The sequence below is a fragment of the Arvicanthis niloticus genome, chromosome 13 (assembly GCF_011762505.2).
Source record: "Arvicanthis niloticus isolate mArvNil1 chromosome 13, mArvNil1.pat.X, whole genome shotgun sequence".
Taxonomy (NCBI): domain Eukaryota; kingdom Metazoa; phylum Chordata; class Mammalia; order Rodentia; family Muridae; genus Arvicanthis; species Arvicanthis niloticus.
The window spans coordinates 21518639-21806996 of NC_047670.1; the positions used below are offsets into that span (position 1 = coordinate 21518639).

At 38.2% G+C, this 288358-nt stretch overlaps 1 protein-coding gene, 2 non-coding genes and 1 pseudogene across 5 annotated transcripts; 2 read left to right on the plus strand and 2 right to left on the minus strand.

Annotated features, from left to right (window-relative positions):
• Positions 1-30793: 30793 nt before the first annotated feature.
• Positions 30794-30855, plus strand: LOC117719476 (U7 small nuclear RNA). Its single transcript, XR_004608193.1, has one exon. It is a non-coding gene; the product is annotated as a U7 small nuclear RNA (small nuclear RNA).
• Positions 30856-30868: 13 nt separating this feature from the next.
• Positions 30869-30931, plus strand: LOC117719478 (U7 small nuclear RNA). Its single transcript, XR_004608196.1, has one exon. It is a non-coding gene; the product is annotated as a U7 small nuclear RNA (small nuclear RNA).
• A 72322-nt stretch (positions 30932-103253) lies between these two features.
• On the minus strand, positions 103254-238102 carry Rspo2 (R-spondin 2). Of its 3 annotated transcripts, none has more exons than XM_076911323.1 (6): positions 237623-238102; positions 236955-237241; positions 170179-170367; positions 156516-156659; positions 154414-154599; positions 103254-105126 (listed from the first exon to the last, which is right to left on the minus strand). In XM_076911323.1, exons 2-6 carry the CDS (start codon positions 237067-237069, stop codon positions 105011-105013), a joined length of 750 nt encoding a protein of 249 aa, XP_076767438.1. In that variant the 5' UTR covers positions 237070-237241; positions 237623-238102; the 3' UTR covers positions 103254-105010. The 3 variants fall into 3 exon arrangements, with proteins under 3 accessions (XP_076767438.1, XP_034371909.1, XP_076767439.1); XM_034516018.2 differs by having other exon boundaries at positions 154414-154602; positions 237623-238097; XM_076911324.1 differs by having other exon boundaries at positions 154414-154602; positions 236976-237241; positions 237623-238096.
• Positions 177880-178478, minus strand: LOC117718454 (large ribosomal subunit protein uL15 pseudogene; annotated as a pseudogene).
• Positions 238103-288358: the final 50256 nt, after the last annotated feature.

Below are 288358 nucleotides of genomic sequence, written 5' to 3' on the forward strand. Positions count from 1 at the left end.
TGCTTTTAAAAATACATCAGGCTACATTAAAATCAAGATGATCTTGCTAATAACAACAACAAAACAAATTTCAGATCCTGAACAATTAAAAGGGAATAAACATGTCAAAAAGGAAAAGACTGATTAATAAAAACGTGAATCCAGAACCTAGAAATGCATAATAATAATGCTCAGGGTTTTATACTTGGACAAGCTTCTTCCCAGAGCCTGGAGTCGCTAAAATCCCAGACCTGCTCTGTGGCTGCCCTCTACTGGCCAAATTGCAAAGTGAGCCTCAGAACAGAGACCATACTTGACTATCAGCAAGACATTCCCAGAATTATATATATGTTTCCAGTGTTTGTAGATTTGTGTGCCTTTTACTGATAGTACTTCTGTATAACAGAAGTGATCCACTTGTGCTTAAACATTTCTGACACCATCTTGAGTTTTCAGTCTGTAATCTGTATTGACTAAGGGGGTTTCCAAGGATGATTGCAAAAGTGTTGACCACACACAAGGATTTCAGTGTATTGTAAAATATGATTCACTATTGTCAAGCTGTGGAAGAAGTATAGGATTTAAACTTGTAGCTGCATTCCATGTCACTTATCATTCTTAACTTCAGTTTATTTACATGGTCAGCAACCAAGCACAGATCTATGGCGCATTTTTTTTTTTTTTAATTATTGGAATTGTAACACCGGTTTGTAACACTTCAAAAACTTTTAGTCAGGTGAAGGGACCAGATAATGGATCAGGGGGTATGACTGTTGCCTGTGCAAGCATGATGACCTGAGTTCAAAACTCTAGCACAAACATAAAAATCAGACATGATGGAACATTCCTTTAACGCTGGCATGGGAGAGAAGGCAGAGGAGATAGGCAGGTCCTGGGAGCTCGCTGTTCCTGCCATCCTAGATAAAAGAACAAGTTTGAGGTTTCTTGAGACATTTGTCTAAAGAGGATAAAGTGGAAAGCAATAGAGAGAGACCTCAATGGTATTCTCCTCTGGTTTCCATATGTTCATGCATACTAATATGGCTCCATTATACACACACACACACACAAACACAGAGAGAGAGAGAGAGCACACGCTATACACCTAAAGTTAATTGATTAACAAGATAAAATAAAAACTTGAAAGCACCTAAAATGATTAACTGAGGTTAAATGCATCCAAGAAAACATAAGAAGGGGTATATATATGAATAACAATAAAATCACAAGAATCAATCGTTAGGCATTGATATCTCTGAACAAAAAAAGAAAGTGGCAAACTAATTTTCCATTAAAAAACAGATGCAAAACTTCTCAATAAAATATTTATTAATCAAGTCCAAAAACACTTGAAAACATCACTCATCACTCACCATGATCAGTTAGGCTTCATTCCAGAGATGCAGAGATGGTTCAACATATTTAAATCAATAAATATAATACACCAGGTAAACAAATTAAAAGATGACAACCATGAGTTCATCTCATGAGATGCACAAGTGCCCTTTGATACAAAAGCCACCACCTTCATGACAAAAGATATGTAGCTATAGAGACACAAGGGGCATACCTCAGCATAATAAAAGCAGTTTAAAGCAAACCCATAACCAATGTGAACTTAAATAGATAACTCAAAGTAATTCCAGTAAAATCAGTAAGAAGACAAAACTGACCAGTATTTACATACTCATCCAATATAGTACTTGAAGTCTTAGCGGGAGCAATAAGACCGAGAATCAAAAGGATACAAGTTGGAAAGCAAGAAGCTAAATGACCTTACTTGCAAATGATATGATACTATTCATAAGTGTCTCAAAAATTTCACAGAAACTCCTACAGCTGATAAATACTTTCAGCAAAGTAGCTGGATAAAAAATTAACTCACAAAAATTATACCACTTCTATCTACAAATGCCAAACACTGTGAGAAAGAAATCGTAGAAACAATACCTTTCACAGTAGCCCCAAATAATACAAAATATCATGGGATGACTCTAGCCGAACAAGTGAAAGAGTTGAATAATAAAAACTTCAAGTAATAGAAGATATTAGAAGATGAAAAGATACCGCACATTCACTAGTCAGTAAGATTAACACAGTAAAAAAATGGTCATCCTACCAAAAGCCATCTACACATTCAATGAAAACCCCATCAAAATTCCAACAGAATTCTTGACAAATCTTGAAAGGACAGTCTTTGTGTGGAAACACAAAACATTCAGGATAGCTACAACAATTTTGAATAATAAAAGAACTGCTGAATATATCATTCCCAATTTTTAGTTGCACTACTAATTCATTGTAATAAAAATAGTCATGTTGATCAATGGAATCAAATTGAAGACACAAATAAAAAGTCACACACCAATGGATATCTGTAGGACCATAAAGGACAACCTGGCTTCTGGTTGAGCACTGGCTGGAAACTGCTGGGGACCCCAGGTGATTCTGAGGGGCCCCAGGTGGGACGCAGGTGACCCTAAAGGACAGCATGCATTTCTGCCATGCTCCCAGACTCCAGGTTCCTGACATAAGGCCACAGACCTCCATAGATCTGTGCCTTTCAGTCATGTAGGTCAATGCCCCCAGCCCCTCCACTGGTAGAGGTCATGAATCCAGGTGTGGAGCCTCAAGATATATCTCCATATTAATGAGGTACCTAAAGGCTAGAGGAGCATAGCCAATTAAACATTTCTTCCTAGACCCTCCTCCTTACAAAAGGTATTTAACCTCAGGCCTGTGCTGAGGAAACTGGGAAATAATTTTTCATCTACTTTCCACCATTAGAATAAACATCTTAAGACCATGAACTGCTTTTCTTCTTCAAAATTTACCGTAGGGAACAGTGGAGCAGGCCTTCATCTACAGAACCACCGTCTAATCTTCCACAGAAGACCTCTCTGAGTTCCTAGACATGGAGAGACCACCAACCCAGGCAAGCAAGCTGGGCCAGCGGTGACGCAGGTCGCAGCCAGAGTCTCTCTCCCTTTCTTCCCCTTCAGCTTCAGGCCAACCTAGCCCATATGCTCCCACTTTGTTCTCCACCCTTCTGTTGCCCAGTGGCACCTGGGGGCCCAAGAGCCCAAGAACCAACTGGTTCCTGGCCGCCTTTTGGCCCAAGGACTCTCAAGCCAAGAGCTTCCCCAACCCCAAGCTTAGTCCTGCAGCTTCACATAGCCCGATGTCCACCTGACTTCAGCATGGAGTTAGCACAGTCAAATTCCTGTGCCTCTGTCCCTGTGAGAGGCCCTAGCCCCATGGCAAAACAGACATGGGACCCACACATCAACCCACGCACACTACAACCCAACAGATATCTGTTTTTATAAAGAAGCCAGAAAACCACACTGGAAAAAAGACAGCATCTTCAACTAAAGAGGCTGGTAAAATTGGATGTCTCTGATTTATGTGCCTTCTCTTAGTCTCTTTTTTTTCTGTTGTTTAGTCCTGTCCAACTTTGATATAATAGTTTTTGTTTTAACTTATTCTATTTCATTTTGTTATACTTTTAAAAAGCAAATTAATGAATGAATGAATGAATGAATGAATGAGTAAATGCGTACCTGGCCACTAGGGTAAAGATTAATAACTGAACTGTCATTCATATCTGCTGGGAAAACAAGTTTTATCCATTAGAGTGACACTGGGTATATCAACCACTCCAGAAAAGGTCTCTTGTTGTTTGTTTGTTTGTTTGTTGTTTGTTTTCATTGTTGTTCATTGGTTACTCTTTGGTATTTTGCTTTTTCTTGTTTTGTTTTTCTTTTGGGGCATTGTGTTATCTTATTTTCTTGATTTTGGGGGGATCTGCAAGAACTTGGGAGAGGGGAATAAATATAATCTAAATATATTTAAAATAAAATTTGTTTTAAATTATAAACTCCATATTCAAAATTATAAAAAGGACTTGAGGGCAGTTGTGATTTTGAGTTTAGAAAGTTGATTTCGGTTTGGTATCTTACAGTCTTCTCCTGAAGACTTTATAATCTGTATATCTTGAGTTTCTTAACTTGTAAGCTAAGGTTGACAAGAGTTTGAGTATATACAATGTGTTAGCCAAGTTCATGTGGTAAATGTGTTCACCTGTGATCAGGAAAAGACTACTACCAACAGTTTCTCAACAGCTTGTCCAGAGGAAATATCTTGGCACACAATTGATAAATGAAGAATAGCTTCTCAAATCAGGAGAGGACTTTGAAATATTATGGTTGAAAGCCTACCGTTTGTAGGGCAGGTCATTTCGGCAGAGTGTAAGGCTTCAAGGGGTACAGCTTGCATCAGAAATGTCAACTTGTAGGTCCAAAATCCCCCCTGTTCTTTCCTGTTATCTCCTACTATCTAAAGAGATCTATGACTGAGTCCATGTTATACTGAATTATGGAGACTTTCAGCTTTAGTACTTCTAATCTAAGGGTTCAGATTATCAGACTGTTCTATAACACACGACAAAGTTTACGGAATGGCCCCTTCAGTTGTCTGCCCTCTGCTTTGATATCTACCCAACATCTAAATCTTTGGTCTTGGCGTGCGTTCACCCAGTACTCCAGGAAGAGAACTGCAACTCCACATTCTTCCCAAGACCCATATGGCTCCTTTCTTCAGTCCTGGGAGACCAATTTTCTCTACACCTCTTAAGCACTTCTCACTCTCTTTTCTGGCATGCCTATTGTAATCTTCTGAAGAATCACATGCTTTCTTTCTAGCTGAAGATGAAGACTTATCTTCAAACACTTTCTGCTAGAGGACTTGCCAAAGATCTTCAAGATGGATGAGCACTAAGGCGGGGAAGCCAATGCAAAAGATAAACAAAACACAGTTTCCATTCTTTCTCACTCTCCCACATTAATAAAGCTGGTACTTGTATTGCTTCATCAACAAATATTCAGCCATAATTTTGAAATCAGGGAGAATACAGAGAAATGGGGAACACACTGAGTAGAGACGTTGGAAGAAACATTTTTAAAAACTCTGATCTCCAAAATATTTCCTCTCTTCAACTGTCTTGAATCAATATCCACTGCAGTGAAATAGAGTGAGTTTTCCTCCCCATCACAGCATCACTGTAGTAGAAACCCATGTGTACTAGTGCTGTATTGCTTAGATGATTGATTTCTGCTGCACCCGCTGGTACACAGGAGGTTTCCCACTGTGCTGAGGCAGAGCAAGGCAGGTAGAGGGGCTATGTGTGGGAGAGATAATTCATGCCTCCTTCCAGATCACTGCTGGTGATTAAAGATCCATACCAAGATACAGGTAATGCTTCATATACAAATCAACTTGTAATACACTGAGTGAGAGGGTATAGCATAAAATAAAGTGGATGCCACCAGTGGCAGAATGTTGACAGTAGAACAATATTTACAGTGTGGGATTTTTATAAATATTTGTGAATGCCATGCTTTAATATTTCTAAAAGAACATTTTCTCTGCCTCTATTTGTTGATGTAATTTCAAAAGATACAGTAATTAGACTTTACTTGAACTACTAAACACATGTTCTTTTTCAGTTTTGTTTATCTCTGCTCTGTCTTGTTTATCTAAACAAATATGAATAGTGATATACAGCATAAAATACTATTTGCCAACAAGAAAAAAATTAATTCAATCTTCAAGCTGAAAATTAGGCTGACTATGCCACACACAATAGCTCTGATGTACAAACATTAACATGGTGTCAATTGGTGTTTATTCTGGAATTTTATATGATGAGCAATTTTCATCTAAAATCAAACAAATGAAGCAGAGAACCTTCTTCAGAAATAGGTCATATATGTTCTTGGCCATATATAGAGCCCAAGGTTAGGCTATAAAAAGATTTTCCAGGCTCCCAAAAAGATTCTGAATTTAGTAAGGACAAAAATATTTATTGCTACACTGGCATTATGAAAACCAATCTCTCATGAGTATTGTCTGCTATCCTTGGGAACATTCAGCTCCACAAAATGAATTAGCTTCAACTGATATTGTACATTTAGGTAAGTGTTTGGAGAATACAAATTGAGAGATTACCAAGGAGATGAGGTAGGCACAGATGTAAGGTTTGTGATAAATTTATTCAATTCTGCTATCTGAGTGCCATACATGTGGTACCTAGAGAATACAGCCAAAGCACTACATATTAGCCGAATTTTTATTCACAGTTGACTTGGATTTGAACTAGCTTAAATGAAGCAGGAATGTGATGAAGTTCATACTGTGGGGAGATCGAAGATCTGGGAGAACCCTTGAAACATCTAAAATAAAGCAATTGAGACTTATATTGCTCATCAAATTCTTCCACAATTCACATTGGTGGGAATCTCCCTTCACTGAGAGCCAGGCACCCTTTCAGTAGCCCTCTAACTTCTCATTCCCACACCGACTCTCACTTATAATCTGCAAAGAAAAGCTGATTGGCTTGAGACAAGGAGCTGCATCAGAACCAAATACTTGAGGCCAGATGTTATGTGAAGTGATTGTGAATAGCAGGAACTCTGAACTCTGCCTTTCTAATGTATGCATCAATTTTCTTATCTAGTAAGCAGTGAAATAATAACTAAGTTCAGAATTGTGTTGTGGGAATTAAGCAGACACTGTGACTATAAAGTGTGGCCAATGTTCATTCCCAGATGAATGGATAAATTTGGTATAGCCATACAATGGGATACTATTCAACTTGGAAAAAAGACAGAAATTCTCCTACTGTGACAACACTTTTGACTCTAAAGGACACTCAGCTAACTGAAAAGGCCAGTTACAGGTTGAAGAAGACCCCATGACTGTGCTTATATGAGGTTTCTGAAACAATCCCACATCCAGCAGAACGTAGAATAGTAGCCATCAAGGGGCTAGTGGAGATGGTGTTGATCAATAGATATAAAATATCTGTTATGCAAAATGAGATCAAAAGCCAACAAGGATATGAAAATCTGTGAACACTCCTTTTATATGTAATGTAAAGTGCAGAGAAACATCAGATCATCCCATTGTGAATAACTGCTAAGGGCAGCAAGTTCTTCTGAGAATGTGAACAAAGTCTCAGTGAGTTTGTGGGAAAGGCATGAGAAATATCATAGAATTCCCCCAGATTCAAAATGGCATCAGTCTATAATCCTGCAGTCCTGTTTCTGAATATGCAGTCTAAGGAAATGAACTCGGTAAACCAGAGACTCCAGTTCTCACTTGTTGTTTGCACTTCTAGTCACAATAGGAAGAAAAGATAACATTTTAAGTGTCCATAGACATATGAAAAAAAAGAAAGAAAGAAAATGTAATTCTGTTTAGCCATAACAACAGCAACAACAAGAAAAGAGTAACAAGTGCCATTCTTGAGAGCATACATGGTACTGGGGGTCATTATGCTGAATACAGTAAGCCAGTCATCAAAAGACAAGAACCGTATCACCTCACTCATATGTTGAGTCATAAATCCCACAAAATTTGAGTACAGAATAGTGCTTACCAGAAGCTCCGGAGAGTGCAGAAAAGTGTGGTATAGAAAAATATTGACCCATGTTACTAATTTAAATGAGGAACTAAATTCCAGTGTCCAAATGAGTGACAGATGAATGTAGATCAATGATAATGTGTTTCAAAAAAGCTAGAAGAATTTCTATTATAGTCACCACAAAAATGATGTCTAAAGATGTATGTATATATAACATATATGCACAATTTATCATTCATATTTATATATCACCTGGTACCCAGTAAGAATTTTATTGTCAGTAGTTTATTTTTTTAAAAAAAATTAAAGTGATATGCATGCTATTCAGATGTGCTTTTCAAAATATTGCCTATGTTTAATAACATGGTACTGTGCATTTAAGAACTGAAGGTATGTGCTCATGCCAGAGAAAAAAAAAACAAAAAAAAAAAAAAAAAAAACAACAAAAAAAAAAAAAAAAAAAAAAACCTAAACTGAAGAAAAGTGATGGAGAAAGGAGTGGAAAAAGAAAAAATAAAGGGACAAAAGTAGTAACAAAAAGGGAAAAGGAGGGAAAGAGGAAGGGCTCAGTGGTGTATTTATTGGTATTGGTATTGTAAATGTGAATGCATACATGTGTGGGGTATGTGTGTGAAAACTCATCAAATTAAATACGTTAAGCATAGACTTTGTTCCTAATGTCACCTATGATTCACAAATTGTTAAATGAACTGCCTGGCACAGAACAAGCACAGTTTGAGTCACTGTTTTTCTACTAGAATTGTTTATTTTTGAAACTTGGTCATCCACAAAAATTATTTTAGAAACTTTTTAAAAATGTTTGGTGCTTTGATTTTTATCCCTAGAAAACTACTTTGAGAGTATAAGTTCAGTCATGAGGTTTTAGTGTATTTCTTAGAAAATTCTAGTAAGCATCCAAGATTAAAGGGATCAGCACTGGACTACACACTCCATGGTTAGTGATATTTTTTAAGACCCTTCTTAAATATTCAGTGTTTAAACCTATGTCTACCTGCTTCAGGATGAGAGCATGCTCAAGGGCATTTGTTTAGTGAAATAAAAATGCATGCACATATACACATGTGTGCAGTGGATAATAGCATTTGGGGTCAGGGTCAGAGGCAGGATCCAACATAATATTCAGAAAAAAATTAATTATAGGCTTAGGCTGTGGCTCTGTTGATAAAATGTTTGCCTAACATGAACAAAGTCCTGAGTTTGATCTCTAGCACTACAAAACTGGGAGTTAAGGTGCATACGTATAATCCTGGCACTCAAGATGTGAAGTCAGGAGGATCAGATGTTCAACGTCATCCATGGCTACATAGGGAATTCATGGACAGTCTAGACTAATGACTCTCTCTGCAAACTTCTACTAATTGTAAATTAAGCTAACAAGTGGCTAAATAATGTGTCTTTTATACCCCTTTCACTAGAAATCAATCTCTATAATGATCCAGAAGTTCCAGTATTGGGAGCACAATGATACTTATGCTCATAGAGAAGCATTAGGGAAACTAGAAATGTTAAACATGCACAGTTGTCTCTTCAACAAAACAATTGTATACTATTTTCTGCCCAGGAGGCTAGAAAGGCAAGGTCCCATAAGCAGGACCATAGATAGCTAATAGTCTAGGTGAGCTGTATGATAGAGATTACACCAGATGTGTCCCCTAAGCCCTTAGAATAAGACAAGTATTCTATCGTTAGAATGCAGCTTCATGGAACAAGTGATAAACACTGTGAGAAGAGTTCTGATGTAATTATGCCTCCTTGTGTACATGGGATGGTGTTACACCAGAAAACTTTTTGTCCAGATTGGGCTGTACTTAATGATGCCTAAAATAAAGTACCCAGTGTCAGGCTCTAGAAGTATTCACCAGCATCAGCTACTGAGTCATATTGAACCAGATTTTGTTCTTGCCTCAAGCAGATTGTTACTCTGTTGGCCATGGTATTTGAAGAGATTCCCACAGCTAGATATAAATTTGAAGTGAGAACTCTGTTGAAAGCCTACATATCTAAACTGTGCTAGTCTGGGAGCACTGCTGTTTGCTCTACAATTTCTACTTCTAACTGAACCATTTGCTTCTTAATTCAAGTTCTGTCTCTCACTGCAAAGGAACTTGAGCACAGAAATATCTACATTTAGTTCTCTCTTAAAGCCTTTCTCAACTCCTCCCACACAGAGTTGTTAACACTGACAGCAGGAAGATGGGCCAAAGAAACAAAAGGTAGGCAGAGCCCATTGGAGAAACCTAGGTCCTTGCATCCCTGAAAGGTAGTCTATGTAGCATTGGGTTAGACAAATGCATGAGCTGTAGATAGTTACAGCACAAACTTCTCAACCTACCCACTACCAGGCATTTATGCAGAGACCATAATGTCCCAAAGTTACATGGGAAAAATCAAGGGAGCTTAAGCCCTGGATACCTCAAACATGAGGGTGGCAGGAGTTGGCTCCCTCCTTCCTCTCAATGAGCTCCCATAGCAGCGTTCCTAGTAAGAATGTATTACCCTGACAGCTATCAAGTTTCACTTCTTGTTTGACTTTTTAAGGTACACACACACACACACACACACACACCCTACAGTCCCTGAGTATGTAGATGAAGCATCTTCCAACACCACTGCCCTGACCACACAATGTACATGGCCACACAAACCTTGCGAAAGAGACTCTGGTCCCTTCCCTAGGGGCATAAATACCCCTTTCTCTACCCAATCCCTCAATAAATGAACAAGTTCTCTCAAGAAGTTCCCACTGTGTTCATTGTCTGTGCACTCATAATCATGGAGACCCAGCACTGAATTTAGCCACATCAGGCTAAGCTTCTCTCATTCCAGTCTAGCTAGGTTCACAAAGGGCCTGGCCACCTGAGGGAGAAATGGACATCAGAGAGCAGAGGGGTAAGACTGAAAGAGGGATAAGAAGACTTTTCTAAACATGGCTCCATTGGGTGGGTTCCCCAACTTAACTTACACAGTGCTCTGAATGTAAGTGCATATACACAAGTTACAACTTTTAAAAAATACAAGATTGTATTTTTAGAATCAGGTTGTATCATTTCTTTGGTTGAGTGATACCCAGCCTTGTGTATTTGTGTTTCCTTTCAAAGACATTTGACACTCAGAGTTGATTCCTTAACATCAAACTAATATTCAACAGTGTTGACTAACAGTCAGCCAGAAATCCTGAATACAGTTTTTCTAATACTATTTTCTCAGTAGGGCACATGACAATTCTCTTGTGTGCATAGGAGTACTAGATGTATTTCAACATCATTTTAAACAATGAAATCAACTTAAAAAGAAAGATGTAAAATTTTTTAAATACAGATTTAGTGCATCTATAGACAAGAGTCAGTGCAGAGCATGAAAGCCGATATAGGAAAGAAAGTTATCACCTTGCTTCATGAGCTATGAACTTTCTCACCATATAACTCAAAATTTTACCACTGCACACAACCCTGCAGGATAAAGAACTGTATTAATTTGAGAATACCAAGTACATTTTATATAGCAGGCCAATACCCAACCATCAAAATCCACAAAGGATGGCAATCAACTGTCTTTAAGATTAGAGAGTCTCTGATCTCAACCTCAGAACTAGGGTCACTCTCTGCATTGCATTGACTGTATCGTCTTTCTACATATGACCCTGTTCCGTACCAACCCTCCTCTCTTCACTTTCCACGCCACTGTAAAGTCAAATAGCCTTAAGTGACTTGTTTTTTTTTTTTAACCTAAAACGTGAATGTCCAAGAAATTTCATGGGCAGAAGAAAAAAATCTAACCATAATATATTAACTAACTAACTACATTAAAAGCTCTGAACTCTGATGAAGACTATAAAACTAAAGGTGTCACCATGTATAAAGACAGGAAAATACATACAGAATAGCAAGTAGATTAAATATCACAACCAGACCAACTATGGTTGTGGTGGTTTGACTAATATTTGAATGCTTAGTCACCAGGGATTGTCACTATTTGAAAGGATTAAAAGGATTAGGAGTGTCACCTTGTTGGAGGAAGTAGTTCATTGGAGGCTTTGAGGTTTCAAAACCCCTGATGGAAGCCCTTTGTCTCCCTTTCTACCTGCAGATCAGGACTTAGCTTTCAACCACTTCTCCAGCACTAAGCCTACTATGTCTTTCACCAGATATCCCGCTGTGATCATAATGGACTAAGCCTCTAAAATTGTGAGTAATCCCCAAACTAAAACTTTGTCTTAAAAGAGTTGCCATGGTCCTGGTGTCTCTTCACAGCAATAGAAAAATGACTCATACAAAGACTTTGGAAAGATCATGACCCATTTGTCAATTGTTGATTTTGGAGCCTGAGCCATTGCTGTTCTGTTCAGGAAATTTTCCCCTGTGCCAATGTGTTCCAGGCTATTTCCCACTTTCTCTTCTTTTAGATTCAGTATATCTGGTTTTATGTGGAGGTCCTTGATCCACTTGGATTTGAGCTTTGTATAAGGAGATAAAAACGGATCAGTTTGCATTCTTCTACATGCAGACCACCAGTTAGACCAGCACCATTTGTTGAAGATGTTCTTTCTTTTTCACTATATGGTTTTGGCTTCTTTGTCAAAGATCAAGTGTCTATAGGTGTGTAGGTTTATTTCTGGGTCTTCAACTCTATTCCATCAATCAACCTCTCTCTTTAAACCAATAACATGCAGTTTTTATCACTATTGCTCTGTAATGCAGCTCGAGGTCAGAGATGGTGATTTCTCCCAGAAGTTCTTTTATTGTTGAGAATTGTTTTTTTTACTATCTTGGGTTTTTTGTTATTCCAGATGAATTTGAAAATTGCTCTTTTTATCTCTGTGAAGAATTGGGTTGGAATTTTGATGGGGGTTGCATGTAATTTGTAGATTTCTTTTGGTAAGATGGCCATTTTTACTATTAATGATTATTTAATACTACTGACCCGTGAGCTACTTCCATCTTCTGAGGTCTTCCTTTATTTCTTTTTCCTGGGACTTGATATTCTTGTCATCTCCATTGACATTAGCAGAAATGCCCAACAGCAGGAAGATAGAGTCTGAAGGGACCACCTTCAATAGGTAGACATGGCCACCAGTGGCGGGATGGAGCCACCTATCCATCTCAAAATTTTTAACCCAGAATTATTCCTGTCTAAAGGAAAGGCAAGAACAAAAAATGGAGCAGAGACTAAAGAAAAGGCCATCCAGAGACCGTTCCACCTTGTGAACCCATGTGCAGACACCAACTATTGTTGATGCAAAGATATGCTTATGGGCAGGAACCTAGCATGGGTGTCCTCTGAGAGGCTCTACCAGCACCTGACTGAGATAGATACAGATACTTACAGCCAACCATTGGATTGAGCCCAGGGACCCCTTTGGAAGAGTTAAGGTAAGGACTGAAGGAGCTGAAGGGGATTGCAACCCCATAGGAAGAACAACAGTATCAACTAGCTGGACCTTACAGAGCTCCCAGTGACTAAGCCACCAACCACGGGCTGGTTCTTGGTCACTGCCACATATGTAGCAGAAGGCTGCCTTGTCTGGCCTCAGTGGAAGGGGTTGTGCTTGGTCCTGTGGAGGATTGATGCTCCAGAGAAGTGGGATAATGGGAGATGAAGTGGGAGTGAGTGGGTGGGGGATTACCCTCTGAGACACAAAGGGAGGAGGTATGGGGCAGGGGGGTTTGTGGAGGAGGAATCTGGAAGGAGGACAACATTTGCAATGTAAATAAATAATGACTATTAAAAAATAAATTAAAAATAATACATAAATAAGACATGAACAAATGCAACAGCTGTTGACATGCCAATTTGGATGGGCAAACCCTCACAAAGCCCCATGCTAAATGAAGAGGCACTAGCAATTAATGGTGAGAGAGAGAGAGAGAGAGAGAGAGAGAGAGAGATTGATTCAGTTTTCCCCAGAGATGAGCCCATAATCCATTAACTACTTCCAAGTGGTCATTCCTCAAAACATATACATATGTGCAACACTGAATGGACTCAGTAGGTTGCATTAATATATATTTGTGTGTGTGCATATAATAATAATAATAATAATAATAATAATAATAATAATAATAATAATAGAAAAAGGCATAAAATATAGAGGGGAGAGGAGAGGCAGAGACAGTAGACGCGATGGAAAGGAAAGGGGATGAGGAATACTATAAATATGAACGAAAAATGAATAATAAGTTTAAAAAGTTAATGAATAAATTTTTTCTTACCTCTCAGGAGATAAGTTTTAAAGATCTGATCAATTTTTCAAAAATAATTTTTCTAGTTAAGTAATATACAGTCCAGAGTTACATAAATGTTTCATAATAAAATTTTAATTTTGAACTTTATGATAAAGCAAAGCATATGGAATGCTATGCTTCAAATGACAGCAGTGTTGCAATCAGATGTCTTGCTATACACCATATAACTTGGCCATATGTTTATATATGTCAGAAATATACAAATGTATATATGAAGTGTACATTTATATGAATGACACATGAGATATATGTGTGTGAATATATATTCTATGTTTTAATACTAGGTTTAATTCTTTATTTGGTGAATCACTTTATAAATTAAAGAAACCTAAAGCACAAAAGCCCTGACATCCACATGTGTGTGTCCTTACAACTTTAAGAATTTCGAATAATGAACCTGACATTTTGTTCCCTCAGGCAATTATTTGGAAGAAAATTATATACTTTCTTCATTAAGTTTGTATTATCTTTAGCTTCTTATTTTGTTATATGTTGGCAGGAGAAAGATATAATTATATTTTTGAGCAACAAAGAATGTTTAGAAAACCAGATGTTGATCTAGGAAATAATTTCATCACATAGAACAAATATGAAAAAAAACAGATTTTTCTAAGTTTTATCACCTAGTTCATTATTAAATAAAGGAATTCCAAATTGTCTTCAATCAGGATGTGCTTCACTTTTAGGGTTGAAGAATCGTTACCTTATTCAATCTTTTCCTAAGATGGCATACTAGGTTGCTTAAATTCTTAAGATCTTTGAATATCTTCAAATTTCCATCTCATGATCTATATTTCCCTAACTTATTCTCAGCCTCATCTCTGTCATTCAGAGACAAAATCAAAGATCATGTAATCATAGAGTGACTAACCACATATCCTAATCATTATAAATCTACTCAGTGTCCTGTTGTAGTTCAAAGACAGCCTAAGACCAAAGATGCACAGAAGGTATAAGATTGAAAAGTAGTACCAAAAGCTGTAGCAGGACGGAGACTGGAATGCTGTGAAACAGGTTGGGTGGCAGCCATGCCCTCATACATGATTACTGACAGGCCACTTGACCTCTCAATCACTTAAGAAACAAGTGCATTCTTGAAGCTCCATCATGCCAAAGACAAATCACTTTGGTGCAGCAATTCAGCAGGATGCCCAGAGCAGCTATCTGAAAGAAAGGAAACTGAGTTCTTTATTAGCACAAAAGTTCACAAGAGCACAAACCTGGAAAATATACTCCAAAAATATCATCTGTCTAGCTGCCTTGTAATGGCATGTCATCTCTACATCCAGGTATGTTTTGCTTAACCTTAGTAAGTAAAGCAGAGCAGATAGCAGAACTGAGTCTACGAGTATGAAACTCAGAGGGAAGAAAATTAATAAGAAAAAAATAGAAAACTGAAAGTTAAGCTCTTAGAAAACAGGAAATCTAATACCTGGGCAATTAAACTAAGCACTGATTTCCTGAGACACACAGCAAATAGATGAGAGCTTGGCAAGCATTATAGAGCCAACGAAACTTTGGAATCGTGGTTCAGACAGCAACAATCATGAGCCGCTTTTTTATGAGAAGATGTATCTATCCTATGCATTAAGGATGCAGTAGAAAATATGGCAGTGTCCCCGTCCCTGTGGATTCTACATTGAAAGGGGATAGCAGAGAAACACAAGACTATTCTCAATTGTAGTTAGTAGCAAGGTATGCTGCTTATAAAATGACACACAGCATCTTCTCAGCCACCCTACTAGGATGGGCAAGGTCTTCCTGAGGAAATGTCATGTAAGTCACATGAGAACAATGGAAAGCACAACACAAGCAGCTCTATCTGTGGGAAGACCCTTCGGCAAAGAAGAAAACATGAGGACAATGTGTCCCCTGTAATGCTCTTTTTCTTGGCCATGGATGAATACATCAGCTGTTTCGAGCCACATTGAATATGGTGAACTGTACCTAAAATTGTGAGCCAAAATAAGCCCTCTCTTTGTTAAGTTTCTTTTGTCAGAGTATTTTGTCACAGCAACTGAAAAGTAACTAAAACTGTCCCCATGTTCAAAACAGAGTTGGCATATTTAAGAAAGAAAGAAGCTGCCATTTATAACTACATAAATGAAGTAGGAGATAGATCCTGACCTTGGAAAGAAAGACAATACCCAGATCAGAGGTGGATGCTCTGTTACAGGAAGGAATGTGAATGCCTCTAGTGGAAGGCTACTGAAGAAGTGTGACTTGATGAGCACTTCTGGAACTCTCTGGAGTTCCCTCTGGAGGTATCCTAAAGAAGCCTAGCAGAGGAAATGAGAGGGACTCCCAGCCCCGTGGACCAGCAGCATCCTTATGAGAAGAGGCAGTGACTACCACAGTCTGAATTTGTGAGCATGGGACTATGCACCACCTCAGAGCAACTAGAAAACTAGAAAATTAGAATTTCTAAAACATATATGAGAAAATACTTATTAGTCACTTATAAAATGCCCAGACCTGTGCTAAATTCTACCCAGACAAGACAACTTCCTGCCACTCAAAGCCTATGCTTGAGACACAAACTAATGGAATGCTATAGCTAAAGGGATATATGATGGTCAAGTGATCTTTCTTTTTATCAAAAAAAAAAAAAAAAACCTAGCAGCCAGAGCCACAAATGAGGTAGGAAGAAGTAAGTATGCAAATGCCCAATGCTGTGCAGTAATGTGAACACGGAGTCTGACACTTCCTCAAGGAGTTGTCTTTAAAACACCCTCCTCCCCCAACTTCACAGCCTTCCATTTTATACAAAAGTAGGTTGAGGGGTGATGGCAGGTAATTCTCAGATGCAAATGCAGCGAAAGTATCCCTTGAGGCATGAGGAAGAAGGATCTGCAGAAAGAAAAGTGGACTATCCATCAACTTCAGCCAACTTTACGTGGAGCCTGGAGTGGCAACCACTGGAGTGCCCCACGTAAGGACCCTGGAGTGGCAACCACTGGAGTGCCCCACATGAGGACCCTGGAGTGGCAACCACTGGAGTGCCCCAGGACCCTTCCATCTCAGGCCTATCCTCTTATCCTTTAGTCACCATAGGAAGATACATGTCCCAAGTGGGCCGAATTTAGAAGGAGCAGCTCTCTGTGGCCGAGGTTGTCCCTGAACGTGTTGACAGCAAACATGCTGGGCTTGGATCATGACTCCTAAATTCTCATCTCTATTATGGGGAAGTAAGTGAAAGAACCTATGAAAAAGTTTGATTCTATAGAAACACGTGCTTCATGGACACACACACACATTCTTCATCTTCCCCTTCTGTGCCGCAAATTTATTTTTCTCCTTCTAAAGAAATGGCAATGCCCAGGGTTAATTTCCTTCTGCTAAGGTTCAAAATGTTAATTATACCTTTTCCTTAAACTTGCTGAGGTCTGAACCAATGTAACATGACTATACAATCAGATATCAAGGCTAAGAGAGGCAACCTGGTAAGGGTCATTCATTTTCCATGATTTAGCTTTCCCAAACAGGTGAAGGCATGTCCGTTCCGCATGAAACAGTAACCTGAATACTATACCTTCTATTTGGTTCACAGGCTGCTACATGCTTAAGGAAGGTCCTGTACCACAAAAAAATGTAAGACAGCCTACATGTGGTCTCCAGCGGAATACAGAGGAAGCTTTGGTTCACATTTTACACTATGAAATTTTATATTCCCTTGTTGGCCTTCACAAGGAGCCAAATATCATCCCCATGGGAGTAATCTAGGAGCAGACTTAGTCCTTCTGTGATGTTATTTTCTAAGACTAGGAACTATTTTCCTGACAACTGCAAGAAAAACAATGAGAAGAGATGAGTCCTTCTGTGTTTACATGATGGATTTGAAATGAGCAGCAAACAAATGATTGTTCCCATTGCATTCTATACCAAGTGAAACTCTGTGTGAGTTATCACAGCAATAATGCAAAATAAAAGCCTCCAAAGGAGTCGTTGAGAGCCATTACCCACAGGCTAAGGCAGGCTAGTTGTCATATTACCATCAGCCTTTAGAAAAGTCCCAGAGAATTTCATAAGCAAGCAGGAAGCAGTGTTCTGAAAGTTCTGAATTGTCATGATTCAGAATTGATAACAGTGTTTGCTAACTTTATGTCACAATACAAGAGACAAAAATAGCTGGGAACATACCAGTAAAGAACAGAAATGACTTTTTTCCCTAACAAAAAGGGACCTCAAAAGGGGGTGGGGGAGGCTATGGTTGTGACCTTTATCGAGGAATTTCAGTGGCAATGAGCAACAAACACACAAATTTAATTCAATCTCTGCCAATCTAAAATGTCACTGATAAAACTTTATATCTTAGAAGGCTATGTTAACTTTACAGACTATTTTAAATTAAATTGGCTATTAAAGACCAATAATAGAAAAATAAATTTGCCCTAAAACTTGCACACACACACACACACCAAAACAACACTATTTATAGGTGATATTGTTTTACCACAAATAAAGATAATCACCAATTTTTTCTTAGAAGTCATATAGAAGCATGTGATGTTCATCCCTTGTCCCCAGTGCATGCACAGGAAGAAAGCAAGAGAAAAGAACGAGGTATAACAGGGAGGACCAGTCCTTCTTTATAGATCCAACCTGAAAAAAAGTAGTTGAAAGTTTTAGGCATCAGGCTAGGATGGAGTTAAAGGAGACTGCTGCTTCAATTGGGAAGTAGGGATTCAGATCACTAGCAATTATTGAGAAAATAAATCATTTAATTATGTCTCACAGCTAGCACCTGCAAACTCAAAGACTAATCTTTGAAAGAACAGTCCTGTTACTGTTATTCCACAGTCTGAGTGCCTAATTTCATGAAGAGCCAACATCATTTTGGATTTATACTAATTGTAGAGTTTACGTTAAACCAAGGTGGACAATGCATTTTAGTTCCTGAAAAAAGTTAAATGAAACAGATCAGTCGTTATGGGGAAAAATGATAAAAATCACCAGTTGGAAAAATTTAGTCTAAATGTAACTGAAATCCTAAGGACATCATGAATGAATCAAAGAAACACTTGTTCTGATCTATCTTCATCATTTTCACCAGAGTTGACATAATTAAGGAAATGCAGAGGGCCACTCTGCCCACAGGCTTATGAGCATACATATTTAATAGAGTTTGATACCAATATTCCTCATAACTTATTAACTCATTCATATGCAAAGTGCTTCAGAATAAAATGTCAATCATGATAGATCTAAGTATTTCCAGTCTAGAAAATGCTTTTATACAAACATCTCTATTCCACTGAATCTAAGTACTTACAAGAAATCATGCAAGAAGGTGCAAAAATAAACATAGTTTTCTGTTGTAGGGTGGTATCAGCATTTTGATTAATTGTGTCATGTAAACCAACCCAGTCTGAAAATACAATGGTTTAATTCAAACCCTGGACTCAGAAGGAGTGGGTCTAACTAGAGTCAGAAAAATAAATGCTGAATATTTCAATGTCCTTCTTTATATATTTCCATAAAATAACCATTCTTATAAGTTATGCTTTTTACATTCTTTATGACACTAATAAACTCAGAGGCTAGGCAGAAGACTCAGTGGTTAAAGTGCTTTCTTCCCTGGAAGCATGAGAACTGAAGGATAGATTCCCAGAATCTGCATAAATGTCAGATAGGTGTGGTGGCCAGCCTGTAATTCCAGTTCTGCTTGATCACCAGTGTAAGTTGACTAGTGTTACTAGCCATATTGTTGAGCTCTGAGTTTAACTGAGCAACCCAGCCTCAAGGACTGCAGTGGAAGAGTGATAAAAGAGAATTCTCAACACCTCCTCATGCATAAACATACAGGAGCACATGTATATACATGCATAGATATATGTACACTCCCACACAAGCATGCATGTGTGTGTTCACATGTATGCAATGTGAACACACAAACATGAAAAAGAAATAATCTGTGAACTCTGATACCTATCACATTTTGACTCAATTCTATCAATTAGGATGTACTAAGGAAATCAACTAATTAATCCTCTGTTTCATTCAACACACGCTAATATACAAGAAAATTGTATGTTAAGACGAAGTAGATAAAGCAGCGTCATGGAATTTGTATTCTAAAACGCAAAGCAAACCGTTAATTAAGAACCTATGAGCCTAGCAGCTAATATATATACCCCAAAGTCCCACTGCCAGGGGGTAAGTCTGGCACTCTACAAGCACTGAGCACTGCCAACTTTCCCCCAAAAATGTGTGGAATAAGAGGACATCCCAGACTCTAGATAAGTTACACTAAGTAAGCTGTCTGTAAAGCGCAATATGTGTTGGCTGTTGTTATCAACGTACATGGTAAAGGCTAGGAAAACAGAAATATACAATGCGGAGTTATTTGAATACTGACTATTGACCTATGTAAAGCATGAAATCAGACCTTAAGAATAACATTCCACAGTCCAAATTGGGTGTGTCTACTGCTTCTGTTCACCAAAACCACTGCCCTCACTTCTTTATTTGTTCATGCACCAAGGATTTGTTTAGGTTCTTGCCTGTGACTGACTGCATAACCATGGCTCCTGTATTCAGGGAGATAACTATCTGTCTTGATATAAATAGCAATGCCCAAAGACTTAGTGGGCACTAAGTGATTGTCTAAGCAAATTGCAGAAATTTTATGTAAAGTGAACAGCTTTCAAGGTATGTGACCTTACTAAATTCACGTGCCACTTAGAACTCACAAGATTTGCTTATTGAAAATAGAAATTCCTCCTTACTTCTTGCATTTTTGTTACTAATGGAGTCATTAAAAATTTTTACAAGACTTTAATTCTTAAAAACTGAATAGGAGCGCCATTAAGTTCACAAATCCTGAGTAAAATGTGTCATAACTAGTCATCTATCTATTATCTGCTGCTGTAATCAGGTCTTTATCAACATAAACTTGGTCTTTGGAAACTAAGTAATTGGAATGTGGGTAAAAACACGCCTTGAAATCAGAACCTAATAGTTTGCTCTCCAAAAACACTTTTATTTCCCAAGTCTAAAGTCCTAAGTGCAGATCTGAAATGAAGTATAAGAATTAAATTAGTATTCCAAGTGTTTGGGGGAATGCCGAAATCTGCTTTCAACTCAACAAACAGGGTTCTGGGGTGAGATGAATGAAAAATATAAAAAAGATTAGCTACATATTGGTAATCACTAAAGGCAGATACTGGTCCATGAAATTTTGTCATATTTTTCTTTCCATAGTTTTATCTATATTTTTTATTATCTGAGCCAAGTTCTTCTTAATGAGAGAATAATGCAACTTGGAATTAAAACTATAATCCACAATACAAGAACACACAGAAATGAACTTGTGGAAAGATATTAAAAGAAATTAAACTGGAAAATAGCTTAATCAGATTTGTAAGTTTTAAAGAGATCCCTCTGGCTTTTGTATAGTGGAGAGTACCTTTAGGCAGAAAACCTAGTACATTTTCTGAGATCAATTATATGCAGAATTGGGAATACTGAAGGGCTAGGCAAAGAGGAAAATGGAAAGGGTAGCCACTAGTTCTCTTGATAGGCTGCTTTGAGAATGGCAGGGCCATTGCCAACACGAGGTCAGCAAAACCAGAATTAAGAAGCAAGATATTCAGCTGGGCCATGACATTGCTATGAAATTCTTATGGGACCTCAGGAAAGCCAGCTAACTCTGAGTTTAACTCAAAAGAAATTGTGGTCACAACATAATGTGAAGTATTCTAAATAACAGAGGAATTATTAATACAGCATTTAAGCATAGGTAATATGACCCTGGTAAACAGCCCAAAATAAAAACTACGAAAGTTTTAACTTTTCAATTTCGAAAATTCTTTCAGTCAGTTTAGATACGCAGGTAGTTATTTTACATATGGAAACCACTAATTTTTATTTACACCAACAAATTCAAGAGTAGATATGTTCAGAGATCATAATACACATGTAAGCACAAGCCGTTTCTGAGAAGTCAACTTAAATATGATTAATAAAAGCTGGCTTAAAGCCTAAGAGGAAGCATATAAATTTATTTTTACATCATGTCAAATACACACAACTAGGAAGAAACAATTCAGGTGCTGAAATTTGAATGGACCTAGGGCTCTTTATGTCCATGTAGTAGGAAAGAAAGTATTCATAAAGATATTATTCATTTGTGCATCTCCTTGCAAAGAAGAAAAGATAGACACTAAAAAAATGCAAAGCCATTAATATTTTTAATGGAATAATAAACTGCAGGCATATATTTTTTCAACCTACTTTAATAAGGGATTAACCTCCCCTCTAGCCCACTACCCACCAGGGGCAGTAGAAAAGAAAGGCTATTAAGATACAAGGGAAGTGGACCTGTTTAGAAATAGTTCTTTATGGAGATTCCAGTCTTTATTGTTTTCAGTCCAGTCCAGTAGTAAACACCAAACACAATCAATGGCTGTAGTCCAGTCCACTCAGCAGATACCACACTTGAATCAGCAACGGCAGTTCAATTCAAAAGAAACCACGAGGCTCACCAATCACCCAAGGCCACTGAAGCAGCAAGAAGCCTCGGGGACCTAACAAGGAGTTTCTCTCTATGATGTCACCGCAAACAAAACTCTACAATGCAATGTAAGCTGAACAAATACATGTGTATCATCAGTGAAGAATGGCAAGGTAGAGAGAGTAAGGCAAACCAATGGTCAAGCACCCACTGTCTGTTGGGGTCATATTTATATTCCTTCTAAACATATGCCTCCTTTCACCAGTATGCCTCAGGAAAACATTACTTGACATAATTGACTTTCCAAAGACACCAGTAGTTCCCACTTCAAAAAACACTAATTTTTCTACACTTGCAGGCTGTTTGAGTCTATCTAACGTTTTGCCCCTGATTTAGAACTTAAAATCACAAGGCTGAAGACATAGCTCAGTGGTTAAGAACACTTTCTGCTCCTGCAGAGGACCTTTCTTCAGTTCCCAGCTCCCACATGGCAGCTCACAATCGTTTGGAACTCTAGTTCTAGGAAAGCTGATGCCCTCTTCTGGTGTCCATGGAGACCAGAAATGTACATAGTATACATACATACATACATGCATGCAAAACATTTATACAAATAAATAAATAAATAAATAAATAAATAAATAAATAAAATATAATAGTAATAAATCCTTTAAAAACACCACGTTGATTTGTGGTAACCCTTAGGTATCAAATTTCAAAGTTGATCTCCTTTGAGAACAAGTGTCCTATGACCCAATAATTTATACAAGCTTTATTCTATAATTTCCTTTTGTCTTTCTGTAAAGAAAATAATGCTTTTTAATGAAAATACAGTATATTGCTAAAAGTGTATATGATTTGCTTTTCTTGTTGCTGTGATAAATACCTGACAAGAAGGAAATTAAGGGATAAAGACTTTGTTTCTCCTTCAGGGTTTGAGAGGACACTGTGCATCACTGTGAACACATCATGGCAGGAAGAGAATAAAGCACTCAGGCAGTGGTCGCATCTCATCTATAACTGTCAGCAAGCAGAGCGATGACTTCTGATGCTCAGCTCACGTTCTCCTTCTCATTTAAGCCACAGGCACGCCTAGAGAGCCGGAGCTACCACATTAGGCGTTGACATTCCAACCGAAAGTACCTATTCTACAAATCCCTCATAGACAGCCCAGAGTTTGTCTCCTGGGTCTTTCAAATTGGCAATATTAACCATCCCAAGTACAAAGCATTTCTCAGCTCTTCAAGGGATTAAAATCATTTTTGCTACATCCCCACATGCTTACACTGATATGAATTCCAGCATTCTGCGTAACTTTGACCTCTGTGCACATAGCCTCTGTCCCTCCCATTTGGGGAGTTCCTACAGGAATGTGGGGTACCACTACTAGAAGAGCATGCCCACAGCACTTCTCAGAAACTAAAAAAAAAAAAAAAAAAAAAAAAAAAAAAAAAAAAAAAAAAAAAAAAACATAAAAAAGACAGCTCAGTTAAAGTGCTTTTAACATCAGTTAAAAAGTGCTTTTAGACTCCTTGAAAGCCTTCTAACTATTACAGAAAATCCCATCACTACTTGCACTTGGGCTTGCAAGTTTAAAACATAATTTACCACCACTCAAAAACTAAAATGCAAATTTTACAACAGTTGTCACTGGTCCTTACCAAGGTCTGCATCAATCTCTTGACTTTAGGGATTGGAAGGACAGAGAAGCAGGTGGAGGGCAGGGAATCCAATAGGCAGGTAGTTCAGCCCAAGGATCAAAGAGAGCTCAACACCTAATTAAACCTCCCTTGCAAATGCCCCCAAAGGGGAAAAAGAGTTCTATGGAAATCTGGTGCCACCACTCTGTGAGACACCATCAAGAACTAAGAGTGAGAAAAAGGAGAACCCAATCAGCAGCTAGACAGAGAAAAGGCAGGCAAGTTCAAGGGAACAAAGGATGAATAATCTCCCTTTGTCCATGCCCTCTTCTATCTGGGATGCCACCAGAAAATGTCATCTATTCTTGGGTCTTTCCACACTGGTTAAGGCAACCAGGCAAAGCTCCCTTGGGTGATTTTAATTTTTGGCAATTAACCATCACCCTAAGAAAGACAGATACCTCTTGTTTTCTCTCGTATGTGAGAACCAAACTTTCTAGATACATAGAATCATGTCTGTAGCTATGCTGTGAAAGCAAAAGCAAAATTGGGAAACAAAGAGATCTAGTCAGAAGCAGAGGGGTGAAAAAGAAGGTAGGGGTGTGGGGTGGATAAGCTCCAAGTATGCATTATTCTCGCTTGAAAAAAGGCACTTTAAAATTAACATCTCTTCCTTTCTAGTGGGTGAAGAATTCTGGTGTAGTTGAGCTGGATGCGTCTTTCTCAGTACCTCTCTTGTGGGTGAGGTAAAGCTCTCAGACAAGACTTTGGACACCTCGGGTTTTGATTTTCAAGTTCACTTGAACACTTGCTACCCAGACTCAGATCCACATGGGCTGTTCAAACAAGGCCTCAGTTGCCCACTGTGCCTCATGTTCATCTCCACTGTGCAGTGCACAGCGAGGCATCTAGCTCTTTTTTGAAAAGAGACTGAGATAGAGACAGATGGACGATGAGAAGAGCATGATGGAAGCCATTTTTTAATAACTCAACCTTAGAAATAATGTCTCATAATTTTCCCTTTTTTCTGTTCCTTAGCAAGTGTAGATCCAGCCCACCTACAAGAGGAAGAGGTTGGAAGATATTAGTGGTGGGGAGATACATTCACTGTGAGCATGTCAATGGCCACAACTGTGCGTGTTTATAGTGATCTGATTAGTTTTGAGCTGCCACGCTGCTTGAGTTCACACCTTGCCTTTATCATTTGCTAGGTATGAGAGTCTTGAAGAGACATCAAGGCACTTTGTTCCTAGTTTGCCCACCTTCAAAACAGGATTGGCAATGAACATGACACATGTTCTGGAGAAGTTAATGTAGGTTCATTATGTGGATAATGGACCCAAAATATAGAACAGTACTTTTGCACATGGTAAGCATTTAAATAACAATAGGTAGTATAATTTTAATAATTAGATTACATAGAATGTGCCTCTTCAGCTCATCGCATACACTCAAGAGGGAGGCATCATGTTTCACATTGTGAAAATAATGCGATACAAATGAGATGGTCATGGAAGAAACTGAAGCCACAGTCATTTTAGGCAAAGCTGAAAAGCAGCACTCTGTTGGCAATGGACATTAGCAACTACAATTTTTAATAACCAAAGTTTCAGCCAAGGAAGCAGAGTGTCTCATTTCTGTTCCACCCCCTTTGCCTCATATCCTGATGTCACAATAGCTTATTGCCACAATACCAACATTTCCTGTTCAGTACTGAATGAAGCAAGCTACTCTGGCTGACAGTACTCTGCCTATAGCGCTGAGGTCAACATTTACGCTCCTCTCCTTCTCTGCAGATGACACCAACACTATACACACAAACCCACCACAGATATACAGACTCACATATATTTTTAGACACAGACACGATTCTTAGACATACTATTCACCACTCAAAACCACCTGGAATTTCACAGTAACCCTTATCAATAAACATCCTCGATAAATGAGAGGGGGTTTTTGCTTTGTTTTTTATTTATTTATTTATTTACTTTTATTTTTACAGCACTACAGATTCCTCATGACAAGCTGCATTCCATTGGGAAATAAGAATTCCACTCACTCCAGGAACTTACATTGCATGGTCATCTGAGTTTAATGACACCATAAAGAAATGCCCCAATAACTCATTAAATTTTTCATTACAATTACCTACTGTTCTTACTTATGGGAACTCACACTCCCTGGAACCAGGTTGGGTTTATGAGACCCACTCCATCTCCCCTTTTTCTGGTCACTCTCTTCTGAGCTAACATCCAGCTTAAAGGAGGCTTTCTAATTGCTGTATGAAAAGAGAAGACTGTTGGTGAGAGAAAGGTTACCATCTTTCAATTTACTGTTGTGATGAAGCTATAAATTCTAGTTTAGATTCGGCTAGAATGTGTTCTAGCAAAGAGACCTATTAAAGTTCAATGATTATCCCGAGAAAGACAATATATCAAAACAAATGACAGACTTACCTTGGAGATGTGGATTTCTTTGTTGGGCCTTGGATGAGGTAACTCCATTTAACCTGCCACCTTCAGTCACGTAGGACACAGGTAGAGGGCGTGATTAACAAGTCTCCACCTCCAGAGATTTAAATATTAATGAATTATCAAAAGGCTGGGGGCATAGCTAATTAAGTTATTCCCTCCCCTTTTCTCCTTCCCTATAAAATTAGGCTCCCTTGGCTTTTGGTGGGGGAAGCATGTACCACCTACATCCATTTACCATGCCATGAACAATAAAAGCTTTGGAAAACCGGACTCCACTTGTCGCCTGATCTGCCACTGCCAGGTTCCCAGCCTTTGGAAACTTGAGCCGCCCACCGCCAGCCCACTGCGGCTGTACCAATGTGGGACCCTCTGCTGGCAGAGTGGGAAGCCCAACTGGGACCCTGATTCCAGACCTCGTGAGAGACCTGGCCACCGGACTCCCTCTTCCCCCCGCCCGCGAGATTTTTTTCCCCACATTTCTTGACATTGATGAGGATCATGATGTCTCTTGGTGTTGGGTTACAATTGTTTTAGAGTTTTATCACAGAAGTCAGTGTTTCCTCAGTAGCCCCTTGACAGTGGGACCTCCAGGCAAAGCTCTGAAGCTGGGCCAGTCCAGTCACTCATGTTGGTTCTGGTCTCAGATCAGGTTCTAGCTTCCTCTCCCCTCTTGTTCTGTGTTGGTCAAAAGCAGATTTTTATGCACTCAACCCGAGCTATATGATATGCCAGGATCTTCCTACTACATGGATGATGCTCTGCTGATTCAAAGGATATTCAGGGTGAGACAAGTTCTTACAAATCAGGCAGTTTTTTTTCCAGTTACAATTATAGAACATCATTAATCACAGGAGTTCCACGAATGTTGTCTTTCCAACATTGTTTCTCTTGTGTTTTGTTTACTGAGCCACTGTTTCATTCTGGGTAACTCTATCACATACAATATCAAGTTATATTCTTTCAGTGAGACTGACTTCGATTCTGACCTAGGCGATAGATGTGACTTTTCCTTGGACACAGAAGCAGCCATTGAAAGCAACTCATCTCTAAGCCACATGGATAGTCTCAGGGTGTTCATGTGGCGCATGCCAAATGAAACAGAGCTAATCCTAAGAATATTTCTGGAATGTTTGTAAAATAACAACTCTCTTTTCTCTGGGGTTGCTAATCACACAGGATATAATCCTGGAACTTCTGGAAGCCACATTGCTTCCTCTTGGAGACAGCCAGCCTGAGAATGGGGCCAAAACAGAGAAACAGGCTGTGGTTGGAGGAGATACTGTTCCTGTAGACATTGTGTGATTACCTGGATTCATCCATGCTGAGACATTTCAATTAAATAAACCCTTGGAGCCTAAGGCAATTTATAATGGACTTATGCCCTATAAAACCAAAGAAACCAATTTACCTTCCACAACTTCAGTGGCAGAGGGTTAGTATTCTAGACAGTGAAACTTGTTTCCAATAGGCTGTGAATCTCAGGAGTTAGTGTCCAGTCTTTTCTTGTATGGAGAGAAACTAGCAGCATTTAGTCTACATCACTAGTGACTAACTCATTTGTTAGCTGAGTTCCTTTGTTAGTTGGGGAAAAAGTAAAGAGTTTGAATTTTATATGTTAAAGTAATACAAAACAAAAAATATAAGGGAAAAAGATGTCTGTAATAGAGGGATCCAGTGATATACATCACAGGTACTGTGAGGAACAGGCATGGGAGAGTGAATTTTGTGGTAAAAATGGGAATCTACAGTACTTACTATAGAGAAATAATATCACTTAAAATATGATGCTGCAAAATTTAGTGGAAATTAAATTTCCACAGCACCAGAGAGCCCTATAAAAGTTGAAGTATTTGGAGCTCTCTATGATTTTCTTATTTTCTGTCATAAGTAGCTCCAATTTTTCTTCCTTCCCATTTCATATGACAGAGCTCTTAGACTATCAACAAGGAACTCTGCTCCTCTGGATTGATTTTATTGTGTTTACATGTCTCACAAAAAAAAAAAAAAAAAAAAAAAAAAAAGACTTGAGAGGAACTCAGCCATTCCAGACTGACTAGGCAATGATACTGTGAAGACCTTGTGTTGCTTACACTACCTCTAGCCCTCTTTGTGAAGCTTAAGTCTGCAGTCTGCCATAGGCTACCAGCCCATCTAATTAATTCTTTTTGGTGCATATTACAATACAAAGCACTGTATTGTTGTGACATTTCATTCACATATATGATGTACTTTTATCATGTTCACACTCTCTATGGCCTTGTTTACTCCTCTCTTTCTTTAGACTGTGTTTTCCCTGGTGATGTGTCCTCTATTTTTGTCATCTCCACCCTTCCTTGGATTCACCTTTGAGGAGGACAAAAGCTATGATACCTGCCTTTCTGTGTTTCTTTGGTTTTTTCACTTCCTTGTGATTGACATTTTCATCTTTGTCTTCTTCTGGTTTTTTGGAGATTCTATATAATAATTATTTTCTCTCCCATTCTGTAGGCTGCCTACTCACTCTGTTGTTATTCGCTTTCCTGTTGTTAAGGATTCAATATGTAACCCATTCAAGAACAAAACTCTTTATAGGATGACTGGAATATACCACCATGCCTGATTAATTCCAGTATCATTTGTTAATGAGGCTGTCTTTCCTCTAATGTATGTTTTTGATAACTTGTTGAAAGCCGTGTGTCTATAGCTTCATGTATTTACTTCTGGATTTGTATTTATCCCATTGATTTACCTGTCTGTTTATGTGCCAATACCACGACGTTATGTTACTTTGGGTTTAGAGTCTACTTAGAAGTCAGGTACTAAGAAACACTAGGATTGGTTTTTGTTTGTTTGTTTGTTTCTTTTGTTTTCAGTTCAAGATTTCTTCAGATATTCAGATATTCAGGTATTCAAGGTCTTCTGTGCTTTTTATAACATTTTTGTTCTATAATTTTTATCTTTATTTAAAGATAATTTTTATCTTTAAGTGCCATCATTAGATTTCATTCCTAGATATTTTTTCTGGTGCTATTATTTTATGAATTAATTGTTGCTTAATTTTTGCTAGGTCCTGTATGGCCATGGAAGGGATGGCATGACATGGTTCCCACCGCTGGAGCAGGGCCAGCAGTGTGTGGTCATCACCTCTGTGAATGTTGATGGTTGCTGTAGGCATAAAGATTGTTTATGTAATAATGTATATAATTTATTTTATGCTCCTCCTTTGAGAGAATGTTCTTCTTTGCTGGGTAAATGACTCAATAATAATCAGAAACAGCACCATTCCTGAAAGCAACAGTGTGTTTCTGTGCGCTGAGACCTTCAGGACAAACCTCATGGCTGTGGGAAAGAATTCTGAAAATATGAATCCAAGACTACATAAATCAATATAAGGGCAATCCTTTACAGAATTTCTTAACAGTGCAAACTATAAGGATGCAATATAAATTATATGAGGGTGAAGTGGAAATTTCTAGTTTCTTTGGAGGCTCAGTTGTGTCACGTAATGTTTTTTTGGAAACTGTCTTAGAAGAGGACATTTTTGCTGAAGCAGACATGTGGGAGGATGTTTTGCTGAGAACAGACATGTGGTGTTTTTCTGGAAGCAGCCTGGAAAAAGGACACACAATAATTTGCTAGAGCAGATGCTTGAGAGAACACATGATATTTAGAAAGGGTATAAATATAACCGATCAGACAGTGGACAATGCCGGATGGTTTTGGTTCGCCTTGCCATTCTTTGCTGGCCATCATTTGTTGTGACTTCATAGAGAGAAACACCACCAAAGAACGTCTGGTGGTTTTCTGGTAGCTTCTTGCTGCTTCTGCAGACTCTGGTAGCTTCTTGCTGCTTCTGCAGACTCAACTGATTGGCAGAGCCTTGTGGTTTCTTCTAGATAGAATTGCCATGCTGATTCAGAATGGTGTTTGCAAGTGGATCAAACAGCCGCTGCTGATTCATGTGAACTGAACTACTGGTATCCTGACAACACAGATTGGATTTGCTCCACAGAACTATTTCTAAGCAGGCCCACATCCTCCTTTGCCCTTTTAACCTTTCCTTTCCACTATCTCTGGTGGGTGGTGGGCTAGAGAGGAGGTTAAAGCATTTAAGAACCCTTATTAAAAGTAGGTTTTGAAAAATATACTCCTACATAAGGGGTTTCACAGACCTAAAAGAACAGTTAGCTGCACTAATGAGCCAGCTTGTCACAAAGGTATTAAGGAAGGAGATAAAGAGATTTAGAGAATGGTCATCTCAGGGCATGATCCCAACCAACTAAGTTTAATATTTGCATTTACAAAGACAAGACAATCTCTGAATTTATTTGTTGTGTCTAAAGAAATGTACTTGCTGTCTTTTTCTAATAATCAAGATGCTAATGTCGTCATAAAATGCTGATTTCAACAGGGAATGGGGTAAATGACTGGATTCATATTTAAATAAAACTAGGCTTTAGTCTGCAAGATAAAGCTATCTGGAGAGAACTGTTTGGAGAGTTAACACAGCTCATTTAGCATTTTTCTAACAGCTCTTCTGACTTTGATTGCAAAACCCAAAGAGCTATCTAGAGAGCTAACACAGCTCTTTTAGAATTTTTCTAGCAGGTTTTCTGACTTTGCTTGGAAAACTAAAAATCTATTTAGAGAGCTATTACAGTTCTGTTAGAATTTCGTCTAGCAGGTTTTCTGACTTTGTTTGGAAAACCAAGAGCTATGCAGATAGCTATTACAGCTCCTCTAGATGTTTGGGACCAAAGTCAGAAAAGCCAGGAGCTACCTACAGAACTATCTAGAGAGCTATCTCTAGCAGACCACTGAGTTGTCAGCTTGAACCGATTACTGACTTTGACTTATTTTGTCTGCTGCTCCCAAGCACTCCTTCCGTGGGACTCCCAACCAAGCTGAGGCTGGTCCTCAGCAAATATTATAGCTAAAATGCAAAGAAATGGGCTCACTGTGACATCTTAAATACAAATAAGACACACACAAATAAGACAATTTCTCTAACTTCTTTCTCAGTAGGCTTGTTACTGATGTACAAAAATGTTACTGAATTATGTATGTTCAATTTGCATCCTGACCTTTTACAGAATTTTACAACAGGTTAAAAGTCTTTGGTGAAGAATTCAGAATGTTCTAAAAATATGATCAAGTGATATGCAAATAAAGATATTTAACTTCTTCCTTCATATTCATATTCCCTTTAAGTGTTTTCTCACTTCGTTGTTCTGACTAAAATATCAAGCATTTTATTGGGTATCTAACTTTAATTTGGGGGGCTTTTATCTTAAAGAAATTTGAATTCTCCCAAAAGATTTTTATCTCTCTACTGAGAAGATCATCTAATTTTTTTCTTCTTTTATTTATTGATGTGCCTGCTTATATTTATTAGTTTGCATAAGTTGAACTATTATTGCATCTCTAAATAAAATGAAGGCAATCAAGGAGTATATTTCAAATGTGCTCTTGAGCTCAGTTTGCAAGTATTTTGTTGGATATATTGGAATCTAGATGCATCTAGGATATTAATCAAGACCCTTTACTTCTCGTTGTATTTGAATCCAATGAATCTGAAAGCATTGCTTCTCTTTATGCTTAGAATCATTTTAGAAGCATTGGTATTATGTTTTTAAGAGCCTCATAAAATCTGCAGTGATTCTTTTGATATCTAGGTTTGTTGTTGTTTTTGTTGTTGTTGTTGAGAAACAGGCATGTTTAGTGACCACCTATCAGGTTATTCAAGATCTTTTCAAATTAAGAATTGAGATGAATGGTCATAAATCAGCCATTTAACAACTTGACACCAAAACACATCACTTTATTGCTTTAAATATTACCTCTGGAGTTTATTATTTATTTCTTACCACTAATTGTGGCTTTGGCTTATTCTCCTTCTTGTAAGGTTTTTAAATGAATTATTATTTATTTACTTTCTCTGATTTTTTTAATGTAGACACTGTAGCTATAAATTACATAATCTGTACCCTCCAGTTTCTAACAAGGTATATTCTCATTTTCCTTTGAATATAGAGATTCTGTAATACCCCACCAAGATTTCTCCAACAATCCACTGATTGCTCAAAAGTAGGTTGTTTTGACTTCCTTGGTTTTGCAGTTTCTGATGAGTGCTACTTTCATTTCATTACCATTCAAGTGAATACAAAATTATTTTTAAAGTATTTGTAAAAGCATGTTTTGCATCCTAACATAAAATTTATTTTGTTGAACATTCTAGGAACTTATGAAGAGAATATATATTATGCTATTGTTGAGCAGAAATCTTTGAACCCGTCTGCTAAAGTTATTTGATCTATAGTGTAATTTAACACTGAAGTATCTTTGTTTCTTCAGGGGAAAGCATTTCTTGATGACCTATCAAATAGAATCTATATCTATTATTATTCAACACTAGAATTGTATTGAGTCTATCATTTGTTCTTCTGTCCCTTTATATCTAACAATATTGTTCTTTGTCTTGGGGTTTTACTACTATGAACAGACACAATGACCAAAGCAACTCTTTATTTATTTATTTATTTATTTATTTATTTATTTATTTATTTTAAACTCCAAATTTTATTTCCATCCTGGTCTATCCTCTGACTGTTCCACATCCCATACCTCCTCCATGCACCTCTGTTTCCATGAGGCTGTCCCCACCCCCCAATCTCCACCCACCAGACCTCTAAACTCCCTGGAGCCTCCAGTCTCTTGAGGGTTAGGTGCATCTTCTGACCTAACCCAGACCTGGCAGTCCTCTGCTGTACATGTGTTAGGGGCCTCATATCAGCTGATGTAAGCTGCCTGGTTGGTGGTCCAGTGTTTGAGAGATCTCTGGGGTCCAGGTTAATTGAGACTGCTGGTCTTCCTACAGGATCGACATCTTCCTCAGCTTCCTCCAGCTTTTCCCAATTCAACCACAATGGTCAGCAGCTTCTGTTCATTGATTGGGTGCAAATATCTACATCTGACTTTTTCAGCTGCTTTTTGGGTCTTTTGGAGGGCAGTCATGATAGGTCTCTTTTTGTGAGCACCTCATAGCCTCAGTAATAGTATCAGGCCTTGGGACCTCCCTTGAGCTGGATCCCACTTTGGGCCTGTCACTGAATCTTCTTTTCCTCAGGCTTCTCTCCATTTTTTCAGACAGGAACAATCATGGGTCAGAATTTTGACTGTGGGCTGGCAGCCCCTTCCCTCACTTGATATCCCATCTTCCTGTTGGAGGTGGGCTCTATAAGGTCAGCATTTAATTTGGACTGGCTTAGGTTCAGAGGTTCAGTTCATTATCATGAAGGCAAAAGCATGGCAAGTCCAGGCAGTTATGGTACAGGAAGAGCTGAGAGTTCTACATCTTCATCTGAAGGCCACTAGGAGAAGACAGGCAGTTAGGACAAGGGTCTTAAAGCCCATACCTACAGTGACACATCTACTCCAACAAGTCCACACCTACTCCAACAAGGCCACACCTCCTAATAATGCCACTCCCTGCTCAAAGCATATACAACACACCCTCTTTTTCTTTCATTTTTTTAGAAAATTGAGTGCAGTAGATTTCAGTGAATACATACCTATAATCATTATTGCTTCCTGGTGTGTTCTCTTTACCAATGTATGATGTCCCTTGTTTCTTCTGATTTCATTTTGGCTTGAAGTCTGCCCATTATCTATTCCTAGAATTATACTGTACCACAAACCACCACAATAATTTCACATTTCTCATAAGCAAATTCAGAAGTTCAGATCTTAGAGAACAGCCTTCATAGAACTCAATTGACCTGACACTTCGTCTGCAGGGAGCTCCGGATTGGCTGAGGACTTGCTGACTTAAGCATTGTTGCCTGGGATGTTTTAATCTGTACTACGTATGCTCTAACATGGCCTGGGCCAAGTTCACTCTTACATTGGTGACAAACTGCAAAAGAAGCAGATAAATACAGTTTGAGGAGTATCCTTGACAGTGGTGCAACATCCCTTCTGCCACACTCTTAACCAGTACAAGGTGCAAAGGCAGCCGCAGCCAAACAGCAGAAAAATGGGATTAATCCATTCATAGACAAAGCTTCAAAGTTGCAATGTAGGGTACATGGATATAGAGTGGATCACTGCAATAAATCCACTATATAACCCCTCAGTCAGGTACCTGAGCAACAAGTGTTGTGACTCTGGGCCCTTACCACTAGACTCTATTTTGTTAAATAGTTGGCATAGCAAAATAATAACCAAATTTTTATTTGATTAGAATGATTCAATAAATGTCTTTGAAATAACTATAAAATTAATATATGCTTTCAAGTTATAAATGTACCGTGTGTGTGTGTGTGTGTGTGTGTGTGTATGCGTACATACACACACATATGTATATATTGCTTATAGAGTCTGCAGTCTAATGCCTTCTAGTCATTTATCATTTGGGGAAAATGCTAATATACATTGTAATTCCAACTAAAATTTCAAAAGACTTTTTAAAAAAATAAGTCACTTCTTTCACAACCATGAACATAAAAATTTTCAGGTTTGACTAGATCAGTTCACTTATTAGCCTGAGGCTACTCATAAACAAAATAGAACAATAATGGAAGATTATTCATGTTAAATGTCAGTATTTTGTTTCTGGTTGCTTTCTTTCCCATCATTAGTAATTGTGTCATGTGAATCCTTGGTCTTTCTTAATTTGCCACTGATTAGAGTCTGCAGGTTTCCAAAATATTGGCCTCACATTCAGCTCTATTATTAAAATTAATGGCTAAATTAGATTTTCTAAACAGCAATAGAATCAGGGCCATCTCCTCTATCTTTTCCTTCTGCTCATGATAATATGTATCTTTTCACCTCAGCTGGATCCATATGCATGCATGTTTTCTTTTTTCAGGAAATCCTAATGAATTGGTGAATCATAATGTACTCTTCATGTCTATAATAGGACTTTGAGAAAGTACTATGGATGAGATCGAGAAAGCTAAATATATTCCTAGGACTGTTAAGGATGGGATAGAAGAAGGAAGAGGAAAATCAGGTTAGGGGATGTATATCAATGAGGTTAGTAATGCCATTCATAGAGGAACAAGGCAAATGACAGTGGAAATCAAGTACTTGATTTTGCCTAATGATTTTGTACAACATTTTACATGTCTGGTTCATAGTATCTTTCAGGCAATTTTGGGTCTGATATTCAGGATGGAAAGATCCCTAATCCATTCATTCTTATAATAAAAATATACAAATACTTATGAGATAATAGATTTCATGCTTTGTTGAAAATAGCTTACAAGGAAGGCCAGGAGAATGCTTGTAGTCTTAGTTAATGTTCTATTGCTATGAAGAGACACGATGATCAGTCTAATTCTTTTAAAATTGGTGACTTGCTTATAGTTTTAGAGAGTTAGTCTATTATCAATGTGAGACACAGGCTTAATTTTCATTATTTGCCTAGTTACTTTATGAATGGCATTACTAATCGCATTGGTGTACACCTCAGAAACAAGACTAGAGCAGTAGCTGACACCCTAAATACTATCCCGAGGTAACAGATGGAGATAGAGACACTGAACCCGGCACTGTACAGGAAATTTAATCCAGCAACATGGCTGCTTTGGCAAGGGATCACATCCAAAGGCCTTTCTAGCTGGAATGCAGATACACTGTGGATTATAGTAGATCTGGCTGGAATATAGACATGCCCTTAGTACACACCTTTAATTCCTAACAACAAAGGCAGGGTTAGTTTGTTGAAGGAAGCAACCATGTTTAAAAGTGACATCTAATTGAGGGGCAGACAAAGTGGTGAATCAGAGAAAGATTTGACAAAACGAGTCAGAGATAGGATATGCCCATCTCTCACAAGGACAAACAGGAAAGAGAGGCTACTTAAAAATAGCACAGAGAGGCAACGAGCTAGACCCAGGTGGTGTGTCTCTATATAGCAGTTTTACCAGGACTGTTTTACAGAGACAGGTTGCAGAAAGAAGAGGCTAGACACAGGTGAAGACAGAAGGAGCCAGGGAATAAGAATGATCGAGAAGTTTAGAAAATATTACAAAAGTTAGTATGAGCCAAACAGAGCAATTCAGTCAAAACAAGAAAAGACTGATTGAATAGGTGGTCTTGGAAGAATAGATTGCATGGAGGTTAGAAACATCCAAGTCTATGTATGAAGATAGGACATAGAAATGCTTTGGGCTCAGCACAAGCAGTGTATTTATGCGGTTTGAGTATGGCTCTCATCTCATTCCTTTCTCTGAGAAAAATAAAACTGACATTTACATGACATGACCTTTTGAAACCTCAAAACCCATCCCCAGTAACATACTTCTTCCAAAAGGGCGCCACCTACTAATTCTTCCCTAGCAATTCCATTCCCTGGTGACTAGCATTCACATAAATGAGCCTATGGGTCCATTCTCATTCAAACAACCATACCCGTGCTTGAGGGACCTTCTTCATTTCAGGACTGTGCAGTCCAATCAGCCTTCCTGGCTGCAGGACCTTATCAGAAACACAGCTTTACATGTATTGTGATTTACCTCAAAGGCTACATCATTCCATAGAGATATCAATGAAACAGACTCCATAATGTTCAGTGCCCAGAAAAAGCCCACAGTTAAGTTATCTGGCCAATGTTACAAAGAGAAATGGCCACGAACATTGATCAGTCTGGGACTCCTATCCTTCATCTGCTGTGTAGTTTAGAGATAGTTCCTCATAAAGCAGATGGTTTTCAGTCCCGCATGAGTCCGAGTTCTAATACAGTCTGACATGTTTTGAGGACACATTTGATAGTTAAATCCTTTCTCCCTTCTACACCTTGCTGGCTGTAGTGTATTCCTACACCCAGAATGAACAACATCTGAGTGACTGAATAAGGCTCAAGACTTTAGACTCCTCCCTTTTCAGACACTTCTCTTGGTTAGAAACACCACTGGCCTCCAATTGCTAATACCCTCTAGCCTGTAGAGCTTAATGCACAGACTGGCTCTGGGAGAGGGTCTCACGGTTAACAAGGATTCACACAACAGGCAGAATAAGAAATTAAGAGCAAAGCCCAGATTTCTAGCCAGTAGTTTTCAGCATTATCTTTTTTGTCTTGTTGTTGTTGTTTGTTTTGCTTTTGTTTTGAATATTTATTGGTGCTTTACCTGAATGTATGTCTGTGTGAGAATGTCAAAAACCCTGGAACTGGAGTTACAGACAGGTGTGAGCTGCCATAATGGTCTGAGCTGCCATAATGGTCTGAGCTGCCGTGTAGCTACTGGGAATTGAACCTGGGTCCTCTGGGTCCTCTGAAAGAGCAGCCAATGCTCTTGACTGCTGAGCCACCTCTCCAGCACTACCTTTATAGCTGTAACAGCTTCTATTTATGGCTTGCTATGAGATCCGATACCAACAATGGCTTGCTGCATGCTCATTGTTTGCATTAATCCTCACAGGGAGACGATAACTTTTGTCTTTGTTTGACAGATAAAGGGACTGGGACTTAGAGAGATTAGACGGCCTGGACACCGAGCATCAGGAAAAAGAAAATGAGAAAGATGCTTTTAGCCATTCAACAGAACAACGTTCCTGTGCATACAACATTTTTTTTTCAAATGAGGTTTCAAAATGTGCTATGTTTTTCTAATATTGTCCTTTAAGCCATTCAGTATAAAGGCTCGCTCATCCATTTGTTTGAATTACAGCCTATTCAGTTTATGCTGAATACAAAATGTGGGTTTTCATTTACACAGTCAGTCCTAAAGGGACCTGATTCTAGGTAGAACAAACATTGGGCATTTCTAAAATAAGTTATTTAAATCATACGCTAATTTAATAATGAATGTGGTCATGCCTCATGCTGAACCACAGATGATTTTTAGTGATAAGAAAATATCAAACAAGGAAGATAAATGAAAAGGGCATGCCGGGAAAGTATGGGAAAATGTCTATACCTTTTGACATAATTCAATGAAAATTAGATTGCTTTTAGTAGACAATAATAAAATAAACCAACCAGACTGGACTAGACCAGAGAACGACTGCTCGATTTCAATTCATAAAAACTTCAAGTGGAATGAAATGCCAAGAAAAGTGATTATTTTTTTTTTTAATGTTGAGAAAACTAGTGGTTGAAAATTTATAATTTTGTCTGGCTTTATTCTTTGAAACTTACCCAGCCCTATCATGATCTGAAATTTCAATTACAGCGTTCAGCCACCAAATATCCTCTTTGGTGGAAGTCAGAATGTAACAAAAATAAATAGAATCCCCGCAAAGTTGAACGCTTCAGGTTTAAAACCAAGGAGGAAAAAATCTGGGTTTAAGTTTTGCTCTATACCGAGGTCAGCCACTAGATGGCGAGATATGATGCAAAATAGACGCAGCAAGAGTCCCTTAAAGCAGGACAGCCAGGGCAAAAAATGGTGAGAGGCTACAGACGCGAATAAACCATGCTGTCTGCACGAAAAAAATGATTCAGAGAAGTTATCCTGCTTTTAATCTTTATACTACATTTTAGTCATTTGTTTTGTGTGTTTGTGGGGGTGGAGAGGTGTGTGGGTGCCAAGTGGTTAGAGAACAGCTCACAAGAGTCCTTTCCTTGGGAATCTAGAGCACCAGGCTTGTTGCTATGTGCCTTTACGCTGAGCCATCTTGCCAGCCCGGTGTAGTTGTTCTTAACATGTGCACATTACTTCCAAAGATGTTTCTTGACTTTCTCAAATTTGTACGTAGAAGTAATAAACTAAGTAAGACCCATTTCATTGCCAGGCTTAAGTTCTGACAACTCCTCTTTGTCAATTGCCTTTTTAAAAATTGCCTAAATTATTCATTTATGTATATAAGCATTATATTTGCACGTATGCCTGTGCAATACCTGGTGCCCACATTGACCAAAGTGTTGGAGCCCCTGAAACTGGACTTACAGAGGTGTGCTGAGAATTGAGCCCATGTCCTCTGAAAGAGCAGCCAATGCACTGCCGAGCTGTCTTCCAACCGCTGTCAACCTCCTTTTAGGAGTTCAAGTCCATCCCATTGTTTGACAGAATCTCTTAATGTTATCCATTACTTTTCTTCTGTCTTATTTATTACACACACACACACATCGTTATCTCCATCATTCACCTTGGCTCCCTCACAAGTCCCTTCATCCTTGTGTATCTGAAGTGTGTATTTGCTTCACTGAGCCCCTTTGCACTCACTCTTTGAGGATAGAACGCTGTGGTGATTTAAATATGCTTGGCCAAGGGAGTAGCGCTATTGCTATTAGGAGGTGTGGCCTTGTTGGAGTAGGTGTGGCCTTGTTGGAGGAAGTGTGTCCCTGTCCGGTGGGCTTTGACAACTTCCTCCTAGCTGCCTGGAAGACAGGAGTCTCTTAGCACAAGATGTAAAATTCTCAGCTCCTCCAACACCATGCCTGCCTGAAAGCTGGCATGCTTCTACCATGATGATAATGAACTGAACCTCAGAACCAGTAAAGCAGCCCCAACTAAATGATGTCCTTTTTAAGAACCTTGGCCATGGTGTCTGTTCACAGCAGTAAAACCCTAAGACAAGTCCTCTGTTTGCCTTCATGGCATATCTGGTAGGATGCCCTGTTTCTGGTCTAACCTAAGCCAAGTGAGTGTCAAGATATGAGAGCATTTCTTTTTAAAATAAAATGGATGTGACAGATTATATCATCTGTCAATTTTGACTAGAACAGAAGGCAACAATGTAACCAGTCAACCTTGATTTATGGGTGAGTCTATGAAGGTATTCTGAAAAGGCAGTGCAGTTGAATCCACAGACTGAGAAGCTCTACCCTTCCACCCTTACAAATGGAGGTTACATATTAGCCAGTGTACTGATGATCCAGCAAAACAAAAAGCCCAAGAAAGGGAAATTTGTTAGCATGTTTCTCCCTCTCTCTCTCCCTCTCCCTCTCCCCTTCCTTCTCCCCCTCCCCCTCCCCTTCCCCCTTTCCCTCTCCCTCTCCTTCTCTCTCTCCCTCCCCCCTCCCCCTCTCTCCCCCACTCTCTCTCTCTTCATAGACAGACATCTTCTTCCATTGCCTTCAAACACTTCTAGACCTCAGGCCTTCACCACTGGGCTTTAAGTTACACGGTGAAATTCCCTGGTTCTCAGGCCTTTGAACTTGAATGAATCACATCTTCTGTTTCCCTGGTTGTCTGGCTTGCAGGCAACATTACTCTGTGATAACTATCCTTGAATAGATCTTTCTCTCTTCTCCTTTCTGCCTTCCTCCCTCTTTTCCCTTTCTTCTTCCCCTTTCCCTCTATCTTTCCTGCCTCTCATTTTCTTTTTCTGTTCCTCTCTCCCCTATATTCTTCCCCCCACTACATCTCATTCTTTTGTTCCCTGGGGAGATGTGAGTAATACTACAGGCCACATAAATGTTCCAGGAAGGCTGAGGAAGTGGGGCTTCAATAAAGGCCAGTTAGGCAGCTTATTCAAAGTTTCTCATCAATAATTGCTAAAAATAGAACCAGAGACTCCTGACACCTGACTTGGCACTCCACCTCGTCAATAGCATCTTTGATCATGAAATGAAAGAACAGAGTAGCAATTTGGAGAGAAATGCCTGCCAAGTGGACTTAATCTTTCCCAAGTGCTATCAGTGAAACAAGAAAAGAAAGAAAAAGAAAGAGAGAAAGAGAGAGAGAGAGAGAGAGAGAGAGAGAGAGAGAGAGAGAGAGAGGAGAAAGAAAGAAAGAAAGAAAGAAAGAAAGAAAGAAAAGAAAAAACTTTCCTGCTAGCCTCCCTGATGTTGTGTAGTAGTAGACTTCAGGAGGACATTATACCCCAAAATGGAATTCTCCTAGAAACTGCAACATGCAGGAAAGCCTGATGTTCCCCAAAGTGGCCTTTATGGGGGTGCTCCCAAGAAATATGTGAGTTGTTTCATAAAGAAGAGCTCACAGGATGCTCTCATGAAAGCTTCCCTAAGCAAAGACATTTCACTCATCTCATTCCTACTGTGCCTGGCCTGTAGTAGATGCTCAGTATTTACAGAAGAAGGGGGTGAGAGGAGAGGCATGGGGGGGGGGAAGAGGGGAGGAAACAGAAAGGGTAGGAAAGAGAGCTGGGAATTTCTGTTAAAGGTATAAACAAATACTAGTATGACTTTGGGGTGTGTGTGTGTGTGTGTGTGTGTGTGTGTGTGTGTGTGTGCAGTTAAGGCAAATACAAGTCAGAGCTCCCCTCAGTTTGACCTGTTTTAGGACTGGCCACTAAACAAAATGATTCACCAGGTATCTCTTGTCTACACTGAACAATGACAGTCTCTGCAACTTTTGCTCAAAATTATCAGTCTGGGGCTAGAGCAGTGTTTCTCACCTTGTGTTTGAGACCCTCTTTGGTGGTCTTTGAGCCCCTTTCACAGGGCTCTCAAATATCCTGCATACCAGGATATGCATATTTGAATTTCTATTCATAACTAGCAAAATTACAGTTATGAAGTAGCAATGACAATGACTTTATGGATGGGGATGTCACCACAGCACGAGATGCTGTATTACAGGGTCTCAGCATGGGGACGATTGAGAGCCACTGGTCTAAAAAGATGAATCAGTGGCTAAGAGCACTTCCAGAGACTCAAGATTTGATTTCCAGCTCCACATAGTGAATTATAACCACCTATAACTCTGATGCCTTCTTTTGGCCTCCATGGACATATATATGACACACAGATACACACACACACACACACACACACACACACACACACACACATACATATGAAAGGAAATTAAGATAATTTTATGACATTCACAACCTTTTGGTCCTTTTCTGTGTCAACTGTGATTTCTTTCTCAGAAGTCATGGGCACCTGATGTTCACCCTTCCGCTGTACAATTCCTCCCTCTTTTAAGGGACTATAGCATAGTTAAAAGAAAGATTGATTTTTTTTATTTTAATTTGTTTTAAAGTTTATTGTTGGGTCCAAGAATTGCCTCACAAACCACATGAACAGAGATCTCTGTCAGACAGGGATAGGCCTGTCTGAGCACATGCCCCAGGACTGATCGACCAGGAACTGAATCATAACGCTAAGTTAAATCCACAAACAATTATTTCACCAATCGGGATTCAGGGAAAGGGGATTTCCCTAGGAATCTGTCCTTGTTGTACCTTTGTCCTGTTTCCATTGGTTGGGGTATTCAGCTGCGGCTGGGTACTTGCCTTGTCTAACATTCATGTCTGAATTTATCTACCAGGATGTCAGTTACCAGGGAAGTCTTGGAAACTTAAATTTTACTCAACCACTACTCAAAATAGAAGTCTTATTCAATAGTTTCTTATATCTCTCATGCTGGAGACCATACCATGGGGCAGCTTATACCATAAAAGCTTACACACAGGTGCACGCAGTTCTGTTGGGTGGTTGGTTGAGGTCCAAGCTTATCGTGGGTAACTACAAAACAGTTCTACTGACTTCTATTGTGACTGGTTTCCAGGAGCTCAGAACATAACTGAATATGTAATCAACATTGGCATTAGAAAGTTTTCTAGTAACAGCAAAAACATGTAAGAACATTTCCTTTTTTTTTTTTTTTTTTTCTTTTTTGGTTTTTTGAGACAGGGTTTCTCTGTGTAGTCCTGGCTGTCCTGGAACTCACTCTGTAGACCAGGCTGGCCTCAAACTCAGAAATCTGCCTGCCTCTGCCTCCCAAGTGCTGGGATTTAAGGCGTGCGCCACCACTGTCCGGCTAAACCTTAGTATTTTACCTAGCTCCTAACAGTACTCTGAAACCCATGGAAATTAGGGCATTTAGGCTTTGTACATATAAATTAATTTTAACAGGGCTTTGCTTTCTTAAATGATAAAACATTAATTACTGCATTCAAACACTTAACTTCCCTGAACCCACTGAAACCCAACTGTCTATGCTCCATAAAATACAAGCATAGATAGGATAGTCAAGCATAATCTTATTTACATTTTCCAGGGTTGTAGTTAATGAAATAACTATTTTTACACTAAATTCACAAAATGTATTTTAAAATTTTGTTTTAGTGCCTAAAAACTCAAGAGAACCCGTTGGCAAGTGCTATTTGGAGCAGATGGGTAAGTTTGTTAGCTTCAGTCACACAGTGGCCTGTGAGCCGAGCACTTTCCATGGAATACCTATCAGGGTGAGCTTTCCTCAGCGAGGTTTGGCGCCTTCCCTTCCCCCCAGCTCCATAGAAGCAGAAGATCCAGGTGAGGCCCTGCCTCATTAATTCTAACCCAGTTTCAAGAGTCTCAAGAAAGCTTCACATCACCACCAGCCTTTTAACTGGTAGCCCAGAGTTGTTTATTATTATTATTATTATTATTATTATTATTATTATTATTATTATTATTTTTATTTTTATTTTTTTTTTTTTTTTTTTTTTTTTTTTTTTTTTTTTTTTTTTTTTTTTTTTTTTTTTTTTTGGTAAAAGTACAAAGACGTTTTAGAGTAATGGCTGAACTGTGAAAAGTACCTTCTCAGTCCAAAAATCAAAAGCTCTGGACCTGTTTACGTAGCCCAGTTTCTGTGCAGAGAGAATTTGTGTTCCGAGGAAGCCGTCACATGCTTTCATCTTCCAGAGATTAACTTTATTTTGGGATGCTGGTGTAATGTAAGTCATAAAGCCTCCTTGTAATTCACTTACTTAGCCAAGTATTGTGTTTGCACCTTACGCAGAAACAGGTTTGATTTCTTCCGTGCCTTGGAATGCCTTCCTTGTAAGAGGCTGCCTTTGAATGAGGAAATGGAAATAGCTCTCTTCACCAGCCCGGCAGGCAGGTGAACTTGCCAAGTGATGGAAAGGGAACAGTTGCAGAGAAGAGCAACCTCTGAGCGCCAGAGTCCGGGAGGTGGGATCTCAAGAGACTGTGGTCTCCGTTGTCTTTCAGCTTCTACCACTTCGACTTCTGATAGTGTACAGATGACCCGTTGCAAACACGTGATAGCTGGACTTTTCACGACCTTAGCCATGTGATAGTTAACGGCATCCATGATTAGTAGTCTCTGAACTAAGCCTCCCATTCCATTGGGCTTTTGTTTATCACACTTTCATGTATTTTTCCCATAAAATTAATATACATTGAAGGCCCTTTGGTTGTGACTTTAAGATGGCCTTTTGTAGCAGATTTCATTAATTATCATTATATCTGCTATAAAACCACTGATATTTGATATTTTTATAGAAGGTATAATGTACCAAGAAGTTTCTATGTTTTAAGCAAAACTAAATAAATGTTTTAATTACCATTTTTTTTTAAACTAAATTTGGGGCTGGTGAGATAGATCAGTGTTTAAGAACACTAGCTATTCTTCCCAAGGTCCTGAGTTCAATTCCCGACAATCACATGATAGCTGATGACTATATGCTGTTCTGGCATATAGGTGTACATGCAGAGAGAGAGTACTTCTGCACTTAATAATTCATAAATAAGTAAATTTTAAAATCTTTTTTATTTATTTTTATTGGATATTTTATTTACATTTCAGATGTTATCTCCTTACCCCATCCCCCTCCCAGGAACCCCCTATTCTACCCCCTTCTCCTACTTCTATGAGGATGTGCCCCCACCCACCTCCACTCCCACCTCCCCACCCTCGAATTCCCCCACTCTCGGCATCCAGCCTTCATGGGACCAAGGATCTCCTCTCCCAACTATGTCCGACAAGGCCATCTTCCCCTACAGCTGGAGCCATGGGTCCCTCCCTATGTGCTTCCAAGCTGGTAGTAGGAGAAAGGAGAGAAAGAGGAGGAGTAAAAAGAGGAAAAAAAGAAGGAAGAGGAGGAGCTAGATGAGAGAGAGAGAGAGAGAGAGAGAGAGAGAGAGAGAAAAGAGAAAGAAACATGGAAGCAGACATGCAACTGACTGTCTCTAGCAGTCAATGGTAGTTGATATATTTAGGTTGGGTATTGGACTACACCTTTGATTGTGTGGGCATCTTGTTATTGAGCATTACCAAATATATAAAGCCTTTGGATAATCTAAGCATTAGAGTCTCATTCCTACCGGGCCTTCGTGGATGGCGGGAAGGTCTGGGCTCAGCCAAGCATTGTGGAGATAGTGTGATAGATTGGCAGAGCCATCTCCCATCCTGGCATTTTGTGGGTGGCAGGGTTGGTGTCTGTGGTTGCCTGAGCCAGTGGTCTGAGCCTAGTGTAGGTGATGATATGGCAAAAATATGCCGGCTGCTGCTAGTGGCCACAGGCCTTGCCGAGTCCGGAACATGGTGGCCCCGTATTGCAAGACAGATCAGATGCTGCTGTTTTAAAATATCCCCTGCAACAAGTGGCCAATTAAAAAATAAATTAAATTTGGATTAAATCTAAGTTAAGATGGAAAGTATGTGTTCTCTTTATGGGACCTCTGTAATTTTTCTACCAGGAGAGAAAGAAATTGAAGATGAAGAACTATGTCTAAAACTAACAGCTTCCCTCCGAACTCTGGCGTAGAAAAGAAACTAGTGTTATATGAGTGTCTTTATGTGGCAAAAAACAAAGTTGATTGATGAAAAATTCAGGAGCTGGAGCAATGGCTCAGAAGAAAGAGAACTGACTACCCTTGCAGGGGACCTAAGTTCAGTCCCCTGCACCCATATGGCAACTTAAAACTACCTAGGACTCCAGTTCCAGGACACCCACTACCCACTTATGACCTCTGTGGGCTCCTGCAAGTATGTGGTGTGCACATATACACTCAAGCAAGCACCCATGTGCACATAAGCACACACACAATGCACATGTGTAAACTAATAAAAGCCGGGCAGTGGTGGCGCATGCCTTTAATCCCAGCACTTGGGAGGCAGAGGCAGGTGGATTTCTGAGTACGAGACCAGCCTGGTCCACAGAGTGAGTTCCAGGACAGCCAGGGCTATACAGAGAAACCCTGTCTTGAAAAACCAAAAATAAATAAATATAGTAATAATAATAATAATAATAATAATAATAATAATAATAATAAATGTTGCTAAGAGTGGTGACATGTGTCTTTAATTCCAGAAGTCAAAAGGCAAAAGTAACTGGGTCTCTCTGTGAGTTCTACTCCTGCCTCTTCTACACAGAGAGTTGCAGGCCAGCCAACATTATACAGTGAGGTTCTGTCCGAAATCAAAATAGTAAACCAAAATGATAACTAAAAGTAAAAATCCAAACTGCACAAGTAAAACTTGTTTTCATTCAGTGATAAAAGATGGAAAGCTTCAGGCCTCTGCCACATGGCTAGGTCCTGGAAACATGATTAGCGCGAGTGGAGCATGAAGAAGAGAAAAACACACAAGCACACATACAGAACACTCACACTGGGTGAGCTGTGCATTCTGATGAAAATGGAGCAACAGCCACAAATCTCAGTATATTTATTTTAAATATCTGAATTGAGGAGGCAGGTTAATAGTATGTGGCTTAACTAGGAGGCAAGGTTACTACATACAGCTTATGAAGCAGGCAGATTTAGCCAGTCTCAATACATGTATGTGCATGCATGCGTGTGTGTGTGTGTGTGTGTGTGTGTGTGTGTGTGTGTGTGTGTGTGAGAGAGAGAGAGAGAGAGAGAGAGAGAGAGAGAGAGAGAGAGAGAGACTTGGAGATGGGAGGTTCTCTGTAGAGATGCAGAGTCTCGGGCTATAAATATCCTGAAAGAAGTTCAGGTTGACATTTTCTGCACATGCTGTCAGTCTCCTCACAAAGTCTGAGGCACCAGGACCCTTGACATGACCACATTCAAATCAAGAGTATGCATTCATTCAGGACCTCATCCGCCGCTATATAGTCACTCAAAACTTGGCTTTCTCCCCCACAGGCTTCCAAAGCAGATATTATAGCTTTATAAATTTCCTCACCATCATGTGCACATTTGATTATCAGCACACTGTGTGTCCCTTTGTGTGCGCCATTGTTTCCCTGTGGACCGGTAGCTCTGGTACTCCGCAGTCACATTATGAACTGCACACTCTTTCAGTGTATGACTAAGTGAGCCGCAGCTGGGCCTGATATAAATGAGAAGATTTGACGTGGTGATTTTATGATAACTTTTAGATCTAAAACTCAATTTTTAAATTTGCATCCTTTCATTTAGTGTCCACAGCACTTCTCTCAGTATTCTGTGGGAATGCTGCTTATACATTTCTAATGGAGAAGATACAAGAAATCAACTAAATAGGTATAAAATCAGCAATTCACAAACAGGTCAGGTGATTTAAAAAAATATATAATATTCTAATCCCCATCAAAAATAAATCAAGTGTTAGCTTATTATTAAATCCCAGTGTTAACTTGTGTTTTATGGCAGAGGGTCTACCTTTTAAAGAATTTGAAGTCAATGTAGAACACCAGCCTCCAAAGAGGGGCTCTGTGGTGATGGCTCTCTAGTCTGATGACTGCATGCCAATTGCAGGTGAGGGTCAGAAAAAAATAGACAAATAAAGACAGACCTCAGCCTCCGATGCAGGAAGAGGCCTTTGAGTTCTTGACAGGATAATGACACAGCATAGGCTAATCTCTCTTGGGAATCATAACCAGATGTGTTTCAGAATGTTGGCACTATACCCCTTCTGAGATATGATTGATATGTTTACTCAAAATGTCAAAGAAGATAATGAAGTGGGTTAACTCCCAGCCCTTTCTCCACCTCGAGCCCCCCTCCTCCCCAGTTTGCACAATTGCAGATCTTATTTGGAGCCATCTACACTTCACCAGTAGGAGATCTCAAGAAATTGGATAAGCGCTACCTTCCAAAGTAGTAAATTCTGCCCAAACTCTCTGACAGGGAGGAAACTAGTTTTTCTATGATTTTCTTGGTCATGAGTACTCAAAAGCTGTGGCTGCATGTGACCCCTGGTACATCTTCTATAAGCCCCTTCTCTCCCCACCTTTGGCTGTTTTCCCTAGTCAGAATTAAGCATACTAACCCCAGGAAAGCTCCCCCCTTCTCTGAGAAATTACTCCATCTTTCATGTAGAAGCAATATTTATAAATTTGATGGTTTATATGAAGTTATGCTTGAATTATGCTTAACTCACAAAACGGCAAGAAAACTATTGTTGTATAGATGCTGACTGGATTGGTTTCGGTATTTTTTTTTTTTTTTTTTGGTTTTTCGAGACAGGGTTTCTCTGTGTAGCCCTGGCTGTCCTGGAACTCACTCTGTAGATCAGGCTGGCCTCGAACTCAGAAATCCGCCTGCCTCTGCCTCCCAAGTGCTGGGATTCAAGGCGTGCGCCACCACCGCCCAGCTCGGTATTTTTCTTGACAAATGTCTGCTATGTATTTGTTTTCCTGAGATTTGCCTCATTTATATTAAAACTAAATTTAGATTCCAAGATTTTAGTTTTGTGCTTCAGATTTGTAGACTTGCAATTAGCTGGGGCATTATTAATCCTATAAATTGTAAGAGAGATGCATTTCCTGGAGCCTGGTGTATCTTTCACTCTGTGCATCTGTGTCATTATTCTTTGGCCCCATTACGAACACCATTCTCATCTGAGACCACAGGTCACACATAAATGAATTGGACCAAGGAAGTACTGAGTAGATCCAAAGTTGACCTTTGCAAACAGTTAAGACCATCCTGGAAGAAAAACAACTACAGATTTTTTTTTTTCATTGAACATATTTTCCTATGCATGTTCCTCACAGGTCATTAAAGCAATATAGTGCCTATGACTCAAAGATTGACAATTAATCAAATTGACCAAAGAGGAGAGGCAAAGCAAGACAGAAGCTAAGATCTGTAGGTGAGCATCTTTCCAAAGCCACGTCAAATAGAGGAGTCAATACAGCAAACTGCTGTCACAGAAAGCATGTGAGATCACACTTTCGACTGTGAAGTAACAAAATCAAAAGCCACATTGAAGAAGGCCACCTGCTAGTGTTACCCTTAACTCCTAGAAATCCCACGTGAAGAAAATTTATGCCTATGGGATGGAGAAAGAATTATTCCATATAAAGGATAGCAGTCCAGATTCTGTTACACCAACCAAGGATAGCAGAAAGGAGAGCCAGAGTGCCCTCTGGGACACAAACCAGGAAGCCCTCGCCTTAAATCATTGATATCTAATTGGTAGAATCCGAAGGTCTTTTTTTCATTCCAGAATTAATAAATGAAGCCTTGGACTAGCCCTAGTAGTAGGGAGAATAGACTTCCATTTCTGTCTACATTTCATTATTTCCACTCTTAAAACAAGTCTTGAGAATTTTAACCCTTCTCTGAAGATAGTGAAGTTCCCTGCGGGAAACTTCTACTTTTTGAGTCCTGGCTTTGGGCTAGGTGTCTTGGCTGTGCTCAACAATGGGTTCTGCTATGACAAGAGTGATACTTACATACATTTAATTCTCTTTACCACCTTCAATACTCAGGTTGTCTGACTTAATATCCGCCTTGATGACCAAGAAACCATCTCCACCACCAGCCTCTGAAATATCGACACCACAGCTTCTGCTAGCCTATTTCAATATCGAGTTCTGTAACTATGTCAACATGAGGAAGAGACTTTTGTCTCCGTGGAATGGACTTTTGTGGCAGTCTGTGCCATGGCCACCTGTGGTCTCTATGCTTCCCTACTACTTAGGCGCTTGTCACCAAGAAATTTGAGTACAAATCCACTAAATGTCAGCCTAGTGGCCAATGGACTGTCCCTGTCAATGCTATCTCATGTTTGAAGACCATTGTGCATTCTCCGGAGGTAGAAAAGGGTGGTATGTGTAATATTTTGTTGGGTTAAAGTGTGTTCTGTGCCTGCCCTGCAACCAGCCTAGAGCCACTAGGGGAGACAGAGGCTCAGGAAGTTTGACTGTGCTCTCCCCATACTGGTGCTAGGCTGGACCCCGCTCAGGGTGGGGAGCACAGTGTGAGGTTCCTTGGGACTGCTGGAGTTGGCTGGGGGGGATGCGGAGGGGAGCGAGAGGGGCGGGGGTGTAGGGGCCGGGCCGAAAGGTGGCGGGGGACAAACTGGTTCTCAGGTTCTTTTGGGTACCCAGGTGCTGCTGGAAGCCGTGAAAGAGCCCAGAATGAAGTGAGGACCCACGGGCTGGATTGGCCCACAGCTGAAAGAGGAGAGGAGATGAGAGTTCTTGGCTTGCTCCCAGCAGCTCACTTGGCTTGGACTGGTAGTCTCTGTGGCTGGGAACACAGTGAGGTCTTCTGTGGGAGATTAGACTGTAGCTCTTTAGGTGAAAGCCTGCTCCGTTGTTTCCCACAGCGAATCCCAACGAAAGAGAAACAGTCCATGGTTTTAAGATGTTTATTGTCATGGTGGAAATTAGATTTAAAAAAAAAAAAAAAAAAAAAAAAACAAAAAAACAACTATACCCAAGTTTCTCAAGGCGGGCCTGAGGTTAAATACCTTTTGCAGGGAGGAGGGTTTGGGAAGGAATCCCTAATTGGCTACACCCCTCTGGCCTTTAGGTATCTCATTAAAATGGAGATCTGTCTCACGGCTATGTAACATGTAGTTACACCCTCTACCTTTGGAGGGGCTAGTAGGGACATTGCCCTACGTGACTAAAGGACGCAAATCTATGGAGGGCTGCTGCCTCGTGTAGGGAACCTAGAGTCTGGGGACATGGCGAACCATATTTCGGTCCCTTAGGATCGATCACCTATTCCCACCTGGGACCCTTCAGGATCACCTAGGTGTGTTTCTGGCCTTGAACAGCTATGTGTCCAGGGTGTGAAACAGCTTGGCAGCACTAGTGGTCCAGAATATGATGTATGAACCTAGAAGTATTCTATCCATGGTGATTCTGCCCCGGGATGGGTCGAATTTTGTAGTACCTGAGAATACACCAGGAACTGTGGATGAGGCATGAAAGAACCTTAGACATCTTATACCTAAGACGCCTTAGACGGGCGTCTAGGTATAAAATATTCTTTCTAGGCACACTACTGGTTCTTTCTGAACATCACACTGATGGTGTAATGTGGGCTTAGTTTTCCTTTTAGTAGTGTATTAGTAACCATTCTGCAAGCAATTCCTGGCTATTTTGGACCCAAGCTCTATCTAATGCTGTGAGACAGGCAGTGCTGAAACTATAGAAAGTGACTCCAGGCTCGGAGAAACTGAACTCACAACTTTCATGATTTGGAAAACCAAGCACAAATAAAATTAGACTAGGATGATTAAAACACACGCCTACCCCATCAGTGCCAGAGAAGCTATGCACATGAACAGAGAGTAAAAGTTTCCAGAAAAACATCACCTAACTTGATAACACATGAGAAACCAAAGGGAGAGTAATGTATGTGGGAGATGGCCCAGACAGAAGATTTAAAGCTATCATTTTAACAAAATTCTAAAAGCTGGAGGAAAACACAGACCAATGCTTCAATACTGTAATGAACAGAGTTAACAGAGAGGTCTAAAGCAATTAAAAAGAAGGCAAAATATTTAAAGAATAAACACAGGGAAATAAAAAAAACTGATAGATGCCATCAAATACAAGAAAGAATTAATAAATCACAAATATAGGATATTTGAGAACTTACACTTGGAAGAAAAAAAAAAGGAAGAAAATGAGAACTAGGAAGAACTGGCAGAAACATTGGGGACATTGTTTAAATAGCACATATTTGAAAATTCTGAGGTACTTGAGAATGTCAAAAGAGTAGAATGCTTAGTTTAAAAAAAATACAACAAAAATAAGAAACAGTAACAAACCCTTCCCATACTCTAGGGGAGAGCGTAAATAACCGACCACGGAAAGGTCAAATGCTAACAGACTTAACCCAGGAAAGAATAACAAGATACCTTATAATTAGGTTCGAAAAGTAAAAGTTAAAGAATGCTTGGATGCTAAGGAAAGGAAATAATTCGATTTTTGGCAATTTTTCTGACAGACTTTTAAGAAAAATATCTCAGAGGCCAAATGAAGAGTGTCGTGAGATCATCACAGTGCTAAAGGACAAAGGAAAAGTCAGATAAATGTAATGTGCCTAATAAAACCATTCCTTAAAATAAGAGAAGTCTGCAGGGTTCAGAGTGCTTGCTACATTCCTAGAGGACCCAAGTTTGATTCCCAGGACCCAAATTGAGTAGCTTACAACAACAAGTAACTCCAATACAAGAGACTCCAACAACCTTTTCCGGCCTTAGTTGGCATCTGCATTTACACATACACAACACACACACAGACACACACACACACACAGAGATACACACACACACACACACACATCTTTTTTTGTCTGGAAATGTCTTTATCTCTCCTTTGCTGATGTATTTTTAAAATATTAATATCCTTTGAGTGTGTGTGTGTGTGTTTATATCCTCCACTGCAAAGTTACAGGGGAGCTATTCAAACTGAAAGGGACATTAATAAGCAAAGAATGACAGTAAGGTATGAAACTCATGCTGAATTACAATATCCAAGACTGTTTGCAGGCACTACTGTTATAAGCAAGGTACACCAGCCATTTTTTTTGTAAGAACACTAGAGAACAAAATTGGAGTGGTAACTACATTGGTATATGAAGAGACTGGCTGTCTGGGAGAAGGATACCGGAGCGAACAATTCAACATGGAGTAGAGACTGCACTGTACACTGTACTTGCAGTTTTCTCATTAGTGTGTTATCTAATGTTAACTTGTTTTTGTTCTTGTCTTTCTGATCATGTCATCTTGCTACTATTCTAAAATAAATGTTTTTTAAAAGCTTTATGGTAACCTCAAGACTCTAAAATATAGCTCCCAAACTAATAATAGGTAAAGAATTAAAACAGGCCAAAAAATATGCTTTCTGACATTGGAATGTACACACAAGAGCTGAATAATCTACTCAAAGTACAGAAAACAAACTTTAAAATATTTCAATATCTGTTTGCTAGAAGCAAATGAAACAACAGAATTGGAGAAATGAGTCTCAAATAACACAGCACTTGGTATTAATGTATAAAGAGTTCATAAGCTCAGGAGCAAAACCCAAATAATCCAAAAAGTAAGTGAGAGAGTATATCTAAGTCGATGTTTCTCAAAAATACATAACTATGGCCAGTGTGGGGGTCTATAAAAACATTCCGTAGCTCTAACCACCAGGAAAATCTAAATACATATGAGATACTGCCTCCATCAAGAATGAGTCTTATCAAAAGACTAACAATAACCACTGCTGGCGAGAATCTGGAGAAAATGAAATGCTTGAATACTGTTGGAAGGAATGTAAATTAAAGTTGTTCTTTGGAAAATAGTATTAAGTTTCCTCAAAAGACTAAAAACAAACCTTCCACTTGATCAGCAATCTCATTGCTGGATATGTACAGCAGAGAAGTGAAATCAATACGTTAAAGTGACATACGAACTCCGATGGCTACTTCAATACTATTTACAATATCAACAAATAAGAAGATAAGTGTATATGGCTGGGCGTTAAATAAAGAAATGAAATTGCTGTCAGTGAAAATGGCCTTCAGTCACAGAGATAACCATCTCTTGTCATTTATGATAACGTGAATAGAACTGAAGCCCATCACACTAAGCAAATTAAGCCATGTGCAGGAAGCCAAGTCCCACGTTACCTCACACATACAGAATCTAATGTGGTTTGAGTTCACAGGAGTTGAGAACAGAATAGTGGCTTTACGAGGGTGGGAAGAGGAGAGCTGATGGGAGAAAGGACAAGGCAAATGCTGACCAGCAGCTAATAAGTTATAGTTAGGAAGGAGTAAGAAGTAGCAAGGTGAATGCAGTGACCACTATCAACTACGTGACCTTCATTTGTATCCTTTTTACATATCACATTTTATTCATTGAGCCAGTATATTTGATTTGACTATAATATGTGGAACATTGTGCTGTCAAAGTGTGACAGTGTGATGTTGTGATGGAGAACTGTGATGTTAATGGAACATAATGATGACAAGTCTTCTTTGGAGGTGTCACAGTGAAGCATTGTGATGTCACAGTGACTGCATTGTATTGTCTCAATTAAATAGAAAGGTGTCAAAATGCAGCTTTATGATGCCATAATTCAGTGTAGTAACAAAATTTACCTCTAACTGCAAATAGAGCCTACCCCACCTATATCCCACAAAATCACGCTGTTTTGTTGGTCTTTGTTTTGTTGGTTAATTTCATATGAATAAAACCTAAGGAAAATATTCTTGTTTGCTAAGATTTTATTTCAGTTCCAATCTTATACTCTGGATCTTCACAGTAGAGATTAACTACATTTTTTTAAAAAGCTGGAACAAAGGATTTTGATTTTTTTTTTTACCATAAAGCAATATCAAATAGATAAATATGCTCACCCTGATTTAAACCTTAACACATCTATGTATGGAATCGGTTCACCATACCCTATTTTTCTTCAAGACCCTATGAGATAGAGCATCAGGCTGTTTCGTTTGGAAGTAGCTAAGCCATGTAAGAACGTAAACACATCTCTAATTTCAAGTAACTATTTCATCTGGAAACAACTTTTCTCTAGCTCTAATTTGTATGGGGAATTAAAGTGAGATGATATGATTAAACTAGTGTCATTAGGTGGACATTGATATTTTATTAAAATGATTATCCTAGCTAATAACTGCACTTGGACATGTCACAGGCACCTCCAAATTTAATCCATTCCATTCTTGTGCTCTTATTCCAAAACCCTCAATCTGTTTCTCCTACAGCACTCTTCATTTTGATCAGTGACATTGCTGTCTACACAGGCTCTCAAGGAAGAAACTTTGTAGTCAACAGCAACCTCTCTTAATTAGAAAAGTGTGGTGGATAGACTCATGCTTCTTATTTACTACCACAAGCATATGCCATTTTTGACTACATGTTTAAGTGATTTTGGTGATTACCAACATGTTCAGAAGTTTAACCTTGCAGGACTTGTTTCATCACCAATAAACCCAGACACTCACATGAAATAGACACAAGGTTCTTTAATATTAATAGCTGACAATCTATTAGATGACAAGGCATTACGTGTCATTTCCCTATTGGTTGGTTTCCCTTTCCACATGCTTTTAGGTATTCTGTTTATTTCATTAGCATTTATTATTCTCGGGGACAACTTTCTGTTTAAGATCTGTCCTTTAGCTGGTGCTGAGGGTCCTAAAGACTAAAACTGGCACATACAGACACTTTAGTCTACCTTTGCCTCATATCCCGATTCCCAAATCATCTTGACTTATTTTACTCTCTTCGTTGATAGCCCACCAAACATCATCCTTGGAGCCCTTGGAGACAACTCAAGCAGCATCCTTTCCTGTCTCTGTTGCTTGCCTTGCCTTGTTTCTCTCTATCCACAGAGAAGTCACACTGACCTCACAATCCCTCCTTGCTCAAATGGACTGCTACAACCGTTTGCAGCTTCACAGCATCTACCACTGTCATCTTGGTACTCAAGCCTTTTGCCTCATACCAGCTCCAGACACACCAGCTTTTTTTCTGATCCTCTGCCCCTTCCTCTACGACCTCTTCTCATGCTGCTATTTTGGCCCAGAGTCCATCCACAGAATCAATTCTTGGAGAGGACTTTAATACATTCAAGTAGAAATATGTTGGCCCTTTCTTACATTCACAACTCATCATTACTTTTCCTAAATAATGAGAAAAAGCTAGTAGTTTGTACTTTTTACTCAGATGCCACCAGCATTAGTTTGATGGAATATCAAAACTAACAAATCCACAGCAAAATTAACATCTACTTTTTCTTAAATACAACTCTGTGTATAATGAAACATAGGCTCTGGGATTAGTCATGAAGAGTCAGAAAGGTGGTCAGCTGAATCAATGCTTTTCTTTACAGATATTATGTACCTGAGTTCATATCACAAGACTTGGGTGCTAATAACAACAAGCCTAGCCATCAAAATACTATCAAGAGAAAGAGTCAGATGCAGAAGGAAAGATGGAGAAAAAGAGAGAGAGGGAGAGAGAGGGAGAGAGAGAGAGAGAAAGAGAGAATGAATTACCTATGCTTCTGAAGCAGAACATAAATTGTCACATGTCCTGGTGGTTGTGTTATTTCAAATACTCTAGAAGATAAAATCTCAAGAGAAGAAACAATCACTATTACCTAGAACCAGTTTGAAGATTTCCTAAGAACATGTAGGAAGAGTCATAGTTTTATTTTAGAATTAATTTATTTTATACATTTGTATATGAGGCACACATACACACAAACATACCCACATGAAGGCACTCACATATATAGACATGCTTGTGTTATGGCACACACATTGAGAGCCCTGAGATCAACCTATGGGAGTCCATTCTTGCCTCTGACAAAGTGAGTCCCAGAGATCAAACTCAGGTCTTCTGGTTGGATGATAGGCATTTTCACACTCCAGGCATCTTACTAATTCAGTCATATATTTATATTTCCACCAGTAAGTCATAGCTTTTAGTTTCATTCATTTGCTTTTTGTTTTACTTTTGATCAAGGGTTTGGATTTGTTTTTTATACAGGGCCTCATATGCCCCAGACTAACCCCAAACTTGATCTATTGCTGAGGATGGCCTTCAACTCATGATCCTCCTGCCTCAGATTCCCTAGTGCTTAGATTTCTTGTATGCATGCCACACCTAGTTCATTAATTTGTTCTAAAAATCTACAAATAGCACGTGCTATCCTGTTGGTTTAATATACCTAAAATCAGACCTCCTATCATGCAACTTAATCATATATTTTGTCAAATTATTTGACATCCCAGAAGATGCTCTTGCACACACTCCAAGTTCTGACTCTTCCATAGGCATATACCCACTGCCCAAATGCCAACCAGCTGAAGCTCCTGAGTCCCTTGTGTATTATTTTAAACTCATTATGTAGGAATTGCAATAACAAAGACATTGACCCCTAAAGTGCCCAGGAAAGTGGCATACTCTCATTTGTGTCTTGCAGCCTCTCTGGGCTCTGCCTATAATGCAATCATGTTTACATAAGAATTAGTTCTTGTGACAAGTGTCTGGGTTTTCATTTAGAGCTGAACAGGACTCTCTCCACCACAAAGAACCACTGGATCATAGAGAGTGTGTTCTTTTAATTTACTTCCATAAACAGACAAAAATTGAAATCAGCTGTCAGCAAAGTCCAAATTAAAGACCCGAGCATCAGAGCTACCACTGAATCAAGATCAGTTTTTAGGCTGGAGTAGCGGGAAGTTAGGTTTTTAAATTTCCAACAAAAATATATTGTTAGGTACAAAGTGAAGATTTCATTTTTAACTGGGGTTTAAATATACTGTGCATTGTTTGCTTTTCAGAAATTGAATTTAACTTGAAACTAATATCATTCAAAAAAAAATCCAGACCTTCCCTTGCTTAAATGTTGTTCATGATCTCAAAGTATAATGTAATAAATGTGCAATCCCTCACCATCCCTAATATGATTATAACGGATACAGCTCTGTCTGCTCAGCTTACAGGCTGTGACTCTCATTGATATGGCTAAGAATAAACTGCTAATGCTGCTTCTAATGATTTTAATGATTACTCTAATTCGGTCCTGGCAGGTTTTTCTTTGTTTTATTGTTTCACAGTGACATTGATGCTGAGAGTAAGTCTCCTATGACCATACTTTGCAACTATGATTTTAGGAAGAAAGTAAACAAAATTTTCAGCTTGGAACTTCTGATAACTCAATAAATAGTAAACAAATTCATCATGTCTATTAAGGTAAATGTGGACATCTGTGGTTATGTGTAATGCTGGATAATTAGGTTATCATAGGCATGAATGTAATTAGGGGACAATATGGCGTGGTAGGGAAGCAATCCTACTTGTATGTCAGATCAGGATCTGAATTGTGACTTGGACATTCCCAAGAGTGCATTACTAATGTTTTTGAATTTTAATACCATTTGAAAAATACGTACATTAATGTTTCATATGGTTGTTTTAAAATGTGTAATTTGATCATGTACATTACATGCTTACCATGAAGCCCTGCCTATTGAAAGTTCTCAATGAAACAATTGTTCTAACAATTTGACCAGTTAAACTCGGCAACAGATTTTTGAGTTTGCTGCTATGTGTCCAGCTCCAAGGGCTACAAAAAACCGTATGGGATCATGTTCATGTCTTAAAAGTCTAGCTGTTAGTTTCAACTTTGGCAACTCTAGTTCCTGGAACAAGCAATTTGTTAGAAGTTGGAAAATGACTGAATACAGAGGAAGGAAGATAAGAGCTATGAGGAGCTAGAGAAGAAGAGAACAGTGTAGAGGGATATCTATCTGACCATACTGTGGACCATCGAGACTGAGGATTGGAAAAACATGTCTCTAGCTGTGGTGTGGCTCAGCCCTAGCACACACTTTTAATCCAAGAGCTTATGATGAAGAAGGTTGAATAAAGTCAACCATAGGTCAAGAGGCAGACCAAGCAGCCAGTTGACATAGGGGCAGGGGAGCACAAAATGTGAGAGGAAATCAGGAGAACAGATAAAGAGATGCACAGGAAGAGGAAAGGAGGGACATTTGATTTGGAGGGGTTTAAAGGCAGTGTGGAAAAGAACTGTTTTTGTTGTTGGTGGTGGTGGCAATAGTGATAGTGGTTTGGTTTGGTTTTTTTCCCCTTTTGGAAACTTAGTTTCCTTTTGGGAGGAGAAAGGTCAGCTGAGGTTTTTTGTTTTTGTTTTTGTTTTTTTTTTTTTTTCTGCTTCTTTTGAACTAGCAGACTTTCACCAAATCATCTGGCTCCTGAGACTTCATTTGGTAAAATCGAATGTTAGGGATTTTGGTTTAAAAATCAATAATGATTGAATATAACTAATACTGTATTTTATTGAAAGGCAGGTGAATGTGTTCCTTCTCATACTATCTTATTGTGTGATGATCACCTTTATTTTGTGAGTGACATAAGACCATGCTTGAGTTTCATAACCTCACGAAAAAGAGCCACCAGCTGGGGACCAAATGTAAAAGTTATGAGCTTATGGGAGACATTTTCATTGAAACCGGAGTCAGGCAGTGTATTAAGAGCTTCAGGTGAACTAGCTAATTACTTTACAAAGCTTATCTTTCACTTACTATATCCAAAGTCATCTTTCCTAAGCAGAAATCTATTAACCTATTTACTTAAAGTATTTTCCTTAGAGTAAAATCTAGTCAAATATTTTTTTTCCATTTTAATAGGCTGAAGTTTGACCATAGAACTTTAAGCATGCTAGGCAAGTACCACTGATCTACAACACTAGCTCTAAGATACAGTTTCCTTAATGTCTTATCAAGTCATTCACATACCTTCTGCCCAACCCTTAACCTCACGTTCCTCGATCACACTTGCTTGCCTTATCTGTCTACCACTCTCAACTCATTCCTAGCTCAACACCTTTGTGCTTTGCTTTCCGTCATCTTAGATCTACTCTTGTTCAGACTGTCTCCACACACATCTTGTGCTCTACCATTCAAGTTCAACTCAAGTGTCATCTCTCCTTACAGGCCATTCTTCATTATCCCAACTTGACTACCATATTGCTACCCTGATTCCCAGTCACCCTCAAGTTTTGGAACAAGTTCAGTAACACCAGAAAGTTTGGCCTAATTAAATAGATCTCTATATCCCATGATAGACTCACCAAAAGAAAGCCAAAGCTAGATAGCAATGGGGGCGACTTTACACATCCCAGGAAATTTTTTAAAAATGTATCTTTTAATGAGCTGATATAAACCATGAACTGTTTTCCCTTTATTAAAATGTTCAAGAAAGATCTGTGAGGCAAATTTGATATGAGCTCAAGACATCCCGAACTCATCCAAGCTGCTCTAAATTAAAGTCTAGACCTGAACCTAAGTGCATAGAATTCATATTCCTTTTATTTCCATGAAGACAGACAGAAGAGCTATGATTGTGAAATGACCAACCCACTGCTTTGGAAACTTGAAACTGACCATGAAAGAAGTCATTGCTCAATTATTGGGATTTAGAGTAACGTCTTCTCTGGTTTTATAGATAGAGTACAGTTGGCCTTCACCACACAGAGAGAGAGAGAGAGAGAGAGAGACAGAGACAGAGACAGAGACAGAGACAGACAGACAGAGAGAAAGAGAGAGACAGAAAGAGAGAGACAGAGAGACAGAGAGGAACACACAGAGGGAGAGACAGACACACAGACTGAAAACAAATACACACACCGAGAGAAATACAGACAGAGGGAGAGACAGACAGACAGACAGACACAAAGAGAGACTGAGAGAGAGAGACTGAGAGAAAGAGAAACACAGAGGGAGAGACAGACAGACACACACATAGAGAGACAGAGAGACAGAGGCTTACAGATGCAGATGATGGCAGGGTGAAAGTGATTTCAATGCTCTTCCTCAGAATCTTTAACATTAGAAATAAGATCCTATAGATGAAATCTGCTGCAAATGACCACCTTTCCTGCTAGTACCATCTCACTTGCTGATAAAGCATCCATTCTTATACCCTTACAGAAATAACATTCTTAACTTCATCCTTAATGTAGCTTCTTCTAATGTAAGTGGATTGAAGCCACTTAGAATCTTCCTTGAATTTCCAGATGAAGTTGGAATTCCCCTTCTGAAAGCCATTCATTCTTACTCTAAGACATGCATTTTAGACATAGTTTCTAATCAGAATATGGCCTGAGACAAAATATAGCAAATGAAACTCTTATTTGAAGATGTGGAGAAATGATGAAAAGCCGTGACTGTTTCTTGTCTCAGCCAGCTGCTACATCCTTGTGATTCTCAAACCATGCCCACTGCTCATAGCCAACACAGAACACTCTGTCGATAGGAGAGATTCTGGTTATACAGCAGCAAACACATATCTACTAATGCAGAATGTTGAGACATAGGAAGGTGCTATGTGCTTTCAGCTTCTTTCAGTACAAAACTCTTCTTCCAGAGCCTTAAACAATGTTGTAGATAAGCTCTTAACAAGTTGCCTAAAATATTTTAATGTTTGGGTGCCTGGAACAGAGATACTGCTTTGTATTTATAATGAAATCTAGTCTTGGTTTTATTTCATACAACATCAATTCAGTCACAACTTAAGAAAACCCTGCCCAGGCATGGTGGTATGACATGACTTCTAGGCTGTCCTAGTTGCATAGCAAGGCCCTGCCTTACACACTCACACAAATAATATAAGGAAATCTGGTACTTGAGCTCCTGATATTCTCTCCTGATATAAGAGGAACTCTGTCCTTTATGACTGGAAGGATGAATGCATACCCATCTTCAAGACTCAGGAAAATGAAAGAGCAACCGCACTGTCCACACCCCTCACTCTGACCACACCCTCACTCTAACCACACCCATTACTGACCACACTCTCACTCTGACCACACCCATCACTCTGTCCACACCCTCACTCTGACTACACCCATTACTCTGACCACAAATCAGTCTCTTAACATGCTGATCCCGAAGCCCATTTGGGAATATGAAAGTAAAGACTTTTTTTCTTACTTTTGTCTTTCTTTTTTCTATTTTCTCTCTCTCTCTCTCTCTCTCTCTCTCTCTCTCTCTCTCTCTCTCTCTGTGTGTAAAAAGTTGAAAATTGGTGGGTTACTCTGATTTTATACTGATATTTTGACCCTCATTTTGACCACAGCTTTCACTCTGCTCTGTAACCCAAATGAATTCCTTGTTCTGCCCTGCTTTCTCATCAAAAGCACCAACCTTCCCTATGTCAAGCATTGAGTCTTCCCAGGGACAGGCTAAGAAGTGCAACTCAGGTATATAGGCTCTTGGCACAGCTCATCTCCAGCCACATAACATCTGTTCTTTTCTGTAATTTTCTGGATTTATAATCTAAACATATCCAGATCTGAGAACATTATGTAGCTAATAACATGAAAGTGTTAGTTCACAGGATGTGTGTTCACATAGAATATAATCTGAGCTACATTGTTTTTTATAAAGAATTTGAAGGACAGTCTGTATTTTAATCTAAATTGTGTTTAGATGAGATAAAATGTGTATAATTTCTTCTTACTTATGCAACTAGTACATATTCATGGTAAAAAAAATAAAGAACAAAACACTTTTCTTTTCAATTTATACTCTTTTCCTTTTCTGGACGTGTACTGAGAACATATATCTAAAACACTAAAAGTGATTAAAAAAAATTGGTGGGATAGTCTGATTTTACACTGATATTACAAACTGACCAAATCATAGGTTTCTTCTTTCCTGGGCCACTAACTGCTTCTATGTTCAAGTAGCCTTTGATAAATGCCAACTTTTGCCTGTTGGTCATATGCTAATCTATGAAAACCAGGAAACACTTCCTCTTCAAATTCCAGGTTGTGGCTTTTATTCCTCACTGACTAGAGCTATTACATCATTCACTCCCTGACTAATTTCTGTTCTATTTTTTCTCATTCTAGGACATAAAGATGGACCTTGCAAATCAGTCTCTTAACATGCTGATACTGATCCAAAAGCCCATTTGAGAATATGCAAGTCAAGTTTTTTTCTTATTTTTGTCTTTCCTTTCTCTATTTTCTCTCTTTCTTTTCGTGTGTGTGTGTGTATGAGTGTGTGTGTGTATCACATATTCATGTGTGCACATGAAGGAAAACAGAAGTGAATGTTGCTGTCTTTTACAATCATTCTGGACCTTATTTTTTTAAGACTGAGTCTTTCACCAAATCTGGAACTCCCTGATTGGCTGAACTGATTGTCCAGCAAGTACCAGGAATTTACTTCTCTGTGTCTCCGCTATGGTTACCCCATGCTCAGCTGGGTGCTGGGTATCTAAACTCAAGTCCTCACACTCGTGTGATAAGTGCTTTACTGACCAGGCTTTTTCCTCACACTTCTTTTTCAATTTTCTAAACTGTCAGAAGACACACTCCTGAGCTGATAAACAAAATCACCTGAAGCCCTGTGCCCAGAAAGTATCAGTTTTCATACTTAGAATGCAGCTGACAGAGATCTCAGGCATGTGACAGGAGGAATTTTACAGAGTATACCTTATCATAGATTTCCTGAGGTGCTAACAACAGGAAACACTTGGTGCAGTTATTGAGCAAGTTAAGGTATATAGATAGCACTAGGAAACTAAAACCATGGAGTATTTTTGAAAGCTACTGTTTTGCTTTGACTAAAGGACACAGGGCAGAAAAATTGGGTTATAATCAGGAGAGGAATCATATTGAATGTTTACTGAGAAAACTGGAGATGCGGACCCGTGATCTGAGACATCACACAATGATTCAGGAGATACACACAGGGTTGTAAAATGCAGCTTAATGGTTTAACACTTCCTTAGAATGCTTAAAACCCATTGTTTTACCCATGGCACTAAAAATATAAACCAAACAAAAGAAAACCAACAAACATGTAACTCAGTAAGTCATCCCTCATTTCCCTGTTAGCCAGACTTTGATACCTTTCAAACCCTCCTAGGAAGAAAGGGTGAATTTCTCTGCCTGAAGGGAATCTAGAGATCAAGTGGACCAAATTGTGAAGGAGTTAATGAACATAATATATCCCCTAGAGTGAGGGATGTCTGGGTCATTTAGCAGAAACCACAAATGATGCACAAGATGTCTTGATGATGACATAAATGTAAACATTTTAAAGAAAAAATATTCATTCCTCCTATCTCTTGCAGGTTTATTGAACGCTAGAAAAAAGAATCCTCTGCAAGTCCTGAAACTTTGAGATTGTGGAACAAAACCAACTGAATATAACCAATTGAGAATGCGAAGCGCAGGACAATCACCTGGAATATTCACTGGGGGTAAGATGCAATCCCTTTATGCCTCATCCACAGTATTTAAAACTGGTTGCAATTCTTTTTTTATGTCTAGATTAGAGAACACAGCCATTTTCTTTAAATTGCATTTAAACTGTTTCTTGGAAATTCTAATATTTTCCAAGATAACAACATCCTTGTTGCCAAAATCTTGGCCTGGGGTTTCTCCTCTGAATGTGAGCGTTGTTGCTTTTACTTGCACAATGCTCTTGGCTTCTTAGGCTGGAAGGGCTGCAGTATTTACCTGTTCCAGGATAGAACTGGTCCAGCAGGCTGATTGCTGTAAAGAGTGAAGTGTGTCCACCTTTACAGCCCTCCCTTTAGAAGCCAATGGAAAGCGCTACCCTGCAAAGCAACGGAGCTGTTTGCACAGCTACTTTGGACCCACAAAGTGGGGCTCAGATTGTTGGCAATATTTGCTGCAGCAACATAAATTGCTAGAGGATAAACACCAAAGACAGCTTTGGTCAAACGAAGCAAGCCACTTACTGAGGTATTTGTAAATTGAAGACCCTGTAAGTCAAAACTGCCTTCAATCTAGCCCATTTTGAGATCTGAAGTAACAACTGCATTCATTTAGCACAAACTCATAGCACGGACAGGCAATCTGCATTCCTGTTCAAAATGTGGCTAAATGTATTTAGGTTTCTCATTCCTAAGACATAATTGGCCCAAACACTACTAAGCTCTCACCTCTTAGGGCATTGCCCTGCTGTATTTTCCAAGGCCATAACTCTTCAGTACCTTAGAATTATCTGCCAAGGCATCCTCATAAGTTACTATATTTGATAAACAGATACTAAAGCCCTCTCCCACTTGATGAAGTGCTTCTTCATTGCTTTTTGAAAATATTTTTAAAAATTAATTTTTTTCCTCTGGTTTTTGTTTTTTACTTCTTTTTGATGTGTCTATGTATACAGTGCATGCATTCGTATGTGTTTGCATGCATGGCAAGGGAGCTCAAGATCAAGCTCACTCTTCTGCCCTATTCTTTGAGTCAGGGTATCAGTCAATACCGGAATTCATTGATATACTTCATCTCAGTAGCTAGCTAGCTCAAAGGATCTCTATTTCTACATTAGAGGGTTTGAGGCCTCTTACTTGCAGGGCAAGCACCTTAACCACCATCTCTAAAACTATTTTTATTACAGCAATTCATTTATTTAGATATTCTCAATAGAAAATATGTAATTGCTATATGTACATTTTCAGCCACAATAAAGTGCTAGGTGAGAAAAGCCGTTGGGACAAACAGAAATAAGAGATAAGCAGAAAACTGAAAGACAGCATGGCTTAGATTAGAAGCTTGACTTTAGTCCCCATGGTCAACCATGGTTTGAAAATCCAATGTAGTCCAGTAAAGCACTGTGAGGGACAGAGGGAATATTCGCAACAAACTTTTAGTGTCGCTGGAATGTTTTATTATCAGTTACTAGTGTTAAATTCTAATTATGCATAATTGATAACGTACAGTTTACCATAGGTGTGTATTCAGCAGAACAGAGTTTCCACAGGAACTTAGCTGGAGGACCCTTGGATTCAGGTGTCCATGAGTGAGAACTACTGGACCCATTTTCAAATGCTTGGCCCAGAAAATATTGAACAATCAGTCACATAAATTTCAATTTATTTCATTATTTAGCATGGAAGACGTCATACCTTAGCCCTGGCTTGTGTCTATGATAGGGTGCTACTGCTTGCTCAATCATGCTACTGAAGAATGTCTCTGAGTTACTAGACACCAAACAGTAGGTATGCTATTTTAATGATGCCATTAGTTGATAAGAAATACTAAAGATGAAATAGATGGACTAGATGAGGCAGGAGAGATGATTTTGTGGGTGAAATATATGCTGACTAAGAATGATGCATGCAGTTTGAAATAGGTCATTTTTGAAAACTCCTATTTCCATGCCAAGAAGCACAGACTCAACTCTCCTAATCCTAATTCCAACTAGATTTCATTTCTATACTGTTCATACATACATACTTTCATATCTTCTGTCCTTTTTCAATGTTCTTAATAATATAAGTGTATCTCACTCCACATAAGTACAATTCTGAAAATGTGTATGTTAACCTAAACGAAAGCCATGATTCATTCAAAGGAGGCAAGAAAAAAATGTTGCATTTAATTTTTCTTATTAAGAATTACTATTATGAAAATAAATATGTTCTTTAAATCATTAGATGTATTAAATTGAATAAGTATATTGGATATTAAGTTAAACAAACTAAATGAATTGGAAAGGAGAAATTTGGCAGTTCTTATCTTGCATCTTTTGGAGAAAATGTAAAGGTCTGGAGGGAAATGCCTTAGAGTAAAATGTCTGGTGTTTGGGTCTCCCAACCCCAGAGACTTAGGTTTTCTTCCTATTACCAGTAAAATGAAAAAGGAATTTTTAATGAATCCATGTACATGTTTTGTATGTTCAAATGCTAAAATATAGATGGTCAGGTTATGTTTAAGATAAATTCTTTTTTTTTTAATGATTTCAAAGGCTTACCAATGGCAGAGAAAACATTGAAACTCGTCACAGGTTTCTCTCTAGTTAAAACCTCCTCTCATTTCGCTCAATTCCCATTTTATCAATATCTAAACAACTCATATTCTGGAATATTTTAATGCATGTGTTCAAGGATGCACAAATGCAAAACACATGGGTGTGTGTGCATATGGGCTCACCCATTTGGAGACCAGAGAACAATCTCATGTATCATCCTCAAGGAGGCAAATTCTCTAATTGTTCATAAGATCAGCAATTGGACTATGCTGGCTGGCCAGCACTCCGTATGGTTTTTTTTTTCATGGTCTGCTTCCTTGGAACTGGGATTATAAGTGTATACCACCACACCTGGCATTATGATAATATTTCCCTCATCCCAAAGTTATCTATATGGTTCTAATGTCCAGGGCTTAGTTTTGCTTTTCTCATTGAATTTAATTACACCTATTACAAACAACTACTCCATGACCTCATAATCCATTTTCTCTGTAACAACCTCCTAGAAAGATAGACCATAAAGAATACCACACAGTATGCATGCTATTTTAATGGTGCCATTCATTAATGAGAAGTACTCATTAAAGTTGGAATAGATGGGGCTGAAGAGATGTCTTAGTATGTAAAATACTTGCTGACAAAGTGTGATGTATGCAGTTTGAATACCCAGCACCTAATTAAAGAAGAAAGCCAGGTGTGAAGTCACTGATATAGATATCTGTGTTCAAATGTATATACATGTATAACACAGACATTCACACACACGTACACACACACACAATTTAAAAAATATGGACTAGGCATGAAATTATCAAACTATGCCCACATGTATGATGTTTATCTTTTTTGTCATTTTGAAAAAGAATACCATAGGAATCATTTTATTTTACCAAGGAGAAACTCAGATCAAGACTGCTCAAGGACTTTCTAAGGTCACACAACACAGTGTCTATCACCCAGGCCTGTCCACTAGAATTGCTACATGAAGGAGTCCAGGAACTGTCCTTGCCTAGATGCTACATTGCCTACTAACCCAAAGTTCCTGAGACTGGGACATAAACAATTTTTCCCTCAAAAGCTACCCACATGAATCTAATGCACGGGGCTTAGTTTTGCTTTTATACAACTTATTGCTTGTGAGCCAGAACTCTCACCTCCTAACCAGTTATCCACAGTGCCCCATCACGATTATGTTGAATAGCACACTGCAAAGTGAAAGACGAGTCTTTGGAGAACTTAAGCAAATCTTGTGAACATCTAATTTTACAAAGAGGGAGGTCTATATTAACCAGATGATTAATGAGCCTGGTCCCTAACCTTGTTTATCTACTGTCTTCAGGAGTGTGTGCTAAGCCTCCAGGGACTCATTGATAAGCCTGAGCAGATCCAGGAGAGTGTGGCTAGCTGTACTCCTCATAACCTTCTAGTATCCACTTGGAACTTAAGGTCCCATTCTGTGAAATATGTTATTGCATCCTTCTTTCCAGGATCGGAATCAGAACTCTGCCCATTGGATATATATTTTAATCTGGTTTCCCTTGGAAGAAAACGGAAACTCTGAGCCTTGGCCACTCCTCCATCTTGTTCTAATTTGTGCATTTAGTGGATCAGCATGATTTGTGTGCTTCCTTTAATATCAAGAGAATTAAGCTGCATTGTGTGGGAAATGTACAATGAAGATTTATAGACCTCAAAAGTAAAATAAAAATTAAATTAAATCTTGGGCTTTTCTTAAAGGTAGAAGTGGTTCATTTGATGTGCTTGCCAATGTTTAGTTTGCAGGGAAATGTGGGTAAGGTTCTCATTGTTTGATTTCTAGATCTTCTTTGTATAGAACTTTGACGAGGAACACATATAGACCTAAGGACTAGAGTAAATATGATCCCATCACAAGCAAAACATTTTTCCTGAAATCTACTGGGACAGAAAAGTGACAAATAATAAGGAAGAGAATCTTTCTGAATGATGTTGCCTTTTACTTCTATTTAATGTGGTCACCACTAACATTACAGGCAGATTTTTTGATTTTTAAATATCATTGTCCTGACTAGTTTTGATCTCAATGTTAACAAGTTTTTACAATATATTCTCTTCTTCTACTTAACATCTATACAAACTATATTTTCTTAGTGTATTTACCCCTTGTTAATGTCACAGCTGTGTCTTCCTCTGTTCCAAGAACCACAGTACCTAGCATGATGCCTGGCTTATAATACCATTTAGAATGGTCGGTTGGATGAGTATAACTTTTACCATTTTCCTCCCATAGACACTGTCCTATTGATTATAGAAATTGGCAAAAAGTGAGGAATATATTCTTCCTAATTTTTTTTGTGGTTTTCAACTTCTGACTTATAAAACCCACAAAATACTGAAACCATTAAAAATCCATAAATATGGCTTTATGTGAACCTTAAATGTAAACTTGAACTCAAATTTTAATTCTACACCCTGCTAGCAACTTGTGTAATTATATAAGGTTATTATATACATTAAATCTCCAGGAGCAGTAACAATTGCATCCTCATAGGATAGAATAAGAAAATATATATTTAAAAAGCTAGCAGAATTGGTATCCTAGAGTAGTTTTAGTGTTCTAGTTTCATTTTTGTTTGTGTGATAAAATATCCTGAACAAATATCCTTGTTTTCACTCAGTTTGCTTCTCCAATTCATATACTTCCCAGAAATGGTACTACTCAGAGTGGACTGAGTCTATTAATAATCAAAATAACTCCCCATAGGCCCCTCTGATCTAGTCAATCCCTGAACTGAGACCCTTTCCTTGTTGTTTCTAAGTTGTGTCACATTGACACATAAAACCAACCAGCACATTCAGTTAATGCTCAGTGAATCAAAGTCTTTGAAATAAATAAATTAATGAACCAGTAATTTTGGTGGTCCATTTTGAATTTTGAATGGAAAGTTTCCCAGGTCATGAAGTAGGATGGTGGAAAAGGCTTATGTCAATCACCATGATTCTGCTTGTGGGGTCCTTGAGCCTCAGCTGCAACAGAAAGTTCACTCTACCTGTGGTTTCTGGAGTCACATTAGAGGTCTGGAGTGATTTCAATTAAAATCCCCTCTATGATAATATCAAATAATCCAAAACTTCTATTGCCCCTAGGTTTTCTTTAATTCCTTTTTTTAAAGGTCTCAAATTTATTCTAGAAACTACACAGTAAAAGAGCACACTGATATGTTATTTATGAAATTAACACTGGAAATTTTAGTTAATATGACATTCAGGAATTCACAAATTTCTTTGGACTTTGATCTTGAATTATTTTGACAAGTACTTTATATCTACTTTGTTAAACGCAAGTCTTACTTTATCCAAAATCAACCACAGTTTGAACTGCTAACAACTTACAAAGTTTATGACTCTAAAGGAACCATTTAACTTTTTGTAGTTTGGTTTCCTCAACTGTTATATGAGAATAGTGAGAGGATTATTCATTATATGAGCATTAGAAAAGTTAAATGACATGAAGCACATTGACACTGGCATGGTACCTATTGGAGTTTAATAAGGATTTGCCACTTTGATAGTGTTGAATCAATGGGCCTAACTTTTTCTCTTTCTCTGTCTCTGTTCCTGTCTCTGTGTAACACACACACACACACACACACACACACACACACACACACACAGCTTTGAAAGAACATAAACAGTAATTACAGCTGATGGTCACTTTCCATGAAAATATTACAATTAGTTCATTTTACACCAAGTATATACTTAGTATTTTCAAATTCCAATGTCACTGAGAATTATTGCAAAGTTATCTTTAAAAACCTCATCATTTCACATAAATACTTTTGAGTGCTATTAGGCTAGGACTTTTCTAAACTGTAGTTTAGTAACCACCTACATTAAAATATATCATACATTTTTAAAGATGCAGACACTTACCTCTACCCAGTCCTGCAGAATGAGAGGCTGAGAGTATGATGCCAGAAAATGTGCATTTCAAACACATTCATTAGGCAATCTCTACTTGTGATGAGATTTGAAAACATCTACAACAGGTTGAATGTATTATTTTTTTATCATAGTATTTTACTATCATTAAAACAGGAAGATGCAGTATTAACCTCACTCACATAAACAAAGCAAACATAAAAAGTAACTATTGATCACTTCTGTGTGATAAGTACATCTGGAATATGTCCTAGTAGCCTTCTGTATATAATTGTATCTCAGAGAGCATTTTCATGGAACATCTTTTAAAAGCCTGTCATGTTACTGAGTCAAGACCATAGTCATGGGACAAATCTAATGGTTACATAATATAGATATGAGGTTTGAGAATAAATCAGTAGGCAGATAGAAAAGAAATATCCATCTTTAAAGCAGTGAAAGTGCACAATAAATTTGGAAAGCAAATCTCATATTATCTCAATAAACTATAAAGCAAAAGAGGAAATCTCGCTAATGTGACAGTGCCATCTAAGTCATAGATGTGATGGATCATTGTTCTGCACTACAGAAGCCAAGACACATCTCTCAAGAAAATCATGTGTATCTCAGTGGACACACTTGGCTTTCCATGCAGACGAGGGAGTTTCTGGACCTGAGTCACAATGCTTACATGCCTACCATTATTCAGAGATTATCACAGTCTCTTATCCTAAAATCCCAGCTAGACCCCAGCAGTGTGTGGAGGGAACTCAACTGTAAAAGGACCATATCTTTCAACTTCACAAAACTTATGTTGTACCTCAAGCATCTAGAAGTTGATTCTAGAGTCCACAATGCATCTGAGTTCTAATGCAAAATGATGAGCTTTCTCTAACTTCAACAACGTCCTTCATATCAGAGGCCAAGAAAACTATGCAAAGGGAGACACTGAATGTTATAGTTATAACAAAACAATGAAGACGAAATAATTTTCCATGCTATCTTGCCTCAGGAAAACTGAGTGTAAAAAAATAAAATTTGTACCCTGAAGAGAGACATATTGGGGGACACAGGGCTTCTAGGGGGAAAGAGTGGTACACAGATATGATTAAGATATTTTAGGCACACTCCACTATGGCTGACTCTTAGTTTTAATTGGGGATGGGAGAGGCACCTCCACACTGTTTCCAACTATGGCTTAGCTAATTTACATTCCCATCAGTTGTGTATCAGGGTTCCATTTACTCTTCCTCCTCAACACTTGTGATTGCTAGACTTTCTCATTGCAGCCATTCTTGCTAGCGTGAAATGATGCCTGTTGTGGTTTTGATTTTGATGCTCTTGATATTTAGTAATGTGTAGTTTATTACTCAACCCTTGCATCGCTTCTTCTTTGATGTCTGTAGATCCATTGTCCACTTTCAGAGAGGTTATTTGAGGTTCATTGCTGTGGTGTTGGAGGAGGTCCTAAGTAGACTCTGAGTAGTGGCCCTTGTGAGAGGTTTTCTTGTAGATATTTTTCCCATTATGGTGTTTTAATTTTTTCTTGTTTCCTTTGCTGTGCAAAAGCTGTTTAAGTTGATATAATTTGTCTCATTTCTCTAAAAGCTCCTCACTCCGTCCAGTGCCCTGTTGAGCTCCCTCAGTGCTGTAGAGTTCTCTTCCGTAGTCTCATTTTATCCATCCCCGCAGTTAAGTTTTAGCCATCTTGAGTTGGTACTTTAATCTGGTGAGATATACTTGTCTACTTTCAATCTTCTGTGTAGAGCTCCCCAGTTTCCAGCAGCATCCGCTGAAGAGAATGCCCTGTCTCCAGTATGTACCCTCAATGAGCCTCGTGGTGCAGAATCACAGGTTCGCTTCTAGATGCTTTTTCTGTCTCACTGGTCTTCATAATAAATCCAACCTACTGCAATGCTGTTAAGTCAAAAAAAAATATTTTATATTAATCTATGAGCTTTAAAAGTGTGAAGATTATAATGAATAATACGAGCAAACATTTAACATTCTATAATACAAACGCTGAAGTTTTAATCACAACAAAAATTTCATTCATCTTTTCTTCTGAATATTATTAAAAAGAGGGATTCTTCTACTGAAATGTAGTTTTAGCCTGTGATCACTGTAATTACTGAGGGTGAATGGACCAGACCAATTAAAAAAAAAAGCTGTCTGACTCTTGGAATTTTTTTACATTTAACTTAGGAAATTAAGAGGAAGCACATTTGCATTTCCAACCCCTTAATGGAAGAACCAGTTGCTAACAGAAGAACACACTGCTGAAAAGATGCCAGTGAAATAGCTGGGTTTCAGAAGCCATGGACTGTACTCAGTACAAATAGCATTTGCGGTTTCAAACATGAGGCTCTGTAGCTGGGGTATGTGAATAGGAACTGAAACTGAGCCTTGCATTTGATGAGCAGAAACTGTACAGCCATGGTCAAAACTACTCCAGCCTTCCAGGTAAGGGATTGTCACACATCCACTGTGACACAGAGAGCATGGGCTTCTCCATTCCTTACTCACCAGGTCATCAGTTTCTTCGGAATGTGGTCTTATTTATTCTAGGGCAGCATTAATCTGACACTCCATGTAAAACATAACACATTTGACACTAACCATTAGGCGGGCTAGTCCTTAATGTGAACTATTATTTGTCCTTGAGCTAAGCGATCCCTGTAAAATTTTTCATGAAAAGAAAAAAGAACTAAGGGGAAAAAAGTGAGGAGGGAAGAAAAATGGAAAAGATGGAAAAAGAGTGAAAGATAAGACTAAAACCACACTCTTCAGTAAGGAGAGTAGAGCTGAATATTAAAGTTATCAAAATTTCCACACTCAGTAACCCTAGGACCTCTATTAAAGACAGACACCTGACTAGACCAGACAAAATTCAGGTAGTCCACATTCTGTAACTACCTCTCTCTCAGCTTTCTCAAGTAGTGTAGTCTCTCTCTCTCTCTCTCTCTCTCTCTCTCTCTCTCTCTCTCTCTCTCTCTCTCTCTCTCTCAGCTTTCTCAAGCTACCTCCACCTGAATGACAGAAAGCAAGGGCTGGAGATAGAGAGCTCAGAGAAGAATGTGTGCAAAGCCCATGTGTTTGTGAGACCCTCAGCACTACATAAATCAAAAAAGAAAAACACAAGAGGAAAAATACTTAACTGCTCTGTTATGACTCAAATCAGCAAAAAAAAAAAAAAAAAAAAAAAAAATTGTACTTGTTCTCTGAAAAGCTTAAATGTCAAAACTTCAATTTCATGAAACAACAGGTTTGGTCAAGGCCAAACTGTTTTGAGTTTTTTTTTTTTTTTTTTTAATGGTAGTTTCACTGCTGGTGTTAGCCAAAACCCAGGCTTCATACCCAAATGAAAATAAATATAAATCTTCAAACCTCAGAAATGGCCAGAACTTGCTGTGAAGACCGAATGAATGACAGCTTAGGTTAGCTTGCATTTCATCTGAACTGGACCCCTAACTTTTACATGAAGAAAATTGTTATTGTGCTGGTGGAGCAAATTCATCTCCCAAAATGAAATACTCAGAAATTCCATCTACTCTATCAAATAGTAAGCAAACTCCAGTGATTCATAACCTGGTCTTGTTATTTTTTTCTGTTATTCCTAGTAAGGGGTCCAGTGATGAATTGAAATGTCTTTAGACATTTTAACAACTAATCCTTGGGAATTTAACTATCAAAAATCACTTAACTAACTTAACTATCACTTAATGCTTTCGGAGAGGGGAAGGGAGGGAAGAAGGGAGGGAGAGAGAGAGAAAGGAAGAAAGGGAGGAAGAAGGAAGGAAGGAAGGAAGGAAGGAAGGAAGGAAGGAAGGAAGAAAAGAAATCGGTACCCTTTGTGAGTATCACCTCAGGACCACATAGTTGGTCAGTAATTATCTGCAGTTCTCCTTATTTATTTATTCATGTACATATTGGCCTCTTTTTATTTTTTAACATGGACAGGATGAGGCACATAAAAGCACTTATTAAAGGACATTCTTTTGCCTTGAAGCAGCCCTGTTTCTGCCCCCACAGGATGTGCGCGCTCTCCCCAGACCTCGTGCTGATTGCCCTCTGTGGGAAGTAGTGGTCAACTTTAATTAACTAATTTACTTTCAACAAGTGTTTAATTAGGGCCTTTGCCCATATGTTGTACTCTTTTGAAGATTCTGCCCAAAGTAAGACCTTTCTTCAAAAACTTCATCTGATTCTATGGCACAAGAAATCTTTGAATATACAGAAAAATCGACATCCTTTGACAAGCATTAAATACAATGACTAAATGTTTACCTTGGAAAAAGCATGGGGTCAGCCACCATGAGGAGAAAACACAATGCAATTTGATCATGGACCTGGAGACAAATCCTGGAAAATCAAGAAAACTCTGCAAGACTGGTGAAGTCTTTGTCACCAGTGTCGGCAGAGAATAGTCACCTATATTCCGTGACTATCCACTGTCTGTCAGATACTCTCTCTACCCTCTCACTTCATGCTCTTAAGAGTTGTGGAATGGAAATGGTGCCTATTTTCCAGAGAAAGGAAGCCAAAGAAGTTTAAAAGTGACCCAAGTTATCTGGCTGGTGTTAGTTTGCCTGCAAAGCCTCCAAGATCACAGTGAACCTCAAGTGTGTCTTTAAAAAGTTCTCCACCAATTCAATAAGAAACACAAACAAAACAAACAAAACAAACAAAAACAAAACAAAAAAAAAAAAAAAAAAAAAAAAAAAAACCCTGACTGGAAACCTCCTCACCTGGCAGAGTCTAGATCTGTTGACTCTGGAGGGCTGTGGGGATGGATATTTACTAAGGCTTGAGGGAGTGAGAGCCGCCATGACAGAGACCTCACACACTGCAGTCACACACCAGGCCAGGCTTCCATTTTCTCACTTATAACAGAAAGTGTTGAGTAAACTAGCGAACTTCTAGAACCTCTCCAAAAATAATAGAGTAAACCTATAATTCTATTGTGGGTTAGGAAAAGGGATAAGGCTGTGAGCCATGTTAACAGGAAAATTCCTTAGGCCAGTGAAAGCTAGAAGTTTATCTGAGCGGGAAAATCAGGTTGACAGGCAGCCTACACACCAAAGAAGGTTCTGGACACTAGCCAACACTATGACAAGGCTATACTAGAGAAAAATGCACACAAAACATGGAAAACAACTTAAATGTCTACATCTTACTCAATTAACAAGTAATTTGGTTACAAGTTAAATAGTTAACCGTATGGCTTCAATAATTGTCTTTTTCAGGGAACCAAAGCTCCAATGCTATGACTAAAATCTACTGATTGGGTCTACTTGGGCTAAGACAGGTGCTGGGTCCAAACCCAAAGTAATCTCCTACAAAACTTTTTTTTTTTTTAACCTGTAAACCAAAGTTTAATTTTAACGAAGTTCACTTTTCTATTTTTGTCATGGGTCATCCCTTTGATGTTGTAGTAATACAAAATGTTATTGAACAAACATGACGAGGTGTTACCTGCAGAGCTCATTGATCAGGCTGTCTTATCCCCCAGATTCTCAAGTCCCCAAGTTGATTATAAGGCACAAGAAGCGACATAGGAGACTGTTCTTCAGCCATTCTTCATATGCTGGTTGTATATGGCCCTTATCCTTTGAGACAGAACTTCCTAGCTAACGTTAAAAACTTAGCCTCGAGTTTGGCAAGTTTTACAAATAATCTTTTTTTTTATGAAATCTAGATGTAGATAAGTGAAACTTATATCCAAGGATAATGGTAGCCCCTATTTACTGAGTATGTACTCTCAATGCTACACATGCAGTAAATATTAAATATTTCATATGTGTGTATTAAATGTCATGCTTTGTAATACACAGGAAGATTTCTTTTCTTGTATTTCTAGACATGTGAACCTACTAAATTCTTTTTATTTATTTAAGTCATCCTGAGCTTGGATTTTGATCATTTGCAGCCAGAAATGCTCAAGCTGTTTTGTATTTTCTATGCCAGACACATAAGATTTAAACTGACTATCCCCCCACCCCCAAATGCCTCAATTTCTCATGGAGAAAGCGTGTCTGACAAGCAACCCTGTGACAAATTTCAACACTGAAGTATTAGAGAAGCTTTGGGAAAGGAAGGAAGAAATAACAAGGATTTAGGAATAGAAATATTAATTATTAGTTGGGTGAGGAGCAACATAAATGAATGGGTGATCAGGGGACCCCAGACAAAGGACTGGCGTTTGCAGTGGCTTAGAAATGTGGAAGAGAGAGCATCAGATAGGTGATTACAAGATGTTCTACTCTCTGCCAGACTGAGAACAGGGAATTGGGCCTGCTCTGGACATGAAAGCCTTCTGTCTCTGCTGCTGATCATGTGGAGAAGGGTTTTTTTTGTTGTTTTTTTTTTTTTTTTTGGTTTTTTTTTTTTTTTTGATCGTGTTGTCTTATCGCAGACATAAAGATTCAAATCCCAACTTTGTTTCATGCATTTCTGAATTTCGCAAAGCCGCAAAGCCTCGGTTTTGTTTTTTGTTTGTTTGTTTGTTTTTTGTTTTGTTTTGTTTTGTTTTTGGTCTGAGATGTAAAGTTGACTATGTCTAATTCTTAAGTATTGTAAAGTTTAAAGATGATGAATTCAACATTTTTGGCACGTTATTCCAATGGTTGTGCTATTGTGCTAATACCAAGGGAACACATTCTTCTGAAATACTTAGCATCCAGTCCACAAGACCGTGATGCAGTAACAATGCTGTGTGAACATGAGAAAGGCATAGGACAGAATGAGAAGCACTGTATTTAAGTACACTTTAAATTGGTTTAATTGGCTAGCCATTTTAGAAATAAATCAAGGTTGAAATGAAGACCACAACAGCATCTATGATATTGTGGAGAGCAGAATCAAGAAGAAAACAGATCAGCTGAGGGCTTGCTAATGACAGAGAGAGGGAGGGAGCAAGAGATAGAGACAAGAGACATTGAAGAGACATTTTAAAATAAAGTAGCTTGGAACTCGTGCTTGAGCTAAGACCTTGGGATGATGTTCATATATCTAGCTTAGGGATAGTGATGTCATTTCCTGGAACCTGTCCTGTAGGAGCTGAATTATTTGCCCTCCTATTCTCATTTCCTCACTGGATCTGCTCAGTGCTTTATCCAAAGCAACTCTTTCTTGTTCTGACCCATCAATCTTCTGCACTTCATTGTGCATTTCTTTAGCAAGCAAAACCAAGCATATATAAGAACTTATCAAACATAAAAATTCTTAGTGTCCATTATAGCTCTAAGAAATAAACTCTGAGCCTTGATCTAACAGTTTCAAGTGTTTAAACAAGCCCACCAGGTGATTCTAATGCATTATGGATTCTGTAGACCTATTTGTCTACAGTAAGCTTAAGGACATGGATGTTTTATAACATTCTGGCTTTCTCATGAGGAAGCAATTCTTGCAGCATTCTGCCATACTCAGAGAGAAGAGTCACAGTTTCAAGAGGCCTGAGGATGGGGCAGCCCAGTTCCCACCTTCAACGAGAAGTACACACACCCTTACAGGTAAACTCCATAAGGAACAATCACAGTCAGTTTGGGGTGCTCTGTGACAGAACTTGTATAATCAGGATCTTCTTCCAAAAGGAAATGTGAATGTTCAGAGTTGCTGTGTCGTATTCACTACGAAGCTACCTCAAGACCAATACAGGAACAATGCCCTGAGACCCAGCTAGGAGAAAAATTAGGGTGCATTGGAATATGTGAGGAAGTAATCAGAAGGAAAATTGTCTGGGACATTCCATTGCTCTTAGGGACAAGGCCACTCTAACTCCCAGAGTCAAATATAATAGCTCATCATGCCAGGTCAATGGGTAAAATTTCAAGGGTCAACAAGCCATGGTCTTAAAAGCTCCAATTACAAACTAGACTACCAGACAGATGCCCAATTGTCTACTGGACTCTGCGGCAAAACTTTATGCTCCTAGGAAGGAGGGGGTGGGGTGAGTCTTTGGCTCTCGGGGAAAGAGGATTAATCCTACCCTGACCCCTGGGTCTCAGCTTCCAACTATCCATTAAATGTCTGGCTCAGTCTCATCCCTGGGTGGGCTGCATAATTTCAGAATAGCTCTGAAATCCCTTCCTGTCCGTGTTCCAAATAAAATCCTCTGCACAGAATATTTTCTTATTTTCTCATCCAATGAGATTTTCTATTGAAACATTGTGAGATGTGTTCAGTTTAAACTGTTCCGTCCCTAATAATACAGAAGTACAGTTTCAAAGTTTTTCCTGTGATGAGAAACCTCAGTCTATGAGCTGCTGCCAATCAGCACTGCCTACTTTCTCACAGTTCATCTCCCTGACCTTCTAGGCTAATTACTGGTAGCCTGGTTCACAGTTAGACATCCTCGTACCAAAGCTAGCCGTGTAGGATTATTTGGAGGTCAAACGAGAGACCTTTCATCCCCCCTACACTCCTAATAATAGAAATTTAGTGCAAATAACCAGAAAAGAACCCACATTCCAAATTCCAACCCAAGCCTTTAGGACATTCACTGTAACTGCCACATCACTGTCTCTGAATATAACATGTGACTACAAGGATTTTATAATCTCCTAATCTACATAATCCTAATTTTCCTTATCTGACAAATGGGATAACTGTGAAGGCTAAAGAAAAAGTCATTCAATATCAATGTTTTGTTTAACAAATAACAGCAACAAGATGATGATGATGACGATGACGATGACGATGATGATGATGATGATGACACCATGGCAGTACTTCTATGTTTCACCCCAGCGTTCTGGGCATCTTCTGGTTGAAGAAGCCGCCATATCCATGGTTTATATTCTGACACTTCTGGTTCACTAGGACCTTGTGTTTCACCTAAGAGCACATTCCTATGCAAAATACAGTTGCTGAGAACTTCATCCATGCTACTAAAGCCACACCATGCAGTACCATAGTTCCCGGCACACATCTATAAACTGCCAACCCATCTGATTCCTACCACCTTCAAGCCCCTAGAAGGGGCTTAAACTTCTCTTAATGTGAAACATAGATCAACAGGTATCTAATGAAAGAGTACAATCCATAAAAGGCAGCTTTGATGTTTGTATATAAATGGTATTATCAATAGTTTATATTTAGTGAACCCTTACTTTCAATACTATGGTGAAAACTAAAATTACATGGGTGAATAGTTTAAGGAATTTTCTAATACAAAACAAAACTACAGTGGGAGCTTTGATATATGGTACTAAGCTTGTGATGGTAAAATACAGTAGCAAACCACCAATATTATTTGTGGAGAATTGGCTGTTTCAGGAATTATGTCAGACATACATAAAGTACATAACCTTTCTCATTTTATAATGATAATAAATTATTGGAGTACAGATGTACTATAGGACTATACTATGTACTATATGTACTATAGATAGGACAAGCTAGCCTCTTGTCCTGTCTCCACCCTATGATGAGCCACTGTTCTAGTCCACTTCCTGTTGCTTTGACAAATATCAGGACCAAAAGAAACTTTGGAGAAAAGTTATACTCTGTCATCAAGGGAAGCCGAGACAAGCTCAAACCTGAAACCTGGATGTAGTGCCTGAAGAAGAGACCATATATATTCTGATGTGTCTGGCTCAGTTTACTACTCTGTGCTTCTGCTCAGTTAAATTCCTTACACTGTCCAGTACCATCTGTTCAGGAGTGGGCTAGGCCCCCAAACATTAATTAGTAATCAAGAAAATGTCCCACAGACAAACCCACAGCCAAATTGATGAAGCATTGTCTAATGCTCTCCATAAGACACCTTCAAGTACAGAAGTCTAGAACAAATGTACATTACTGAAAACTAGTTTTGTCTGCAGGTTCTTTAGAGTGCAAAAGACAGGAAGCTTAAAAATAAAAATGTTTAAATTTTATTTTGAAAGTGATAGAAATCCTAATGCAGAATTTATGAGATATATTTTACATTTTAGAGCCCTTATATTGTCTATACTTTGAGGAATGGTCTGAACCTGGGCATAGCTGGAAGCAGGCAGATCTTTCTGAACCATCTTAAATGAATGAGTCTTCTCTGTATTTCATTACATAACTAAGATTGTATGGCATATTTTCATATTCTATGTCTTATGTTTTGATTTCTTAATTAAAAAATATTTACAAAATGCTATTAGAAAGGACAATACATAAATAACAGCATTATGCTAATACCTTTGTTAACATAGATGCAAAATACTTAGTAACATATTAGCAATTCAAATGAATCAAATTATAAACTATCGTGGTGGCTATGTATATGAAGGTGCCTTGCTTTAAAAGCAAAGAAATATGTCAATGGAGGTAATTTGCTATCTAGTTATAACCAAAGGAGAAAGTTGTGTGTCTCCCATTAAGACTTGAAGAATGACTGAGTGCAGCAGGTGTATGGCTCACCCCTCTCAACTCTGAAAGTCTCATAGCTAATTCTACAATGTAGCAGGAGTTTTCCTATCCAATCTATTTAAATATTAGTGCAGCAGGAGGCCTGTGATTGGACAGGGCAAAGGGAGGCGGAGCTAAGAATTGAAGGGACAGGGAGCATCTCAGGAGAGCAAGAAGGAAGCAAAATGGAAGATGGACAGGAAGAAGATCCTGATCTTCTGGTTTTAAATAGCCACAGGTAGTTATGATTATCATATAGGGATAGAATAATTTGGATAACTTGTCTAATCTACGTGGGCAGCTTGTATCATTATCATTTGGCTCTGAATTTGTTGTGTGGGCATCTTGTGGATTGAGAATTTATTGTTATATAAATCTGACTGGTTAGTTATAAGCTTCAAGAGTTTTGTTTTACTGTGTTACTGAAAAGTGGGACCGCCAGCCACAGGAGGATTATGGCTGAGAGGGTGCAGGCGGCCCTGAGGCAGCGAACCAGAGCTGAGAAGACTGCATGGGGCTAGCTGTGGAGGCAACAGAGTTGGCAGAAAGAGAGTAGCTGGATGGAGCGCAGGAACTTGGCAGATCTTTTTTAATATTTCCCACAACAGGTGGCAAACCAACGTGTTGGGTAAGAATCCACTAAAAAATTAAGGTTATTAGCCTGAGAATTAGAATTTTATTTATTTATTTATTTTAAGTGAACACTGAGACAAGTCCAGTGGACTCAAGTGCGGGAATTGAAACAAAGCAGGCCCTGAGGTACCTACTGTGTGGAATTGCAGGCAGCTCTGAGTCAGGAGAAGAATGAACTTGCCTACTTCTTAGGGCAGAGATGGATAGAAGTGTGAATTTATAAAATTTGGATTACTTGCTTTGAGGAAAGAGTTATGTATAGATTTTGTTCAAATCACATGGGGAATTTCGCCCATGGTTCGGAAATAGGGTAGGAAAAATCAGTCTCTGTCTCCAAGTAGAGAGGCAGTGATAATAATTGCCTGCTATGTACAGGTACTAGTTACTATTGTCTGTGGCCCCACGCAGAGAGATCAACAGATAGCTGTTATACAGATATTAATAAAATATGTCTGTGGCTCCAGGCAGAGAGCCGAACAGGTAGATGGTATAACAAGAAGATAGTTTGCTCTATTATGCTTCACAGGACACTCAAATTCTGTCTACGTGGGCTCCACGGGAATCTTGGGTTATATTCCTGCTCTGTAAAATAGACGAGGCCTAAGAATAGGCGCAGACAGTATCTTAGTTTACATCATTTGTTTTGGTTTGTTTTAAGTTTCAAAATGGGTGTGATTTTGAGCGTTGTGGTTTTCTTATTCCTCTGCAAGAGAGGGTAGGATACAAGCTTTCCTGGTTGCTGACTGAAAGATAGGCTATTTTCGGAGAAAGGTTTTGTCTTTGTGTGTTTAGAAAAGATGATTAGTGTATATACACCTTCCAGAGTTATATGGATCAGATATGATGAAGGGAGACCCCCAGAGGACTAGATTCCAGAGAATCAAACAAAAAAAATATATCTTGATAATACTAAACTTTTGTTTTGAGAGTTGTATAGTACAGAATATAGATTCCTGTTGAGTCTTGTCATCAGACATGCTGAACTTTCCTGTTTGAACTCCTGATGCCTTGGATTTTCAGCCAGATCCAGAGATATCAGAGACTAAATCAGTTGTTGGTGTGGCCTCCTTAAGGCCAACCAACACTCCTATTTTCCCTACCCTTCCCCGTTCCTCAAACTATCTCAACACCCATATTCAGATTGAAGAACTACAGATGAACTTCAATTGAAGAGTCGTCACCCCAGTTCCCTTTGGGGCTGGAGGTGGTTATTATAGGTTGTTTTGCTAGGGAATTTAGAAGTGGTCATAATTGAAACAGGGAGGAAATACCTAGAATTGATGGTATATCCACAATCTCTTTTGGTAGAAATCTTTATGATTTAATTATAATTAAGTTGAGGTCATATTTTCTTATTTTGGTACAGGATTTATTTTGATGCAAAATCAAGGATTTCATTGCTATAAATTTCTTCAATCGATACAAAAAATTTTAGAAGTACAGGGCTTATACCCAGTCCTTCTATAACTGTTATTATAAACTAATCTGAGATGAGTAAGCCTGTGAGTTAAGGGCCATATAGCAAATTTGTGGCTCTAAGTTTATTGTCAAGGTGCTTTCAGATATTTATAATTAGAAATAGCTGAGAATAATTAACAGAGAGCAGTTCAGATTACTTTACATAGATAGTTGGTTTTCGAAAATGTCAGAAGTCCACAGAATGTGACATTTAACATTATTGATTCACTGGTTGAGACAAATCTGCTCCTAACAGCTTCCCATTCGTGGATTCAAAGAAGCAACTGAGCATCTTCCCTCCAGGTGAGGCTGTGCATTTGTGACTAGGTCACCACTGAGCAGACAATTGCCAATCTCTCCTGCAGACCTATACTGTTTCAGAAAAGGACACAATCCACAGATTAGGACAGGTTAGTTCTGCTGAGACTGAATAGGTTAGTCCTTAATAACTTCTGCTTTTCAAAGGTCTGTCCTGGGCCAGAAGGCTGAAGACTGATACTCCAAATTCCTGACTTACTGGGGCTGTATGTAGGTGGCTGTCTCTATGATTTGTCTCAGTTCTGGAAGTTATGTTGGGATTCCTATATCTTCAAATATGTTGGTCATTCTCGGATTTCTGATGGGGTTGAAAAACTACTTATAGTTTCGTAGCTAACCCAAGCTATTTAATTTGAGAGAACAGATTTGATAGGATGGTTTTCAGATGGCGTACAATCTATAGCCAGGATATAAGTCAGGTGTAAAATTATTAGTCCTTCAAGATAGGATAGAGGACAGTGTTCTATCTTAATGACAAAAATGATGGACTCAGTGTTAGGTCTATCTTGTACCTTATAAATTACAAAATGGTAGTATTGTGCTCAATTTATATTTTGAGAGAAAAGGTTTTTTTATTTAAACAGAAAGAGTGATATGTGGCAGGATTTTCTCATTCCAATCTATTTAAAAATTAGTGCAGCAGGAGGCCTGTGATTGGACAGGGAAAAGGGAGGCGGGGCTAAGAGTTGAAGGGAGCAGGAGATTGAGGAGAAGGAAGCAAAATGGAAGACAGACAGGAAGAAAATCCTGATCCCATGTGGTTTTAAATAGTCACAGGTAGTTATGATTATCATATAGGGATAGAATAATTGGGATAACTTGTCTAATCTAGGTGGGCAGCTTGTATCATTATCATTTGGCTCTGAAATTATTGTGTGGGCATCTTGTGAATTGAGAATTTATTGATATATAAATCTGGCTGGTTAATTATAAGCCTCAAGAATTTTTATTTTACTGGGTTACTGGGTTTTGTGATATCTAACACAGGTGGGCTGTCATTGCATGGGGCTGGCATGGCAGCGACCCCACCAAGGGAAATTAGGGAGTTGGGTTGAAACATCTCAGGGGCCCCAGGCCAGAGAGTCTGCTGAGATGAGAAAACCCTGCTAGAGGGTTACTGGAATCTGCGAGTGCTGACCACAGTGGGGTTATGGCTGAGAAGGAACTAGCAGCTCTAGAGATAAGCAAAACAGCTGGGAATACAATGACTGGTTGCTATGGGGGCTAGCTAGAGACAGAAGCAGCAGGACCACACTGGGGCAGAGAGTTGCCATCAGAAGTACAGGAAGCCTAGAGGTCCATTTTTAATATTTCCTGGAACACCACAAATATTCTTTTTCTGCCTTCATGTTGTCTCTGAAGAATTCTCCAGGAAATGCCAGAATTTGCAACAACAAATAGGTATAAATGTAGGGAATTCTGTAATTGTTCACATATTCCTATATGAACATATAAGTAAGCTTACTTTCTTTGATGTCATCAAGCAGTATGTATATATCATGACATCACTATCTTGTTTCCTGGTTTCTCTCTGTTAAACCTTTGCTGCTTTCCCAGATAGAGTTTTCACTCCTCATATAATAGTTTTCTATTATTTCCAAAGCATATTGCCATTCTGAATTGTGTTCTTCTAATTCCCAACACATTGTAAGCATCCTTTAAAAGCAAAGATGAGAAGAAATCATTTTCTATTTAATATAAAGTTTAGAAGACCAGGAGCCCAACAATGGACACACACAAACACTGCCTAATGATTTCATTCAGTTTTTTTTTTTATGTAAGAATGATTAAGAATAATTACTTGAGATTAGTAACTTATCAGGGGGTCTTCCCTGAGGAAAACTGATTCTCACTCTCTTAGTAGCCAATTGTTGCCTGTAGATTTTCATCTAAGGCTGGGGACCTTGGAAAATCCCCACCATCCTTGTGGGCATGTCAGTGGCACTGTCAGTATTCAGGGTTTGCTTGGCCAGCCATATTTCATAGGTGTAGCTTCCCTGCCATACATAGACAACACTATCTAGCAGCAGGTGTACTAGCTGGATATACTTTGTTTTTTGAATTTATTTTTATGCCCACTGAGATAGAGATGTTAGATATATTACTTAATTTTATTACCAGTGTATAAAGTATTATAGAAACTTTTAGTGTAAACATGGGTACCTAAATATGTAAGAGAAGTTTACAGTTGTTGGCATAAATAAGCATGAAAACAAAAATCTAAATAAAAATCTTTTTGACTCATCAATCACATGATGCTAATTACTGCTCTCGATTATTCATCAGAAGAAGTGAAATCAAGAAGATACATGGTTGTTTATCTACATTCTTTCCCATGATGGTAGGTAATTCTAAATGGCAGAAACTACCTTTAAACATAGTTAATCTAAGGCCATTCCTGAATGAAGACTGTGACTCTCAGTGTCGAGCCTTCTCATCATGAAAACATAAAAATGAATGTGTACAATGTTGAGACTCTTTATTAGAGATGCAATCTCTGGTTTTCCTAGCTCATGAATCTACACAAGCCAACTTGTTCTGAAGCTGACAGTACAAATGAATAGTAAGCACGATTCCGCTGGTTCATGAGGAAAGTTGAGAAAGGAGAGTTCTCAGAATCTCGAGTTTTTTTATGTCAGGGCCTCTTTATTCACCACTTAATGAATGTATGTCATTTCCATAATTCAATAGTAATATAATTCTTTCAGAGAAAATTATAGACCCATCATTGGTTCACTGAAAACCCATTCTATATGCAATTGAGTTGGTGTTGCTGTTGTTTTTTTTTTTTGTACATCTTTTGCTGGTTTCTAAGTATCCTCCACCATGGCCACTCCTATTCCTCCACGCAGAAAAAATTGAGAAGGGATCCATGTGATGTATTACCATATTTATCTACTTCCAAATATCTGTCTCAATATCATATCATTAGAGAAATTAGCTTGACACTTTGGAATATTAACCTTACAAAATAAAGAGAGATGAGATACACAACAAACAATGAAAATGATGTAAGTGACTTTGGTTTATAGAGCTAAAGATTCATGTAGCTGTTCAGCCATCTGGCTCACACATGGAAGAAAGCAAACTAACTGAGTTGGCTGAGAACACAAAAAAGCCCATCTGGTCCTTAACAAACATTGCCTGAGTGCCTAGTCTGTGCCAGGAACTGAAACCAACGGTGAAGATAATAGCGTGGTGGAACTCAGCAAAGAGAGTGGGTTTTTTTTTTCTTCTCCAATTGTTTCAATTCTCAGACAATGGATTAGGCTAGGTTGTCTCAAAAAACCTACAAATACTCCATTGGTTACCCAAATACTTAATAATAACATTAGATTTTACAAAAACATTTACTTTTTTTTTTCTATTGTGAAAGGAGTAAAAATAACTTAGTTAAGCTCAGTATTTCTGTGGAATGACAACCAATCTTTTTCCAGTATTTATTTTCCACTCAACACTCTTTCTTCATTCCTCTAAAATTCTACTGCTCAGACTAATGTTTGTGCAAAGATGTCCAGAATTCTCAAGATCAGAAGATGCTACTAAGTCAGTCATAGCCAGCAGTACCCCAGATGCTTTGATTTAGAGGCTCTCCCTTCTGCCCAAGAACAAAATATTTAAACTTATCCTGGATGCAGAACTACATAAGCTCTCACCCTAATGTCTACACAGCATATATCCACAGATAGCTTTCTTTTGTCCTTCAAGTAATTTTGACAGAAACTCATGCAGTTATCATCGATGTAATCTGTCTCTCAGAAATTAGATATGAACAGATCTGGAATTATGCTGGCTCAACATCCCTAATATTCTCTCATATATTTTAAAATCTATATCCTACCCACACTTTCATATGTGGATTGTGCCTCTGTGTTTTTGAATATCTAAGTAAGGAGTAGTACGGTATCCCCCAATACCAGATATCTTTTCTGTTTTTCCAAAGTAACATATGTGTTACTTTTAAAGATCTTCTAGCTGCCGGTTCTACACTCTAAGAAGATGTAAATGGATTTGGATTTCACTCATGTTCAGCTACTGTTAACAAAGTGTATCATTGTTTCTTCAAGTCAGGTAGCACAAAAATATACAGTGGATAGTTCTAAAATGCAAAACTACAAGTACATTTCTAAAGTGTGTAGGTCAGTTTTAATTCAGAAACTCTAGACACTGAAATCTCAGTTTACTGTTGTTTATACACACTGAGAGGGAAAGATGTTCATTTTCCATAATAACTGTGTACTTCGGAGGACTCCTTGGGAAGTCCTCATTCCTCAAAGGATGGGATCATGGCTTTGTACCCTTTGGGAATGAGTACATTGACATGTGATTTATAATAATCCATTTCCCTGAATTATTCACTAGAGTTACATATTTCACTAAGCTGTAAGCTCCCAAAAGTGTGAGATGCTGTATTCAAATGAGCATGTTAATTCTTAGATCCAAGCAAAGAGTACTGTTTCCAGTAATTTGTCAATTCAAAACATTTTGATTATCTCTATGAATACATTGCTATGAGAATGACATGAAAAACCACACACTCAGAGAAAATAGTGGTGATCTACCTCATTAATTACATCTATCATCTACAAAAAACTCATACAACATACTAGAAGAATGAAATACAAAATTCAGTGGGCAAAATAGTTCAATCTTTTACTGAAGAAAAGATACGTTGATAATAAATAAGCACATAAAATTATTCTAATAAAAAGTTAGATATTACTATACACATTACACATTTGTCAGAACGTTGAGCTTGCCTTGCCTTGCCTTGTGTTAGTATTAATGAATGTGCATGCAGGTAATGTTACTAACAGTAATAGGCCTAAAAAGATACAAATCCCCATGGACTGTAAAACATAAACAAATGATTTTATATATGTGTTTAGATATATAAAACATATATGCTTATATAAAAACATTTTAATATATAAAAGCATATATATTTATTATATAATAATTATATATACATTATATATATATATGTATATATATATACTCACATATACCTATACATATATATATATATATAAAATATACATAAAATATATACACAAATTACCAGAAATAAAAAGTATACTTATGTTTATATAAACTTCGAAAACTATAAACTAATTTATAGTGTTGGGGTAACACACAGGTGAATGTTTGCTTAAGACCAAAAGCAAAATAAAAGAAAATTGAAAGGATATTGGGAGATGTCTGAATTTTAGATGTGATGGACGATTTCAATATCTTAATTGTAATTTGTTGGTGGGTTTTAACATGTCAGAGACTACCCTATTTTACAACATGCATTTATTTGTTGATGATATCTAAATATAGTTGTTTTTCTTTATGGAAAGGATAAAGAGACAATGATGACTTACATTTTTAAATTAATATCTGGCTAAAAGCTTCTATAAAAATGAAATATTGACCTCATTATTCCTTCATTTAACATGCATTTATTTAGGAATTTGTATTTTCTATGTACTACTATATAAACAGGGCAGATGGGATTACCACAACTTACACATTAAGTCTTAGTGACTAGAGAGATGGCTCAGAGGTTAAGCACACTTGCTGCTCTTCAGGAAGACCCTAGTTTGATTTTCAGAACCCATGTCGGATGTCTCACAACCACCTGCAACGCCAGATCCAGTGGCTCTGACACTCTCTTATGGGCTCTGGGCATTTGAAGTTTACACACACACACACACACACACAGAGAGAGAGAGAGAGAGAGAGAGAGAGAGAGAGAGAGAGAGAGAGAGAGAGAGAGAGAAAGACAGAAAGACAGAAAAAGACAGAGATAGAGAATATTTAAAATTTAGGAGAAGGAGACAGAAAGAAAACAAGAGTGAGTATTATTATTTTGATTCAGATGGTCAAAGGTTCATAGGTGACTTAGCAGATACCCCTTTCATCACCTTAATGGTTTCATTCATAAATAGTCATAATATCATTTTAAAAAGGCTTTATATCCTAGTAATAATGTTCTGGCTAGTAATATTAATTCCTTCACCCTTTATGTGATTAAGGTACCCTGTGTAAAGGAACAAGCTGGGGCTAGTTGGTGACAGAAGTGAGCTATGGCAAGTTAAGAAACACATAAATAAATGAAAGGCCTGTGAGATTTCTAAAAGCTAAACACCAATCAGAAAACGAGTTTCAAATTAGAATCATCTCTCATAATTACTATTTTGGAGGGAACTGTCTTACTTCATAATTGACATTTTTGAGCTGAAAATGAGTGTTCTGTTTATTTAACTTTTCTTGCCTATGTTGATTTTTTACATGTTGATGTGAAGCCGATCAGAACAAAGACTAAAATGCTCCCTATACTATCACTGTCATCCACCTCAGCTGTTGCCTATTCATTCACCAACCCAGCTCATTCAAAATACCATATGCTGAGTATTAACTACATTCTGAATGACACTGTGTCAGCGAACCAGACCTTGAACCAGAACACCTTATTGTCTGCTAGAGGTAGAAAACCATGTAACCAATTTCAGAAAAAAAACTGTTGCAAGAGGTACTACCTTCAAAGTAAAGAAGAAAGGAAGTGAATTGTCAATTCTTTTATTGTGGAGTGTGTACCTTCAAATTCCTTCTGTAACTTTCCGTTCTTACTATGATGTCCTATTATTTGGGTCTTCAAGGTTAATTGCAGTCAAACTCTTGTTATATCCTGTGTTTCAATGCTTTGGCAATATATTATAGCCTATTTCAAATACAAAGAATTTTAAACAAGTTTTAAGAGTCTCATAGAAGTGAAACAAATAAACAAATAGCTAAGTCTGTTACACACGTGACCTTCACCCCCCTCCCAGCTACATCGGCCCCCGAAATGGAATTACCATGCAGCATTTGAGATCTCTCTATCTCAGATTCCACTCTCTGTTTCTACTATGTACACATACAAAAATATTACATCTGTTTATATACCATTGCTTGTATGTTTTAAAAGTTTCTGTAAATAACACCATATTTGGGAGGTGTGAAATAGCAGTCTTTCCAACAAATGTATAGAATTCTTCTTGGTTGGTATGTATGAAAAATGAGCTTTTTTTCCATTCTTCTTTCCTACATATGAACATTGCATGACTTATTTCTGCTTTGGTTGATAGAATTTTAATGAGGCTGGTTCAACAAGGTTGCTATAAATATTCCTATATGGGGAGCTGTGAATCCATGAGGGAGAAGACCTCGGGGCTATATTGGGAAGCAGAGTCACTGGGTCATCTAGTAGGCAAAATCTTACAAACATTTCAAATTATTTCAAATAATGTACATTTGGAATGTACATTATTGCCAGCAGCAGGAAAATTTGTATATTGCTAATTCTTGATATAACATATGTTATGTTTTTACAAGAAAGACGGCAAAATATCACATCAGTAATGTTTGAATCACATTTTCTTATTACTCATGGAGTCAAGCATCTTTTCTTGTTTAGTGGTCATCTAGACTTCTCTTCCATGAGATATTTTTGCCTATTTTCTTAGTATCTTCTAGCAGAATAACTTACTATCTTCAATTTTAAATTTATTAAAATTGTTTTGAATGTGTGTTATTATCTTATGACCAGAAGAGAAGCTGGATTATCTGAAACTGGAGTTGGAGGTGGTTGTAAGCTGCCTGTCATAGGTGCTGGCAACCCAACTCTGGTCTTCTAGGAGAGTAACAGTGTTTCTAGCCCCTATGTCATGTCTCAGCCCGCTATGAAAGTTCTGTTACAATATACTTGAACCTTTAGAATTTTAAGATACATAATTATAATTGGTAAAATTGTACTTTAAATATGTAAGTACAATTCTCCTTGCCACCTTTTTTTTTTAATCACTAACCAAAACTTTTTAACCTTTTTTTAAATTTTTTTTTCTATTGGATATTTTCTTTATTTACATTTCCAATGTTATTCCCTTTCTCGATTCCCTCCCCACGGAAGCCCCCTCTCACATCCCCCTCCACCTGCTTCTATGAGGGTATTCTCCCACCCACCCACCGGCTCCTGCCTCCCTGCCCTTGCATTCGAGCCTTCACAGGACCAAGGACCTCTCCTCCCACTGATGCTTGACAAGGCCACCCTCTGCTACATATGTGGCTGCAGCCATGGGTCCCTCCATGTGTACCCCTTGGTTGGTGCTTTATCCTCAACTGTACAACATTCCTCTTTAAAAGAAAATTTCCTTCAAATTGGAAAACTGGAAGCTATATAATGTGCTCTCTCTCTCTCTCTCTCTCTCTCTCTCTCTCTCTCTCTCTCTCTCTCTCCCTCCCTCCCTCCCTCCCTCCCTCCCTCCCTCCCTCCCTTTCTCTCCTTTATTAATGCTGGCTATGTACAGGAGACAAAGGAGAGAGAAAATAGAAATCTAGGATTTTTAAGTATTAAAGTATGAAATAAATGAGAACCACCCCAGGGCTCTGAGTAGAGAGAAAATGATAACTTATTGAAGATCAGAAAGAAAATTGACACTAGAAGGTATTCTCCAGGAGGGTTCAAGCTAACATGTTTCTGTCTGAGTACGGTTGTCCTGGAAGCCATTGGCTTGGGATATGCATTCCTCAGGAGTATATTTGGTAATGGAATTGTTTGAAAAGATGACAGATACAATTTCTGTTTTTTAAATGGCTGTTTTTACCACAGACTAACACTGTTAGTGAACACAAGCACTAACAGTGGACACAAGCACTGTTCAAAGAAGAGAGTCACCACTTGCTTAGTGAGCGCTCCCTATGAGGCCTGGCTAGCCATGAGTGATGCAGGCCAGACAGTGCTCTAAGGCTCCCGGATGCTCTCTAATGCTCACAGTTAACGTGCTGTGTTTACTAAGCATCATTTGCCTATGTGTGCTTATTAACTTGTTTGATGCACGGGAGATATCTTATTTTGCTCACTGCCTTTTCTAATACTCCCAAGAGGATTTCAAACTGTTCTGAACATGAGGAATCTGGGGTCCAGAGTGGGACAAATCATAGCCCTCCGTACTGACATCCTAAGTCTCCTCCCCTGGACACTGAAATGTCCCTTTCTGGTAACAGCTTGCAGAGTTTACCACAGAAATGATAAGGCCCTTGAACACAAGCTTAAGTTATTTATGCATTTCTTTTGTGTAAGGAAAAAAAAAAGAAGCTAGTTCTGGAACCCCAAAATGAATGTTCCTGGGGCCTTCTTTCTGAGTTTGCTTAAATATTCCCAACTCTTCCTGTAGTTGACATTCAGAGGTCATGAGAAGAGAAGATTCAAGTGGCAGTGATCTGTCAGTGCTGGACACCATGTTGCCCTGAATATGCTCCAGGGATGAACGGCTCACTGTCTTTTATACAGATATTAGTCATTTATTTTAAAAGGTGGTGTGTTCCTCCTAAAACGCTTTGTGCTTTCAGCAGAATGAGCCAATGCCAATTTTTTTTTTTAATTCCAGTCAAGGGTTTTACTTACCCTTAAAGCTCTCGTGGCCACTAATCCACAGAAGCTGTTTTCTCCTTTGAAGTTTGCACTCCAGACATAGAGGACCGTAGCCAAGTTTGGCTTCAGGAGACCTTCAGAAGTTGTTTTCTGCCCAGGTTGTGTCCTCTTGGTGTGGTGGCTGGGCTGAGGTTCGGGTTTCATGGGGAGAACCAGTTGTTCATGTGCAAGGCAGAAGGAGTCTATGCTTCCTGTGGGGGGGTGGAGGGTGGGGGAGGGACTTGTAAAAAGAAGAATGGATAGCTGGTTTTAGTGAAATGAGCCTATGAACTATAAGACTCACTCCGTTTGCTTTAAACATATGATTCTATCAGATCTGGAACTAACTTTCAACATGATAATTGCTACACAATGGTCGCTCTGCGTAGGTCACCCAATTTTCCAATGTAATTATTAGTGAATCTGAGATGATGAAATAACAGTGTAATAAAGAAAGGCCATGCCAAGCCAACTATGAGCAGCAGAGTAAAAGGAGCCATGAAAGTGGCTGAACACATTACCCAATGTTCCCGTGACTGTACTCAGCCCTCTCGCCTCACGCTGTACTAATATTTCTCTTAAATGGGGTCATGGACCATTAATCTCCTGGCCTTGAAATCTCTTATTATTAAAGTGTTACTTAGCAACTTTTAGACATTGAAGTTACTCCAAAGAAGAAAAGCCACAAGGGCTGTTGGTCTGTTCACTCTTATTTTACAAAACAAAACAATAACAACAACAAAAAACCCCCGATTGATGTTCTGTCCTGGAATAAGCTTCATTTGCTTTCTTAGAATTATATTGTCTTGAGTGGGTTAGAGCACACAAAAAGTGCACTACGGGGTTTTTTTTTACTCCAACTTGTCAGAGAACAAAAATCACAAGTATTTGGTGCCCAGCACCATGTCGCCGCCATAATTCTTCATGTGTAAAAATGACTGCCCTCTCCCAATGTTGGACTCTGTGTTTGGAATAACAGGTTTTATGTGATTTAATATAAGTATGGCTTGTTGATGTTGTTTTCTTGTTGTTTCTGTTTTCGCAGGTGCGATTCATATAGCCTGTCTTTTTTTTTTTTTCTTTTGCTAAGGGTAGCCAGGTCTTCCTTGATTACTCAGTGCTATTTGATAAAACCACAAGAAATGTTCAGACATCCAGAAGCACCAATTCTGTTGTGTTCCTGAGAGAACTTAACACACTTTTCCCTTAAGACATTTGTGATCTTGTTCTGAATTAAAATCATACTCATATCGAGGGCTGAATTAATGAGCATGAGGCCATTGGGTGGCAAAATTTTCATGAGAGATATTGGTTTTAATGATGTATTACTAAGGTTCTCTGAAAATTCCTAAATTTTTAATCAGTCTGTATCTATAATTTGAGTTTAATAGAGGCTCCACACATTATATAGCAGATCCTATACCCAAGTCTTTTATCTCTTCTGGAAAAGAGTCATCTGAGAGTTAGACAGATGGAGCAGTAGTTAAGAGTATGTGCGTGTTGCTCTTGAAGAAGACTTGAGTTCAGGTTGCAGCCAGGAGTGACTCACAACCACATGTAACTCCAATGCTATCAGATCCAACACCCACTTCTGGCTACCAGGGCACCTGCATTCACCAGTAGATATACACAAGGATAGGCATGCACATAATTAAAATTACAGAAAGAATCTTAAATAACTAAATAGAGAAGAAGGAAGGGGAGAAAGCAATGGAGGGAGGTGCAGATGGTAAGAAGGAAGAATGGAAAGAGGGAGAGAGAGAAGAAGACAGGAACCATTTGAGATCAGAAACTAAACTTGCAGCTCCAGTTCAGAACATGGACTGAAAACACTGGAGGCAGTTTAAGCATGTAATAAATTGTTTTAAAGTAATAAATATCTGTACAATGTTAATGGTACAAACGCTCCATATTATAACAATTCTTAATATAGTTATAAACGTATATTTAAATCAGTATAACTCTAATTTATTTATGTGTGTATGGTGGTAAGGATTGAACTCAAGATCTTATAAAAGACAGGCAAGAGGTATAGTGTGAGCTACATCCCCAGTCTGTGTTTTGGCCTTTGTTAATGTACAACTATGTTTAACGGTAGGAATAGTCCAAATGTTAAAGGCCAGGTACATTTGCAGGAGAAGATGTTATAGAACACTTTTGATCTTCCATATGTCAAACAGCCCGCTTTTGCATATTACTTGCATATAGTTGTACATTGTGCTTATGGTGCGGTATGATATTTTAGCAGACATATCCATGTACAATGACTAAATCATAGTAATTAACATGCACAATCTCAACACAGTTGCTATTTCCATTTCTTTGTGTTTAGAAACCTTCCAACCCCTGTCTTCTAGTCATGCTGAAATGCACCGTGAGTTCTTCCAGTGGTGATCTTCCCGTGCTAAAACCACTAGTGCTTAATGCTCTCTTCTAGCCACCGCTTTGTCCTCCTTAGCCAGCCTGCTTCCGCCCTATCATCCTAGCTTCTCATGCCTACCTTTCTTAACTCCTTTGTTAGTTTCCACATATGAGTGAGCACAGGTACTTGTCCTTCTGTGCCTGCCATATGTCGTTTAAAGCAATGACTGCTAGGTCCATCTGTGTTGTCTGTCTCAGGTGACTGGATTTCATACATTTTTATGATTGAGTAGTATTTCACTGTATAAATGTAGCACATATCTTTTTTTTTTACCCATTCTTCAGTCAATAAACAGGATAGTTGCATGTCTTGGCTGGTATGAAAAATTCTGCAATACCATTATTAGTGGGGGCACTAATATACAATAGTATCAAAATGTCAGTTTTTATAAGCTAACTTTATTGATGATATTACCTTAAAATATCATCTATAGTAAAGATTATTTTTAGATCATGAAATCCCTTCAGTTATATTTGAAATTTCCAAGATAAATTATAAACAGCAATGAATCATAGAGGTTATGATGTTAAACATAGTGCATACTTCTTTGTATCAGCATTATGGAAAAAGACCATCCATTCTGCCAAGTCTCATTAGTAACCATGTTTTAGTGGAGGAGGGTCATCTGCCCTCCCCCTTAGGGCATATGGTCTCATTGGAAATGGTGGTACAATCCTTCTGATTTATTGACTCATATTGTCTTCATAGCTTTGATTTTTACCACTTTGTACTACAAGTGCCCCAGCCCTTTTGGGTAAATTAATGCCAAGCTTCCTGAATGCCTGAGGAACATTATATCCTGTGTCCCCTCCCAATGAACAGTTCAAGTCCTGGAAATCATTGGACACCATAAATTCAGAAAAATATTAAAAACTGTTTGGAATCCAGTCATTTCTCCTAATGTAGGTCACATGGCTTGGCACTTACCGGTGTCTTATCAATGCTTCTGAAGCAAGTAAATTACATAGAACTGCATATCCATGTCCAAATATCTAAAAAAAAATAACAGAAACATTCTCTTCCATTTAGTTTTGAAACTCAGAAGAACTGAGAGAGGGTGCAGAAAGACTAAACCTGTGGTTTAGAGATCTGTGTGTGGAGTAGTGTGGAACCGGCCTCAGTGAGAATTCTTGGTACTTTCGAAAAACTCAGAACATATCCCATACATAGCTGAAGCAGCTTTGAACTTGGACCATATTAATTTCACTTGGAAGAATATATATGAGTTTTCAGGATAGCCTAGAGACTTGCACAGTGTAGGACATGGACTAGCAGAGAGCTTCTCCCAGCCTGTTTCCTCTGGACCCCCATTTTCTGTGATTCTATTGAGGGAGTTTATACCAGATTCAGGAGTGGCCCTGAAACTCTACACAGCCTTCAACTATACTTGTTTTTATGTACTTTTATATTAAATCATCCCAGACTCTCACAGAATCATAAGTTGAGTTTGTGGTAACGTTTCCCCAAATTATTCCAAGATACTTTAAACTGGCTTTGAACAGCAGTTTTATTTGTCTCTTAGTGTAAATCAAATAGTCATCTCTGGAAAGAATCAAACCTGTATACCTCTTCACGTCTCAAAAGCACATTCAGCTAGTAAGATATTACGTACTTGAGTGCATTTTGATTAAAGAAAACTGTTTGTGTAAATTATGTAACAACATGCTTTAACACAAATCACTTAGCACAAAAGTCAATCAGCATTATGAAGCAAGGGAAATGCCATCTAATCTGCAAGTATACTTAATAATAGATGCCAATTTCGAGATGGTGGTCTTTTGAATGTTCAAAACATCCATAATTAGGGTGTAGCAAATTTAATGACAAAGAACTGCACACAGCTCCTAATTACAGTGGTGCACCACTGATACTAAGAAACTAACGAAAGGGTAATGATCATACCATCCATTTGACTGTTGCTCTTCCCCAAAGCACACCAAAGTTCAAACCTATAAGATGAAACACATTCAGCTACCCTGTTCTCAAAGCTCAGCAGCCTGTGTTTTTGAAATGCAATAATTTAAATCTAAAGACATATAGTTATGCTGTTTTCCCTTTGTAGGTTTTCAACAACATACACACACACAGGGAGTCACCATCTGTTTTCAGCCTGGGTCATTACCAATTCATCCTCCTGCTCTGTGTTATCAGATCAAGAGGGTGGACATAAATTTGGCCACCTGGGTGCTGGTGTTATTAACATGCACCCGAGCCACACACTCATAAAGTGGTTTTGCTTGGAGCTGAAGCCTGGGGTTTCCTTTTTCCATTCGATCAATTGCTCAGTATGATTCTAATAATGTAACTGCAGAACACACTAAAAAACACAGAGAACATCCAGGAGTATATGACAACAAATCCAAGAGAAAATCATGTATGTTGTCAGAGACAGGAATACATGGGAAGCACAGAAGAGGCAGAGCATTAAGGAAGAGAGAAGAGCAAGGCAGGATACACAGGAGCCTGGGCTTGCCTATGATGTGCAAATGATGGAGTTTAATACTTCCATCTATTGCTGTGTGTGGCCTTTGAGTGAAGATGGGCAAGCATAGTGTATCTCCACATGGTAATAAAACCTGCAGCAATCCCTCTCAAGACACTTAGCTCATCACAAAGTTAAGATGTCACCTAAAGCAGATGTTTCACATTAAGCTTGGACTTTATGTCAGTTTGTACACCACATAGAACTGAGAACTCATCTGAAAAATTACAGAGGCAGTTAACACAGATACCCCTGGCTCTTTTTCCTGCCTCTTTTAAACACTGGGCAAAATCATAGAAGCACAATTATCATCACATAAAAGAATAGGAAGCAAATTCATACTGGACTAACCTCATCTTTTAAAGAAATGTAATGTAGTAACTGAATGTTCTCCTTGTCACTCATAAAAATTTTCTTCGTGGGCTGTCAAGATGGCTCAGTGGGAAAAAAGTGCTTGCCATCAAACCTAATGAGCTGAGTTTGCTTTCCAGATCTACATGTTGGATGAAGAAAATTGACTGCTACAAGTTGTATGACCTTCACAAGCATGCCATCTCACACACACACACGCACACACCAGAAACAGAGAGACAGAGAGAGAAATAGAGAGAGGGACAGAGACAGAGAGACAGAAAGAGAGAGACCAAGAGACTGACAGAGAATAAATGTAAATTTAAAAAGTTTTATTCGCAAGATTCTAGGCTGAGAAAATACTTGGACCATTAACTAATCCTTTAAGTTAACCAAACCGTTTGCAGGATAACTGGTGCATACTTATTTCAAGGGACTACAGCCCAATTTTTAGAATAAAACGATAATTGCTTAATTGTAACGAAATGCTGAAACATTTTAAAGCTTTGTTTCAACCTATATTCACTGTAGCACTTCAGAGGAAGGTATTAGGAAATCAGGGCTGTAAGACTACCTTAAAGTGGTCACAGCTTTCTGGATCTCTGTGAAGTCCATAGGTTACTTTGCTAGATTGTCATGAAAGAAGACCCAAGACTGTGTGGCTTGAAGAACAGACATGTACTTCTCTCCATTCTGACCTCCATGATGAAGGTGTTGACTCAAGGTCAAGAGTAATGAAGGGCCATTAAAGCTCAACACAACAAATGTTTATATTTACTTGTATAGCTTGGGCAACTATTTGAGTCAACTGTCCTCCATACAGTAACTGAAAGACATAGACTTCTTCTACTCCATGGACCTGTCTTTGTGCCCAAGGCACAATCATCATGCAAAAGGTGCACCTGTTATTAACTATTAGTTCTCAAGTGGATGTATATGATTTCTCTGAAATCCCGTGGATTAAAGTCAGGCACAAGGACCATCTACCTGCGAGATGACTGGAGAACAGAATGCTGCTCATTGCTCAAAAAGGAGAAGGCAAATTCTATGAGGTTTTACTACACTTATTATCCATATAAGAGAGGATATACCCAGGAAAGGCATGTGTAATGGGGAAACTATCATCACACATTTATTTAATTTAAATTTGAAATGTAAGTAACTAAAGCTTTCATTTGTTCCATTTTACACAGAAAAGCATGGGGAAAAAGTACTTTTACCACAAACTTGCTTTTTAGTTAAATACTATGATTGTGTGCATGTGATTGCCTAATTCTGTTCAGACATGCATGCGCTCACATCAGAAGGTTGCTTCCAAAGTAACTCAATAATTACAAGTTTGAAAAATCCTCATTGCTGAAAATTACAAACTCAAGGACCTGTAATTCACAGACTGCTTGTTTTGTAGCTCAATTGATACATTTTATTGATTTTGAAAGCAATAAAAGAAAAATCCTTGTAGAGCCATTGAGATAATTATTTCTTCATAAATGTAAATGAAATTGGTAGATGATATGGTAACCTGAAATTAAGTATCATTATCACATTTATGTGAAGAGTAGTATCCAAGTGTTTTAAACATTGACATACTTTTTTTTTCTATATCAAAACCACTTTCAAGAGATTGAAACCTATCTGTAAATTTCACTCTCAGGGTATACAGTTCAGAAAGAAAATTGAGGAGACACCAAGCTTTAATTATTACATTTTTTTCTAATTGTCTTTACTTCTCTCCTTATTTTTACTATATAACAGAAGGGAAGAGAGTTACATAAAGCCTAGAACTCTCACCTGCTTTAAAGATATATCCCTGTAGCCTTGACAGGCCTCGTCTGAAGCTATCCTTTAACTCCTGATCCTTCTGCCTCGGGTTCTTAAATTTGTGAATGCTGGAATTATAACTGTGTGTTGCAATTCCCAGTGCAAATCTTCTTGGTCACTATTATTACCTGCTTCTGCTGTTCCACTAGGGATACCTTTTTATTTCTCTTTATTTCCATCCCACCTTCTGGTTGATAATGAAAGACTTTGGACATTCAAACCTTCATCTCCCATCTGTATTTTTTCTGGGCTATCACATGAAGGTCTACAACTCAAAGAACAAGCAATATTCCAGTGTACTCCCAAATTATATTCTGGCCTGACCTTTTCCCTAAAGTACATAATTATAATGAACTATCTTCTTGCTGTTTTTACTTAGCTACCTAACACCACTTCATGCTTAGCGTATGAAAACTACAATCATTTTCCAGTTCTGTCCCCTAAATATTCTTACTCAGAAAAAGAGACTTATATGACATTTTAGGCCCCATTTGTTCCTTTATTTCATATCTATCTCCCAAGGGTCCTAGATCCACCCCCTCTTCCTTTTAATACTACTCACTAACCAATGCCATATGGATTCTCACCAGGTTAGTGCAATAGCCTAATTCATCTCTTTGTCTTTCCTCTTAAAATCTACCTTTTACACAGATTAGTGAACGGCATACAGAAATTAGAGCACATATCTCTTCTGCTTAAGCAAGACAAAAATCCACTGATTTTTTTTTCCTCACAGCATAAAGAACAAAATCTGAGTTTTCTCTACCGTCTTTGTGGGTCTACACTCCTCCCTGACTCTTACTGGTTCTACCTTCTTTAGAAAACACTTTAGCATTTCTTCCTGGTTGTCTTTTCTTCAACCATCCTGATCCTGTTATTGCTTCAGGTGCTTTCTAGTGCCTTGGTTCTTCTTTCCAAGATTTCGAATGTTTGTTACTGAGGCTTTATGTCAAAATATACCTGTCATGTTCCTTCCTGACACTGACTTGTGGTCTACTGTCTCCACCATAGAGGATGGATATCATGATATCAAACTTCAATATGAAGCTTATGGTGCAAGTAAGCCACCCAGAGAACAAGCATGCTGCAATCATTGTCTACAAGACATTACTCTTCAAAGAAACACAGTCCAAACTCAGCTTCTTGTCATAAGACATAAGTAGACACCAAGCTATCAAACAAAATATACTATCATGTTGGGAGGCCTTCTTAAGACGTTCTGAACCCCAGATGCATAAGGACAGGAGAACACTTAAGCAGTCATTTTTAATAAATATTTTCTGAGAGAAGATGATAGTTTCTCTTCAGGGAATTAACATGTACCAGAGAAGCTAGATGTTATTAATCATCTGTCAACTTCAAACTCTTAGAAGTATTTTCCTGGAACTCCACTTTGGGATTCTAGGTAGTTTGATCAGGAGTCAAGAACCTGAGCAACAGTATTTGCTGAAGCTGGAGGAGATGGCTTGTGGTAGTTTGCTAACACAATTCCTCATATTCATATGGTAATCTGCTTAAATATTTATTCTGTACACATTTTTCTGACTAGCCAACCCATTATTCTGCTTTCAGGTGGGAATCATCTACTTTTGAATCCATGTTTGCCTTAATATTCCAAAAAGTATCAATTGAGACACTAAAGAAGTGCAAGTTAAACACAGTCCCTGAAGACCTGACATTGACCCTAACCTCGGCTCACTCAGATTTTTCTTAATCCATATAGGAAGCTTGGGTTAACTGGGTGCTAAAAGGACATAGTGTTAAAAGTCTATAAGGAACAGGAGAATATTTAATAAGAGAGTAGTAGACTAGATGTGTTAATAGAATAATAAGTGGTGAGAACATAAGGGGGTATTTGTGGTGAGGGAACAACAATATTTAGAAATAATAGTATATTCCAAAGCTAGACCCAGCCCTCAGAAAAGAAAGAGACAAGAGAAAGAAATGGAAGAAAAAAACATAAATACTCATTCTCAATACAGGCCTACTAGAATTACTTACTTACAAGGTGTAGAGAAAAACAGGGATAAGTGAGAATCATGAAGAGCCTGACTTGACCAGGAACATCCTCATTAACACTTAACAGGGAAAGGCTCACGGTGGCACAATTCTACATCAGGCCTCAGTGGTTATTCTGACCAGTTTGTACTTAGACCAACCTTCTGGGTCATGGCATTACCCAGAATCCCTTGCTCCCAGGCTCAGGAACTGGTCTGGATGATTGTAGGCCCTCTTAGAAGCAGCTGAGTTAGAGGAAGCTGGGGGGCTTCTGTTTCTGAGTTTGCAACATTTCTCAAAGTTACCAGGTTATGTTTGAGATTTCAACTCCTCCTATACAAGAATTGTGTCCTTCGTTCCAACGACCCCAGGTTATAGCCCTATTCTCAACTATAGCTATAAGCTTTAAGAGATCAGCTTGATAATTACATTTTGGAAATTGCATCTTTTCCTGTAATCCTCCTCCCACCCCCATCATGGCTTGCTGCTATAGCTCCACTCTGGTTTATTTTGGTAACACCTTTGACTTCATGGCTCATTTGCTACCAGTGTAATTAATATATTCTTAATATTACAGTGCATTTGAAATGGCTGGTTTGATATCCTTGACCACACTCCAACTGAGAAAGACAGTCCTGAGTTCAGTTTTAGATTTTATATATGTACTGTTTTAACAAGAAACTCAAAAATAAGTGGGTATAAATAAATTCCCATTGGAATAAAGCTAATGACTAGAAGTCAATCAGTAGATCGAAGGTGTCTGATAATTCCATAAATGTTTACTCATCTGCTTATTTGCAGTATAAAAGGTAGGACCTAGGATTATGGATGCCAGCAAGATTGTCTACCAATGAACAATCTGAGATTCTATTTTGTTAATGGAATGTTTGGGGGAAAATATAAACAGCCAAAGAACGAAATAATAGGTAATAATTTGTGTAATACTTGGCAATCTGCTACAGTAGCCATACATTATATATATATATATATATATATATATATATATATATATATACACATGTGTGTGTGTGTGTGTGTGTGTGTGTGTGTGTGTAAAATCATTCAACTCTTAACCCAAAGTCTTTATTAGGAGTGGTTTGGTTTCCTCATGACATTTCTTCCATGAAGTCGTGCAGATACCACAAACCAAAGATGCTCTCATAGAAACTGGTGTTATATTTTCCCAAAATTTATTATGTGTACAAACTTCCTCATACACTAAAATTATATTAAAAATAGCTAATATGTCTAAGTGTTATGTTTAAATGTTTCTAAATATAGTAAGTTTAGGGAATGACAAAATCATATGTTCAGTAATGGATGGATGTAATGTTTTGCAAATAATTGTGATGCACGGTAGAGTAGAGTCCATTGAAACCTGTGGATATGGAGAACTGTAGTATATGTCTTAACTAATATAGCCCCTAAAACTTAGCCCTATGGGTAGATAAGAACCCAAGAGATTAAGCAATTTGTCTATAGTTTCTTAACATAGATTGGAACTTAGGAGCCTAGTTCTGAAAATCTCACTTTCAATTATTATGCAATAACATTTTACATAAATGAGTATCATAAACACTGATATCAACATAGTCGCTCATGTTTTTTATCACTCACTAGTAGGCAGTAGTGTTGGTAAGGCATAGCACTTTCCCTTAAGTGCACTGTTAAAGCAAAAGAAAAACAGTCTAAAAAAACAATTTTTGAGTTTTTAATGCACAAAAACAACACCCCAGAAACATAACAAGCATTGACTTATTAACAATGAAGTATGATATTAAGGGGACCCCCTACCCATGTAGTAAATAGGAATAGAGTGTAAAGAGATATGGAGAGGATTAAGTTCAAGCCCTAAAGTCGAATAGAACATTCAGATATGGCTTATCTTGCATCAATATTTTCATAATGAAGCTTAAGACATCTTTATATAACAGCAAGATGTTTCTGAATGAACAGAAATGCTAAAGAGGTAGTTTTGCCAATGCAAGACAAAAAAAAAGGCTTTGCCTTGCTTTGGATGTTTCCTCAAAACTATACAACTTAACTTTGTTCTAATTTTCTCCTGGATCAGCTAGGAAAATAATGCATTTAGAACCTGCCAATTCATAAATCTAAGGACCACTTGACCCAAGGGGACAAAGATGTTTTTGAAACCATGGCCACGTTTGAAACCAATGCTTCCGTCTTGTTCTCTGTTCCAATGTAGTTGATTCCGACTCAATGGAGAAATGTAAGATGTGGCACTCGCTTGGGGGGAAGCCACCCCATTTTCTTTGTCATTTTCTGGGTGGTTTCATGACAGCAGCTTCCCCAGTAACCCATGAATATTGCCAGGTGACCTATCTTTCAAAGTCATAGATTATTTTGAGTTTGAAGAAAGGATGTAGCTGGAAATTGTATAATAAATACAAGTAACTGCACACAAATCTTGTTTTCAGCTGTATTTCATAAGTCATCAATTTTTGGAGTTTGGCCCAGATGCTGCATGCTGCATGCTGCTGCTGCTGCTGTGTGTGTGTGTGTGTGTGTGTGTGTGTGTGTGTGTGTGTGTGGTGACATGAACTGGGGAAGTTCTATCAGCACTGAAACTCTGACATCAGTCGTTTGACTCTATATACAAACTAGCTTATCCTATACTTACAATTAGAAACAAGCGCCCCCCCCCACCCCCTCCAAAAATAATAGGAACAAAAGAAAACAAGAGGCAACAAAATGCTTCTCAATTTTCAAAACTAGAACAGCCATGTACCAGACCATGGTTAAGAACCACTAGAAACAAAGTGACATCTTATCAATCAGGTATAACTTGTTATACACAGAACGCATAAATATACAGTAAGGAGCTCTAAATGTAGCTCAGCGGAATCTGTACACGTTAGCACTGGGATGAAATGTAGCAGACATTTCCACCTCATGCCCCTAGCTAGAAGGCAGTCTCATTGTAAGACAATTTGAAGGTCACCAATGCTAAGAATACCATGAGGTGACACTAAACATTTTTTCCATGCACATTTGTCTTTGACAATGCATAGTGTGAGAAATGAAAGTCACAAGTGAACAGTGCTTGCTCGCTTAGCATTGTCATCCATGAAAGTGGGCACAGGTGCATTCTCCAGTGGTGATCTACTGCCTCGCGCCTCCTGCAGGTCCACGGTGCCAGGGACAGGTTCTTATGACACACTGTGCTCATCACAAGAGTACAGGTGCATCACATCGCACTGATTCAGCTCAACAAGCTCCTGCTATCACAGGCCCCAGATTCTAATCAAAGCATAAATAACCCAGAGTCCATGCTTGGGCACCTCCCTTTGCAACATTACTGAAAATGGATACTGGTCAGAGGATCAGGAATGCTGTCCACCAGTGTGGATTAGAGAGTAGCTTTGTGCACTTTTGCAAAACAACAGCAAAACAAAACAGAAAACCTCAAAATGCCCCAGCTATTTCTTGTATTTTATTGGTTCACTCTGTCTGTGGCGAGGAAGACACTGTGCTGCTCTTGGGCTCTCTCAATCAGCTTCCGTCTCTTCTTTTTGTTTCTCTTCTCTTTTGCCTTTGGTGTTCTCTTCCCTAGGATGGATAAAGAAAGAAGGAAAATAGAGAACATCAGAAATGTCTCTTTCTTAAAAAAAAAATACTAACCATTAAGAATTTTGTACAAAGCCCATCTGGAAAACATCACCTATGGAAAAAGGCAGCCTCAAAGGGAAAATTGTTCACATTAATTTTGATGAAATAATAATAATTTTCTAAATTGGATATGCTGTCTAGAACAGAGACAGATCTTCTTGTTACAGGGAACTGGCATATCTAAGAACTTCCCAGAGGCCAGATCAGTCGTTCAAAGTGTACATCCTGGCACAAAAAAAAAAAAAAAAAAAAAAAAAATTCATTTATACTCTCCTCCTTTTAACAATGCTACCTTTGACCAGCCATCTTTGCATCGTTTTGCTGCTCCACATGCCTCTTGGTCAAAAGAAAATAAGCTTTCTCTATAGTAAATATAACGGAAGTTTCAAACTCCCTTCTTAAGGGTGATGGGGGTCTTGCTTTTAATACCATTCCTACCCAGTTCTCTAGGGTCTAATAAATGAAACAATTAACGTGTACAATGATTTTTTTTCATTTTTCTATAAAACCAAACCTCATGAGGGATCATTCATCATGTGTTTCATTAGAACTTATCTAATTGCCTAGGCTAATCATTCTTATGAACACTGAGAAGGCTTAGTTGTTCTAACAAATGGGTGATAGGTGTTTTCCTATCAGAAAACCATACCAAGTTCTTCTATTTCCCTCCTCTGCTTTAGCTACTAGAAAGCCTGGACCACAAATAAATACTTAGAGTTTTCCTCCATCATAGATTATTGCATACAATTTCTCCTCTGCTTCTGGCATCTTTTACTTCTTCCATCTCCTGTTTGCGATTTGTATTTCACATGAGAAGGAATTAATATTTCTTCACATACATGTATACACAAAATTATAAAAAAAAATGGAATAAGAAACAGGAGGTACTTGGGTTTGGTTATTCTATATTACAAACATACAGATACATGACATGTTTAAAAGAAAAGAGGCTTTATAAATGTTCCATTTTACAGAAAGTTATCACTGCATACCCTCAACACAGAAAAACTACTCTAGAAAAGAATTCTGGTTATCAACTGCCCTTCTCTACCTTCTGTGCTCCAATGTTATGCAGCATACATGTTCTACCCCCGTAGGGTTCAGCTATCAGATACAAAAGCAATCAGGCAATCAGCATGGATAAAACAACATGGAGATGACCATCCAACTGATACACTTCAATCCTCCTATACATATGAAATTCAGTTCCCTAGCCCTTTGCATTATAACATCAAAATGGAGAAGGTAACTAGAAAAACACAACAACGAAACAAAACAAATCTAGATGGGACTGGAGAGAGACCTCAGTAGTTAAGAAAAATTGCTGCCCTTGCAGAAGACCTTGGTTCAGTTACCACAGTGGTTCAATACCATCTGAACATAACTCAAGTTCCAAAGGATATGAGGTTCTTCTGACCTGCACAGGCACCATGTAACAGTATGAATATATATATTCATACTGTTAATATAACGGAAGTTTCAAACTCCCTTCTTAAGGGTGATGGGGGTCTATATATATATATATATATATATATATATATATATATACATATATGTATATATATATATATACATATATATGTCTATATATGTGTGTGTGTATACATACACATGTATATACATACACACATAAACAAGAAAAACACTTATAAATCTTTACAAATTAAAATAAGCAGGAGATGAAGGAGGTATAGCTCTTATAAAACCAAAGCAAAGACTTCAGTTTCCTAATTAAAGGAAGTGTTTCCTATTTGTTCACTTTCTGATTACATGGTCACTGTTAGGGTTGAGAAAGGGAAATAGTCTTATGCCTCAATATCCCAGCAAAGTGACAGGAATACAGTCAACATTCAATAAATGGTGCCTGAGTAAAAACAAATATCACATGGAAGATGATAAAAACTTATTTTAATAGACTCTACATTAAAATAATGAGAATATGCTCGTACCCAATATTAAATTATAAAGGTCCTTGAAGTTAACTTCTGGTTCTCATTAAATTTTGGCATTAATGTTATAATGGCATTTTGCCATCTTTAAACATAGTTAATCCTACCCAATGAAACCCTAGTCGAAGCCGTCAGCTGTGAAGTTATAACTATGTAGGTCCATTATCTCTAATGATGACACGCCTGATGAGCACCAAGAAGTACTTAAGAGAAAAGAGCATGTTTATAGAGAAGTGTCAATTACAAAGTTTTACAAAGATTTCTCAGTTCTACATGTTCCCTAACTAAACAAATATCCTAAGTTCACAACAATCATTGCTGGCTATAGTTTTAAATTCGTTTGGTTTATAAGGAGAACTCAAGAGGACACAGGAATCTCCCTGGGAGGGGGAAACAGAATAGACATCACATCAATGATAGACAGTGGTGTGGGTGGGGGATGTGAACAGGGGAGATCAGGTTGGGGAAGGACAAAAGTACAGTGTATTGAGAAAAACAAATGAAACTGAGGGATATCTCAGGCATTCCTAGTACAATGAAAACTCGCCAGAATCTACAAGGATGAATCTACAGAATCTACAGAATCTTGCTAAGACTCCTAGCAATTGAGAATATAACGCCTGCTGTGGCTACATCCTGTAGTCAGGCCAGGCTTCCAACTCAGATACAAAACTTTCAAACTATAATTTGTCCTGCCTACAAGATTCTGGGGTAAAAGTGGAACAGAAATCATTAGAGTGGCCAACCAAGGACTTGTCTAGCTTGAGACCCATGCCATGAGAGGGACCCTACCATGACACTGCCTGGAAGACTAGAAACCAGAAACTCAATAACCCAGAGACCTAGAATAGAACCAAACACTGATAGATAAATAGATAGATAGATATATAGATAGATAGACAGATAGATAGATAGATAGGGAGATAGATAGATAGATAGATAGATAGATAGATAGATAGATAGATGAGGAGGTAAGGTAGGTAGGTAGGTAGATAGATAGATAGATAGATAGAGAGAGAGAGAGAGAGAGAGATAGGTAAGGTAGGCAGATAGATAGATAGATAGATAGATAGATAGGGAGATAGGGAGATAGATAGATAGATAGATAGATAGATAGATAGATAGATAGGTAAGGTAGGTAGATAGATAGATAGATAGATAGATAGATAGATAGATAGATAGATAGATAGATAGATAGATAGATAGATAGATAGGTAAGGTAGGTAGGTAGGTAGATAGATAGATAGTAGATAGATAGATAGATAGATAGATAGATAGATAGATAGATAATAAAGTCAGTGAAATGATTACTAATTAATATTCTGTAATACTGGTACATAGGAGTCTAACAAAACCATCATCAGAGAGGCTTCATCCAGCAATTGTTGGAACCAGATGCAGAGACCCACAGTCAAACGTTAGGCAGAGCTCAGGAATCCTGCAGAAATGTAGAAGGAAGAATTGTAGCAGCCAGAGACGTCAAGTACACCACAAGAAGACCTACAGAATCAACTAATCCTAGCCCATGAGGGGCTCACACAGACTAAATCAGCAACTAGGGAGCCTGCATGGGCCTGACTTAGACCCCTTGCATATATGTTATAGTTGTGTAGCTTTGTCTTCTTTCAGGACTCCTAACAGTGGGAGTGGTGGTTGTCTCTGACTCTTCTGCCTGCTTTTGGGACCCTTTTTATTTTACTGTGCTGTCTCATCCAGACAAGTCTTACTGCAATTTGATATGCCATACTTTTTTGCTATCCATGGGAGACCTGCCTTTTCTGAAGAGAAATAGAAGAAGAGTGGATTGGGGGAAGGGAGAAGGGAGGCTGGGAGTAGAGGACAGAGCGGCTCGGTGGTCAGACTGTACAGAATATATTGAATACATAAAATATTCATTAGGTTTATCATTCCTTTATCTAACTCTTGGCATTTCTCTTGAAAGTAAACTGAAATTAAGTGAATGGGTAATGAAGCTAAAACTTCTCGCTTAAACTTGTTCTACTAGACTAAAATGTCAAAGAGAGCTCCTGGTATTCACAATTTCAAAATCTTCATGTAGAAAAGGTCGCTAATATGAAATAAACTAGACAGGGATGGAGAGTTGGCTCAATGGTTAAGAGAACTTGCTGCTCATGCAAAGGTCCTGGGTTCAGTTCCCGTGCTGGTTCACAACCATCCATGACTTGAGTTCCAAGAGATCTGAACTCGAGCTATGAATACTTGTGAGCCCTTATGGGAAATGTATACTATTTTCACTAAACCCTGAACTATGGCATAATGACTCATACTTTTAAGGCAGCTAATTTTGTGTCAGTAATCTAATAACTATTATATTCCAATGAAATCATCAGTATCAGAGGGTCCCTGGCTTTGTAATAGGACAGTGGCATTTACTTGAAACATTTGGTATTGTGGGCTTATTCAGTGATGCTTCTTAAAACTATGAACTAACCTGAATGGTTTTTTGTTTGTTTGTTTGTTTGTTTGTTTGTTTTTGGTGACAAATTCTAATTAACAATGATTTGGGGACCCAGTGATAACCATAATGGTTTAACTGTTGAATGTAAACTCTTTGCCATTGTTTGGCTGATTTTGGTTTGTTTTTGTTTGAACCAGTACCATTTCTAATATTAAATATATTGCAAATACCAAAGAAATAATATTGTAGGCCAAAATCTGACCACAAACAGGAGTAAATTAAGTGAAAATATTTTGTGGTCCACAGTAGATTTTACTGACTTAATGCTCAACTTAAAATAATAAAACAATATTAAAAAAGAAATTATAGAATGGATTCTACACATATTTTCTTCCAAATTTCAGACATTAGTAAATTAGGTTAAGACTGAGAAATATATCTGATCTTGCTCTTATCTATTTGATAATCCTTATTGGACATAAATATGCTAGTTTTTGTTCCCACTTAATTTCTTTAAATATATCTAGATATATTTATGTATCTATGTAGGGATTGGATATTAAAAGTTGGAGAATGACTTCTATACATTGTATTATTGCACATTCTCAACATATTATGCACATTTAAAACCATGCACACTTGTTACCCTATGAGAAATCTAACAGGTTTCACTTTCTTACTCTTTAGTTCAAAAGGGAATATTGAGAATCTTTACTTCAGAAGGTAAGAAACGGGTTGGTTTCATAAGTTTGGCATCCCCCACAATATGCAACTCTACTAACCAATTTTACACATTATCCTGAGTGCTTTGAGAACACACAATCCATTACTACAGCATGACTTTCTTCAGAGCATAACAACCTACCGAACGGATCTACCAAGGACCATTCTATGGATGCGAGGTGATGACTTGTCTCTTCTAATGTCTTTAAGGAAATCAATGTGATTAAAGGGAAAAGCTACTTCCGTGATAGAGAATCTGGATATTGTGATTGACAAATGTGGCAAGACATGGTGAGTCATCTTCTACATCTATAGTCATTGTTAACCAAAAGCTTATGACATATAACATGACAACGTTGTGTTGCTAAGATGAAAGGAAGATAAAATTATCAAGATGAACAAAATTAGAAAGGTATTATCAAAGTCACAGGGTAAAGCGACATAATCTTGTTGATTTGCACACATATGAAGATTTGCACACATATGGTAATGGTCCAAAAGAATATCTAATGCATTCTTCTACAGTGAAAGGTGGGGAAATGCTTGTGGAAATATTCCTAAGGCTCAGCTATGGATTGCTGCTATTACATCCACAATACAGTATGTTATTTTGAAACAAAAGAGCAAGAGGACTCACAAATCACATGAAAATCTGAAAACAATGAATATGCTGAATTCACTTTTTGATTCTTTCACAAACTCTCAAATTCTACAGTTTTCATTTGACTTCTGAGAAAATCTTTGCATCCTTGCAGAAATGGTTCATATACGTTCATCAGTACAGCATCGAGGCTATATATCTAACATCTCCATACTGCCTCCTGTTTAACCTAAGAAGGACTTTCTAAGAGTAAAGGTACTAGAGGTACACTGAAGGGGAAAAAAAACAGTAGCTGTTATTATGAAATAGAAAAGCCTCTAGTGTCACATATATTTCTATACATAGAGATGGAAATGAGAAAGAGACACATATATGACAAATATAAAATTGTAGAATTAAGTATAATTACTGTTGTAGCCACAACTATAACAAAAATAATTACCTATGTCCAAGGTGTAAATTTTGTGCTTTGCACTATTCCAGAATTCTGTGAATTCATAAAATCTTTCACGCAGCTAACACTGAAGGATGTAGGGTCATTTTAACAACTGAACTATCAAATTCTGCCACGGCTAACTAGGCAATCTGGGTGCAGATCAAGAAAGGTTGATTCAACACTCAAAGTCTGGGTTGCAGACAATGAATGGTAAATTGGTGATTTCTTTTTCTCATATGGGCACACTGAGTTTACAGAAAAATGATTAGGAAACGAAATTTATTTTTTTAAAGAGTGATGAATAATTGTGAAAAAATATATGTAATTTCCTGTTTTAAATATTTTAAGAGTTCCTGTAAAAATACACAATAGACATAAATGCAACTGTTTTTAAAAAGTTAAAATGGTTTATAAATATATTAACAATTAAAAATGCCAATAAAATGAAGTTTTGATGAAGGACTCCTATGAGTACAAACCCCTAAATGTATAAGAATATGAAGCATCAGGCATCCGATTCAACAAAAAGCCATAACAATGATACAGCCATTCTATGACCCCATCTGGTACTATTCATAACTTTTGACTAAGGCCTACAAATATATCCTAGGAAAATAATATAGATGTTGGCAAAACTTTCTGCATAGAGATGCTCCCGGTGATAGTGATGGAACAGTGAGTTACCTAAATGTCCTTGTATAATTTTTTCATGACCTCTTATTTTTATGACTATTGAAGCAATAAACTATCCTTGCAACAGAATTGATGCATGTTGTATTGTAAGGCTTAGCAATTAAATCCATTTCTAAGATTACTACTATCACATGTCCCCAATATTTATCATTAATGGGTCTAAGAAAAATTCTTTTAACATAAAAATGCTCTCATTATGATCACAAGGTAATTCATTCATAGAGTGATCACACATATTTGGATATAAAGTATATATGCTTAGGAATAACTGGCCAAAACCCTTCAGACATTGAAAATGACTCTTAATTTAAAAGGTGCTAGTTTTATCATTATTTTGTCTAGAAAGATACGTTAACTTAGCAAATATAATGAGCAAGCTTGGACCTACCACAGTCTGTATTAAGAGTTCATCATAACTATTTTAAATGCAAATGAAGACTGTCTTTACTGTATGCATATAATGTTCTAATACATTTTCACCTTGTAAAATGACTAAATCAAGCTAATTAACATATCTATTACCTCACATACTTATCCATAGAAGGAACACTTAAAGTCTTTCTGGAACTTTCCATCATACATATTCTTATTTACATGAGCTTGGGAGTCAGAGGTAAAGGGAAGGTGAAGAGTAATTCAAATGTTGACATTCATTAGTTTTTTTTTTTAAATTATCAATGTGTTAAAAATTAACAAGCCACTTACGAGTTTATTTGCCATCTCAATTTCAAACGCTAGACCATAAACTTCCAAGTAAATCACTTACTCACTTCAAAATTTCCAAAAGAACAGATGCTTTTTTCTTTATTCTTTTTTCTTTTTTTTTAATTTTTATTTTATTTATATTTCAGATGCCATCCCCTTTTCCCATTTCCCCTCCCTAAAAAATACCCCTATCCCATGCCCCCTTTTCCTTTTTGCTTTTATACATTTTTAAAAATGTTAATCAAAGGCTTTATAAGTTTGGTAATGCTCAATCAGAAGTGTAACCCAATACCCAACCTAGATATATAAACTATCTTTGACTGGTGGAAACACGTGAACATCTGCCTCCATGCCCCACCCCCCTTCTCTCTCTTTCTCTCTCTCATCACCTAGCTTCACCCTTCTGAACAAATGCTTTTTAAAACTTGTACAATATACAGTGGGAAAAAAAGAAAGCATCTTCAATAAATGGTGCTGGTCTACCTGGTGGTCTGTATGTAGGAGAATGGAAATAGATCCATATTCATAAACCTGCACAAAGATCAAGTCCAAGTGGATCAAGGACCTCAACATAAAACCAGATACATTGAATCTAATAGAAGAGAAAGTGGGAAAGATCCTCGAAACTCATTGGCATGGGGGAAGGAAATAATCACAGGATGCAGAGGGAGGGAGGGAGGGAATTGTGTGGGCGATGAGAGGAGAGGAAAAGGGGAACAGGATCAGGTATTAGGGCAGGAGAGAAGCCTAGAGGCCCAAAAGAATGGAGATAAGCAGCATCGGGAGGTGAGGGGACCCTCTAGAAAGTACCTGAGACCCAGGAAGTCAAAGACTCCAAAAACTTAATGAAGGTGACCTTGGCCAAAATGCCCAACATTGGGGAGAGGGAACTCGAAGAGTCCACCTCCAATAGATAGACAGGGCCTCAAGTGGAGGGACAGGGTTACTAACTCACAGTCAAAATTTCTGACCCAGAGCTGTTCCTGTCTAAAAGAACTACAGGGGCAAAAATGGAGAACAGACTGAAGATAAGGTGGTCCAATGACTGGCTCAACTTGGGATCCATCTCATGGGAGGGCAACAAGGCCTGACACTATTATTGATGCCATGATATGCTTACAGATAGAAGCCTGGCATGGCTGTCCTCTTCGAGGCCCTACCAGCAGCTGACTGAGACAGAAGCAGATTCTTACACCCAGTCATTGAACTGAAGTCTTGAACTCCTGTGGTTGAATTAAGAGAAGCATTGAAGAAGCTGAAAGGGACAGTGGCCTCATAGCAGTCTCAACTTACCCAGACCCCAGGGAGCTCCCAGAGACTGAGCCACTAAGCAGGAGCATACAGGGGCAGGTCTGAGACCCCTGGCACCAATATAGCACAGGTCTGCCTGGTCAGGCCTCAGTGGAAGATATCTTAATACTTGAGAGACTTGAGGCACCAGGGAAGGGGGTGTTCTAAAGAGGGAGGGAGCACCCTCTTGGAAGCAAGGAGGAGGAGGAATTGGATAAGGAACTGTATGTAGGAGGGGGTGCGGGGGGGGCGGCAAGAGGAGGGCAACGACTGGAATGTAAATAAATAAAATAATAATAAAAAAAAGTTGTGCTGGCATCAACTTGAAAGGAAGTGAAGGGTGTCACAGGACTGGTTATAGGAAGATTGAAGGAAGGAAAAAGGAGAAAGTGATGCAATTATATCTTAATTATGAAGCACCAAAAAGACAAGATTAAAAAGAAGATTTCCACAGCACAATATGGTTAAACACTAAGTATACAAAACAAAAAGCATACAGATATCTCCAAGAAAAGAAAAAAGAAACATTATCACATACAAAAGAAAACCTAACAAAATAACAGTTAGTTTCTCAAGAGAAACTCTGGAAGCCAGAAGAGCCTAGAGCAAGTTCTAAAATACCATCATGACCAATCTAAACTAATACGCAGCAAAGCTATTTAGCATTTAGCATATAGTTGGAGAATGAAAATTTTCCATTATATTAACAGCCTGGAGGAGGGAAAGGGGGAGGAGGAAAAGGAGAAGAAAGAAGAGGAGGAGGAAGAGGAGGAAGAAGAGGAGTAAGGGGAAGAGGAGGAGGAGGAAGAGGGGTAGGAGGAAGAGGGGTAGGAGGAAGAGGGGTAGGAGGAAGAGGGGGAGAAGGAGGAGGAGGAGGAGGAGGAAGAGGAGGAAGAGGGGTAGGAGGAAGAGGGGGAGGAGGAAATAATTATAATAATCCTGGAACTAGAAAATACAACAAAAGCTCTGGGTCATATTGAAAACAGTCCAAGACAAATGTATAGTTCTAAGTATCAACTTTAAAAATCAGAAACATAACAAATAAACGACCTAATGAAGCAACTTAAAATTTGGAAAAATAAGAGCAAACCAAATCCAAACCCAGCTGACAGCAAGAAATAATAAAAATCAGAAACCAATTATATAGAAACAAAGAGAAAATACAAAGACTCAACAAGCTGATTCTTTGAAAAGATGGTCAATATTGATGGACACTTGGTCTAACTAAAGGAATGAGACGACAAAAATTAACAAAATCATAAATGCAAAGGAAAACATCACAACAAACCCAAAGAAATTCAGAATATTATAAGAGAATTCTTTAAAAACCTGTACTTCATTAAGTTGGAAAAGACATGGATAAATTTATAGACGCAGTCAAACCACCAAAATTAAATCAAGAAGAGAACAACATCCTAATCAGGCCTATAACAAATGAGGAGACTGAAATAGTAATACAAATCTTTGCTATGAATTAAGTCCAAGGCCAGATGGATTCACAGCAGTTTTGCTAGACTTTCAAAAGAATACACAGCCCATCCTTCGTAAATTATTCAAAAACAGAAACAGGAGGAGCACTTCCAAACACCTTATATGAAGCCAGTCTCACTCTAACGTGAAAGCCAGGTAAAGACACAGCAGAAAAGAAAGCTACAGGCTAATTTCACTGATGAACATAGATTTTTAAAACACTCAATAAGATAATTATAACAAATTGCAGATATACACCAAAATAGATTACCCATCATAACCAAGTTGGATTTATTCGTGAAATTCAGAAGTGGTTTCATATACTCAACTCAGTAAATGTAATACACTACCCACATGGATTTAAATACAAATGACACAAGATTAAATAGTTGAACAAAAGGCCTTTGAGAAAATCAAATTTTCATTCATGATAAAAGTCACAGAGAATGTGTAGAGGAAACGTACCTCAACATAATAAAGACTATATCTGAGGAATCCACAGTTAACAACTCCGTCAGTGCAGAACAAAAACCACTACCAAAACCAGCAAACTTAGAAGCAATCTTACAGGAGTCGGGAACGAGACAGTCCACGATCCGCACTCAATGAAAGGAAACCAAACAGAAAAAGAAGTTAAACTATCCCTCTTTGCAGATGACATAATAACATATGGGATCCCAGAAATTCTAGTAGAAAACTTCTAGACACTATCAACAAACTATCAATAAACCAGGTATGGAGTCAAATCACGCAAATCAATAGCACAAACCGACAGCAAACAGTGACACAAAGAGATCATGGCTATACTTCTATACACAGTGGCCTTAAAGGAAATAAAAGATCTAAGAATAAACCTAACCAAGGAAGTGAAGAGACTTTACAATGAAAACATCAAGCCTCTGAAGAAAGAGATAGTGGAAGACATTAGAAGATGAAAAAGATACCCTGTGCTCTTGGATTGGTCAAATTAGTATTGTGAAATTGACCATTTCATTAAAATCTTTTTGTCAGATTCAAAGCAATAGCAAGAAAAAAAAATCCTCATATCATTCTTCCCAGAAATAGAAACAACTATCCAAAAATTTATATGGACACACAAACACCCGGGATAGCCAAAATAATCTGAACAGAAAGAATAATGCTAGCAGGATTACCATCCCAGAACTCAAGATATATTGCAGAGACATAATAATGAAAAGCACTGTGGTATAGGAACAAAACCAGACATGTAGATGGTGTGGTAGGAGGAACAAAACCATAACTTTATCCATGAATATATGGCAAGGATGCCAAAACCACATTCTGAAGAAAAGAAGACATCTTCAACAAATGGTGCTGGGAAAACTGGGTGTACACATGCAGATGGATACCTTTTACATCCCACCAAAACTAGTATCAAATGGGCCAAAGACTTAAATGTGAAACCAGGAATGTTGAATCTGCTAGAACACATATGAGTAGGAAAAATAGAACTCTGAATAGAACTCTATTTGCCAGAGAGTTAAAGCCAACAATTGTCAAACTAACTTCATAAGACTAAAAATCATCTGCACAACTAACGAATCATTCAGGCATGTGAAAAGGATGACCACGGAATGGAAAAGAATCTTTGTCAGCTATACATCTGACGGAGGCCTAATATCCAGAAATTATAAAGAACTCAAAAAAAAAAAAAGTTAAATAAAAAAAAAATCACCCTTGCCCATTAAAACAAATGGGCCTAGAACCTGAGCAGAGCAATCTCTAAAGAAGAACAAAACAATGGTGACTAAGAAGTAGCCCAAAAATGTTTACAGTTCTCAATAATTAGGGAAATGCATATCAAAATAATAACTTTACTCCAGTGAGCATGGCAAAGATAACAAAACAACCAACAACAGACGCTGGAAGGATTGTAGGGGGAAGGAAAGCCTCGCCCAGTTGCCCAGTTGGTCAGATTGCAAACTGGTCTATCCACTCTGGAAATTAGTGTGGAGAATTCTCAAAATGCAAAATGAAAAAAAAAAAAAAAAAAAAGTCTATCACACGACCCAGCTATAAGCTCCTGAGATGCCCATGAGCTCAAAATCCTACTCCACAGATACCTGCTCAGCCAGGTCATTGCTGCTCATTTACAAAACCTAGGAAGTGGAAACATCCTAAATGTCCTACAACCAATGAATGGATAATGAAGATGTAGGACATGTACATGATAAAATACTTTTCAGCTGTAAAGAAAAATGAAATTTGCAGGTTAATGGACACAACTAGAAAAAAATAGTCTTGACTGAGGTCATCCAGATTTAGAAAGACAAATGTTTTCTGTTCTCTCTCATCTCAGGCTCTTAGCTCCAAATGCCCAGATGTGAGTATATATGCCACAGTAACTGCAGAAAACAGGAAAACGTAAGGAACCATTTCCAGAGTAGGAGAGAAACAGAGAGAACCTCTAGGTTTGAGTTTTTACCAAAATAAAGATAACAGAAAATGGCCTCTTTGGTTTTTATATTACATGTGTGGTCCATTACCCATTTGTCTTGCCTTTAAGATCTTGTTTTATATTTAAAATGGTAGAAAGAGAATGCAGTCAAATCCAAGAAGCGCTTGTACCGACATGAACTACCATACTACCACTGAGGTTTTCTGTGTACGGTATTTTGAATGTCCCCGGCTTTACAGCCATGTGATGACTGTAATAGTGATGGCTTTTATAGGACCATTTCGATAGTTCCAAACCTTTATCAATGCACCTCAAGTAATGGGGTTGACAGCAAATTGATAGGGATGAAACCTGCCTTGGTTCCCTGTAACGCTTGTCACCCTGGAGAGCATAAGTCCGTAGACAGAGCTCACACAGAGGGGAGAAAACATTCAAAGCTGTGATCCTCTTCACTTCATGACGGGGAAGAATAAGCATGGAGGAATGAATAAAAATTCTTTTCATAAATATTTTATGTTCACTGTAAAGGACAAAATTTCTGGATGGAGGAAACCTAAAGTAAATCTAATTCTGTTCGTTGTGGGGGGGGGGGGGTGATATAATATATACTTCTACCACAAGGGGGCAGTAATGCGCTTCGACTGTAAGCATTTGGTTTTTTGTTTTGTTTTGTTTTGTTTTAATTGTTCAGGGAAACTTCACAGTTCTTATTTCTTAAATTAATTGAAACCTCACTTTAGAGCTTATTTTTCCAGAGATAAGTTCTGTAGAGGATTAAACATTAACAAGACCCGAATGCAGCACAAGGAAAAATATAATTGGTGTCCTGTCAAAAAGATGTCTGTGGACAAGAGAAAAGAACTGTGGAGAGGGTCCTACCCTTCAGCCACTTAGGAGAAAATCACTACTGATGCCAAACTTAGTAGACACTTTCTTATGGGGAGAGGAATACACGCTACAGCTAAGAACCAGTCTTCTTGCTTTTATCTCTAGTTTACAAGAACACTTCAAACTAACCTCCCCCACCCCCCACCCCACCCCCGTCTTCAGCAGCTCCTCTTTCACACAGTGTCCACAGGCTCAATGTCAAGAATAAAAGCTGACAGAATACTCTGAGCAAGCTGGCCTCCCACCCACAGTTAGTTAGCTTCGGGACTGCAAGTCGAGAGGCAGCAAGTGACATTTCAGACAGGCTGCTCAAGTTCAGCTCTGCGAGGTTCGCTGGATGCGAGCGAGGCACCGAATGTCTAGAATGACCTATCCACCTTCCTCTACCTAATTAGTACCAGGGCCGGCTGAAGCAAGGGTTTTGATTTCACTGGTTTTACACAGGCTTACAGCCTTAAGAAGTCATTATAGGCACATGTGGTTGTTGAGTCTTTTTTTCAGTGAAGACAAAATGCATTTATAGATGACTAATATTCCTCTTAGTGATTTCGCTGACAAATGTCACCTCAGCACAACCATGAAAACCCTTTATTGTTATGGTTTCATGGGGTTTCTATAAATTCACTCTGAATCATTGTTTATTCTTTACCTTTTGTTGATATTCAGTCTACAGTTTCCTCAACACAGTTCGAGACTGTAGATCGTGTGATTACTACACATTGTAAGTACTTTCTAAATATTCTTATTTAATCGAACATTGTGAGACAGATAAGTACTCAAACCATGTTGCCAAAAACACTGTGTAGCAACACGTCTTGATTTACTCAAAATAAACAGAACTGTCAGAAAATGATAAGACTCACTTGGCAATTTTATATCAAGTCTGAAAATGGCATCAAGATTGTCATATTTTTATGTTATCAGTCTACTTTAGCTTAGGTGTCAAGAGGGGCCACACAAAGCTAAAAGTTTATCAATGACACTAGCATTTTAAACATATAACAAATGCTTTACAATACAAAATGCCACTGAATCAGAAATCTCCAAGGGGAGATTTCAATTTGAAGCCTCTATAATGTCAAAAAAAAAAAAAAAAAAAAAAAAAAAAAAAAAAAAAAAAAAGGCCTGTCATCAGACAAGAAAAAGTATATAAAAATAGCAATGAGCCATTATACAACTGCAAACTTTTCTTGATCTTAGCATGCTGTCTTAGGGGCCTGTGTTGGAATACGAGCTAAGGTCATGGAACAGAAGCAATTCTATGACAGGAAAACAAATAACCTAATTTTGAAATGGGCAGAGGACTGGAAGAGACACTTCTCAAAGGAAGAACAGCATACCCTGATGGGAAGTCAGGAAGGCAGCAGCTGTTCAGTGCTGGCAGAAATGTAAGTCGCTGCAACAGTTAGCATGAAGTTTCTTCTAAACACATAGAATTACTGCATTACCCAGCAGTCCCAGTGCAGGGTATCTACCCAAAGGAACCGAAATAGGTAATGTTAAGGTGTCTGATGCCCTCATCAATTATCCACAATAGCTAAGATGAGGGGGCAACCTGAGGGTCCATCAATAGATTCATAAATAAAGTAAGTGTGATACACACTGGGACACTCCATGACATTCAATAGAATAGCCTGTTATTAGTCACAGCCTAGACAGAACTGGTCAAAATTACAGTAAGGAAATTACAGCAAGCCATTACAGAAAGATAAATAATACTGTGTGGTTTTACTTATATAAAATCTATTTAAAAATTGCTGACATGGAAATAGAATATAAATGTAGAAAAGAAAAAGTGGAGGCACAGAAGATACTGATGAAAATGGATTTGCTTTACAAATAATTAACTGCATTGCAGGTGATCATAATCAAAGATAATTATATATTTCAACATTTTTAAAGGCAAAATTTCCTTGCAGTGCTGTAGAGCAAACCCAAGACCTTGTTCATGCCATCCTAATTTTATTAGGATGCTGCATGCAGTTCAGTTAAAACAGTTTTATATGTGATTGCAGCAAAAAAATAAAATAAAAAAGTGAGATTGCAAATATGTTAATTAGCTAGATATAGTCTTGTATTACATATAATGTATACAGAACAAAGACCAACAAACAAAATGGATTTTTTAAAAAGCCCACACCTGAACAGTAAAATAGGTGTGTATACAAATGCAGAGATAATCACTGAGCATTTATTATGCTTATATCCAGCATCATACTGGTCTTTCTTTCAGTAACTATCAAGATATTGTGCCCTTAAGGGATTGTTGAACATACCCATTTAAACAGACTAGAGAGTATACCATGTATATTTCAAGACCTGAGATGGCAGAGCAACGAACAAAGAATTGGTCTCTTTTCATTTGCAGTTGATTCTTCTCTTATACAATAATTTTCTCACCCCTCCATTCCTTCCATTATTCCCCTACCTCTCCCCTAGACTCACTCCACCTCCATTTCCCTTCAAAAAGAGCAGGCCTCCAAGAGACAACAATCAAACATGACACAAGAAACAAGACAAGGCAAAGGTCCACATGTCAACACTGGACAAGGCAACCCAATAGGAAGGAAAGAGCCCCAAGAATTGGGAATAGAGTCGGAGACGCACCTGCTTCCACTGCTAGGGGTCCCACAAAAAAACGTTAAGCTAACACCCATAATGTATATGCAGAGGTCTAGATAATGCTAGAATCAGTCATGCTAGAATGATAGTTTATTCAAAAGGGGGAAAACAGTTTTCCAATCTCATACATAAAACAAAGTTCAATTTCTAATTACAATATAACTTTAAATGTAAATGTCAAAAAAAAAAAAAAAACTAAACTAAAATCTCTTACTACAAAATCAGGATCGGGATCGGGGAGTTTGCTGTGAGATTGTGTCTCCTAGCCATAGTGCAAGTACACCTATAAGGCCTCACCAACACGACTGCCTAAGTGTAAGATGAACAAAGATAACACCAAGAGACATGCCAAAGTGGATTCGGAAATGTCCATGAGATTCCAATCTTAGCAAAGAACTGTAGACAACTGAGGAAAGCTAAGAGATAGGGAGGTGGTCTTCCCCAGGAAAAGCACACCCACTGGTTGTGTACTGCAAATGGTCAGCCCTGAAAACATACATACAAGTAACATGATAAGGACTGAGTGGTTATATCTAGGGATATATGTATACCCATATTCATATATGCATGCAATAACAATGAAAGGGGAGACCGTGAATTTTAAGGAGAGTAGAAAGAGATACATGTGAGGACTTGGAAGGAAGAAACAAAGGGAGACGTGATTTTATACACACACACACTATATATACATACATATATATGTATATATACACACATATATATATATACACTTAAACATATATATGTTTATATATAGTGGTTATATATGTATACACACACATATATATGTATATATATATATATATCCTCTCCCTCCAACAAACACACACTTATAAGAAAACTTTAATGGGGCATAAAAACAAGACACAAATTATAAGTGTGCATTTGAAACACACTATACCTAGCAAGGCTTTTTAGCCAGAATGCTAATAATAAAAATATGAGGATAGTCAACCATGGCTCAACAGCTGAACCACTCCAAACCTGGCCCAGACATACCTCACAGGAGCCAGACATGAGGCAAAGCAGCCTTATGCACCCAACTGTCATGGTGGGTGAAATGCACACCAGACTCCCCAGTGACTTACACAAAGTGATGAGAAAGATAAAGTTGAATTCTAGCTACTGTGTCTGCAAGGATTTGCCCAGCAATCACAACCAGAATGGAAGCACAATGCTTGAAAGATTGTTGAGATGAGATTGAAGAGCACCAGAAATCATTTATCTTAAATTCATACTCTATTTTAAGTTTCTGTTGGTAAGCATTTGTGTGCTTTTTATCATGCTCATTTTTTGCAAGTTTTATAGCAAACACTGGAATAGCAGGAATTCAGGTATAACAGAACGTCAGTAATGGCCACCTAACTTTATACCAGATTCCTACATGCTTACATGCTACTGTGCTGTCCTTTGATTGACTGATTGATGAATGATTGATGAATGATTGACAATTTTGCTTCTTAGGAAGGTTTATGAGACTGTTCCCAACCCTTCACACACTGGCATGTTAGTTCCATTTTTTCATATGTGAGTTCTCCACCCAGTAAACCCAGAACATTTCTCGAGTTGGATGCTTATTACTACCCATCCTTTATCCCACCATAACCTTCTAGAATGGGTCTTTGACTTCTAAAATTCTAAGTTCCTTAGGTCCTCCTTTTTATCATTACCCAACACTCAAGTCGTCCTTTCATACCTGACCAGCCCATATTTAAAAATAATTACTGGGTTTAGGTTCCTTTCAATTCCTTACCTCAACTCGACTCTCTTTTATCTCTGAACACACTGTCCCTTGATCTCAGTCCACTTACTTTTTACATTCCCACCTGGTTTATGAATGTCTTCTCTGCAGACAATTGGGGACAAACACTTTCTTATGTTTCTCATTTTTTCCCCAAGGTAAATGTCAGAAGTCTGAGCTTTTCTAAATTCTGAGCTGATTTTACTCTTATTGTCAAATGATAAGTTTATATAAGTTTACAGTTGATTCCTCCCTCCCAAAACCAAAAGTTAACTCATATTTAGAGAACGAATTGAAGAGATTGCCCTGACTTATCAATCAGGTAAGGATTAAATTCCACTTCCCAACAGGAAACTAGCAGTTCATTAACCTTTTATCTTAACCTTCTAACCTAACTCTTCATGCAAGAGGGTTTCTGTGTGTGACTGAATGAGAAGCAAGTTGCCTAGTTGTCTCCATCTCTCGTTACACAGCAGCCAAAACATAAGTTCATCTATAACCATCACCTCTCACTCCTCTCTGGGCTCTTTTTTATTGTAATCTTGATTAGAGCACTCAAGGAAATCACATTGTCCGGGATGCAAGGTGTTTCCTAGAGCTTAAGTGTTTTCTGGAAGACAGTAAATGTTTCCAATAATTTAAATTGTATGTTAAGGCAGACATGACCCAAGGCCTCTTTCCTTTACCCCAACATAACCTGAAAGTAAAAAAAATAAAAACAAAACTTAGGTTTGCTTATAGTAGAAATATGCCACCTTCTTCTGTCCTTGCAGGCAAGACTTTCACTGTATCAATTGTAACCTTGGCAGTAACAGTCCAGAGTCACGCACTGATCTTCCACTCTTTCAAGACAGTAACACCAACTAAAATCCTAGATACAACTATTGAAAAAAAATAAAACAAAACATAGACACAAGCACACACTCATACACAAATATACACGCATACCCACATAGACACATGTACACATATACACAGGCATACACACACAGGCTACTCTCCCTCTTTGAGAATCCCACACCCACACACTCTGTTGGGAGCAGCCTTGCTTACACTGAAGGCCTAAAATCAGCAATAGGCCTGAGTCAGTCATACATGTCTACTAACACAAAGTCTTGGTCTCTGTGGAAAAACATTGACCCTAGAACAGATACCTGTAAGATCTTATAAACAGGCAGCCTTAGGGGAAAACTGTCAGCCTGGATAGTTATAGACCTTGTGGATAGGTAGCCTTGGTGGACAGTACCAGCTTAGATAAGAAACAAGTGAATCATAGACAGAGTCATACTAACCTGTTCTCTGTTTCTTCACCTAGCTGATACCCTGTTCTGGAAGATATTTGTACACCCCCTGAGAACACCTATGCTCCTGTGTCATCCCCTTCCCCACATCCTGCCTCTATGTGAAATATTATTCACCATCAAAGTCACAAACCCCTATTTGGCCGGAGTCATGGTCTCTAAATTCTACAGAAGTTCCTCAGACCATCAAGGGTGGTAGTGGAGCGTTGTTTCTCTGTCCCCACAAAACAGATAGGAGGATGGAGAATGCAAGGCCAACCTGGAATGTACAGTGACACTTGGTCTCAAAAATAAAACTAATAATTAGAGCTATCCTGTAAGACTATTGCAGCAATTAAATAAATTAGCAGAAAGGTCATACAGCTAAAGAAATTCTGCTGGGGTTTCTAATTAATCAGGGCTTCACTGAGTGAGGACAGGGCCCAGTCAGAGGTTGCCTGGGGACGTTCACTCAGGCACTATCAGCAACTGGACAGATGAATACTTTTTCCATCTCAGCCCTTCCACATTTAGTTGTTGGAGCATCCTCCTAGGATCTGCTAGTAGGTTTCACTTACAATGTTATCCTCCCATCACTCTAAGTGTTTTAGGAAGAATTTAGAGGAGTGTTGGCCAGGGCAAATCCATTCAAATGCCATTTTAATCAGAAGCCAGAGGTCACTAATACTCAGCTCGTTCAAATATTCATTACAAAGAAAACATAGAAAACTTTATATGACTTAGAACAACTCACATGTCCAATGTCATTTTGTTTTACACGAACACAAAATGAAATTCTAACAATTCTACCTGAACGACAGGACATTGCCCACAAGGCTCATCTCCTCTATCTATCCGCATTAAAATGCATTTACATCCATTTATCCCAGAAAGACCATTTTAAAGACCCACGAGAATACGTAAGTATTCTTAATAACTTTAAGTACCAAGGAGCTGTTGACTCTTTGAACTCCAAGCCTCCTTTTTGTGGTTACTCAAGTATGATTTCTGAAAAGTGAGAACAAAAAAAATCATTGGCCACCAGGTTCCATACAATCGGCAAGCTCTTTAAACCTTATTAGGTCACCCTTTACCCTTGCTGAAAGCATATAGCTAACAGATATACTACTTAGATGACAAAGTTTGCAAAATTAATTAGCTTCTATAAACAGAGCTCATGCTCATTAGTCTTTTGAAATGCCATGTTTGTCTTAGAGACTCAGAATTTATTCTTGCCAACGTCTCCCAAAGCAGACAGCAAATCTTTCTGTGATGCCTTTCTTCTAGCATAACTATTGGGTTCATTTACTAAAGGGACTTAGAGGAAATGAAAGTAACACAACTGGGCCCAATGCCATTCTATTCTTTACGTGTGAAACATTTAGAAATAGTGACGTCTCAGAGTGGATGCTTTCTTGCATCATCTTAGTTCGGGAGAGCAGCACAGAGTAGAGGTTGGCAACCAAGTCTTAGTTTACCTTGACCTCCTATTCTAAATTAACCCAAAGCCTCACGGCTGGTACCTGCTGTAAACCATGGCTGTTTCTCTGTAACACATGAGGAACAACAGTAACCTGTTAGGTAAAGTGGCTTTCAGATTAAGTGGAAAGCTGAGCCCTGCTCATGGCCCGATATGAGCACTCCAAACACCTTAGTAATGAGGGTGTCTGTCATTGCTAATAAAAGCAATAAAAAATGTCAAAGCACTCAAAGAAGCACAAACAGCTCTTAACTTTACTTAAACCAACCACAGTAGATAACCTGAAATCAGAGCAAAACCACAGGAAAAGTTGCACCATGTGCAACTGAAACCATGAAGTTCAATGTCATGTTCCGACTCAGTCACACCATGGATATTTATATTTGGTTGTTGCGGTGATATCAGAAAGGCTTCTTCCTATGGCTGTTGATGGGTATCCACTGGTAGGAATAAGATTTACTGTATATCCTATGTATCCTCTGATTTACTTACACAGATTTGCCAAAGTAACTTTTCATTATTTTGAGAGGTTAAGTAATGCTACAGAAGTTACTCGTGTCCAACAAGTAAGATCACACAGCCAAAGGAAAACACCCAAAGGAAAACAAATGTGTAGAGGAGATAAATTCACTTCGTGATGGATGTTTACCAAAAAGAAATTACATCCACGATTCTCTCAGTTGGGGACCAATGGCAAGCTACATGCCCCCTGTTTAGCAGCTGAAAGCTAGCCAGATCCTGCGGCTTGGCTCCCTCACAAGCCTTAAATACACGCACTCCCAGAACTGCACCCAAGAAGGCAAATAATGTACATGCTGCTCTCAGCTAAGCAGCAAGAGAAGACAGAGTTCTATAACTACAAGCTTGAAGAGATTACCCAGATAAATAGCTTCAGTGTCTGCTGAAGTACAAGTATTCAATTAAGTCTTCAGAATCACTGAAGAACCCTTTAACTCACAACGCCCGTCCCTCGTCTCAGACTGCATTTTCAAGCTGTCTTCGTAGCAAGAACTTGGAGAAATTTACAACAGAAATAAATTTCAAAAGCTGCTTTTCTCGTTATTTTTCCATCTCTCCCCCAAATAAATGTCACATTATGAAAGGGATGGAAAGCAATTACCCGTATTTCTAATTCTCAGTTGTTAGAGTTAGCTGGTATAATGTCTAAACATGTTGCTGGGTAAAAGTATATAAGCCCAAGCCAGCTGTGGTATTCAGAGAAAGACTGTAGTCAAACAACTACAGGCTTCCAGGTGATTCTGATGGCTTCAGTGGTTTCAAAACCATGTCATTAAGACTGGTTTTATCTATTGTTTTTGGTGTGGGCTGACATCAACACAGGTTCTAGTTAACATTAATGTACATGTACCTGTATGAGTACTATAGAAAGCATTATACTTATCTTATGGACCCACTAAGGATTCATTCCAATCTGCAGGAGAGGAATTCTTTTACAAATGGAGAGACAAAGAATTGGTTGAAATTATTATTTAACTCTAGAGGTCGCCAGTCTACTCAGCAAATATCTGGGATATGGAGTCTAAAGCTTTTAGTCTTAGAAACATGTAGTATTTCCTGTTACAATTGCCTAGACAGTGAGAAGAAATGTAGGAATGAGTTTGCAAGAGAAATGAAGGTAAAAGAAGAGTAATCCAAGCATCTCAGGCTCTACTGCCCGAACGCTATCCTCTAATTGCAGTAAAGAAAAAGGCTGCTTCAGTACTAAGTAACTTTATCGCTAAAGTTCTATTCTCCATTTAACCTGATGAGTATCCTTCACTGTACCAGAATTCTACCAGAGACTTCTTGTGGTATGAAGATACACTCTAAACCATTAGTTGGAAAACAAATACCACTGTGCTAAAATTATACAGTCTTGGTTTTGTAATGATTTCAAACACTGTTACTTCATCTCTAAATAAGTCATCTAACTCATGATGCATACTCAGTGAAGTCTTATTAAATAGACAACTATGATCTAACACTGAAGAAATAGGATTATTTTTCAAAAGCATCCCTGTACTCCCCAACACATATCAAGACCAGACCCAGGCACTGAGGTTGGCTTCATTACCAGATACTTGGCTTGGCCACTATGTGTCATTTTTCATCTCATGACTGTATGATATGGTTCAAATCCTTACTTAACTAGTTTACATGCTAAAACTACCAAGTATGATTTTATAATCCAATTTGTTTCTCATAATTTAGGCAGATGTTTTAACCAAACTGCTAATTTGTTTCAGAGCATACATAAAATCCAACATTTCTCTCTACCCAGGATGGAAAAATACTAGCATTTTGCCAGCATAAAAAAAATTAGATTACTCCCATAGAATTTTGTGATGAAAAAATTAAGCTAACTATAAGACAAAAATTTAAGATTTAAACTATTTAATTTACTAATTTTGCACTAAAAATTATATCAACAATAAACAGTAGCTACTTTGTTTGAAGTAAATTTCTTTGAATTAATGCTGTTTCCTACATTCTAAAAAGACGATTACTATAAAGTGTGTCTTTATTATTTACATATCCTCCAAATCACAGGATTTTTTTAGTCCTTCTGGCTCCAAGATAGCCTATGTCTAGCAATGCCCTTGGTAATTTGAGATCTGCAGTATACAGTTAACACAAGCCTCTTTTATTTTCCTTTACATGCCTTCAGAGTACATGAATGTTATCACTCCACATGACTTTCTGTTTGAATGCTCAGTGCTCATAAAACTAACTGAATCATACATCTCTATCGTGTCACTGAAACAAATATAATACTATAAAAATAAAAGGGGAAAAATAAAATATAGCTGAGTAAATTTTAAAAAAATCAGAGATCTGGACAGGAACCAACAATAAACACAAAACAAGCAACTCAAATACACTTCAGGGAATTCACACCACGGCACACATGATAGCTGCATTCCACAGAGAAATACAAAGCCTAGGGGACACTATGAAGGAAAAGCATTTGCCCACTTTTCTTTTTATCAGGGCAGCAGAGAAATCTCCACATAGCCAGATATTATGTCTGAAGGACAGTTTGAACATTCCTAAGTACTAAAGAGAGACAGTTACATATACAAACATAAGCTATTTCTTTTATGTATGTGTGGGAGGAAGGTAGTGTTTAAAAGAAATGGAATTTAGACTGGGAAAAGAATAAACCACATAATGCCTTAGCAACAACATTTAGCCACCACATTGGTGTACCTCACTAGCAAAATAATAAAAAAATGGCTAAACATTAAAACAAAGTGACCACACAACACAAATTATAACATATGTTTTGGAAAATGCCTGCTATTTCTTAAGCAGCAAGCACAGGACCTACATAGTCTACACCAGGTCCTCTGTGTATAGCTATTAGCTTAATATTTTTATGGGACTTCCTACTGTGAGAATGAGTGGGTCTCTGACTCTTGTGCCTGCTCTTGGGGCTCTTTTTATCCTGTTCTGTTGCCATGTCCAACTTTGATATGATAGCTTCGACTTCTTATATTTTACTTTGTTCTGTTTCATTGTTATCTCTTCAAAGTTGGTTGTTTTCTTGTGTGAGACAGAAAAAGAAAGGAAAAAGGAAAATAAAAAGTTCAGCATCCTTAGCCAGCAATGGAATGAAAAATAAAACTACTTGGAATCTGAAACAAAAGGCTATCATTTAAAATATTGAGGCCTGAAAATGTTGGTAATATAGGTGTGTAGTAATTTGTTTCAAGGTCAGAATACCTAAATGAGAAAAACAAAACCAGTACCTTGTGCAATAAACGTACACTCTTATAAAGCTGGTCTCGAGACAGCAAAGGAAAGGTCACTTAGAATCTCACTAAAATAATAGTGAGCTAAGAGAATCAGGAAGAGGACTGAGTGTAGGGACAGCAGGTAACAGGAAAATGATACTAAAAGCCCAGAATCAAGTGGAGTTGGCGACTATGTGCACAGGGGAAATTACAACAAAACAACAGGGATTCACCTGGAGATCTAGGCAGTGGCTCAATTAAAGAGGAAGGTGATACTTGCCAATGTAAGGGCAAAATGTGTTGAACAGCCAATTTGATGAGAAAACTAAAAGTCATTTTTATGTATTTTGAGTTTGGAGTTTATGTAGGATGACTAGGTAGGAATGTGGTGGTTGGGACCAAGGTAACAAGGGACTGACAATGAGAGGGCCACTGAAGAAGGGCAAAGATTCAAAAGCACCCAAGAGTATGTTTGAAACACATGGTAGAGAATTTACTTTGACAGGACCTGGGTTTTAACGACAGCACTGCAAAAGACAGAACAAGAAGGGTAGTTATCTCTTACAAGAAACTACAAGTGGGTTCAGTGTATGAAGATATGCCAAGGGAGGGAAAGAAAAATGAGTGAATTGACTTAGTTATCTACTATAAGGAGAAGACAGTACCATCTTTTGAGAAGAAGATTCAAGGTTAAAATAACAAGCATATAGAACGAGAGAGGAGAGAGAAAGGGAGAGGGGGAGAGAAGGGTGAGGGAGAAGAAGGGAAGGAAGGAGGGAGGAAGGGAGGGAGGGAGGAAGGGAGGGAGGAAGGGACAGCGAAATAGAATTTGAGCACACTTGTCCACCTAGCTTGTGAGTTCTTCAGCTTTCAACAGGATGGGTGGTGTGAGATTCAGAAGTACTAGAAAATGTAGAGGCTGAGAGAACAGCAAAAGAATGCTCAGTTTGTTCTTCTTTAGTTCATGTGAGCAGCTCCAAGTGCATCACCTACTCCTCCCCAAAGCCAAGGCTGAGACCTATCTTATGAGGCCTTCCTATCACACTTGGTCATAGAAAAGAACTATGACATGTTTTCTGAGGAAGTTCCAATAAAGTCCTCACTTGTCCATCACACAGCTCTTCTACCAGATGGTGAATTTCCATCAACAATGTAACTCTTAGGACAAAACCCCAAAGACTTGTTTTTCCAGTATTACAAATAGTTCCTATACACTGGGATTACTATGAAAGTAAATATGAAAACCATACAAAATACTCAAATTATCCAAAGAAAATGTACAAGAAGATGTGTCATCTGTATGTACCATATAAAATATACATAGACTGAAAGTATCCATTCGTTTTATTTTTAATAACCATTAAAATGCTGGTCCTAAATTTATTACCCACTGAATATATATATATATATATATATATATATATATATATATATATGTGTGTGTGTGTGTGTGTGTGTGTGTGTGTGTGTAAAATAAAATATATATGCCCACACACTTATGTTAAAAATGTTTTAACACCTTTTAAAAATGACAAAATCCATGAACACATTTCCAAGAGAACATACATGTCAAGTTTTACCTCTGAGAAATACTTCAAGATTCGTTTTCATAAAGAAGCTGACATGCTCTTAATTCTATTTGCCTTAGCTGGCGCCACTCAAGACTTAGTAGAAAGCTTAGGAGACAAGAACAGAAGTTAAAGCTATCATTGTACAATACAACAAGTTATAAATCCAGCATTGCTATGCAACTTTGGACTCATTTCAATCCATCTGAAAATTAAAGACCTCGTCTTTGGGCTTGACCATTTATTTATAAGTATTGAACTATGAAAATTTCAAAACACTGCCAATGTGGAAGCCTTGGCACTGCATCTTAACGTGTAAAAATTCTATTTTTCTCTCTTTTATAAACCTTTTAAGGAATGTTGCTATGAATATTCTTTTAAGTTGTAGCTTTTATTATTTTATTGTTTAAATAGTCTGAGAGACAGAGAGAGAGAGAGAGAGAAAGAGAGAAAGAGAGAAAGAGAGAAAGAGAGATAGAGAGTAAGAGAGAAAGAGAGAAAGAGAGAAAGAGAGAGATCAAGAATATGAAGTTGGATCTGCCAGGTCTTGGAAAAGGAGAAAGAATATAATTAAAATATATTGTCCAAAAAGTTTAAGAACAGTGAAAGAATAAAAAATAGCCTTATTGTACTGTTAAATTGCTTAATTTATATTTTCCACCTTGGTCTTTTATTGAGAATCTTGACAAAAGGAAACCACTTACCCAAAATACAGGAAAGTAGTGAGTGAAAAAACAGAACATTAAGATATAGTTAAAAAATAAAATCGTGGTTCTTATATGCAAAGCATTTTCTCATCTCTGCAAGAGAATGATGTTTGTATATATCATCTTTAGTATATATTTTACCCAGTGCTCAGACTTATGCATAGAAAATATTTGGAATTATATTTAAAAATTATGTACTACCATTAATCTTTAAGCTCATAATTTTAAAACTTATTCCAGAAAATATATGTTAATAACGCCAATGCTGTCTAGCATAAATAAGGATCAAAACTGATGTAATCTAAATATTTAGCTCAGAAAATTTCAATGTCTTGGTATCCTGCCAGGCCCTGGGTTTGTAAAAGACCCTAGTTCTCCTGCGAGGATTGTCCAAATTTCAGGAAAACATTTTCAGGTCTCTAGACACAACAACTGGAGGACACTGACCAAGCTAGAGGGACAGAAAGCCGATCAAGAAAGAAGAATGAGAAGACACATAGTACGGCAATGACCACCAGAGCCACAAACAGTGATCTACTTAATGCCAAATTAACACCCTGAAAGGAATGTAAGACTGAGGTTTGCCTAGCAGACAAGTTTGAAATCAGGACAACCTCCTAAAATTTCCAGTGTGCTTGGGAGCAGGCTATAGCTGAAGGAGCTGCCGTAAGCACACAAATCTAAGTAGTCATATATATGCCCTGTGAATGTGCATACCCAACATTCTCATTAAACCTCCTAGACCATCAGATAGATTCCATCATTTGTTCCCACTTCACAGAAAAAAAAAAAAAAAAACTTACCAGCAATGTGTCTAGAGCAATAATTATCAAGCACTAGCTCAAAGGAGAACACATCAGGATGTGCTCTCTGTCTGCTACTTGTTCTTCTGCCTCCCGTTATTTAAGAGAAGAACTGCAGTGAGCCAACAGAGAAGCCCTGAGCAGCGGTGCAGGGTATGCACTAGCAGAGATGTTATATTATCAAGGAACTTAATTCTTATGAGAGATACCCAAATACCCCTGAGTATCAGACTCCCTTGATATCAAAATAGTTCTACATTTTGACCCTGATTTTCACTAGGTGCTTCATTGAATAGATTTGATCCAGGTTACAAGGAAATACCTGGCCTCAGAATTTTCAGCAGACCAATTAAGACAACATATATTTTACTCATTTATAACACATGCAGAATGAATATGAATGGACTATGTAAAGATATTTTTATCTGTTAAAAATCCTGATCTCGAATGTAAAAGCACTCTTATAAATTGAAAAATAATAGTCCTTAATTAAGCAATATCTTATTGTTCTCAGATTTTAACTTTAAGTTGGAGTAGATTAAATAACAGGATCACATTTTCTTACCACATGAACAACTAATGTGTGGTGGGGGATTAGGGGCACAGAAAGGGCTGGAGATGGGAGAAATTATGTAAATGCCATATATATATATAATTTAAATGAAATTCATAAAATTAGGTTTTTGACATTGTGGTATTAAAAGTCTTATTTGAAGGATTTAAACAAAAGTAAATAATCAGAGTATTATATACATTACATGAAGTAGCACAATGAAACCTACTATGCTATATACTTAATACACACTAATAAAAACAAAATTAACAAAAGTCATCCATAAAAAATGTTAAATTGATTGTCAAATTTATAACTTCCTATGTTTTTATATATTCACATATATTAATTTCACTTATAGTAAAGTCTTCATTACTTATCTGCATTAAAATATTGAGAAGAATTAATTTCTGCCTCTAAATGTTCTCACTATCTAACCTTTATCCTAGACCAGTGCCTCAGACAACCCTCATGAAAATGCAGTATCTTAAACTTCTCGTTTATGATTCCTGAAAAAGTACCAAGTGTATTGAAATAAAAGGGTTTCTTTTCAAAAGAAACACTTTCTCAGTCCACAACATTATCAGCACCAAAGGTCATTTATTAAAGCTATGATATCCCACCCACTTAGTGAAAAACAAATATACTGAAACAGACCATACCTCACCAGCCCCTCAACCAACTGGATTAAAAGTTGTGTGTTTCACCTGGGGTGGCGATGGGAATGTGGAAAGTCTCTGGAAGCTAAATACAAAACACAGGTTCAGTCAAAACATGCCCTTCCCCTCGTCACCCACAAGCATATAGCCTCCGAGGAGACAGGTGACAGATGTGTCCGGGGACCAAAATAAAATAAAGATCTGGCCAGGCAAAAGAAGGAATTTAAGCACAACAAAAGCTCATGTTAGCGCTTGTTGGTGCTAAATCTACTGTGCATGCTGAAGAAGGCAAGAATGTGGAGCAACAGAGGCAGAATGTCCTGGAATTGAAATAGAGATCTTCTAGACTTCTGAGACTATGGAGACCAACGTGGTGGTACAGCCACAGTAGAGCCCATGGTGGTGAAGCAGCCCCAGGACAGCCTATGGCAGAACAGCAGATGCAGAACTGAGAACTTTCTACTGTGTTACTGCATTTCTAATGAATGCCAACAACTCAAACAAAGCCTTAAGTCAGCAGAAAAGACATTCTGAAAACCTCTCCAAGAACAGAGTCAGATATCAAAAAGTCATAGAATATCTATAATGAGAGGAAAGAAATTGTGGAGAAAGAAAACATCTTTGTGAACAACAACAAGGGTAATAAGTCTTGCTTGTGATTAACCCAGGTCAAGCCCTAAACAAGCATTCTTTCCTTCCAGTTACGGAGTCACATGGCCACTGGCAGGAACTGTTATCACTTCATTTTCTGCAGAATGTTTCAGAAACTTGAAACCACCCCTGCATTCCCTGTGTGAATACTCCCCAGTTTTAAACAACCATGAAGTGTTTGCTTCCCAAACTGAGTGCATTGGATGGCCTTGGTGGTGTGATCCATCACAGACTGTTTAGCAGAGAAGAGGGATGAGAAAGATAGAAAGGTTACTAAACAAAAGGCCACAGTGATGGGAGATGTTACTGTGTGAGACAGGACATCATTTTCATTAGCAGTAAGGCCACCTCTCGTGCTTTGGACTCTTGGCCTTGCAGTTTAGTCACCCAAACAGTAGGGCATCCATAAGACAATAGGCTACATTACTAAGAGTGGTGACATTTTAAAATGTGAGTAGATTGGGTCTTTTCTGCATTACTGACCCTCACAAAGCATCCTGACGATCTGTTCAAGAGTACAAGGCAAACAGTACTAAGAAATTATCTGAAAATATATGGCCAACATTCTATCCTCATTAAAAAAAAATCCATTTCTAGAATCAATCCAAGTGCAGTGAGTGCCACTGCTGTAATAATAAATTTTTAATATGTGGAGGGTTACTTAAAATCCAAATTCCTATTTTAGGTAAACTTTACAATTGCTCAATATCATCTTATTTATACCTAGTTAAGCATATCACTAATAATACAGATCTCAATTCAGGTCCCATCAGTCAACACAGCAGAACCTGTCTTCCTTAACCGCACAGGCCTAGCCAGCCTTAGAATCTTCTGGCTTTGCCATTGCTACACTATCTTCAATCTTACATAGCAACAATTTAAAGAGAAGTGTGCCTTTTGCTACTAAACTAACAAAGGAACTTTGTTTCAATCAGTGTGCTTCTCACATTGCTCAGTCTCTTGCACTGAAAGCTAGTTTCATAAGTGATAGCTCCTTAGTACACAAAAGGTAGATTTTTGCCTAGAAGGAACTTGAAATACAAACTACTCAGCTTTCTAATTTGGAACAATTTAAGTATGTGTATTTTATAACAGACACTAGCCAGAAATGCAAATTATTTCTACAAAGTTCTAATCCTGTTCTCAATCCCTTGAGTCATGACCCCTTTCCCTTCATCCCTCCCCTCAATGTGGTTCTACACTTTCATTGCATATTTTAAAAACAAAAAAAAAATAGTAGTAAGCCACTTTCAAATTCACTTTCAGAGTCCTAAGAGATGACACAGAGGCATGGATAGGAATGGTTTTCTAATTTAAAAGGTCCAATGGTTTATTTCTTTCCAGAAATGCAGAGCTCCCAGGATGCTTTGTTCCCTCATAGCTACTTGGCCCAAGGCTTCTTAGTATCTCCCATAACTAGCTTCTTTCTGAAGCTGAGATTGACAAGTCATACAGACTCAGAGGGTCAAAGAAATCTTGGACATCTGAAGCACCCTTCCCAACACACTGAGAGCACACTTCTCACAAAAAGCTAGTTGCAACATTTGGTCAAGTGATGAATATGGAAAAATCAAACACACTGGTTTGCTTCAGCCATGGATATGAGCTTGATCTCTCCTGATAATGCTTAGAAAGGGTTAATGGATCCCTTTTATAGATTCCAGAAGCCATTGGCATCAGTTATTTTTTTTCTAAGATGTCTGTGTCCCCTGCCATTGGTGTTTGGTTCTTGCTTCCATTCCACATAGCAGTTTGATTGGTTTTCCAATTTCCAGTCATCTTATCAGCAAAGCTTGTGGTTTGTACAGTGCTTATTAGGGAATAATCTAGTACCCTACTAGGAAGAGTGCATACTTTCCTTATTTCCTTCCAGGCTGTGAATCAAGAGACACTTACACCAAAGCCACAGCACTTATCTGCAGATTCTAGAATAACCATTTGAGATTCATTTGAGAATCTGATGTGGACTACGGTCAGAATCCAAACTCAGGGCTCAGTATCAAGATGTTAGCTGTTACTCTATGATCTTTATGCTTTAAATAAAATGTCAAATTTCTGTTTATTTTATGATTTCATAGAATATTATATTTTAAAGTCCAAAAGTAGAGGTCATAGGTTTACCACTTTTTGCCCTTTATCTAGTAGTTATCTTTTATGGAAGACTCACTCTAAATCTACTGGAGGAAAGCTAGCAATACATGAATCTCAACAGTATCTTTTGAATCTTGTTCCAGGTTATGATTGCATTGATGATTTTCTTATAAGCATGTGTAAAAACTTTAGTAAGTAGACTTTGAAATCACTTATACAAAGATACACACTTTACCTTGTATAATAATTGTAGAGCCTTTATCAATTTTGTTAGCTGGGAAGCTTCCTATATTGACTTGACTTTAATAGCTTTTAACGGGTACTCCATGAACCACAAATAAAACCCACCAGAAAGCATGAGAAATGTGAAATGAGATTCACGTCTCTCTGCTGAATATTCATTCTCGTGGCTATCACCATTATTCAGAGCATAATTAGAACCCATAGAAAGTCAGCATGTTTCCCAGCCCCTTTCTGTTCACATAGAAATCTGCTGAGTTTGATGGTTACCAGAACTCACTAATGGTGCAATTTGAAGTAATACTAGACTGAACAGTCTATAAACATTGCAGTTAAACTAGCAAATTATTTATAGCAATTAATAAATCACAGTACAGCTACCGAAAAGCCTACCAAAGAAATGTCTGAAAAGAGGAGGACAATTAACAAGTGTAGAGAGGCACATGGTTTTGACAAAAGACAACATGTGTCACTTACTGCCAAGGCCATAGAACTGTCTTCAATTAACTGTCGACAATTATCTGCCTTTTATTAAACCGCCATCACCTGCAAGGGGATGTTACATGCCAGTTTGTTGGAGGAGTATGTCAAATTCTCTAATAACCTCATGGAATAAATTCAAGTAAGAAAGCCGCAATGTAGTCTCCATGTGTCTAGAGAAGAGCCTGGTCTTCTTAAGACCCCCAAAGTTGGCTAAGCTGAAGACTGCTCTTCCAAACTTATAATCTCTCTTCTACTTCCAGGTTCCAATTGCAAGCTAAAACAAGTTTCAGTTCAAATTAGATTTAGGAGCCTTGGGGACAGTGGAAACTGGCCAGCTGAACAGGTCAATGTCTTTTGTCAGACTGTGTGAACAGTTTGAAAACCCTATTTGCAGGGCTATAATCTAACACCCAGCGCTCCTTAATCATAACATTGTCGTGATCTCAGAGATAACAATCGTGCTGGCACACAAGTTCCGCTTAACTCAATTACCTCACAATGGAAGTATCAGAAATAAAGACTGAATTTTAAGATGTTTTGACTCTTTTGTAATACTGCCTTCTGAACCAACATACAGATTTTTAAACTTATTTTTGCATAGTGTTCTATAAAAATGTCTTATTTAAAATAATAATATTTTTGTTCCTCTTAGGAAACAAACAAACAACAACAAAAACGGGACTCCAAAGTTATATTTTGCTCAAAAAGAACTATGTAATTTCCTTTTGGGAAGAGAGGTATTTTGGGCTAATACCCAAAAAAACAATAATTTGTTTTGATTTTGTTATTGTTAGAAGGAACAGATGCTAAGCATCTTTTAAAAGTGTGAATGCATATATCAGCTATTTCTGAAACAAACGTATAAAATGAACTAAAAGTGTGGCTTTTTTTTTTTTATTTTAGCAACCTTTGTTTCTGTCTGAACTTCTATCTCCAAGTAGCAGACAAATACACTAATTTCCTGAATGTGGAAAATGCCAGCATTGAAGCTGAATAAAATTGAGTTTCAGATAATTACACTAGATTCCATCAAAGCAACTTGGCATGCATCAAAATTCAATTCCAGTTAGCTGATGAGATTTCATTCGACTGTTTAAGACACAAGATAATAAAAGGGAAGAGATGCTGAAAACGGTGTGACAACTGTCAACCAAAACGCAGAACACAACACCAAATGTTTCCCTACAAGCAATGCCAGGGACACTAAGTCTCTCTCACACGCTCATGTGTGTGCCAGTGGGAAAGGCTAATAAATTACGATTCATTTCAAATCTTCAAATACCCTGTATGGATTTATTGCACTGCACTGACTGTGGAGCTGTTTGTTTGTAAACACTGAAGCTGCATGAAATATCATCCACTTGAGCACTGTGTGATGAAAAATAAACCTTTTCAAAATGCCAGTGCTTGGGAGGTCAGTGTCCTTATTTGAACTCCTTTAACTAACTCCTTAATAAATGTCAACAATGATAGAATGGACAGTCCAAATTAGGCTACGACCATTGTTCAAGCCTTTGAGCTAGTCATGTACACATGTCATCCACCTGGTGGAAAGACTTTGAGTATCGGTTTTTTGAATACACAGCTCTTATGTTTCTGATAAAGTAAAAGCAAAATGGCAACACAGAACACACCGCTTCAAACAGTGCTACAGAAGCTGGCCAAATAGCTCTTAATTCAAAGCACATTTGATGACTGTATTAAGTCAATCTGTGCACATGGAGTTGACAATTATACCAAATGGAGGAAGTGCTGAAATGCAGCAGACACTTGACATTTGAGATAGAAATTACGTTAAATTACTCAAGATAGCAATACCTCTCTCAACATGTAAAATCCATGTATAGATGCAAGACAGATGCATGCAGCTTCCTTCTATAGGGTTTGACAAGAGATGAAAAGAAGAGAAGGGATGGGGGATGGGAGCCTTTATGAGATACATCTTACTTAAGTTGGTATTAAATTGCTTTTACCATGTCATTGCATCAGACATTCGAGAATGATTTATAAGTACTTAGTATTTGGGAAAATAGACCTTTCAGACCAACCAGTCTGTTGTCAATTTCCTAAGTCCTGAATGATAAAGATATACATTACTAATTTAAGTTTCTACTTTTGATTTCTATCATGATCTAGATATTCTAATAACTAAAGTAGCAACACTGAACAGAAAAGACATTAAGACCTGTGAGAAATGTCTCTTAGAAGGGCTGAAAAAAAAAACGTTAAAAAGAATATTTTTAAAGGCAGTGCAAAATGATACTAAGCTTTGTTATGAGGCCTACTGTGTCTCTGTGTGTGTGTCCTCTACAATCATCTTAATTTCTTTTCCTGGTTCTATGATAGTACACTCTGACCAAAAAAACAAAAAACAAAAAACAAAAAAAAAAAAACAAAAAAAAAAAAAACCAAAAAAACCAAAACCAAAAAAGAACAAACAAACAAACAAAAAACAAGACAAGGAAGATGCAGTTTATTATGGTCACAGTTCCAGCATATAGTTCATCACGGCAGAGTAATCAAAATGTCAGAAGCTTAATACACTGGGTCGCATCACAGGCATAAGCAGGAGGCAGGAGGAGGCAGAGAAGGGTTAATACATGGTCCTACTTGGCTCTCTTTCTCCACTTTTACGTTTAGGATCACGACCGGGACCAGTGCCACCCACAGGGAGTGGGAGTGGGTCTTTCCACCTCCACATAGACATACTTCCCCACTTTTTCTAGAGGCCTGCCTGCCAGGCTATTCTAGGTTCTATAACACCACTAATCATCAGAATCCATTTTAGCTATAAAATTGGCATAGTCCAATAAACGACTATAAATATAAGGAATGTTTTTTAATTACTTGTTCACTTTATAATCTTGCAAAGTCTACCACAAATAGGAATATAGTCCAGACTAAGCTGCACACCACTACTCTGAAGTGAAGCACGGTGAGAGCTAAATGCTTATTTCTATAGAAGGAATAAATAAAATGAAAAATTTGAGTTGCACAAGTATGTCCCAGATATTGGTGAATGATAAGGGGCTATATAGTTTAAAGAATGCTAGGCTTGGTGTCGAAGCAAAAAAAAAAAAAAAAAAAAAAAAAAAAAAAAAAAAAAAAAAAAAAAAAAAAAAATAGGTGTTAACTTGAACCATTAGTAATACACCCAGCCTCTGGGCACCTTAGTTTTATAATGGAAGGAACACATTTAACACATCTGAAGACTTTGATAGAAAGCCAGGTTCTTCATCCTCTGCTTTTCATCTGAAACAAACCCATGTATTCAGAACCTCCAGAGTGTGACAGAGGTAAAGGAGAGGATAAGATACTAGTGCCCTGACTGCTTGGCCTTCCCCAAAGCTTGGGGAAGAATCCCACACAACATAGTAAACTGCAGAGAGCCTAATTTGAACAGCCCTGGATGCAGGTCTCCAGACATTCTTGTCTGTCCTCAAGGTTCAATTACTAATGTATAATGGATGGGAGGATTGACTCCCCAGAGCTAATGTTCCATTAGCTATAGGCACAGAATCAGTTATCAACTGTACCCACATTTCTAACTTTATGTTCATTACATTGCACTCAGGATGACTCCTGCTTTTACGTTAAATAGTATATGTCACACCTATGCTTTAATGTCTTGCTTAGTGGGTGTGCTTAGTGGGTGTCATATATATGCAGGCTTGAGTTCATTAATGGATCATACATTAGTGGCAGAGACTTTGTCTTCCATGTGATCATTGTCTAGACAATTTCAAATTTCTCAGGCAATATTCTCTGAGACCCAATTTGATAACCAACCCCTTGTGGTGTTTTGACTCTCTCCCCAACTTTATTCCTTCTCTTATCTCTACTCCTTTCAATCAAACTGTTGGCCTTTTGGTCTCTGCAAAATGTATTGGTTCAGACAAAATATTCCCATGTATGTGTGCTAAGCTATGCACATGTCCCATTTTTTATACTATCTTCCTTTCTCAGCTCTGTTTATTTTCACTGACATAGACCTCTCACAACTGCAGGTCTGTATACTGCTGTCTGGTCTTAGCAACCATTAGCCTCTACTCTTCACCCTGCAATTGACATCCCTAGTGGGTACAGCTGATAAATGATTCAGTAAGACTTCTGTGTTCATTTCTAAAGGTAATGAGTCAGGCTAATAGAGGCAAGGCTTGCTCAGTACAATACCCTAATAAGGATGCTGACTGGATGCGTCCATTATTGTTGAAATTTAGTGTTTCATTCACCACCCATACCTACGAGTAAAGTGAAAGCAACTCAGCTTTGAATACGTTGACATAGCAGAGGACATGAAAATATAGACCCACTGCCCAGTGATATAAAAAGACTTCAAGGACAAATAATATAAAGAAAAAAATGAGTGAGCAACTGAGAATCAAGACTAGATAGGTAGTTACTTTGCTAAAGGGTGGAGGACAGTGGGCTGGACAATGTATCTCTGTGATAAAGTGCTATCCAAGCACATAGAAGATCCTGGATTTGATTCTAGCATAACAAATAAAAAATGTATTTTTATCCTTTACTGTATACAAATCAAGAAAAGAATGATACTATGTATTCCTCGTGACAACCTTGTGCCACAGGCACATGGAATTATCCTTATTATGTAGATAATGATACTAAAGATGCCTTTCGAATTTGCTTGCTTTTAGTGTTGACCAAAGATTTAAGTCCTGGTCTGTCTGGGTATAAGGACTGTATTAAGGGCTCAGAGCACTGGAATAGTGTATGCTTGTAAAAAGGATGCCTCACCCAGGAGGAAGGAGATGTATGTTAGATATCAGCTATGGTGACCTGGGTACATTGGCAGCATATCTAGGGAGAGATGCCTCCCAATGAGTGAACTGTGAGACTGTGAGACTTCAGAAAGAAGCTAGTACATCTAAGATGAAGCTGTAAGATAGGCTGAAAGCAAACCCATGAATACCAAGAGGAAGTCAGCTCATAGAAGGCAGTATTGGCAAATAACAGATGTGACAAAAACCTCACCTGCTTCCATTCTTACTCCCCTTTTACTCGGTCACACTGTGACATGTTAGCCCCATTCTACACGTGCCTTCACGCCGGAAAATTAAGAGACTTGATGTTGTCCCAGCAAATGTATAACTCTATTAATTTCCTGTACTGTGCTTTTCAAGATACTCATTATGTCTGCTATCACTGAAAGTGTAAAATTGAAGCAAAGTAATGAGTTATCAAGAATGATCAAGTGTGTGCTGGAGCATCAGATGATGGCAGCTGGAGAGCCCTAAGCAGACCGGGTTGTTAGAGGATAAGAGGAACTGAAGAACAAGTAAGCTGTTTCCTTCTGCCCCGTGTCACAAATGTAGCAAGTTAGTTACTACATAAATTTCTCCTGAACCCAGCACTTCACTCAGAATTCCTTTAAATCCCAGGATCCATGCACTAACATGTCAGATAAGATCACTTTAGATTATACAGCTGAAATCAGCACTTGTGGGAACATTTTCATCCTTGACTTGAATAATATTTATGTGTTTAAAGAAAATATACTGAAAAAGGAAAATACACTAGAATGTTAATATGACAAAGTTAAAAGAAAACGGAGAAGAATCCATTCAAGGGTCTCGATCTTGGTAAATGGCAAATAAAAGGAGTGAGAAACGGATATAGTTCGCTCAGGGTAAAAGCAAAATGTGCCTAGATTAAAAAAAGAAAAAGGAAAAAGCAGAGGAGGAAATGTTGCACAAATACTAGCCAGAGAATGGCCTGGCTTAGTAAGTTGGCAGAGAGTGATAGAGGGGTCACAGCAGACTGGAAGCCAAGAGAAAATCCTACATTCATTAGAAAAGCAAGCAAACAGAAAAATGCATAAACATCAGGACTCCTAAGTATTTGCTGGTAATTCTACCATTAAAATTAGCCTCTGCTTAATGCTGGGCCCCAAATCCAGAATGGACAGTTTATCCTCTCAGCGACTGACACCTTCCCAATACAACATTCAGACACTTAGATTTTTAGTTGGCTATCTACAAACATGCCTGCATTTTCAAATGTCTCCTGGTCTTTCCACACTGTACAAGACAAAGTCCAAGGTCCTCCTTGCCACAGACACATTTCCCAGGGAACAACTTAAAGCTTCTGCCATCAACTGTAGGGTTTGGCTTCCTTACACTGAGATTCCACCATCTCCATTAAAAAAAAAAAAAAAAAAAGATGCCCTGACACAGCATTATAAAACACAATCTCCAAAGATGCCATTGAGTTCATTTTGTGTTGAATATCTATCTATTGCTGGGCATGAGGCCTACACTTAATAAGAGTAGTTTGAATACCAAGTGAGACTCCCTTGGAGAAAACTAGTTTTTCAATTGCAATTGGTTGTCAGTTGGAGCTACCTTCTGGGTTAAGGATGGAGGGTGGTGTCCACTTCTCTTCCAGCTTGAGAACTCCATCTGGTGCAGACCAGTGCAGGCCCTGTTCTGTGACTTCATGCATACATGCAACTTGCTGTGTTAAAGGGACCTTGTTTCCTTGGTGTCCTCTATCCCTTTGTGGATCTTCCACTCTTTCTATCTCTTCTACCACAGTTCTCTGAGAACTGATGGGAGGGATTTGATGGACACATGTCACTAAGGACAGAGTGTTCTAAGGTCCCTTAGTCTCTGCTCACTGTCTGGCTGTGGGTCTCTGCATTTGTGTTCATCTGCTGCAGAAGAAAGCTTCTCTGAGACAGCTTCTCATGATATTGCCAAGGTACTGGTTGTTCTCCACTCATTGACAGCAAGGTCATATCACTGAAGACAACTCAATGAACACAGACAAGTTAAACTGGTAACTGTCTAGAACCTTCACCCCTACTGACTAGTGTCCATGGTACTGGACTGAGCAAGCCACTGCTCTATGAGTATACCACAATGTCATTAGGGAACATTTATTGGCTACTGTCTTTTAGCAAAACAGAAGTATTTGGTTTTCCGTTAGGTACTGGGCCTAGCAAGTTCTTGGTCACCCAGTGTTGCAGATGGGTTTTATCTCATAGAGTAGACCCTAAATCCAATAATATCTTTGCTGCTTACTCTCACAGAGTTGTGTCACTATTATACCAGCATATCTAGCAGGCATGGTAGATAGAAGGGTTTATAACTGTGTTAATATTTACATTTCTTCTTTGGTAGCCGACAGAGTACCTTCCAGTACCACAAACACTAGATAGTCCCTACTGAAGGCTCTAGCTAGTTACCAGTTTGACTTCTCCATTTTCATTGAATTGTATAGAAGATGTCTTCAGTAATATGACCTTGGCATAAGTTTGTGGACAGCAACTAGTTGATGGTAACCTGAGTTATTTGGGAGTCACATTGGGGGCTTTCTGGTCACAGTTCAATTATATGGATGGCATTCTTGTTACTAGAAGCAGCTTCCTTTGTTGAGAAGATATATCTAATTCGGGAATCTGTCTCCCCTGATATTTGATGACTTACATTTAGATAGACTTTATATGTGTATATGTATTATTTTAAGAGGTTTCTACTAGGTTTCAATATGACCTCTCAAACGTCATTTTTTTGTTTCTCCATATATTCTATCTCTCAACCCTTCTGCCCTCTGCTTCCATATTTGATCCTAATGTTCCATCCCCCAACCCTCTTTCTTTGTGTATGTAGTATGGATTTTGATTGTGAGTTTTTCTAGGATTCCTATATATACACGTGTGTGTCTTTGTGTCTGCACATGCTTCTCATACTTCTTCTTTGGCCCTTTATCTTCTGTTCATTTGCTTTGTCCCATTTCCATTTGTTGTTTTTGTTCTATCTTAGTTTTTATTATCCTTAGCTGCCTGTTTGTTTTCCACTGTGAGACCACAGGGGAATGGATCCAAATGGGAAGAGAGTGAAGAGAAACTAGAAGAAGTTGGGGAAGGAGAAACTTCTTCAGGACATGTTGTATGAAAACAATCTATTTTCCATAAAAGAAAAAAGAATAAAACATGATTTTAAGACCTGCAGAGATAGTTCAGTAGTTAAGAGCAACAGAACCAGAAGAATCAGGGTCAACTCCCAGTGCCCACATGGCAGCTCCAAGCCATCTATAACATCAGTTCCAAGGGATATGACACCCTCTCTGGCCTCCTTGAGTAGTAAGCACGCACATGGTGCATCCATATGTACATGCAGGCAAACACTCAAAGTAAAAAAATAAAATAAGCAAATCTTAATACAAGGCTGCTAGCCATCCATGCTCTCTAGATATTTTCCTTGGCCCTGATAGGTAATAATATCCCCCCCTCCAACTACATACCAGATCCTATTATAAGAGGCAATTAACAGTTTTAATATGGCTCTTTTGCTATTGTGTGATATACATTTTCTTTTTCACTGACTTGATTACAATTCTCGCTTAAATAACTCCCTTCTCTCCATCTGATTATTTCTTCAGAACATGGGAAGAGTGCATAGACAGAGCAATTATAAAGTCATGGATTTCATAGAAGAGCAGATCTCACACAGCAGCATCTATGGGAAGGTGCTCTACAACATATTCAGGAAAGTGAGTTCATCTCAGGAGGCATTTACTCAAGCTCCATGTGGTTTACTCATAACTAATAATTTTGAAACACATTAAAATCATCCAAGAACAGCCTTGGAAAAGAGATAAAAACCACAAGAGGCTTCTTAAAGTATTAGTGTAGGGAAGTCCCTTGAGAGATCTTCCTTACCATCTAGTAAGTATACCATATTTACTGACAAGTTTCAAGGGCAGCTGCCCTTCCTTAGGACAACAGAGCTGTATTATATGTAGATACTCCAGATGCCAAACTGTTACCTGCCCCCCCAAAAAATCCAATGTTCACTAAAAGAATATTCTAGATGATCCCAGTCAAATAAAACTGATGATAATTTACAGAGTTCTATCTCCACCTCCCAGCGACTCTGTAGAGTGACATCATGAGCACACACCCTCTACTTTTCATGGAGAATATATGAAGCTGCCTTCTGGGAACTCAGATGTGACATACACAGTCTTCAGTACCCCCACCACCACCACCACAGAATCCACTGCTCTGGATGTGACTCCCATTTGAGAAATGTATTTTATCTGACAGTAACCTTCTCAGTGTGTCTCTTCTTGTGGAACCATAACATTTGAAGAGAAGTATCAGTTTCCTCAACCTTATTCTGTCATGTAAATCCTTCTCCTCCAACATCAATTAAATGCATGTACTTCAACGTCTTCAGATTTTTCTTTGTCCTCATACATTTACATTTGGGGTTTTTTGTTTTACCATGCTGTGATTTACCATTTTACATGATCACTAAAAATGATAGGCATTTGGCAAAAAAAGATATAAGAGCATTGCATCAATTATTAAATATCTCTTGATCAGACAATCTTGTATATCTTATTCCTCGTCTCCAAAGTCCTTAAATAGAACACTAGACCTATGAAAATTATGTCTATGTACCACAGAGATGCTGATTTGTACAGCAAAAACTTTCCATAGTTACATGTTAATAGTGAAAATGTTTGTCAAACCTGTTATGCAAAATAATTGTATCATCTTGACTATTTCTGTATGATGACAACATGAGTCATACTGGGATTTTAGTAAAAACTGCCATTCTTTCCAACAAAATGTCCTCTTGTTGCCTCTGGCCCTGGAGAAAATCACACAAGTACAGCTGGAGTTCATCCCAGTAGCTAAAGAGGTGGCACAGGAAACCCGAGCAAGTATATCAACTTGGTTCTATTCTTCATCAACACCAGAAAAAGAGCACAACATCAGTGGTGGAAAAATGACTTCTAAGAAAGATTAGAGATTTTTAGGCAAGGCTTTCTTGTCTCCCAGGGGGAAGGTGATGTCTCCTATAAAGGGGCTACTCCACATCCAGCACCATTTGTGTCTTATTAAAGTTGTTTTTTATTTTTGGAGAGTCATAAAAATGGTTTTACATTGTTCACATTAAGATCAAACTAGCTTACTGCTGATTAAATTCATAAAAGAAAGGGTCTCTGGAATTTTCCTCTTTGCCTTGTTACACATTGGACTTCAGGCCTTCAGTGGCACATGTAGTTGAGAAATTCTTTTTATAAGTGCCCATAAAAGAGAATGGAACATGGTGCCCCAGACTATGATTAAATAGGTCTGGTAGAAGTTCCAGATGGGAAGAGTCAAGAATGGCACAAAGGTGTAGCTTCTTTCCCTTGCTTACTCATTGTCTGTGCTCTCCAGGCAAGCAAGAATGACATCTAGACTGTCTCATAATGAAGCTGAGAAAGAAAATTCTTATTTCACTCCTTTGAATTCTATAAGAGCCCTGAACTTCTTAGATTTATCCTGCCCATGCCTATGCCTAGGCCCAAAGTTTTGCTTGGTTTTACCATTTATAGACTTTATGTTTCCCATCTAGCCTACAGGAAGATCCTTTGATACTCCACAGAACTTACACTTAACTATGTAAGAGTCAATTAACCTAAAAATAACAAGATTTCTTAAAACCAGCAACAACAGGTGCACCACCACTTGAAAGAGTGGCACAAACCAACAAACCAGTGATCCCAACACTTTGGAAGTGGGCTAAGACACTCTTTCAAGCATTCATACACACAACACACACACACACACACACACCACTACCACTGACATCACCGCCGACAACAATAGCAATGAAAATTCTACTACCACCAACAGCAGGAGCCAATGCTTATCCTCTGCTCATATTCTAAAAACGAGGAAAAAGAAAAAAAAATTAAAGCAGGGCATGATAGAGAGAAAGGCCCAGAAAAAACACTTCAAGATATCATTCAGCCCCCTTAAGCAGGAGTTTTAGACACTCTACAGTCAGAATTTTTTTTGTGAGCAAGTATATCAGTTTTGTATAAAATAATAATAATAATAACAACAATAATTAATATTTACAAAGTGGAGACTATGGATAAATATTCAAGTTTACAATCAATACAAACACTATGTATGTATACAAAGTACCTAGAAGCAGTATGACTTGCTTAATTCAAAATCACTACAAACACAAACCAATGTTTGCTCAAAGAAATACAACAAAGTATTTAGCAGAACACAGAGAAATGCTAAAAAAAACAAATCTCAGTTTAGATACTCCAGAGGAATAAAATGTATTAGTGACACCTTTGACAATATATGTCTCAGAAGAAAAGTGGTTTTGTCTAATTCTGTCTTCCAAACTATCCTCGAGGCTGGCATGTAGAAACTGACCACATAAATTGCAGCTCAAATGTAAACAAAATGTAGAGAAATAAAGAACACATGTCTACAGCATATTTTCTTGACCCTTTCCTACCAAAAATGTACTTATTTCCTGTTCTTGGTTTAATCCATCGCAATCTGCAAGCAGCTTTAGTACTATTATCTAATGCTTAGTCTACATAATAATGTCAGTTTATATACACAAAAAATAGAGATTAGCGAGGTCTTATTACTGTCACATTTTAAAAGTAGCTGTTTACAGAGATTAAGGTTCTAAGTAGGAAAATGGTATTTTCACTTGCTTCCTAACTGAAGAACTACATTTGAAAATAAAGTAGTGGGTAAGAATCAAGTAATGTCCATAAGAGGGATTAATTATTTTCAAATTAAAATAGTATATATAGTAGCAGGCTTCATATTTAACTTGTTGGCATATTGCTAAGAAAACGTGTGTGGCTGAAAGAATTATACTATGATGAACAAAGAATGAGTGGAAGTGGTCACAATGCCAAATACAGAAAACCACTGAGCATCTTCGGAACATCACCTAAGAGGTTGGTTACTGAAATGTCTAAGAGAGAAACAAGAAAGGCAGTGATGGGTGCAGACCTATCCTATGTAGAATGGATGTTAAATGGTGCACGCGCACGCGCGCACACAAACACACCAAGCAGCCTCATCCAGAAAACTGACCCTGAAGGACTAAATATAAAAGGACTGTCTTGAAGTCACATACCACATATGTGAAGTGAAGACCAGCAACATGAAAATTATAGGACGGTAGGGTTTTCATAGAACATGAGTCAAAGCACAGCTACTGGTCCCATGCTTTGTCGCATATGAAAAATGACCTCTGGAATTCACCTTACTTGTTTTTCCAAATAGCAAGGTGTCAAGAAGGAATGGAGGTAGCATGAAGTTATGTTTCAAAGTACTATCAAATGATATTTCTGAATGGAGGAACAGAGAGAGCTGAAACTCGGGTTCCTCATAAGGCAAGACAGTCATGGCTTGTCCTTTAACCTTCACTACAGGGACAAGGAAAAGGCACAAGAAACTCAGCCTTGCTACACAGCAAGACTTTGGTCAAGCTCTTTACGCTGCCACTAGTCACTTGCTAAGGGGCCACTCAGAGCCTCCTTGGCACTCACTGGAACATCCTCCTTCCCCCAAAATATTGTGGGAGAACCAAAAATATTACAGTAGTCATTGAGTCAACAAGTACAACACATGTATCCTTGATCTTCACAGGATCACCTTCCCTCAGATCCCTGACTAAACATCACTCTCAACCATTCTCTGGATATCAAACACCAGTCAGCACACCTCAGTCAAACTCCTTCCTTGTCCCCCTTTACTTTCCTATACAGCTCATGTCTCCTCATAAAACTATATAGGCTCATCCACTTACTTCTTTTTTTTTATTTACTTCTTCACTAAAGTTAGTATTTCTATTCTTTAATCGATAGAACAATAAACAGTAATCAACAAACATCTAGCAAAACTTGCTGTCAGAGCCAGAGAGCTACTAAAACAAGTAAACACACTTTGCTATGAGGCCGAAGAACCTGAATTTGCTCCCTGGAACAAACAAGGATAGAAGGAGAGAATTAACTGCACAACGGCCCCTGTGCCTCTGTCTTTGACTCCGTCTCTTCCATCACCATACTTTAACATCTTGTGGCTGCCTTCTCCTCATTCGAATACATAATAGCCCATTTATCTTTTTCTCTTAAAGTGATACCTAATATACAACTTAAACTAGACTGGAAATTCCTCCCATTCAGAGTTTCGGGGTCTTACTAAACTATACTGTTCCCACTGGGATGAAATCTAACACTGGGGAGGTGGGAAGGGATGGCTGTATCTGCAGCCAATACAGCTTTGACTCCTTAGGGCTCAACTCTTCTTCCCACTTGTTCCCCAAACACACTGTCAGTTCACTGCCCTGTCTTTTCTTTCTCCTGTGGTTTCTTATGCTCCCCCATTTTTCCTTGTTCCTCCCTCAGACTTTCTTTTGGTAGCTGAGTCAGCACTTAACACCTACATTTAAAACAGCTCTTTAGTCTTTGAAGGCTGAACACACAGAAGTCATTTTTGGAAAAGGAGAATGAAAGGCACCAGTTGCAGATGATGGCTCAGCACATGGTCAGGGCAACAACCACCAGAAACATGGTTGTCTCCATGGTCGCTCTGTGCTCTTTTCTTTGTCTTCTAAAGGGAAACCACAGACCTCACCTGTTCCTTGAAGAAATGAATCCTACAGTCGCTGGAGTTTAGAAGAAGTCTAAACCTTAGAGGTCTCCCCCATCAGTATTTTCAGTTTATAAATAAGGAAATAAGAGCCAAGAAGGATTAAGTGACTTGTCAGGGAGTCACAAAAGTTATGAGATGACCGGATGTGGACACCCAGACCATAGACCAAACCTCTGAGGAACTGAGAGAAAAGTCTAAGACATCTTACATGTTTCATCCACCGTGGAAGAAAAGGCAACTGATCTAAACCACCAACCAAAGAGTACACATGGAAGAACCCATGGCTCCAGCTGCATATGTAGCAGAGGATGGCCTTGTTTGGCATCAATAGGAGGAGAAGCCCTGGGTCCTGTGAAGGCTGGATGGATGCCCTAGTGTAGGAGAATGAGGTGAGGTGGGAGTAGGTGGGTGGGAGGGGGGAACACCTCATAGAAGCAGGAGGAGGGGGAATGGGAAGGGGGTTTCTGGAGGGGAAACCAGGAAAGGGGATAACATTTGAAAATTAAAAATATCCAATAAGTAAAAAGAAGAAAAAACAAAAGTTTAGACATGAAATGGGTACTTCAGTGCAAATATATCTACTTAAGTTTCTATATCGTTTTCTCCTTCTTCCCCTCATAGACAGATCAAACTGTGATGGGTATAGAACTAGAATGCTAGATCATTACACCAAGATGTTTTTCTTGGTTTTTTTTTTTTTTTTTTTTTTTTTTTTTTTAACTTTTCTAGTTGTTCATTTTCTCCTATTTAATACCTTTCAGTGTAACATCTTAGACGCGCAGCAGCTATTCCACGATACTGACCTCAAATGCTGGCCTTTCTGTAATCGAAAGCAGCTGATTTTAATACGCCTGTGCTCCGGTGTGAAGGGGGGGGGGGGGGCTCAGGCTGCATTTGAGTGCAATCAGGTTAAGATTGGCTCCAACGGGGGAAAAAAAAATCCATACATATGTTGAAAAGATCTGAAAAATGCCTGTATTTCCAACCTGATTACGACTTACATTTTTGCATGGTTTGTCAAAGCAGATCACTGAAATCAAATCAAGATGGAAAGGGGGATAACGTGGTTTTCTTCTCCATTCTTCCTGTAATCAGCATGACCAGCTGAAGAAAGGGACTTTTCCCACTCTCACCTGGGGCAAGGTGGGACTCGCCACTGCAGGTTATGCCAATTCTTAGCAACCACTGCTCACGGTCCACAATGAATTTCTTAGTTCCTATATCCTACATTTGTACGTAGAAGTCATTTTATTACAGAGCCTTTAATTTCTACTAACTTAGTTTATTTGCCTCTAAATCAAACAATAAAACAAGTTCCAGCATATCTTTGAAACCCAGTTATAAAGACACGAGTGTTTGCTATTTGACATTTAGACAAAAAAAAAAAAAGAAAAGAAAAGAAAAATCATGTTAGTAAACTGAAAATTAGATAGTTACAGCGATCAGAGCAGTGCTTAATAGGAAAAATATGGTTAGAACCTAAATAAAGTATAAGCTAGAATCTATCTCGGATTCATTTGTCCAAAGGGGGAGGGGAAAAAAAAAAACTAGCAAATCAGGCTTTAGTAATTTTTTGTGGCATAATTTATCAGTAGAGTCAATCAGATTCCATTAAGATGGTAACTGTTGGTGGCACAAATAACACAAGTGTAACAACCTATCTGTTCTCTAGAAAATTCTCAGTCATGACTAAAGCCAGACAAATAAAAGGCTGCAGAGGGGAGAGGGGTATTTGGTCTCTTACTACATATAAGCATGTTTGTTACCAGAATACTTTCAGTTTAATTTTTGCTATTAACGTAAACCACAATTGCAGGACCATGTTGCTTGAAAGGGAGTGGGGGAGGGGAGAGTTATATAAACAATATACAACAAAGAAAGTCTTTCTTTTCAATACCTGAATACATCAGGTTTGCTTTTAGGCGAAAGGTTGCAGGTTAAATGCTCTCAGCTATCCAAGACATGGCTTATTAGTTGTGTAAGAAAATATTTTCTTATATTTTGACTGAAAAATACCCACTCTAAGTGAACAAAACCATCCTTGTTAGTGAAAAAGCAGACCCGAAAAAACTTTGTTTCAAAGGCTCAGTAAGGAAAAGCAAGACTAATTCAAGAGGAAAAGCTGGCTCCTCCACAGGAGCTTCTGAATCTGGATCTAATAGTCCTTAGAGGCCAGCTGGAGTCTTCCAGTCTTCAGAGTTTCGTCTTTCTCCATGGATCATAGACACTCTCTATGAGGCAGCAGAATGCAGATATAAACCCACTTTAAGCAGCTATGTGGTCTCTTTCTGGGCTTGAGTTAAAAGGTTGAGAAGTTACACACCAGCAAGTGGGTGAGGGGGGAGAGGGCAAACAAAATTTGGGTTATTTTAAAGGCACTTTTCCAAAAACAACTTTCCTTCTGCTTTTTTTTTTAATTTGTGCACTTAAAAAAAAAAAATCTCGGTTTCATCTGCGGCAATATGGTTTTGGCCAGTGATACAGTAAGTGTCAACAAGTGATTACTGCTTTAAGAAGTGGAAATTCCATATGAATACGCTAGTAAGATGGCTCGGCCTGTAACATGCTTGCTGCACTGTTATGAAGACCAAAGTTCATATATCCAGCATCTAAATACAAGTCCGGTATGCCAGTAACTCCAGCCCTGGAGAAGGTACACAGAGACACAGAGTCCTAGGGCCTTGCTGGCCCACCAGTCTAGCCAAATTAGTGAGTTCCAGGTCAGTAAGGGACCATGTCTTTAAAAAGTTGAAAACAATAAAGGGAAATAAATGCCCAAAGTTGCCATCCGGCCTCCACATGGACATGCATGGACATGTACACATACATGTCACCAACACACATGTATTCACAACCCACAAACACATACAGACAAGGACTGCATTTAGACCTCCTGGTTCTGTGTTGTCCAACGCCTCACTAACTACTCTTCTCCTAACTTCCAAATGAGCCTAATCCAGCTATTACAGAATAATGACTGCAAATCAGTATAATTATTACAAAGAATTAAGCACACACATACCAGTAGCTGTTTTCTACAAATTATTATCAAAACAAAGAGAAAGGGCTGATTGTGGTAACATGAAGACAGGGTCTTTTCCTCCCAGTGTCTGGGTAAGTTTATTTTAAGTTGTCATCTTCAACTAGTAACAATGCAGATAATTTTACAGATTCTATAAACCTTTCTAATCTAAACCCTTCTCAACTCCAAGTTGGCCCCTTCTTCTGAGCAACATCTGCAAAGGCCCAATTTCACAAGAACCCTGTATTATGACACATTTGAACACACACACACAATCCACACTTTTAGAAATCTCATTTTTGAAAGCATCCTGATACCCCTACAAACTATTTTAAAACTATTATAAAAGCAAATGAAATGTACACTGTATATAAATCACAATTTAAGCATTTGTTTCTTTTTTTAAAAAAAAAAAAAAAGTAGGATTTTATCTCATCTCCAATGTTAGTATCAGGTTTCCATCATGGATAAATGTTATTGGGAGAAGGAGGGAGGGAGGAAAATTTCAGAAAGCAGGCAGTACGTGAGCACGATTGTTTAGACCCACCTCCTGGACAGTGCCTCATGGCCATCTTGCATCTCCTGGACTCCGCAATGGTTGGACATGGTATTGTGTCTTTCGCTGGCTTTTTAACAATCTGCCGTGTTCTGGTTTCCAGACCCCATTTAAATCCACATGTGCGGTTGTTTCTGCTACACGTTCCCCATTCGCTCCAATGACCAACTTCACAACCTTCTGATAAAGATTTAAAAGATACAAACACAGACAGCAGTTGGGTGTCCACTTCTCATTATACTTTATCCATCACCTCCACCATAAATACCAAATAGCAGGTTATGTAACCTGCGGGATCTGCACTCATCTTTCTAGAACTACAGTTGTTTAAGTCTCAGGGCACTGACAGCTAAGACAAATTCCTCATAAGTAATTAAAGTCCTCATGCTTTCCATCTGTCATGTTTTTCAAAGAAATACTGCTGCTCAGGCCTAGATGGAAAACTGTATCTTCTCTAGAAGATATCTCTAAACAGACAAAACCTAAAACAGAACAGGCTGTCGGCACACCATAACAGAAGCCAGAACCTGACAGGCTAATTTCATATGCCCCACTCCAAATCCATAACTGTGTTTGCTTTAAGTACTAGGAGGCAGGCAAAGTGTGTGTGTGTGTGTGTGTGTGTGTGTGTGTGTGTGTGTGTGCCTGTGTACATGTTTCTGATTCTGCATATTCTACTGACGGGCATGCTGATATATTTCATAACCTCTATACAATAATAGAATACAAGCTTAAAATGTAACAGACACCTACTGCAAAGAAGGTATATCATTTTCCTAGGCATGGGCAATGCTTAGTGTCTTCTTTTGTAAGATTATTGAGCAGTAGTGGAGATGGGAGGAGGGGAGTAAGGCTATGCAGAACTGAACCTCCTAGTGGACTTGCCACTGAAAAGCTCCCCCTGTGAATGTCTGAGGGCCCCAGCCTGGAATCCACACTTGGCATACAGCATTTTCAAATTCACCAGGGCCAATTTTATAGTTTTTCAAACCCATTTAAAATTGTTATATAGACCAATGCACACGATTCTGACATGGAATATTATGCACATTTCCAGTCACAATTGTAAAGGCTGTGACTCTTATCAAAGGCTAAAAAACCACTCAGAATAGATGTTTTAGTGGCTCCCTCACTTTTAATTGAGTGATAATCTGCATGTACTAACACATGCATAAATACAATTACAACACATTTCTTTCCAAGCCACACTTTTCAGTAAATTTTCCTCAATGACAGTTTGCAAGTTATTTCAGCGATATTTCTACAGAAACAAAAAATTGTCCAGTTCCATTTTAAAATCTCTCCATTTAAGAAATGGGAAGTATAATTGATGATTATTGGACATTAAAACAAATATATAATGCATGTAGAAAAATTTGAGACAAATGGACATAAAATTATAGCTAAGAATAAATCAATGTATTTGCCAAACACAGTAAATTTACCCATTAACCAGTGGCACATGCATAGTATTTTATAAACACCAAGGTGTGAGGTCACATGAAGCTTCCAAGATGTATGATTATTTTTTCACACTATGTATGTTAAAGTGTGCATTCAATAGATCTAAAATTCAGTTAACAGCAAAACTGCTTTATTAAGTTTTTGCAAACTATAGTCAGTCATCAAGAAAATATGTTTTGGCACAAAAGTGTTCTTTCAACATTTTTTTTTTACACAGATGGCTTAGCAAGAAGGCCCATGCTTCATTTCCTTGCATGGCTAAGGCCATAGGAGGGCTGGCATGATACTGCTAGAACATTTGATTTTTCTACTAAATAAAACATTTTTCTCTAACAGTACTAATAACTTAAGATAATAAGAAATGGCTATATTACAGATGATAAAATTTATCAGCCCTTAAGTAGTCTAACTTGGAAAATACACAACTAGCAGATTTTGAAACAAAGCTATCTATCATTATGCCTAAAATATTCAGAATCAGCAAACAAAAACCCTCTCAGTCCTAGTGAAAAATAAAACCCATTTACTTTTAGGTTGACTGTATCCAACATGAGTATTCACAGAAACAGGCATGAAAATTTGCAGTAAAATTCTGAATTTTGAAAGTTGAATTAAGAACTTACACTCACCTACACATTCCATGGTCTCATCTAATGGTGCAAAACCATCCGGACATTCATCAAAGCAGCGGCCTCTATGCAAATAAAAGCCTACTTTGCACTTGGTACAAAAGTCTTTGCTAAAGCAAGAATCACAATTTTCTATTCTGCATCCTACAAACAATTTTAAAGAGAAAAAAATAGTTAAAGAATGTTCTATAGTTTACAAGTCACAGTTACACAAATGTATAGGTTACCTTCAGCAAAATACTAAAAATCAGAGAAATACATGTACATGCTTTAATTTGTTTATGTCATAGCATCCTAATTCACCCCTAACTCTTCCAATAGCCTGCCATATTACTAAGTTAAGTCATGGTGCCAGTGAAGGACTTAGAACAGCAGGAAACTCCAGAACTGTTTGGAAGTTCAAATGCGATTAAAGCAGATGATTATAAAGAATACCCTCTGACAACAAGTTACTGCCTTTCAACATCCCACAGTAGGAAACAGAATGGGAACTCTTGTCAGTATCTTCTGTTTTCAGATAGTCAGGGATAAAAGATTTCAAATTTCAAGTACATTTAAATGCCTAGTATGTTACCTAAAGCATGGGTCAATGCTGTCTTCTTTTGGTTCAGAGTATAATGTGACATGGGCAAGAAAAAAATACATTAGACCATTTTTGTGGACACCTCACTGTCCAAAGGCATACATACACACATACACACACACACACACACAGACAGACACACACACACACACACACACACACATTATATATTTCTACTTACTCTTTCCCATTGAGTGGAGCCCACGATTTGTAAATAAGGATCTCGGGCACACTGTTTCTGACTGGACTTTCCCTAAACCCAGTCTCTTTTCTTGATAACTGAGTAACAGATGGCTGCTACTAACAGCTTGTGAGAGACTGCAGACCCAACAGAACAAGTTTGGAACATTACATTTGTCTCACGAGCTCTGCAACTTTGGACAGCCACTTGCCTCTCCAGACTTTGGCATCCTCTCATATAAAGTAGAGACCACCAGACCTTTCAAGATTATGATAAAGGTTTGTAATAAGGTATACACTCACTGAAATATAATATAAAGATAGAAGCAATGGGTAATTGGAACCATGTATTTTCAACCAAAAGACAGAATGCTCCAAGAAAGTGCTTAAAGAAAGCAACTAGTAGATTTAAATTCTAGATCAGATTCTATGGCAAAGCCAGTGAATTTTGGGCCAGACATAGGTGTCAGGCACATGTAACAATGTGTATCCTTTCTGGAGAGAACAGGAAAAGGGTGGCAGTCTAGTTAACTAAAAGGCCAGGGTTTCAACAGTCTGCAGTCAATTGTTACTTTAACAGATTTAACTGGTTGTAATCATCAGTATCCAATGAATGTGCAAATCCATAGCACCACTCTCATTATTTTCCAAGAATACTATCCCAGTACTATATTCATTGCATCAAAATTCTGAAAAGACTTAAATCATACATTTCCTGCAAACCGAGAGATAACTGGGGTAGAAAATTTAAATGAAATAAAACATCACAATGTCCTTACATTTTCAAATGTTAAAAAAAAAATAATTTCAGAAATTAGAAAAAGGCTAAAAAGTTGGATAAAATAGATTACATAATGGTAATTTCTAAGCCATAAGGACAAAATGGCAGCTCTCTGCCTTTCTGCTTTGACTCTATACATATCTGCGCATTAAATGAACACAAAGCACCTACTTAAACACCAGCAAATGTGGAACCAGAACACCAAGTCTCTATGGGTCCACCATTAAATTATGACATTGCCTCTTTGCTCGGGGAAGAAAATGGTGGGTATGGAAGTATAGCTTGTTACCCTATAAAAGATTTATTTGTAGCCTCAAATGCTGTAACTTTAATAAACAGAGGCCTACAGCTGGTCAGAGGCCTCTCAGTCATGGTAAAACTACATGACCAGTATGTCCACAAATTGTTAGGTTTCTTGCTAAAGTTTTTGAAGAGGCAAGAAGCCATTACTGTTACAGAATTATTATCCAAGACATGGTAAGCATATCAAAGGACAAGACAGAATAGGGTGATAGGGTATATATAATTTTAAACATATACATTGTTTTAAAAACAAGGGTTCCACATTTCATCAATCAGCCATTATCTACAAGGACTAATTTTGCTTTTAAATATGGTCTGTACTGTTAGGTCTTTTGGCCAAGACATTATAGCAACAAGCATTTGGAATTAATTTCACAAAGTCTTTTACTGGTCTTTACTTTTGTATAAAGCCCTCCTTTCCTCATGCCATTCCTTGTTTCTGATACCACTTCACGACTGCAGAATTTCTCAAATGCCTGTCATTCTCAGTACAGTCCCTTGGGACTATTTCAGGCAAAAATCTTGCTGGAGAAAGCTTAATTATGTACTCTCAAATTTGATACATTTGATACATTGATAGTAGAATACTGTGACCATTTTAAAAAGCACACTGGGAATTATGAACAATGACTCAGAGTAAGTGCTAATGGCCTATTGTGAACTGGAAAACAAAGGCAGGCTACAAATTACATGTAACATGAGGCAACAAAGACATATGTACAAGGGTACACAAGCATATGTGCATGCAAAGTACATAGGGAAGTCAACCTGAGGGAAGGGTAGAATTATGAAATGTCAAAAAGTGCTATTTGTCCCTATATCAAATGAAGCCTTTATAAGTGGAATTTACTTATATAAAGAAAATAACAGAAACAATTATTTAAAATATACAGTTTAGTAAACTGCCTGGGTTTACAAAACAGCCTCTATATTAACACTATGAAATAGCCTTTTAAATATCAACAGGGAAAAACAACATTTTAGATCATGTCTCAACCCTTTCTAGATTTGGGAACACAAAGCTAGAGCGTTAATATTATGAAACCTGCTTTAACCGTCAAACTAACACTATGCTCGTTTCATCTTTCCTCGCCAGGTCCTGTTTTCTAATATTCTGTGAGTAACACTTACCCTTCCATTATAAAAATAGAACACCCTAAAATATTATCTATGCAATAAAGCATTCTTTAAATGCTATGACTGATGTTGAATGCACACATTCTATGGATTCGCAGCTTACATCAGAGACTTATCATGTAGCGTCAAACCAAAGGCCTTGTAAACTAGCCATGCGCAAGCCACTTTCCCCAGAAATTCCACCTTGATGTCCTTCAGCACCTGAAAACCTTTTTCAGCAGCCCCAGGTCCCTCCTTCCAATCTGGCCATGTCTCCAAGAGGACAAATATTCTCCTGCTTCTGAGTGGGAGAATAATCCCTTTGGGGGCCTCCCAGTCTTACACTCAGCCAGGAGCCATTTCCCCAGATCCACAAAAGCTTGTTACCCTCCTTTAAAAACTAAGTTCCACTAATTTTTTCTTTCCATACAAAAGTCATTTTAAATAAAATTTTAAAACATTACAAAAAGCTTTTCAAAACATACAGAAATTTTCTTTCTCCCCTAAAGGCATGCCAGAATCACTCCATCAGAAGGGCCAGTGTCTTAACTGTTTCTTGTAGGTGGTTCAGGAAACCTATTCATAACACATAAATGTAATGGGTTAAACAACATTTAAAGGCCAATGGGAAGTAGTTGGTTTAACCTTTGAAAAATTTATACTATGTAATAGGTATATCAAAATTTCCTAAGCATAGGATTTTGCTCTAAAAGTATGTGTTTTAAGTCCTTGTACAGAAATGTAAGAACCTACTTTAGCCAACTTACATGCTTCTTAACTACAGTGCCTCCTCAAAAATGCAATCCACCAAGTGAGGGCTGCCAATATTGGTTTAAGTAAAATTACTGTCCAAATGAAACTGTGGCCAAATGCAGGCTGACAGGGCTGTCATTTGGCCACAAGGGCTTATCCTAGCCAAGAAACAGAAAAGCATGCTGGGCACCCCCTCGCCTGTCCTCCCAACACCACACCATACAGTCTCTAAAGTAACAGTTTTCAAATTATACTGTAGTCTATTTCATACCAAGCATTCCCCCAAGAACCTAGTATGTGCTGAGGATGCTGCCAGACCATAAGAACATGGTTCCTTAACACTCATCCCCCTATCCCAGGGATGCCAATGCCAAAGTGATGGGCCAGAGCCACGTGGCACTAACACAGTGTCAAACAATAACAGAATGCATAATAGAGAGGTGTATCTTGGCTACTATACAGGCAGAGATCAAGGGGCCATCGCTGTTCAGCCTTTAAGTTTTTATTTGTTTCAATGTATGAATTCTCTGTATCTAACACAGTGCTGGATATGGAGTAGAATTTTAGCTCTTGCCAAGTAAACAGTCATGAATGTCATTTAAAAGCTTAATTTCTTAACTATCTGAATACTAAGTAGGAGATCGCTAGTATGTACTCTGGAAAAAAAAACAAACAAACAAACCACCTCACTAGCTATAGAGAAGTAAATCATACAGGAATAACTAGTAAATACCTGAAAATAATTGAAATTTAGAGGGTGATATCACAGTAACACAGGTAACACATACTGTAGATGTTGGGCTGGTTTCACTAAGTATATCTTAAAGAGACATCCACAGCCCTGAAAACATGGAGTTTGAAAGCAACAGAGGAACCACAAATGGCCTGTCGGAGGCCTGGGGGAGAGTGGTCTTACTGGGGAACAGGTCAGAGCTTGGGACGCTTGTGTTCAGAAGCTGTGGTTTAGGAGTTTATGTTACTCACATTTGATGTGGTTTTTAAACATTTAGCTAACAATTAAAAGTTATTAAGAATAAAACTGGGTTCAAGGTTAGGGACTTGAAGTGGCATAGTGTCTGCTATCCACATTATCTGAGCAAACTGGGCAAAATATAATGGCTACTTTATACTTTATACTTTTAGACAGATAGAAACCTGCAAAGGCTAGAAGACCTGATGGATGAGTAACCTCAAGAAAGGCACTTGGGCAAGAAATTGAGTAATAACATTGACTACTTAATACTAGAAAGTTGTGTGTGTGTGTGTGTGTCTGTGTGTGTGTGTCTGTGTGTGTGTGTCTGTGACTGTGTGTGCCTGTAGAGTTTCAGAGAGCTAACCTTTTAGTAAGACAATTTTATAGGAAACCATCAGGACCCTCAGCATTCTAAGAGAAGCAATCAAAGAACACATTGAGTAGAGAAGACAGAAACCAGAGATAAGAAAAAAAAAATCACACAGTGAGTCCTCTCCTTTTCAGTCCTCAGTTATCTTGGGGCACTAAGTCTAAAGAAATTTTGTGTGTCTTCTCAGTCTGTCTAGACCCCCACCCCCACCACAGACATCTCTACATGAACAATCACAAACACAAGAAAATCAACAGTTTAAGTACAGAGAAATATCAAGCTTGTTAAATCTAACTGGGAAAAAGTAAGGTTATATATTGCAGTCTATTACAAGAGGAGGGAGGAGATCCAGTATGGTGAGGACCTCGGGTACTGAAAAAAAATAAATCTCAATTCTTGATGCTGAGCAAGAGCAAGCAGCCGTCAATCCTCACTTCCTGTTCTCCCTCTGCTACCTTTTACTCTTTTCCAGGTTATGCTCATATGTCCTCGTGCCACCTACTGCACACTGGGATGACACAGTGTTCTACTGTACTGCATCACAACTGGTTGCTTACATCAGCACCTCACTTCAGAGTAGAGAGGCACTACTTTCTAAAGGCATCTAGTCCCCAAGTCACAGCCTTATCAATCAAAGCACCCAGTCCCCAGGAATTCATAGAGATTTCTCTGCTCATTACAGGGTAAAAGTGAATAGAAGTAAAAGGGATGACTTACTCCAAAACCAGAAAAATTAGACTTTCAGGAATTTTGGGCTTAGGGAACCACTGACAGCCACATAAACTGAAGAGGCTTAAAATGGCTTTTTTTAGACATCTCTAATAACTTCAAATGCCACAGTGTAACACTTCTTCTCCAAACTGACAAAAGATTATAAATATCCCTCAGTAAAAAATGTAAGTTACCAAAATTTCATATTTCTAATACATTAGTACAATAATTTCTTCACAATATGAACTGATAAAAACTACAACCTAAAAGCTGAATTCACTTTTTTGCTATAGAATTTAGCTACATGCTGCTCTTTGGGGATTTCAGTGCATTTCAGAGAAACTAAAGGGCAGGACTCATGCTTTCACGTTTAGAGCTCAACTACTTGCAGGACGAGGTAGAGAATCAGCACTACCATGTTGAGACATTCCTGCTGAAGTCTGGGGAAACCCCTGAGAATTGGTTCAAAGGTGCCTTTACTAGTGCGCACAATTAACATGAACATGATGCAATCATCTTGAGTACAGAATAGGGCACATGTATCAGAGGCACAGCTATGATTCCAATAAGAAAACTGGCTATTCCAGCTATACTGTGGTAAGCAAACCCGAGGATAGATTCCTTAGTACTCTTATGGGAATGTGGGTAACTTAGTGAGATAAGATTCTCTTTGGCTTAATGACCCTTAATGTTCTCTTACTGAGAGAACGAACTTGTCATTCCAGTACTGAAAGGGCTGAAACAGAAAGACTGTCATGAGCTCAAGATCACACTGGCCTTCATAGGAAGACTGTATGTCAGAGGCGGGGAGGAAAGAGGAGAGGAAAGGAGAAGAAAGGAGAGAAGAGGAAGGAAACAAACAAATGAACTTACTAACTAGAACAAGGTAATGGATGGAAGGAAGGTCAAAAGTTCCGAAATACTTCATGTAGAACAATAACTCTATTACTATATAGTCAATCATTAATTTTCATAGATATAATGAAAAATTACATGAATATGCACAATACTCAAATGACAAGCATGAAGACTACTATCTGTAAAAAAAATAGTTTTACTTTCGCGTAGTCATTTGTTGCACACACACACACACACACACACACACATTAGTAGAAAGTCATATACTTTGAGTATTAGATACCAGGAGTTAGGACACTGAGGACTCCAAGCAACTTAGAGGTCAGGGAAAGATGGCCAAGGAGAAACCTTTCTATCTCTACATTCTTCACCAGATTGGAAAGGGACACCTAACCTACTTCTCTTATACAAAAAACTCTGCCATAGTACGCCTCTTTGACACAGTGTCTTACACTACGTCGCTAAGGTTGATTTAACACTCATCACCTCTGCCTCTTGATGTACAGCAAAAGGCATGCCCTCCCATGTGAAACATACTTAATTTGATTCCTAGTAATACATATGCTGCCAAACAGTCTTCTTCACAGACTCATTTTTAATTTGTCTTTAAACTTTAATTTGTGTATGTAAGCACCAAATTCTTATTTGTGAATTACATCGCTAGTACCATCTCTATACTATTATAAATATGCTATCTTTTCCACTCAGGAAAAAAAAACCAAAAGAACATTCAATCCAATATAAAACTAAGTGGTCAGCTAAAGATACTGGCTTCTTCTCTCACATCTCAAGTGTTGCATATTTGAAATTGCACTGCAAGCAGATGGAATGAGAGAACATATCCTTTGGGAATGAGATGCCAGGCTCTAAACGGATTCATGTTTCCATTTAAGGAAAATGGAAGAAAGACAACAACCTAAAAGTCAAATTGACAAGGAGAGAATTTAAATTATAAGACAAATTAATATTTCATATCAGATTTGCAATTCTTGCCAGCAGCCGATCAGTCATCTTGGTCACTCCTTGTGCTTTACCTAGTTTGGTAACTTGTCACCCCATCATCTTAAGGTAAAACCAGAACAATGTAATAAACTTCAGAGCTGAGTCCCTATTGGAAATTGTCCCATTGGAATGTTAGGAAAGGCAATTTTCTCCACCCAGCTGAAAGGAAACCCCCAAGTATCTGCTAGTGCACATCGCATCTTCTACTTGATCTCTACCCAACAGAAACAAAAAGAATCTCTCAATTCCAAACAGGCTTAGAGCAGGGGTATGGGGCTTGAGAGTAAATGTGAAAGAATATAGACCATAAGGTCTTTGTTGAAACTATTCAACTCTATTAGAACACGAAAGTAGCCACAACTCACACATCACAAAGCATAGCTGTTTTCCAATTAAACTTTATTTACGAACACTTAAGTTCCACAGGTTATCTTAAAAACTAAAATACAGGACCAGGCACAGTGGTGCATACTTTTAATCCCAGCATTTGGGAGGTAGAACCAGGCAGATCTCTGAGTTTGAGGCTAGCCTGGTTGACAAAGTGAATTCTGTGACAGCCAGGGCTATACAGAGAAACCCTGTCTGGAAAACAAAACAAAACAAAAACATGTCCAGCCAATGCTTTACTTTTCAAAGAAGCAGAGAATACAAGGTGGTGTACGCCTTTTAAAAGGAATGATGCTAGGGCCAGAGAGAACTCCCCAAGTTCAGTTGCCTGCACTCACATTGCATGTGTAGGTATACAGGTAAAGGCACTTGAAGGAAATGGCTAATAGAAAAAACTCAGGGCTATGTGGAGAGATGCTGTCTCCAAACAAACAAATGACTACAACAAACCCTGATATAGCCCATTAAATGATGGATGCCTTAGCCATAATGCTCCCCATCACAATGACAAAACTAATGGTGTTCAACCATACCTAGTAGGAGGACTACTTTGATCTTTCGCGGCTAAACAATTTTTCATATGACATAATTACTTTAAGCAATGACTGTGTACTTAAAACATGAAACTGAAGACAACGTGCCAGTTGTCTTCTGGAATAAAATATTCGGACAAAAATTCTAGTGTGTTTGGCCTAATGCTACTTGTATTCTTATGTTAATTTGCGTCCCCAAAATTGTTTGCATGAGAGTCCTCATGTCCACGCATAAGACCCTAGTGGGCTCTGTCCCCAATTGGCTCTGATTGATAAGTAAAGATGCCAGCAGCTAATGGTTGGGCAAGGCAGACAAAGGCAAGACTTGAGATTTTTCCCCAGGCTTGGGAGCAAGTGAAAACAGGAAGAAGGAGATCACCATGCTGGGAGGAAAGGAAAGATGCCATGAGAATGGTGGAGGACAGGGAGGCAAGACTAGGCTGCTCACTCTCTCCCTATCTATTCAATATAGTATTTGAAGTTCTAGCTAGAGCAATAAGAAAAGGAGATCGGGGAGGAATCAAATTGTAAAGGAAGAAGTCAAAGTATCACTATTTTTAGATGATATGACATTATAGGTAAGTGACCCCAAAATTTCTACAGAGAGCTCCTACAGCTGATAAACACCTTTAGCAAAGTGGCTGGATACAAAATTAACTCAAAGAAATCACTAGCCCTCCTTTATACAAATGGTAAGCTGGCCAAGAAAGAAAGTAGGGAAACAATACCCTTTAAAATAGCCACAGATACTATAAAATATCTTGGTATAACTCTAACCAAAAAGTGAAAGACTTATATGACAAGAACTTCAAGTCACTGAAGAAAAAAATGAGGAAGATGTCAGAAATTGGAACAATCTTCCATATTCATGGATAAGTAGGATTAGCACGGTAAAAAGAACCATTTTACCAAAAGCAATCTACAGATTCAATGCAATTCTCATCAAAATTCCAATACAATTCTTTATAGACCTTGACAGGGAATTTCTCAACTTCACATGGGAAAACAAAAACTCAGGATAGCAAAAACAATACTGAGCAATAAAAGAACTTCTGGAGGTATCACCATTCCTGACCTCGAGCTATATTACAAAGTAATAGTACTAAAACTGCATGGTACTGGTATAGGAACAGACAGGTTGATCAATGTAATCAAATCAAAGACCCAGAAACAAACCCACACAATCATGGACACTTGATTTTTGACAAAGAAGCCAAAACCATACAATGGGGAAAAAGCATCCTCAACAAATGGCACTGGTCTAACTGAATATGTATAGGAGGAAAAATAGAAATAGATTCATATCTATCACCCTGCACAAAACTCAAGTTTAAGTGGATCAAAGACCTCAACCAGACACACTAAATCTCCTAAAAAGAGAAAGTAGGAAATAGCTTTGAACTCCTTGGTGCAGGAGGCAACTTCCTGAACAGAAGAACAGCAATGGCTCGGGCTCTAAGATGAACAATTGATATATGGGACCTCATGAAACTGAAAAGCTTCTGTAAGGCAAAGGATACTGTCAATAGTACAAAACAGCAGCCTAAGATTGGGAACGTATCTTCACTAACCTTACATCTGACAGAGGGCTGTCAGCCAAAATTTATGAAGAACTCAAGAAGTTAGATACCAACAACCCAAATAATCCAGTTTAAAAAGAGGGTACAGAGCTAAACAGCATCCAATCTCTAATGACAAAGAACCATTTAAAGAAATGTTTAAAGTCCTTAGTCATCAGGGAAATGCGAACCAAAACAACAAGTCAGAAAGGCTAAGATCAAAAACTCAAGTGATAGCACCCTCTCAGAAGCAAAGCTGGGGTCGGGGGGTGGTGATGAAAAACTATGGGAGGGGGGAACCTGGAGGGGCACAACATCTGGAATGTAAATAAATAAAATTATTAACTTTAAAAAAAAGCTACACAGTGAGTTACAGGGTAGGCAGGTTACCTGGAAACCTTATCTAAACAATCCTGTCATAATGTAGTCTCAATCTACCCAGAATAACTTCTAATTATATAGTAAACCCGTACCTAGGCACTTACATTTTATTTATGACAGAAAATAATTTTTCCATATATTTATTTTCTATTTATAATACTCAATTCTAACAATACAGAAAACACCTATAACCTTCAAATATATATTAGTCCCTTCATTGCTACACTCAACTCCTAAATTTTAGAAAGGGTATTTTAACCAGTTTAGATAACTTCATCCAGCTAATGTAAATATACCACCTGCTTGCACTATATTGGATAACTGAGAAAAATGTATATAATAGAGATATTGGCACAGGACAGAAGCTAAACAGCCAGCAGTGTCTCTGTGACATACAATCAACTTGATTATCTTTGAGTTTAACTAACGAGAAGTTTAAACATCAATACAACTGCATATCACATAAATTAGGATGGTGGTTACAATGAGTAAAGAGTGAATAATGAACAAGAAGCCTGTCATTGTGCCTGTTGACATTCTTGTTGAATGCCATGGTTACAAGTGTTAATCCTCTTGGTGACAGATCTGTGTTTACTATATGTCAACTTTGCTTTGAATTTGATATTTCATTTAATTTTTTTAAAAAAATTTAAGATGATTTTGCAGGTAAAAGAAAGAAGGAAGTTTACATGTTCTGGGAAATATACTAAATGCCAGATTCATACTAAAAAAAATTTTAAAAAACATTAAAACCAAAATACTTCTCCATACACTTTTGTCATTAGCATCTAAGCAGGGACAAGTAAAAAATGTCTCCTGTTGGTTGAGATATGAACTGGCACTTGTGTATACTTGTGTATTACATAAACTTCCAGAGGACCTGGGTAATATATACCTAAAGATTTTAAAACATGTACTATAATTAAAAGTATATGCTACAAAGATTAATCAGATAAATATGCAAGAGTATGTTTGTAAATGGAAACAAGAAGCTTTTATAAATGAACATCCCTCAAAGTACTTATAATTCTTAAAAGCTGAAAGCGAGTTTCTAATGGGTGATTAGCTAAATGTTGTATGTCAGATACAGAAATATATATACAGCTATGTGGAATAGCATAGAAAGAGACATGTCTCATTAATCTAAAATACATCACAAATATGACATGCGTGTAAGGAAGGAGGACAAAACCATGCAGAGAAACACACTCATGAGGACTGAAGCCAAGATGTTAACTTTGAGTATCTCTGGGAAATGTTTTGCTTTTTGTCCTTGCATTTTGTTAAGATTCATTTCTAAGCTTTCTAAATAGGGAAATATGCAACAATTTAAAAATGGAGCTTCCGTGTAAATGAATTTGCTAATAAGTGAGAAAATATGACAGAAACATCACCTAACGTATCAGAGATAATAGAAGCTTGTATTATCTGTGAGTGTGCTCACTGCACACTTCAATAAGCTAATCCAGTGACTATTTTCATGAGCATTTATGAATTTTACAAACTTCATACTATATATTCCAAGAAGCTAACTTCAGCCAACATATAATGTTTTCTTAGAAGATAACCACTTTACACTTGCATCCTTTCTATATCACAATACAGCACAAAACAAGGCAAGCTACTGTTGCTTAAAGTTTATCTATCTATGGTCAAGCAATAATCTCAGAGAAAAGGAGCTATAATCTCCAATTCTCTATAACCGGTACTATAATTTAAGTTATTTGCATCCTCTAGACAAGACAATAGCATGGAAGAACCATAATAATCTGGATGTCATGAACAACAAATTATCTCTCTATTCTCACTCTGTTTTACAGAGTTCTGCTAATAAGCACTTCCCACTAGAACCAGGCTTAAGTATTGATTTCCTCTAGGTCAGTAGTCTCCAGCACTGACCGTATTCACTTAAAATAAGTAAAACCATAGCAAGTCCCTTCTTACATGTAAATAAATTTTTTCCAAAACCCAGTGTACAATCATTACTCTCCATTTCTTAGGAAAAGGGTCAACTATACCTTTCAACCCTTTTCTTGAGTTCTGAAGGAAGTACTGATGCAGCAAGATCTCCAACAGAGATAACTGTTCATATCAACTTGTTCAACAATTTCCTGAATTATGGCCCATACCTCAAACCATTACTAATAGCATCATTTTTCACTCATTAATATCCCAGGTTAGTGCACAGTCAGACTATTGCCCACACACACAATTCATATCACAATAGTTCTAGAATTTAGAGTAAATGCTTCAAGCTTTATCCACTTCTAGCTTTATCACTTTGCACACTGAAAGGTGTGTAGGTAAAAAATGCACAGGAGCATAAGATATTCAAATTTCACCAGAGGTGATCTAAGCCAGTAAGAACAGAAAACTGTTTCCAGGTGGACCACTGTCTTATGCATGGTCAAATCATAAACCTTAAATATATAAGATATACTTAGAAATTCAACCAAGCTATTGATACTTGTATGTTATGTCACTCAAATGGTCCAAATAATTTCATGAAATAAAGGTAAATTTAAACTTCATCTAAGCCATATATTTTTATTTTGACTACTGGTAAAAACTATTTATTCTGTTACTTGACTAGAATACTTTATCAAAACAAAACAAAAACCTCAAAAACCTAAACACCTTAATTACATCTTTACCAGTAATGGTGCTTCTAATAAGTTTAAATGTATATACATATATATGTGTGTGTGTATGTATATATATATATGTATATGTATATATATGTATATGTTTGTGTGTGTAATATTTACTATACTTACTATATATTTATTTATATATCAAACAAAACCAGGAAAAGGAAAAGAACTATAAAAATAAGATTAAATCAAAGAATTTTCATGCATATTAAAATCATTTGATGGGAATAGTTGGTTGGTTTGCAAGCAGTATTTTCTCCTTATAAAGTTCAATCTAGCAAGCATTTTTAGATTAGCATAATGAGAAATGGTCAATCTAGATAACTGAAATAATGTGTCTAACTTATGATATACCTATACAAAATACAAAGTATAAAAGTTCTCTTATCTTGCCATGTTCATTTTTAAAAGTTTTAGAGTATATCTACAGACTTACATATATTTTTTTCCATAAAAACTTAGCATATTATGTAAATTGTATATCCGGTAAATTTCAATGGACAAAAGTGAGATACTCACTTGCACATCTGTTCATATCTGGGGCTCGGTGTCCATAGTATCCTGATGGGCAGGAGTGCAGACACTCTCCATACTGACGCATCCCTTCTCTCCGAAGGAAAAAGAACAACTTCTGTTGACATCGGCTGCACCCATTGTCCTTTGAACAAGACAAACAACCCTTGCAGATGGGATTTGATACATAACTAGCTGTAACAGAGAAACACAAAACAACAATTAGACATTTGGCCTATTGATTATCATGCAAAGAAAGACATTTCAGATCATATACCCAAGAGGAGAGCCTGCTACTGCCCAGTTTCTAAACCAGTATAACTTCTGTTTTCTAAATCCGCATCTTTATTCCCACAGACACTTGTAGCTCTCACCCCTTATCAAAGAAGCTTCTTTTGTAACAGCTGGAGACGATTACAGAGAGACTACATGACTGTGGAGTGAGAAACCCAAATTGATACATGTGCAAGGTAACCCCTACACTTAACGCTCAGGGAAAATCATGAAAGAAGGGGAAGAAATATTCTGAGAGGCAGAGACCAAGGATGCCTGTGGATGGATCATGTCCACTAGATATGTCAAAGAAAACACACTGAAAAACTTTCAATAATTCGGTCGCCTGAATAAGACCAGAAAAATTATACCAGTTGACATATACCAGTGCACACAAGAGATTCCACATGGTCCCACCCCTAGATAAGAGGTGTAGGGGTAGAAAAAGCTGCCTCCAGGAAAAGATTCCCACATAGGTATGCCAACTCCAAGAGGTCAGCCCTAGACACATATACATATAAACAAAGCTAATGGACCCTATAGGTAATATACACCTGGGTGCATATACACATGTGAATATACATGGAACAATTATAATTAAAGAAAATATCATGAACTTGGGAAACCAGACTCCTATGTAGTTCAGAGTGTATAGAGGGAGGGCAAAAGTGATTTAGATGCAGTGGGCATATATGAAGTTTTAATAAAATATATTAAAAAGAAGTTCCTGCTTTACTCACATAGAAATAAAAGCATATATCCTCACCCTGGAGAAACATTTAAACTTTAATAGTATGAGGGAAAAAAATTTCATCTCCAGAGCTTAAAAATAAGCATTTAAATTTAACGTGAACACAAGACTTGAAGGGATTCCAAAATTAAACTTTCAAAGTTTCTCCATTTTTTATTAGAAATACCAATAAATTAAACTTTAAGTAAACATGCACTTGCTATGACTTTAAGGTACTGCCCCCGACAGCATAGAGCAAAAATGTCTAAGCCAAGCAACAGACAAAATAAATGTATAAAATAGCAGGAAAAAAGAAGCCAAGTGTCTATGAATGGGATGAATGCACTGACGGATGTTCACACTATACATTTAACTCAACAGTTAAAGAGCAAAAACCTTAGAGAACTGTAGGAAAGGCAGGTGTGAGGGAGACAGCAATAGGTGGATGAGAGGAATCGGAAGACATTATATACATGTATGAAATCATCAAAGAAAATATTAAATAAAAATCGCAATAAAGAAAGGATTTTAGAACACAAAAAAATAGCCACAAGAGGAACAAAATCAATATACTGAATCTTGTTCAAAGAATCCAGCCACACAGGAAAAAGGGACTGTCCTGGAAAATGAGCAAAGATGCACTTTGGAGTAGAAATAAGAAGATGAAGGTTGAGAGTTGACCTAGGAACTATGGTAGAGTTAGTTTTGATGGGCTACTGTAACAAATATCACAGTGTAGTTAAAGTGACAGGAACTCATTCCTCAGGCTGACTATCATGGCCCCAAGTGTCTGAGCAGAGCTCACTTCTCAAGAGAATTCTTTCTTGCTTCTTCATGATCTTGGTGGCCCTAGGCATTTCCTGGTTCAGTAAGTGCAGTCTCTTAGTATTCTCTTGGTTGACTGTTCCAGTATCACCACGCCTATTTTTTTCCAGTCTCCTATAAATATTCTAGAAATTAGAATATTTATATATTTATATGTTGACATGTACGACATTTTTACTTTTTGTTTTATTTTTTCTTTTTATTGAAAATAGCATTTTTTCTCACATAATATATCCTGATTATGATTTCTGGCCCTCTACTCCTCCCAGTTCTATATATGCTGAAACAAGATCTCATTATATAGCCCTAGCTGACCTGGAACTCACACGATCACCTGTTTCTACCTCCCAAGATTAAAAGGATGTGCCACCAAGCCCAGCTTGTCTTTGTTTGTTTAATAAACAATAGAAATATTCTATTGAGGAGATAAGGTGGGTATAAGGATAAGATGTAGTAATCTGACCTAAAATTCAATATATCATAAAATTTATTCCTAATTAGTTTAAGATACAAAAGATTCTCTGTACACATGCTATAAAATCTGGAGACTACACAATCTGGTTTTTAGTCTTTCACTTTAAAAGGCCATCCTTTTGCTGAATATGTAACCTTTACTGCAGTACTAAGGAGCACACATCCATATGAGCAGATAGATACACAATATGGTGCCAGTGCACCGTTCCCAGAGTGCCATCCCTTTATTTAGCATGATTCAGTTTCCAGGACATTGATAACTGTGGTTGATCTATATAGATTTTAGTACTATAAGATTTACTATAAGATTTGGAAAACCATGCAGTCCAAATAATCTTCAATTTATTGCCCTAATTCTGTAAATCTGGAGTTGTAAGAACCAAGCACAGATTGGCTAGAGAGGTCATCTTCTTAGCTATAAGTAATGATGTTGGGTGAATGTTTTTTCCAGGTGTTCCTCCACATTCACATAGATACATACAATATATGATTCATAAGTTCTCATAAATGTGACAATACTGCATACAATGGAGCATTCCTCTAAGCATTCCAAAACAATGATCCAGCTCAGTGTCTGTAGTCTGATTTCCTGGAAGCAGTTTCACCTGTGCCCCTACTTAGCCCAAACCACTGAGTTATCTAAGAGAATACTCTCTCTGAGGAGCACAACCATTTCTGTCTTTCCACTTAAAACCTCCTTTGTAATTTCTGAAATCTGATGGATTTAAACAATTAACAGAACAAGGGAATACTTCTCTCACTTCAGATCTTAGAGGTTTTTATAACCCCCAACCCCACATACATCACACACTTATCTCAAACACATCTTACCCACACAGACATACACAATCACACATGCACACCGCATGTGTGCCCATGCACGCACATCAAATTTTCCTGAAGCAAAAATGATGTGAGCCACACCCACTCTAAATGCTCTTGACTTTTCCTAACTGCAATAGCTTGGGATGCTAAAGTTGTCTTCCTTCTCATATTCTATGATAATCTTACAAGCTCCGCTACCCACTTGATTCTACTCTTTATTCTTAGGAGTTCTGCTCATCTCGTCACTAGGAACACTTCATTCTCTTTTGAACACTTATAGAGCTCAATTCTGCTCATTCACTCTCAATTACATTGTTAACTGAATTGCATCACTTACATAATCTCTCTAGTATTTCTGCTACATAGTAACCCAACTAGAAATTGTGATTTTTTTTTAAAATAAAGCAGTTCCATAAAGCTTCTCTATGTTCTCAGTTACCTTCAGAAAATGTTTTACTCAAACGTTGTTGTTGCTGTCCTGGGCAAGTGTGAGTTTCAACAAACTTAGAACCAGCTGAACATCTCTGTATATGAAAGTAATACTTACAGTAATTGAGTGAATAATAGAGTGTGGCTAGCTGGGGAAGAGAAACAACAATGAAAGATGCTGTGATGGAGTAAGAAAACTGACTGGGAACAGGCCAGCTCCCTCATTTTCAGAGTTGTGCACGAAGAGTGTCCACCTAAAGACCCCACCTTGTGGACTGGCCTTTAGAACTCTTGTCTGAACAGCTAGGACACTAGAGCAGGAACAGGCATGGCTGGCACATCAGTTGCTGGCGGATGCTGTATCCAGAGCCCAGCCCAGATCCCTCGGCAACCAGTGCTGCCTGTCCTCTGCTCTTGGAGTTAATTACAGATTTGCAAAAGGTTATTCAAATCTCAAAGCTAGCTTTGAAGAGAGAGGGGAGACTTTGTAAGGTTTATCCTCATGGAAGAATGGTAAAGGGGGTTTTCTATCCCACAGTGATCACAAACTCAAGGGAAGCTATACTTGCTTTGAGTTCAAAAGTCAAACCAAGTGCACTTTATCATCATAAATCATACTCCATAGCAAGACGTACAGAGGAAAGGGAATTACAGAACCAAGGGAATAGAGACAAATTAAAGGCTTTTTTGTTTTGCATTTATGTATCAAAAGACTACTTTAATCTTGACCACAAAGATTTCAGAGTCAACAAATTTTGCCCTACACTTATTTTTTAAAAGGTATTCTTAAAACTGTTACAAAACATTGCTTCAGTTTCTTGAACCTTGACAGACTTAAGCAATAAAAGTGAATTAGGGAATGAATGCCATAGCCTATATCTTCCCATCTCTATAACCTGACCCCTGAGGAATGCTTGTAAAACAGGAGTGATGTCCTACACCCAAACCTAAGACTTCCTCCTGGCATGGGTTCTAGTACTGTTCGGTACCAAAGATCAAGAGCAAAATATGTTTTGCCAGTTGAATCTCTTGCCCCACTCCTCCAGCAGACTCCTCAGTTTGACTGACCTTCATTCTACATCAATTATCTCCACACACACCTCTATATTATAAATCAATACTCCAAGAGTAATTCAACTGGAATATTTCCATCTATTGTGTATGGTAACTATCCTTACTCTATATTCAAATACAGGCAAGACAGATACTTAGACATGACTATTTTATCAAGGTCATAAGTCAAATGGTTCTGCCTATTTCTGTGAGATTTAATTCAAATGTGCCGATGGATAAACAGTTCTTAATTCTCAGCTTTGATGACCATGTTTATTTGTTTTTTTTTTTCCTGTAAGCTTCAACTTCTCCAACCTCAAAGCCTGCTGAGATCCAGAGCCTTGTACTTCCAACCAAAACATGGTCCCAAATCTAGACCCACCCAAGACTGGAAAGATGAAAGTCCTCACATGAAACATGGAGAACACTGAAAAAGGCAGTGGTGATTCTGCATGAGGCCAACCACATCTCCTGGATATGTTTGGATCAAGGAGCAATGCCACATTGCTGGTTCTTGTATCATGAGAAAAGGCAACATTCTTAGAACTTGATCATAATCCTGTCTATCCAGTTATGTTCCTTTGAAATTGCAAACCAAGTCTGGCCTTTTTATTAATCTGGATGTTTTAAGTTTGATCATATGTTAAATATATCCAGCTATACACAATTTTTATCTCATATCTTGATCCAGTCATCTGTTTCCAATATGTTCCTGACACTTTTTTAGAGTGCTCCAGTGTTTCTGGAGTCAGCCACTGCCAAAGAAGGTGAGCACTAAGTTTCTTCTAGATACAGGCATCTACTTTTCACAAATAGATGGATGTCTACTTCTGAAAATAGGGGAACTCAGAAATAGGTTGCTGGCCCCTTAACATCACTCCTTCTCTGCTCACTAACTACTATTCTATTGTGAGTTACACAGAGTTATAAACCAAAATGTCAGTGTCACTTTATTACTGGAGCTAATCAGAAAATTGCTAATGTGCAAACTCATCCAAAAGTCCAAAGTGTATAGTGAAAATAAATAAATTTGTGGCACCAACAATTTGAATGGGATCCAATACAACATAACTTGTGCCCAGATGCTTTCCATGAGGTCTTGACAACACTGCTATGAAAATTCAACAACCTGGTATATCAACACACTCAATGAAGTAACTAAGGCCATCAATTAGTGAGGAAAATAATATTTGCTTAAAATCCATTGCTCCTGTCTGAATACTTTTCTGGTTTGCACAAAACTAATAGTTCCATAAAATATCACCATTAGTCATAGAATGCAATTAATATGAAAACAAATTTTAATACTGTATGTCCGTGAGTCATCATAGCCAAGATTGAAAAACAGTTGAAATTTGACATGTTATTAAAATTTAGATATAAACTACTAAATGTCATCCATTATTGTTTTAGGAAAAAAAACATGAATTTAATATAGAAAAAATCGAACATAATAACCATGGGTAAATTTTGTGCAAAAACAATTTCCAAGCCTTTAAGAACTTCAAGTTAAATGATATTTTCTCAGGATTTCTGTTCATTTCTCACCACAAGTTCAATATTTTTCAAAATAAGGCTTACACCAGATAGGGTCCATGTTCTGTGAGGGAAAGTGGGCATATGGCCCCATCTCTCACTCAGCATCTATCTCCAACTGATAACTACTAGCCAAGGAAAAATTAAGTTTCTCCCAGAAAGTCTCACTGGGTATCCATACCACATGTAAGGAAAGGCCCCCTGCTCAGCAGTAGATGGTCAACACAAAATGAATTTAGCGGGTTTTTAACCTTACATGTCTTTTGTTTACATATTATAGCTTCCATTTTTGTGTATTTATGGGATTCCTATGTGTGCCAATGTATGTGTCTTTGCATCTATGTGTTTCTTGTGATTTTCTTTGGTTCCTTTTTTTTTTTTTTTTTGCTTGTTTGCTTTGTCCTATTCTGATTTATTTGTTTTTGTTTTGTTTCATTTTATTTTTATTTTTAGATGCCCACTTGTTTTCTAATAAGAGAGAAAAGAAAGGTGTGTGTTATGGGCAGGGGCAGGGGTAGAGAAGATCTGGGAGGAAATGCAGGGAGGAAACATTATACCCAGTAAAAATGATATAAAAAATCCATTTTAATAAAATGAATAAATAAAGGAAAAACAAATGAACAACAAAAAAGTGAAATAAGGTTTTAGAGCTGTGACTTCACACTCAAGCAGTACCTTTGAGAAATATCCACCGCTTAGCTAGAAATGTTATTATTTAATAATTCCATTTTATGTGCGTGAATTGTGTCAGTTAGTAATAAAAACTTGGATGTCTGCTTATATCTAAAAAGTAGTCATTAGGAAAATAATATTCCCAAAATACATACACTTTCAAAATATGGAATTCTTTTATAGAAATGTATGTTTTTTTTTCTAATTTTTTTTTGTTTTGACTTTGGGAGCATCACACTCTGGAGTCCAGTATGAACACATGACTTGAACCAGTAAGAACTAAGTCACAGGAAAGTGCTACCACGCCCTGCTCAGAAGTCAGTACTCTGAATTACAGGTCTTTAACTGTAACATTTTGCTTCTAATAAAATATATGTTGCTGTGAAAAAGTTTAACATTAGAAAACTGTAGGTTTTAAATTATGAAGAGATTTAAGAGTCACAAATCTCTTTAAACACATAAAGTGCTAATATCTTCCCAAACATAAATTATTACAATTATAAGTCCCTAATTACCCTTCAGAGCCAGCACTATTTCAGCCATAAGCTTCATAAACTGGTACTATGGGAAATCATTTACAGCCATGATTAACTACAGCCACAGGATGGTTCAATGCCTGGGATTTTCTTTTTTAAATACAGTTCAGGGAAACAGAAGCTCTGCAGGAAGCATATGCCACTAATGCTTAGTACAAGTCAGCTAAGATGTCCCAAGAAGCTCAGAACACTCAGTAACTGTGGGTCTATGAAAGACAGAGGGGCAAAATGAAGACGCTGCTGCTACCTTATATGGCATTGCTTATTGGCAGAGCAGACCTGTCCAGGATGTGATAAACACATTCTTTTTTGTTTTGTTTTGTTTTTGTTTTTTTGTTTGTTTTTTTGTTTGTTTGTTTTACAATTGTGGGCTACATTTATTACCTCATTTATCTTCCTAAAATGTTAGGCAGATTCCCAACGTGCAGACAAAGAGGGATGCAAAGAACCTACTCAGACCACATGGAAAATGTTAGTATTTAATTAACACCTGGAGTGGCTTTTAAGCCACCAGCACACAGGCACCTCCAACACCCTTAATCTTCTCTTCAGCTCTTCTGCTGAAGAATTTGGCCTTCACAATGACAGGTTGCTTAGGAAGCTTTCCCTTGCCCAGAACTTTGTAGTAGCCTGATCGAACTACATCAATGATGGGAGCAGCTCCAGACTTGTTTTTGGCCGCGTTGACCCGTGTCTGCTCACTGACCAACGTCCATAATTTATCCAGGTTGACAGTTGGGCAGAAGCGCTGGTTCCTCTTCAAGTGGTAATGCCTCATACCAACTTTCCCAAAGTAACCTGGATGATATTTGTCAAAGTTGATCCTGTGGTGGTGCATGCCTCCAGCATTCCCTCAGCCTCCTGGGTGCTTGCGGTGCTTACCGATGTGGCCGTGGCCCTGGCTCACGTGGCCCCGGAGTTTCCGGGTCTTTCTCAGTTGGGATGGCATGGCGGTGGCAAAAGGAAAGAGGCAACACATTCTCTTTCTAAATGAACAACTAACAGACTTCATTAATATTCAAGACGGGCTGCAATAATGAAAGAGTTGGACTGACTATACCAATTAAAAGCAAAAATAACTGGTAAACTCATCCCTTCAGTGTATTTTACCAAAAAAAAAAAAAAAAAAAAAGCAAAGAAGAGCTGCATGCATTGTGTCAAGAGCCATAGAAACTTAAAGGAACATCCAAGAGGCACATAGTTCACAATGCAAATCGCAATGCATACACACACACATATATATTCATGAGGATTAGCTTTAATTGTCGCATGATATAACTTAGAATCACCTGAGAAGATATACTCAATGTGGCATTGTCTCCATTGGGCATTTCCACTTAAGAGTGTGTTATTTAAGTTATTGATGGATAAAGACCCTGCTAACTGTGGGCAGCACCATTCCCTGTTCATATAGACAGGTATGAACTATAAAAAGTTAAGCTGAGCACAAATAAGCAAGCAAGTGAACATACATGGATTCATTATTCTTTGCTCTTGGCTGTGAACGTGATGAGTCTAGCTACTTAAAGTTCCTGTCTTAACTTCCCCATAATGATGGATTGGGCCTAGAACTATAAGCTGAAATAACCCCTTTTTTCTCCTAAGTTGCCTTTTGTTGGGATATTTTATCACAACAATGAAAATGAAATTGAAAAAGAGACAGACAGACAGACAGACAGACAGAACAAACATGAAAGCTAACAGATCTGTGGAAGGAAGAAGACCTGCAGGAGAATGAGGTCGCCAAAGAGATTGAATGGAAGTAGGTGACTCCAATGGGAATACATGATATACTTGAAAAGAAGTGTCTGAAGGAAACACAACACTGTGTACAATGAATACAAGACAATAAAAATCAGGAAGAAATATACTTCAGAGACATATTTTCTAATAATATTAAAGTAATTCAAGTTAGAAAATACAGGAAAAAATAGTCATCCATAGAACATTCATAGAGATCAAATAAGACCTCTCAACTCAATACTTAACCACAAATGTTGAAGTTTCCTTCTATAACATTCCGTTTGGGAGTCCAAGCTTTAACGAGCTTTATTCTTCTATGTAAACTGACAAACTGTAAGATACAAAAGCTTACTGTATATCCCTACACCAGATGTTAACTCTGATCTGTAATGAAAAATGTGCCATGAAGGATGAGAACACACTTCTCCCAAAACACACGCACACACACACAAAGGGGGAGGGAGTAGAGGAGGAGGAAGAAAAGGAGGGGAGGGGAGCAGAGGAGAGTGAGTGGAGTGGAGCTGAGCGAAGCGAAGAGGAAGAAAACAACTGGCCACCAAAAACATAAGATCTTCACCTTTCTAGGAGCCATAGCATTAATTGTTAAGTAAAGAAATATAAAGGCTGAGTTGGTACTGCTCATTTTTTCCCCAATGAAAAGGTCTGGAAAAATGGTCCTTCTTTTCAAAACAAAGGAAGAATCCAAACAAGCCACCTGTTGGGATCCACACACACACACACACAAAAAAAAAAAAAAAAAAAAAAAAAAAAACATAATTTACTCCGTGAAACTGTTCTAATGCCAAAAGAAAACCTTAAAGTTAGAATGCGTGAGACCCTCTAAGCCATGGTTAGAAACTGCTGTGCTATACAAATTACTCATGCTTAAACTTGGCTTAAGCTCTAGCAACATATTTAAAAGACCCATGACAAAATATAGGCCCAATGCTGTGCTCATGCTAACCCCACCACAAGCAGATCTAAACATATACATTCGGGAAGATTGGGAAACCACCACTTTCACATGGTTCTGTGTTTATGCAAAGCGATAATCTATTTACTTAAATAGAAAATAAATGCTCACAAACCCAAATTTGTGTTCCATAAAACATTTAAACACTTCTTTCTCTATAACACTATGTGAAAAGAGTTTTGCATTCTCACAAAGGACTGCAGCATCTGTGTCATGGTGTGGCCCATATAACTGCCACTATGAAAAAGCTCCCTTTCTACCTAGGCCAAGATTAAACTAATTTAAAAGGAAGGAATGAGGTATCATAGTCTATTTAACAACTCTACATAGGCCACCTACTTTCTAGAAAATGATGTATTTGTTAACTCCTGCTTGCACCATCTTAATTTTTAGAGCAATAAATGGAAAACAAACTGAATGGCCTACTTCATGTCAAACATAAAACTCACAAAAAGGAATCAATTATGGAGTCCCTGTGATCTAGACATGGAAACCTTCCGCAATGCTCATCATCACTGGGTTTTTTTAAGTAAGAATGAACACACACCCTTGTTAGCTCTACTTTGCTTGAAGACAATAAATTTGCTTAACTTTATGGAAAAACACTAACACTTAAGTTTAGCAAAGATTACCATGCAATAGCAATAATGATGTTCACTTTTATACAGTCATACATTCCTGCGCATATCCAATGTGGGTCATCATTTGCACCAATCACCTGAGCACACAAGCATCGAACTAATGAACTATGAAATCTCCTGACTTACAAAGATTTCGTCCTCAGCTTTCAAACCAGTGTCCTACATTGTCTATTTATGAGGGCAGTTTAGTAATGCTTTAATTGGTGGGTATGCTAACTTCACATTAATCGACACCTGATGCCCCAAATGAAATTTATTCTAAGATGAGTCTGTAAATTCAGATCAAGGAAAAGAAAAATGTCGAAACAGAAATGCAAAAGTGAAGAATTACCACTGGAGAACATACTACATAACAGAAAAGCAACATTCCCTGACTTCTCGGGGACACACTTATCATTCAGAATCCCCAGGCGTATGAGTGAATCAACAAATTAAGAACGCTTCCTGAGGTCATACAACTTCAATCTGGCCCTCACCTTTTACTTCAAAAGAAGCCATGCTTTTTGCTTCACCACTAAGCAAAACATGTACAGCATCTAGAAAGAAAACGCATTAAAACCGTGAAGATCGTTCAAACATCTCCAACCAACACTTCCACATAAAACTGCTGTTACATCAAAGAGGATAATGGGGGAAACTGAGTTACAGGTTTCTTCTGGCATAACTAAGAGAAATCTCCAAAACTATAAATGAAAAGGCTTTAACTGTTTGGTCAGATAGCAAAAGGCCAGCACGTTTTAAGCAGGGGCTCTACTTGACAAGTTCAAAGACAACAAAAATCACCCTCGAACCATGCAATTTCCTGCAAATGGGCCACTCCACTGTCTTTGAAGACAGAGCCCATTCTGGCTAAGGGGCCTTTGAAGTCACTCAAAAAGCATACCTATATAATTAAAGAGCCTTAGGACCCCATTCAAATGACCCAAACTGGACTATAAGGATGCACCAAAGAGAGAAGTGTGGAGAGATATGAGAGTAAGTTGCTCACTAGCCTGCTGATTCTCCTCTACTTCCTCTAACATTGTAAGTAAAAAGTGTGTGTGTGTGTGTATATATATATATATATATATATATGCATATATATGTATATGTATGCATTAATTGAACACTGTTAATAGTAATTAATGACTCTCAGAAAGAACTGTTATACATGAATTTGAACAGGCATATGAAACAATACAAACATACAAGACAGCAAAATATATATTCAAACATTTATAAACGTTATTCTGAATCATTTGTATATTTTCAAACATTAGGCCCTTTATCTCAAGTTTTCAGGACTCAAAAATATTTTCAAAGACATTTATCTTTCAAACTTACTTCATTATCATTTTCTAACCTACTGTCTGTATCAATCATTCTAATGCTGTTTTTATAGTCGTTGATACCTTTATTTTTCTAGTTAGATTCTCACCCTACATCACACATTGCATCAGGTTTTCCTATCTCTTTACATTTCTAACCTGAAACAGTCCTTTCATGAGTATCATACTTTTTTCTTTTTATTATATTTTTCATTCTTTAGAACATTTTTTAAATTTAAATAGATTTTGATATTTTTCCACCAAATCCTTCCTGACCCTCTTGTTTTCCCTATCAACACAACAATGAAACCAAGAAAACAAAATAAAATACACAAAATAGAAAGAAAAAAACAAAAACATACAAAACCAAAACACGCCACTAAACTCTAACCAAATACAAGCATACATACACACATATACATGCATGCATGCATATGCACACACACACACACGTGCACACACAGCCCTTGGAATCCATTATATGTTGGTCAACCACTCCTGAGCATGAGGCCTGCCCTGGAGTGACTGACAAATTCAGAATAACTCCACTGGAGAAAACTGAGTTATGAACTATGATGATAAAGCTCAGGAAGGCAATTTTGTATGTACAGCTAAACTTTCCATACTAGAGAAGGAATTAGAATATTTACAAAATAAGAAACATACAGGGAGAACTTAATGATGTTTTAGAGAATTCAACATAGTTAGTAATAAGCTCACTGATAAAGTCAAACATTTAAGTAAACAAATGTAAAAAGATATACTTAGAAGGAGGAAAAAAATAGCAAAATAATTCTAAAACAAATGCAGGCCAAAGGGCAAGTTTCCTAAGCCATATAAAAAAATTTTATGGTAAAGTTATCAAAAATAAAAAGTTAAACCCACCTAATAAAAGGTACGATGTATTGTGCTACTTGGTAAAAGACAAAAATATTGTAGTTTATTGTTTTACTTGTACTATACAGAAATATGTTCAATAAAAATGATCAATTTCTTGCTCTTTCTTAAAAAGGAATATGACATGCCTACATTCCTGCTTAAGTCAATCAGCTAGAGCAGAGTAGCAGTGACTTGCATTCAAATTGATGTATTTAGCACAGAGTCCATCTCTGTATATTATGCTTGTAGCAAACCTCACACTCACAGAATGAAGCAGCTGTCTGGTCTCTGGGAAGCACCATCCATACTTTAGCAACACACCAAAGTTCATGCTGCCTTCAACAACATTTTACGGATATCCAATTCAGTCACTCACAAGAATCAGTTATTCATCAACTTATAAACCACTGCAAATGTCCTCAGTGTGAATTAATTGTTAATCCATAACATGATGGTTTTTTAACTGGAACTTAGTAGAACTGGCATAAAAAGATGTTATCATATAAAAGTATTAATAAAAACCAAATTAGATTCACATATGAAACTATTATAAACACATGTAAGTGTTTCTTAATTTTTATAGTCATGTCAAACAAATACACTATGCACAATGTTTGAAATTTTTTAAATCTATGTTTACAGAGTAAAAGTTTACTAACTATGTGACAAAAAGTCATAAATCTAGAAAAAAGGTAACGCCATAAAAAGAAAAGCAACAAGTTGGAAATGTTGTATCATACAACAAATAACATTTTTTATTAAGAATATTTGAAAACCTAGCAAAGAGACACAGAAAAGTTTAAAGAATCAAATATGCTGTTGAAATGATACACACAAAGACCTATTGAACATGACTAGTAACAAAGGATAAATCAAAATAGAAAGTAATCCCTATCCTATGTTGAGTTTAGAATATTGATTCTTTAAAAAATATTGGGTTTGGTACTGAGGCCATAGAATCACAAGTTCTAGGCCAGACTGGGTAACATAATGTGACCCTGTCATATTTTTTAAGTGAAGATTTAACCTGTCTCCATTGTTCCCTTTTAAACATGGATGGGATGGCAGAGTAAAGGGGGAAATATGAAGAGGGATAGCTAAAACTATCGGCCTTCTAAATAAGCCAAATGGAAACCTATTATGTAGAAGCTTCCTAAAATACATACATATAATATATATGAATTATATATAAAATTATATATATATGCATATACATATTCATATTAGTTTTAATGTAATAGCATACAATGGTGGGATAATCCTCTCAAAAATCTGTCTGACAAGACGTTCCCACTAGCACAATAGTGTCATGAATGTTACAGGAGTAACCAACCATTTTATGATTAGATATAAGGCTCACTCCATGAGAGAAGCCTTGCATGGTTAATAGGGCCAAGAATCTGTGGATAGACGGGTAATGCATCTTGGACGAGAACCTAGTATTATTATTCTGCTAAAGGAATATAGAATGAAAACCACTGCTAATAGTTTCTTGCTATACCCACACATTAGTTTATCTCTCAACTCTCCTCAGAGAGGCTTCAGCTTACACTAGATATCAATTAACCCAGAGACTATCAACTGGCCCATACGAAAAGAATTAAGACACAACAGAAGTGATCAAACATAAATGGGAGAATCCTATTGCGTGTCTCCCCACAAGGTTCTAGAATCTTAACAGATGAGTGAGTGGAGAGACTGTAAAAGCAAGAAGTGAAAAACTTTAAGAAAACAACAACAATTTTAAAACATGACAGGAAAGCGGCACATATGAACTCATAACAGCTTTAACAACAACGTGAACAAGATCAAACAAGACAAGATCCCAGCACGGGACGCTGGCAGAGGGGGCTGTTGGTGAGCATGAAACCACAACTCTAGCTGAGGAGCTACTGGCATCTGATAACTTCTTTTTTTTTTTTTTATTAGATCTTTCATTTACACTTCAGATACCATACTGTTTCCCCATTCCCCCCCCCTTAGAAAACCCCTATCCCATGCCCCCTTTTCATTTTGCATTTATACATTTTTTAAGAAATGTTAATCATAGGCTTTATAAGTTTGGTATTGTTCAATCAGAGGTGTAACCCACTACCCAACCTAGATATATCAACTATCTTTGACTGGTGGAGATACATGAACATCTGCTTCCCTGTCTCCCCCCTCTTTCTCTCTTTCATCACCTAGCTTCTCCTCTCCTTCTTCTCCTCCTCTTCTTACTCCTTTTCTTCCTCTCAGTACTCCTCCCACCTTAGCTCCTCCTACACATCACCCTTCCTGTTAAAAGGAAACTTTTCTCTCAAAATACAATTAGAGCATAATTATGCCTATTTGTACCAGTGAGGTACAAGATAGTCCTAATACCCAGTCCATCCTTTTGTTGACTAACCAGCACCTCTGTCATCTATCCTAACTAAAACACTTAGTTCTGAACCTGGCTTTTTCCTTGGCTTTAGGATGAATGTCAGCTGATGACCATACACTCAGATCTTTTCTCTCAAAGTAAATAGCTATAAGTTTTCAACCCCATCAGAAATCCAGAATGACTGAGTTGACTATAATTGTGGGAAGCACAAAGCATCGCTTCTAAAACTTAGCCAATTTATAGAGACCTCTGAACACCTGGACACTCGCTCTACTTCAAAACGTTGGAGCATCTGTTCTTCTGCCTTCTGGCCCAGGATCATCTGACAGACCTTAGTGCTGCAGAATTATTAAGGGCTGATTACTCTGTCTAGGCAGATATAATCAGTCGACTATTCTGCAAGTGTGTCCTATTCTGGACAGTAATTTGTCTGTAGAAGGAAAGAGGCAATTCTTGCCTAGTGGCTGTCTCACCACAACTGGAGTAACTCCAAGGATGCTCAATTTCTTCTTAGAATTTAACATAGGAAGCTGTCCGGAGCAGACAGGTCTCTAATGAAAATGAACATTAATACTGAAATGTTTGTCATGTCAATTCTAAGGATTTCTGATGTTTTGAAAACCAGCTATCCATGTAAGGTAATCTGGACTGTTGCCTGTTAACTCCACTCAGCTATTTCTAAATAAAACATAGAGAACACCCTTATAATAAACTCCAAGTCATGAATTTGCTATAGTCCCTTAACTCACAGGCTGACCATCTCAAATCAGTTAAAAAAGTTAAAGAAGGACTGGGTCTAAGCTTTGTATTCCTAAGTGTGTTATACTGGTACAATGCCTATGAGAGTAACAATATTCATCTCACTCTTATATCACTAAGAAGCTCATGCCAATGAAAACCTTAAAATTTGTAAACAAAGTAAATTGGTGCCATTTAAGAATTTATATCTTCATCTTGATATTAATTATACAGATTTCTACTAATAGGTTATGGCTATGCAATAAACCCTAGCTAATCCTCTCTATAACTTCTTGAGGAGAGAAAGTCCGTTATCTTTCCTTATGTGACCCCTGCTACGCTGACCACTACACAGAGGGCCCCGTTGTCAAGAGTATCTGAACAATACAAACTAGACTAAGTTGGAAAAAGAAAAAAAAAAAAAACCTCAAGTTGGATACATAAGTAAGAATGGAGAGTTGAACCCAGAAGTAGTCAGGGGTTGAATACGATTACAAGATATGGTATGAAATTCACAAAAATGTTAATAAAAATATTTTTTTAAATAAAGGGTAAGAAGTGGGTTTTCTACAAGAACAACAGAGCATCAGTAATAGTGTCAGGGTTTGGTGCCTGGACCCAGAGGGGCAACATTTGTGATGTAAATAAAGTAATTAATTAATTAAAAAATGTTTAAGGAGGTAAAAAAGGAAATGGATTCTCACATATCTATCCTGGTAATATAAAGTAGAATAAATCTTCTAGAACAGTATTTGAAAATATTGCATTTTATGCCTAACACAATAGCATCATATCCAAGAATCTAGCTTTAAAAAAAAACTAATTGAGTAAATGCACAAATAAATTCAACTTAGATTACAGAATTTGTTTCAACAGTCAACAACCTATCATAATATAAAAAGTACTATATACTTAATAACTACTGATATTGGCTGCAAATAGTCACTGATTGATTATTTATAACAGTGTTAATATGTGCAAAAAGCTTTTTATGTAAAAGATTCAGAGGACAGATTATAAGATAATGTATATGCATATTTTCTTTATTTAAAAAGTATATACATTATGTATGATATGATATTTTGAAATATTAACTGAGAGGGTTTTTCTTTTACTTCATTTGGCCCTTAGTCTTTTCTACACTCAAATACACAAGCGGAATTTGCTGGCTCAGAGAAGATTGCTCAAAGAAAGTAAGACAGATGATCAAATTTTGAGTTTCCAAACAGAATTTTAAAATCTTGGAACAGGCAAAGCTCTGTTCTTTCCTTTAATTTTACTGCATTGTAAGACACTTGGCTTTGAGTATTAAAACCAGAAACTCGAGACTCAGAACAATAAATGTTCTCATAGGTAAACATGGAATGGTATCTATCAGAACAAATTACCTACTTTGGCAGAAAAACGATACTGAGGGAAAGAACTGCAAAGAGGGGTTGAAAAGGTCCTTCCAAGGAGACACAGTTTCTCACCTTATAGAAATGGAAAAATTGAGCTGGGTGGTGGTGGCACACGCCTTTAATCCCAGCACTTGGGAGTCAGAGGCAGGTGGATTTCTGAGTTCGAGGCCAGCCTGGTCTACAGAGTGAGTTCCAGGACAACCAGGACTACACAGAGAAACCCTGTCTCGAAAAACCACAAATGGAAAAATGGTTATCTACATCCTGCTGATGCATTTAAGAATCTGAAAGCAAAAGACATGCCATAGTAGCACCCACCAGGAGTACTCTTTCTCTTGAGACTCAAACTGAGCTCAGGAGAGAAGGTAGGAAGACCTCCAGGCAAGGAGGACTTGAGGTGGCCTCTCTAGCCTGAAGCAGTACAGGAGGCCATTCAAAATGTGTCTATAATGAACTGAGAGAACACAGGCTAGAGACAACCACAGAGCCAGGACAGAAATGCAGAATCTGCACAGGTGAGCAGAGTGGCCACTCACACGTGGGAAGCTATGCAATGACATGTGCTCGGCAAGGATGAGGACAGATGAGCAATGACCGCCCACAGAAGAAGAGTAGCATCATAGGACACTGGCCCTCTACAGTCTTCCCTCCCTAAACAAGATGCAATCCTTGGTGTGAGAGGCAGAGAACAAGGCTCAGGCTCACCCAGAAATGAGATGGAAAAACATTTCATTGGGACAATTTACTACAATTAATTTTCCACTAAGAAAATTTTCTCTAATCCTTGAGATAGAAACCAACTTCAAGTATGGAAAATAGTGACTATTGGTACCACTGAACAAGGGCATTTTGTAGAAAAGATCTGCCTTTTACAGGGAATACCATACAATGGTGTCAATAATGTTGCTGCAAGTTTTTGGTTTTTTTATGGTAACATCTTGCAGAGACCCACATTACTTTTGGTTAACAAAACCATGTTCAAATGAAGTTAATAATTGCTCTACCAAAAGAAAGAAACTCAGGAATAATTATATTGCCAAAGTCATTTTGATAACAAAGTACTGATCATGTCTTTCCACCCCCTTCGCCCTTACTTTAAGTTGTCCAGAGTTTCAAATGCAGAATTAATTTAAAACAAAACAGGAAAAAAAAATTCACCTAATCAGTGATTTCCCCGAAAGAACAAAGCAGGGCACGTGTAGTTTAACCAGCATTTGCTAACTGCACTTACTGAACACAGCAAGGAAAGAGCTGTGAAGGGAAGAGTTACTGTCACTTTAAAGAAGACGTAAAACCCTAATTTGCTTAAAATACACAGGAACCAAAACCTTAATAACTTTAATTACAACTCCCTCCAAGAAGAACATTCATAAGCTTTAAATCCCTTTACTCGTTTTTACTGCCAGCAATTAGGCAAAGGACACAGAGCTGGAACCCTGTGTGTTTAAGTTTAACGGTATCAAGAATCATTTGTGTCACTTAAGCATGTATTTGCTCACTGAAAAAGACTGAAGAATCAGATAGGTAGAAATAAATTTATAAACTGATTCAATATTCAAATAAACAATACTTAGCTCTTGTTCATATAATTTGCTTTCATTATTCCTCTGCCCTTCTAATAACATGTGGGGTAGGAAATCTGAAACCAAGATTGATTGTATAAACTGTGGTACTAAATTAGCAGGGATGCTTTAAAGTCTTGCTATGCAAAGTGTGGTCCTCCGCCCTGCAGCATCAACATCATCCAAAAGCTGTATCTTGGGCCTATCTTCCATGCAATTAAGGAAGATCCCAAATAGATTCCAACACACTACCTCATATTCCAAAAAAAAAAAGAACAGGTAAAACAAGCTGTTGTTCCTGAGAAGCCTAAAGAGTGTGTGTGAGTGTGTGTGTGTGTGTGTGTGTGTGTGTGTGTGTGTGTGTGTGTATACAACATGTATCACAAAAAACAAGCCATAACTGAAGATTATTTTCTATTGCATAATCCAAAAATGGAAATTGAATGTATGTACAAAAGAAATTGCAAGTTCTGTTCCTTGAGATAATTAGTAGACCCTATTAAACCTTCAATACAAGAAACACCCAAATGGGTAATTACTTTGTAGTCAAATCTTTCTCTCCCCCCCCCCAAAAAAAAAACAGAAAAAAAAAGAGCTTTCAAGGCACCCTAAAGGAGAACTAACTAACAAAGACAATATATATATATATATTTTATATATATATAAAAGATAAGTTCCTCTGCTTTTTATCCATCAAAACTTGTAACTCTCTTATTGGGATTTACTCTAAATTTACAATATGTGCATATCTGGCTTCTATCTGAGCCTAATGGTCCATCCACAATAGGTCAAACTTCACAAGTGTTCCCATCTTGGATTCTGATGATGTATCTGAGACACATGCTATAAAAAAACAGGAGGCTATTTTTCACTGTCAACCTCAAAGGTTAAGAGAATGCCCAAATATTCATCTTAATAATATAACCGCCATGAGTCTTCACATAGTTAAATCATTTTTAACGTTATTTTTATTTTTCACCCCTACTTCCTTGTAAGTAACCAGTTCTGTAAGTTTATGACGCTTTGGGGAAGGTGATGATTTTTAATCTAGGGCTGGCTACATCTTGGACTACACTGTGCATATATCACCCATTGCATCAAACTGTCAAAATGAAATGATCACATATCCCCATGGCGCCCTCTACACAGGTCTTTCTTGCCCCTATTTTTTACTCCATGGGCAGACACCTTTTGTCCTGACCATTTTAAAATCCTTCTTCCATGTTTCTTACTGGTGTTCTACATCTTTCTGGGACATTATCAGTTCATTATGCATATTTATATTTGTTAAAATGTAACATAAATATTCTGTATTAAATTTAAAAATCATTTCCGGGCCTCATAATCCTAAAAGTCAATAATATGATATCAACATACTAGACACCTAACCAAACTAAATTTGCATTGGCTTTTTTGTCGTTCTGCTTTCACTGGCTTAGTTTTTGCTTTCACACATATAACTGTTCACTATGAACTTGAGGAAGGGCCAAAAATATTCCCCCACTGGCCTAGACTTCTATTTTTTGCCAGAGTTTATTGGTTTTTGTAGCTAACAATGCAACCTGTACATATTCCAATCATAGTAAACTAATTAATTTATGTCTAACTCATCCTTTTAAATGTGCCAAGATTCCTCTGTCTTTCCTCTGAAGAAAATTAGGCAACCCATCATTCTCGAGACAGTTTGTGAGCCACAATGGAAACAGCATAATGCATCTTGCAATTCCATAGTAACAATTTTGGTTTGAATATAAAAAAATTCTATCACTTTTGTCATATAAATACATAACGACATTTAATTGGCTGGATGGTTATAATATCTAGGCATGACTAGGCTTATGAGGCAATGCTATATCATTATTCTTCCTCGTAATTTTTTATACAATTTTACTTGTGTGTATTAATGTTGCATAGTATTAGGGCTCATGTAGACACTATCTTTCAAGTGCAGCATGTAAATTAACCATATCACCCCTTCCCATCATCTTCATTTAGTCCCACTGCATCCTTTCTCCAGACTTTTCCTCTCTTACCCTTCTTGATGCGTTCATGTCATATACGTGTGTGTGTATATGTGTGTGTGTGTGTGTGTGTGTGTGTGTGTGTGTGTCATTGTCTTTACATAGCTTGAAAAAATTCTAGGACTTATAAAAAAGACTAAACAATGCAATATGCAATATTTGTCATACTCGATTAGATTAGTACTATTCTTCGTTTAAAATTCTCAGCATGTGTTATATACATATAAAAATGACAATATTCTTGATAAATATTATAAGAACTACCTTGACGTTTTCGCTAATATTTGACTCCAGGTAATAATAAGTTCCAAGAACCCAAACCATGACAAAAATTTTCTCCTTGACCAGACTTTCACCAAACTCCTCTGAGCCCCTTTCTTCCACAATTCTTAATTTGGTCCATTGCTGGGCACGACTAATACTAAAACGACTAAGCAAGTTGAGAGGGAATAGTCAGTCTCGATGTCTGATGAAATCCCTTATTCCTGGACACCTGCTCACCCTGGTAAAGTCAGAGAGACAGGTCAGTCTTTTCAGAATCCCCTCTACTCGCGTCTTCTCTGAGTGATTTCCTATAAACGCCCATCCCCGCTTGCCTATTCTCATGATCCTTGATGATATGTCCCAGGTTTTACTTGTTGTACCCAGGAGTTAGCCCAGCTACACTGAAGTCTCTTAATTCCTACTGTAAAACTTTCTGGAAAAAAAAACTGGTTATGAAACTTTACTATCCAGCCTTAGTTTGCCAAACAAAACTAAGATATTAGTTTTCAATAACTCTCATCACTGTTGAAGATAAAAGAAAAAAATTGCTTGAACGAATGACAGCTTTCAAGAGAAGCATCAGCGTCTAAATTACATACACTGTACTTGAACTCTTAAAAAAGAGCTGGGAAGAACAGTGAGAAAGGTTGGGACGATCTTAAGATGGTATGATGCATGTATCTTTTCCCAATGAACTACTGTTGGGTATGTCCCATAAAAGCAGGTCAGTAAAGGCAAGAGAATCCAGAAAGCAGAATATCCAACACAATTGAAAAGGTGGGGAAATTCTCGAGGTGATTCTTGAGAGAAATCCCAAGATAATGGTAAAGCAGGCTTTATAGTTGACAGCAGAGCAGTTGATTACATATCAGAGACTATATGAACACCAGATTCAGACAAATAGAAGAGTTTTCCATTTAATTGGAGGGTACCTTTAGAGAAGAAATATCATTCCAGAGAAAATTACTCATAAAGTAAGAAGTGTAAAAAACAACACACAAGGGGGTGGGGGTGTAATATACATCAGTTGCTAGAGTGCTTGCCTACGAGCATATGGATTCCAGCAACACATAACCAAGGACAGTAATGCAGGGTGAATCTCAGCATTCAGAGGGTGATCAGAAGTTCAAGGTCACTTTCTACTACACAATTAGTTCAAGACCACATTGTGATATAGGAGATGCTGGAAAGGACAGAAGAAATGGAGGGAAGGAGGAAGACACAGATCAACTCATTCTAAAGTGAGTCATGTGCACACCTTTAATCCCAGCACTTGGGAGGCAGAGGCAGGTAGATTTCTGAGTTTGAGGCCAGCCTGGTCTACAAAGTGAGTTCCAGGACAGCCAGAGCTATACAGTGAAACCCTGTCTCAAAAAACCAAAAACTAAACTAAACTAGAAGAAAAGAAGTCACTGAGAAAGAAGTGCAGTCTCATTTACCTACAAGATCCACGTGCTTTTCACATTTTCATAAATAAAAACTTGGACTTCCAATGGAAGAATGCCTATTGGCATGATACATGTAATGATACATGACATTTGTAATAAATCATTTCACACTGTGGTATTTCACTGATATTTCCCAAACCTCTGTTAGGTCAACAGGGAGACCTCAAACTGCCAATCAGTTTAACCAGAACCACACCGAATAAAACTAGGCCACACAGAAGTACTTTTCTATATACAAGGCAAGGCCATACATGTATGATTCCAAAATTCATGCTGTCCTAGTATTGGTTAAAGCTTACTTCTTTTTAGCCTCAGCAAAAATAAAGACATCATTCAAGCCTAAGGAATTTCATACTTAATTAGAGTTAAATCTCTTTGTTCTTATTTGCCAAATGTCTGTGTTTAATAGGACAGAAAGGTGGTATGGATATGATTGAAAACCCAGACAAAGCATTAAAACTAAATGCATATATCACCAAGTGCTAAAATTTCATCTGTAAAAGACCCAAAATCTGAAAATGCCAATGCTCTAAATTCCATGCCTTCATCTTTTAGTAATTTTGGCTTTTACATGGAATGATTCATATATAAAAATAGATTTCGTGCCAACTCAAGAACTGTATCTGTTACTGCATGCATGTTTACAATAGCTCTAAAACTCGGCTTATGGTATACTTAAATATAGCAAATATATTTATTCTATAAAAGATTTATAGAGAAACATACATGATAGATTTATTTTTTTATTTCTGGTCTGTGATACTCACAATCTTTGATATATTCAAATCCAAAAAAAATGAATTCGATTCAATATTCAGGATTTTATGCAGCACTAATTCTTTTTTAAATGTTTAATTTAATCTTATACATATGCATGGGTGTTTTGCTGAACATATATATGTACTTCTGATACCTACAGAGGCCTGAAGATGGCGCCAGATTCCATGGGACCAGAATAACAGTTGTTGAGTGTTCCATGGGTGCCAAGGACCAAACTCAGGTCCTCTGGAAGAACAGCCAGCGGTGAGCCATCTCTCTATCCCATAACTCTGATTCTTTTACCCATAAAAGAACTGTGATCCATTTGGCCCCTTTCCTCATCTTTTACAAAGCTGATCCATACTCTATAACAGGTTCTCAGTTTTGTCAGGTTTCCAGAGACTTTCAGCTCAAGGCAACTCTCGAGCACATGTTCATAAACTACATTTAAACTTTCCTTTGATGGATTCTGTTTTCTTAGCTGTTTCATTTGTTTGTTTTTCATTTTTGTATTCTTTTATTCATTTCTCCCTCAAACTAGTTTTTTGTTTTGTTTTTGTTTTGCTATCATACATAAAAGGAATAAACAGTCGTAGAAAGTACCAAAGGACTTGCTGATTGACTAAGGATATTATATACATTTTTCCTACAAATATTGTAGTACCACATTGGGCACATGCTATTCACAACATGTTCTTAGGAATAGCATACTTCAGACTGTTTGAGATTCCTAATAATAAGACCAATATCATACATTGCTACCTGCCTACCCATCGATGATCACAAATCTAAGCAAAATTAATGAATGAAACTCTGCTTTCCCAAGTCCTGGGCAATTTGGCAAAATCTGTTGCTTAGCACTCTAAGCAGAGGTAAGACCAATACCAGTTTAGTTTCTTGTTTTTGATGAGAAATCAGCAGCCTAACTAGAAGCTCTGTCTGGGAAGTTTATGTGTCTATCTCTCCAATCAAAAAACATCCTTCCATCCTAGACCCATCCTCTCAGCACAGACAACTGCCAAAAGCTGAGTCTTCATTCTCCAAAGCATGCTTCCTTGCACTGGGTAGTGCATACACTACAATTGCCTCTGTTTTAATTGACATAAAATATCAGTATGCATTTATCGCGCACAGAAAATTATGTTGTACATATGAACTGGTAAAGATAAAAAATCATGATAATATGCATTCCTTTTCTTCAGTCATTTATTATTTCTATCTATAGATAAATTCAATTATTTTAAGTATTTTGAAATATATAATGAACTATGGTATAGCTACACTTCTAGGCCACTCAATACTGACCTTATTTCCTTCTACCTAGTTGTTTTCTACTTCATAAATCCAGCCTCAATCCATCTTCCCTCCCTCCCTGCAAGGCTGATTTTTATTTACATTTCCACACATAACAACATGTGATATTTGTCTCTGCTCATGTCTTCCACCTCTATAAATCTTGCAACAAGTGGCAAGATTTTGTTCTTTTTATATTCGAATAGTATTCTACACAAATATACACACATATTCACACACTTGCATAATACATACATACATGCACACACAATTTGTCAATGGGCATTCTGATTGGCTTCTTTGAACAATGGTAGAATTAAAGTAGGAGGGCAGGTGTCTTGTTGGCATTATTACTTCTCTTCTTGTACATACAAAGCCAAAATGAGATTATTGCAAAATCCATTCAGCAAGCGAAGAGACATTCAAATTTTAAAATGGGAAGTCAAGAAATCCTTAAATGTAGACAGAATTTTAAACATAAAAGACTAACCCATTCATTTCTCACCCCAGAATATATTAATCTGCATAACTTCATAACCCTCATATCTTCCTAACATCTTTTCCAAAAAAAATATCAAAAGGCTTTATTTAAAAACAAATAAATCTCTTTATCGTACTTTAAAAACCATTATGGTTTTTCTCCCACCTCCCAAACAATGTTAAATAACATTCTGATTTAGGATCTGTATACAAAGCATGAAACCCAAACTTTGAATTCCTACTTCTGTTTTTCATCTATTCCACAAATGCATCCAACCATCATGCCCTTATTCTGAGTTATTATTCAAATTCATGCTTAATATAGTCTCCACTTTCTTTCTTTGTCCACTAACAAACTTTTATTATTTACTTTATCCTGGGATGGACCAATGATGAACTAACGTAATAAACAATTACCTCACTTAAAGGGCACAAGGAACTTTAAGAACACTGTATCCCCCATAGAATAGATTTCTGATAGTCTCAGTTTTAGAATTAAAGGCCCTATATAAATCAAGAAAGCTCCCCCAAGATATTTCTATCACACTTCTCACATTCTGGTGAAATCATGCAGTGGTGCTATGTACCTTCCCATAAAAAATGTCATTGTCTGTACACCCTCACACACCAAGAGTTCAACTCAACACATACAATATTGACATCAACACTATTACCTAAACAAATGCAGCTTCCATTATGGTTGTTTTGAGACTTTGGTTTTCATTTATTGAAAATAGATTATTTTCTCATGCAATATATCTCGATTACAGTTTTCCCTCCCTCCACTCTTCCCAGTCCCTCCCCAACATACTCTTTTTACTTGCCTCCTTAGAAACTAAATTAAGGCTCCTTGTCATCTGGAACAGACAGTCTAACAACATATGCCTGCATGGTATGCCAAATTTAATAGAACGTTAGGTAGCAAAGGGAAAGATATCTCTAAGGCTTTTTCACAATCATTGTAAACATCATAAGATGTTGTATAGGTCATCTGTTTAAAGGCTAATCCTTGCCAAATAAATTGTTAACTTACTGAAACAGTTTGACTCAATAGGATTTATAAATAAATTACTTCTTTTTATTGAAGGTTCCCTTTCTTCAGTTACCCTCAAGCTTCACTTTTCTAGTTAGATATCACTTCCAAAGTACAGAACACAGATTCCATTGGTAAAAAACAAAGATATACTATAGTTTATACATATGAAAAACCCATTTCTTTTCATTTTAAGGTGCTTTTAAAACAAAAAGCCTCTTCCAAAGTCCTCTTCCCATAACACAGATTAAAAACTACTTTTGTAGAAGTAAAGGGAAAGGGAAGGAAGTATAGGGTTAGAGGAGGGGAGACCTGGAAGGAGGATAACATTTGAAACATAAACAAATAAAATGATTAATGAATAAAAAAAAGAGAACAGGAAAAAAAAAGAGTTGATATTGTTAAAATATAAAATTTCCCCAATTTGTTTAGGGATTATTATGATTCCAATAAAAATCCCAAGGAGAAAAAAAAAAAACTACTTTTGTTCTCACCAGCCTGGAGAACATTAGTGTTGGAGAGACATAAAACTCCCCAGCATGCTTGAAGGGAGCAGTGTTGTCTACCTCTTAAAAGATAAAAATTCGCCTTCACGTTGGTTGCCCTTAAGGGTCTCCTGGGTCAATGGGCTCAGAGAGAAATAAAAAGATGGCTTCCCCAACCTTCATTATCTAAGGGAACTCTGCCTGGCAAGTGCTATACCCACTTCAGTTCTCTAAGCCTTAGCAGCTCATTAAAGAAAGTCTCATCTCATTCTTAGTACTTCCCAGAGGCAGTATATATATATATATATATATATATATATATATATATATATATATATATATATATATATATATATATATATCAGAAAGTTTCCCTCCCTCTTCTTCTTGAGATCTTGGGGAGATAAGTTAAAGCAAGAGCCAGGACAAGAGATCAGGCGTGAGAAAATGTGACTGTGAATGTGTCCAAGCATGGAAGAAGTAACTCCTATCAACAGCATCACAATTTAGGGAATCTTCTTCATGTCCTCACCCCTGGGGACACTGCTCTGGGAAGAAATAGCACTTCTACTCTATCCCCAGGACTAAACACATATGAGTTTATGTGCAATGAAGGGTGTGGTTGCTCATAAACATAGAACAAACAGAAATTGATCATGTTAGGTAACACATATAACTATGGGAAATGATGATCACGCACATTTGTTTCACTATAGAGTTGATTCTCAACCTGTGGGTCATAACCTATTTGTATATTACAGATATAGCAAAATGAGAATGTGAGGAAAGGGGGGAGAAAAAGACAGGGAAACAGGGAAATTGATTTCTTACAATAAATCACTTAATAAGCAGTTTAACTCTCACAGTCCATTCATATTCATACATACTCAATAATTTATCTTCAGAATCAGTAAAGATGATGCATCCTCATCATTATTTTGAGACAATAACATTGTATTAATTTAATCAAATGCTCTGAACTCAAGAGTTGAGAAAACATGAGGGCTTTCACCATCCTGGAAGAGCACACCACTCTACCCCACAGAGCCCATTGGAAAGCAATGCTTAGAAACCACCAGCTTCTGGTTAAAATAAATCAGACCAGGAACAACAGGGTCTTTGTGGAGGAAACTGGAGTTCAAGTGCATGAGGATCAGATAAAGTGCAACACATGGCATCTGAACTCAAATGATATGCTTTGATTTGTAGATTAAGAGTTAAGCAGCCAGCAGCATTTGAACGCTTAAGAGAAAGGATATATAAGTAAAAATAAGACAGGCTTCCTCATAGGTGGACAACCAGACATAAAACAGGAACAGTGAATGTGTGGCAGAGGGCCCTGTCCCATCTCTATTTTAAAGCTGTATTTTAAAGCTGCAGTAGATACAGCTACATTTAATAGGACATTTTGTTATGATTATGGATAATAGATATTTGATAACCGTACTTAGAAAATGCATCTCAAAAAAACCTACTGATAATAAAAGAACAGCTCTTAATACACATGGCCAGGTTCATGGTCTTTAAGGCATCTGTCCTGTGCAAGGGGAGGAAGCGGTGGATGGAAGGAGTTATGCAGAGTTGTGTCTCAATTACCGCTCTAAAACCAGCTACCCAAGTTCTTTTAGAACCTCTTGTTAGAAGCTTCTCAGATTACCTAAGATAATAAAAAGCCAGGAAGCATAAGGGTTCTTTTGACCACACATTAAACATGAATTGAATTACTGAAATTTCATGGTGTATAGTCCCAATATAGTATGTTTCTATGTCTAAAAGAAGCTAACAAATTTATACATTGAGGGTACTTTTAAAGGAAAGAAAACATTTTAACAAATGTATCTCAAAGATCTGCTTCACTAAAGACACCTTTTAAAAAGCTGGAATGCCTAAGTGAAATAAAAATAGTTAACAAGAAAATATATTTGCAGATTATTTTTGTAGCAAAATTCTACACAACCTATGACTGTAAAATACTGGAGAAAATATAAATAGCCATATATAGGTGAGTAGTTGAATAAATTATAGTACATCAACAGAGTGGGGTATTATGTTGAGATAATACATTCATCATAAAAATGAATAATTCTTGGACTTGAGAAGCAGAGGCAGGCAGATCTCCAGAGTTCAAGGACAGCCTGGTCTACATACGGAACTCCAGGATAGCCAAAGCTTGTCTCAGGAAAAAAATTAGTAAGATTCCTGATGAGGACTTATATACTGATAGGGAAAAATATAAAACACTTTTAATGCTAAAGAATATCATACATGCTATCTTTTGATTCCAAAACAAAAGGTAAATGTGAAAGTATACATACATGCTTCTTTGTGCAAAAAGAACGATAATATGAATTAAACTGGAAATGAGAGAGACTAAGTACCTACTGCAAGCAGGAGTAAACAGAATGAATTAGAAAGGAGAGTATAAATGTTATTAACAGAGCTGTCTGCTGGAATAGAAGCACCTCTTTCTGCACTGTTTCACCTTTCGAAAGTTATGTTGCTGTGTGCCATATTGAAATCAAGAAAATCACAAGGATTGGAGAAAAGAAACCCAAAAGAGATAAAAACAGAAGGAGGTCTATTTGAATTTATATAGAGGTATGTACACAGACACATGCCTCCTTCTGGGCTCCAATTGTTTCAAAGGCCCCAAAGCAAAGAATTCACCCAGCATACAGATTTTTTTTTTTCTAAATTCCCCTTGTCAACCAAAGGACTCTTCTGGAGAAACGCTGACTCTAAGGCTGGGTCAAAAAAAGGACAAAATCTGCTGGAGACATCTGGTTCCGGAGAGCAGTGTTCCCAGAATTCTAAGCATGTGCCATAAAGACCAGAGAGACGCATGCCCAATCAGAGATTGTCTGAGCAACAAGACAAATAGCAACAGATTATAACCAATCCAGAGCAGAAAAGAACAAACTGTGAGTCAATAGTGCCTAAGTAAACAGATGAATACATAAAGCAGGAAGAAGGGAAAGTTCTTCCATAGCATAAAATTCCATTCAACGGCTATGAAATTAACAAGGAACTAGAAGAACATTGGCTAGAAATCTCCAGTCTTAGTTTCTTACTCTAGCTAAAGGCATTTAATGAATGTATGATAAGAAACAAAAGTTCAGGCCAGCAAGATGGCTCAGCAGATAAAGCACTTGCCAGCAAAAGCAGATGACCTGAGTTTGGGACCCAAGGTCTATGGTGGAAGGAGAGACAATGCCAGCGAGGTGTCGGCTAGCCTTCACATATGTGCCATTGCATGCATATGCCATCAAATATACACACATACAAATAAATATTAAAATTTAAAACATAATACACTTTTATGTTTTGAAATTATAATTTAGTTATATTTCTTCTTTTCCCTTCCTCCCTCTAAATCAGTGTTTTTAAACCTTCCTAATGCTGTGACATTTTAGCAGTTCATGTCGTGGTGACCCCAACCATAAAATTATTTTCATTGCTACTTCCTGTAATTTTGCTACTGTTATGAATTATGATGTAAATATCTATGTTTTCCAATGGCTTTTGGTGATCCCTGTGAAGAGTCATTGATACCCAATAAGGGGTTGTGACCCATAGATTGTGGACCACTGCTTTCAACACTTCCACATACCTCCTCCCTTTTAAAGAAACAAGATTCAATATAGTGTGTCAAAGTGTCTTACATAAGATATTTGGTAATATCAAAGAGGAACTAGGGACTATACAACTAAACTATATTACCAGAATTGGATTAGCATGGCACCAGGTGCATCTTGATACAATGCGCTGAAGGCAAACATTCCTATCATATCCCAGACAGAGATAAAATTCTTCAGTCCAACCATGGTGAAGCATGAGAAAAGTGCAAACAGAAGACTGATGTACAGACCAACATTCTCTAGAATAGACAGTTGTGGATCGGGGAGTGACTTAGTTAGGGTTTCTGTTGCTGTAATGAAACACCGTGGCCAAAGCACCTTGGGGAGGAAAGGGTTTATTTTCCTTATATTTCCATATCACTGTTCATCATCAAATGAAGTCAGGACTGGAATTCCATCAGGGCAGGAGCTGATGAAGAGGCCACAAAGGGCTGCTGTTTACTGACCTGCCTACAGTCCAATCTTATGGATGCACTTTCTCAATTAAGGGTCCCCCTTTTCAGATAACTCTAGCTTATGTCACATTGACATAAAACTATCCAGCACAGTGAGGAGGGCATAGGAGGATCAAATGAGACAGAGATTAAGGTGGAGGAAAATACAGGATAGATGGAGGGGAATACAGATGGGAGGAGGACAGCTAAAACTAAGGGTCATTTAAGAGACCATTAGAATCTTAATGTAGAAGCTTTCCCAAGTATGTACATGTATAATGGCATAAATAAAATCAACAAATAACAAGGGAGATGGACCCCAAACTGGACATCTCTCATCGCCAAAGGAAGCATGCAGTGATGGGAATGAGTTACATCTTATTAAGTCCTTGGCAAAGGAGCCCCCATGGGAGCCTGCAAACAACCCGGGCTTTTGCCAAATCTGCTGATTGCTCTCCACAAGCCAACAGTAAGACCCTACTGCTGAAGAGAACACATACACAATTTATTAAAGGTGGAAAAGTCAAGCTGGTGCCCACATACAGCCTTCAAAGTACAGACTAGCGTTCATGGCACTAGAAGGTACAATGCATACTACCAAAGGAGAACTGTAAACATCAACCCAGGTTCAAGCCCTTCCATCCGCAATGGAGACCTACTTGCAAAATGTGCATCAGTGATGCAAAGCTTGAGGAAGTAACCAACCAATATCTGATGGGATGTAATACCCCCATCAAGAGACAGAACCCATTCCCAGCACTGCTTCTGTGAACATGAACCTGAGACTAGACAGACCAGGGACCTAGGGCAAAACCAAATACTACTGTTCTGATAAAGGAAAGTAGCCTTAAAATAACTCCTGAGGACATACTGTTATACTCATAGATCTGTGCCTTGTTTGGCCATCATCAGAGAAGCTTCTTCTTGCAGCAGATGGAAAAAATAGAGACCCACACCTGGAAAATGTGCAACAAGTGAAAAACTTTAAAAGACTAAATGGGATGTGTCTAATAAAATCTTTCCCCTAATGACTCGGGGAACCTTGTGAAAGAGGAGGCAAAAAGGGTGTAGAAGCCAAAGAAATTGGAGGACACCAAGGAAACAAGGCCTTCCTGAAACAACAGGTCCATATGAGCTCAGAGACTGGCAGCATCCACAGGGCCTGCACAGCTCTACACCAGATGGGCTCCAGGATTGAACGAAAAAGTGGACACAAGCCCCCATCCCTAACTCAGGAGCTATCTCCAATTGATAACTACAAATAAAAAATTAGCTCTCTCCAAGAGAGTCTCACTAAGGATGCAAACCACTCTTAAGAGCTGTCCCCATACTCAGCAATAGTTGGCAAACACAAGCATCTTTGGAGGATCTCTGTCTCATAATGGTTTGTCAAGGGGTGTGTGTGTGTGTGTGTGTGTGTGTGTGTGTGTGTGTGTGTGTCTGTGTCTGTCTGTCTGTCTGTCTGTCTATGTGCGTCTGTCTATGTGCATCTGTCTATGTGTGTGTTTAACAATATGTTTACATATACATTATGACTTCCACTTTAATATGTTGATGGGACTCCTATGTGTACATGTGTGTCTCTGCATCTCTGTGTTTCTTGTGTGATTTTTCTTTGGTTCTTTTTCTTCTGTTTGTTTTGTCTTGCTCTTGTTTGCTTGCTTTTTTGTTTTATTATTATTAAGGGGAAAACAGTCAAAATATATAAACAACAACTATTCTCATTGTCAAGCTATAGAAATACAAGGACCTCTAGATGTCTGAAGTGATCCAGATTAAAGGAAAATAAAGAAACAAAATGTTAACCCCCAACATGTGATGGTAGACAGGCTTTAAAGCAGGGAGGTCTCCTTTTACTAAATAACCATTACTGGGCAGCAGCAAAATCTGAATAAATCCTATGTACTAAACAGTATTGTGTCAGCTTTATTTTCCTTGTTTTAACAAGTACATCTGATTTACAAATAACAAGGCTTTGGTTTTAAGAAAATATATGTGCATGGCATTTTTTGGAGGGAAAGACCATTATGACTTCAATTTACAAAATTTCTGGAAAATTAGTTAATGTGATATTACAAGTATTAAATATGATAAAATTTTAACATTTAAAGAATTGAAGTAGATGATTAGGCAAGGTGCAATTTTTAAACTTTCCATAGATCTAAATCTATTTTGCAATGAAAAGGAAATAAAATAGTCCAAGTTTAGGTAAGAGAAGCAAATACTCACCATTGTACTTCAAAATAAATACCTCAATAAGTACATGTGAAAAACTGTAAATCACTAGAATTTTTTCCTCATTTACCAATATAGTTTCATCTGGTTTCATATTCATAGATCTGCACTCTTTCCTGTATATTCTCCCTGTAGAAGTATAACCTGAATAAGCCCTTTACTCCCCACCTTGCTATTTGGTCATGGTGTTTTGTTGCTACAATATAAACCCTAAATCAGACAGGGGGTCACTTGACATTGCAAGGGAAAGTGAGATTAAGAGATTCAGAAGAAATAGGAAGGTAGTAAATATGGAATGGATTCGAGCCAAATAAATTATATGCATTAGGAACACTACGTATTTTTAAAATACTGAGACATCAAAAAATTAAACCATGCAGTCCAAGTTTTATCAAGCATTAAATCTTGTTGCACTCTTCAAACCTTTCAAAACTATCTTAGGTCATTCTCAGGTCTGTTGACAGTCCAGCCTAGTGGTTCCCCTAGGAGATAACTGTCTATACTAAAAAGTTCCATGTCTGGCAATCTTGACTAGCCATTCTATATATTGTTCAATCAACAGGGTTTCAAGGTTCTCACCTGGAAATACTGCTTGAACAGTGTTATTCCAGCCTCTTCTCCCTATTAACCTTCCACAAGAAGGGAAAGAGACTCCTCTGGTTAGAGAATTTTTAACAGTGAGCTATGTCTTGTGGACCAACCACGTCCAGGATCATTTCTTCTTTGGAACAAGCCTATCTCTGAGTATATATCCAGTATAAATTAGAAAAGTTATTTTCAGACATTCTAAGCTACTCTATCAGCTTTCATCAATAATAAAGATATTTAGTTTGTCATGTGAAAATATTGATATAGAACTGTGAAAAATAAATGTTATTTGTTGGCCACCTCATCAATTAAACTGTAGAATCCTATACTGTCATCTTAGCACACAAAAACACACACTTTTGATAGATGATAGATGGAAGATAGATGATGATAGATATATACAGGGATATATAGATAGATGATAAATACATAGTAGATGATAGATGATAGACAATTTGAATCATATCTTTGAGCCTTACAGATACATGATAGATACATGATGGATGGATGGATGGATAGATAGATAGATAGATAGATAGATAGATAGATAGAGAATTTGGATCATTATGCCTTAGAGTCAGTTCAAATCCTGATTCTGATTTATTAGAATAATGTGATTTGGGGATACAATTCTTAATATCAGCATTCATTTTTATATTTTGCTACTCTACTGTTTGAAAAAGACATCCTATGTAACAGAGGTTAGCAAACTAAGGACCAGAAGCCAAATCTAGTCCATGACAAGTTTCTTTTTAAATTTTTACAAAGGTCTAAAGAGATGTCTCAGTGGTTAAGAGCACTGACTGCTCTTCCAGAGGTCCTGAGTTCAATTCCCAGCAACCACATGCTGGCTTACAACCATCTGCAATGGGGTCTGATGCCCTCTTCTGGTGTGTCTGAAGAGAGCAATGGTGCACTGATATACATAACATAAATAAATCATTAAAAAAAAAAGAAAGAAAGAAACTTAAAAAATACTAAATTTTTAAAATAGAACTATGTCTACTCCTTTCCATACAATCTACGGCTATTTTTGGATTCTGAAGGCAGAACTAAAGAATTGCTATAGAAATATGACCCAGGAGGCCTAAAATATTGACATTTTGAACCTCTATTAAATATTGTGTAAGGATTGTTGTAAGACTGGATAAAATGTTATCAATTGCTGGCATCTAACATTTAAGTGTTTATTATCAAATATCATGGCAATATTCAAAGTAATATTTTAAAAGAAAAACTCTCTGAAAATATAGACTTACCAAGTAACATTATAGGAACTGATCAAATTTTATCTCTTTATTGGAAAACACACTTGACAACAACTAAGGCTTTTTAAAAAGTTATAAATTTGAAAGACAACAGGGGATTTATGTGTGAGAATTTTGAAGGAGGAAAAGGGAAAAATTATGTAATTATAAATCTTAATTTTTTAAATAATTTAAACAATAAATACAAAACAATTTCCTATGGTCATGCAAAATCCTACCCTCAAATATTCCACACATTATAATTAATGTGTTAAAAAAAGGCATCCTATAAAAATCATTTCCAATTTACGACAAATGTGAAGGCCCAAAAAGCATTACTCACAGAACCTTACACTGGGAAGCATCTGCAAGGCAACATTTATCACACTGTTCCCCAGAGCAATGATGACTCAAGGGAAAGAGAAAAGAAGCCAAACATTTTTTTCCACCAAAAGAAATATCAAACTAGAATTTGAAAAGTATATTTACAGATTGAATATTCTGTAGTGGATGGGAAGAGGACAATGATAAACATTGTTACATCTGATGGGACACACTTCAATGATTCTTCTTCTGGGTAACATCGTGCTGAGTATACTTAGAAGAGTCAACAATACAGACAATTCGGTGTCTTTGTAGTAAGGACTAGTAAGGAACTCACAAGGAACACAAGCATGCATTTAAGAAGACTCCAAGTCTTACTAGCTAGTCTTCGCATACTTTTCATAGAAAGGAGAACTTTCCCTTTTCCTCAACTCTATGCTAGTTTGGAAACAGATTGGAGGGGATGAGCTTTGCAAGGTAGGGTCTTAAGACAGTAAAGACAACTGGCATACTAATTTCATTTTCTGTTATGAAAAAAACTAATCTGATAAAAGCAACATTAAGGAAGATGGAGTTTATTCAGCTTACAGTCACAGGTCACAGTCCATCATTACAGAGAAGTCAGGGCCAAACTTGAAACAGCCAGTCACAGCCACAATCAAAGCACAGAAAGAAAGGCTATAAGCCTATCTGTGCGTAACTCACCTTCTCCACTTTCTTACGCCTAAAGAGTGGTGCCTTTTAGGCTAGAGCCTCTCATATCAATTAACATAATGAAGACACCCTCCTGAGAGCTGCCCACAGGCAAACTTGATCTAGACAATCTTTTTTTTTTTTTTTTTGGATATTTTATTTACATTTCAGATTCCATCCCCTTTCCCCAATTCCCCTCCCTAGAAAACCCCTATCCCATGCCCCCTTTCCCTTTTTGCTTTTATACAATTTTTTTAAATGTTAATCAAATGCTTTATAAGTTTGGTAATGTTCAATCCGAAGTGTAACTCAATCTTACACCGAGACCTTCGTTATGATTCTAGGTGTAAAACTGACTAAACCAATCATGACAATCCCAATCTTTGCCAACTTGACATACAAACTTAACACTTCGAGCATAACTTTTCCAGAGTCTCATGTTCATCTCAAAGTAAAACATCAGTGCAACTTTAAATAAGAGTGCCTACGCTCTTAAAATCCCAAGACTTTAAAAGTCCAAACCCTCTTGACACTCAACACAATAAAATCAAAAGCGAATTACAAACCTATAGCATCTAATAGAAAAAGAGTAAACATAATTGCTTCACATGGAGAAATCAGACTCCCTCAGGCAAAGCAAACATCAAATCCTGCAGCTCCATGTATCCCATCTGAGGTTTATGATGCAGTCAGCAGAACTCCAGAAGGCTTAAGCAGCTATACTCCCCAGCCCTGCTATGCACACAGCACATGTGGTTACTCTCTTAGGTTTGTGAGAGCTTCATACCTTCAGCTCTTCTCTGTAGATATCACATGGTCTAATATCCTAGGGACAGCATCACAACGGAGTGGAGACTTCAAGCAATTGCCTCTCCTGGCTTCTCTGCACAGGCTCTGACCCTGGCACATAGTAGCCTAGCCCCTTGGACCACTGATGTATCAACTCCTGTGTGCTCATGCTGAGGATATTCTTGTCCAGTGCAGGAGGCCTCTCTCCAGTGATACTCATCTCTCTATCAATTGCAGCTGCTTCTTTGGCACCTGCCTGAATACTTGTCTTGACATTTCCTCTGCCAAGAACATCACTCCATTACTTTGAAATTTAGCTTCACTTAAGTTCCTAGGACACAAGCAGAATGAAGCTGAATTCTTGGCCAAAATATCACAGCAACGACCTCTCTACCACCATCAATCTTCCTTTGAACACCAGCTCTAACCAAGGTTCTTAGAACCTTGGAAAGATCTTACATCACTAATGGATCTGCATTATAAGGTTCAGGAAACTTAGGAAGCTATAAGAGTAAACAGATGAAGCCTATCACAAGTCTCCTTTCTTATGTCATAACTAAATGATCCTATTAATGCCATCAACTTAAAAATTAGATTTTAATATTACTAATAATCAAAGATGCTATATTTCACAAATACTTTGAAAAATTAACAGAATATTAATCCATTTTTTTTCAAAAAAAAGGCTAGACCTTCATGATTGCAAGAAAAATTTTTCAGTATAAGATGAATGTGTATATTGACACCTTGATATGAAGAGTAAAGGCTAAAAATCTAAATATCTTTATGTATTGAAAAGTCAAGATATAAGGTAAATGAAAATGTGAAGATAAAATTGGCACTGAGAATTTGGAAGACTGGGTATTTGGTAGGAATTTGTTTCTTTTGTTGCTTCCTAAGGATGGAACAGAGGGGGAACAAAATGTGACTTTGTATCAGGAAAGACATCAGCTTGCTGTACTCAGCTGAAGTCTTAAGGAGGCACCAAATCACTCCTTCATTTTCTAGCACAAATCGTGAAAGATAAGGCAATGGACTAAAATGAGGTTGATGTTTCATCCCAACTGCAGTGCAAGTGACCCATCAACTCTAGCAATGGCTAACCTAGCAAGAAGTAGAAAGAAAGAACAAAGTGGGGAGCTGTCACCAAGGCGCAGCTTGTATAGGTGAGAGGGCTTTAAAGACTAGACCACAGGCATGAGAACAAAGGCCAACTACTCATTCCATCTTCCCTCTGAAACCAAAATCTTCAATCTCTTTGTTCAATTCAAAAATTAAAGTTTATTCTAAAGACAACAAAAATAGGACAGGAAGACAAGAAAATTACAGAAAAGCACCCGCGGTGTCTACTAACTTTTGGCTTTACCAAACATATTCACCAGAATTTAAAAACATACTCCTTGTCCCTATGTTACACATCCTCTGTGAACTCACACATTCCACTTCGTTCCTGAAATGATAAGCTTGTTGAGAGTAGATACACATCAGTGTTGCCATCCTCCTGAGGACAGTTTCTGGCTTTTGTGGATAACACAGTTTATATAAATAAGTAAACACAGTCCTCTTTTGATTCACTATTTTTTAGGTATTTTTCTGACTTCATAATTAAAATAAGAAAATAAAAATTAACTTCTCTCTGTCAGTCTCCATAGCTATCTTTTGAAGGAAAAAAAAAATATTTCCTGTTAAGTTCTACAACACAATCTGTTGAAAACCACAGTCTTTTGTCTCCAGGATGTATTATGCACCCGAGTTGTATCACGGCTCTCTAGCATCTCATGTCAGCCACAACCTTTGTTAGAGGGATGTATTGTTTACAGAATTCTGCTTGGTCCTAGTCCCCTCCACATCACTCATCCTTCTCAGCCTTCAGGAAACAGGCACCTCCCTAAGGCAGGTACCACATAACTTTTGATTCAGAGTATCTTTTCATGTATTGACTATGAAAATATTCAAGGTAGCATATAGGCATCAATTAATGTTCAAAATTAAGCTTCTTTGGAGTCACATTTTGTGCTACCCATGTAAGCCTAACAACTTTGATCCCCAGGACCCACATAAAACCAGTCTGATGCACTAGCTGGAGGCTGTAATCTCAACACATCTGTGGTGAGGTGGGCCATGGAGGCAGAAGAATCAGCTGGATTCTTCTTCCCTATGCACTTCAGCAACAGAAACAAGATGGCTGGCTCAAAAACAAAGTATGGAGAGAAAAATCTAAAGTTATCCTCTGATCTACACACATACTCACATCCACTCTCACACAGACAGACACGCACGCACGCGTGCACGCACAAAGTAAATCTTTAGAAAAGAAAATATATGTCTTTGTAGGTCTTTGTGAGCACAGGGGAGCTAATGGCTTACTGCTTATTAATCATAGCTCATGGAGTGATGATGAAGCTGAGTCAAACAATAACAATCAAGGTTCCGGATTCCATTCCCAGCACTACATAAGACCTGCTGTGGCAGTGCACGCCTGTAACCCCAGAACTCAAGATGTGGGGGCAACAGGATCCAAAACTCAGGGCAAGCATTAGCCACAAGAGTTCACAGTCAGTCTCAGCTAAGAGGGACCTCGTCAAGAACAGGAGGTGGCAGATGTAGATATTTGCAACTCACATGTATACTATATCACTATTTTAAGAAGAAAAAAATATAAACAAGAAGTGAAGAAAAGACGGTGGTCTGTGCTTCTGTGATGTGCTTGGGAACAGGTGGAAGGCATGAGTCTATCCCTTTCTAAAAAGGCAACACAGAGCGCGCATTCTTTATGCCATTCCATCCTATCTGGAAAGCTAAAAATCCCAGCTCACCGACAATACCTTTTGCTGAGTCACTATATGCTTTGTGTGCTTTTTTTTTCTAAGAGCAATCAAAACAGTAATTGCAGGACTAACTTTGGAACATGAAATCATGGCATCTGTGCAGACATGAAATGCAATGTGAAAAGCAATCAGTCCTTAAACTGGAAGCTGTGGGTTACATTGTTTAAAAAGTGCTTCAGATTGCTCCTTCTCCAGGACTGGGGGAGGGGATAGTTCAGAGTGCTCAGAAAGACTGAAAGTATTAGTTCCTTCCATAGAAATACTTAAGAAATTCAGTAAGGATGTGAAATTCTCATATTCATTCTCTCTCTCTCTCTCTCTCTCTCTCTCTCTCTCTCTCTCTCTCATTCCCTCCTCACATCCTCTAACTACATCAAAACTAAAGTGTTCTTTGTGTCTCTAAGGCATCCTTTTCCTAACCAGATGTTGATTCAATTAAACAAAATACAAATACAGCATTTTTAGATAATCTTGGGAACTGGGCAATAAAGTATTCAGTGATACTGAGCAGTTATTACTTTCGATAAATGTGACAATGCATTGTTAAAAATGAACACTTTATAAATGAATAATTCAGCATGTTAGGATAAATACATACTAGATTTGCTCTAAAATATTAATAGTAGTTGCTGGGGGGAAAGAGCCATATTTATCAGTAGTGTAACCATTGGGATGAAGGTTATGCTCTTATAAATAATCCTTTACACAAAATATCATAAGAAAACCTAAGAAATTACAATGCACACACACACACATACAAATGATACTATAAGTTAATTAGCTGAGAAAGAATGGGATCTATAGACATGGCTGGAGGAGACAGGAGAGGACAGATGGGATGAATATGACAAAAGTACATTACATCTGCATATGAAAATGTTAGGTGAGCTTTCTGCATAATTGATATAGAGGAGCAAAAATGAAAGGAAGCCCCTGCAGGATCATTTCAAAATGTTGTACCTTTGTAATGGATATAGAGGTTATCCTTTATGTGTACCTTGATCACAAATTTAAGTGAAAGACTGTAATATCTGCTTTCTCTTCTTTATTGGAATAATGACTAAATAGGCCCAGTCACAGGATTGAGCCACAGTGGCAGTAACAAAACAGAAGATTATTGCTGTGTATAGATTGGGGTCAAACCTACGAAAAGGTCATATTGGGATTGCTGGTGATCACTCAGTGACCAGCGAGCCTAGCCCAGTCACTGAGCTTGAAGTTCAATAGAAATACTCAGATGAAAATAGAAACAGAAGATACTCGAAGTCAACCTCCAGCCTTTACAGGCATAGGCAAGTATACCATCCCATACATAGACCAGCAACACCGCGCGCAGACACACACACCAAATCTGACATGGAAAATACACTTACACTGTCAAGGCTAATAAAGATACACATATGTGCACAGGGCAATAAAACATGTAATAGCCTCCTACAACCAAATACCTTCACAGGAGATACATTTTCTTCATGTTTTGACTGAAAAAAACCAATCCCCCTCCCAGTACTATTTTACTTATTCGTCCCTCATAATACAAATATGTAAGTCAAATTGAAAATTGTCTCCAGCACCACCTGTGTTCTAAGTTTTGATATTTGCTTATTAGAAAGGAAAGGAGGAAATACCTGTGAAAGACAAAGAGAAGAAAGGAGAAGAGAAGCGAGGAGGACAGGGAGGGAAGGGGAAGGGAGGAGGGGAGAGGAGAGAAGAGGAGAGGGGAGAGGATAGAAGAGGAGAGGGGAGAGTGGAGGAGAGGGGAGAGTGGAGGAGAGGGGAGAGGGGAGGAGAGGGGAGAGTGGGGGAGAGGGGAGGAGAGGGGGGAGAGAGGGGAGAGAGGGGAGAGGGGAGAGACAGAGAGAATGAGTGAATCATTTGTCTAGCAACTGCAGTAAAGGTTTAGAAAATAACACACTCAGTGGTAGAGCATTTGCCTAGCCTGTGGACTCATTAAGCACTTAAAGGCAAGACTATGCCTGAAGCCGGTACAAAAACTGAAGCAATTTGTAGCTCACATGACTTTCTTCAGATGCCCAGAGGCAAAGAGGAAGGAGAAGCTGAGTGGAAGGGCTGGTCAGTGGAAGTTCGTGAGGACAAGCTTTCTGACTCCCCAACAATAAGAGGCAGAGGAAGGCAACCAGGAAGCAGGCAGACCAGTGGTATCACGGAACTGAGGAATTGCTGGTTTCAACTCAGGACAGCTGGAGGAGGAGCTACCGCCTCACATGCCTGACCCGCCTCAACCCCTTATCTATAAGCTTCAGCATCCACAGCAACTACAAAGGGCTGCCACTAAACGGTGGGAATGATCCTGGCCTAGAGGCTGAGGAAAGTGAAAACAGCCTGCTGCAGCCAGTCAGCGAGGGAGGGCAGTAAGAGCAATTAAGTAACAAAAAAGACCTTGACAAACAGAGCTTTTAAACCTTAAGGCTAAGTATACTCAATTTGTAGCTGGAAGTTTGTTTGGATTAAAATGCTTCCTCTGTTTATATGTAAGGTTAATGTTTTGCCACTTAAAACGCTGCCTTCTTTTTGGTAAAGAGCTTTAGAGAGAGGAAAAAGCCTAGTGTGAAATAGCAAGAGTGCCAAAGGACCGAAGGCCCCAGCGGCCCCTGCAGCCTTGCCAGGTGAGGGTGCTTTGTCTGTGAAACACTGCCAAACAAAGACTATTTGCTTCATACTGAGAAACAAAACAAAAATCGGTTTCTGAAGTTGCATCTAATAGTTTAGATCACTCTCTTGGTAAACTGCTACAGGAGGATGGCTGTCTTTGGCTAGACATTTTACTAATGTATTTTGAGGAGGAAAATTACACATCTTGGAAAACACCCAGAACATAGTCTTAGCACCTCTGCTTCTGAAGCACGCCAACATTCTCTCATTCCATGTTTAATTTGAAAGAAAATTAAAGAGAAACCCGTGACAACTTGGCTGAACTTTACGACAACGATAGCCAGGCAAGAAGCTATGGAATGTGAACGCTCTACAGCCTGGTGACAGCTATTCCAGCCAGGGACTGGGAAGGAAAGATGTCTCTGTGGGGCAGAATACTCAAGGGAAAGTGAAATGAAGGAGTCATTTGTGCAAAACATTGTGTTAACAGCCAAGAGTTTTAAAGAAAAAAAAAAAGAAAGAAAGAAAAAAACACCTCCTTTTCCACTTTAAAAGAATAAACAAAACTAAAGAAATATGTTTACTGACTTACAAAGAATAACTATTTTCAACATAAGCCTGATCCCCAGTGGAGACTCAACAGCTCTGTGTTCTGTGAATACAAGTCCCACAAGAAGCTGACCTGTCCCAAGACATTGTACACTGAAATTTTAACTGGGTGCATGAGTGATGATAAGAAGTCACTCATCCTTCAGCCCAAAGAGAAAGCAAGATATATTTAGTAATCGACCACACAAAGAAAGACTATGATTCTAGAAGACATAACATTAATATTTTGGTTGCAAAGCCCATGTACTAGAAATGGGCTCAAAATCTAAACAAATATGAATTTCTTTCTCCCTTTATTATATAACATGATATATTTAAGATCATCAAGCTATTTTATTCACTTTATAAATACCAAGACTTACAAGTAATACAGTTTCAGGGCAGTGAGGCAGAATAGTCTGACCCATATGTAATTGCAATGCTGTTATCTGAATGATGCTGTTCATTTGTTCTAGATATCAAAAGCTAGCCATTTTGTCTGTATATGTTATCCTGACATATAGTCTTAAACACTAACATGTTTTTCCTCCATTGTCATAAATAAGTTGCAGGGAAAACATGAATAATTTGCTAACTGCTGACTGTATCCAGACAGCCATGCAGTCAAACTCCAGGTGATTAGATAAACAGATAGATAGATAGATGATTGATAGATAGATAGATAGATAGATAGATATCTCCATCCACATACATGGTTGAAATTAAACTGTGTAATAGAAAACACAGCTCCATACATCTTCTCTCCCTTCACTTCACCATCTCTATTTAAGTAAATGATGAATCATTGTGTAAATATGTAACAAACACCTCTTATCTCCTAAGGGCCAAAGAAAAGAACAGGTATAGTTCAATATATAAATCCCAGCTCTATCCCAGAAAATGCAAATCAAGGCAGTTTCTGCCCAAATAAAAGGCTTGCCCACACATGTTTCAGAGTATGGAAACCATTTGTTAATGAGCAGCCATAATTTAGGCCTATGGCTTTATGAAAAGAAAATGTTTATACATTTGAAGAACGGCATAATAAGAGTTCGCAAATGCAAAGATGAAATGTGCTATCATTTATCTTGGATTATTGAATCCTGGGATTTCATTGCCTTGCAAAACATCCAAATCAAGATCAATTATAGATTTTTCTCACACCATATACAGCATGAAACATTAAGTACATCTTTAACACTATTTAGAAGATTAGAAAGGAAGAAAAATGGTGTGTTCAAGTGGCAGAAGAAATCACCAGGATGTGGACATGGCTTGAGGCAGGTTGGGGAAACGAAAGAGACTCGTGGTCAAAATAGTCAGTGACCAGTTTTAAACAAAACACATTGGAAAGGAACAGCCATATCCTATGTGGCCAGATTAGCGTTCAGATTAAAATTGGGTACCATAAGCCTTAAGAATTGTTTGCAGAACACTGCTCTTGGGCCCCCGAGTCTGAGCAAAGCATATGTCAAGACCATAATTTATTCAAGTAACACCCAGAATCCTGACACGATCCCATCAAAATACACATAACATGTACAAGAACTAAATATTTACTCTACGAAATTTTTCTCCCAACAACTGGTAAGGACAATTCACCATATATTCCTATAAATAAATGAATGAATAAATAAATAAATAAATAAATAAATAGTAAGCAAGCAAGCAAGCAAACTATTCAACTTGCATGACAATACTAGGCCATTAACCAACCATCTAAAGAAATCTTTATTGTTTCCAAAGATAGTGGTTGTTTCCAGATCCAAAAAATATAATTAAGTTCAAGGAGAGTTGAAGGGTTGAAGGGTGGAGCAAAGATGGAGTCCATAGCTACTGTGAGTCACAAGCAGACAGGAGCACCATGAGACAAGGTCGAGTGGTCAGTAGGGTTTAGTGACCACAGTCACTTCCTCCTCAGCAGTTGCCTCAGAGAAGTATAGTAGGATTTGGCAGCATCGCCTCCCCGCTCTTCCACTGCACCTCATGAAACTCATGGACATTATCCTGGACTATGAAGTATTAGGAGGTGTGGCCAGAAATACCATTCCAGGCTTACAATTAATTGTATTTCAAATATTTCATTGCATTTCCCCATTGCCCTGTTGTTTTAATTAATCATTCCCTTTGTTTACATCTCAATATCCCAGTTCCCGGTTACCCCCTCCACCAACCTCCATCCCATATATGCCCTCTTCCCCTTTGTGCCTGTATGAGGGTGCTCCCCCACTTACCCACCCTCTCCTTCCTCACTACTCCAGCATCCCCCTATGCTGGGGCATCAAACCTCCCCGGGACCAAGTGCCTCCCCACCTCCCATTGCCGTCAGGAGGGCCATCCTCTGCTACATATGTCTCTGGAGCCATGGATCCCTCCAGCCACACTCCTTGGTTGGTGATCTAGATTCTGGGAGAACTAGATCAGGCTAGCCTATGTTGTCCTCCCAATGGGGTTGCAATCCCCCTCTGCTTTTCCAGTCTTTCTGCCATCTCCCCTACCAGGTTCCCTGAGCACAGTCTGATGGTTGGCTCCAAGCACCCACAACTGCATTGGTCAGTTGCTGGCTGGACCTCCCAAGGAACCACCACACTAGGTTCCTGTCAGCAAGAGCCTCTTGACCAGGGCAACAGTGTTGGGTTTAGTATCTGTAGACGAGATGGATCCCTAGGTGGGGCAGTCCCTGGTTGGCCCTTCCTTCAGTCTCTGTTCCACTTTGTGTCCCTGTTCTTTCTTTGGACAGGAACATTTCTAGGTTAAAAACTTTGAGATGGGTGGGTGGCCCCATCCCTCCACCGGGGGCTGTGCCTATCTACTGGGGGAGGTCGCAACCTCCCAATTGCTCTTATCTCAGAGTCCAGGTCAAGTATACTGACGGGAACTCTGGGAAGTGTGTGTCTTGTTGTTACCAGCAAAGGGTCTCTCTTATCTGATAATGAAGAAGTGTGATCACCCCCACAGATGCTCTTTACAGCCCATTCTTTCTTATCCAACTGTAATGGAAAAAGAAAGAAGAGGCCCGGGTATCACTTGTTTCTATTTAGGAATTACAAGGTTCACTCCAGGTCATGGGACAAGGTAAAAGATTAGCACAATAAGGTTTTGGGGGGTTTGTTTTTGTTTTAGGACAAGGGACCTTTATTGTCAGATTCTTAATTTTGTAGAAAATCTGAAACATACCATGTACCTGTTATCAAGTACCACATTAAGCAGAATATTACTATCTAGTTCTTTTGATTACCCTAAGTAGGTAGGTACTATTAACACCCCCTTAACAGATGGGAAAAACTAAGGCCTAGAGAACCAGGCAACTTTCTGGGGATATGCAGCTTCTGCCTAGAATGCCTCTCATTATATACTTCATACAGTTTTGTGAAGAAAATCACAAGAAACCATAAGAAAGCAAATTCCAGCAAGATTGTTGGGGGTCGGGGGCCAGAAGGAACCTCTCCACGCCTGCTCACTCTGTATCACATGAAGCAGACAAGAGCATGAAAATTCTAGCTAGAAATAAGAGAAAGTGACAAAGTCTCAGCAAAGTTACAGAAAAGTCTATGCCAGAAACAGAAATGTGTTAAAAATTATGTGTTTGTTTCTTAAGTTTCCAACATTTAAAATATTTTTTTTCATTTACCTGGACTCTTGGCCTTCCAGAATGAAATGCTTTCATGACAAGTAACTTAGACATCACTGTCCCTGATTAAAACCCCAACATTTAGGAAGGACACAAAGTTCTCCCCACTCTCCCATCCCAAGCTCAGAATTACTTTAAAGCAGTTTTTCCTTTTATACACATAGTTCCATATCCCTGGGGACTGAAAAGACATTAGGAAGCTCACTGTTCTGTTTACACTGCAGTGAGTCAATACTGGGACATATCTAACATCTTCCATAACCTCTTTTATATATGCTTTGTATCTGTTGCATTTTCAAACACTCTTTCCATAGCCTCAGAAGAGCCTTTTAGGGAAAATAAGATGCTTTTTAGTTACAAGTCCACAGATACTGCAATATTTGCTGTCATAAGATTCCGGACTTGTTGGTATTAATAATGGTGGGTTATAGTAACAATCACCTGTAAAGGAGTTTTGTGAGAATTAAATACATCTCATTGGAAGATTATTTCAGAAGACCCACTCTACATACCTGTAAATTTACCAACTAAATGCTCAATAAGTAGATATAAGTTGATGGAGCAAATGTGTTAAGATGTTAAATTATTTATTCTAAGCTACATGTATGTGGGTATTTTGTTTTCCAATCTATGCCTATGGTTATTTCTAGTTCAACAAAAAATTGAATATGAAGGGCCTTTTTTCATTAGAACCTAATGGAGACAAGGCAGCATTAATAAAAACTCCATTTGTAATGATGAAAGCAAAGCAATTCTGTTGCAAACATATATAATAAAGCCTCTGGGGAAAACTACAACCCCTACCAAGTCAAAGTTAAGCAGGACCTGAGATCTGGCTGTACCTAACAGTGTGGCTGCATCTTATCATCCATCTCAGCACTGAGAAGAGAACAGAGCATCATTTATCTAAGACCAGAAAGGGCAAGTTATCTATGTTCACCCAGAGCAAGGAGTCCTGGGTTCACTAAAACTGGACTGAACCTTTAGATTTCTTCCTGGGAGAGTAGTTACAGTCATGGCAACATCAAAATGCCTCAAAGGCATCAAAAGTAATAATCAAATATAGTTGATCCTATAAAACTCAACTCTCTGGTAAGGATATGCACAAGAGTTGTACAGAGCTGCCTAAGCCATAAACAAGATCTTTCCCAGTCCCCCCAACATCTCCTTCTACCACCAACACATTTGACAAAGAAACAGAAAAACAACTGAAAATGTAAACAGACCAATGAAAGCTCATGTGAATGTTAAACTGGGATTCTAAGGGGGCTGGAGAGATGTCTCAGCAGATAAGAACAATGGCTACTCTTCCACAGGATCTAGGTTCAATTCCCAGCACCCATTTGGCAGCTCACAACTGTGTGTAACTCCAGTTGCATGGGATCTGACACCCCACACACAAATGCGTATAAAGTAAAAAGTTAAGTAAAAAAATGTGAGTGGGGGAAAAAAACAAGAAGAGAAATGAGAAAAGGATTCCATCGATACAAAACCATCTAAACAGCATGCCATTGGAGGTCACTAAATTGAGAGTGAGAACAGAAAATGGAATTGGATCGAATAGGGTGGTGTCTAAATCAAGACTATACATTTAGTATAATTAAAATGGGGATGTGTGCCTCCATCAAGCAGGACAGGTTGTGGCACAAAGACAACGATTCTTTATCAAAGTTGGCTGCTTCTTCTTATGGGTCCTAACAGATGTTAAATGATTCAGAGAAAATATATAAAACAGATTCTTTGCCAAAGTCCTCATCAATTAAATTAGAAATGCATGGAAAAATTAACAAATGAATTGAGGATGTGGTCAAAGATCTGGTACAAGACCTGAGGTCATAAAGGTCTTGTTAAAGCTATAACATAAGACTAACATAAGACATGGGATGGAACAGTGTAAAGAAGAGTGCTGGAGAGATGGCTCAGTGGATAAATCACATGCCGAACAAGCATGAGGACCAGAGTTCAGATCCCCAGCATCCACATTAAAAAGCCAAGCAGGTGCAGATGTGATAGCCACATATAATCCCAGCACATGGGAGGCAGGGACTAAGACAAGTTGGCTAAGTGAACTTATCACTGTTGGGCTTATTTTGTTAATTGTTGTTGTGATTCACATTTAACTAATCTTAAATATTGACTCTGTTTCCCTTGAATTCCCTTTCTTAAGGAGGATTTAAACACCACTGTTTTGAACAAAAGAGGGGCTCCTGCCTCAATAAATAAAGTGAAGAGGGATACAGCATCATTGAGTGGCTCCCGAAAAGGACTAAGGCCACTCATGGGAGTAGAATACATCATTACAAAAATCAAAATTTATGTACCATCCCAAAGGATTTTGGGAAACACTATCTAGTAATGGAACAAAAAGGAAAAATGAAATCAATGAATGCGTGGTGTTCTCTATTACAAGAACTTAGAGAAAATTCAAGAATGGTTGAGAAATAAACAGTGGACTCAACATAATGAAGCTGAGAGTATAGGAAGAAGAGTGAAACTCTCTCAGGGTATAAAGTCCAAAGAGTCCTCATCACAGGCATGGAAGAGCATATACATTTGTGCCTTGTTTGTGCCTTGTTCTGGCCCTGAGAGTTTACTACAGAAAACATAAGGAAGAAAAAAATGCTACTTTCAATCCTTTTCCGTTACTAAGACACATGTCTCAACAGTCCACAGTCTTGACACAAAAACACAACTCGAGTGTTTGAAGACAGAAAGGAGAGGCCAGATTAAGATGACAACGGAGAGGTCATCAACGGAGAGGCAGAGATATGGCTCAAGTCACTACTTTGTCTTCCAGATTGGGTAAGGAGATTGAGATTTATTTGGGATATAACGGACACAATCCTTTGGGCATTGGAGAACCTAATACTCTGACTTGTATTATAACCATCACTCTGAATGTCGCGTGGAGAAGAGAGCACAGGATGAGTTGGAAGGCTCCTGGTGAGGGTTGGGAAGAAGACAGCTCTAAGGTGACCTACAAACGGCCACAATTTTAGAGGAAAGTAACATGACTGATACTAGAGCAGGGCATATGCATTACTGAAAAACTAAGGAGTATGATTTAAGCCACAGGATTAACATGTAACCTTATTTGGAGCCACAGTACAAGAGGAGAGAAAGTCTTGTGTTCCTATTTAAATATATGCTACTTGGGTTAAAGGGAAGTAGATGAATTTGTTTTCAGTGGGGATAGATTCAAGCCAGACATTTATTTTAAAAAACAAAAAATGAAAATAAAACATTATCAAAGATCCAAAGCAATACATCCATCATTCTTACATAAAGAATCACAAAGATTACAATGTTCCAGAAACCTGGTGGCAGTAAACTCCATAGCCTCACATCTCCAGCTTGAAGGCCACAGCTGAGCCCAGATCCCTAGACCAAACCTCTAGTCTGCCACTTCCAACTCTGTGACTTTGGAAATAACATTCACTTACTGGTGCCTCTGATGCTTCATCTGGAAATGGAAAATAAAGCCTGTCAAGAGGATTTTGGATGACTAAATAACACACAAACTTAAGAACTATGTTTCAAGGAGATGAAGAATAGGTTGGTGGTGGAGAACTTGCCTAGCATACCTGAGTTCAATCCCAGCATCACAAACCAAAACAGAATGAAAGAAGAAAGTATGCTTGGCATACATAAAGTGGCCAATAAATGTAATTGTTATAATATATTACAGTATCCATTCTGTCAATTATATGTAAGAAAAAAAACTGTGAAAATGCATAGGATATTCATTCATTAATAGCAGCATTTTAACTAAGCACTTCAGTGATTTAAAGTTTTCAGTATTAGAGCTAGAAATGTTTAAGACTTAACAGCTCAATGCTTAAGACTGCCTCTTGAGCTTCCACAGAACAGACTTGGGTCCCTAGCACATCAGCCCATGGATGGGGTCTTACACACTCCCCTGTAACTGCCCCTCTAGGGGAGTCAATGCCCTCTTCTGGCTTCCTTAGGCACCTGGACTCACATCCACATCCACACACATAATTAAAAATAAACTCTTAAGTGACAATTTTCAGCATTAACTACCCAATAAGAAACAGATTTTAAATTTTCATTGTGAGTGTTCTATGGTGCAGACATTACAAATTGTTAGAATAGTTCAGAACACATGCCTCTGATAACCTTTTTTCTGAATTTTATGCTATATCAGAGAAAAAAAAAAAAAAACTAAAATGAAACAATCCAAAGTGTTAACAGTGATCAATCACTGCTTGGCGGAAAACTTACTGACAGTTTGGTTTTCTCATAGTAGAGGCATCTATTTGCCTTTTAATAATTAATGAATTTGGGAGTCATATTCATTTTATAAACTACATTTGTGAAAGCCAACTCATTACATAAATGCAAGTATAAAAACCTCTCATTTTTTCCAAAGACCAAACACCTAAACATCCTGACAAAGTAGAAAGTTTATTACAAAAACAACTTTCAGGAAACAATGTTTAAAGGTTTGTAAGAGTAATTTGTGTCTTTATACTCAATTATGAAATGCCATTTGTTTATTTGCTGTAAAAATACTGGATAGATTAAAGAAAAAGATTTTATTTTTTCTTTTACTAAGAACCTTTATGCATTCCTAATTCTATATATTTTTTTTTGCTATTTTGCTTTTTTTTTTTTAAGTGCTACACAGCCTAGAATGTAGCTCAGTGATGCAGAGCCTCTCCAGGGGGCCTAAGGCTCTGGGTTCAATCCCCTGTAACCTTTTTCAAAATGCACCATGAAGGCGCTTTCTGGACAAGGAGATCCTACCAGCAGTGTTGTATTTCTCTGGAAACAGAGTTCTTATGATCTACATACAGCATAATTTTCACAATATATATTCATAACTTACAAAAAGTTCCTTCGCTTAATCTTCCCAATAAGAAAGAAATGTGAATGTAACTGTTAGGTAGAAAAACAATTCTATGCCAGTGATAACTTGGGTAACAGTAGTGAGTTCAGTTTTTAGCCAGATAAAGAGTTCTATCAAGAAGGGGTATTTTTATCATTATTATTGTTTTTTGTTTGAGGGAGTTATTGTTTCTGAGATTTTGTTCTTAGTCTTGGGGGGGGGGGTTGTTTTGTTTTGTTTACAATCTGTCCATCTACCACTAAAGATAAAATCATAAGCATTTTTCTCTGTAAGTCTACAGGGTGAGTCTTACCTAGCAGAAAATCAGCCATGGATGGGTTACTGGCACAGTTTCTAAGTGGCTAACTGCCATGGGGGTCAAGCTCTGAGGAAACGAATTCCTCTCAGGTGGCATTATTTGTATTCTAAACATAAAATTAATATCAAAGATGTTCCTTTGCCTTCTCTTTAAACTTTCCATAGGGTGTTAAAGTTGCACCAAGTGTTTTGGGGTGTTTTATTTTCTTATATTTGTTTGGGGGTTGTTTTGTTTGGGTTTTTTTTTTCTAATTTATTTATTTAATGAGCCTCAGAGTACACTAGGCTGAACGAAAGCCGCTTGCTCACTCAGAGGCTTCTCTAAAAGCTGTTAACAGGTCCCCAGAAGATGGCGAACAAAATTCAGGTTTGCAGAACGCTAAAAATTACCTCCCATTGGCACTGCCCAAAACATTTTAGATGCTGTTCTACAAGACTGTTCCAGGAGACAGAAGCTGCCCCATCTGACAAGCAGTGGTCTGACACAAGCAAAAGCATTTGATTTTCCTGGAGTGAAAAAAAAATCAACTCATTGTCTTGGGTCATGCAGATCAACTCTTTAGTGTGAAATTTTAGTAGCTAATGGAGACCTAGGGTTTCTGTTTTGTTTTACTTGGGGTTTGGTTTTGTTTGTCTGTTTTGCTTACTTTTGCTATGAGACCTGTGTTACACAACAAAATATCTATGATTGAAAAGAAACAGTTGTTAATAGAATTTCAGCTAATAAATGTAGAAAGAATTTGTTTAAGCCGCGCTATTTTGCAACCTCTAATGAAACCGATGACTCAGAGAAGGATCATCAATAGGAGAGAGCATCAGATGAAAGGCTAATGGGACCCTGACAATGAAGGGATCAAGCCAGCTGGTACCACAGAACCCATTTCTTAGTATCCCAAGACTGTGTGCTGTGCCCTCTGGTGTAAAGTATCATGAACCTCACAGCAATCCTTGGGAAGTATCCTAGCTAGAAGAGTGAACCTGAATCAAATCAAGGTTTCCAGAAAAGAAAAGAAAAAAAAAAAATCTCAGTTGGCCAAACTTGTGGAAGATAAAGGAAGAAGTTAAATGAACCACAAAAAGGAGCAAGTTGCCAAATGCCAAAGGTTAAACATTCCATGGAAAACTGACCTTTATGTAGAATTAACTCAATGGCACAAGCACACACACACACACACACACACACACACACACACACACACACGCAGAGGGGGAGGAGAGGGGGGAAGGGAGGGAAAGAGGAAGAAAGGAGAAAGGGAGGAAGAGGGAGTGGAAGGGGACAATCACTCAACTGATGGTTCCTCTTCTTAGGTATGTCTGTAGCAGGATATTTTTTCTGCTACATTGTATTCACAGTGGAGTTTGATGATTAGGCAGTAGAAGAGGAGGTAGAGCTGGGAGAAGAGAGGAAGAGGAGGGGAGAAAAAGAGGAAGGGGAGGGGAGAAGAGAAGGAGGAGCCTCTTGACTATGGAGGAAGATGGATGAATCGAAAGCTGTCCTGGGTAGCAACTTCTATCAAAAGGTTAGATATTGGGTAACAACTCTAATTGTGTGGGCATCTTGTTAGTTGAGCATTTCTAAATATATAAATCCTTTAGATAATCATTAAGCTTTAAGAGTCTCATTTCTACCTGGTACTACGAGGATGGCAGATATTGTCTGGGAGTCAGCCGAGCTTTATGGATGCAGCAGGGTGGATTGGCAGAGCCATCCCCTAATGCTGGCATCTTGTGGGTGCCAGGGCCTGCGCCATCTAGCTAGCCAGAGCCCTGGTCAGAGCCAAGAAGCAGCGGAAACATGGTGGCTGCCCAGGAACAAGCCGGATCGGGCACCATTTTCTAAATATCTCCCCTACAATGTCAAGTTGACAATCAAGATTAACCATCACAATTGATAGGCATTAAAATGATAACAATTTATTTAAGAGAATCTTTAAGGGCATCCAACCAAATGAATTGGTGGGTAGTAGGTTTTCTTTAATGTTGATTCATGAGTGTCAGCTATACAAAAAGAACTGAAATAATTGAAGCAATCTACTATATTTGGTTAATAATTGGTATTGCCAAATAAAAATTTTGTTAGATACCTGAATGACATTACATCCTGGAGAAAACCTACTCATATTTATAAGAAATGCTTTCAGAAATGCACAGCATAAGACAGCACAAACCTGGTATTTGCTTTATACCATTTTAACAAACAGAAGCAAAATGACCCAACATTTGGCATGGGGAACTCGTTACTGTTTAATTTTCATGATAGATATGAAGACTTGTGTGCTACTCTACCCATCTACCTTTCTGTGCATTTTTAAAAGTTCACTGAAGCCTAAAAAGAACAAGACCTACACAATACCACCACCAGCTGACTCACTAATGTAGATGTGGGACATCTCAGAAGGCCCCACCCCTAGAGGAGGAGCCACAAGGCAATTAACGGCTTCTGGGAGGAGAATTACTCTTCTTCAGGGTAAGGCCTCCTGATTGGATTACTGAATCCCAAGTGATCTATCTGCCCTAGACAAATGCACATGCGGCAACACTAAATAATCTCACCAGGCTGTTATACCTACACACACGCACATATATGCAACAATCAAAGAAGGAGAAGTCAGGAATTGAAGCAAGAGTGAGGACGTCAAAGAACTTACAGAAAGAAAGGGAAGGGTAGAAATAATGTAAATAGAGTACTCGTGTATACAATTCTCAAAACAATTAGTCTCACAAGAACTTTATATAAAGAGTACAAATAGGAATAGCCCATGTGCAAATTCTAAAGTCGGCATGTTAAAGTGTCTCTTTAATTAATGGGTAGTTTTCTATTTTGTTTAATAGTTTTCTAAATACCAACATTCATCTTCCTCTGTACACCTAATGTAACTTTAATGTCACATTAACTCAAAAGAGTAGAAGAATTCAAATTCTCTTCCCACTTGATGAGCCTTATACAAGGGGAGATGATCATCTTGTCTCTGCATTTTTCTCCTAGGACTAACTACCTGCTCCATTGCTTCAAACTTTTCTCTCTGATTTAGCCAAATTCGAGGGTTTGGTGCACAGGTTGAGGTCACCCTTAGTAGTCACAGAGGACTTTTACATAAAGGAGCAAGTAAATCACACTGAAGTCCAATCTACAAGGAGTCACTTTCAAGCTTTCTATCAATTTTCAGATAGCATGTCTTAAAGGAAAGGAAAGGGTTGTTTTTAATTGGCACGATTCAGTCAAGAGTCATATTGATTTTGGGGAACTGTCAAATGTCTACTTTACAGACATCGGTGGGGTTTTGTCCTAGTTAGGTGGTCCCCTGACCCCAGCAATGTTTCTCCACCATGCTATGCTGGAGAAGGTGGGTAGCAACAGATATCAAGTAAAAGAAAAGCTACAGGAAGAATAATTCTCCATCATTAGGTAGGTACTGAAGTCCTTGAAGAAATAGAAAATTTGAGCAAGTTTGTTCATTCCATTCATCTAACTTAAGCTGTTTTCTACCATCTTCTCCTATCATAGCCCAGAACTAGCACCTAAGAGCCCCCTTCACAGTACCTATAAGCCTGACCCTTACATGCTCATACAAAGAGAGGTGATACATATGTAAGAGAGAAGGCACCTTTAAAACATCAAGAAAAAAGTGCCAAAAATTAGTTTAATTTTTTCACAATCATTTATCTATAACTCACACACATACACACACATGCACACACACACACACACTAAAAAAGCAAGACTGCTTCATTTAGGCCTACTTAGGTATGCAAACTGGGAGCCTTGACCAAAATTCTTCCAGTTAACTGTACCTTTGGCAAGCATGTCTGAGACAGAGCAGGGCATTCAATGACCATGAATACCTATGGAATAGCTAAGAACAATAAGCATAGTTATCTCAAAGGGATCAATTTTGCGGGGTATATATGGGATGTGCCATTTGATCACAGGATACATAGTGCACTGTGATTCAATTAATTCTCATGGAGAGAGCAGATAGGACATCCCAATGGGACAAAGCAAAGTTGGGCTTCAGAGTCTTGTCAAAAACGAGGTGGGGGTAGCTACTGTGCAAGTTAACACTAACATAAATCCTTGTACATTACAGGCCAGCTTTGAGTACCAGAAAGGTGTGTCAGAATATGTGAGGAGAAGAATAATGAAGTAACAGAGTTTAAACCCTGACTTACATTTTATTACAGAAGATGGGGAAACTATGAATTTTGAAAAAGGTAAATTTTATATTTTCATGTAAGATTAGATGACTATTTTCAAGCACTAAAATGTGAAGGGTAATTGTGCATGTACACTAGATCCATCTATAAAGATTAAAGGGAATTGTGAATTTCGAATCCTTTAGGCAACTCCAAATTTTATCAACAACTTAAACTTTTAAGCATAAACTTTAATGGAAAACATTTAAATAATAATTTTAAATTAACATTTCTCTAAGAGGGTATAGAAGCTGGTGTTTAACTGCAGACCAGGACAAATTCCAATTTTAATATCCATGCCACGGGCATTACAACTGTAAGGCTGGTTTCTGGAGAGAGGATGAAGACCCCAAGACAAAGGTGCTTGGGAAGAGTTAAAGCTGAAGTACTTGCTGCTTTCATTCCTCTATCAAAAGGCATATAGATGATCACATTATCAGTGGAGAAAGCTGAGCAAAGAGGTGCAAATCCTGCAGAACCTCAGGAACCAAGCAGGAAAAGAATGCAGAGTGTGCCCTCTATTGGTCTATACATCTTAATTGCTGAGGTGGTTGATTCACAAGTTGTATTTTCTTAGCAACAGGTAGAGGACAAAAGCCACTGTGGTACAAAAATCATGTATTGTACTGATGCAAAAGTTTGGATCTAGTATAAGCACATCATCCCAGAACAAGAGTAACAAACACTGGCTCTAAGCATTTTGTAGACTGAGAGTTTGATGCATCTGCTCATATTGTCATACCTGGTGCTCCAAATTGCTGGCTGAAAATTAGAACTTTATATCACTATAACTATCTCTGTAGATATAATAGGTAGATAGATATACCTTGTTACTGGGGTGAAATTAGATCATTTGAGGTTTTAACATATTCTTTTACATTTACTATATTTTATAATCTCTCTAGATTTATGTAGAATTATCAATTATCATTATTTTTTAAATCCAAATGTGTTAACTGTGATGGTTTCCATGTTGCTTCCTCAGGAAGGAACAGCCTTCTTTAAGCCTTGCTTTTTGTATACCAGAAGCTGACACAAGACAGTAAGGCAACTAACACACAAATTAACATGTGTGCATAGCTAAAGACCGTGGAGATTTGACAGCATCATGAGTACCTCATATCCCTGGAATAGGAACCAGATCTTTCCATGAGGCACACACACACACACAGGACAAATTCCAATTTTAAAGACAATGTGAGGCATTGTCTTTATGGAGATGGGTGAAAAAGGGTGCTTTGGAAAAGGTGTGTTCTCTTAAGGAGATCTTTGCTACTAGAAAGGCAATCTATTATCTTTGAGGAAAGGGACTATGCCAAAGTAATCATTTGCTATGGCTTCTGATGTGGCGTTATGGTAGATGTGTCCTAGTGAATGAATCAAACCACACACAGGAATAAAAGCTTTTAGAAAACAAAATTTGCATCGCTTGGATGCAGCCATTAGATATCCTGTTCTCCACTATTCGATTAACCAACATTTCTCAAACTATTAAAGGGAAGAACTGAAGCTTGCACCTCTTGGACACTTTATGGAAAGGCCTAAATCTAGATTGCCCTCCCTGCTCCCAAAGGAAACAAGTTATGTTTTTCATTTCAGGAAGCACCCAAAAGCTGTTGCCCCTCTCCTGAACCCCAAATTTATCACTTCTGCTCAATGGAAACGTGGTGAGCAAGAAAAAGTCTCCTTAACAAGTATATCTTCTATCAATATATCATTAAAATAGAGTGACTTCAGGTAAGTTATAAATGTTTTCCTCAAATAAAAACATAAGAAAAGCTATCTCTAATTTGTTCCGCTACATTTTAGAGTAAATTAGTAAAAGATATTTTAATAGGTTTCCCTTCTCTTTATTGATTATTCTGATTATAAGGTGTGCATGTCCATAAATATATGCCACTAGAAATCTATGTGTAAAGACAAATGCAAACACAACTATATACACATGTTCATGGTTACATGTTCTGGTTCTTAAAGTAATAGAAATAAGAAGTTGCTATGATTCATGTATCAGATTGGTGAAAACTTACCAATTATGCAAGTTTTTACTACAACATATTTATGGTCTCTTAATTACTCCAACCTTTACTTTCAGGTACTTAATCTCAGTTCTTTATTAGTATAATTATGAGATATAAGACATTTTGAGACTAATTTTGAGTCTGTAGTCTCCAAACCTTTTGGATCAAAATTACAATTTATTTTTTTTTTTGAAAATATTTGTATAAAAATATGCTGATTAATTCAGAAACGTTGGCATCTAGTTATACCCATGCAGGTCTTAACAATTCACTTTAAAATTCACCTATTATTTTATTAAAGCAGCCCATTTTCCTTATCAAGCAAGCGTAACTCCACACAGCAATGAAATGCTAGGATTCTAAAAGGAACTACGTAATCACACTCCACGTAGCCTCTTCACATCTGTGAAGGAATTTGACTTTCATAGATACTTTTCATACATACCTGGGTCTCTAAGTGCTATGATTTTATGAATGTATTATATCAAAGTTACAAGTATTAAAATAAGGATTAAATGTTTCTTGCACTAATTTATCTAGTGTATTAGTATAAATGCCTTTTAAGAAAGTGCATATCTTTTTTTAAATAAGGAACTAGATGCTTATTGAAACATCCTCTTAGTGGCAATGCTATAGCAATGATCTGTATGTCAATAACAGAAAGTAGATCAATAAACTGAATTGTTTCAGAAGCATATACCTCTTATAAACAATTAAGTATTAAAAATGAAGATTAATGTGATATGTTTTAAAACACGGAAATATAAAGAAAGAAAACATACTCTAACCAAAAATGTACTGTTTTCACCACCTTCAAAATTCATAGACAACAAAAACCATGCTGGGTAGTGGTGGCGCACACCTTTAATCCCAGCACTTGGGAGGCAGAGGCAGGAGGATTTCTGAGTTCGAGGCCAGCCTGGTCTACAGAGTGAGTTCCAGGACAGCCAGGGCTATACAGATAAACCCTGTCTCGAAAAAAGAAAGAAAGAAAGAAAGAAAGAAAGAAAGAAAGAAAGAAAGAAAGAAAGAAAGAAAGAAAGAAAGAAAGAAAGAAAGAAAAAAGAAAAGAAAAAGAAAAACCAACAAGTTCCTCATCAAATAAAGTTGTGTGTAAAGCCACTTTTCTTTGCCATAACTTCAATACAGCCTTTTTCATCTCCTTGTTCCTCAGACTGTAGTTAAGTGGATTCAGCAGAGGGGTGATCAGTATATATGCCAGTGACATCAGTTTCTTGGTGTCTGGTGAGTACCTGGATTTGGGCTGTAGATAAATTATACTGGCTGTGGCACAGAAGAGGGTGACAGAGGTGAGATGAGAGGCGCATGTGGAAAAGACCTTCTGCCTCCCTGTCCTCCTTGGTAATTTCTTCATTCAAATGAATAAAATATCCAGTATATACAAGTCCATTGTTGCCCCTTTCTCTAAAGAGGTATTTTTAGAAACATAGGCATGCCTGCCCCAGGAGTTTCCCTACCCTGTCCCCAAGTCAAAAGCCATGGAAGAAACAATCAAACTATCATTTAAATGATAAGTAGGCTCTTGGATCCCCATACATGAGCTGACATACTGAGAATTTCAAACTTACAGTGTGTGCTGGCTGTGGATGATCTTAGACATCCACAGTAAACAATGAGAATACAATTGGCAGTTAAACATTAAAACTTGAAATATGTGTAAAACACTGTAAATTTTAAGTCACCAAAATTTCCTAGGGAAAGACAATGAAATCTATTCAATATATATTTGTTTAACTCCCATTTGTGTAGAGAAAGACTCTGTTGGTAACAACAAGGATTATCAAGATGACAATGCTATAGGTATTGTTTATCTACAGAAGTTTGAGATAGGATAACGAACACTGAAAGATAACCAGAATAAAGACAAAAATAAGATCCATTGAGGAATATCATGAAAAGCTAAGAAATTAAATAGGTATAATGTCACTGGGCCTCAGAAAAGAGGAGGGGGTATTTCCAGGAAGGCCAACCAGAAGCAGTGGTATTGTAACCTGCTAACCTAGCACTTTCAGTAAAGCAAGTGACATAGCTGATGGAGTTTATACAATGTTTTGGGAGGCTGGGAGGAAGTTAGGAACATACTTCAATCAGAAGGTAAGAATTCTGACTACCACATAAGAGATGCTGATATTGACTTTGTGGGTAGGATGTAGGCTAGAGTGTTTGAGGTTTATGAGCAAATAATATGAGTACATCTGTGGCTGCAAATGGTGCACATGGCAGTGTTCTAAAGGGCTGGAGTGTAGACAACATAGTGCTGGTGATAAGGAGGCTATGAGGTCCAAGATAGGAAATATGCTTGGAAACGGAAAAGATACATTCATGAAACATAAATATATCTAAGGCATTATTCTACAATAAAGGACAGCTTCAACTGTAATGAACTGATACAATTGTTAGACAGCAAAAGAAATGTCAGACAAGAGCAAAGCTCACAGTTTTAACAAACAGAAACCCCATGACTGGAAAACAGGAACTCAAGCAAAGGCACAAATCCAGGGGAGAGCCATGAGGAGGAAATAAGTTGTCAAGCCCAAGTTTACATAAAACATCTATCCAAGTATCAGCAGTTGTTGAGAAATCAGAGTGTGCTGTAATCCGAAGCCTACAACGAAATCCTGAGAACTAAAGTTAAGACTGGTTCTGGAAGCAAGAGTTGAAGAAAACATATGGAAGGAAGATAAAGAGAATAAAGGTAAATAAGAGGTCTCACCTATTGTCTTAAGAACCAACATATAGGAATGTATAGAAAACTGGAACCAAAACCTACATTGTGGCGTCATCGGATAAAGGAAGAAGCCCACATTGGAAAAAAAAAAAAAAAAAAGGTTATCTCCTGAGGGAAGAGTAATGGAGGGTCAAAGTGATGTCACCAGGAAAACAGAGTACAAATGGCCATCAAGAAAACTTTTTTCTAGACTGGCAAGATGACTCAGTGGCTAAGAGTACTGGCTGCTTTTCCAGGGGACCAGGGTTCAATTCCCAGCACCTACATGGCAGTTTATAACTGTTTGTAACTCAGTCTCAGGGGATCTGCATTCCTGGTCACCAGGTCCTAGGCACCAGTAACATATGCAGTACACAAACATACATGTAAGCAAAACACCCATACATACACATAAAATTATATTATAAAATTACTGTTTGATTGGTTTGGTTAGTTGTGGTTGGTTGTTTGACTGGTTAGTTTTATGGGACAGGGTTTCTTTGTGTAGCCCTGACTGTCCTTGAACTAGCTCTGCAGTCCTTGAACTCACAAACATCTGACTGTCTCAGCCTCTGGAGTGCTGGGATTAAAGACATGAATCACCACTCCCTAGCCTATTATAAAATTATTTTTAAAAGATAACCTCTTCATCAACCAACCTCTGTTTTGCTGTTAAATAAAACTACTATAAAGGTGAAGAACAATAATTTTGAATAGAAAATCCTTTCAGAAAGAGGATGGAATTAGAAGCCAGCCTTTAACCAACTGCAAAGTGAATGATGCCCCCAAGATGACCAAGCATAGCAAGCTGGAGAAGGAAATGAAAGGAGGAGGAAAAGATTGGACAGTGATTATAACAAAGGAGGTGACTGAACAAGAGAAAGCAAAGGAATACATGTGACCTGTGACAGAGTGGTAACTTATGAGAAAAAGTAGGTGGCCAGCAAGACAGGATATGAAGGGAAAGGTCAGAGAGAGAGATATTCAAGATGAACAAAGTATAATGACATATATGTGTGGAAAGGCCAGAACAAAGTACTTTATTGTGTATGTTGACTAAAAAAATGACTCAAATCAAAACTTTGGGTTAGCAGCACTGCAGAATACCTAATAAGTCTGAAGAGAAGAAAGGTCCCAGAGGAGAGAACAGAGGTGACACAGGCCTTGCAATGAAGGCCTTCATCTCATCACCCTACAATGGTCCTGATCTTTACATCCTAAGAGAAAAACAAAAGGAAATGAAAGACAAGGGAAAAAATGAGTAAAAAAATCATTTTAGTTCTAAAAAGCTAAATCTCCATTCTAAAATGTTTTCTACTGTACTCTCGTCACACGAGAAAATATGCATATATAGACACCTTCATTATGATACATGCATACGTGTGTGTGTGTGTGTGTGTGTGTGTGTGTGTGCGCTCTCGAGCGTGCTGTTTTAAGACCGTGATTATCATCTGGCACATTTGTTTCAGCTGAAACGATAATATGGCCCTTCCCTTGATTTGTCCATGATTTGCTCTGGGTAAGAAGAGGGCAGGATAATGACCCTAAAAGACATCCTGAAAAGTACCAAAAATTTAAACTTCATCATCCCAAAGCTTAGCACTGTTTTTTCCACAGAGATTAACAGGTCAAGCATTATAGCAAACGATTTGTCTGTCATCTGTTTCCTGGACTTGGGGGGATAAGAGCGACTCTATCCAAAAAGAGGAAAAGAGAGTTAAAGGCAGTCAGTTGGAATAAAATTAAAAAAAAAAAAAAAGAATAAGTAGCCTGGATAATCTATGAACTGGCCAGTTCCTGAATAAATCAGGAGGTAGGTTTACATTAAGTAATGAGAAGTGTCATTTCCAACTTGTGATTGCTGCAATATTGGATGCTACTCGGGCTTTGTTTGAAGACCAGATAAAGTAAGCCAGAATTAAATGGAAGGCTAGGAGAACGTCACCTAGTCTGAATCCCTTCCAAATGTCAGTGGCAAAAAAGATGTTGGTCTGAGCTCAGCAATCTCCTGACCTCCTTGTACTGGTTAAAGCACTGGCCAGAAAAACTGATGCAATTATGCTGGAAGCAAAAGCAGCCAATGGGGATAGGGAATTGGGGGGGGGGGGGGGGGAGGAGTGAAGAAAAGAAAAGAAAGAACATGTTTATGTTGAAAGTTAAACAGCACATCAACTTTTCTGAACTACTTTGGAACTTAAAAAGAAGCAAGCATACATACAAAATGTATTTTGAAGCTTTTAAGTGTAGGTTAAAGTGTTCCATGTGCTAGCTTGTGTTTTTGATAGGATACTGGAAGCGATAAGCCATTATTAAAAAGTGCTTACAGAAAACAAATACCTTTAAATCTCTTCATTAAACTATAAATGCCAAACAAATTAATTTAGCTCTATGCAGTTAAAGAGAAACTGTTTATCTTTTTCTCCAACCTCAGCTGCCAGAAACACGGCCACACTATTTTGTGATAAACAATCCATCTTTGTAGAAGAAGCCAAAAGTAATTTTGTGAGCACAAGAGTTTATGGATGGAAGAGTGGTGGAAGCTTCTGAGAGAAACGGTTACAAGCAACAGCGCTTGGAGTGCCACACCCATCAGCCACATCAGTTACAGGTCCCTAAGCCTGGGGGCTTTCAAGAGCTTCCTCAAGTGGCCTCTTCTCTATGTGCACTCCTGACTCTTCCATGACCCAGCTGATCCGAAGAATGGAAGTGGTTGAAGATTAGTCCAAACCTGGGAAATTCTATGAGACCATAATAAAGTTACATTTTACATTTTTGGTAATTCAGCTCAAAAATATGGCTTATGATCACTCCATAAAGTAAGCAAATGAAACTTTAAAAAAAAACATTTAAGAATACAGTTAAGTCACAAGGACCCTAGACAGAGTGAACGGTGGTTAACAGTAGCTAGTAGGGACTGCTTAGTCAGTGAAAGGGGCTGACAAATATGAGCAGTCACTATGCAGACAAAGCATGAGTTGCCAATCAGCCTCCCCAAATATCAGTACGCATGTCCCCTCTACAAAGATACGCATTCTTAGCACTGTGTTCGTGCCTAATAAAATTGTTTCAGCTGGGCTCTATTAGGGACCATTCGATGCACGTTTATGAAATAAAGGGAGAAAAACCCAGTCACAGTTTATCATGGTCTTCATGAGATAGTTTTGCCCCAAACTTCACTAAGTTGAAATTTTATTTTCTCAATCCTCTGGCTATCTTTGGAATAAAACGTGGGGCTAAAGGATACATTTGCTCTCTATTTCTGACTGGATGCAATTGATTTTAACTGACTAAATGATCCGATCTCTGCCAAGGATTTTATTTCATTAAGAAAATGATATTAAGGAGTATCTGAGATCATGGAGCAGACTAAACATAATGCCAAAGGAGAATATGCCACAGTGAAGGTTTGATTATTTGCAGATGGAATACAAAAAGAAAAAAAGAAAGTCAGGTCCCAGGGGCAAGCCTAACCAATCCTGGTGCCATTGCTGCCTGCCTGCATCAGAGCACAAAGCTAAGGAAATAACTCATCTTTTATGCTACAACACCTTTTTTTTCTTTAAGTAGTAATCACTTTTTTCCTAGAAGGTAATATTTAACTGCCACTAGGCAAAACAAAGGAGCAAGGGGAAATGTTGGTACCACAAGAGGCTCTCGCATGTCAACTGTCACTATTGACACAATTTGGCTGGTAGTCCGGCACTCACAAAAAAAAAAAAAGCCAACACCACCAAACCTTAATTTAAATCAATCTCCTTTGGAAAAGCCAATTGTTTGGCATGCACAACAATTGGTGTAGGATCAATCAGTGGACATGAGATCAATTAAAAGCAGCTTAAGTTTGTGAGGAGGGACAATTCACACAACTTGAGTTAGATCTCTATTCATTTCAATATGCTCACAATACACTCCCTTAAGCTTCCTTGCAGGGCAGAAAAGCTACTATGACCCTGTGCTGTCTAGCCAGTCCTTTAAGTAGTTCCACTTTTAATTAAAAACACAGTGCACCCTTTGTTGGCACAGATAGTATGGTCACTTTAAAAACTGTAGTTATTTCAGGCATAAACTTGGGATTCAGGAAGAGACATCTGTTAACGAAGTGAAAGCCAGAAACATACTTTGATAGACATTTTCTGAAACAGCCATACCAATCACCATGTACATGAAAGCCTTCAAACTTTAGGAAATGACAAGGTTGCTTTGGCCCACGTTACTGCACACACTTTCTAAGTGGGGTTTTTTGAATGTCAGAGCTTGGGACTGGAGATGCCAATTGCTGCAAGAGATTTTGCTAAAGCAAGCTCTGAAACAAAAGAGGATGCGATTCAGATACCCAAGAAGAAAAGCACAAGCAGACAGACAGCCTGGGAGATAGCCCTACAGGGTAAATCAATGCATGCAGTATCGCCCCTGGCCGCAGGAGTGCTGTGACGCCCTTTTCCATCCAGCAGCATCTCTGCATCTCAGACAATGCCCTTAATTCTCCACTTAAGCACAGGGGCCAGCAGTGTGAATCAGAAGTCCACCACCGAATTAGTAAGTCATGTAATAGCCAAAAGTGTGCTGACGAGTTTTAGGATCTTCTGTATTTTGCAAACTTTATGTGCTTTGGCATTTTCAACAAAATTGATTATTACAATTGCAGTTTTTAAAAGTGGACATAGCTTCTCCAAACACTGCAGACCACAATATAATAATAATTAATAATAATAATAATGCCATGTCTACCAAGCAACACCTGAAAATATAATAATGGCGTGGAGAAAGGCCACTGTTGGAAGAGGTGAGAAGAGATGGAGAGTCACTTTTCAAAGTTGGGTGGCAACATGAAACTCCCAGCTTTTGAGGAGGAGTTTCTCCATCATGTTTTATATGTAGTACTTTCTGACAAAAAGAAAAAAAGAAATATTCCTCAAATGTCAGAAATGACACAGAAAAAATCTGGGGGTGGATATATGTGTTCTTTATAGCAACAATAAAAAAAAAACACTGGTTCTTCAAAAGTCGCACATCCCGTGTGATCTGATGCTTTGCTCTGCAATAGGCCAAGCGCTTCAGCTCAGGAGGAAAGCTCAATGCCCCTTAAAATGTCATCATCATCAACAATAACAGCAACAACATTGATACCTCCAAAACTAGCTGCAGGGCCAAAGTCCTGATCACACCAGAGACGTTTATAGCCCGGAAGAACAGAGTCAAGGTCTCTGAGCCTCACGACAAATTCTATCAGCGTAAAAGACCAAATTGGTGGTCAGACAACTGACTCTCATCAGGTGCTAACAAAGAGCTGTTGTCGAAGGGCCCTGAGCTACTACTTCAACGCTATGCCTGTGTCGTGCAGTTTATGTTTACGTCCCTACAGAAAACTTCATTGTGCCTGGCTCAAAAAGGCATTTGGCTTAGCCACCGCCCCCCGCCCCCCTCCAGTAAGACGGGAAGACAGAAGTCCAGAAATATACACACACTAAAGTCGAGTTCTCTGAAATCTTTCTGGAGGCTTCCATCTGCCTTCACCCTTCACACAAGTGATGGAGAAGTGAGCATTTAAAAAGACTCACATGAATCTCATTGAGGACAAAACCCTTCCCAAAAATCGCCGCTTTTGAGAAAACAAACAAGGCAGTGTGGGCTTATTTTTAACAAACATTCACGCTGCAGGGGAGAACTCCCTGAAAAAGCCAGAGCAGGAGTTGCTACTTAATTCATTAAGTTCCCATCTCTTCTTGGGTTCCAGAAAAGTGGAACAGTGTTGCTTTTTTTCTTAGCAACTCAGGTTCTCCTATACAACTTGACGGTTCTCCCCAACAACACCCACCCCCGCGCCACACACACACACACACACACACACACACACACACACACACACACACACGCCAGCCAGACTATGTCTAAAATTATCTGGGGCAGGATTTCGGGCACACGTGGGTCGGGAAATTAAAGACACTTGGACTTCGAGGAAGATGATTAAGAAGACAAAAGGATAAAACTAGAAAAATGGATGCCACATAAGAAATATGATCCAAAGAAGAGTTCAGGAGAGATAGCACAGACTGTGGACCACATGATAAATCCCTGAGCGCTTGCAGGAGGGAAGCCCAGCCAGCACATCAAGCTCTGAATGCTTCTAAGGTCTCACCGCGCCTACTAGGGGCAGAAGAAAGCTTTCTGTGGAGCTCCGAGACCCCGAGAATGGGCAGTTGTAGTCCACACAAAAACTGGGGTACAGAGCACAGTCCTGTCCCTCGAGTCCCCAAAGCCTAGAGGTGAATAATTCCCAACACTCCCAACACTCCCACCCACTCAGGAACCCCACGCACCTTCAGCCGAGTGCGACCCACCTCGCTTATTGCGTCTCCATCGGTTGCCTTGGCACTGGCTGTAATCCATACAGTTCAGAATGATGAGGGCAAATGAGAAGAGGCAAAAACGCATCTGGACGGTCGGGCTGGGGAGAGACGCCTCTCAAAAGTCGAGGAATTGCTGGGCTCCTGTAAGGAGACAGTGTGGGTCGAGCTCCTAGGGAGGACTCAGAGACAGATGCCACTGCCCTGAGGCTGCAATGATCAATTTGGCTCGATGAGCATCTCTTCCCTCCGCGGTGAACCTGGGAGATGAGGAAAAGAGAAGCTGGGTGGGTGGAGGACCGAGAGAACCCGGAGGAGGTACCTGCACCTTCGCGCCTCTTGGTTTAAAGAAAGGAGGGAGGGGGGGACGGACGCGAACTCACTGGCACGACTCACGCAGCAGTTTAACGCAGATGGCACAGCTGCAGGCGACTTGGAGAGGAAGGTGATTACAATCAGTGAATTAGCAACCTCTGCCGAGCAGTGGCTTACTGACCCTGGGGAAAGGGCGTTGTGCGAGCTCTGCGGAAGGAAAGGCGCTCTAGAAGCAGCCGAGCGCAGGGCTTTAAAGGGGAGCTCTGAAGCCCTTCGCTCCCCGGATGGGCTATCCCAGCGCCGCGCCCCAGGTATGGATCGCCTACCGTGCGCTCGGGTCTCGGGCTGCACGGCGTGCCTAGGCGCGGCGCTCCATCCCAGGCTCGGGAAGCGAGCCGGTCTGTTTGGTCAGCACGTGGGCTCGGAAAAAGTTTGCCTACACCCGCCGGGAGCTCTTGGCAGTTTTGGGATTCCGCCGGCTGCAGAAGGGTCCGTGGACCCCGAGGGTCCTCGGGGCTGGCGGTGCCTAGCAAAAGCGCGCGGCCAGGCAAGCGCGACCTCAAGCTCTGGGATGCTGGGTCTCCGCCTGTGAGAGCGATTCCTGGGCGAGGGGAGCGTCCGCTCTCCTCTTGGCGTCCGGGTCTGTTCGCTGCTCCCAGGGCTCTCTCCACCACCACTTCACAGCTGAAGTTTCTCGCTGCCTGAGCTAGGGGAGCCAGAACACTGCCCAAAGGCCGAAGGGATGTGGCCAGCGCACTTTCCGATGGAGATGCAGACAAGCTAAGGCTCGGGATGCTTCTATAAGTAGGTGGTGCTGTGGTCCAAGACATCTAAAGCCAGGCTGCCTCAGAGTTCCTGGGTCCTAAAGCCAGAAACGCTCCGGTTTCCCTGAGGTCCTAAAGAGCACTGACAGCATGCAGAGAGCTTCGTGTAAGAAAAATAATAATGCTCCCCAGGCTTTCCCAGAGGGAGTGTCTATACTGGAGAGTACCTAGGGTAAGAGATACGGCCTAGCCTTGCTGTTCACACCCAAGGTGTCCTCTCAACCATTCTGCAGAAGAATATGATGGGGAACTGAAGATACCTTCTAGTTTGCCTTCTGAGCTCCAGGATAAAACTGCTGCTTCTGAAAAACATTTCAGCCATTTTTTTTTTCTTTTTTTGCAAGAAGACACACCTCTAACCTTGTTTGAACATTTAAATCCCAGCCCTGCTCTGAAGGCAGACTTCCCCCAGATCTGAGAAATTGAACATGCCGCTCAGTTTAAGGAGTGAGATTAGTATTGCCCATTGTCTTTGCCTTTCCACAGCTGGGTTTTTTTTTCCTTGACTTTATTTTTTTCCCAACAGATTTCACAAACATGTGTGATACTATGCAATACTCAAAATATTGGGAGCTTTCTTCTTCAGAAACCGTTCGTTTACCACGGAATTTATTTTGTTCTTAATCTTTACCCTTCCTGAATTAAACTTTAGATGCCCTGAGTTGGAAAGCTACTTAGTATATCATTCATTTAAAACACTAGGTGCTACCAATTTTGATCTAGTGAAATCTTCTGTCATACCTTCACTGCTATTGGAAATAATGTATTTCTTCTTTGAGCAAAAGATAAGAATCTATAATGTTAGACATGGCGATACAGGCGTCTCTTTAGGTGTGTTACTAGGCATGTTGTTACTGTTGCTTTTTAGTGGCTGTTGGTTGGTTTTATTTTTGAGATTGGGCTGTAGCCCAGGCCAACCTGGAACTGGTCCTGGTAAGGCTGACCTAGAATTCCTGATCCTTCTGCCTCCACTACCTAAGCGCTAGGATTACAAACACATGTCACCGGTCCAGACTCTATAAAAACATTTTGTACTATTTCAGTTCTCTTTTTTGTTCCTTCAGTTTCTACATGTGTTCAGAAATTTGAACTGAAGAATCATATAGAAGTAATGGGGGCTCTAAATAGCTATGCTTATTCTAGGAATTGTGGTCCCTGAGAACAACTAAGTGAGCTAGAGTTGAAGTTACTGCTGATATTTCATTGATAAGAAAATTGAGCCGTGAGACTTGCCCACAGGGTGCAAACCTCTGACTGGACACATGGAAGCAGTTACTTTGACCCAGCTTCTCAAATCCTCAACTTTTTATTTAAAAAATATTTATTTATTGTTTGTGTATATGTGTGTGTTGGTGTTTTGCCTGCATGTGTATTACATGTGTTCCTGGTCCCTTTCAAGGCCACAAGAGGGTGTCAAATCATCAGGGACTGGACTTGCAGACAGTTGTCAGTCAACATGTGGATGCTAGGAATTGAACCCTCGGTCTTCTGGAAGAGCACACACATGCACATCTTATACATATATCTTATATATGCATCTTTATTATGCAGTCTTTTTTAACTAATTTTTTGTGTGTGTGACAGGGTTTCTCTGTGTAGCCCTGGCTGTCCTGGAACTCACTCTGTAGACCAGGCTCACCACGAACTCAGAAATCCACCTGCCTCTGCCTCCCAAGTGCTGGGATTAAAGGTATGCACCACCACTGCCCAGAAACTTATATATATATATATATATATATATATATATATATATATATATATATATATATTGCAGTCTTTTTTAACTAATTTATTTTTTTTATTTTTTTATTTTTTTTAATTGGATTTTTTTTTATTTACACTTCAATTGTTTTCCTCTTTCCAGGTCTACCCTTTGGAAATCTCCTATCCCATCTCCCCTCCTCCTGGCTCTATGAGGGTGCTCCCCCACCCACCTACCCACTCCAGTCTTCCTGCCCTGGCATGCCCCTACACTGGGGCATGGAACACCCTCAGGCCCAAGGGCTGTTCCTCCCACTGACATCCAACAAGGCCATCCTCTGCCACATATTTGGCTGGAGCCAAGGGTTCCTCCATGGCACACAGTGTTCTTAACTGTTGACATTTTTATCACAAAATTTGGAAATGACTGGAAACAACTCAGGATAGGCTATTCTCTCTCCAGCTTGATAAACAAACGTCATCCTGTCATCCAACATCTTCAAATGCACACACCTAGTGTGCTGTACTTACAAGGAAGAGGTACAAGGGAGGAAGAAAATGCTCTCCTGAATAATCTCCCCAGTTCCAGCATAGTTCTGAAACGCATTTAAGACTGATAAATTTATCAGCGTCAATTCAAATGAGCACAAGCATATGTGGTGTTACTTTACTGGGTTACTTTATACAGTTATCCGGATCTCCGTTTCTTGGGCAGTATTTTCAGGAAATTAGATCAAGTTCTCTTTCACCTCTTCTACCTAAAATCCATCTTTTAGGAATTTGGTATGGGATCTAAGGAGTCTGGGAGCAAAGTCATCAGTGAACAGATTGAATTTATGGGCTGCTGCTTATCCCCCAATACTTCAGAATTTCACTCCTTTGGGTTGCCCTGTCTTAACCTGAAATATTTTACAATAGTCAGCTTCAGTGTTCAATACATGAGAAAAGAATTTAATACATCACTCTTGCAGCCTATGGTCAAATGTGTTTAATAACACAAAAATATAGACTCTGGAAGAAAAGATGCCTGAGTACCTTTTGATGATATTCTGGTCTCTTCCTTCTTTGTAAAGGATAGGGTAGACCTTAAAGTCTGTCACACATGCAGTATTTAAAGTCTCATGCTTGATTTTTTGATGCAAATGTATCTATATAAAATCTTTTCCTTGTCCCCACACTAAGTATTTCAAGAATCTAAGACTGCTCTCCCACTTAAAATATAGCTTCACTGGACCCCAAACTATTAAGGCATCTTAATCCCATACATATCTTTGCTTCCTTTTATTTCTAAGCTCAGAATGTGCTGTTGTCAGAGCTGGTGGTTCACAGTCACGCCATTCTTGAGACTCATAGATATTTTCTTCTAACTGGGTTTATTGATTTCATTAAGGAGCTTTGTAAATAGGTGTGTGCCCAGTGTTTGTTTACAAAACACATTGATGGGCTGACTCCATACCATTCACTGCTGTCAGAATGGATTTCTTCCTTGGAAACAGTTTATTCTTGAAAAGCCTTTGGGGTTATGAGTCCACTCCCACACATTCAGACATCAATATATTCTAAATAAAATATATGTACCTGTCAATCAAATGGGTGTATTTATGTGTGTTGTGTTCTTATCTTTAATAGAGATTCTCATGACTCTTTCTCTTTTCAACTAGAAGGTTGTAAGAACAGGAGTGTGAGATGTCCCAGATGGCAGGCAATTTTTCTGTCTTTCATTTTGTATCATTCATTCAGATAGCTTAAATTTTCAGCTCTTGCAAAAGACCCTCGTATCTAAGGCTCTCGAACCTCGCTCTCCTAGACAGCCTGTTTTCTTTCCTAGAGTTATTTTAGTATAGCTTTTCAAGGTTTGAGTAGACTTCAAGAGGTAAATCCTTCAGCTATTTTTATGCTTGCCAATCAGTGTGTGTGTGTGTGTGTGTGTGTGTGTGTGTGTGTGTATTTACACATGTGTTCTTACCTCATTTACATCCTAATCTCTCTCTTTGGAGCAACTCAGATAGTGTAGTTACTAATTCAGACCTCATTGTTTTAAGTGTGCCTTGGAGTTCATTCTATTTCAGTTCAGTGTCCATTTTTCTTCTTTTCAGGAAATCGAATATATCCTCATTTTATTTAGTCAGCTCCCTACATTGATAAATTCCAACTAGGAAAGTTAAATTAAACACTTCCACATACCTTTGTGTTCTCTCTCTCTCTCTCTCTCTCTCTCTCTCTCTCTCTCTCTCTCTCTCTCTCTGTGTGTGTGTGGGGGGGGGTGGTGTCTGTGTCTCCTTCGAATTCCTTCTATAAAGGTTTAATGATATTTCATTGTATGAAAATTTTTTCTCACTAAAAACCAAACAATACATTTCTTTTTTAAAAAGAATTATTTCTTTTATGTATATGAGAATACTGTAGCTGTCTTCAGACACACCAGAAGGGGTCATCAGATCCCATTGCAAATGGATCTGAGCCACCCTGTGGTTGCTGTGGTTGTGGGAATTGAACTCAGGACCTCTGGAAGAACAGTCAGTGCCCTTAACCGCTGAGCCATCTCCCAGGTCTCAACAATACATTTCTTAAATACTAGTAACCAACAGTGGCTTTGTGGGCTGGAGAGATGGCTCAGTGGTTAAGAGCATGGGCTGTTCTTCCAAAGAACCAGGATTCACCTTCCAGCACTCACATGGCAGCTCACAGCTAACATTAGATCCAGGGATCTGACACTCTCTCACAAACATACATGTGGGGAAAACACTACCACATATAAAATACGAATAAAAGTGGGGTTGCAGAAAAGTTGTAATTAGTAATTCTTGGCTTTTAAACAAAATCATGGTCCCCTAACATGCCTAAATCATATTTCCTTTTCTGTTAGCTCGCTAAAGATGTAATATATTCCTTTTCTATTGTCTTCATACTGTCTTTTGTGTTGTAGCCTGTTAATACCAATTATGTCTCGTGATTTGAGCTGAAAGAATGTTTCTTTTCTGTTTGTCTTTTGTCTGTATGATTTTATGCCGTATTAGTACACATGCGGAAAACTTTAAAGAATGTGCTGGAGTGGAGTTTGTCCGTCTTCCCCTCACACAGGCTGCAGTTGGCAGAACTGTTGCCCATGGCATGGCCTCACAGTCTCATTCAGGAGGTGGCAGACACATAGTTTCCACAGAGTACATGATTGATCCCCTGTCTACACAACAGAGGCTGGGGTAGGATAGACTTAGCTTTCTGTGAATCTTGGCTGTTTATGTTCACAGATCTGGTTGAATTTGGCACTGACTCCTGCTTTCATTCACTGACTAATTCAGAGTCTCTTATCTTTTATGTTATCAGATATTCATAGTCTCAGACTAAAGTTTCCCACAATGTTTTAATTCCTTGTGGATATTTGTTAAGGGTACATGAAGTATTACAGGCTGGAATAATTTTGGCATTTTGTGCCATTGTGTCAATATGGATTATGTGAAAATTTCCTTTTAAATATGTTAAGTGTCCATTTTCCTAGCAGCATGAAATAGGACATGTTTATTTATTATATTTGTGTAGAGAAGTTAAATTAATAAGAAAAATCTTCACCAAGGTCACAGATCTGTCCTTAACCAGCCCAACTTGTTTTAAAAAGTCACAGAATAATCGCTTGTTTAATGTTTTAAGAATGTGCAAATGTTTGATTCTCCAAAAGCTAATCCTGTGTTCTGCCACTTGAAAACTCATCTGTATGCTGATGTGATAACTCCTATTTCTTGATTTTCTTCTCCATCTCCTGGAAATAAACCAGAAGGCCATATTGTTGATTCCGAAGGAAATCCAGATCAGACCAGCTCAATAGAGCAAACTCAAGAAAGATCTGACCTGAAATTTTAAAGTCATTTTCCTTCTGTAAGCTTCTGTGCCCTCGAAGTTTTTAGCTGCATCACTTCAGTATTCTTGTGTGAGACTGCAGCTTTTGGAAGCAAACATTATTGTGAAAACAGGAGATACATGGAGATTCTCAGTTATCTAAGACTTGGGTTCAGTTTTCACTGCTATGAATGGGGTATCTCTTTCACTCTGTTTGGACAAAAGCTAATCTGTTTGTGGTGTGGCTAGGATAAACAACTGAGCAGGTAACATCCTTCCCAGAACTTCTCAGTCTTAGTATCCAAAGCAGATACACCGTTTCCAAACAGCATCTTATATTTTATTGCTATAACAAAGCTAGTCACTGCTCAAGGGCAGACAGTTCACCCTCAGCAAGTGAATGGGAGTTTTTGGCAGGCAGTTCCTGTGCTATACACTCCTTGCTTGTTTCAGTTTGTTTCCATCTTTATTTTACCTTTACCATGGCTTTGTTACTTTTTAAATGTATTTTACCTTGTAATGTTAAATGGATTTCTAGAAGCTACTATGTTGAACCAATATGGGGGAAATATTTTAAACATAATAGAAAAATATACATTAGGAAGAAAACATATATATATATATATATATATATATATATATATATATATATTCTTCAAGTTCCTGAAGACAACTACTCTATTCAGAATAGAACTGAGAAAATAAGCATGTGGTGAACCTGGGGGCTGACTAGCCCCATTGGGAGATGGAATCAAGTTGGGGGAGGGGGGGAGAAGGAGGGCAAATCTTCATAAGCCCTCCTTCTGGTGGACCATAGTGATATTTGGGGGCATTAAAAATTAACTTGAATGTAGTACCTGACAGGCCTCCCAAAGCCTGGTTATTTTCCCTTCTAGAACATGGTCATCTAAGTAAAGAAAGACTTAACAGTTTTAAACTTGACTTCATCCATTAAAGAAGTCTGGAGCTATGAACTAGCTCAAGCCAGGCTGTGCCTCTCTGGTGAGTCAAGTTATACTTGTAAGCCATACTTACTGTTTTTCTGTTATACAAAATATTGGATCATTAATTGTCCAATTTAATAGATAAATTTTTTAGTTATAAAAATAGATTAAATGGACATAGTCTGTTTACTTTATACAAATATCAAATATCGATATTTGCTTGCTTCTATTCGTTTGCTGGGTCACGCAGATGTGTGGATTGTACTTAACTCGGTATCCAAATATTTAGATTGAAAAGTATAAGCCAGGTGGTGTGGTGCATGCCTGTATTCCAAATACTGTGGGCAACTGTCCCAAGTTTGAGGCCAGTCTGATCTATATGGTCAGTGTCCTACCAGCCAGGATAAATAGCAATACCTCATTTTACTAAACCAAAATAAGTAAACATAAGGGTATGAAACAGACTGTGGTGTAGCTAAACAAAAATGCTACCACTAGACAAGGGCCATGTGAGCAGGATGTGCTCTCTTCTGCAAAGAGTGTGTGTCCATGTGTAAATATGTAGTCATCATATGTGGAAGCATAAATTCACTTTTGTGTTTGGGAATTAAATGTGATTAAGAGGTGGGCATTGCTTCCTAGAGTATTAAGAGACAAACTCATACGATATATACTGTGTCATCTGGATTGATGTGGGAGCAATTTCCCCTAAATCTCCACCTGCGTATTTTGAGACAGAGTTGGATAAAAAAGAGAAGTTGACATAAAATTGGGGTCCATGCAGCAGAAATAAAATATTTAATGCTATTTGAAACTCATTTCCAGCATAAAGTAACGAGGGAGATGTGCTGATGTCCACAGAGAGAGTAGATTAAACCCACTCTCTTTGGCTCTTCCCCCTGACTCCTGGTCGTTCAAATCTACCAGATACCAGGACCACCCCTGGAGACTAGTTCTGAAGAACTCTTCTCAGTTGTGCCCCCAAATCCCACTTCTGTTATCACATGCAGTCCTTATATGTACAGCTCAGACCTTTGCCTTTTCTGGTCTTCCCCTTTCCTTCCAGAGCTCCAAATTCTCTGTTCCTTTGGCAGTAGGGTAGGCTCTAATTCCTATGGTGACACTCTTATTCACACTCTTCAGTAACAGAGTGTGCCATGACTGATACAAGCTATGGTCCGTTGATTTTCCAGTACACAAAATAAAAATGTATTCCCTTTCAAATACACTTAGATCGATATTAAGTGACTTTATTATTATTACTAATCATGCTTGTCCTAAAAAAAAAAATCATGTAGCAAAACAAGACTACAGTTGCTTTCCAACGTTTTATTTGGTTTCCTCTGGAATTATTATTACCTTTGCTGACCATAAATTCAATTTAGGTGCCTCCTGGCCAACCAAATCCACTTCTGCTATGTTCATTTTGGCCAAGTAGAATGTTGTTTTCACCTATTTTTTAAAAATGATTAGCATACAAAGTGACAAGTCTTGTTACAGTATTTTCAAATATATGTCATCATGCTCCCTCCTGTGCTTCCCTGTGCCCCTCCTCACTCTGGTTGGTTCCCTGCCTTCCCCAAGTAGTCCCTTCTCTGATTCTTCTTGCTCTCCATCCCCATAAGTTCCCCCTTGAAGGCTACCAGAGCTCCTGCCAAGGAGTTAGCTTTGGTGACAGTTCTCCATCCTCACCATTTCCTCCTTCCTGGTTAAGCCTTCAGCACAGTGTAGTACATTCTGGAAGGACTCGCTGAATCTTTTTGTAATGTAGGAATAAATGCTCTGAAATTTTTTGTGTACAAAAATGTCCCTAACCTACACTTACAACTAGTTGTTTGGCTCAGTATATGCTTCAAGATTGAATTCATTTGCATTGGGCAATTTGAATTTTTAAAGTATCACCTTTTATAACTTCCAGGGACTTCTTTTTAGGAGGTCAAAGCATTATTATTATTATTATTATTATTATTATTATTATTATTATTTAGGCTCCTCTGCTGAGTTTGTTCCAGGAGGCTACACTGAATAGATACTGGAACAGTTATTTGTTTCATTGGATTCCCTGGGAACAAGCTGGCCTTTTCAACCAGCAAATGTATACCTTTTATACTTGAAAATATTCTAATTTTATGTGTGATTTCCTCCTCTCCTTCCTGTTTGACTCTCTAAGCTATTATTCAAATATTGAACATTCTAGAATAACCTCTAATTTTCCAATATTTGTTCTCTTATTTCTTATCTCTGTCATTTCTCCTCTCTACTTTCTTTATCCTCCAACTAATTTGACATGGTTTCCATTGTTCTGCTCTTATTCTAAGATCTTATTTGTTCTTTAAATATATATATATATATACATATATATATATATATATATATATATATATATATATATATATATACACATACATATATATATCATATAGACCCTTCTTCTTCAAAGCACAATTTTCCTGTTCTTTGTCTTCATGCTTCATTTATAAAGGTTTTCTTGACATTTGATAATTTCTGGGATATGGATTGTATTTAAGGATGAGATATTAAAAGTGGATTCAAAACTTTTAGAACTTGAAGCTTGATTTCCAATTTGCACTTTATTGTGCAGTAAAAATTGAGCATAAGTAAATTGATGGAGCCATTGGCTAGGAAACCAGATATAATTATTTATTTTCAAAGGGAAAGTCAGATTTTCCACAGGGAAAAAAAAACTCTTCATATTTGGACAAAAGGGGGTCTTTAGTAGGACAGGGAACACAGAGCTACACAGTTGCTATTGCAGAGGAATTTTAATCCAGTAGCATGGCTACTCAGGCAAGGAATCACAACAAAGGTACAATCAAGCCAGAATGCAGACAAACCCTGGATTACAGTAGAATCTGTTTGAAATACAGACCCACCCTTATCACACACCTTTAATCCCAAACATTGAAAGTAGTAGCTTGTAGAAGGAAGCAGCCATGTTTGGAAGTTACTTCTAAGTGAGGGACAGACAATGACTAATCAGAAAAGGATTTGACAGAATGAGTCAGAGGTAAAATGCACCCAACTCTCATGAGAACAGACAGGAAAGAGAAGCTACTTAAGAGCAGCACAGAGTGAGTCAGGAGGAGGCAGGTCAGTGAGTGCAGTTGAGTTGAGTTTAGGCAGTGCAGTGGAGTTCTCTTGGACAAGTTGAGTCAGTGGAGCTCATGCAGTGCTGGTGAGATCAGTTGAGTTCATGAGTACAGTTCAGTTTGTGCAGTTCATGCAATGCATGTCAGCACAGGCAGTTGAGAATAATAATCAGAGAATAATAAGGAGCCCAAAGATTAGAACAAATAGCCAAAGTTAGTTTAAGGCCAAGCAGAGCAATTCAGTGGGAAGCCAAGAGAAGCCAGATTGAATCAGTCAGCTTGGAGAGGAGTTTGAGCCTGAACAGCTGAGTTGATCCAGCTAGTGAGTGTTCAGAAATAACTAGAAAAGGTGAGCTTATTCAGCAATAAGTCTCTGGGTGAAACATTCTAGCCTAGATCAGATTGTATGGAGGCTAAAAGCTTTCTATAGAAAGAGAAATGCTCTGGTCTCAACCCAAGTCGTGTATTTGTATGGCTTTGGTATGGCTCTCATCCCTTCCTCTGACGAAATAGAAGTGACATTTACAACTACTGTGGATCATCTTTTCTCTTGTTCTTTATTATAGATCTTCTTCTGGAAAATAATGATTTTACTTTATATGTGTTGTCATTTCAGGAGAGAATAACATTAGAGGCCTGAAAGTCCATTTAACTGTCATTTTTTTCATATGCTTTTCTTTAGTCACTTAACAAACACTTATTGGAACCTTTGTATTGGCACTGCTATGAATAGTGAGGGTATCTTGTGAAAAAAGAAAGACAACAGATTTCAAGAGCTAACAGATAAATAATTTTTTAAAATTAACATTTTTGGTTTTTAGAGTTTTTATTTTATTTTAGTTCTGTGTTTCCAATTTTTAAACCTTAAGACACACTTTGGGTTATCCATACCATGCAGACATAGGTTTGTTACAGCACTTTCAGACATGTGCTGTTGTCCTGGGTTTACCATCCTTCCCTGCTATGGTACCCTCTCCTTTTTTTCTTCTCCTCTTTTCTGGTCTTGATTCTATCACCCTCTCCCTCCTTCTCTCTCCCTTAAGCTCTCTCTCCTTTCTCATAATCCCCTTTCTAGTTTCATGACCTATGCACATGCATATAAACACACACACACATAAACACATACATACACACACACATACACACACACACACACCACCTTAAGTGTGAGTTCTACATATAAAGAGAAAACGTTTCATTCTTCTAAATATAGACTTTTATTTTTCTCAGAACAATTTTTTATTTGCCTTTTATTTCAGTGTACATTTTTTGATACCTGATTTTCAGAAATTAGGCAGATATATCTGTGTGGGTACATTTCTGGATTCCATATTTCACTAGTCTTCATGGCTCCTTTGGTTCCTGTGGTTCTGTAATTTAAAATTGGGAGTTATGATATCTCCCACATCACATCACTTTCTCTGCTTAGCATTGCATTGTCTATTTGTAGTCTTTTATGCTTTCACACGAATTTGGGGGTTATTTTTCTCTACTTCTAGGAATCATGTCACTGGAATTGGGGTGCATTGAAATTGTAGATTGCTTACTTATTTTTCCCTTTTTGTTACTTAAGAACTCCATTTATATGTATAGTGTATGTGATATAGATGTCCCAATTAAAGCTGAGCTCTCCATACTCTTCTTTTCTTTATTTGACCAGTTATGGGCCATGACGCTAATCACTATCTCTTATGTGTGTGTACAAAAATAAAAACTTAGGGGAAAATATATTACTGTGTCCATTTAACTGAATAACATTATTAGGTTCTCCCCTCGGGCCTATCACCTAAGCCAGCTACAGGGTTTTTGGCAGATTTACAGTACCAGGCATGAGTTCCATTTTTTTTTTTTTTTTTTTTTGGAGTGGGATTTAATACAATCAGAAACTGTTTGACTGCTCCCATAATAAGACACTATTAAGGGAAAGAGAATGGGGAAATGTGTCCTGTATCAAAATCTAAAATAAATGTTGTTTTCCCACATCTAATGTAATATTGGTCATAGGTTTCTCATGTATAGCCTTTACTACTTTGAGGTAAGTGGTTTTTCCTATTACTGGGTCTTTGGGGTTTCAGTCAGGAAGGAATGCTGAACTTTGTTGAGGGGCTTTCCTGGATCTGTGAAGACGTTCATATGGTTTTTGTACTTTATGTACACTTATGTTCTGTGTTCCACTTATTGATTTGCATGTGTTGAACTAAACTTGTATCCTTGGAATAAAATCAAGCTGTTCATCACATACAGACTTCTTGTTATGTTCTTAAATTTTGCTTGTGTCCTACTTTGATTTCTGTTGCTGTGATAAACACCAAGAAAGAAGGCAACTTAAAGAGGAACAAGCTTGCTCTCGGGCTCCAATTTAGCAAGCCAGATAGCAATATTCTTCCAGTGGTTGCAGCTGCAAGAATCTGTCTTGAATGTCCATCTTGGCTTCCCTCCATGATGGACTATAACCTTAGAGATGAAACATATTTGAGTCTCCTCTTAGTTTTTGGCACCAGCTTAACCTCCAGACTCATCTTCATTCTTGTTGTTGTTGTTGTTGTTGTTGTTGTTGTTGTTTTGGTTTTCAAGAGAATTATACTTAGCATGAAGACCTGGTTTTGAGTGTATACAATCCTCCTTGAAACACAGCAAGCATCTCTCCTTCTCAGCATCAGAGCTAAAACTTTGAGTTTTCACCCTCCCCTTCCAATCCAATAATAAATCTATTCTAGCATTTCCTTTTTCTTATTTGTAGCTATCATTTTGCAGTAGTAATAAATAGAACATGGAAATGATGAAAGGTTGCCATTGTGGAAACACGGAAAGAAGTATAAGCTTGTTCTTCAAAACTCAGCAAAAAGCTATCAGAGAACTAAGAAACTGGAATCAGAAACAACAGACTGGAGAAAAACAGAAAGGAAAGAAGCCAAATACTTGTGTAGCAAACTGTGTCTTGATGGGGTGGAGCATGAAGTAAAGAAGATTTAGACCACTGTTTCTCAACCTGTGGGTTGAGACACCATTGGGAGTTGAATGACCCTTCTACAGGGTCACCCAAGACCATTAGAAAACACAGATGTTTACATTAAAATTCATAACGATAGTGAAATTGCAGTTATGAAATAGCAACAAAAATGATGGAATAGTTGGGGATTACCACATCATAAGGAACTGTAGTAAAGGGTCATAGAATTAGGAAGGTTGAGAACCACTGGTTTAGACTGATCAAGTAGACAACAGTCAGACTACAGGTGAACTGCACTTCCATGCTGATAACTGTGAACTTTTTCTTCAATGCCTTAAGTAGATTTTTAAGAAGGGAGACTAGCCTATTCAGTTCTTCCTTTGAAAGATAATTATGCTAGCAAAACTAAGGCTCTATTGGGAGGAAACCAGTTAACAGAATAAGTATAAAATATATATTTATGATGCTATATCATTAGTTGTCTCTTAGATAGACTGTTTCACATCACTTAAAATATGTGTGCAATGTTGGCTCTCATTTCTCATTATAGATATGTCCCATAAAGTCAATAGAAATACTGAATTAGTTAATATCAAACATTGTTCTGAGGAAAACCACAGTACTATTTTCTTGAAAAACCTACATTACATTATTTTTATAAACCAGTTAGTATATAAATTTACCTTATGCCATGTATGTTTCAATACACCTTATTAAATATATATACTGTTCCACTAACATTGAGACAAGGTGACCCTCTTATATCTCAGGCCCATAGTAAGAGCATTTACATTTATTTCTTCTATGAGACACTTAAAGGCCTCCTTGCCCTTAGGAAAACAATCCATCAATCATTTTCCAGAGTGAACAGTCATGTTAAAGGACAAAAATGTTCAAAATGTGGCACTAAAGAGCTGGTACTTGGTTACAGTTGGAGAGCTGAGACAGGGAGGTAGGATAGTACCTAGCTGACCTCAGATGTCAATGTGCACATCGAACAAGAAAATTTTTTTATAAATTTGGGCATGTCTATTAATGACAGGGCAAGTATCATGAACATTGATTTTGAGATTACTAATAAATTTTAAATAGTATGCAAATTTAAAAATGGACTCTGTATAAATGCATCTATGAAACTAAACTAATACTCCATTTGTGTAAATGAAAAATGAGAGAGAAAGGCAGATTTGCAAATGAAGACAAGATAAGATGCAGAGATGAAATAATAGATACCAAAGTTTCTATTTTGGAAGATGTGGTGGTTTGATAGGGACGGCCCCATAGACTCATCATGTGTGTGAATGCTTGGCCCATATGGACTGTAACTATTAGGAGGTGTAGCCTTGATGGAGGAAGTGTGTTACTGTGGAGGCGGACTTCGAGGTCTAAGGTGCCTATGGTAAGCTTAGTAGAACATTCATTTCTGATGCCTGTAGGTCAAGATGTAGAAGTGTTAATTTCTCCAGCTCTATGCCTACCTGAATGCTGTCATGCTTTCTGCCATGATGATAATGGGCCACACCTCTGAAACTGTAAGCCCACCTCAACTAAATGTTTTCCTATATAAGAAGAAAAGAACCGTATTCATGGTATCACTTCACAGCAATAAAAACCTAAGACAAAAGTTTGTGTAACTATCAAGATACTATCAAAAGTTACTGTCTTGGAAGAGTCATGCTTTGGAATCATGAAACATTTGAATGTGAACAACTTGAAAAAAGATTGCCAGAAATCTTAGGGCAATAAAAATGGAACTGGAACATCTTGAAGAGGACATCCTTACTGATAGAAAACTTACTTATCAAGTTTGCAAAAGATACAGTTGATGCTGCAAGAATGTAAAATAATTATTTATATGTATGGGTATTATATGTCTGTGTACCATGTTCAGGCAGTGCTCTTGGATACCCAAAGAGGGCATCCAATTGCCTGGGAGTATATTTACAGAGACATGTAAGTGCCCATATGGATACTGGGAATCAAGCCAGGGTCTTCTGGAAGAGCAGACAATTCTCTTAACCACTGAGTGATCTCACCAACATCACCACTGTCAAAATCCTAGACCATTTATAAATAAGTATTCTCTTCCCTCAGACTCTTGAGTGGTAACCTGACCACAGTCTGACTAATGGAAGCATCCCTTTCCCTTGCTCTCTGTGGCTGATCCTGGAGCAAGACTACCTTTCTGGCACCACGGAAGATATTAAGACACTGAAATTGCTATTCCAATAGGTTGCAAGTCAGGTGAATGTATTAGAGTCATAGATTGCTAGGGGTGGCAGCCAAGAAATACAAAGAGATCTGTGGTGATAACGTTTAAATACAGTAGTCTCTTCTAACCTTTAGAGGCTATGTTGCATTTCTCACAGGAAATACCTGCCACCATGAGTAGAAAAACCTACATAGACAGTGGCCACACCTGTGCATATAATACCCATTAGCAAAGGTTTCTGCTTGACACTTTCAGGTGGACGGCATCACTGCTTGTGGATACAAAGCTATTGTTAAGTAAAACATGTTACTTGAACTATAGCTAGTGGTACACAGGCAATCAATTTGAGTAAAAAAGACAATTGGTAAGTGGCTAAGTCATGTACAGTTGGATGGACACACACTGTGAAGAAAATAATGGGTTATACCCTGGGCAAGGATGAAGCAAAGTTGCTGAAGATGTGTTCTTCTACTCAGAACAGCACACACTTCAAAATATGTGAGCTTATAAATTGTTTATTGGGGAATTTTCCATTTAATATTTTTAGAATGTGGTTAGCTACAGGTAACTGAAACTTCAAAAAAAAAAAAAAGATAAATTATTGGCAATGGGAAACAACAGTGCCTAGATTCTCTATTGCTGTGTCTTGACTATGTTCAGAGAATGTATTCAAATATACTATGATGGCACTGAGAACTTGAATGTATAAACTTGATTAAGTTGTGGGTCGCATCCTTATGAAGAATGTAACACTGTTATTTAAAAAGAATGTTTCTGAGGAGAAAAGGATTTGGCCCCTATTTTTCTATCTCTCTCAAGCTCACTTGCCTCTCCAGCATGCTGTGAATAACACACCCTAAGGTTCCCTACCAGAAGCCAGCACCATGCTGTTGGATATTGAAGCCTTCAGAGCCATGACACAAACAACTTATACTTTACTCAGGCTATGACATTTTGTTTGAGCAGCAGAAAATCAATTAGGACATACACATAGAGCTCAATGTGATTTTGGTTTTTTAGTTTACTTTTGAGATTGTATTTTAATTATAATATCTCTTCCTTTCTTTTCCCCCTCTAAATCTCCTATTTACCCATCACCACTCACCTTCAAATTCATGACCTCTTTTCTCAATTGTTAATGCATGCTTACATGTATTTGTGTGTGTATATATATATGCATATATATATATATATACATCTACATACATACAAATACATATATATGTATTTATATATATATGTATATATATTTGTGTATATATATACATATATATGTATTTGTGTATATATATATATATATATATATATATACACAAATATATGTATATTCCAATATATAACTCATTGAGTCCATATAATGTATTTGTGGGGGTTGAACATTAGGCACTGGATAACCAATGGATGCGCTCTTCCCTGAGGAGGGCCACCTCTCCAGCTCCCTGCTTCACTCAGTTGCCTCCAATTCTTTGTGTAGGGTCTGAGGAATTTCCCATCAGTATCCTACTTGCTTACCTCATGTTTGGTTGGACAGTCTTGTTGGTCAGATTTTATGGGTATAGCATCTGATGTTACTAGGAAACAATCTCAAAGCAAAACCCCAGAATCCTACAGGTCTTATGATCTTTCCGTTAACTTTCACATTGTTCCCTGAGTGAGTCTTGGGTATGTTTTGCAGATGTAACCATTGCAACTGGACTTCACAACCCAGGATGTTATTTGTTGGTAGTTTTCTGTAATGGTCTCCCTCTTTTTGCAAAGTAAAGCTTCCTTGATAAGGGGTGATGACTACACCTATCTGTGGGTATAAAGAGAAATGTTTGTAGAATGTTGTACGAGATGAGACCTTCTTTCTTCCTCCTTAAGTTGACTTGAATTGGCTTATTTTGTATGTAATTTGCAAACAAGACAGCCCTAGTATATCCAGAACCTGAGCTACGCACTAAGGAAAAAATAATAGGAAAAGTCTATTGAAAGAGGGGAATACAAATTTAAAAACAGAAAATAATAGAAAACTGAGGTAACAGATCTGTGGTGTTTTACTACATTTCTATAATACTTTGTCAATTACCACTCCTAGTGTGACAAATATTTCACTGTGCAATTGTTGGCTATCACCTTTAAATCCAGCACTCAGGAGGCAAAGGCTGCCAGATCTCTTTGAGTTGAGATCAGCCTGGTCTATATAGTGGGTTCCAGGATAGCCAGAGTTCTATAGTAATATAATGTCTCAAAAAAAATGAAACAAAAAAAAGTATTTCACTTTGTATTGCAGCATACATTGTCTATCCTTGCGTGTTTCCCAACCTGTGTTGTTTTGGAAATATAATTATATTTCCAGAACCTTGGAAAACTTAACAAAACATTCTTATTTTATAAATTGAGAACTATATTTTAGTTGAGTATCCTAGATGAGTCAAGTAGTTAGTGTCATTTGAATGGAACAAGGGATTAAAGAAATTGGCAAGATGTATAGCAAAAGAAGCAAGAAAAAGAGAGATTCATAAGAAGCATTTTTTAGGAAAAAATAAAATTTGAAATTCACAAATAAAAAGGGTAAGAAATTTTAAAGAAAACCAAATAATTCTTGAGAGATGTATCTGTGTTCATTCATGGGCTGTGCTAGCATGTTTTTCTTTAGACTATGGTTCCTTTTATTTTTGTGCTTGTACAAATAATAAATATTAAAATTATATTTCAAGTTTACACTGTATAACAGGAGGAAGCAATTCAAATCACGAAAGTAGGCTGGAGACCAGAACACACTGGACTGGATAACAGAAGTTCATCTCGATTATCCTGGTAGATGTAAGGTACAGATTCTATTCATTATCATCAATCTGCAGGAACTTCCTTTGGGAGACACAATGACATCAGCCTTGGCCATATGACTTGATTTGGCTGACAACACAAGTGACCCAGACCACATCCAAACAGGATCATTGTGCATTTCTTTTACTTCAGAGCTATTTTGTTTTCAAGAGCAAATGTCCTCAGATACAAATGACTCAGATAAAATAATGTAATTTTGAAATATAATTTTGTTTATCTTTATAAAACCATTTAATTCCCAAAACCTATGAGGTGCCTTGAAGAAATCATAAAGATCCATAATCTGCATAATTTGCGGATCTACAATCATCTTAACATGTGATAAAGAGAATGAGCTAAACTCCTCCCAGCCGAGATTTAATTGCTTTGCTGTCACTGCAGGACAAAATGAACTTCACTTTTAAATATTAAAAATAAAAATCATAAGGTATTGAGTGTGTACAGGAGAAAAAAATTCCCCTTTTATCATCACTGCCACCATAGAAATATATACAGATTATAGATATCTTGTTTCGGGACCCAACTGTGTCTGGTAGTTCAATGATGGTCCCAAACTGCAAAGTAAATTTTTTCATGAAAAAACAAAAAACAGTGTAGATACTCTCCTAGATTTTTATGTAAAACTCAAAATGAGAGAGAGAGAGAGAGAGAGAGAGAGAGAGAGAGAGAGAGAGAGACAGAGAGACAGAGAGACAGAGAGACAGAGACTAGGCTATCAGGAAATACCCATTCGGAGAAAGAAGGGGGGACGGGGGAATCTTTATTTGAAACTGAAGATCAGACCCATAGTTCCAATACAGTTCCATAAAAACATGGCCAGACTTACTCAGGCAGGCTAGCTCTTACCTTACAACCCCAGCACTAAAAAGGCTGAGGTGATAAGGGTACCATGAGTTCAGGGCCATGCCACCCCAAAACCCCCCAAAAGCAAATAGGACAGCCAGGCTTCTACACAGCTTTCTCCCTCAAACATAAGTGAATGAGTGAGTGAGTGAGTGAGTAAGTAAGTAAGTAATGAGAAATAGATGACAGGTAGAGAGATAATGAGCAATACTCATTTAAATTTAAAATAGTCTATTTCTGTTTCCTTTGTTTCCAAATCAGAAGAGATAAAACCAAGTAAGATACAGAGCAAACTTGCAGGGATGGTACTTACGCTTCTTTTTAAGTTTCAAGTCCAGAAAGGTTTTCTCACTTCTTTTTCCCCAAAAGGCTAAATATGCATAAAAAATAATAAGAAAAATGTGGTGTTTTTCATCCTCAATCCTCATCTTTTAGATTGGACCTGTTTTTGAGTGTCAGTCAGAGCCTGACAACTGTAAAGTTGGATTCCTGCTGGAAAGGCCCAGTGCAAGAGTATCAAGTTTCTTCAGCAGAGGACCCATCTCAATTTGCTAAGATTTGTAAGAAGAGAGGACACAGTCTGTCAGCCATACCCCAAAGGTGGTATGGGAAAAGGATGCCTGCTGGATGCTAGAAGATATTTTTACATTCTCTCTCTCTCTCTCTCTCTCTCTCTCTCTCTCTCTCTCTCTCTCTCTGTGTGTGTGTGTGTGTGTGTGTGTGTGTGTGTGTGTGTTTGTGTGTTTGTGTTTCAGTTGAAATATTCACTCATCAAATGAGTAGATTTGATTTCCACTCTTGTTGAGAAAAGAATCTGTTCTTTCCCCTTCCTTTTTGGTGGCAATTCATTATTTTACAAGATTAATTGCTGACCATAAATCTCATGTATCCACAATATTTGGCTTACATTCTGCCATATCACTATAAAATATGAGTAACTCTAATATAACAGATTGTGTCATCCAATGTATGCATTTTGGAAAGTGGAAGCCAAATGTAAGTAAATTGACTTGGCTGACTTCTAAGAACCAGAGAGCTGCATGAGGTAGTTTGGACCAAGCAGAGTCTCAGTGCTCCCCTGTTGTGCTCTTCCCCTGCAGTAACCAAGCTCTGTAATTACAAGCACCTGGCTTCAGAAAGGTGGAGCTTCATTTACCAAGAAAGAACTTAATTCCACTGAAATGGAATTTGAATCCCCCCAGCTTTCAGTGCACAGTCCCATCTGCTCTACGCTCCAATCCAACCCTCTGCAGATATGCTTTCTCTCTAATGTCAACCACCACAGCACCTCACCAAGCCCAATTAGCGCCTCAGTGAATTTGGAAGAGAGATGGCCTCTTGTTCCTCTGTGCCCTAAAAAAAAAAAAGTTCCAAGCCTTCATCTGGTGCAGGACCAGTCAAATACTCTACCAGTTAGAAGGTCTCTAATAGTCAGTATGAATAGGAACACTGTGGAAAGTTAGATTTTGTTCACCCTATTCCAAGACAGCAGCTAAAACTAAATTTTTGCACATAAGCATTTGATATACTGAAGCCGAGTCTTTGTATCTTTCAAAAAAATTCAACCAAGAAAATTAGGCAAATCCATTTTCATGGCATATCTTAATTTCTATATGTAGCCACTAAATTTAACATGCTTAAGTGCACACATTAAGCCTGTGAGCCTTCAGTTTATAGAAGGAAAGGGCTATTTGTCTCTAGATATGGGAAGAATAAAGTTAACTTCTCAAGATAATACTCTGAATTGAGTCTTAGTCTCTTCAGGTCTGCAAACCCATCCAGTATGCTCACTTCAGACTACCTCATCCTCTAACCACTTATTTATTACCCTCACATCCCTTAAATAAATATTGAGCAATTATGCCAGGGAATCGGCATGCACAGAGAAAGGAGACAACGGCACCTGCCTTTGGGGAATTTGCAACCTACTCAGTGAATCTGACACACTACCTAAATTTGTAACATCAAGGTAATCTGAAAGTCTCCTGTGGAGGTTCATTGAATGGTGATTAAAGCTGTCATTGAGTGACTTTTTTAAAATCAGTTCTCATGTATAAAGTGTTGCTCATCCTTTTCCCAAACTTCCATGCTCAGTTCCACCACACAAACTCTCAGTTCATGTCATAGCTGCTGATTTCACACATGCCCAGAGGACTGCATATGCCTGTTGGTTGCTTAATGGTCACTAAGCTCCAATGTTATTGAATTGCACAGATTCAGAAGCCTGTGGACATTTATAAAAGATATAATAGTGTGCTTTCCAGTCTGAGCCCTAGCACTGAGCAGACCTTGGGCTTCAACTCTGCACATAATTCCACAAAACCCAGAGGAGGCAGGGCTCCCAGGAGCTCTAACCCTGGCAGTGTCTTAGGTAAGGAAACAGAAACACCCGTGCCAAACAGGGAGTAACTGGGACCCACTGGGACCCAGGAATTCACTCCTGGCCAAAGGCACTGGTTCCTTCAGGTCTGCACCAGAGCACTGAGCAGATCTTGGGTCTCAGCTCTAACCCCAGCAGCAACATCCACCCCCTAACAGTTCTGACACAACCAAGATAATAGGAAAGACAGGCTCCAGTCAGAGACAGCACAGGGAGCACTAAGGAGATCCAGATGGCAAAAGGCAAACACAAGAACATTAGCATCAGCAACCCAGGGTACTTGGCATAATCAGAACCTAGTTCTCCCACACAAGAAAGTCCTAAATTCCCATCTCACCAGGACAGCAAGATTCAGATTTAAAATCACTTCTAATGATGATGATAGAGGACTTTAAGAAGGACACAAATAACACTCTCAAAGAAATTGAGTAGAACACAGATAAACAGGTAGAAGCCCTTAAAGAGGAAACACAAAAATCCCTTAAAGAATTACAAGAAAACACAACCAAACAGGTAAAGGAATTGAACAAAACCATCCAAGACATAAAAATAAAAGCAGAAACAATAAAGAAATCATAAAGGGAGCCCAGGAGATGGAAAATGTAGGAAAGAAATCAGGAGTTATAGACTCAAGCATCACCAACAGAATACAAGAGATAGAAGAGAGAATCTCAGGTGCAGAAGATACCATAGAAAATATTGACACAACTGTCAAAGAAAACGCAAAGCACAAAAAGTTCCTAACCCAAAACATCCAGGAAATCCAGGACACATTGAGAAGACCAAACCTAAAGATAATAGGTACAGAAGAGAGTGAAGATTCCCAACTTAAAGGGTCAGTACATATCTTCAACAAAATTATAGAAGAAAACTTCCCTAACCTAAAGAACGAGATGCCCATAAACTTACAAGAAGCCTACAGAATACCAAATGGACTAGACCAGAAAAGAAATACCTCCTGTCACATAATAATCAAAACACCAAATGCACAAAACAAAGAAAGAATATTAAAAGCAATAAGGGAAAAAGGCCAAGTAATTAAAAGCAGTAAGGGAAAAAGGCCAAGTAACATATAAAGGCAGACCTATAAGAATTACACCACACTTCTCACCAGATACTATAAAAGCTAGAAGATGCTAGACAGATGTCATACAGACCCTAAGAGATCACAAATGCCAGCCCAGGCTACTATACCCAGCAAAACTCTCAATTACCATAGATGGAGAAACCAAGATATTCCATGAAAAACCAAATTTACACAATATCATTCCACAAACCCAGCACTACAAAGGATAATAGAGGGAAAACGCCAATACAAAGAGGGAAATTATACCCTAGAAACAGCAAGAAAGTAATCCTCTTCCAACAAATCCAAAAGAAGATGGCCACAGAAACAATGCCACCATTGATAAAAAAAAAAAAAAAAAAAAAAAAAAAAAAAAAAAAAAAACCAGGAAACAACAATCTCCTTTCCTTAATATCTTTTAACATCAATGAACTCAATTCCCCAATAAAAGGACATAGATTAACGAATCAGATATGCAAACAGGACCCAGTGTTTTGCTGCATACAGGAAACCCACCTCAGTGACAAAGACAGACACTACCTTAGAGTAAAGGGCTGGAAAACAATTTTTCAAGCAAATGGTCGTAAGAAACAACCTGGTGTAGCCATTCTAATATCAAATAAAATCGACTTTTAACTTAAAGCTATAAAAAAGGGTAAGGAAGGACATTTTATACTCGTCAAAGGAAAAGTCAACCATCATGAACTCTCAATTCTGAATATCTATGTGTCAAATGCAAGAGCACCCACTTTCATAAAAGAAACCTTACTAAATCTCAAAGCACACATTGCACCTCACACAATAACAGTGGGAGACTTCAACACCCCACTCTTAGCAATGGATAGATCATGGAAACAGAAACTAAACAGAGATACAGTGAAACTAACAGAAGTTATGAACCAAATGAATTTAACAGATATCTATAGAACATTTCATTCTAAAACAAAAGAATATACCTTTTTCTCAGCACCTCGTGGTACCTTCTCCTTTTAAAATAGACCATATAATTGGTCACAAAACAGGCCTCAACAGATACAAGAAAATTGAAATACTCTTATGCATTCTATCAGATCACCACAGACTAAGGCTGATCTTCAATAATGACAAAAACAATGGACAGTCCACATTCATGTGGAAACTGAACAACACTCTACTCAATGATAATGTGGTAAGGGAAGAAATAAAAGACTTTTTAGAATTTAATGAAAATGAAGACACATCATACCAAAACTTCTGGGACACAATGAAAGCAGTGCTAAGAGGAAAACTCATAGCTCTAAGTGCTTACAAAAAGAAACTGGAGAGAACATACAGTAGCATCTCGACAACACACCTGAAAGCTCTAGAACAAAAGGAAGCAAACACACCAAAGAGGAGTAGACGGCAGGAAATAATCAAACTCAGGGCTGAAGTCAACCAAGTAGAAACAAAAGAACAATACAAAGAATCAATAAAACCAGGACCTTGTTCATTGAGAAAATCAACAAGATAGATAAACCCTTAGCCAGACTAATCAGAGGACAGAGAGACAGTATCCACATTAATAAAATCAGAACTGAAAAGAGTGACATAAAACAGAAACTGAGGAAATACAAAAAATCATCAGATCCTACTACAAAAGCCTATACTCAACAAAATTGCAAAATCTGGATGAAATGGACAATTTTCTAGACAAATACCAGTTACCAAAATTAAATCAGGTCCAGATAAACCATTTAAACAGTCCCATAACCCCAAAAGAAATAGAAACAGTCATTAAAATTCTCCCCACCAAAAAAAGTTCATGACCAGATGGTTTTAGTGCAGAGTTCTATCAGACCTTCAAAGAAGACCTAATACCAATTCTCTACAAACTGTTCCACAAAATAGAAACAGAAGGAACACTATCCAATTCATTCTATGAAGCCACAATTACAGTCATACCTAAACCACACAAAGACCCAAAAAAGAAAGAGAACTTCAGACCAATCTCCCTTATGAATATTGATGCAAAAATACTCAATAAAATTCTCACAAACTGAACCCAAGAGCACATCAAAACAATTATCCATCATGATCAAGTAAGCTTTATCCTCGGAATGCAGGGATGGTTCAATATATGGAAGTCCAGCAATGTAATCCACTATATAAGCAAATTCAAAGAAAAAAAACAAATGATCATATTACTACATGCTTAGAAAGCATTTGACAAAATTCAACACCCCTTCACGGTAAAAATCTTGGAAAGATCAGAAATCCAAGGCCCATACCTAAACATACTAAAAGCAATATACAGCAAGCCAGTAGCCAACATCAAACTAAATGGAGAGAAACTTGAAGCAATACCACTAAAATCAGGGACTAGACAAGGTTTCCCACTCTCTCCCTACCTATTCAATATAGTACTGGAAGTCCTAGCCAGAGCAATTAGGCACCAAAAGGAAGTCAAAGGGATGCAAATTGGAAAGGAAGAAGTCAAAATTTTGCTCTTTGCAGATGATATAATAGTGTACTTAAGTGACCCCAAAGCTTCCACCAGAGAACTCCTAAACCTGATAAACAACTTTAGCAACGTGGCTGGATATAAAATTAACTCAAACTAATCAGTAGCCTTTCTCTACTCAAATGATAAACAGGCTGAAAAAGAAATTAGGGAAATGACACCCTTCACAATAGTCACAAATAATATAAAATAACTTGGTGTGAATCTAACCAAGGAAGTGAAAGATCTGTATGACAAGAACTTTAATTCCCTGAAGAAAGAAATTGAAGCATATCTCAGAAGATGGAAAGATCTCCCATGCTCCTTGATTGGCAGGATTAACTTAGTAAAAATGGCCATCTTGCCTAAAGCAATCTACAGGTTTAATGCAATCCCCATCAAAATTCCCACTCAATTCTTCACAGAGATAGAATGAGCAATTCTCAAATTTATCTGGAATAACAAAAAACCCAGGATGGCGAAAACTATTCTCAACAATAAAAGAACTTCTGGGGGAATCACCATCCCTGACTTCAAGCTGTACTACAGAGCAATAGTGATAAAAACTGCATGGTATTGGTACAGAGACAGGTAGGAATATCAATGGAATAGAATAGAAGGCTCAGAAATGAACCCCCATACCTATGGTCACTTGATCTTTGACAAAGGAGCTAAAACCATCCAGTGGAAAAAGTACAACATTTTCAACAAATGGTGCTAGTTCAACTGGAGGTCAGCATGTGGAAGAATGCAAATTGATCTATACTTATCTCCTTCTACAAAGCTCAAGTCTAAGTGGATCAAGAACCTTCACATAAAATCAGATACACTGAAACTAATAAAAGAGATAACGGGGGAAAGCCTCGAACACATGGACACAGGTGAGAAGCTCCAATAGCTTATGCTCTAAGGTCAAGAATTGACAAATGGGACCTCATAAAACTGCAAAGCTTCTGTAAAGCAAAGAACACCATCAATAGGACAAAACGGCAACCAACAGATTAGAAAAAGATCTTTACCAATCCTATATCGGATAGAGGGCTAATATCCAAGGCATACAAAGAACTGAAGAAATTAGACTCCAGACAACCAAATAACCCTATTAAAAATGGGGTACAGAGCTAAACAAAGAATTCTCAACTGAGGAAACTTGAATGGCTGAGAAGCACCTAAAGAAATGTTCAATATCCTTAGTCATCAGGGAAATGTAAATCAAAACAACACTGAGATTCCACCTCACGCCAGTTAGAATAGCTAAGATCAAAAACTCAAGTGACAGCAGATGCTGGTGAGGATGTGGAGAAAGAGGAACACTCCTCCATTGTTGGTGGAATTTTAAGCTGGTATAACTACTATGGAAAGCAGTCTGGCGGTTCCTCAGAAAACTGAACATAGTATTACCTGAGGACACAGCTATACCACTCCTGAGCATATACCCAAAAGATTCTCCAACATACAACAGGGATGCCCCACTATGTTCATAGCAGCATTCTTTCTTTCTTTCTTTCTTTCTTTCTTTCTTTCTTTCTTTCTTTCTTTCTTTCTTTCTTTCTTTCTTTCTTTCTTTCTTTCTTTTTGAGACAGGGTTTCTCTGTAGCCCTGGCTGTCCTGGAACTCACTCTGTAGACCAGGCTGGCCTCGAACTCAGAAATCTGCCTGCCTCTGCCTCCCAAGTTCTGGGATTAAAGGTGTGCGCCATCACAGCCTGGCTAGCAGCATTATTTCTAATAGCCAGAAGCTGGAAAGAACCCAGATGTCCTTCAACAGAGGAATGGATACAGAAAGTATGGTACATTTACACAATGGAGTACTACTCAGCTATTAAAAACAATGAGTTCATGAAATTCTTAGGCAAATGTATGGAACTGGAAAATATCATCCTGAGTGAGGTAACTCGACCACAAAAGAACACACATGGTATGCACTCACTGACCAGTAGATATTAGCCCAAAAGCTCACAATACCCAAGATATAATGCATAAACCACATGAAGCTCAAGAAGAAGAATGAAGACCAAAGTATGGGTGCTTTGGTCCTTCGTAGAAGGAGTATCAAAATACCCAACCAGAGCTCCCAGTGTCTAAATCTCCAGCCTGGGAACACAAAGGAAGGGACTCATGATTCTACCTGTATAGGTAGTTGAGGATGGCCTTGTCAGGCATCAGTGGAAGTGAAGTGCCTTGGTCCCTGAAAGTTAGGGTGCCCTAGTGTTAGGGAATTCTGGAGCAGGAAGGCATGAATAGGTAGATGGGTGGGGGCACACTCTCATAGAAGTAGGAGGAGGGTGATGGGATAAGGAGTTTGTGGGAGATGGGAGAAGGAATAACACTGAAAGGTAAATAAATAAAATATCCAATAAAAAACATAATGGAGCTGGCAAATGCAGCCAAGCAGTCTAGACTTTTTGTCAACAATTTATTAAGGGGATTCCATATAATCCTCAAGGACAAGGTATTGTGGAAGAGGCCCATAAAGAATGATGCCAACCTGTGAGCTTGCTGAGTGCCCTGACACGGGTGACTGGGGAGCTGTATTGGACATATGTTCCTGACCCACCTTTGCTTGCCTATATCCCAGATGGGACAAGCTGCCTTGCCTCAAGTTTTTAGACCTTGTGGGATAGAGAATCAAAAAGAGAAATTATAATATCTCTTGTATTTTTCTTAAAGGTGACCAGCTATTAGGACTCAATCATGTACTTGTCTAGAAATCAATCCAATATTGGAAATAACAGTCTACTTTTGGAAGGCTGGATCTGGACATTTTCAGAGACATATTTGGAAGTTAGCTGTAATTCACTAGGATGTTATGATAGCAAGAGATAAAGTTGGGACAGGATCTGGGTTTCAAACAAGGGTTAGTGCATGTTTTAAGGCTCTTTTAATTGTCAAGCTAAAATTGGTTTTGTCTCTTCTACAGTATTTATTGTAAGTTGCATTGAATATATAATTTCCAGTTGTGTTAGTGTGTTGAAACCTGCCGTGTCTGTTATGGAGGTCTATCAACAAGCATTTGTCTTACTGCCGTGAGTATTAGAAAACCTTGATTCTCTGAAAAAAGCTTGAAAGTGCTAGAAGAAGTGAGTTAGGCTTTAAGCAGAAGCAAGAGGGTAGCAGGTTATTGCTGGTATAACAGCTTTAATTTCATTAATTGCTAGCATCACTGCTTCTGCAATAGCATTGACACAAGAAGTTAAGACAACTATTTTTGTTAACCATCTAGCAAAAAAAAATGTTACTAATGTGTGTGTATAGAAAAGGATTTATATAGGTATCTGGAACAACAGATGATGCTCTATAACCTATTCAAATTATCTGAAGGAGGTTCAGGGTTCAAGAGTCAGGAGCCATCCCAAGTCTCATGACAAATATCATTGAAGTAGAGTTACTTCTAAAATTTATAATGATTGTCATTATAATTAGAAAAAAGTTTAAAGACACCTGTATGGTATTTGGCATAATCCTAACACCTCTCTGGATGTGTTAACTTTGCATTGTGAGATTATGACTTTAAAAATACTGCTCTGTTGAGCTTTGATGCTGCAGATAATGCCGATAAAATTATCCATGGCCTGAGGTCAGTATTTCCATTTTAGTCAAACCTCAAGAATGGCATATATAGCTTGATCAGGCTAGCCCTTCTTGTCCTGGGAATACTTTTATTACTGCCCATCATGTTAAAGCTTGTTTCTATCTACATCAACAGACTGGCAGCCAAAGTACATGACTTGAAACTGATAATGGACCCCCCAGACCGAGTTACTAATTTAAAATGCTGGCAAGACAAGGATGGGTAAGATTCTGCACAGAGCCTTACCAACCTAAGACACATTGCATTGCTTATAATAATGCATATTCCTCAATGGGTAAGGAAGGCTCTCTTGTCAGAAAGACCTAAGACAGGCTCAGCCTGGTTTGTGCAATAAAAATGGGGAGATATGGAGAGCTTTTGAGACTGCATGGCAGGAATCTGACATTGGCCAAGAACAAGGAAATAGACTGCAGGCAGGAATCTGACATTGGGCTGGAACAAAGAAGTTATTTTTTGGCAGAAATCTAAATCCTAGGCTAGAACAAAGAAGAAATTTCAAGCAGGAATCTAAATCTTAAGCTAGAACAAAGAAGTAGGTTTCAGGCATGAAAATGACTTTGGGCTAGGTCAGGGAAGCAGGCTCATATATTTTGATCATCCTGATAAGCTCTTAGAAATAGTGATCACAGGAGTGATCACGGGACTCTGTTTATTGTCATCCATGTTCTTTAATTATCTTCCTTGTTCCTGAACAATTTGCATCTATTGTATTGCTAGTTCCTCAATCTAGAACTGACCTTAATACTTGCATGTAATTTAAACAATATAAAGGCAAAAAAGGAGGAGGAGGGATGGGGTAGGGGATTAATGGGTGGGGGAATGGGGAAGCAGGTTGGCATCTGAAATGTAAATAAATAAAATATCGAAAAGAAAAAGATATAATACTGTACTTTTAGAAAGTGCTTCTAATTGGTTTTACTTTTTTTATTGACTTATTTTCTATATCTGCAGTCTACTTAGTCTAACCCTATCTTCTATGTATAACTAGAACATAGCAAATACAAAGAATGACTTTTAGACACTAGAAATTAATAAAATGAAACTCATCTCTAAACTAAAGGAAACGTGTCATTGGTTTCCTGGGGTTTGGTTTTGTATTTTTGAAGCAATATTTGTTGCACAATACAAGATGACTTCATACTTGTGAGCCGCCTGACTCAGTTTCCCTAGTGCTATTGTTTGCTCTAAAGATAACTCACCTTACATCCTAAAGTGTAACTCTAAATTCAAATATCCTAGGCTGAGAAAGGAAATTAGAATAGAAAGTTTCTCAGATATTGTCTAATCATTCTTTCTGTAATTTAAAGCTTCATTTTGAGTCTCTGTATAGTTTTATATATTTTTTCCAGCAGTATTGAGAGTGAACACAAGGCTTTGCACATTCTAGCAAGCACTGTACCACTGAGTCACAGCCCTAGGATCTACGTAGTTTTTAAATAGATAAATCTGGTGCTTTTCTTATTGTTTTAAGACTCAGAATAAAAACATAGCTGCAACACATGATGGTAGAGTAGATCTGTGGGTATGGCACTACTCACTCCTCCCTTTCTAGGCTGCCACCCTTAGCATTTAGTTTTCATTCTTTCATTTACTTTATGAACAAATGATCGCTATTTTCTATGGCACTTCTGCTCCAAGTTTCAGGCAGGAAAAAGACACCCAAGAAAAATGCAGTGCTATGCCAATATCAGGAAACCAAACTCTTATCTTTTTTTTAAAGAAATTTTATTTATTTTTATATGTATGGGTGTTTTCCTACATGTAAATCTATATGTAACATGCATGCCCAGTTCCCACAATGGCCAGAATAGGGTGTCACATCTCGTAGGACTAGAATTACAGGTAGTTGTTAGCTGCCATGGGGTGCTGGGTCCTCTGAAAGAGCAGCCAGTGTTCTCTGAGCCATCTCTCTGGCCCCTATGAAATCAATTTCTAGAAATTCACTTGTCTCAGTGGCTGGTATATTAACCACCTTTGCTCCAACAAGGATTCTCACAGTAAAATCCGGACCCTGTAAGAAGAAAGAGAGAATGATGTTAGGTAGGTGATGATATATATATCCCTGTCCAAAATATTGATATATAAAAGAAGGGAGAGAACTTACTGGCAAATGTTTACACTGGAAGGAGAAAAAGAGCTAGACTTGAAAATAGAACAGGGATTAAGTACCCATGAGAAAATAAGAGAAGTTGTTTCAATAGCATGAATGGAAGTCAGGGATAGATTTATCTGATGTATTCACAGGAAAAAAAAAAAGTGGGGCTGTTACTGAGCTCGTAGTATAAGTAAAGAAACACTGGAGAAGAAACAGTGGAGAAGAAACACTGACAGGAAAATTTCGGACTTGACCTATGGCAAATTAGAGACCTAGTGGAGGTGGTGAAGTGAGGAGATAAGTGTACAGAGCTGGTAGTCTAAGGGAGAATGGTCTGGTTGTGGCCAACATTTGAATGGAAAGAGACTAGATCTAGATTTGCACACAAAGTCACTGAATAGTTCAATGTCTGCCTTGTAGCGATTACAGTTGTCTCACTGAAGGTCTGAGACATACAACAGTGATTTTGTATTAATGCTTCACACCTGGCAGTAATCTAAAACGTGGCTCTGGTCCTTCCCCAACATGCACAATCTGCTTTTAAGACTCTACCAAGTTATCAAAGCAATATTGTTGCTGTTCTTCCGTATACTGGTGTATTTTATATGTTAGATTGTGGCAACTGAACTACTGGGAAAAAATACAAATGATAAGTCTTCTAAAAGCAGGCCAATTTTGGCCAACATATTTAAAGTTAAGTATTGACAGTATCCATGTGTGAACAAGTGTGTGAAGACTAGTATCTTTGCCAGTGTCCATTTCAAAACTGTGCATCCAGACTCTGACTTAATGGCCTGTCTGACTCATTGTCTACACCTTCTCCTATCCCTCCACTCCCTATCCCTGGGGCAACTCAGATTTCTGCTGCAGGCTGGAGTTTATCCCCACTCCTAACATTAGGACCAAATCTTCCTTCTTTCTATTATTACAGGAGAAATACTGAAACCATAATCTAGTCACTCAATGACCTACCAACCCAGACAAGAGGCCAGCCTTGTTTCTGTACAGGGTTACTCTTCAAATCATTTTTTAGATATTAGATTCTCATGGATTTTTTTCTCATTGAATGACCTGTTGTTGTGATTGTCCCAATGTCCTATTTGTCTAGTACTGAGATCCTACCTAGTGCCATTTGTCATCCTTAAGACCAATGTCCTATGTAGAAATCCTCAACCTATCCCTGCTCTGATAAGCCTTCCTGACGCACTTTTTTCTCCTTGTTGACTTTTTTTGCCAGTATTTATTTCTTGCTTCACACTGTTCAGAGCTATATGGCCTTTCAAGTCAAATCCCTTCGGCAGCTGACTACAACTTTAATTCACATTTACCCTTTATTTTTGGAAACATTGACATCTCAGGGTTTGCTCATCAGCCTTTTATTTGTGAAAGGATGTGTGTGTGTGTGTGTGTGTGTGTGTGTGTGTGTACAATGTGAACACACTTTCATTCTTCATTTTTATTCTTTATTTCCCACCTTCTCACTAGTTTGAGTAGATATCTAAGCCCATAGTGTTTCCTGGACATAGATAATACTGTTGAAAAGGGGAAAGTTTCTTGATAGCTTTTCTCATTTGTTAAAAATAAAGAAAAACTATTTTTTATTCAATATCTTTAGTAAGTAAAAGAAAAAGAAAAAAAGACATGTAATCTATAAGAAGCAATGGATTCAGTACCAAAACTGTATCAGAGAACCATCCCCAGGAGTGAACAAGACAACAGAGGAGGATTGATCTGGGTACCAAGAACCACCAGTGTCTCTCAGCTTCCTTTACCCCAAGAAAAGGGCAGATGGAACCAGCCACAGCAACTAAGACCAGAGCTGCAGAGACAAAGGTGCCATGAAGAGGACAGAACATTCCTTCATACAGTCCCTTCAGAATACAATAATGTGGTTCAAGGAGGCTTCACCTTGATTTTTAAAAATAATTCCATTTATGGTATGGGAAGATGGCTCAGTACGTTAAAGCTTTCTGTGTAAGCATAAGGACCTGAGTTTGAATTCTCATGAATTGACATGAAGAGCCAGTCATGGCTGCACAGGCTGGCAAACTCAGCACTGGAAGGCAGAGACCAGCAGATCAAATATTTTTTGGAATATATTTGGATCAAATATTTTTGAAAATTTTATCAAATTTTGATAAGTAGAAAATAAAATACAAGGATTAGTGTAGAGGAATTTCAATCAAGCAATGGGATTGCTCTGATCACATCCAAAGACCTTCTGGGCCTATGTGATCCTGCTGGAAAGTAGACGGATCACATACCTTTAATCCCTCTGGTAGGAATACATATATATGCCCTTAGTACACACCTTTAATCCCAGACAATGAGGACTAATTGAGGGGCAGACAAAGTGATGAATCAGAGAAAGATTTGACAAAATGAGTCAGAAGGATGATATACCCAACTCTCATGAGAACAGACAGGAAAGAGAGCAGTGGAGAGACAGAGAGTGAGAGAGAGAGAGAGAGAGAGAGAGAGAGAGAGAGAGAGAGAGAGAGAGAGAGAGAGAGAGAAACAGTTTTACAGAGATAGGATGCAGCTAAAGACATAGTGAGCCAGAGAATGAAAAAGAGCCGGAAGATTGCACAGTTTGCCAGAGCTAGTTTGAAGCCAATCAGCAATTCAGTCAGAAGCTGAGAGAAGCCAGATTGAATCAGTCAGCTGAAGAGGAGTTTGGGCCAAAATAGCTGAGTTGAACTGGCTGGCCAGAGTTCAGAAAGAGCTAGAAATCATGAACTTATTCTTCATGAAGCCTCCAAGACAATTAACATCTAGTAAGTGAAAGTTACACTTAAAGATTGGTGAACTTTACATATGCAAAATAACCATAATCAGGAAAAAATAAAAATACTGAAGCAACAACATTCCTTGGGTGGTCCATTTGACTTCCAACACCCAGGTGTCCTGGGAAGCATTGGGAATGAAGAAGAACTCAGGCACTGCTCTCCTGACACAAGTAAACATCACAGACGGCAACTAAAGGAGATGTACTAGCAGAGATTAGAGGCTGCTGTCTCACAGCAGAGCCCTGTTGCATAGATACAAGGACATAAACACAAAGAACCTGTAGCTCATTATTGACATGTTGCAGAATCGGTGTACTTAACATACAATTAGCAACAGATAAAATATGAGATTTAATGAGTTAGACTTAATTTTTAAAAGATGGGTCAAAGAAGGACCAAACTTAAAAGTGTAAAAAAGACCCCTATTTGGAAAGGCTGTATGTAGACCAAACAAACAAAAATGAAAATAACGAACCAAATTTCACCCTACTGTTTTCAGAGGAAAAGGGGATTCAACAACAATAGAATAAGAATGAAAAGTGAGGTGGTAACAGTGGTTTCAGTTTCTTCTCTAGAATAATGGTCAGAAGAGAAATTGATTTGCTACAATTCATTACAGGAAAAAACTGTTTCTTGGCAAAATTGCATCAGTTTGAAGCAATCCTGATGAAATTCTTCATGTTGGTACTATCTATCAAGTGAAAATAAAAACATTATCATAGAGGAGATGGTGTGCAACTTTACCTCAGTCAGACAATGAGGACAGAGCAAAGAAACAACTGCACACAGCCTAGATTGATGAGTGTAGGCTGGTTTTGTGTCAACTTGACACAACCTGGAGTTATCACAGAGAAAGGAGTCTGCTTTGAGGAAATGCCTCTATGAGATCCAGCTGTAAGGAATTTTCTAGATTAGTGATCTAATGGGGTGGCCCCCTTGTGGGTGGAGCCATCCCTGGGCTGGAAGTCTTGGGTTCTATAAGAAAACAAGTTGAGAAAGTCAAGGGAAGCAAGCCCGTAAGTAACATCCCTCCAAGGCTTCTGCATCAGCTCTTGCTTGAGTTCCAGTCCTGACTTCCTTTGGTAATGATCAGCAACGTGGAAGTGTAAGCTAAATAAACCCTTTCCTCCCAAGCTTTCATCTGGGTAATGAAGTTTGTGCAGGAACAGAAACTCTGACTAAGACAGTGAGCCAGAGAGTGTCCTGGGCTACTTATAGGAGCAAGGATGAAAGGGCTCACAGGCCCACAGGTGACTCAAAGGCCATCACATCACTGAAAAATGCACTAGCCTGCTTGATGATTCATAAAAGCTCCACTGAAGAATCCCTTCTTCCCTGGCAATTTACTAGCTATATAACCTTGAGGAGGAACCTTATGAATCCTATAACTGCTGATCTTCCTCTGTCTTCTACATTTTCTGTGCTTTCCTGTGCCTGTTAATTTTATTTCAACTTCCCAGATCTTGTGAGCCTCTCCCAACTCAGAAGAAACAGCAACACAACAGGCATGGCATGTTAGTTTAGTTTCTTTGTTTGTTTGTTTTTCGCAATACAGAGTCACATATGCCTCGCCTGGAACAATTATACCTGATACACTTAAGAACCTAGCAGGTCTCTGGTGGACTTTCCCGTTTCATGTTGCTTGACCTATTCAACAATTACTGAATACTTCTGGAGAAGCAAAGCTCTATTGGGAGTTGTGTCAAGAGCTATCAACACTATCATGGACTAGCTCTTGACCTGAGATTTTACTTGGTTTCAGGATTCAGTGGGAAACCTTTCAGTCATGCTTTCCTGTCTAAATCGGTGCCCAAGGATTTTAAGGCCACTTCCTGTTCCTCAGTGCTTCCCCATGTTCAGGTTAAAACATCTTTTCCAGGCCGGGCGGTGGTGGCGCACGCCTTTAATCCCAGCACTTGGGAGGCAGAGGCAGGCGGATTTCTGAGTTCAAGGCCAGCCTGGTCTACAGAGTGAGCTCCAGGACAGCCAGGGCTACACAGAGAAACCCTGTTCGAAAAACCAAAACCAAAAAAACAAAACAAACAAACAAACAAAAAAAAAAAACAAAAAATAAAACCCCCCAAAAAAACCCCAAAAGCATCTTTTCCAGTTCCAGAAGGAGGACTCCAAGTATGAAACAAGGTTTCAGAATTGATTTGTTGTTGTTATTGTTTTTCCCTAGCCCTGCTCTGTTTTTAATGAACTTGAGAGTACGTCCACCATCTTTAGCCTTCTGGAAGTATTAGAAACTGTGTATCAGATTATTCCATCCCTGGACAGGAAAAATCTTAGAAAATTATTTCATTTTTAGCAACTAAATTACTATTTAGGAGTTTAGTCCAGCTCCAGTGAAAACTTGGATATTTCCCCCACACGTTTAGAAATCATGGTTGTAGCATTTATTTTATCACTTAAAAGCGGTGGCACACGTCTTTAATCCCAGCACTTGGGAGGCAGAAGCAGGTGGATTTCTGAGTGCGAGGTCAGCCTGGTCTTCAGAGTGAGTTCCAGGACAGCCAGGGCTACACAGAGAAACCCTGCCTCAAAAAACAAAAAACAAAACAAAAAAAGAATTGTATGGGCTAGGAGAGATGGCACAGTCAGTAAAGAAGTTACAGTGCAAGTATGGGGACCTCAATTCAGATCCCCAGCATCTACAAAACACTCCCCCATGCTTTAAAAATAATCAAGTGAACAACACTCAAGGAAGACGGCAACAATCTCTGGCCTCCATGCACACACATGCACAAACGTTGATATATGTGCACGCCCACAAAACACAGATACATATATATACATATGTATACACAAGCAATTGTATTGTTTTAATGATAAAAACAAAAGTGATATTTGTTTCATCTTTTCCCATATTTGTAAAACACACCCTTTTCTTCTTAGCTACTGAAACCTAGTCTTTGAACCTAAATAAGATAAAGTCCCCCTCCTCCGTCCTTGAGGCTGCAAGGAAAGAAATCCATCCCAGGATGTTACAGACAAGGCCTGAGCTACATGCCACTGGCTTTGAGTTCCTCTTGGATTTTCAATGTAAAAACAGATTTTAAGTTCCACTAAAGGCATTTGCTAACTGTTTTCACATAAAGAAAGGTCCCCTCAACATAAACATCCTAAGTGCATTCTGGTCTCTGCAACAAGACTGGCAATAGATTATGGAATGGTGAGAACAGATCAGGAGATAGAACTTGCTTCTTAGATTACCTTTCTCTCCCAAGCCTCGGGTCCATCCCGGTTATCACCCACTGTTCTCACAAATCCCAATTCAATCATTTAGCACATATCTATGGGAATAATTCTTCAGAAAAGGGTTTGACACCAAAAAGAAAGGACACATCCTCTTCTGTTCCCCGTCTCAACAACATCTTGATGTTGTGTATGTGAAAGGACTGGCAGTATAGGCAAGACACAGACTGAGTTCAGGGGAGGACAGGAACTCCAGCCTGGGACCTCGGAGCTGCCCCATCCATCGAGTACATAAAGACTGTACTTAAAGGATCTCACGAACAGCACAGCAGTGTAACAAACCGCCCCTTTTCTGTTCTCCTTAGTAAATTGCCACATCATAGTTCTTTGAGAGGCCAGAACATGCCCTTTATTAATCTCATTACCAAGACTGAATCCCTTCAGAGCAAGACTCAAATCCCACCCGGCTCTGACACAATAGAATTCTCAGAAGCAAAAACTTCTCCAGCAAAGAGCAATAAATCAGAACACAGCAGTTCCTCTCTGAGTCTTCTCCAGTAAATGTCATCTTTTCCAGGCAAATGGGAGCAGGCAGAGAAAAGGAAAAGCGCTCGGGTTTCCCTGTGATGTGATTACTACCTTGGGGGGAGGGAGAGGAGAGAAGGTGGAGAGAAAACCCGACCCTACCTTGGAGGTTTTTTTTTTTTTTTTTCTTTTTTCTTTTTTTTTTTAATAAAGCTGGTATTTTGGCAGTTTGTCTACAAGTGCTTTCTGAATGCCAAGTCCACTGCAGAATCCAGCCAGAAACAGAGACCTCCGGTGCCTTGTGATAAGCCACTGTTACACCCGCTCTGCTTTTCAATAGTGTCAGGTGAACAGAACCTCGCGCTGCAACCTAAGAACTGGAGAGCAGGCGCTACTGAAAAGATGACCAAACACTGGCCACCACTGTGCTGCACCCGCCAGGCAGAGGGAGGAGGAGGCCTGGCTTTCTTCTCTGTACAGAAAGATCCTGCCACTCTGCCCCCCTTTCTCAACCTTTCTTTTCCGGCTATGTAGTTTCTTCAGGTTTATCAGTCAGCGGGCCAATGTCATCCGTCACAGGCCACACTTCTGCTCAGGCGGTTTCACCCTTGGGGTTTTTCAAAAGTAGAAAAGCCGGCCGTCTTTATTCATCACTTTCAACTTTGCAAAATGATTAGGTCACTGGCCTTGGGAGTCCAAACAAAAAGACTTATGCTAGGTCATATGTTCTTGGATAATGGATTTAACCTCTGTGAACTTTGGTTTCCTCATTTGTAAAATAAAGATGGTTGTACTTGCTTTACTGCACCTTGTTAGGGAAAAGTAAGATCACACAGGCATTTACACAGCAAATATGAAGAACAGTTGTCTGCACAGCAGGTGTGCAAAGCCATGGATCTTATTTTATCTAGGGGTACCCTTTCCTGCAAGCCAGTTCTTTAGGTAATGGTGCTTTGTTCCTTTGAGCTGCACCCTGATTCATCAGAAGTCAGTATAATCCTATCTCTAGGGGAAAAAAATGTTTCAAACATCATCAAATTCAATTCTTCTTGCATCAAGCTCCAAGAGAAATTGTTAATACATTATGTGAGTCAGTGTCCGCCCTTCATTGTAACAAAATGCCCAAGCACATCAATTTAAAATAAGGAAAAAAAAGTTGTTTTGCTCACAGTTTCAGAAGTTTCAGCTTATGCTTGGTTGGTCATTGCCTCTGGGTGTGGGGTAAGAGTGGGTCTTCCTCACCCTATGGCCACCAGGAAGCAAAAAGGGGACAGAGAAAGGACCACAGCCCCAATATCTCTTTCAAGCCCAATAGAACTTCTTAAACATTTTTAACAACCACCTGGTTTCAAGAATTTAAATTAATAGCAAGACGTCATTAGGTAAAAAACAGAGGAGGGGGTTCAAAAAGGCAAGTATAATTATATTTGAGGCCATTTCACTACATTATCAGATAATAACATTTAAAGTTACACACACACACACACACACACACACACACACACAATATATATATATCTGAAACATACACAGATTTAGATGCTCACCCAGGTCTGCATTTACTCAGCCTCTAAAAACTGAATCCTCTGCTGAGTTAAATGCCTTTATCATTTTCTATCTTTAAAGGTAACCAAATGTTCTACCAATGATATCTGCTATCTGTGAAGGGACTAAGGTCCAAGGATTATAAAGTCACTTTCTGGGTCCTGATGCTTTTGTGACGTGTTCATTATAATCATAAATCACACTTCCCTTCCTCCCACCTGCAGGGATCCTGGTCTACAGCCACTAGGAAGGCAGGACTTGAGCTGAAGGAGGTCTTAATGAGCGCCCCTGCTGGGCTATCTCCTGCTATCCATCATCTTTGCATGCTTGCTTTCCACATCTCTCCTTGAGTACCAAGTCAAAGTTCTTTTCCAGGGTAATAATTCTGGGAATGTAGTTCATCTTAAGGGGGAGATGAGACCAACAGATTTTTTTCTTTCTTTTATTTTTCTTCCAGCCAATCCCAGAAAGGAGGTTTGGGGTAAACTTGGTTGAGTTTATAATCCTCTTAAATCAGCAAACAGCAACCCAAACTGTCAGTAGCTGACTTTGCACAGCAGGTTCAAAACCAGAAACCAAAATAAAATGCCGATAGGAATGTCTCAGTGCAAATGTAAGATTTCACTGCATTCTTCCAGGTTGTGTACCCAGCCCCCTTCCACATTCCCTCCCAGAGATCATTCCACAGGGAAGGATCAGTTCCTCTGCCCTGCCCCACACAAGTGCCCTTTGAATGCATCTGTAGTTTATAAGATTCCTCAGTCAGATTGGATGTGGCAGAAATGGACTTTGGAGGGATCAGACCAGGAGAAGAGGATGGGAGTCTGTGAATTCTCTCCCAGCCTACCTTTCCCCAGAGGGTGGCTCATGGAGAGCTATGAGTCCGGAGAATATCAGAGCGAGAACTTGCACACAGTTAAAATTCAGCTGAAACTCAAAACCCTCAGCAGCTGACAAGAAAAGGCAAAAGGAGGCTACCAGGAGCTGGGAGAGAATGAAGCAGGATTGGGTATTTGAGGTCTTATTGAGCAGCCCTTCTGCCTTGGTGGTAAGAAAGCCAGTACCAAGCACCTGCTCTGCCCCAAGGAGGAGGTGTCTTACCATCCACTCACTCAGCAGACATAATGCTCTATGTACAGTAATTCTTACTCTGTCTATTGGGTGAGGGCCCTGAGAAATAAGTCACTAACAGGACTAATAGGAGCCTAGTCATTTAGTGGCAGGGAAAAGGAGCTGAGACTGTAACTCTGGCCTATCTGGCTGCCACGCTGGCATCCTCGCTCTGTGCAGACTGCCACGCTGGCGATTTAGATATGACCTCTGCATGAAGAATCTAAGGTCCATGTCTGTTCCCCTGCCGCCATCTGCCTTTAAGCCAGTGTATAGGAGGAAAGGGGTGTAAAGTAAGGTAATATGTACTTTCTGCTTCTCCCAGGGGCACAGATGTGCTCTATTTCTAAAGGTGAGACAAGCTATAGTAAACCAAACCAAACCAAACCGAGACACGACAAGACAAAACAAACAACAAAACAACCCAGAGAGGGTCATTTGGAAATTCTGGCTACATGTCTACCCCAAGACTTCCGGGCCCACAGGTGTCTTATTCAACTTCATCTTTATAGTTTTGTGTCCCTGTCTCCTGTTCATAGTTTTCTTGTCAAGGAATTTTGGGATTAACACTGTATCCAACTTAAATTAACACACACCTCTCTTAAACATTGTACAATGTAGCTGCTGCCAGGAACCTGGGAGTCCAGAGGCTTGCTGAGGGGAAGAAACCAGAAGGCTACAGAGCCAGAACTTCCTTGGCACCATTTTTTTTCAATTTGATAATGGACATGACAGGGCTTCCAAAACATAAATAATCCAATTTTTTATTTTGGCCGAATTGCTGGGTAAGTGCTTTACCAAGAACAGGGGTCTGAGGAGGAGGCTTCAAAGAAGAGTACAGAATAGATAAGAGCCCCAGAAGAAGCCCATCCTCCACCGCTAATGGAATTTATATTATACATTCTGGATTTACCCAGGCGGCAGTATTATCATCTCCCAAGTTCCCAACAGTTATCACAGATTATCAGAACTCCACTCAGCTCCCTATTTCTTTTGGTAGCAAAAATGCTCTGTCTTCAATGCTAATTATACACACAATGATGACAGGGCCTGGAGCAATAGTTTAGTAGGAAAACGCATGGGTTGTTCTTGTGGAGAACTTGGTTGTCAGCATTCACATCATGTGGTTCAAAAATACCTATAACGTCAGCCCCAGAGGTTTCTAACTCTGGCCTCTGCTAGTACATACACTCAGATGCACACACACACACACTAATTCTTTACAATATGGTGACAGTTATGGCCCTCATTTACATTCGAGACTCTATGCTGTAAATGGTGATGACCAACAATAATTTACGATTTAATGCACATACACACCTAAGACAAGAGCATAGCTAACAGATGATATAGACGTATGTTAAAATGTGTGCATTAGTCCATCAGTCGTACCACCTTGTAGTTTAAAGGCAAACATGATTGTCTAATTTTACAGTAAATTAAACCTGAAGCATAAGGAATTTAGCTTGCCTAAAGCTATAAGCCTAAAATGGACAGATACTCCTAACAAAACTAAGCTTCAAGGAGGCTGAGCAACCTACTCAAGACCACATAGTGAGGATTAAGGGAAAGACTTTAAAACCAACATCAAATCATAAATCATCAGCATCTACACTGGAAGTGCCCCCCCCCACGGAGACACACACACACACACACACACACACACACACACACACACACACACACATCACATACACCCTAGAAAACTGGAAGTTTCTAAGAATTTACAATACTGAGGCTAACGAAGCATTTCTTATCTTAGTATACACTGAAAAGCATTGATGATGACTCGGGTCACATGCAGAAGGCAGTTCCAGGCCCTTTTGACTCCCCCCCTCCCTATCTGAGAGCATAAGGTCAATATTTTAGCTCACCTGTTTCATGCCTGAGAAGAATGTTCCAGGCATGTGAATGAGAAGGGAATTGAAAGCCCGCCCCACCCGCTCCTCTTTGCCTCCCTCCGGTGTTCATTCTTTTGTCATGAATTTCAGTGTCCCCCAGAGTAAGAAGAACCTCGTCAGGTAAAGTCTCAGGTTCAGCAGTAAAAACAAACAACACCATGGCCTGCCACCTGTAAGATTCCAGTTTCAACTTCCTTTCCAGTTCCACACCAAACAGAACAATAGCCATGAAAATGGAAGCATGAAGAGGCCCAGGGCACATTGCTGACACCTTTTGCCCAAAAGACAGCAGAATCTACTCCTCCTCACCCCAAATGACCATGCATCTCTGCCTTGTGTGACATCACAAGGTGCTGGTCTTGGGTGCTTCTCCTAGGCAAAGTGCTGTGAGCTGTGCCATTTGGGGCTGTTTTTGTTTGTGATGGATCACATATCAAGGTCAGGTGTACCCTGCCAGAAGGGCACAGTGTGTGACTGGCAGCCACTTTTTCCTAGTGTTTTTTTTTTTCCAAATGTTTCTTTAGTTCTGCCTAGCAACCATACCAGGAATAGCAGCTCTGCTCTGTTCCTGTTTTATGTAGGGGTTGGCAGTCTTGGGGCACTCAGGCTGCAATACACTCTGACTCCTGGACATGGAGGGGCACATTCCCCCAAGCTCCCTTTGTACATAAGGAAGAAAACAAGACGAGGGTATCTGGATGCCTTCTCTTTCTCTGGCTGCCTTTTCCCCTTAGTGGCTGGGCAGTGATAAATGCTCCTAATGCCAGACGCCATGCATGTGTGTTGTCAAACTGGGATTAGTTTGTTATTGCTCCTTTAAGTAGGTTAAGCTTTTTTAAGCAGCAGCGATTAAGATTATGACTAGACAGTGAATGAAAGAAATTATGCACTAATGAGGGTAATGTAGATACCCTCAAATAGAAAGATAATAAGTATTCTTTTATTGGTATGGAAAGGGGCGGGGGGAGATGACAATTAGAGATGCATAGACTCAGCCTCAGGCACTAATACATGGTAAAAATCGGCAAATAGCAGATACTAATATAACTTTAACCTTATTTTGGAAGCTGTTTTTCTTTTTGTTGTTGTTGTTGTTGGGTGTTTTGTTTTAAGCTTCATCCACTGCTCCGTGGTTCCCCAAATTTTGGGTGGTTACTAATTTCAAAATAGTAAAACCACACTTTCCCTCAAAGCCAAGGTGGTGATGTTTGCACACATACACTCTGATCACAAGTAGAACTTACAAAGCAATAAGCAGACATGGGAACAGCAAGGCAATCTCCCAGGTCTCGGGAGCCCTTTCTTGTGAGTCTTCACATTCACCGTTCTGCCCACTCGTCTTCTCCCAGTCTTCCCCGATGCTTTTAACAGCTCTCATTGCTCTACTCCTGAAGAAATCAAGGGACCCCTGGCCAGACCCAAGTCTGGTTGTCACTCTTCTCCATCCTTCCCACCCCTGCCAGATTGACAGCCATAAAAGGCCAAGCTATTCGTATCATGTCTCTGCCTAAATTCCTTCTCGAGCCCCAGAAACTCCACCTTAAGGAGCAGCATTTTAAATAATAGCCACATATGTTTTCAAAAGTAGGAATATTTAAATCAGCATTGCTTATTGACTGGTAATGCACCAAATTCCTATTATTAGCCGGACTGGTTAAATAAACCATGGTTCAACCACATAGTTGGAAAATCTGGGACTATGGGAAAGAGTGAGATAGCTGTAAATGTGTGCAATATGCTGATATGGAACAACCTCAGATAGAAAGCAGAATTTAGACAGTGTGTTTGTTTGCTTCTGTGTGGCAACACAGGATAAAGAAGGGAGATGCTTACACAAAGAATATCTGGGCCTTAGCTCAGGAAGTTAGGAGCTGTGATACTTCAGGGGACAGAAGACGTAAAAGATATGGAAGAGCTCAGATGACTTCTCTATTATATGCTCTTTATAGATTTTTACAACCATATGCTAATATTACTTTTGTCATAATAAAAACAGACTAAAAACAAACAAAAACCCGTCATTTCATGAATGCAATTATTGCCATCTAATGAAAACATTTATCTCCTTGTCCCAACTTTCTTTTGATGGCCTCTCCTTTGACTAGGTGCCATTGGCTGGCATATGACTACACAAGTGATCCACATACATACAACTATATACTGCAGAATGTAGCAGCATCTATTACATTTTCTGAGGCTTACATGGGATAAAACACATAAGTTCTTGTGATGATGTTAACAAGGAACTCTCCAACAAAAAAATTGTGAGTTGCTCTTGTTATTTTTTCAGAAGGTACTTTCTCTCTACAAGGAAAAAAAAAAGCCCCTTCTCTGCCTGGTTACGCCCACTTACAGTAGAAGACTGAACTCACATGTCACCCTCCACGCTCTGAGCGTTTTGCTTATGCCTTTGTCAAATGCTTTTCATATTGTATCATAATTAACGATACAGCAGTCTGCTTCTGGCCATCTCTTATGGGGTGTTTGGAGAAAGGATTGTCATAGACATCTTTTTTCTAGGGTCTCATCCAGTTTTGCACTAATAGAAAACTTGGTGAGAAAAAAAAAAAAAAAAAAAAAAAAAAAAAAAAAAAAACCGATTAGCATGCACACAGCAGCAGCAGCCAGAGTCAGCAGCAGCCAAGAGTCCTCTTGCGATGAATCTGCTAATGGTTTCCCCACTGCATGACACCAGAGGAGCCTTCTGGGAAATGAGGATTAGCATTCTTGCCAAGGCTGCCCCCAAGGTGATCTAAGCGCTTCACACCATTTTGGTTGTCGAGCCTCACTATTCGCAGCTCATCCTTCTTTGGCAGAGCACTGGGCCAGCTTTTAGTACTTAGCAGTATGGACTGTAAGCTAATGCTTGGCCAGTGTCTCATTTAAAAGATTGACTGTGCATTAAAAGCCTTAGAAGACTTTTTTTAAAAAGAGACTTGAATAAACCATTATAAGAGAAAGATCTCAGATTATTATTGTTTTGGATTTGAGTCTCTGATATCAACACAACTGTATATTCAGTTGTCCTCGGTGTCCGTGTGGGAAATACCATATTACTCAGAGATGTAAAACAACTCTGGAGTTTAATCATATGAAAGGAAAAGGTTATTTAGACTGTTTTTGCTATAGATAATGTATCATTAGAAGCATCTACAGACACTTATTTAGGACTAGGGTCGGTAAGCACCACCAAGGCCACCTAACTTAAAATCTCAGGCACCAAGGAGCCAGTCAACGTTTTGACAGAGTACCCTCATGGTCCGTAAGCAACTGACTTACATTAGCTATCACCAGTTTCAGCTTTAATAATAAAAATAAGCAAATTCAAAGATTTCATAAAATGACACATTTCAGTAAATGACTAGCTGCCTATCCTGAGCTGCCGTTCACCAGCCAGGGTTTTATATCGTTGGTTGTTCTAGGTATCTTGTCCAATGCTATGCTTGCAAAGAAGTCAAGGGTGGAGCATGGTTTGGACAACTACAGAGAGCTGAATTGTGCTTAATTACTGGTTGATTCTCTTTCTTCTTAGGTTCTTAGTTTATCTCAGGCCTCAAATATCATAGAACAAAACACCGGGGATGAATCAAAATCACATTGTACCCATTGCACACCTTTGCCCAGCACTTTAAATGGCTTCTTCTTTCGGAGAAGAGCTCTCGCCCCTTCCAGTCCTGCTTTTCACTAAACATCTGACGCAGAGGCAATACACAAAAGCTATATACTCCACTCACCTGTTCCTTTTCATCCAACATAGGCTAGGCAGCCCATTTCAGTTTAGGAACCACCATGCATTATGAACAACTCTATACACTAAGAGCCATTCTCTGCAAAGCCCTAGAGACCTTGAGTCTCTAGAGATAAGAACTTGTTCTCATGCTAACAGCTACATTTAGCCCCATATCACCCTTTGTTTGGTAAATGACCTTAATTAAGCAAACCATTTTTCTTTACATATGCAGTTTCCTTATCTACAAAGTTAGAATGAGAATTTTAACTTGAGTCTTTTAGAAATTATATATATATGTGTATATATATACATATATATGTACATGTACACACACACACACACACACACGTATATATATATATGTGATCTGGACCTGAAGGTACACACCTTTAATCTTAACACTTGGGATAAGGGCAGAGGCAGGCAGATCTCTGAGTTCTAGGCCAGCCTGGTCTACAGAGTGAGTTCCAGGAGTCATGGAAACATAGAGAAACCTTGTCTCAAAAAAAAAAAATCACTTGGATTGTACATAGTACTTAATAATATGTAATTAGGCTAATTGTGAAGAGGCATTTTCTGATTTCTACAATGTAGTATAAATGAACTATGTTGCTATGAGAAATTCTAAGAAAGTATTATAGATTATATTTATGCCACTATCTAAGGTAATCAAAGATGAAAACTGAAACATACAAACTTCAGTAATATTATTTATATTTTGTAGATTGCATCATGAGTCAATATGTAACCAGTTTCTAGAGTCTGAGTATTATTAAGAAATGCAAGAAAACAAAGGAAGAAATAATGCACAGACCAGAGAAACAATCTACTAAGATCTCATTGAATATTATTGAGACACTTGTGACAGACTACCTTTATAGATTCAACAAATGTCTAAGTGTTTATTATAAGCACTCACTGTTTGGGGATCTAGATATAGCCATAAGCAAGACAGAAAAGATCAGGGAGAATAAATTTATTTTCAAAATAAGTAGTTTGGTATAAGTTCTACAGAGAAAAGTACGTCAGGGTAAGAATTAGAAGGACAGTTATTTTAAAAATTGAGAATCAAGAAAGCCCTTGTTCAAAACCGAATGTTCATCTGAGCCCTGAATGGAATCAGACAATGAAGCATGTGGAGTACAGGGAGCTCTCAGGAGCAGCAGGTGTAAGCAAGTGAACTTGGCCTTTGAGATCCTGAGAAAATGAGCTGCTGGAACTCTGTGATGGAAAGTGCAGGAAATGGGCAGAGTTGGAACTTTGCGTAGGTCACAGTAGACTCTGGCCAAGGAGATGTTTTCCTGTAAGTTGTGTGGTCAGCCTATTGCTCGATCTTGAGCAAAAGTGCTCAAGTCACTCCCCTGTGCGATGGTCATGCATCGGCAACAGATTGAGACCAAACAGAAAGAAGCTACCAATTGGAAAAGTAGTGCACTCTTTGAGGAAAAGTGATGAAGGCTTGAGATGTTAAAGTCCAGAAAGGAAATTTTAAATGTAGTCAAAGGGGGGAGAGAGAGAGAGAGAGAGAGAGAGAGAGAGAGAGAGAGAGAGAGAGAGAGAGAGAGAGACAGAGACAGACAGACAGACAGACAGAGAAAGAGATTTTCTTACAAGAAGAAATAATGAATGTGAGAAGGTATCAGATGATACAAGATGGTGAAGAAGACAAAAGAAATGAGTAGAACTGGATGAAAACTAGGAAATTTAGACAAAGATTACGGGAATGAAGTATAGAGTCTCGAGCCCAAACAGTAAAATGTGAGTCTCAAGTCTACCTTGCACTCTCTGCATGCCTGTGCCTTTTCCCCTTTCTAAAGTGGCTTTCTCAATCACAAATTAAGAATAGTAATGTCTATATGACAGTATAAGATTCAAGTAGGGAAACAAGCCAAATTCACAATGCAATACAGGTTCTTCCAAAAGAGATTTTATTGCCCTGTGTCCCTTAAGGGAACTTAAATATTACTTACCCACTTAAACTTTTGATAGTGAGATATGTTTAAATTCCATTATTTAAAAAGAACTGTAATGTCTTCATGGAGTCTTTTCCCCTCCCCAGAGGGATCAAGAAATTAACAGTTTAGTTTTGCTAATTGTTGCACTGTCCAATAATACAGGGAGAGTTTTAAGAACTGGCAAAAAAGGGGGGGAAGTTTCCAGGCAAACTGTGTGTTGCGGTCTGATTACCTTAAGGGGAATCCCTGTGCCAAACTCTATTGACCAGATGGCCCAGAGTTGGGTCCAGTGTAACTGTGAGGTGTTAGAGGGCATACTGTGGGGGTGATTTTGATTGTCTGGGACACTCTATAGGGGGAGGCTGGCTGTAAGGTAATCAAAGCATAAACTGTATAGGGCTTTGTGGATTAAGGTCACAGACCCTCAGTGAATGCATAATGCCCTAAAGATGATTCTCATTTGTTTATCCAAAAGGGGGAAAGGAACAACAGAAGGGAGATAGCTGTTGTTTCTATTGTGCTGCTCTAAGTGACTCTGGGACTCTGCATTTTCCCATCGGGGCCCCCCTTTCCCAACTGCTTCTTGTTCATCACATGGCATGGAGGGAAATTGAAAATTTCCCCAAATTAGAATGGCTCCATTAAGCAGCTGCTGATGAAATGTTGAGTCATAACCTCTGGGTTATGGTTATGGGATACAGCTCAAGACTGGGCTTTTAGGTACCTTCTTTTAAAGGTAGAAGCACTTTAGGAAATACCGGACATGCTGGGGACTGATACATTCCATTTAGTTCTTAGGGAGCAATACCTCAGAGCAAGAGGAAAGGTTCTAAGAAGAGCTTCTCATAAGAGAGAAGGACATATTTCCCCTTTACTTGGGTCTGTAAACATGAATCTATGTCCTAGTTGGTGCTCAGCAGAATGCCAAGACTGTAAGTCAATATGAGTTTATATTGACTTAAAATCCTCCACGATTTAAGTACAATGAATGTCTCTGAATGCCAGAGCTTGCAATATGCCTTCCGTATAGAAAATCTAGAAACAGATGGGTCATAAAGGCCTGATGTGTGCTTCCTGTCCTGTCTTGCTTTACCATGTCTCATTGCCCAGATGAACCAGGTACCTTGATATCTTTGTTTCTCTCACCATTATATTCTACCTGTCTTTTTATGTGTTCTTTTCTAGAACATACCTGAATTAAGTCATTATTATATACTTTCTCATAGGTGATAAATTGTTCTCCTATCTCTTAATATATGCATGATATATCATCTAGACTTACAGTCTGGCAAATGCTAACCCTGAGATTAACCTTTCTTTTGTTCTGTAGAGCCCCAGTCTTCTTATTAGTATAGTTTCTTTATTCAAATACTTCAGGAAATGCTAAAGGTAGAATAAAATTTAGATTTTCATGTAAGAAACAAATTAATTAAAAATACCATTCTCTTTCCTAACATTTCAGCTATCTTTTTACTGTTTTACTATGTCCACAAGGGCCATCTGTAAACTACTAGAACATCACTTACCACACAAATGTTTCTGAATATTATGTTTATGGATAATAGGATAACGGTATTTTTTTTCTTAAGAAACAAGATGGAATAGATACAAATTAAGTTTGTTCTAAGAGGGTTAACTGCCAAATGAGAAGTCATAAAGGTAGGAAACACACATTCACCTTGCAAAAGATTTTTCCTATCTTTGAAAAATCATTTGAATATAATGACTTAGTTGTAAAAAAAAAAAAAAAAAAAAAAACATAAATCTGAGGGAAACAATGATTGATCTGATGTAAGGGATAACAGAAGCATCTGCAGTCTCCAGGAGAGAAGTTGTTGGCATTGTCTGTTGAGAAGCAGAAACCTTACTAACCAAAGGACAAGACTGATAAGGAGACTAGAGCCTTCTGGAAAAAGATAGACCAACATCCTAGCATCCAAAGACACAAAGACTGGCCCTGTGTGGCTCTGACTAAGATTCTCAAAGGAGAGAGTCCATGGAGGACATTGACAAACATGGTTACAGTAAAGGGGTTCAAATCTTCACAGAGGGAGTTACACCTCACAAAATAGTCTTCTAGAGGATATCAAAGAAAAATGCCTAGAAGGTTGGGGGAAAGTACAAAACTCATACCCAAGTAGTGTCTGGAAGCACCACTGTATTTAGGATTGAAATGGATACAGAGTAGTTGCCTTGCTCAGTCCCTGGGGCTTTTGTCTCTCCCCGATCACTGGTGCTGGCAAGCAGGACTTGAGGGCCACAGAAATGGGGGTGTTAATAATAATCATCTTCGACTTTTGGGTTAACTGTTATGATTTGTATCAAAGTATTGATAATTTATTTTTTTTAATGTGAATGTCTTGGCTGTAAAGTTTGTAAAACTTTAAACACTGGTGATTTAATGGTTATGTCTTTTCTAGTATAACCCAAACATCATCAAAAATAAATAAATAAAGCTAAATGACTGTGTTGTTTTGACTGATGCTCATACAATTGGTTTGGAGATTTAAATAACAAAAGTAAGGTATCCTGTTGGGATAACAATTAATACATAAAATGATTTGGAGTTTGTTATGAGGAAGGAAGCAAAGTGAACCACATAAAGATATGAAATCTCATAATTCAAGCATGAAACAGGCAACAATTTTTAAGACAAGGTTTTTCAATCTTCCGAGAATATGCCAATATTTGGTTAAAAATGATAACCAGTTAGTGTGTGCATGTTACACAAACATGTTATTTCTTTTAGAACATGAAGCTCAGTTCCATGGCTCAATTTATAGGTTTCAGCAAAATATCCCAGGAACAAGGAGAAGAGGGAATTCAGGTAATAAATGTTTTAGCCCTTCAATAGTGCTGATTCTGTTAGATCTTACTAATGACCATTGGTTTTCTATAGCAAATTGATAAACTGAGTCAAGGCAGAAAATGTCCTTCATGGCTATTGGAAATATTTTCATTGAAAATTTTTTATATGGTATATTCTGATTACAGTTTTTCCTCCCTTATCTCCTCCAAGGTTCTCTCCCAGCACCCTGTCCATCCTACTCCATGCCTTCTTTCTCTTTCTTTTCAGGAAAAAAAAAAAAAAAAAAACAAACAGGAAAGCAAACAAACAAAGTAGAATAAAGTCAAGCCAACAGATATGCAGAAACAAAAAAAGCATCAGAAACACACACACATACATACACACACCCACACACATACAATCAGAAACCATAATAGATAAGCAAAGACAAGTTAGTTTAAAAAAAAAAAAAAAAAAAAAGCCCAAACAAACATTATGAGACAAAACATCTCCCCAAATACCATTGAGCTCCTTTTATGAACTCATGTACTGTTGGGCATAGGTTTCCCTAAGTGTGGTTTGCATATATAGTGAGACTCCTTTGGAAAAAACTAACTTTTCCTTTGTAAGCTGTTGTCAGTTAGATTAGGGTTGAGGAGGTATATGCCCAGATCCTCTCTCAGA

What these genes read in the sequence shown, in the direction of transcription:
- Rspo2 (XM_034516018.2), bottom strand. Translation starts at nt 237,069, where the DNA reads ATGCGTTTTTGCCTCTTCTCATTTGCCCTCATCATTCTGAACTGTATG. An exon ending in TGGGTCGCACTCGGCTGAAG is followed by an intron (nt 170,368 to 236,954) that starts GTGCGTGGGGTT and finishes TCTCTGTTACAG; the next exon opens with CTAGTTATGTATCAAATCCC. An exon ending in AGATATGAACAGATGTGCAA is followed by an intron (nt 156,660 to 170,178) that starts GTGAGTATCTCA and finishes AATTGTTTGTAG; the next exon opens with GATGCAGAATAGAAAATTGT.